Source organism: Leopardus geoffroyi, chromosome B2, assembly GCF_018350155.1.
Source record: "Leopardus geoffroyi isolate Oge1 chromosome B2, O.geoffroyi_Oge1_pat1.0, whole genome shotgun sequence".
Taxonomy (NCBI): Eukaryota; Metazoa; Chordata; class Mammalia; order Carnivora; family Felidae; genus Leopardus; species Leopardus geoffroyi.
Window position 1 is genome coordinate 100,681,567 of NC_059332.1, and position 288,358 is coordinate 100,969,924.

Genomic DNA, 288,358 nt, shown 5'->3' on the forward strand with positions numbered 1-288,358 from the left:
GGAACACTAAAGAAAAGAGTAGTTAAATGACATATTTATGTACATTACCTTATTACCAAATATACACGGAGTAGGTATTATCTCTATTACAGATGAGAAACTGAGGCTCAGAGAGGGTAAGCATTCCACCTGCCCCCCAAAGAGAGAGTAGACTTAACTCCTTACAAAGTCTCTTTTAATATGAGCAGTTTTTCTCAATTACTTTGTTTTTTATTGAGGATTAATTTACCGTTCGTAATGTGCATTAGTATTAAGTATATAGCTCAGTGTACTTTGACATATGTATACACTCACGTAACCACCAACCTGATCAAGACTCAGAACATTTCCTTCACTCCAGAAGGTTCCTCTGTGCGCTCTCCCAGTTAATATCCCGCAACTCCAAGAAAACCTCAAGGCCAACTTCCATTATCACTGATCAGTTGTTTTTGAACCTCTTACACAGGGAATCATCCGGGATGTACTCTTTTGTGTCTGGTTTCTTTCACTCGATATTATCATTTTGAGATCCCATCCATGTTATGGCTTATGTCAACAGTTTCTTTTTTATTGCTCTGTAGTATGTTCCACTGAATGAATTTATCCACAACTCACTGATCTCTTCTTGTGTTAATGAATGTTTGGGTTGTTTCCAGTTTGGGGCTATGATGAATGAAGTTGCTATGAATATTCATGTACAAGACTTTTTGTAAGTGTGTGTACTAATTTCTCTTGGATATATACCTAGGAGTGAAATTGCTTGGAGATAGGGTAGTAGGCATATGCTTAACTTTACTGCCAGTTTTCCAAAGTGGTGGGACAAATTTATACTCCTATTGGCAATGTATGACTTTTTAGTTGCTTCTCACCCAACATCGGTATTGTTAGTTGTTCTGTTGTTGGCCCTTCAGTGCTATCCCACTGTCATTTATTCTGCGTTTCCTTGATGATTAATGTTGTTGAGTACTTTTCTTATGCTCATTGGCCATCTAGATATCCTCATTCATGAGGGGCCCGTTAAAATCTTATGCCCACTTTTAAAATGAATTGTTGGGGTGTGTGGGTGGCTCAGTCAGTTAAGTGTCGGACTCTTTTTCTAAAATTTTTAAAAAATTGTATTTATTTTTGATAGAGAGAGGCAGAGCACAAGTGGGGGAGGGGCAGAGAGAGAGGGAGACACAGAATCCAAAGCAGGCTCCAAGTTGTCGGTACAGAGCCCAACACGGGGCTCGAACTCACAAACCACGAGATCACGACCTGAGCCAAAGTCAGATGCTTAACGGACTGAGCCACCCAGGGGCCCCGTGTCTGACTCTTGAACTTGGCTCATGTCATGATCTCATGGTTCGTGAGATGGAGACCTGTGTCAGGCCCCACACTGACAACATGGAGCTTGCTTGGGATTCTCTCTCTCCCTTTCTCTCTGCCCCTCCCCACCCTCTCAAAAATAAATAAACATTTAAAAAAATAAGATGAATTGGCTTTTTCATATAGATTTGTAGTTCTTTATACATTCTGGGTATGAGTATTTCGTAAAAAGTAGATGTTGTAAATATCTGTTCCAAGTCTGTGACTTGCATATTCCCTTACTTAATGTTGTTTGTGATGAACATAAGTTCTTATTTTTTTTTTTTTAATTTTTTTTTTCAACGTTTATTTATTTTTGTACAGAGAGAGACAGAGCATGAACGGGGGAGGGGCAGAGAAAGAGGGAGACACAGAATCAGAAACAGGCTCCAGGCTCTGAGCCATCAGCCCAGAGCCCGACGCGGGGCTCGAACTCACGGACCGCGAGATCGTGACCTGGCTGAAGTCGGACGCTCAACCGACTGCGCCACCCAGGCGCCCCCATAAGTTCTTATTTTTAATAAGATCCACAGTCATCACATTTTAATAGTTGAATCTTTTGAAGAAGTCCCTGCCTCCTCCAAGGTCATAAAGATATTCTACTATATTTTCCTTTACAGAACTATTATTTTACCTTTCATGTTTAAGAATATGATCCACCCTCAAATTAATTTTTATGTATGGTATACATGTGGAAGTTCATTTTTTTTTTTACCACATGGATATGCAAATGATTCGGCACCATTATGTTGAAAAGATCATCCTTTTCCTATTAGATTGCAATGGTTCCTTTGTTGCAAATCAAATGGCTATATACATGTATGAGTCTGTTTCTGGAGTCTTTATTCTATTCCACTGGTCTATTTATTGATCCTTGCCCCAATACCAATACCAGTACTCTGTCTTATAGTTTTATAGTAAGTCTTCAAATCTGGTAGTAGAAGTCCTCCAACTTTGTAATTCTTGTCAAGATGGTTTTAGCTGTTCTAAGTCCTCTGCAGTTTCTTATAAAGTTTAGAATTTTGCCAATATCCATACAATTGCTTTGCTGGGATTTTGCTTGGGATGGCCTTGATAGATCAATATAGAGAAAAGTGATACCTTCATGGATTAATTTTTTAAGTCCATGAAGATGGGATATCTCTTCTCAATTATTTAGTCCAAGTGAGAATAATTTGAGTAAAACTTAGCATTTTCAAATGTATAAGGATAAAGTTACCATATAACTTAGTAATTCGCTCCTGGATACATACCCAAGAGAATTAAAAGCATGTCTACAAAAAAAGTTGTGCATGAATGTTCATAGCAGCATTATTTGTAATAGGTAAAAAGTAGAAACAACTCAAATGTCTATCCACTGATGAATGGATAAATAAAATGTGGTATATTCATACAATGGGATATTATATGGCAATAAACAAAAGTACCAATAGGGGTGCCTGGTTGGCTCAGTCAGAAGAGCATATGACTCTTGATCTTGGAGTTGTGAGTTCGAGCCCTACGTTGGGTGTAGAGATTACTTAAATAAATAAACTTAAAAAAGTACTGGGTGGCTCAGTTGATTGAGTGTCCGACTTTTGATTTTAGCTCAGGTCATGATCTCAAGGTTGGAGTTTGAGCCCCATGGGCTCTGCTCTGACAGCTCAGAGGCTGCTTGGGATTCTCTCTCTCTCTCTCTCTCTGTCTCTGTCACTCCCCTGCTTGTGTTCTCTCTCTCTCTCTCTCAAAATAAATAAATTAAAAAAATTACTAATAAATGCTACAACATAGCTAGATGCTATGCTACAACAACCTAGAAAACATTATGCTAAGTGAAAGAAGCCAGTCACAAATGACCAAATATTGTGTCATTCCGTTTAAATACAATGTCCAGGGGCACCTGGGTGGCTCAGTTGGTTGAGCATCTGACTCTTGATCTCAGCTCAGGTTTTGATCTCAGGGTTGTGAGTTCAAGTTGTGTGTGTGTCAGGCTCTGTGCTGGGCACGGAGCCTACGTAAAAAAAAATATATATATGTGTGTGTGTATATATATATATATATATATACACACACACACACACACACACACATACATATATATATACACATACATATATATATGCATGTATATATGTACATATATATGTATATATGCGTGTGTGTATGTGTGTGTGTGTATATATGTATTTTATATAAATAAAATACAATGTCCAAAATAGGCGAATCTATAGAGATAGAAAATAGATTAGTGGTTGCCGGGGACTAAGGGAATGGGAAGGGATTGGGGAAGTGCTGGCTAAAGGAGAGTGGAGTTTCTTGTGGGGTAAGGAAAATGTTCTGAAACTGATTGTGGTGATGGTTGTAAAACTGTGTAAATACATAAATAGCCATTAAATCGTACACTTTACGTGCGTGAATTGTATGATATATGAATTATATCTCAATAAAGCTGTTTATGATTTTTTACAAAGTTATTTTGTCCATAATCTATTGGTGCCGGTCTAGACACATTCTAAAACACCTTGTTTGCCACATGATAGTCATATTCTGAGGTCCTGGGGGTTAGGGCTTCAACATATGAATTTATGCCATCAAAAAGAAAAATTGTAGGTATAGACCCCTGGTTCTCACCCCAGGATCAGAAGAGTCCTGCAATCCGCATTTAACTAAAATTTCAGACCCTGTTCCCTCTGCTCCCTGAATCAGCAAGGAGCTCACAAGGAGGTAGCCAGCCAGGGTAAGAGCTTGACTAGCCTGGGCCTAAGACAAACTAAAGGATTTCCCCAGTGAGTGGGAGGTAGAGGGCAGCTTTGCCCAAAGGGGTTTCAGTTTTAAGAAACCCAAACGGGGATTGGAAACTCTAGCATCACACAGCTTCTGGAGAAAGTCCTTGTTAACAGCAGGAACCCCCTCTAACCCAGCTGTGCTTCTCCATCTCATCCTGCTTGCAGCCTCTGTGGCGGGTGGGGTGGCATATTTGAATCTCTGGAGGGTCAGGGGAGGCACTTGAGATAGTTACATTCATCAAAAGTGGGCATCAGGAGAATGAGGTAGGGCATCCCTTATATATGGCCAGTCCAGGCCGTTCTACATGGAGATATTCTCGTGCGAGGGACAAGGTAGGGAGTTTTCAGTGTGCTTTGTGGAAAAGTAGATTTTGCTTCAGGTGTTGGGAATCTCCCTCCATTGGCTCAGGGGCAAGGGCTGGGCTCACCCCAGAACCCAGAACCAAAACCCAGGCCCCAGGTACAGAGGGAGGCCTGGGGTGGGCAGGTCAGGCGGGGAGAAGCCTGGAGCTGAGAGGGTGGCCGAGAGCAAGCCCGGGGCTGAGGCAGGCTGAGGGCCCAGGAGGAGCTGCGGGGCCCACAGCTGTAGGAAAGATTGCCATGGGGAAATTCTCACTCGTTTGCAAAATGCAGCTATTATTTTGAGCTGCCTGCAGGAGCAGCTGCTTTCTATTCTCAACATGGGTCCACACGATCTTGAACCTTGGCGGACATGTGTCCCCCTGCGATGCAGACACACCCTCTGCCAAAGCTGGGTGTGCCTGGGACTCCAGCTAAGGGCAGGATCTGACGCTTCCCAGTCAGCAGGGGAAGCTTCCTCTCCGTCAGGCTTCCAGATTTACTAGCCAGTTGCAACGGTTGGCGTGGGCGCTCGAGTTTTAGACACAAGCAATCCCAACACTTACAGTAAAGAGGCGACAGACTTTCTGCCAAGCTAAAAGTTTCAGAAAGTTTTATATTACGGCACCCAATCCAGTGTTATGGTTCCAATCAATTCAGGAAATAAAATGTCTACAATTTATTTGGGTCTCTAAGACTCAGAACTCCTGGCCAAGAATGTGCCCTTTGATCTTCATCCCTTTAATCTGAAGCATTCCCTAAGTGCATTTCCATTTTAAGGAACAATGTCTTACACTGGCATGGTACTCTTGATTGAAAAAACTCAGATTTGTTTTAGGATTCCAACCCTTGGATTAAATTCAGTGTCCCCTCCTAGTGCTTAACATGTGCCAAGTTTCTACCCTCCTTGAGCACAGAGGCAAGGAGGGAAACTCGGGGAGAAGTGTGCTTGAATGCCATAGAGACACTAGAAGTCAAGTGCAGGGAGTTCCTAGGACGGAGCTGTTGTGTGTGACGGGGGCACCAGAGAAGGCTTCAGGAGGGGGGTGTTTGTGTTGGGCCTCAAAGGATGGAGAGGCTGCTAAGATGAGGGGAGAAGGCAAAAGAACATTCCAGCCCAGGGGAAAAGACTGGAGAAGTGCAGGGCATGCTTGGGAATCATAGGCCATTTAGGGTAGCCAGGAGTTAAAGGTAGGGGTTGTACAGGGGCAAAGGGAGAGATGGGGCTGGCAAAACAGTGGAGCTGGACTGCAGGGGCCCAGACTCCCTTGAATGAGCTCAAGAGACAAGATGGCGCACGGCACAAGTTTGAGGGACCTCACAGAGATGGCGCTCAGGAAGGGAGCCTCCAGGTACGGGAGCAAGGAAAGAAGCTACTCCTAGTCATTCTCTCTCTAGTGGCCCAGGAGCTTCAGCCACTGCTTCCCTCTGCAGACTGTGGCCTCTGCTCCCCGAGAGGGCCAACCTAACCTGTAGGTCAACTGTCCATCACCACAGCCAGCTCGAAGGCAACTGTTCCATTGGCAAGTGGCCAGTCAGTGGATGGGTTTCTTCTGGTCAGGCATCTGCCTCTGGCATCATCAAGTCATTCTTGCTGGAGGAGGGGAGGGTCACATGGTAAACAGGTGACCTTCAATATAGGGGGTAGTGTGGGGTTATTTAAAGAAGGGTGTGGGCTGGGCAGGGCTTGCAAATGTGTCTTCTTCCACTAGTGAGGGTCAGTAGGAACCATCACATTTTTTGAGAGCACAACACAATAAAAGCTGTGATCTTATATTACTCTCCACCGTGTGAAAGATAGACTGCAGATGAAAGGGAAGTTGTCTCCACACGGATCTGTCATCTACCATGTACCAAGCCCTCCGTTCGGAGCCGTATGCACGTTACCGTATTTCTAGTTTTCACAAGAGCCCACTTTTACTCATGAGGAAAACGTGGCAGAAAGTCTTGGAGATGTGAAGTAACTTGCCCAGAGTCACGCAGCTAGTAAGTGGTAGAATTATGATTTGAATGGAAAATCGGAGCAGACTTGAAATCCACACTTCGCCATCATACCAGGGCAGGCAGTCGGCCGGGACAGCCTCTGGTGGACGCCTGCAGGTGCCTTACGTCCCACGAGTCTACCCTGGATCCATTGTCTCCTGCATATTTTCCATCTTTCCTCCTGGGTCTGCTATGTCTGTGAATGCTATCGCCATCTCCCGAGTCACCCAAAGCCAAATCTCCCTAAAATCTGTTCCTTCTCTGTAAAAGAGAGATAATGGCACTATGCCCCCATAGGTGTGAGCACCCCATAAGAATCGTCTCACTTACATTTCACAACCCAGCACAGAGTGTGGTGCTTGGCGTATCCACAACTGATGGACAGAGTGATCGGCTGAGCACAGGAGTATGGCCCGGAGTTTTATGTCGAATGTAGCAGCTGGCGAACTTTTTCTGGAAAAGGCCAGGCATAAATATCTTCAGCTCTGGGGGTTGTACCATCTCTGTCACAACTGCTCAACCTTGCCCTTGCAGGGAAAACACAACCACAGACAAGGCATAAGTGAATGGGCAAGGCTGTGTTCCAAGACAATATTTAGACAAAAACAAAAAGGGGGCCGACTTGGCCCTAGGGTTGTAATTTACTGTCTCCTGGTCTTTATTTTGGTTCCTTCCATGAATGTGGGGCCATGTCTGTTTAGTTCATATATTTTTGCCCCAGGGTCTAGCCCAGTGCCTGGCACATAGTAGATATTCCATAGATGATTGCCGAAGGAATGGTTCAGCGGGAGAAAGCAAGCAAGCAAGAACCAAAGACTGGCTGAGAAGGGACGGGAATTTGGAGATCCCCTGGCCGTGAGTTGGAGAAACAGGTTCAGTGTAAGAAACACAAATCATACTAAGGTTTCTAAGTAAAAAGGGATTTAGCGTGGAGAATTACAAACTTGTTAGAAGGGCTGGGGGGAAGGCTCTATGTGGGACCTCCAGGGATGGCCCCCAGAATGTGTCAGAACTGATCTGCCAGGAGAGTGGCCACTGTGCTACAATCAGGAATGGCAGGACTTGAAAAGCTGCCACTGGAGCTATGACCTTAAGGACATGATAGCTGCAGCATAATGGTCAGAAAGTGGTGGGCAGGAAGTGCCACAACCGTCACCACCCCCTCTGCCTGCGTGTTGGGATGTGGTGCCCAGCCATGGACACCTCTTCAGTTGACTCTTGATACTCTTGGAGCTGGGGATCGGACATCAGTGGCTCCAAGACCTTGCTTTCCAGCAGGAAACAGCCCAAAGCTGCAGGAGATTGGCTTCTGCCTCATTCCTGCCTTCCACACTTCGTGCAAATATGTCTGACTGGTATAGCTTAGTTAACACTCGTGATGCTAATGGTAAGGGGGTCTGGAAAAGGTAGTTTTTGGTTTCCTCGACCGTGCAGCACCCAGAGGTATCCTAGGGAGATGTGGGGATGGATCCATGCGATGTTTGGCACGACCTGTATTTTCCAGTGATCCACTGTTGCAAAACAGACCATCCCAAACCTTGGCAGCTGAAAACCACAGTTGTTTGTTTTGCTCAGAAATTTGAAATTGAGCAGGGCTTGGTGGGGGCAGCTTGTCTCTGCTCGATGCAGAGTGAGCTGGGGTTGTTCAACTGGTGGCTTAAAACAGGGGCTCCACCATGTGAGCAAGCCCACAAAAGCACCTGGGAGCCCAAGTGAAGAGGAAACAACCTTTACCAAGAGCCCCAGCTGAGCCCCTGGGCAGCAGCCACATCAACTTACCAGCCACGTATGGCCACTTTTCAGTGAAAGCAAGTCCTCCAGCCCCGTCTGCCACTGGGGGGTCGGGGGGTGGTGATGGTTGACCTAAATATAAGCCAAGTCCACCTGTCCCCAGCGTCCTGAACATTCAGACTTAGCAGCTTTCTAGAGCTGAGGTTTCCTAAAAACCTGCCCAGTGTGCTTTGGGCTTTATCTACCCATCAGTACTGCTGCCTGGGGGCTCTTTTTCTCTTTGAGAAACTGCCCCTTGAGCAATCTGAGATTGTGACGGAAACACTTAGATTTTGAAGTTGCAACCTGTCATAAAAAGGCAAGACTGACCTACTGGGGCTCTGATTTTTAGACAGGCTTCCAGGAGAGCTCAGGTGATTTCAACTCCAGGGTTGTCACATACAGTTAAGCCAGTTGTGTACTGCACAACTTTGGGAGGGGGCACCGTTTGCATGATCTCTTGGCATATTTACTACAGTAGTTTTCTGGCAGAGGGCAGCAAAATGTCTTGAGGTAGGGTGGCTTTTTCTAATTTGCACAAAGGTAACTTATAGCTAGTGGCAGGAGGCATAGGAGCAAACCAGTGTCTAATAAATCTTGGGCCAGTGGCAGGTGTTGGTGGGAGAGAAGGGAGGAGTGGGGAGTAGTATTGGGGAAGAAGGTCCCTTTGGCTAACCACAATGGGCACCCAAGAACTAAGAAGTGCTGATATTTGTGGGGTTCAAGGTTCAGCCCTGTGGGGCCATCAGGGTTATCAAGGAGGCAAGGTAGGCCAAGAAAGCAAAGCAGACAGAATAAGCCACAGACTTGCCTGGAAAGGTGGAAATCTCAGGGCTGACTCTAATAAAGAAATGATGGCCCTTTGCAGAGAGATGGGGATAAAGAGCATGTGTAAATGTCTAAATAAAAATTCTATGGTTCTGGGCGCCTGAGTGGATCAGTCGGTTAGGCATCCAGCTCTTGATTTCGGCTCAGGTCATGAGATCTCATGGTTCATGAGTTTGAGCCCTACATTGGGCTCTGTGCTGACAGTGTGGAGCCTGCTTGGGCTTCTCTCTCTCTCTCTCTCTCTCTCTCTCTCTGCGTCTCCCACACGCTCTCTCTGTCTCTTAACATAAATAAATAAACTTAAAAAAATTCTGTGGTTCTTGTGGGGGTGGGGAGCGGGGATGGGAGGATGGGAGGCAGAGGGGAGGAGGGAAGAGGCACAGTGATGGCCACTAGAGTGCATCTGCTGGAGCCCAGGGCCTGCACCCCAACTGTCACCACTCTGGTTCTGAAAACCTCCATCAGTCGCTGACTAGCTATCATCATTCATAGCAACAGCACAGCTTCTGAATGGCTAGGGGGAATTACACGATGACTTTCTATTTCAAATACTGTAGATTGCAAAATCTTTATAGTTGGAACAATGTTCTCCATTTTGCGTCTGACTCCAAAGCAGAATCCCAGCCAAGCACAGCTTTTTGTTTTATCTGTTTATCTTCCAGGGTCTCCTTTGGCTGCGTGCATGTTGCTTTTGTTCTTGGCTTGCTGTTTTAAGTATAGCTTTGCTACATTTCCATTTTCTCTGCTATTAAAGACCAAGCACTTATTTGAATTAGAGCAGAAAAACACTGACGAGAGCGAAGGACCGCTTTCCCCTCTGAAACATGGTGAGGCCGCGGTTTAGTGATAGCTATGACAACGAAGGACGCCCCGCGCTTTCGCTTCGAGACCTTCAGGAACGTACAAACAAATATTTTCTGGAATTTGCAGGTGACAGGAGGGAGGTGAAGTGGCTCACACAGGATCACGCTGATTACAGTCTGACTCCTCTCCCTTCCCAATTACCTCCGAAATTACGCACTGGTGAACAGGGCTGGAGCTGTTCGTGTTTTAAATCAAACTAAAGTCCACTGAAGTAGGAAAATTATGCATTTTACATAAATGATGTGGGCAAATTATTTTTCAATTTTTTTTTAACAGGGTTTCTCCATCACTTTACTGTGCACACTGTAATATGGTTAATTTACCAGAAAGCATTGTTATTCATTCCCTAATTCTCGAGGCAACTGCTGCCATTTGCTTACCATTTCCTCACTGTTCCCTGGGAATTGACAGACCTTCCGGCTCCATTACGGGTGGTTTGGGTTCCTGAGCGATCTCGGGAGGCTCCGCTTCCCCTGCGCCTTCCAGGGCTCATTCCTCGGGAGGAGTCTGAAAAATGAAAGGATTCACATACCTGGGTTTAGTTTATGAGCGGCTTTAAGTGAATCCTTTTGTAAATGCACACCAAAAAGAAAAAAAAAAAAAGAGAAAGAAAAAGAAAAAAAAAAAGATGAAATCTCTTGCTATTTGGTAATATTTCCCCACAGTATTACATGCACGGTTTTCATTAAAAAACACTATCTAATACCCATTTCACTCTCTCCTGCTTCTAATTAGCTACTCATTGATTATTACATTGCAAGCCCCTGATAATTAGCCAAAGGAAAAAACAATTCTGAAACAACACAACCAGAAGACATCTCGCAACTGCTCATATAGGTCTTCTTCCATGAGTTTACATACTGCATGATGATTCAAGCAAAATAGCCTAATAAATGGAAGGAGAGGAAAGAATGACAATGGGTTCATAAATGGGCGAAAAACCCCTACTCATTGCTATTAAGAGAGGTGGGAAGGAGTTATTACAAGCCTGTCCTGCAATTCTTTTATTCTCATAATACTCTGTAAATATATTTCAAACTATTGTACCACGCCAGCTGGGACACTGGAGCCAGCAATCTGCCTAAAGTCTTTCTCTTTGTCCTTTTATGGTATTATCTTCAGTTAGCAGCTTAGTAATCAGAATAACTGATGTACCTATATAGTTTTTAGTGTGTGTGTGTGTGTGTGTGAGAGAGAGAGAGAGAGAGAGAGAGAGAGAGATTTAGATTTTCTCTGGTTTGGTTCTTCTTCATTTAAATGCATTTGCTGAGCACCTACTATATCTAAAGCACAAGCTAGCCCCTAATGGGGTCTGGGAATCAAAAGGAAACACATCTAAAGGCAAAAAACATGGGGTCTACCATTAAACAATACATAATCTATTTCTCCTTGTCCTTTAAGATTGAGTTCAGATATCACCTCTTCCAGGAAGCCTTCCCTGCACCATTCCGGGCTGGACAGCACTCTTCTGCCACCACCTAGCAGAGACCTTATTATTTTTTTACTCTTTTATTATTTTAATAAAATTTATTATTCATATTTTTTAAAAAATAAGCTCTACTCCCAACGTAGGGCTCAAACTCACAACCCTGAGATCAAGAGTCACACGCTCTACCACCTGAGCCACAGAGTCACCCTGTAGAGAGCTTATTGTATGTATCTTTTATGGCTCTCCGTCCTCACTGGACTGGGAATAGTAATTGTCTCTTTCTAGTGCTAAGCACAGGGTCTAGCCCATAAGAAGCATTCAACAAATGTTTGGAGAAGGAATGAATGTTAAGTCCTTGTATATATCCATAGTCATATCTACCATTATCCCACTACCTTGAACAGCCTTGGCAAAGGACTCTTCTCATCCCAGTCTGGTTTCTTCCCCCTTGTCCAATGTCTCCATCCTGTTTACTCCCATTTGCTGCCATCTTGGACCAGCAGGCTGACTTGACCAGACTTTTACTTCACGGTGGCTCTGGATGGTTTTCCTCTTACCACTATCAAACCCTCTTGTCTTCTGTCCCGTTCTCAATTAGGGGGCTGTTATTTACTGGGAGAGAAAAGGGAATCAGATAAGAGAATATATGTTAGTGGGGGTTAATGTTACCTCTCCCAAATACATTGTTTTTATGTTAATAGTAACATTTTATGGACAATATCTTTCTGCTGCAGGTCTCAAGCAGGGCCCAGGTGCTCCCTGGGTCATGCACAGGTATACCAGGAATCCTATAAGCCCGAGTCTGGTTAACAATGCACAACCTGAAGGTCTGGGAAAATAATTTCATGTGAAGATAAAAAAATGGATATCTTAGGGAGAGTGTCAAATTTTCATAAAAGTACAAAGTTAAAATGAGCCCCTGAAGGCCCCAGTCCCAGGGCATACAACTTTATTCCCATTAGTGTTGGGGTGAGTTCTGGGGAGAAGTTTGGGAAGCACTAATGGGGTTCACTTTAGGCTATACGCTGGATCTTTAAGTCCTATATTGAAGACTGGTGACCACACATTTGCAAGGGGGCAGGGCTAGCACCTTCGGCGGCTCACGGCAAATCCTGGTGTGCTCAGCACGGTCCTAGATCAGTGTGTCATTTGTAGGTCAGCCATTTGCCCCACTAGACGTCATCACCCACTTAGCCACCGTCCATCTACCCAACATCTACCTACCATCAGCTCATCAATGCTCTCTGTGCAGGGAGAATGATGGTGGACCAGCTAGGCATTACTGTTCCCAAGGAGTTCACAGTCTGGCAGGGAAGATGCATGAAAAGGAGAGTCATATTATGAAGCACATCATTAGAAGAGTAGTAAGGATTCTGGAAAGGAGCACAGAGTTCTGTCTGCTGGGGGAGCAGTTGTTTCTCCCTGATCACATTCCCCTTAGAATAGTCCCAGCCAAGCTGGGAAAACACTTTTTTATTCTCAGTCCTCAGAATCTTAAAAATAAAGGCATATCTCCCCCCTGCCCCCCATGGGATTCTGAATATTTTGCATGTTCAAAAAGAATGAGGCATGATTTAGGAGTTTATTATGAAACATTTCTGAAAATATAGGTATATATAAATTATGAAGGTCTATTTGATATTTCAAAGATAGTAAAGATAGATACACATTTTTCACTATTTTCTTCTCTTGCAGTTGTAATCTATTTTTGAGAATGAAATAAACATATATTATTGGCACTTTCTTGTTAAATCTGTATCCCACAATATCATTTTTAGAATAAAACATTTTTGAGCTTCCTTTCCCCTACCCCCAGGTTATTTTTTTCTCTGCTTCCTTCTTCCCCCCTCTCCCTCCCTTTCTTCCTTCCAGCATATATTCTGGACAGCATAACCGAATCCCGACAGTATAGGATATAGCGGTAAGAAAGACAACAAAAGCCATTTAAACCTATTAAAATACATTTTGGGAACAAATCGACCAAACACCGTTTTATCCAAATGTAACTTGTTAGGAAATGCCCATTCCGTCAAGTGAGGCTCTCTTGCCCTGTGTGCTGACGCAAGAACAGATGACATCCTAAATGCAGGAGGTCTCTGTAGCTCTTCTCTGTATCCTGCTGAAAACCTTACCTTCTTTCAAGACTCCTGGAAGAACCATTCCAATTAGTGCAGTATACATTCTTAAGGTCCCATAGGAAATTTCAGATAAAATTTTGCAGCTCCAATGCTACTAGAAAAATCCTCTGGTGCCAAGATTTAGCCACAGGAGGATTCCTGTCTTTCTCAAGGCAGGTAAACACCCTCTGGCACTTGTCAGAAAATCTTCAGTAGTGTGGCTGTATTTGAGGGTTTATGAATACCCTTCACTTTTCTTGGGGAACTGCCTGGCTCTCCATACACCTTTCTTTGCCACGACCAAGTCAGAGCCAAATGCATCATTAGCTTGGGTCTACACCCTGACACCCTAACACGCAGGAGGCCCCGCATCCACTCCTTGCACCGTGAACAAAGCATCGCAGAGAGCATGAGCTGCGGTGAGCGTGGCTGAACGGAACTCATTTTGTCACATTTACGGTGTCTGAGCTTTGTCAAGTTGCCTTCTCCAGTGGCTCTATTATTTGATTTTTAAGGCAGTAAAAAGAAATAGTTCGTTAGGAAGTCCCCCTCTGCAGTCCAGCAATGCCAGAAGCCAGCTCTCCCAAGGGAGCAGAGCGGGTGCTTCTTCACTACCAGGTTACTAAAGACAAAAACTTCACTGGCACTTGCTGCTAAGGTACCTTTTGAGACCCAGGCCTACCTCGTTTCATTGCACTTCGCTGAAACCATGTTTTTTTTTTTTTCAGACTGGAGGTCTGCAGCCACCCTGCATCGACCCAGTCTGTTGGTGCCATTCTTCCAACAGCATTTGCTTCAGACACACGTCACGTGTCTCTTGTCATTTTGGTAATTCTCGCTGGATTTCAAACTTTTTCATTATCATTCTATTCGTTATGATGATCTGTGATCAGTTATCACAGCTCACTGAAAGCTCAGATGATGATTCGCATTTTTTTAGTAATAAAGTATTTTTAAATGAATTGTTTTACAATGTCATCGCCCATTTCATAGACTTGTATGGTGTAAACACAACTTATATATGCGCTGGGAAGCCAAAACATTCGGCTTGCTTTAGTGAGAGGGTCTGGGGCCAGAACCTGCACCCTCTCTCTCTGAGGTAGGTCTGTATTTTTCGTTCTGAAAAAGAGAGCTTTCTGGTCAGTGGATTTAGTTTCCTCGCTCCAAACGTCTACAACTTGTGAGGGACAGAGGCTTCTTGGCATGTGTTGGGAATCGAGGTAGTTTCATTTGCCTGGACTGGTCTACCTCAGGAACATCTCTGGGTAGCACATTACTGTTAGGAAGAAGGAACCTGAAAACATCTCTGATTTCCCTGTATTCATAGCTACATTTTTACTTCTCCACTGCAACCCTACACAAGATGTTTCAGAGCAGTTCCAGCGTGCCACTCTATGTCAGAGTGCCCTGGGGTCAACCCAATTCTCGAGCTTTGCTTCATAGGCGAGAATCCACGACAAACTCAACTGATGAATTAAAGGCTATACTTTGGTTTGAAGAAACTAAGTTTGTTTTCTAGAAGAATCTCTTTTCAAAGCAGGGTATATAACTTTCTCGTTTTTGTTTTTTTTTTTTGTTTTGAATGACTGAATCAAAAACACACAACAATCCTCCAGAGAATATTTGCCAATTATCCAACCTAGTGGGACGTGAGGATTAAAAACAAAGTTGTCTTTAAAAATATCTCAAACGTGTTAATAAATTGCCCAGTAATGTGATGGTAATTGTAGAGATCTTTGAAATTTTATCAATTTAGCAACTGCATCAATACCAAAAACAATACCATAAAGACTTGATTAGCCAGAAAAGCCCTTTGTTTTATCCTTTTTTTTTTTAAACGTTGGAAGCCCTTTCTAAATATAAAGATTATTTCAGCAAAAAAACTCTCCTTGTATAATCCCACGATAGCAGTGATCTTCGAATCACAGGGTCTTAGATCTGTAGGAACCAGCCGCAAATCTCATCCGACCCCTTCATTTCTGCATTCAGGACCCTCAACAGAGGTGCCAGATGGCTGTTCGAGGTCCCACAGTTGAATGAGCGCAGAGCTAGGCCTGGATAGTAGGTGCAGTCTACCCACTGCCCCTCCTACCACACCAGGTTGCTTCCCTGCTTAGCGACATGCTTGCGGAGGGAGAGGGCCACTGGGAAAGACATATACTGACTCTAGGGGAACAGTGCTTCTTCTTGAAATTGTCTTTCTCCTACAAGCGGGATACAGAAAATTCCAGTTAGCGAAAGTGTCTGGTAGATGAAAATATTAAAGAATGCTTAATCTTGCTCTAATGATCCTCTGAACTAGCTAGACAACAGCCTAACCCTTCTGGGGGGCAGGGCAGGGCAGGGGGAGAAGTCCCCACTCTCGGTGTTCTGAATGTTTCTGTCATTTGGAAATCATTGCACAATGGTTAAATTCACCAGGTAGCTCCTTGCCACCTGGCAGTGGGGCAGTGTCACTGTTCTAGTACCTTCCATGATTTAAACAAATGAACAAAAAAAAAAAAATTCAAATGTAAAATGCTCTCTCTTTAATTACTAAATTAAGAAAGTTAAACAATGTAAAAATGTAAACTCACAAATAAATCATAACAAAAAAAGGAATTAAGATTTCAGAGTTGCTACCCAGTATTAAAAACTTAATAGAAATAGGTTTTTTGATTTGTTGTTAAACATGTAATTCAAGGTTGGTACAAACAGCAACTAAAAATGTAGTACTTTTTTTTTTTTTTCCCTTTTTTTCCTTTCTCTTTCTTTTTTTTTTTTCTTTTTTTTGGTGCATCCCCATGAAATGTAAAGTAGTGCATAGTTATTCCACTGGAGACTTCTCGGACATATAGAAAGTCATTTCATTAGCAGTACAGGATGTTTAAAACACTCATTTTACAATGGGAAATGTACAACCCCCCCGCCCCCCAAGTTTTAGTTGCATGAGAAAGTTTAGCAGGTTGCCAAGACTATAACGCTATGGGTTTTAGACCATTTAAATGTGGTTACAAGGTTTATTAAATAAAAAAAAAAAGTTTGAAACATTTCAGCATTCATATTTTTGTACAAGAAGTATGTGTGGTTCTCCACCTTCCAGTTCCCCTGGTGGTATTGGCCGCTGGCTTGCTTAAACACGCTTTTAGGTTTCAAGACCAAATTGCAGTTAAGTCAAAGCAAATACTGGAAACAGAACTTGTGAATCCAGCTCTGGAGCTGCTTTTGAAAAGAATCAAAGTAACAGCCATCTACAGGTACAATCATGAACCAAAAAAGTGCAATCTAAATTAAAAAAAAAAAAAAAGGATCATGCTTTGCAAAAGCCAAAAAGGATGCCACTGGTGTGCAGAGTAATACCAGGGCTTTTATGCAGACTTGGCAGTAAAATCCTCACTCTGGGTCCCGAGGCTTTATGGCCTGGGTTGGCCATGGTCTCCACATTAGCACCCACGTGGTGTATGTACAGGGACAGATATATTATATATATATTCATATTTATAAAAAAGAAAAAAAAAAAACAAACACCTGTCCTGATTGGTTTTTGTTAAAACATGAAAAAAAATTTTATTGTTTTAGACAAAGAGGCCACTTTTGGAAAATAATACTTTTTTTTTTTTAGTTGAATCAGGTGAAGACAGTTAAAATCACATAGGATTTGCATTTTAAAAAAAGGAAAGCACTAGGATTGTTGGCACTGGAGTAACTATTTACACTGAACAGAGGTTTGGCCTTTTACATAACATCAATACAATGCATTTTCCAAAGTCTGAGAAATAACAAGGTTCTGTCTCGTATGCTTCACAGAGGAGGTTCGGATTTGGGGACAAGTGTCATTAATGAGGGCCATGGAAGTTCGTCAGCTTCAGAGTCACATGCAATCTGATCCAGGACGGCTCTCGCTGCTCGAGCAGCAGCCGGCTACGGAACTGAAAGCTAATGGGGAGGGGGCGGGGAAGCCTCTTGGATAAGGCCTCTCTCTGCAGACCCAGGTCTCACAGGTTTTCACCAGGCTGGTACTGGGGCTCTGTGGCGGTGAAGTAGTCTTCCAGGAAGCCCTGCAAGTACTCGAAAGTGGGCCGCTCCTCCGGGTCCTTTTTCCAGCAGTGGATCATGAGCTCGTGGAGAGAGATGGGGCAGTCCTGCGGACAGGGCATCCTGTAGCCGCGCTCCACCTGCTCCAGCACCTCCCGGTTGTTCATGCCTGCAAGACAAGGCAGTGAGTGTGGGCCCTGCCGCTCCCCTTCCTTCTACCTTGAGCCTGCACGTGGTTCAAGGGGCACTGCTCCATTCAGAAATAAACAGGAAATGGGCAACTGCTACCGATGAATCTCAAAAGCATTGTGAGTGAAAGGAGCCAGACACAAAAGGCAACATGCCGTATGATTCCGTTTCTGTGAAGTTCTAGTAAAAGCAAAGCTACAGTGACAGAAAGCAGATCAGTGGTCGCCAGGGGTAAGGGGAGGGGAACGTCTGTACAGGGGCTGCAGGGCACACTGAGGGGTGATGGGAACCTTCAGTTTCAGGGCTCAGCAATCAACAGCTGTAAAGGCCAGATAGCAAATGTTTGAGGCTTAGTGGGCTGCATACGATCTCTGCCGCAGATTATTTTTCTTAATAGCCCTTTAAAGACACACGAAAGAAAAAACAGGTGGGAGTTGGATTTGGCCCACAGACCATAACCTGCCAACTCCTGTTCTAGATCTCATACGCAGCGGTGTGACTAGTTCATGTTTGTCAAAACTCATTGTGCTCCCAAAATGGTTGAATTCTATTGTTTGTAAATCACAATTCTGTGAAACTGATAAAAAAATATGAATGAAGCAGGCAAAGAAACAGAAATCCATGGAATGAAACATACACTGTCCATGTTGACAGCATCTAGAAGCTCCACTTACGAACTTCATAAATTCGTTTTGCTTGTGCCCGGGCAAGCTTCTGGTGCCCCCCCTGCCCCCCCAGCCCGCACCCCCAGCTGAGATCTGCCATCATGTCGGCAAGGCTGGGTACCATCTGGCCCAGCGACCCCGAGGTGCCCTGGGGTTTGGTGACTTTCAGGGGGAGACAGGGCGCCTCCGGGGGCTGTGTTTACTGATGACCTTGGACAGGCCATCTATCATTTGAGACCTCTGTGACCCTCTGGGGGAACTGCCTAATGTTGCGAGCTCAGGCTGCACAAACAGGAGACAGTCGGGGAGACTGCTAACCCTTCTGGAGGATGCAGCCTCCCTGCACGTTGGCCTTCCTGACAAGAGCAGGAAATACCATACGTGGGGTGAGGGGAGCGCCCTGACCCTACTCCAATCACTGCCAGACACTATCCTCTAGTTCTCCTTCCTTTTCCTGCCATATCGCATTCTGCCATCGCCTGCCAAGCACTTGTATGTTTTGGCTGCTCCCTTGGCCCCAGGTCTAATTTGGAATCCTTTCCAACCTCTGACCTGGTTTGTTTGTTTGTTTGTTTTAAACAAAATATGGTTTCAAGCCATGCAGAAACTGAGATTTTTTTCCCCCTATCTCAGGGATACAACGAGAAGACCACAGCATATACACGAAGCAGTTTCCTTTAATTCTGGAGGAGCTGGGCCCAGGGCGTAACCTTGTCCTGACTTCTGGGGTCTGTTGCCATTCTTCTTGTTTTGTTGTTACTTTTGGACCTGGGTTTATCCTGTGGCCGCCAGCCATGGCCCCGTCAGTCACATGCCTGTACAAGCCCTTTTAGGATGCTTTCTTATTCTCTGCCACTGTAACTTCTTGTGATAAAATCCATATATTATTCCTGCTGTGTTGAAATAGGCCTTCAATTTAATTCTTCTCGCATAACCTTGCTCATGTTTTGGGAGTGATGCCCCGTTTAGTGCGAGAGGTTTAATGAACCAATGTGGGCCCCCTGCCTCCATGCCATGCCTGATTTCACAGATGCCCTCTTCAGTTGGGTGTTTGGTCAGCTCTGTGGCTAATTAGCTTAAATCCTCCTCCAACTGCTGAAAACTCATTTTGAAAACTCGGGATGGGGTGAGGAGCTGGAAGCAAGGGGAAAAACATGATGCTGCCAGGAGAACGTCCTGCAGACCTCTGGACAAATGGAGTGAGGGGCAGGGGACAGCATTTCCTTATCCACTGTCCCTAAATCCCACAGGATCTGCAAACCAGAAGTGCTGGTAATTCACTTGGCAGCAAAACTGATCTGAACTGACCTCATTCTGGCCATAAAACCTGAGGCTATTTACTATTTTTGTTGATTCATACACACTGCTATAGAAATAAGAATGTATTTGAGTACGGACTTCTGCTTCAGACTCTCCTGGGATGTTATATAATGAATGATCCATGCACTGTATGCATGTTCTTTAAAAAAAAAAAAAAAAAGTCTGACTCTGAAGCACATATGGGCCCGAGAGCTGTGGCTGGGAGCCTCTGGCCCGAGCGGTGGCAGCAAGAACAAGTACATCCCAGGCCAGAAAGGCGAGGGAGAGAGGGTAATCTCTTGTGAGGACTGGCATTCTCTAAAGCCTCTGCTCTGTGTTTTACTACGGTCCTTGGTTTCATAATCTCTCAGAAGCCATATGACCCAAACCTGCAGAAATGCCCCCTTGTCTCTGCCCCTGCCAGGAGCCTGTAGGAACTGGGAGGAAAGACAGGCAGAAGGTCTGAACGTCAGAAGGCCTGACAGGCCCCTTCGGGAGATGGTTCCCCCCCCCCCCCCCCCGCCCCCAAACGCCTTCTAATGCTTTATTCTGGCATCGAGACTGTCCAAAATGGCACCACAGAGTTTAATTAATCATTCTCCAATTGCTCTGTGGGGTTTAGGTCAGTAAATGTTTCATTTCATTAAAAAACAAACTACTCAAATGGAAAGATTTCATGTATTTCTTTAAACTCTTAATCCAATCTCTGCCAATGGAAAGTTTAATTGGCCACTTGGGTCAGGCCTATTTTTCCAGCGCTCTGCCCAAGTCCCAGACACAGCAGATAGAATAACTTGACCTGGGGCGCCTGGGTGGCTCAGTCGGTTAAGCATCTGACATCAGCTCAGGTCACGATCTCGCGGTCCGTGAGTTCGAGCCCCGCGTCGGGCTCTGGGCTGATGGCTCAGAGCCTGGAGCCTGCTTCCGGTTCTGTGTCTCCCTCTCTCTCTGCCCCTCCCCCGTTCATGCTCTGTCTCTCTCTGTCTCAAAAATAAATAAACGTTAAAAAAAAAAAATTAAAAAAAAAAAAAAAAAAAGAATAACTTGACCCTATACCTGTAGCATCCCCCGAGGCAGCCTGCTTCCTGGGCGGCTGTAGCCAGGGGACCCACGTAGGCCACCAGCAGGCCCATGCCGGCAGTCACGTGCCTGCTCCTTGTCTCGCTCCTCCTCTTTCTTCTCTTCTCATGCCTCCTCTCCCTGGGCCTCTCAGAGCGCAGGGACCATATGTAACCAATTCCACACACTGGGCCAAAGCGAAACATACCAATGACAGCTTTGCCAGAAAAGCGGGAAACAAGACAATACACCGGCTGGTGACGACAGCGTGAGCGGGATCGGCTCTTTTCCAACCGTCCGTAAGCCAGAGCCCACACGGCTGACCTGCGGACAGCACCTTCACAACCCTGCACAATCGAGAGCTTGCCCGCCAAGCAAGGCTTAGGCTAGTTTTTACTCTACAAACAACTGCCGGATTAAGGGGGTTCATATTGAAAAGAATAGTTTCCTCAGCAATAAGAATAATTTTGAAAAATCATTTCAAGAATTTGTTTTTCTTTTTTCTCCCCTTTCAGTGGGGAGAATGCTAGCAGAGAAAGAGAAAAGACAGAAGCTTTAAAACATGGCATACGGGCATGTTTTAGGGAAATGCGGTCATCAACAGTTTGGGCCTCCGCGTTTCCTGGTAGGGGCTGCAATACAGACCCTTTTCAGTGGGAGGGTGGTCTCCACCACCAGTCGTGGCTGACTGTGGGAGGTGTCATATTTACAAAGCAAAGCTGGGTGTGTGCCCTGCTTCCCAACCTCCACATCGGAGGAGGACCTAGGGGCTGGGGCCTCAACCCCGTCCTCTTCTGACCTCGCCGTGCGGCCCCTGTCCTCTCACGGCGAGGGAAAATGGGCCACTGTCATGGCCACCCTCACAGAGTACTGCTTAATGGTCCTCAGTCCACGGAAACCTGTGGGGCCTGCTGGCTGTCCCAGGGTTTGCTTTCAGACTCCTCTTCCCCAGATCCTCCGCCGGGCTTCCTGTCACCACGGATTTCGGGCTTGCCCGGACTTGGTCAGGGAGAGAGCATTGTTTCCAGTCGGTCTGCCCAAAGCACTACAGCTGAGACTCTCCAGCCAAGTGGACTGTACTCACTTCCTGTTGTTAGGACTAGATTGTCCTTTCTAAATCATTTTGCTGGCTTCCTCCTGATTTCCGAATTAGGGTCAAGCTTCCAACTCTCACTATCGATTTTCCTGTGTGTGTGTGTGTGTGTGTGTGTGTGTTTTCTTTTCCTTTGCTCTTTGTTGTCTTTCTCCCTCCTCTTCTTTTAAACTTTCCTATTCTTCTCCTCTAAGCTACATATTAACTCAGTAGAGCCTCCCTTCCTTCTTTTCTTTTAGGTTCTTTAGAGAAGGAAAAAAAAACCAACCCTCATTTTCACTGGCAGAGCCGCTGCACTACTTCTGACTCTGTATCCTCTCACGGGGTCTCTCAGCAGATGACCTGACCTCCCCCGGGCTCAGTTTCTTCATTTGTCAACAAAATTGTCAACATTTGTCAACTGTGCTCTTAGCTGTTTGAAAAAGAGACAAAAAATGGTCTTCTATGACAGAAGAGGGTTTTGCTTTACGGCTTCCCGTTTGTGCAGCCTCCTAATATGGATCTCGGAGGGGCCGGCTCTGCACCATCACGGATTTTCGCTGTTACCGGATCAAGGCTGCATCTGGATTTGACCATGGGTTGCAGGAACCTGGATTTTTGTGCCATGGAAAAATTAAGCACTTTAACAATGGGCATGATGTTAGGTTATCAGACATCAAGATTACTTTTGCAAACTGAGCTTTTCATTCAAAGGACATTATGCTCTATTGTGCATAAGGCTTTCGTCAGAGGCTCCCCCTTGCTTCTCTGCATAAACCCTGTAAAAATCTCCTTCTGTTTACTCGTCTGTGTCTGTTGAGCAGTGCTAATGCCAGGGGAAGGAGAGCTATGCTAAATGGTGCTTGCTCAGCACGAGCCTGTGCTACCAGACCGTCACGTGCTCTAGTTGTCTTACTGGGCGACAATCAGGATGTGTCACGTCAGGTCTGGTGAAGGATCAAAGTACAAATTTAGGGCAGACAGATGTTGATCAAAGAGCAAAATGAAAATAAAGGAGTGACATTGAGAAGGCACAATAATGAGTGGTTTTGTTTCTCTTGCCCCATTTTTACCAGATACCCTCAGGGCAGCTGCTTTTATTATTTATTTATTTATTTAATTTTTAAAAAATGTTTATTTTTGAGGCAGAGAGAGAGAGAGAGAGAGAGAGACAGCAAGCACAAGCGGGGGAGAGGCAGAGAGAGACAGGGGGAAAGAGGATCTGAAGTGAGCTCCACGCTGACAGCAGAGAGCCCAACGTGGGACTTACATTCAATGAACCTGAGATCATGACCTGAGCTGAAGTCGGGCGCTTAACGGACTAAGTTCCCCAGGCGCCCAGGGCAGCTGTTTTTATTAAGTCTGCTATATTAGTAAATACAGAAGTGACAGCTACTCAGGTGCCATGATACACAATTTTAAAGTTGATCATGCAGTGCTGAGGAGAACTCTTTTGTTCCAGAAAAGAAGTGAGGAAGGGGGTGAGGGTGTCCATTGGGAAGGCCATGGAAACACAGCTGAAATGAAGGGCAGCAGAATGCAGGGCTCAGGAATGGAAAGTTCCTCTCTGGCTGCCCTCTCCACCTGCATTTTCCTCCCCTCCTTTCTTCCCTTGCCAGCCACACTGGCTGAGAGAGATCTTGTAAGGATAGGTGGCAACATGACTCCTGGGCATCCAGGCAGGATTCCCTTTCTGGGGGAACGTCATGAGCTGAAAGGAGAAGCCCTGGGGGCTGTGGATGGGCGTGGAGAGGGCAGAGGGCAAAGCACCCCTGGCTGACAGTTTTCATTCTGCTTCCCATTTTCCTGCTGGAAAGTCTAATCACTTCCTACCCCAAGAAAAATCTGCTCTGTCGGCATGCTGAGCACAGCAGGAATAGTAAGAGTGCAGGTGATGAAAATGGGCTGCTGAACCCAGAGGAATGTATGTCTACGATTCAGGGCATCTGAGTGGGGCAGAGGGAGGAGAAGGGCAGGATTTCTAATTCTCTAAGGAAGGTGACTTCTAGTTTCACTAATTTCCTTTGCCTCTTCAAGCCATTGTCAGGTGACTGGATATATTCATGAAAGCCAGGCAGCTGTCACTTATTTAAAAGATTTGAAAGTGCTTCAAATGCATGGACAAATGTGATGTGCTTAAGAAAATGATCCTGCTTTGCTAGATCCTGCCTAAGTCACAAAGCAGGTGTTCAGTTGAGAGCCAGGGCACAGGATGGCCAGAACATTCTGCCTAGAACAGGGTGGAACATGGTGTTTCAACTGACCACAGTGTCCATTTCCCAGAACAACTCTGAGGACAGAGATTATCTCATGGCTGGGACAATACATGCTATATTTACGTGTGGAGATGATGGAATAGAGTTGAAGGCTTTAAAGGTTCTCAGCCAAACTAAAAAATCTTGTTTCAAAAACCTCATAGGCATAATCTGTTTTTTGGGTTTTTTTTTGCTATCCCAACTATCCGTCCATCAATCCATCCATTGATACATCCAGCCATCTATCCATCGATCAATCAATCCATTCATCCATCGCTCCACATGCTTACACTTATTGAGAGTCTACTATGGGGAGACACTGCTGAACACTGGCAACATATAAAGGAGCTCCTGTCCCTTGGCCGCTCAGAGCTGCTGTGAAATACAGACACACGGTCAGGAACTTTGACAGAGATGTACCAGGTATCACGGAAGTGAGCACAAGGGGCGAGCCACTTGGTATGGACACGAAGAAAGCTACACGGAGGAGGTGATGGCTGGGCTGGGCTTTGAAGGATTCTGAGGCAGGCAGTGAAGCCGAGAGAGCGACTCACAGGTCAGAGGGAAGGGCTGGGGGTGGCGAGAGAGAACTCACGTCAGATCACGTCACTCCTGCTCAAGCCCTTCAGTGACTCCCCATCTCACTAACGGTGAAAGTTAAAGTCCTACTAAGCACCTAGGAAGGCCCCATCTGATCTACCTGGGGGCCTCCTCAGACCTCCTGTTCCTTCAGCTCCAGCCGCACTGGCCTCCTGTTTTCAGGGCCTCGCTGTCTCTGGGATCCTCTGAAGAAAGACTCCCTGCCACACAGCTACCTGGCTAGCCTTGCTTCTTTCCAGGCCTTTCCTCAGATGCCACCCTCCACCCCCTTCCCCGCTTTCTTTTTCTCCATACTTATTACCACCCAGCCAATACCAAACATAGTCAGCTTATTATCTTGGTTCATTGTCTGTCTCTTCCAAGAAGAATAAACACTCGTGAGGGCACCAGTTTCTGTCTGTAGGCTGAGTGCTGTACTCCTGGTGTGTGAACAGTTCCTGGCATACAGTAGGTGCTCAATAAATATTAAGCATGTGGAGCATGTGGAATGACTCCGGGAGATTTTTTTTTCCCCCTCAAGGAAAGGGTTATTAAGGACTATGCAAAGCTAAGTCTTCTGGAGTTTCTCTGGAAGGTGAAGGGAAGCCACAGACATTTTTAACTGGGAGAGTAAGATAACCGGGTCTCTGTTTTCTAGGATAACAACCTGGTGGCGACAGTGACAGAATGGGTGGAGGGGAGGAGAAACTGAAGCGGAAGTCCCACGAAGAGGTCACTGCAGAGTGGATGACAGCCTGACACAGGGCAGTGGAGGCAAAGAGGAAAAGGAGGAGGTGAGGGAGGTTTTGAAGGTGACATGACGGCTTAAAATGCGGAACTCTGATTTTATGCATCAACCCCAGAAAACTCCTTTTACGTGCGTGTTTTCATTTCTCACATAAACAACCCCATCAGTACAAAATCCATTCTAATCTTGACGCAAAGAATGGTTCTGCACCTTGGCTCACAGAAAAGCAAGTTATACTGCTGGGCCTAGAATGCGTTCAGGTCAGGCTGCTCCCAGGGAACCTGTAAAACTGAGTGGTTCTTTGCAACCGTGTGCATCTCTGTGGCAAATCTCGGAAGCAACCTTTGTCGGGGAGGGTGGTGTGTGCGACTCCTGTCCGCTACCTCCCTGTTAATCTCAGCGTCACACTTCCGTATTTTTTTCTTTGGCTCCAAGGCTGTCATTCAGTTTGAGATTGTCCTTTTAATCCATTCCTTTTTCAGAACCAGCTAACCGACCAGGTGGCCCATGTTTCATTGTCTCCTCAACCCTTCTGCTCTTCATGGGGTCACACCTCACATACTCCATTCTAAGCTTCTTCTCTGATTCTCCCTTCTGGAACTTCTCTCGTGCTGGGCAAATATGCCTGGCAAGCTTTATGAGCCCACAGAGAAGTCATCTCCCCTCCCTTGACCTCATCCTCGCCGTGCAGCCAAAGTACCTTTTCTCTGTGTGAAGGTGACAGAAGGTCATTCTCAGGTGTGAAAGAATTCAGGAAAATACCGCCACCTACCGTTCTTGCAAAAGGAATTGCTTAAAAATACACCGTAGCCAACTGCAAAATTTCTACATTGCGATGTCGGCACGAGGGACAGGCACCGGGACTCTATCCTCGGGTACCACCGACAGACACGAGGTTTCGGTGCGGCAGAGAAGCCATGCCTTGGCACACATTGACTCGGCCACGCCAACACCGAGGATGTGGACAGGAAGGTCCTTCCTTGCACAGTGACATCTGGATGAAGCTTAATGATGCTGTGCCTTAGGAACTGTTATCCTTCATTAAGGTAATAATCCTGTAATTGGAATTCCTCTGTAAAAGCCTCTCCCTCAAGAAGAGTTTACTGTAAGATACAGAAGTCCACTTAAATAGGATTATAACTACGTTAAAAAACAACAACAAGAAAAACACCCAAGAAGCACCCATGGCTAGGAATGGGCCTGGGAACACTCTTCTGTGGCTGTTTGTGGGCGAGGGGCAGCTCAGGCCACTCGCCTGCTGACAAAACTCCCCTGGCCACTGCTGCCGACCAGCCAGGCCCCAGAGCCTCCCCGTGGTAGCACGTGAGGCCCTCGCCACGGGCCTTTCCAGCCGCACTTCCAGGCTTCACGTCATGGCCCTCAAATTCCTTATTCCTGCAGCTCCTTGAACAAGCACCGTTGTCCCAGGCTTTGCTGCCTTCCCGCATGCTGGTCCTTGTCTGGAACCTTCTTCCCTCTTCCTTGACTTGAGAAGGAGACCCTACTTGCTTCCTTCTCCATGAAGCTTCCCAGACAGAACCTGTCCTCTTACCCTCACAGACTCTCCAAGCCTTCCGCACGTCAGCAGCTGCTCAGAGTACAGAACTATGCATAATAAGGTACACAGTTCTCGTTTCAAACTCCTTTGCCACCCTCACAGGATTCTGAGGGAAAGGTCCCTCTGTAGATACCTGAATCAGGTGCCCCTGACCCCACTATCAGAATTAAGATTCGAGGCCCACAGGGAGTAAATCCAAGTAATCCACTCCTTGAGGATCATTTCCTCTAATAATAGATAAGTAGCAGGAAAGACTGATGTCTTCCTGGATTTGATGCATCTTGTATCTATCTGACTGTAAATTCCATGAGTGCTGGGACTACATTTGTTTATTTGCTCATTGTTCTATCCCAGGCAACCAGAACAGTGCCTCACTCCAGGAAGGCTTTAATCAGTTTCCTGAAGAGTGTGAAATGTCTTATTTGTACTCATTTCCTAGGTAGAGTAAGATGCCCGGTGCAGTTCACACTCACCGACGCTCTGCTGAATGAATGAACCCTAGTCTGAGTTCTAAAATAAGGCCGTTTTCTTTATGCTAGAACCAAACTTGGTAAAAGACTCTCCCTAGAAGCACACACCTGCCTGCCTTCCCTGAGGCCCCAGCCCCTGCGCCTTTGTCTGGGTTTCTGTGTGCAACCCTGAGAAACAAAAAGCGGCTTTGTATCACTGAAAGGAAAGCCTTTACGAAATGCAAAACAACATTAACCTTTTCCCCTTCACTGCATTCAACACACTGGCCAACCGTAAACCTGGGGGATTCAGGGAGAAATTGGTTCAAAATTCAGGCCAAAAAAAAAAAAAAAAAGAAAAAAAAAGATGCCTTTTATCTTCAAAATCCCAAGACCTGCACATTTTCCCCCTTGAGAAGCAACTCAAAAACGCCCCTGCTGTGCTCCAGGCCCCTCTCGGGCAGCCCTTTCTTGCATACTGCTTGGCTCTCTTGGAGAGCCTGCCCACTGGTGCATGCTGGGAGGAGCCGCCCCCGCAGCAGGAGAACGGACTTCCACCTGCATCTCGAAAGGCCCAGGGCTGGCGCTTCAGAGACACGGAAATTTGTCCATTTTGTCTCTGTGCCAGCCTGGCCCTCCTAGGAGTCTCAAGGCCACGCCAACCTGAAAAGAGATCCTCTTTGCTTCTCTGCATTCTCTGAAAATTACCAGAAATAATCATAAAAACGAACAAAGGGATTACAAATTAATCTGCCCTCGCTGTCTCCTCTGACTGCAAAGATAGAATTACAAACCCAGGATTTGCAAAAGACCTCAATTCCTCATTAATCTCCACTATCGTTTCTATCTTGGCTATTTTTTTTTTTTTAAGCTCCTTTCTTAGGCAGGGAATGAGGGGGAGCTATGTTCTTTCTTCACTCAACAGTAACTGAAAAATATGTCCTTAACATTTCAGAAAGCAGACTGTCCATGTGCTGTAATATAACCACTAAAGCGTGGAGGTGAAATGGCATGAGTGTCCTTTATGTCACCATCTGTCGAAATTAATGAATTTAAGTGTGGAAAACCTAAATCTGTGGTTTCTTTGAAAAGCATGAATCTGACAATCCTGAAAAATTCCAGGGCCTAAGAATCTCTAATTTCTTTATGTTGCACTTGTTTTTCTAGGGCATATTTTGACTGCTCAGCACAGGGCAGTGAGTGGCCTCTAAACTGTGTTTCGCATGTGCCTCTGCTCTCTATGGCCATCTGGAGCTGGGGCCTGCAGAGAGAACAGGTCCCGGCATTTTCCCGCCAGGTTCACTCCATGGGTCAATGCTACGGTGTAATCAAAAAGCACATCTCTTTCCTGGAAGTGTCTGCAAACTCGATTTGGGTTGAGTTTCTGCCAGCCACATTTCTGCTCCTGGAGCCACGATGCACACTCCTACTGAGAGAGGAGAGATTCCATGCACTGGGGTGGACTGAAACCTCATACTAGCTGCTGTTCACATGACTCCTGGCATACAATGCATGGTAGCTGCTTGCCTGCATGATGTCCATGGTGGCTCCCAGTTCTGCTTTCCCATGGCTAAATACCTGTTCGTGTTCTTTAAACTTGTGCACAGCAGAAAGCTGAGGATGGGGCTTAGAAGGCAAACTGAGAAGTGTCCCCAGATGGTGCTGAGACAGCATCCAATCGGAGGCCCATTGCTGCCAGGTCCCGCCCTTACCTGGGTATGGCACTCTTCCTTTGGTGACCAGCTCTGTGAGTAAGATTCCGAAAGACCATACGTCAGACTTGATCGTGAACCTCCCGTACAGGGCTGCTTCAGGGGCCGTCCACTTAATGGGGAACTTTGCACCTGCAGAAAGAACATGTGATTGATTACTTGGCAGGCAGAGAGCATATGGCACCGGGTATGGGGCTGGGGAGGAAGAGTGCTAGGAACCACTTTCACAGGAGCAAGTTCATAGAGGAGAAGAAAGTGGTCAATAAGGAAATGGAGTACAACTGACTACAATTGAGCAGCTGTGGGGTCTAGTGCTGGCCCTGTGACCTTAAGCAAGCTAGTTTAATGTTAATTTGCCCACCAAAGGGTTGGGAGTTCAAAGCTCCTTAAAGCTCTGGTTTCTAGAAACGGAATCTATGATCACACTGAATGTCACAGGTTTGGTCTGGATAAGGGGCTGACCTGCGATTTAGGGAACTCATTTCATACATCTTTTCTTTTGCTTTGAAATTATGTCATATTTTAATAAATATATATAGTATTAAATCATAATGCTACTCTCATGAATTCTTCGATATAGAAAGGCCAGAGTGTGTTCTTACGAGGTACATAAAAACCAAATCAAACCACCGTGATTGTCTCAAGGTGAAGACAATTTACTATAGCCCATGTATTTTGTTGAAATGGGCTCTATTTCCCAAGGCCTCCTATATCCACAGCAGAGAAATGATTTTGCGTTTGGCTACTTCCCTCCACCTTTTCTCCCTGAGAGTGGCCATCTTTGCTTCTGGGATAGTTTTTTCTTTTGTACTATATGATCTCTTGTTTACCGCCCAACCTTTCTCCTACCAGCCTGAGAGGGTACTATTTAATAATGTTTGCTTTCAAAGAGCAGTCTTGCCTCAGTGACTATCTTAGGAGTCTGATTTCTCAAGACCAAGCAGCAAATTCATGCCAGTCAGGAGAATCTTTCCTTTGAAATTTCTCTGATCATTAAAAGAATCTTCTCTCCAATCTAAAAGGAAGGCTGTTCTTTATAAGGCCAGTTGTGTGTATGGGGAATTAAAATTGATTCGGCAGCCTGTGCGCTCACATATTAGGCTCAGCAATTATAAAGCAGTTCTAGATATCTCATTGAACTGAAAGAAAAACACAAGGAATTTTTGTTACTGATATAAACACAATTATATGTTAAAAGCATGTTAATTTTACATAGGAGCTCCTAAAAAAACCATACAAAGGCTGACAGAATCAGAAATTTTTGTGGTATCTTCTATGAAAAGTCACAATGTGCAAAAGTGGCAAATAATTAAAATCTTTAAATTAGTATGGTTTTAATAACCAGAGGTATGATAAATTACAGCAATTAGATTTTTGTTTTAAACACAGTACATGATAACATCTTTAGCAAATCTACCCTGGCATTTTCTGGCAATATAATTTTCCTCTCCATCTCTTTTATGCCAGTGTGAAATGAAATTAAAAAAAAAATCCTACTATTTCATTATGTGGCATCTCACATTTACACTGGAGCAGAGAAGTTATTCTATGGTTTTCTTTTCCTTTTATGCATGGAGTTATTTTTAATTAGCTGTGTTTCTCAAGCATAATTATTTCTATCTTTCCTTAAGTGCTGCATGATTCCGCACAAGGCCTGGTATTCTCTGAACAGTCATTTTGTTTTTAAAGTTTCTTTCAAAGCGTTCTTCTGTGTGAGAACCTACCCTCGAGCATTCTGTTCACGCAGCTTTGGACTCTGAGCCGCTGGGATTAATGTGATAGATTTTCTTCAGTGTCGAGAACAGACTTTGCCCTGGACCAAACCTCAGCTGGAGTTCTCTTATTTCAGAGAATTAAAGGTATATTAAATTCATTCCTATTTAAACTATCTCTTGAGCCAAATGGCTTGGAAATCTATGTCCATCTCTAAAAGCAAAAAACTTTTTTTTCTCCCTTGTGCAGATACGACTCCTGTAAATAAAATGACAAAAAAAAAGGAGCCTTTCTTCCCTTCTTGGAATCATTCAACATTCGTGAAGGTGTGTATGATGCTAACAGTAAACAGTTCAAAATTTGGATAAAGTCACTTTGGATTTTCTGAGAGAAGATTTCATAATGTGAGCTGGAAAAAAAAACCAAACCCAAATGTCAATATATCAGCCATTTGTGCTAGTCGGCTTTGTTGTTTTCTCATTACATCATCTACAGCAAGAATTGTAATATGTAAACCTTCAACAAGTAGGTTCAGACAAAGGCTGTAATCGATCTCTGATAGGAAACCATTTGTGGATATGTGCTTTGAGACTTAGTAGCAGGGGCTTACGTAAATAAACTTATTTTGCATTAGTTTTCTTTCTGAGATAAGCAATATGTTTACTTACACCTAATACATTTTGGAAGAAAAAGAATATCTTTGTCCAATTTCTCCTACTTCTTTTCAATCTTAAAATAGCAGCCACTGTTGACAAAAGGAGCTTCTCTAAAGACAACTCGTATTTTCCTTTTCAAGGCAGACAAAAGGTTAATAAATTAAAGCAGCGATGATCTGTTAGTCATTAACTATGGTTTCAACAAAAGAACTGATTGATGTTCGCTCTTTTACTCAACTCATTACCTCTATTTCCGCTCACCTTGGTTTCCCACCTCCTGAGGGTACAGATGTAGTCCCCAATTGGGGAGAGTTCAACACCCAGTTTGTGGCGGTGGTGGGTGGGGGAGGGTATCTCTAAGGAGATGCAGCCCCAAATGGCAGAGAATTCAACCCGGGGTTTGTGGTGGGTGGGGGCGTGGGGGTGTCTCTATCCAGGCAGGCTGCATGTTGCAGACCCCGGCCTATGAGAACAGCATTGCTGGGGCTGTCTGGAATACCACCTACACAATCCCACAGGCGGCCTTGCTGGGGGCTGCGGTAGGCTCTCTCCTCAGGTGAAGTCAAGAAAGCTCAGAAACCTGGAAGGAATTCCCGATCTCCTGGGTATAAACACTGCCTTTCCCTTGAAAATAAAGTTCTGACAGGCAGAAAGTTAGGATCAAAGATGTCTTCTAACCAGTACAGATTTGTAGAATAAATATAGTCCAGAGGCCTATACAATGATGAACTTGGCTCTGTTATGTAACCAGCTGATTCGCTCTTCTTGAAATTCTCCTGTTTGGGAGCAGGATTCAGATGCCAATGCAATTTTCTTTCCTTTGCGTTTTATTCGAATAGCAAACTATGGCAGGTAGGATAATCTGTGTCACTGGTATCATGTAACACTCTGTGAACTTGTTCAATGTTTAGATGCACTAAAAAATATAGGAATTATCATTCATCATTGCTCTAGTTTTTACTTCTTACTGAATTTACTCTAACAGTTTAGGATTCTTTTAAGCCAACACACAAAATGGTGCATGTAATATGTATGAGTGTAATGCATGGACTTGAAACGCCTTTTCCACTGTTTCCTAGGTAGTGTCTGCAGATTTTGTACCTCTTAGGATAAAGCCCTTGCTGAAAGTCTGACCTGGTGCTGCCACTGGGGCCCATGTCCTGGAACCACCTTCTGGGTAGGGTGTCTTTGCACTTGCGCCATTTACCTTCCTGCAATCGTGGTGAGGACCGGTGAGCCTCATGCTGAGCCATCAGGCACCTACATCTCAATCCTGTTTCTCTAAATTCTGTTGAGATGTGAACCGACTGGTCATAAGCTCGGTGTGACAACAGGGGATTGGACTCCCTCTCTTGGCTTCCACCTCTCTCGTGACCCCAATGTCACCTGCATTTGTATCACCTGCTGGGCCCTCCCTCTTGAATTCCTGACCTGTATATCGGATTCTCTCCCCAGCCTCTCCACTGGGAGGCTTCAAAGGGCCTTTCAATGCAACATCCCAAATTTACCTTTCCCCACGGTTTGCCTTGTCAACCGCCTAGCTGATGAGACCAGAATGCCGCAAGGCCCCCTCATTCAGATGCTGCGTATATCTGCCCATCGCCATACATCTTCCCTGAGTCCCCTTCCACCTCTGCTGCTTCACCACTTTCCATGTTGAGTCCATTTCACTCCGGAGAGTGTGTCTGTGTGTCTTCACTACCCCCACTCTGGTCTGTGCCTGCTCGCTCACGGTCACCTGTCTGGACTCCTGCAATGGCCTTCCCATTGGGCCCACATTTACAGTCTGGTCCCTCCTCCCTATCTGTCCAGCCTCTTCTTGTTATCCTGGGCCCCCCGCTCCTCCCTATCTCCAACCTCTCCATTGCCCCTCTCTGATGGTTCCTGCCTGCTGCAGGGCCACGGGGCAGGCTGTTCCCTTTGCTGACGTCCCTCCCCCATGGTAAACTCTTGCTCCTTTGCTCTTAGCCTAAGTGTTATTTGCACAGGGAACCTCCACCTGAACACTAAGACTGGGGTAGGTTCCCTGGTACTGTGCTGCCAGAGCGTCTTGTTCTTTGTGGCTGCTACTTTTCAAGGGCAAATGAATACGTTTGAAGTACGCCTCTCCCAATAGATAGAGACTGTCCTTGAGGGCAGGAGCAGGTCTTTCTGGATGGCCACCTTATCTCTAGTACTGAGCCCAGTGCCCGGTGCCCGGAAGAAACTAAAGAGGTGGTGAATGACTGAGTAATTGGACAGATGCTTAGCCCTCCCAGCCTTCCTTTCCAGCCTGAACTGCCACAGCTCCTTACTTATTATTAGCTCCCTGCTCTCTGGAGGGTCCTCTCCTTGTTCTCAGTGACCAGTGTCACTGTCTGTCTCCATCTGGATGCCCTTATAAGGGTCTAACAACGGCCGACTACTGTAGAAAAGCATCTGTCACATACTAATGACACTTAGAAACACCCGGAAAAACCTGTGTTTTTAGTGCCAAATGAAGCGTGGAGTGAATCTGACTCAGACGGAGGGAACCCCAGACTTTGCTCTGTGAGGAGCAGGGGGTCTAGATCCCTGGAGTTGCAACTCGGGGTGGGGGTTATATCAGCAAAAAGACAAGGTGGCCAGAGGCCTTGGGAGCGTTCACAGCAAAACGCAGTGGAACATCTTTTTCCGAAAATACTGAACAGGAAAGCGGGTAACCGGACGCCAATCGCTCACACTCACAGGCCCTGGTCTTCCTTATGTAAAATCAGGTTAATAGTCTTCCGGGCTTTAGGTATGAGGAAGGAGAGGGTTGTGGATTTATTCGGTTATCAAAGTTGGACCACAAAATAACATCGAAACCCCACTAGTGCTGGCTGGTTTTGTCTTCTCTTGTTTCCTACCATGAGCACTTCTGAGTTCCTCCCCGGTGGCCGGCACCGTACCTCGTTCCAGGGAGCCACAAGTGAGCTCAACCCCTGGCTCTCATGGAGCATGCGGCTTAGTCCGGGAAGGAGACAAAATAAATGAGTGGCCATGATATATGTCAGACGGTGACAAATGCTATAAAGAATGATAGAATGGGCTACAAGGACAGATTTTACGGGGCTCTGCAAGGCCCACTAAGGACGCTGGGTCCCATCCTAAGTGTGATGAGAAGCCATTGGGGCTTGTGAGCAGAACATGATGACATCCCACCTCACTGTTTCTCCTTGTCTTTCAAATGTAGCAGACAATAGAGCATTACCTCGAGATCGATTTACGACGAGAAAGAATGTGAAGAGCATTTTGACTTTTCAAAACTCTCCAGAAGCATCATGACATTTCGAGGCCCATGGGCATCTATCAGCAATCAGTATCGGATAAGTTATATTTCTGTTGTCACCTCTGACATCATATTTAACTAGTGGCTCTGGTCACATTTGTGCTATTTTTAGCACACTTTTCAGGTTTGAATAATACGAATAATCTCAGCAACAAAGGAGTAAAATAGCATACTCCAAAACTGCAAAGCTCAAACATTTTTATGGGAAATGAATTACTTATCTTTTCTGAGTTTATTCTTCCCCGATGTCCTTCCTTCCTTCCCAAGCCTTTCTTGTGTCTTTGCTTTAGGCTCTTCTTCATACTTCACTTTCTTTTTTTATTTTTTAAGTTTATTTATTTTGAGAGAGAGTACAAGTTGGGGAGGGGCAGAGAGAGAGGGAGACACAGAATTCGAAGCAGGCTCTGCACTGTCAGCGAGGAGCCCCATGCAGGGTTCAGACTCATGAACCGTGAGATCAAGAGTCAGACACATAACCGACTGAGCCACCCAGGCGCCCCCATCCTCGTTTTCTAATGGCCTCAGTGTTGTGGACTCCTCCCTCCCTGCTTACTCCCTTGGGGAACAAACACAGGTTCTCAAGACTTCCGCTGCCCATCATCTCTGTATGAACAGGGCTGGAAATACTACACAGACTGTTTCTCCTCGGAAGCCCCAGTTTTTGATTCGCAAATGTCTAAGGGACAAAGCCTCTAGGCTGTCTCACCTTTATCTCAAATGTGGCAACTAACTATGAATCTAAATTCATCATTTTACCAACTCATCTTACTATGAATAAGATATTTTATTATAAAGGATATACTTGTATTAGGTAAAAAATTTTACTAAAGACTGACCTGACTTAAAAAGTTTATTCTCACTATAATATTTTAGGATGCAAATGGAGTATCTTTTTTTTCCCTTCTACTATCCCTTTTCTGGAGGTCACATCATCATTCTGCCAGGCTGCAAAGCAGAAAAAACCTGAAAGCCAGCTGGGACTTCTCCCTTTCCTTAAACCTCTGAGCTAATCCATCACCAAGGTTTCTTTTTTTCTTTCTTTCTTTCTTTTTTTTTTTTTTTTTTAGTAATCTCTATGCATAACATGGGGCTCGAGCTCATGAGTCACATGCTCTACCAACTGAGCCCGCCAGGCACCCCATATCACCAAGGCTTCCTGTTTTCTTCTTTGACATGTCTCTCAAATTTTCTCTTTCTTATTTAAGCTCTTTGCTGAAACCTGTCTTGGGTCCTCATCCCTCTGATCAGTCCTCCTGTCATGGTGCCCTGCCTTTGGATCACTGTCCTTTCAATGATTCACTTAAACCAATGAGTTCATAACCCTCTCCTCCCCAACCTCATTGTGCCCCCCCCCCCCATTTCATGAAGGCAAACTCCTCCACCTGTTTTTCATACCCACGTATCTGTTCCACTTTGGCTCTTGCTACCCCAAACCCATCTTCTAGTCTGGTTTGCTTTCTTGGAACCTATACCCTGCACTTGGCATAACCATACCTGTTTCTTGTTAGCTTTTTCTAAACATCTCCTCTCCTTCCACCTGCATAGCTGAAGCCTATTCATCTCAAGTCCCACCTTCTTCATAAAGTCATCTGTGATTACGCCAGCCTTCAGTGATCTCTCCCATGCACTTGGAGCCGATGCTATGAGTAACGGTTTAATGCTTGACAGTAATATCCACCATAATGGCTAAACATACTGAGGGCTTGCTAAGTGTCAGGCATCACGCTAAGTGCTTTACAGGCAGGAGGTGCATACCAGTAACAGTCCTGTTCTCCAGATGAGAAAACTAAACAGAAAGGTAAAATGAGATGCCAAAGGACAGGTGGAAATGGTGAATTGCGATTTGAACCAGGGAGCCTGGCTCCAGAGCCCGAGTGCTTAAACACTATACACTGTGCGGCTGTGTCCACGTCTCCAGCATGTCTTTCTGCTAGTTCTGCATGGGTTATTTTTTTATCTCCTTAAATAGAATGTAAACCCTGGGAGGTCAGAGACCATGTTTTATACTTAGATTCCTCGACAGGACCTTGCCTAAGGCTAGTTAAAGAGCAACTGCTCAACAAATCTTTATCTGGCTAAAGGGTCAACCTAGCAATATATCTAACACTGTGACGGCCAAAGAAATTCTCTTCCTTTACACAGATTCAAATCAAACCCAAACAAGAGAAGAGAAGAGTGTAGCAAACTAATAGTTGTTTCCACCCTTAGTGTTATAGGAATAAAATCATCCTTACCATACTCTAGGACAGTCTGACCGGATGCTCTTGGTGTGTAAGTGAAAACAGGAAGGCCAGCTAAACTCATTATGTCAGGATGGCGCATCCTAACCCCGGGCTCCATTCCAGTTAATGACGGTCCTATATCCCTAGTGCTCAGGGAGTCTATTTTCTTTGTCTCAAACAGAAATGGTTCTTACTTGATTTGGTTACTTACTATACTGTATGCATCTTCATGCATTAAGATGACGGCAGTGGCATTAGAAATGTTCAGATGAAGGTGGCAGAGACTTCTGCTCCCAAGTCTACCTCCTGCACTAAGTGTATGTAAGCTGGCCAGGGATCAGGGAGAAAATGCTCTTCAGTGACAATGCAAAGGGGCCCACCTGTGGGCTGCGCTGGGATTGAGGGGTCATTTGTGGAAGGCCCAGGGTGGCCATTTACGAAAGTAGTTTCTGAGTCAGCGTATCCGGGCTTGCACATTCAATTTCCTGGGTGACCACTTAAAACCTCCGCCAGTCTCAGTCTCCATGGCTGTAAATCGGGACAATGATAAGCTCATGAGGTTGTGGTGAGAATGATAAACAATGTAAGGGGTCCAGCACAGCATCTGGTGCCTGAATAAATGCCAACTATTATTTTATTTGGACAGTAATGCAAAGGCACTGAGTTGCATCAGGTTAGCCAAAGCTCTCCAAAGTTTAAGAGAGGAAAAGAGGATGAAGAAAACCCAGTGTGCTCATCAATCAATTACTGAGAACTTACTGAGCCTCCAGTTAGTCCCTAGTGCAGTGGGAGGGGCTCCTGAGACAACCAAGCATGGGTCACCTCCTGCCGTAGGCCTTTCTAGGCAGCCAGGGAGACAGAGCTCATAGGCAAATCCAACAGAGAGCTAAATAGACTGTGGTGCTGGCTTTGGGAGAAAGAGGGCTCAGGAGAGAAGGAAAGAATGCACAGAGAATGGGGTCTCTGGGTAGAGGTGGCCATGTTGAAATGCTGCAGTGTGCCCCATGTTGCTCCCTGGGAGAGGCTCAGCTCAGAGGCCAGGACAGGCCTGGGTGGGGCCCAGCTCACATTATTGGCTCTTGGTGGAGAGTTGGACTGTTAAGCCATGCCCCCCCCGCCCCGCCCCCCCCCCTCCCCCCCAGCTGATTCCATAGCCCGGTTTCAGAAAATTTCCCCTCTGGCTAAAAAACTGGGCCAAGGTAGAAAAGGCAAAGCCAGTGTGGAATAAAAGCAGCCAAATCCTTCATGCAGAGAATACACTGGTGCCCTGATAGTGTTTTTAAGGGGAAAAGGCATTAGCTTCAACCACAGACATGGTTTTTCTGAACCAAAGATCCATCCAGGGTCTTCTTTAATTATGAAGTCACAAGCTCTGCAAATTATGGCATTCAACGTTAAATAATATTCGGTACTTCAACTTTAAAGTTACCCTGAGGGATAACGGAAAAGAAATCACAAATCATGCCAGTAACAGGAAGCTGATTACATTGGTGGGGAAGGGTTACAAGGCAGGACTAGGACAGGATATCCTGTAGGAGAGGTGAAATCAAAGCTGACCCGACCTGGAACTCAGTGGTTATTCAAACAAAACAAGGATTTCAAACCCAATAAAACTGGGCAAAGCCAAAACTCAAGATTTTTCATACTAGGCCAAAGGAATGACTTTCAAATTTCCCAAACGTGTCTGGAGTAATACAACTGTGTGTTTTCCAGTTATTCCTGCTGACACATGCTGTTGAAATTTCTACTATAGATTCATAAGGTCTTATCACCATGTTTTAAAAGTAAAAGTAAAGGAGAAGTAAAGGGTACAATGAATTCATATGATGTGCCCTCCGCAATGCATACAGTAAGCAGGGAATTTCAGAAGGAAGGAGGTAAGGAGGAGGGAGGGGGGAGTGCTGTCCCATCAGGGGTGTGGGTGGAGGAAGAAGGAGTTCGGCCCAGGAAGACAAGCATCAAGGGCCAGCGGCAGCGCCTGAACATACCACAGAGACAAGGCTTGGCTGGCTGGGCACAGATCCAAAGTCTGGTGTGGCTGCCTCCACGGAAGGGATATTCAGGCTGAGAGGGGTGAGGAGAGTCCCAAGGGAAGCCCCAAATGGAGGACCAGACAGAGAAGGGGTACAATCAGAACAACTAGACAGGGGGGAGTAAATCCAGCCTCCAGAGATCGGGTTTGAGGTTGCTGCCAGGGCAGGAGTCCTGGCATCTCGGAGTTGAGGAAGGAAGGGCAGGCGGCTAGATGGACTGGGAAGGACGGCAGAGCCTCGTGCGGAGGAGAACAGAACGCAGGCTGTGACAGTTCTTTTACCATCTGTGGGGGCGGGGGGGGGGGGAGCCAGCAGGGGAGGGGAGGGCGCTCTGGCTGCTTGTCTCCCCACCACCCTCCTCCCAGTGGGGACCAGTGGCAACCCAGGATAATGCTCACTGGGGGCACAAGAGAAATTCACTGGCCTCTCCTGAAATCACGGGCATTTGGTCCTCTTACTCTCAGGAAGGAAATCTAAGACCCATCCAGAAGACTCTGCTTAAAGTACAGACCGGGCTGGGCCGGCTTGTGGAAGTGGTTATCTTGGGTGGAACTGAGGAAAGAAGGAACCTTGTTAGCTATTCTAGAACACCAAAGCTCTGAGTAATTCCAATGATCCTTCCAGCTTTCTGAGAGCCAAATGAGAAGAAGCATCAGAATAAAAATTCTGACTCACAATTCCGATAGGACGGACACTACCTTTGTGGACTTTGACTCGGAATGAAAGACAAGAAAGCTGTGTGTAGGGCTCTGGAGCCACCTGTATGCTGCTGTTCAGGGTGGTGAGAACTCAGACCTAAGTAAGAAACACGTGTCTGGGATGCAGCTCAACCCAGAAATCATTCCAGGAATCCAGCTACCTCCAGAAGGGGCAGTGGGCCTGGTTCAGTCTGACATCATTGCTGCAAAGGCTGTGTGCCTTCCTTCAGCGGGAAGAAACGGAGGCTTCACAATGTGGGGCAGTTTTCATCTGCACTGCCCGTCCCTGATTATCCAGATGATGCAAATGAAGGAGTTCCTTCTGCCAGCAAAGCAAGATGAGGAAGCCAAGTGACATTTTTGATGTTTGATGGCAGTCTGCAGTTCCTATTTACACACTTTAAAATCACAGAGGGTGACCATCTGCTTCCTTCTTGCTGATTACTAAGAAACGTGGGATGCAGAGACCAAGGACATGCTCTTGACCATTCAGAAACAACCGCCAAATTGCTCTGCCCAAGACAGCACAAAGGGGAAAGACACCCACACGGAATACAACACGTGACTGCCCAGTGCGGAGAAGGAGGACAGATATTGAGGGGAGCGGGCTCAGTGATCAGGGACTATCGCGGTCCCATGTGTTCCTCACCCCCCCCCCCCCCCAGGGACTGTCAGGGAGTAGAAGGAGTGAGAGCACCCCCTTCCTGCAGTTTTAATCTTGAAGGAGAGTCCGGGGTAGGCAAGGGTGCGTTAAAGTGCCTTTCTTTTCACTGTAATCTTTGGCTTTCCGCCAAGTCCTTTCTACGAAGAAAATGGACGGTCAGATCCGTCTCCCTTTCCCGGGCAGAATGACCCACGGTGGCTCCACAGATAAACAAAGCACCCCTCTCGGAAATGCCGCGGAAGCCCTGGGCTGTAAGCGGCAGAATACAAATGAAGGCGCTTTTCTGCCTAGTGACAGAAATGTACCAAACTAGGCAGAACCCGCTCGGTGCAGGCGGGGCGGGGGGGGGGGGGGGGGGGGGGGGGCTCGGCGGGGAGGGCTGGCTCTGACCCGGCTGAGGGCCGGACGTTCTGCCCGGAGGTGCCCCAGGCTCTCCCCAGACAGCCCCTCGGGACAGCCCGTAAACTCCGGGGGCGGGGGCGGGAGGGTCAGTCCAAACAAACAAGTTTCCTGCTCAGTCCTTAAAACAATGGCTGCTTTGGAAAGGGTTTGCTTTTCGTCAAAGGATGGTTTGCTCCTCTCGTCTGGGAAGAATTAGATTAAATTCAGTGATTAAAAGGGTTCCCCGCCCACCTCCCCTTCCCTGACATTTGCCGTTCAGGTCACGGCACACTGTGTGGGAATTGCAGTGCTGTTGTTGACGGAGAACAAGAAACGCATGTGCCGACGGGGGCAGAGGGAGGGCATCTCATGGCGAGATCAGCCTTCATGTGCCACTGGATTACAGAGGCCTCAGATGAGGCTGATTAATAATTCTGCAGGAGCCCTTGAGCTGGAAAGCTGGTGTTCTGAGTCTGATAATCCCCAGTCATTGTGATACAAAGGAAGGACAGAAATTGAATTCACAGTTCTGAATTGTGAAATTCAAAATTTGAAAGAAACAGGGATCTGCTTCTTCCTGACTGTGTTTGTCAACCTAGCTGCCTCCTTGTTTGTGTTAAATGGCTACTGTGCTTTTTGAATCCAAAATCTGATTATATTTAATTAGTACAGGCATCTGGGATTTCTAATACACAAAGAGTTATTAAAGTAACAAATCTTTCTAAAATATGTTCACCATGAAAGAATGTGTTAATTTATGCAGTAACAATTTTTTAACATGAAATAATTAACATGAAAACTGCAACAATTATGAATTCTTCGCAGTCTAATTTATATGTGAATTTTCCTCCAGATAATAATCTATTCAACTTAAACCCGCAATACTGGGAGCATTTGAACAGACGCATTTTTCTTCCTCTATTTAATACACAAACCTAAACTCACAGCACGTCTTACACAAAGTCACGAAAGCCCCGGTTTCTACATACATCCCAAAGATCCAAAGATTAAATTGCCTTGACATTAGCTTCCTCAACAATGATCCTGTCATTAACTTACACCTTAAAAAAAAACAACACAAAAAACCAAGACACGGAGCAATTCTATATTCCTGTCTTTGTGATGATTCAAATCAGGAGAGGAGAGGGCTAAATAGGCAGGCGACCTGGCTGGGAGCAGTTAGGGAAAGATCAAGTGGGTGTGTGTGCTGCATGTGATATGTGTGCCTGAGTGAGGGGTGGGTATGAGGAGGACGGAGGGAGGGAGGGGCAGACACACACACACACACACACACACACACACACAAACAGCTACTTATCAACCCACTGGATCAATAGTAGTGATATTACTATCACTACTAGTAACTACAACTATACAACTATCAGCTTAGCATTTTGCTTTGTGCTAAGTGCTTTTTATGTATTAAACCATACAATTCTGTGATGTAGACAACTATTATTATCCCTGTTTTCAGAGGAGGGAATGAAGGCTCAGAGAGGTTAGGTAACTTGTCAAGGTTTACAGTTAATTAGCAGCAATGCTAGGATTCACACCAAGATCAATTTGATTTCATCGGCTATGTGTTTTGTTTTTTTTTTTAATTTTAGACAGTGCAAGCTGGGGAGGAGCAGACAGAGAGGGAGGTTGGGAGGGAGTGAGGGAGAGAATGAGAGAGAGAGAGAGAGAGAGAGAGAGAGAGAGAGAGAGAGAGAGAGAGAATCTTAAGCAGGCTCCACACTCAGTGCAGAATCCCACACGGGGCTCCATCCCAGGACCCTGGGATCATGATCTGAGCCCAAATTGAGAGTTGGATGTTCAACTGACTGAGCCACCCAGGTGCCCCAACATTCGTTGTGCTCTTAACAATCCAGTTCCTCCTATCTATGGGAGGGGGTGTGTGTGTGTGTAGAAGGCAATCAGTCTGGCTATCCAGAAAGACATAAAGCTAAGTGCTTCCAGGAGCAGCAGGAAGGAGTGAATAATAACAACAGCTTCTTCTCTATTCTTCTCTAATTCTCATGACCTCCTGAAAGGTGACCGATACCAACCTGACTTCAGGATGTGAAAGCTGAGGCTCACTGATTTTTGCTTATGCAAAAATCCATGAGCAGGAAATGGCAGAGCCCGGATCTGAACACAGACCATCTAGCTCAAAGTTCTGGTGCTTCCCATTACCCCAAAGACAATCTGTGCAGGGAGTGCTAGTGTAGCAAACCATCCTCTCCGGAGCATCCTGCTGTCACCACAGGATCTGATTTCCAGAGAGCCGTGCCCGGTTCTCAGAGAGCAGGAGAGCATGTGAAGAGTATGGAGTGGTGACAGTGATTTGGGCTATTTTCACTCTTGTACACGAGTATCTATTAAATACCTACTACTGCTCTGCGCTGTTCTTTGGGCCAAATCACCTCTACAAGGAAGCAGCAACACTGGGTCCATAGGTACTTGAGAGAATTGCCACAACAGTGCTTGTCCACGTATGTGTGTGCACGTGCACATGCAAACACAACCATCGGTGACACTACGGAGAACGCCCATCAGATACTCAGGTTTGACAAGATTAAAAACAACAGAGGCAGCATGGAGGCAGGGACAGTTCTCAGCAGAGAAGGCAAATAGGAGAAAAAGGAAAGTTGGTGGGGGCCCTTGGGGCATGTAGGTGATGCTAAGTGCTGACTGCCTAGATAGAGCTGGCTATAAAATAAGGAACTAATTTTTTTTTCTCTTAGAAGACTGATTCTTCTTTATTGATTACTAGCAGTCTTTTTCCTAAAAAAGTTTTTAGGCAAGAAAAAAAAAAAGATACTTTTCAAGGAAAATATACATCAAACATGAAAAGTTTGGGTCATAAGAATGGCTTTTATATTCCACAACCCGCAAAGAGCTTTTATAGACAGCCCATTTAATCCTCACACTAATTATGTGAGGTAATTATTTTCATTATCACCATTTCACAGATGCTAAAACTGAGGCTCAGAAAGGTTAAATGATTTGTCTGGGAACACCAAACTTGTAAGTGACAGAGCTCATTCAGATCCAGGCTTCATAACTTCCTCATAACTTTTTTTTTATTTAATTTTTTTAATGTTTATTTATTTTTTAGAGAGAGAGAGAGAGAGACAGACAGACAGACAGATAGAATCCGAGGCAGGCTCCAGGCTCTGAGCTGGCAGCACAGAGCCCAACACAGGGCTCGAACTCTTGAATGGTGAGATCATGACCTGAGCCGAAGTCGGACACTTAACCGACTGAGCCACCCAGGCACCCCGAGGCCTACTAACTTCTAACCCAGGTTCCTCAGTCTTACCAGGCTCCCTCAGTAGCCCAGAGGGAAGTATACCACCAGCAAATAACACAGTAACCATGCGTTGTGCCTTTAAAGATACGCCCACAAAATACGTTGGGCGGTATTTATAAATGCTAACCACAGGCTTGCCTTAAGGGTAACAGTTCTAGTCCTGGGATATATCCAAGAGACAGGAGGACATATGCCCACTAACCACAGCAGAATTCATAATGGTACCAAATGAGAAATACCAGTAGAACAGATAAACTGATATATTTGTTTAACAGAATGATGGGAAAGAAGCCAGACACAAAAGGGTAATACTATATGATTCGCTTATATGAAGTTCAATTATAAGCAGAACGAATGGATGGTGACAGAAGTACAAACAGTGGCTACCTCTGCAGGTGACTACTGGCTGGATGGGGGATGAGGTGGTCTTTAGGTGCTGGCAGCATTCTGTACCTTCATCTGTGGGTGGTTTCAGGGGCATATACATATGTAAAAATTTACTAAGTTGTGCCCTTCAGTTCTCTTCATTTTAGTGTTATGTATATTACGGCTCAGTAACAAATAAGTGTCCCCCCAAACAAGTCATGCTTACACACAAGCCAAGTCTATCTGAACTTGCTAGGTTTAAGTCAACACTAGTCAGCACTGAGCTTCCTGAAAGCTTATGAAGAAAGCAATCTATCAAGAATTCTCCCACCGCTTCCTGTTTGTGTGAGCTTTGAAGGAACTGACGGTTGCAGGGGCTGTGGGTCTTGGAAAGCAAGGCTTGGTGACAGCCGTCCATGCTGGTGGTTCTTGGAGGCGAGGTGTGGATGTGTGAGGACAACATCCAGACAGTGGACCCTTAGGGTGGCACCTGTGCCACCCTAAGTGGACCCTGTGCCGTGGCACAGGCAGGGCTGGGGCTGGCTCTGCAGCAGTGCTGGGGTAGGGAGGTGGCTGAGATAGGACCTCAGGTGAGGGTGCAGGTGGGGGTGAGCTGACAGGAGGGAACGGGGGCACGTGCCTGGAGGCGAGGACCCACGGCAGTGGTACTGCGTGAGGGCTTGCACACCGAGCTTGGATGCGCCAACCACAACCTCCTCAAGCTCAACAAATCCAAAACCAAATTCACCCTCTTTCCTCTGGAAATGAGTTCTTCTTCTGACTCGCTCATTTCTGTTGCTGGCAATTCCGTTCTTGTGATACTTGCATCTGACTACATGGGAATTCTCTTTGCCTCCCCTCTCCCTTATCAGAACAGTATCTGAGCCTTTCTGTTATGTCTGCAGTCCATTCTTGCGTGTATTTTTATTCCCCAAGGACTTAGTCTTGTACAGGACACAATAACAGCAGTATTTATATATCACTTGCCATGTGCAGGGCACTGTGCTAAACACGTCACATGTCTTGTTGTTAGGTATTTTGGCAAAAATTAAAGCACAAAGCAGGTAAAATGTATTTCCACTTTAAGCAAACTGAGGTGTGGGAAAGTTAAATAACTTGGCCAAGGCCCCGAGGCTGGCAGGCCATGGTTCTATGTGGCTTCAGCGCCACTCGTGTGTGTCCCTTTGCACGCTTGCAGACCGCCCCGGTGCAGTCTCAGGCTTCCTTAGGTCAGAAGCTCCTAGCAAAGTCCCTTTCCCAGACAAGGCATTCAAATAATTAATGCTGGCATTACTTGGAGACCCTGATTGGATACAATTTAGCAATGAGTTTATGACTAAAGAAGACGTGCTGGGATTGAGGGAGGCGTACAGGCAAGAGAATGAGCGATAGCAAATAATTTCTAGCTGCCTCTAGAATGCTGTTGATAGGGGACCACCCTCACAGGCTCTGACCCTGGTCTTGACCTTCTCCCCGACAGGGGCTTCTGCTTACAGTCCAGTGGGGTAGGGGGTGGTAGGAGGAAAGGAACACAGGGAGGGCTGTTTAACACATGTCCGAATTTCAACTCTACTTGTGCCCTGGGAAATGTCACCGCATCTACCCAGGGCAGGGGGGGGATGGTATCAGACATTTGTGTGCCCGTAGATGGGAAACCCACAATGGTGTTGAAAAACAACTGTCACTCACAGTCCGAAAATACCTGTGTTGGGCACTTGCTTCTGAACGCGGCCCACGCTTCCATAATCAAGCTTTAGCCTGACCGTGGCCTCTGGGTATCATAAAACCCGACTTGTAAATATTATCAGGCACATGGCCCAGCTGTCTGGAGGAGCTGATTAATCCCCAGCAGAAACTTTAGCACGCAGCACGCATGCCATCTGTAGAGCACACTAGCAGATACATACCAGGCCTTTCTGTCTCGTTAAGAGGCCGGGGCAGGGCAGACCCGCGGGAGGAATTTTATAAACAGCTGGGCTGTCCCAGAACTGGAAAATGAAGCTCTTTCAAACTCCCTCACACATGCACATTAGAAAGTGCCCCTTAAAAACTTTCCCATAAAGAGAAAAAGGGGCGTATGACTAACCTCAATTTTTATTTTTTGTTTTTAAATCACTGTCTTGGTAAGAGGCCATTGGTGTAGCTTAAGAGGGATGCAATGGTGCCGGCCACACCTGGATTCAAATCCTGCCTCTGCCCTTGTACTAGCTGTGTGACTTTGTACAAGTTACTTAACCCCTCAGAGTCTATCATTTCCTTCCCCGCTCCTCACATTTACCCTCTCAGGCCTGGCTCTCGGTAGGTAAGCGCCCCAGCTCCTTCCTTTCCTTCTGCTGCAGGACAGCATTCTTGTATCCTCCTTGTAAATCCTGGAGCTCCCAACCTTTGTGTCTTTCTCCAAGTTCAGTTCTCCACTTCACTTACTTCTCCTTACTCATCTCTTTCCAGTGTTTGTCATGGATAGGTAAATATTTGTGAAAGGGAAGAGAGAAACAAAAAGAATTTTAAGAGGGAAGGGTGGGACTACTTGGAAGTTAAGCGGAGGAAACACGGTACAAAGGGTATGAAGCTGATCTGAAAGGCGTCAGGACAGCAGCTGGGAAACTGATGGTGGGGGGTGAGAAAGCCACCAGAAGTGGACAGACAGCTGAGTGGGGAGGAGGGTGGCCACCCGTGGCCCTGCTCCACGGTGGAAGCATGCGGCCAGGGAAACCAGTGAGGGGCTCTCACACGCCTTCCCCTATGGCGCCAGTCACCCGGGGCCACAGCCAGAGGACCGGACCCCACTCCATGAACTAAACATTCAGCCTTGTCAACAGCACCTCCATGAACATCTTCAGTTTCTGCCCTGCAGCCTTCTCGTTTGTGGATGGTTCAAGGCGTGGATTTGTAACCACAAATTCCGTGGAGTCCAGAGTCCGGGAGAAGGGGAGAATCAAATCCTGGACTACCCCAGCCGGCACCAGGACTCTACTCACGCAGGCAAGGACGCTTACATGATGGATTGCCAAGACCAGCTCCAATCTCACCCCTTCCTAAATCAAATATTCATGTCCCCAAACCTTCACCTGCTCCCCCTCCTTCTGGGTCTGTGAATTGGGATCTGAAGGGTTTGCCTCAGGGTGAAATCTCTCATTTAGGGCCAGGCACCCCAGTGGCACTGCAGACCCTCTCAGCTCACGCGGACTCAAAATCATGTCCACATTTCTCTCTGGACTGCCAGTGCCAATCACAGCTGCCCATGTGCCTCTGATTAGGGACGTGGCCCGCCGTCTGGCCCCACAGGAGTGTGTGCGTGCACGTCCGTGTGCGTAATGTGTGGGCATGCTCCCTGTGTGGGCATTTGGCTCCAGGACAGGAACTGCCATGTGTTGGGGAAATTCAAATAGCCGAGCTGTCTGACCAACATGGAATTGAGCACTTGGACAGTATCTGCACCAGCCAGGGTCTCAGTTTAACTGTTTTCCTCGTCACTTGAGAATGATAAAAGGAGGGAAGAACTGGCATGAAATGACAGAATTTAGAAAGAAAGGACAGGAACTCCAAGGTGGTTATTACAAAATCCAGTAGAAAGCACTGCCCTGTAATATATTCCAGTCACCGCTCAGCCCTGCTCAGAATGCCTAGGCTTGGTTAAAAACAACAGTCATGAAGGCTACCCATTTCCTTCAGATGTGAACATTATATTCTACATGAGGAGCCCATATTCGGCTGCAAACGGCACACTCAGTTTCATACATTTACCTGTTGACTCCTGTGTGCAGATCCAGGAAGATAAAAAATAACCCTGGGAATTCCCTCCCTGGCATCTGGTGCTCTAAAAAGCATCCAAAAAGCTCCCCACTGGAGTGGTTGCTCGTTTGGGATGTATTTAATCTAGAGTCTAATTTCTACAAATCTGTGGAGGAGGGAGAATGGAGGGAGATGATTTAGAGGAGGTGGGGCTGCTTAGGAGACGCCGCTATTTTCTGTCCTCTTTCTAGATGATCCCCCTTCTGCTCTTCTCCCTGCTCTGGACCCAGCTGGACCCATCAGTGGGCTCCCCTGACCTCTGGCTTCTTGCTGGGTTTGGCAGGATCTCTGGAGGAGGAGCTAAGGTATGAAGCCCCTGATCCGTGCCTGGCCTCTGTCTGCCAAAGGTGGCCTCTGGTTCTTAGCTCTGGTGCCTGCCTATTCCCTTCCCCACTGCCCTTCTGGCCTCGGGTCAGGTCCGTGGCTGTTGCTACCTCTGGGATATCACCTCCTGCCTTGTTGGCTTTCCTAACTCTGCCCATGCCTTTATAAAGAACTCCTTTATTCAAGTCTCCAATGAGCGTGCTTTCTTCATTCTGCTGAAACTCTGATGGAATGATGAGCTATTATTTGACTTCTCTTTTGGCCTTCCACAGCCCTCTTTCTCCAAAGGCAAAGCGTCCCAGGCCTGGACACTGTGATGAGGGTAGCATGAGTCAGGAAGACCACATTAGAGGACATTCATTCACCAAAAAGCAACATTTGTCCATCTACTGGACCCACCACAGTCTCCCATCTGCAAAGCTGTCAGATTCCCGCCAGGTTAAGAAGAAAGCACTTGGCCAAAGAAGGCCATTTCAAGTATTTTCTGGAGGAAAGGAAGGGAAGGGGAGAGGAAAGGTCCTGAAGAAGCTCCTGTTCTCGAGGCTGAGGTCACAAGCCCTCCTATTTAAGTGCCCACCTTGTCGTGCTGTGTACTCATTGTCTTCGATCAATCTGGCTAGTCCAAAGTCAGCAATCTTGCATATGAGTCCGTTCCCCACTAGGATGTTTGCTGACCGCAGATCCCTGTGGATATAATTCATGCGCTCGATGTAAGCCATTCCTGCAGCAACCTGTGGAAACCGATGAACAGGACACGTTACCCCACGACTCGTACTGACGTGGCAGTAAACCTGAGGCAGGAACCAAGGGACCATGCGGCCTACCTGTGCGGCCATATCCACAAGATTTGGTAATTTCAGAGCTCTTCCTTCCCCATCTTTTAAGAAATCAAGTAAACTTCCTATGAACAAAAGAGAAAACCATTTCAATTTACTTTGAAAGATAAAAATGCCTGACAAAGGGTTGGGTTTGGTTTTCTTATTAGAAATAATGAGGTGATTGAATGAATGCCATCAATGAAGAAAAGATTTATTAAAAAAAAAAAGAGGCTAGAAAAAATTCTGTTCTTTGAAAGGTAGCAGTTTTATCTTTCAGAAACAAACAATAGTGACTCCATTTCTAAGGACAACAAAAATCTGACAAACCTACAAGAAATGGGATGCAATTCTCTTTATGTCATAAAGAAGGACATATGAGGAGCTGACCAGTTTAGCCTCATCTCCCATCAGCCCTGAATGAAGGAGTGACATAGGGAAAATGCCACCCAGGCCAAGTGGCTCCCAAAGTGTGGTCCTGGGACTGGCAGGAAGAGCTTCCCTTAGGGAATTTGTTAGAAATGCAAGCTCTCAGGCCCCACCCTAGAACCAGAATCAGAGACTCTGGAGGCGGGCCCAGAAAGCTGTATTTTAAGAATACCCCTTGGGAATGCAAGCTGGTGCAGCCACTCTGGAAAACAGTAGGGAGGTTCCTCAAAAAACTAAAAATAGAACTACCCTACGACCCAGCAATTGCACTACTAGGCATCTATCCAAGGGATGCAGGTGTGCTGTTTCGAGGGGACACATGCACCCCCATGTTTACAGCAGCGCTATCAACAATAGCCAAAGTATGCAAAGAGCCCAAATGTCCATCAACTGATGAATGGTAAAGAAGATGTGGTTTACATAAACAATGGAATACTACTTGGCAATAAGAAAGAATGAAATCCTGCCATTTGCAACTACGGGGCTGGAACTGGAGGGTATTATGCTAAGTGAAATTAGTCAGAGAAAGACAAAAATCATATGATTTCACTCATATGAGAACTTTAAGAGACAAAACAGATGAACATAAGGGAAGGGAAACAAAAATAATATAAAAACAGGGAGGGGACAAAACAGAAGAGACTCAAATATGGAGAACAAATTGAGGGTTACTGGAGGGGTTGTGGGAGGGGGGATGGGCTAAATGGGTAAGGGGCACTAAGGAATCTACTCCTGAAATCATTGTTTCACTGTATGCTACTTTGGATGTAAATTAAAAAAAATAAAAAATAAAACAAGTTGAAATTAAAAAACAAAGACTAAAGCCTATAAAAAAAAAAAAAAAAAAAAAAGAATACCCCTAAATGATTCTGATACACAGTAAGGTTTGAGAATCATTGGCCTCGCTTATTTACAGATTTTAAATCAAGAAAAGAATATCTGAGGGATACAGGGTGGGGCAGTTAGCTCCCCTTTTTAAATCATGGCCAGACAGGCCTTGAAGATATCGGAAACAAAACAGCTGAAGCTTCAGAGCCACTGTGCTAACAGCCTAGGGAGCTCAGGACCAACACCAGGGCGGAAACAATCATGTGCCGAGGCTGGATGGAGGCTCATGATGGTCATCGGTGACTGTTTCCATGCTTTAGTCACAAAGTTATTTACCAAATAACCCTGGATACAAGGGACAAACAATCTGCCCGGGAAAAAAATTTCCAAGTGTATTTAAAAAGAAAGTATATGGACAGGAAAAATTATGCTGGTGCCCCCTGATGTACAACGCATTGCCTTTTAAGGCCGTTTCTTGTTTGGTTTGTCTGTTTTTCCAAAACAAAGTGATTCTGGGCCTTATCCTTGGCAATAGTGCTTTGATTAGAAAGAGGCAGAGAAAGAATGAAAATAAAACGGGCTCTTTAAAAGCATGTCTTTCTTCGTCTGATGTTTAAGAAGAGAACTGGGAAAGAAAAGGTGCTGAGAAGATGGAGACTAAGCTGAGCCCAGAGACCAGTGTCCGATACTAACTGTTCAGCCCTGAAAAAGGAAATTTAGCACAAGCCATGGCATTCAAAGTAGCAGCAAATGATCATAGCCCTCCAGATCACCCTGGGTATTAAATATGAATGCTTTAATTATGGAGAGGAGCTGGGACTCCTGACATGTGCAGCGTGCAAAAGGTGTTGCATTTCATAAGGATCTTGGGGGCAAACTCAAGGTCATGGTCTGTTCTAACAATGCTTTCATTAACGAGCACATGATTTGTGCTTCCTGACAGGAATGCCGGACTCATGCAGAAAGCAGAACAAAAGCAGGCAGGCACCTCCATCTCCCTCCCCGAAATAACCCCTGTGGGTCAACCGTGAGGTGGGGCCTGACCTTTATTCATGTACTCGGTGACAATGTAGATGGGCTCCTCGGACACCACTGCGTAGAGCTGGACCAACTTGTCATGTTTCAACTTCTTCATGATCTGTGCCTCCTCAAGGAATGACTCGGGGGACATTGTGCCTGGTTTAAGAGTCTTTATGGCTACTTTTGTGTTTCCATTCCAGGTACCTGCACACATCCCACAACGTTAAGTCAAACCGAGGATCCTCTTTTGATGGGAAAATAAAAAAGCTATTAAATCAACAGCTACTTGCATAAGGTTAGATTTTAACTTAGAAAAACTTAATATCCTTTTTTGTTGAATGAAGACAAACGAATGTAATAAGGACTCTGTCCAATATCTTCAACAGGAAACATGAGTTTACTTATAGCTGTGTTACGGTTTGTAATTCTTTTAACTTTTTTCTGATTTTGATATATGCCACTTTCCTTTTCTAGCTCGCGCATGTGATTACAAATTGGTACCCAAAGTTTTGGATGCTTCTTTAACAAGGCTGAAAGTTCAAAGGTTAGAACAGGCCTGGCTATCCCACCGCTATCCCTTAGACAGTAGAGCAAGCATGGAAGAAACTAGGATAGTTCTGTTGTATGAAGGGTGCCATTTAAAAAAAGACGGCAACACACCGAGGAAGTCTGGAAGTTACCTTTTGACTTTCCACCGTGTGCGGTGGGTGAGCTACTTGACAGAGACCTTGAACAGCTGATATATAAGTGAGATTACAAGTATGCCAATGGGCACTGGCAAGAAGCTCACGGTCTACTTGCCCCAAACTTCAACCAGGGAAGGACAACTCCTCAGGTCAGCCACAAGAGCAACAGCCTCTATCGGACTGAAAAAATCAAACAGCAGCTAAGAGGGAACAGAAATATTTAGGCTTCACAGGTGGAGAAAGTCAAGTAGATACAGAGACAGGCCTGGTTTATGATCATTTGTTGCCTCATCTGTAGAATATAGGAGTAGAACTGGATTATCTTTTGAATCTCTTTCAGCTGCGAAATTAAAAAAACAAAAATCCAGGTTCTATGTGTATTCCGTTATTAGCCCTACAACTTCGGATTAAAACTCTAAGGGAAACAGAAAAATCTAAGTTAGAGCGTGCTTTTTCTGTTTGGAAAAGAGAGCTGGTTTAAATGAAGATTCATTTTTATATTTAATGTAATTGACTTCAGAATTAAATATTTCTGTAAACTTTTGTTACCCTGTTCAAAACATGGTCCATACGATTACAACATGAAGCTTACAAACATCTAAGTTATGAAAGAACAGTGGCTTAAAAAAGAGTTCATTCAAACCTTATAAAATATCTGACCACTAAATATAAATGGAAAATCTGATAATCTGGAAGTGGTCTTTGCTATTTGAGTGCTATCAGCATCCCAAAATTTTAAATAGAGATTTTCCTCTCTAATAACAACCCAGTTACTCTCACTGGCATTCCATCCTGATCCCGAACTACCACGACATAATGTTTTATGCTCAGTGGGCAACAAATTCTTAATAATGTGGTATAATGATTTAAAGTTGATAATCATAAAATTTGAAAATAAAATTTTGTAGAATGTCCAATTCTTCCTGATTGTATAAATGATTGAATTGAAATCCTTGGCACCCACAACTTCACTTCTAAATTGGGCAGATGAGGGAGAGGAAGGCTACATGAAGATATTTTATGACACTTGAGTTAAAGTATGGAGAGAGACACAATAATGTGGACTCGAAAAATGAGAGCACTTATTATATAGTAGCTTATACATACACAGCACATATAGGTGTATGTTTGAATGTCTATCTCTAACCTTATCGCTACACCCATATCTATGTAATATTTATTCTTTGCCAGGCTCTGTTCCAAGTGCTTTCACTGTACTAAATCTTTTAATGCTGACCACCCCTGCACACCTACAGCTACAACGTAAAAACAGGTACCTATCCATATTGTTTTTAATTGAACCTAAGAAAGAAGGTAGATTCCATAAGCACCAACACTGTCTCACTGACAGATGTCTTTGGGTGGCACCAAACCCATGGATTTTCTCCAAGCAAAGCTGTAAATGATCCAAAGGGTGTTATAAAAGCAGTGGGACGGGCCCAGTGCAGTCAGCCTCATCAATGAATGACATGACAACCGAATTAAGAGAAGTATGTGTGCCTACTGAGCACGAACTGCGTGCAAGGACTCTAAATATATTGTCCTATGTGATCCTCAATCCTATGAAGTAGGTATCATTCCAATTCTACAGACGAGGAAACTGAGGCTCAAGGAGGTTAAATGAGCCCCTTGGATATGGTTAATCAGCTAGTAATGATTCAAACCCTGGCCCACTGAGCATAAAAGCCCATGGTCTTTCCCTATAGTAACCCATCTATAGTGTCTTACCTTCCTATGTCTCAGGAAGAGGAAACAACAGACACTTATTGTATTGGTGTTTCTTCTATGTGCATCTGCTTCACCAACCATATGAAGGAGTATAGAAGAGCACAGCAAGGTATCGCCGTATTCTCAAAATCTAGATGGCCTGCGTCTGTCTAGCTTCAGGTTAAGTGTCTTGGTCCCAATGACTGTGTGTGTGTGTTTGTTCAGACCGTCCTTTTAATTGGCCTTGAGAACTAGCCAAAATGAAATGTGCCCTCTGCCTTACCAAGCCACACTTCAGCGAAACACCCCTGACCCAGCTTCTTCTCCAGAGACAATGAACCACGTGCAACTTCCCAAGCATCTTTAGCCAATCCAGAAGTTTGTGGGGTACAACTTGATGCAATCACAGTTAAGTTAAAACACAAACCATCAGCTTTCTCTACAGGAAAGGGAATTAATAAAGAAAACACAATCCTTATAATCTGTTATCATGCATGCACTAGGGAAGATGGAAGGTGACTTACCCTTTAGGGCAACACTGAGTTCACTGGGCAAACGTTTGCAGTTGTAAAGGAAGGGCAAGGCATTTGTGCAAGCTGGAACATTCCTTGCACTGTTTTCTGGCTTATGAATTGAGATTCATATAACGGCATAATTTGAGCCATCTGCCAATCTTGACCACTATCTCTCTTCTAGAAATTCTGGAATTTTGAAATCAAAATCAAATGTATAATTCTCTACTATGAGTAACTTAAGCCTTCTTCCTGGTCATAAAGTCTTTATTTTCACCTTCCATCTTCGCTGTTTGGGACTTCCCAAACGAGAAAGCTAGTAATAGAATAATTGAGTCTCAGCATACCCATCCATACTTCCCCAAACTGCCCATTTCCCAGTCTCTTGATCAACTGCAGGGATTCTCGAGGGATTTCCCAGACATCTTTGGTTTTGACAGACAGATCGGTAAGCCTTGGCATCCCTTTATGACAGGGAACTACGAGGCGGCAGCAGAGGCCTGCGGCTCTCTCTGATGGAGCGAGGACAGCGGCAGGAGAGGGAGAGAAAAGCACAACACGTGAAACAACACTTACAGTTGCACAAACCCAGCGAGTGCACAGTGTTGCTGAGAACAGTGCTACGTCGGCGGAGAGCTGCACACATCTTGGAAGATTAGACACCACACATTGAAACGTGGTATTGGAGGTAGAACAGAGGACATTTTCAATGCGGACTGCTCCATGCCTCCAGGTATAGTATAGTTTACACATATATACAGGTACGGGTATGACTGCTTTGGTTTCTAATACTCGCTAAGGAAGAAAAACATTTTCAGCAACTTGTGCTAATGACATGTCTCTGGAACCCTGAAATACCTCCGCTGATTTCAAAAGGTACATCTGGACGACTGAATGTCAGCACGACTGTCCTTAACCCTCTCTAATGTCAAGGGTTTAGGGGCTTTCTTTGGTCTGAATACATTGAAAATTGTAGCTTCAGTACAGGATTTTTCTCTTGAATCTTAGACTGTTATAAACTAGTAGGGCTGAAGATTCTACCTGGCAGGGGAAAAAAAGAGGTCACATTTCTCTAGTGATTTCTTTGGCATTTTAACTGACTCTATTCTACCAGTCAGATGCTCTCACTTCTTTGATATTTCCCATTAAAAATAAATCTTTTTAACAGTCTCCAATGTATAATTTAGAAATCTGGTTTCAAAGCAGAAAGACAGGAAACCGAAATCTGTACAAATTCAAGGATGTAAAAGAACTGTTTCTTATGAAAAAGACAAAGGAAAAACGTTATCACTTATAGGTTATTTGGATTTTTTTCTTTTGTTCTTTCTTTTCCTTCCTTCCTTCCTTCCTTCCTTCCTTCCTTCCTTCCTTCCTTCCTTCCTTCCTTCCTTCATTTAAAAGGATATACCTTTTACACTTTAGCAGTGGTAAGGGGGAAATCGCCTAAATGCCAAGTGAAATCTCTGTCAGGTAAGAAAAGGTAACAAAGAACAAGGAATCAGGGCAGTGACAAAAGCTGTAGAAAGCCTGGCTTGTGAGGCAGAGCCTCTGCCCCACCACACCCCCTGAAGGCCCCTCGGATCCAGGAAAATCACATGTAGTGCTCTCTTTTCTCTAGGAACCAGCTCTTAGTTTCTTTTTATTCCTTTCTTTTTGGTAGACTCAGGTTCTGAGATGTTTAGGCAGGAAATTATTTATGTGTCAATATTGCAAAGGCATTTTATTGTGTGAGAGAGAGGAAGGGGGGAAGAGGAAAAGCCAATATAAAAACAAATCTAACTCGAGATGGATTTTTTTTGAGATTAAAAAACGTCTATTGCTCTTCATATCCCTTCTCTCCTTCCAGCTTTACGATGTTATTAAGGTGCCCTTTCCAACACAGTATTTTCAAATGATCCAAACCCTGGGGATCCTGCTGATGTTTGCCTGTAATGAAATATATTTTGGCATTTGAAAAATTCTGACACATGCAGGCATTTTGAGCGTATCACTTAAGCTCAGGGAGAGATTCTGCTCCATTTCTCCCAAATATTTCATTAGAATCACGTAAACTAGAGCTATCCAATGCCCTAATCAACGAGTACACCAAGTATTGTTAATTTTCTCACTTTTTCATTAGTGCCTGGGATAAATCAATAGGCATTTCTTATTTCCATTTTCAAAAGACTGCTTTTTTGGGGGGGGGGCGCTAAAAAATTATACACACATTTTTTTTAAATGAATGTGCATAGAGCAAGTCATGCACTATTTTGGGGTTTTGTCATTGTCCTGAAGAACATACATATATAGGTCACAGAAAAAACTACTGGGTTTAATGGGATACAGATATATACCTGTATATGTGTATCTATATAAAAATCCACCTGTGTGTGTATGTCATATAGCAGGGTATTCTTGCTAATCTTGGACAGAAAGAAATCATTTTAACACTTGTGTATAAGACCACAATCTTTACTAGAATGTACCAATTGCACACCTAAACACCTCTTAAGTGCATATTTCTAGGAACACACTGACAGTGACAAATGGGTGTTAGGACAGAGGCTGTTCCACTTACTGTTCACAAGTTTAATTTAACACAATGGCCCTAACAGATCTAGGAGGAGCTGTGGGTCACAGAGTCTACATCTAGTTAGGAAACAGCAGTATTGGTGGATCAGTAGAACATGACAGATGGGTTGCAAAATTCTTCTGGTCATGACAATGAAAAGCATGTGTGGCTATTCCTGTGAGTACTGAGTGAGAACTGGGGGGTCCCCTACACGATCCCCCAACACTCCGTGTGTTCCCACCCAGACACTGTTCTTTCTCCTGTCATGGTTTCTGATGACAGACTCCAGGGGAACAGGAAAAGATGACAACTTTTACAATTTAACCTACTCCTTTGTATCTGGGGAACAAGAATGTTACAGAATTTTTTGACAAACGTATGGAACTAATAATAACTATGATAGAAAAACATCAACAGATCCTATGCAGCAAAGTCCCACGTTGAGTGGCGAGCAAAGAAAACTGTCACTGCTGCCTTTGTGTATGCTTATATCTCTCCCCCCACCCCCTACTCAGTGCCTACCCACTCCCTCCAGTGTCCCAGTGGTTAGTAGTGAGTTGGCATTAGGGTTACCTGAGTAATGTTGTACAAGCTGCTGAAGTGTTTCAAACTGGGCCCGGGTGGTAATATAGTATCCACCATTGTCAAGTTTGCGAATTTTATAATGTTTGACATGGTCTCCTTTCATATCATCCCAATCTCGGATCGACAGTGAATAGGCACCTGGTAAATATGCAAGGCATTAGCAGCTCCAATCATTCTGAGAGCTCATTCGTTTTTTCGGTCTCATTCACTTGAGTATTCTGATTAATAATCATCAAGAGGACACACACACACACACACACACACACACACACACACATATGTGCGTGCGTGCACACAAACATGCTCTCTTCCACTCAGGAACAGAAGAAGAAAACACCTCTTTCCCGCAAAAGTCAGAAGATGTTAGCAATAAAGTGATTTTACTCGTGAGAAGGAAAGCTTTCTGGATTTTTTCCTACAATATTCTCTTCAGTACCGTCACCCGCACGTTGCCTAACACGGGATAGACCCAACTCTCCCGAGAGGGGATGAAGAACAATAGCCCCGCAGGCTGGGGGCGCTCTCCTCGTCTTCCTCACCCCTGGAGTGTCGCAGAGGCAGGGCAGCGTGTGCTACAGAAGTGGAAGGAGTGCTTCCCTACAAGGGAGCCTCCTGTTTCTGATTTGCCACACTTTCTCGGGAGCAGATAACCATGTCTGGTAGATCAAGGTAGAAAGTCCCTTCCCTTGGCCCGGCTCCTCTTGTGGGCTCTAATGAGTGTTTCAATGATGAAAGGGCCAGCAGTTGGAGGAAGAGCAGTGCTCAGTTTTGAAAAAATAAAAGGAATGCAAAAACAACCTGTAGGACTGGCGCCTGGGGAACTAAGAGATTCAGAAAATTGTAATTCTAAAGAACAGCTGAAAATTCTATGATCTTGTGCGCCTGCAGGAGCGAAGCTGCCCAGCTCCCTGTTTCAGGAAGAAGGGCTTTGCTTTTGAGCCTCTGTAGTCCTTCCGGAACCGTGTGCAGTTCTAGAGCCTGGAGGGAAAAACTGAAACTCGGACTTGCTCATGAGGCAGGGAGGGTATGTGCCATTTAAAAATCCTTGCACATTAGAGATAAGCCTTTCATCCCCTCTGACTAATCCACGGATTTGAATGACAACCAACATCTTCAACTCCTTATCTTACCTTTGGTGGTTTCACTCTCACGGATAAGAAAGGTACCTCTCGGGTTTCCAAAGGACAAAAGCTGTCGCTCAGCATCTTTTCGGCCAAGTTTTCCAAAGTACCACCTTTAAATGAAATCAAGGGAGGGGAACATTTTGTAATGATCATTTACAAAAATGGAATAGCAACCCCCCCCTTCCCTCTCATTTCATCCTTAGCCTTCCCCTATATATTTTTTCCTAGCTTCATCTAGCTCCCTTTCAGTCTGTTCCTGATTCTACCCCTAATCCACCTCTACCATTCTTCAAAGAAAAAAAGTCAGATTTGAACGGTGGGTGACTTTCCTTCCCTTCAGAGGTGACAAGAACTGGTCTGTGTTAAAACCGCCACCTACATTTATGAGAAGAGAAATCTAAGACCTCGTTCTGAAATGGCAACTGCAGGAGACCCTTCCCACACACATCTATGAGACCCCGGATTTCTGAGCATAATTACACCCCCTGGGAAATAACAAAGCACAGCCTTAGTCTATACACAGATCATTAATCAAGCATTAAAAAAAAAAAAAAAAAAGCCAGTCACAATGGATACAGAACAAAGACATGGTATTTTCAGTCACTTTGTACCTACAGCAACTTTGAAAACAATTGTCAAAACCACCCCCAATTTGAGATGGCTGTGGACTGTGGATGTCAGTTTTTAGTCTCTTCCTGTCCATCAGGGTGAGGACTTAGGTGAGCGAAAGGATCTGCCTCGCGGGTGGGTGGGGATCTGCACACGTGTGTTTTGGTGCCGCTGCAGGAACAGGTCGCTGTGCACAGTCAACGAGCACGTCCTGAGCAATGACTGGGTGTACCATGTCCTACTCTCCCCGTAGTGACACTCCAGTGCCATGAGGAAGGCATCGTGAAGTCATATCACAACCTCTGCTATTCACCTGTTATCTTCCCCTGCACTCTCCAGCCCTAACCATGGCTTGGCAGGGAGTTAAATGGGTCAGCACGAGGTGCTGCAAGAATTCGCAAGCATTCATTTGGAATCTGTGCGTAGAAACAATTTTAGAATATTCAACTGTGAAATAATCCAGTTTCTAAAATGAAATTTTAATTCCTTATACTTGAACATAGCTATTATGCGTTCACTGCCAAATTCTTTTGTGAATGAAAGAGCTTCACCGGTCGTAAGAAAAGACACACTGCCAGTTAGCTCCTCAGTGACTTTTAAAGGCACCAGACTGTGCAACAGTCCTAACCTAGCACTAGATGGTATGAAGAGAATTACAGCAATTATTTATGAGAAATGACTTTCTGGGTTGGCATCAATCACCCAATTAAAATGCAGTATAAACACGAGCAGTGGTGAAGAGAGAACAGTTAGAACAATGGATTGAACCAAAACAATGGCATTTTAAGATAATGGCAATTAATTGACTATGTAAAACCATATGCGTTATCTTTTTAAAACGCTAATTTATTCTTTAAAAACAAAGTAGTTTAAAAATTGATCATTATAAATAGAACTTAAATATATAGTGGGTATGTTCCCAGTTAAACCAAAGTAATGCTACCTTTTAGTGGTACCTTTTATCCTGGAAGAACACAAAGATGTTTGCAAATCTGCCCTAAAATAAAAATTCAACACAGATTTCTTTACTCTTTGATGGTAAAACACACTCACTAGGAGAAAAAAAGGAGTGCAGAACCACTGAGTATTTGAGAGTGGGGAACAAAACAGATCTTCTTAGAGAAAATACAAAGGAATTAAAGGCAAGACAGTGATCCAACTGGGGATTTGGCTGGGGTGTGGCGTCTAATCCTCCTTGCAGTGCTTAAACAAATCCAGGGCAAAATGCAGTATCAGAGCCAAAGGCTGGGCTTCATGGCTGACTCTTCTCGACTCCCTTATTGGTAAGGCAAGACCACCAGGAGAGGCAGGTCCCCAGGGTGTCAGGGAGGAGGGCAGGTCCCCAAGTTTTGGAGTCACGGGCCAGTTTTTTTCCCCTCAGTTCAGAAATGGGAGTAACCACACACAAGCCACTCTAATAGTTCCCCCCTTTTGAAAGTGCCCATGAATCCCCACAGGTCAGGAGGAGGAACAATGGTTGTCCCTTCTAGAATCCCCTCGGCCTACTGAGCAACTTCCAAAACTGGAGCCGGTGAAATCCTTGGTTCAACTAACTGCTAGTCACGATTTCCTATCAAGGAAACCAACCAAGACCCCAACTCAAAGGAAAGCAGCATTTGAAATGCATCACGAGAGCTTCCTGAGTTGTGGAACATGCTGTATGTGAGACACTTCTACCTGGCACATGGAAGGTAAGTCTTTTCGGTGCTCCTTTAATATTTCTGATTACACTGAGAAAGAAAATCTCCATCTCATCTTTAATAGTTATTTGGCCCCCTTGCCCCTTGCTCCCCGCCCCCCTTTTTCTTTCCCTCCCCACTCCCATTCTTTCTCTCTCCCTCGCTCTTTTTTATTTTCCAGCAGACTATAGGCTTAAAACCTTGGGTTCACATTACTAAGATGTGCCCTAGCCAGAACTTCATCACGTTTTTCTGGTTACTTTCTGTCTACGGCAACTAATATTGGGCTTTCATTTAGGGTTCTGATACAAAGTTCCCTTTCAAAATCAGTATGTTTTTAAGATACAGTCATAAAGAAAAATATTAAGTTAATAACAGCACAAGTATTACACAGATATGGCAAAACGCAGAGCACAGTGCCTGGGGCATGCGGCATCACTATCTTCTCTCAACCCTGAATCGCTCTAGTGAGTTTCTTCTCCCTCCTGCACAAGGTTAGTAGCATGTTACTGTGACAACAAACTTTTAAAAGCAAGTAGTTGAACGAAAACAACAAAACCTACTCTTCTGCCTGGATAGAGTCAACTGGAGCCACATAATTGCTGGGAATGTAACCAGTCTCTCCGGTGGTCAAGGAGCGGGCTTCCCACCAATCTCCTTCCCTGCAGAGAACAAAGAGAAAAGGAAGTGAATGTGTTGACCATTTCAATGTTCTGCAGTTACAGACTCAATATCTCCTACTCATTCCACTGCCTGATTTCTTCAAACTCCAACCCAGCTCTTTGTAAGGGTCACATGGTTACTCTCTGAGTCAAGTGTGAGTTGAATCCAGCGCGGTCTCTCATTTCTTATCTTACTTGCCAATTAACAATGTAGGACCCTGGCCATGAGAGAACTCTCTTGGGGCGAGGGGGCATTTTGCTTGCTAAGCGTCCCCAGTTTGGACAGAGGGGAAGGGAACCCAGCCTCAGGCTACTTTAGAAAAACCCTGTGACAACAAAAAGAAAATGGTAATTATGTGAAGAGAAGAATGCATTATCGTGGTAAACATTCACAACATATTCGTGCGTCCACCCATCACACTGTAGACCTTAAACTTAACAGTGTTACGTGTCGGTTACATCTCAGCAAAGCTAGAAGGAAAATGAAGCATGTGCTAATACTGCTAATTTAACCGTCTATGTCGTCTCACATCCTGAGGTAACAACATCCTTTGGTACTGCTGGAGAGAAGCAGACCGTTTGTTGGCTTTAGTGTCATTCTGTTAGCCGTTACAAGATGCACCAAAAAAGAAAAGAAAAACATTAGAGCTGCAGCGCATCTGAGAACGGAAACCTGTCAGGAGGCCCAGTAAGGGATGAAAGCCTCCTCTGAATACCTGTCTTGCTTGTTCTCAAGCAAGTGGGTAGAAGAATAAAGACAATAGGTTAAATCTTGTTCAGAAATTTTCAACCTCAGGTTCTTTCATCAACTTGACCCGAGTCTGGTGGGCAGGAGAGGAGGGCTGGGTGTGGCTGTGTGTGTAACAGTGTGGGGAGAGAACAAAAACTGGCCAGGGAATGGGATTCTGAGTCTCACCACATGGTATATAGCCTGGTGTTCCATGCGATCGCCTGTCTCAGTCTGGGGTGGGGGTGGGGACTCCCAGAACTGTGGGCAGAAGGACATGGCGGGGGGGGGGGGCTTATATAAGCACCCCTCTCAGCTGAAAACACATGGGTCTATCACATGGTTAGAGTTCATGTGCTTGAACCCATGGCGCCGCATCTGTGACAGAGAGCAGGGGTGGAGCGTGTGCTTCTCTGCACACATACACGTGGGGCTGGGGCCCCAACACGCACGGTGCCCATAGAACCCTGCGCCGGCCCGTGGCCAGGAACGCGAGGGCTGGGGAGGATGCTACTGTCCTTGAGCATACGGAGACCTCTCACACTGCTCTTCGGCAGGGGTCCAGTGCCTTCTCTCCTTCCTGTTTTGGTCCTTGGAGGCAGCAAGAGGAACCCCAGGACTTTTTTTTTTCTTTTTTTAAAATCACTGTGGCTGGACTCTGTCAAAGTCCTCAGTCAGGGAAGAAAGAAACCACCCCAGACAGCAAGTAATAAAGCAGCCAATGGTGACAAGCCCACATATGCTCTGGGTGGGACTGTGGGGGAGTGTTCGGTGGCACAAGTGACACAAAATAGCCCATGAGAAAATGGGGTGCTGTCAGAGGCTTTTCACCCTATTAAGCAAATGTGAACAGATAAATCAACCAAAAGAGGAGATAACTGTTCTCATACCTAGGAAGTTGTATCTATCTATCTATCTATCTATCTATCTATCTATCTATCTATCTAATGTTTATTTATTTTTGAGAGAGAGAGAGAGAAAGAACGTGCAGAGGAGAGGCAGAGAGAGGAGAGAGAGAGAATCTCAAGCAGACTCTACATTATCAGTGCAGAGCCCAATGTGGGGCTCGAACTCACAAACTGGGAGATCACGACCTGACCTGAAAACAAGAGTCAAATGCTCAACTGACTAAGCCACCCAGGTGTCCTTAGGAAGTCCTTTATTAATAAATCTTAAATTTAGTTTGTGTCCAGATTTTTCTTAGGAAATAACTGACACATACCAAAGAATATATGTGTACATGAACACCTGTGCATCAACCACCCGACTTAAGAGCTGGATCTTTACGGATTGTGTGGAATTTACTCTTGTGCTGCTCCCCTATTTTCATTCCTCTGCCTTTTGGACTCAAATCATGAAATTAAAATGTTAATGTTTGAACAGTTTGCATTGGCTTCATTTCTGTGTCCTCTAAAAGAAATACATGCACTTGTTAAGTATATCATCTAGGAACATATGTAGAATTTTTTTTTTTTTTCTCTGAACACATGCAAAAGAAATGGCTTTGGAGACTAAGATGGTGACAAAGTTCACTGCTCTGAAACTCCACTAGATGGAGACATTTCATCATAAAAAAACAATACCCACTATCTCCCCACCTTCTCCTTTCTTTCTTTCTCTGTCTCTACCCCCCACACCCGACACCTGGGAAATCCTCCAAAATGGTAAAAAAATTAAGAGTTTTCAGCAGAAGCTTATCTTTTACTGCAAGATAACCTTCATCAAGTTAGTTCTAATAGAATTAAAAATATTTTTTTTTCATTTTACTTATTTGAGAGGGAGACAGGGAGGGAGGGGGAGAGAGAGAGACAGAGAGAGAAAGCATGTGTGCTCTTGAGCAGGGAAGAGGAGCAGAGGGAGAGAGAAAGAGAATCTTAAGCAGGTTCCACAGTCCGTGCAGAGCCTGATTTGGGGCTCAATCCCATGACCCTGGGATCATGACCTGAGCCAAACAGATGCTCAACTGACTCAGCCACCCAGGCACCCCCAAATGATTTAAATTAAGATGAAGAAAGTCTAGTATCAATGGTGGGGTACAGGGAAATGTCACCTGGGCAGGAAGCCAATACATTTTGCTGCAGGCTGGGACAAGCCCAGTCCTATCCAGATGATCTGGGATGAATCAAGTATGGTTGACCCTTGAACAACATGGGTTTGAACTGCACAGGTCCACTTATGTGCAGATTTTTTTTTTCAATAAAAACAGTACAGTAAATGTACTGTCTTCCTTATGATTTTCTTAATATTTTCTTTTCTCTAGCTCACTATATTCTAAGAACACAGTATATAATATATAAAACATAAAATGTATGTTAATCGAGTGTTTATGTTATCAGTAAGGCTTCCAGTCAACAGTAGGCTATTAGAAATTAAGTTTTTGGGGAGTCAAGGTTATATGCAATTTAAAAAAAAATTATTTATTTTGAGAGAGAGACAGAGTGAGAGAGAGAGAGAGAGAGAGAGGGAGAAAGTGACCGCGTGAGCAGAGGAGGGGCAGAGAGGCAGAGAGAATCCCAAGCAGGCTCTGCACTGTCAGCACAGACAGCAATGTGGGGCTTGAACTCGTGAACTGTGACATAACCTGAGCCAAAATCAAGAGTGGTATGCTTAACCAACTAAGCCACCCAGGTGCCCCTCTATGCAGATTTTTGACCCCATGAAGTGGGGGGAGCTGGTGCTCCTAATCCTCTCCTTGTTCAAGGGTCAACTACAATTTCCATTTCAAAGCCAGCATTAAGTATCTCATTTTGGTGCTGGCACCTAAATAGTTTAGAACAGATTAGAATCCAGCTATGGGCTCATTCTAAAGTCATGTATCAGGAATTCATGATTTTCTCTGAAGTGACTCCATTAATCTCACAGGGATTTTCAGTTATTCATGAGAAAGATAAAATCCTTTTCTCTTTTTCTAGGCCATCTAGGGTCACTTTTTCCATCAGAGGAGATATGAGGTGACGAGGAAACAATGTATTGTGTAGTAAGCCTCACAGGTTTGCCCAGAGAGGCTGGTACACACTCAAAGCATCTATCAAAAAAAATCTTTTGAGCAAATGAGTAATCATCTCTCTCTCTCTCTTTTTTTTTTTTTTTGGTTAATGTTTGTTTATTTATTAAGAGAGACAGAATGTGAGTCGGGGAGGGGCAGAGGGAGGAAGACAGAATCTGAAGCAGTCTCTAGGCTCTGAGCTGTCAGCACAGAGCCCGATAGGGGCTTAAACTCACGAACCGTGAGATAATGACCTGAGTCGAAGTCAGACACTCAACTGACTGAGCCACCCAGGTGCCCCTAAGTCATCTTTTTAATACACTAGAAGCTCAATTCACCCATAGATAAATAATACTCTTATTTTTTTTTAAAGTTTATTTCGAGAGAGAAAGAGAGCGAGCGTGAGCATAAGTGGGGAAGGGCAGAGAGAGAGGGAGAGACAGAATCCCAAGCAGGCTCCTCACTGTCAGTGCAAAGCCTGACTCGGGGCTTGAACTCATGAACCGTGAGATCGTGACCAGAGCTGAGATGAGAGTTGGACGCTTAACTGACTGAACACCCAGGAGTCCCGATAAATAATACTCTTTACGAATCATTCACCTTGATTTAGGAAAACAGAATTTTTACTATGGTACTTTTTATTTATTGAATTATTGTGGGTAATTAACATTATTAAAGCTGCACTTAAAAAAAAACCAGTTCTTACAGTTCAGATATTTCATTACTTTAGAGTTGGTGAGATTTTCTTTAATGTTATCAGGCTCTGGTCTAGAATAACTTGTGAGTTTTTATAACAGCTGCCCCTATTCCTCCCGTTTAAAGACTTATTAATAGAGCCTGTTGTCAATCCCCAAAATTGCTTATAAGGTTTGTTGGTCCCAAGAGCCTAGAGCCCTGATGCAGCCAGGAAGTGGCATTGGCAAACAGAAGGCTAGATCTGTTGAGCTCTGGAGCATTTTTTTAATTTTATTTTAACGTTTATTTATTTTTGACACAGAGAGAGACAGAGCATGAACGGGGGAGGGGCAGAGAGAGAGGGAGACACAGAATCGGAAAAAGGCTCCAGGCTCTGAGCCATCAGCCCAGAGCCCAATGCGGGGCTCGAACTCAGGACCGCAAGACCACCCGAGCTGAAGTCGGACGCTTAACTGACTGAGCCACCCAGGCGCCCCGGGAGCATTTCTATTATAAATGCTGTATTCTTTCTAAATTTGGTTACTGCCATCTTACTGTCAGAGAGCATATCCATAACAATTTTATCACATGCTTTGCTAGGGCTCTAAACCAGGATTTCTCCTTACCAAGATGAAAAGAAAGTAGTCACTACCGTAGGCACTATTCCAGTCTGTGTAACATGTTTATTATATTTTAAAGAGTCACTGTTTCTAGCTGGTAAATCACTAGTCGTGAAATGTGAAAATGGGGTATAAAATAGAAGCATTTAAACATTTTGGAAAATGGGTTCAAGTTTAACCATGTCCAAATACACTACACTGAGCACCTATAACAGGTCAGTGAAGAACCCTTGCTCCCACATCGGGCAGCAGCGCGGCCGGCTCTGTGCACACGCACACGCGCGTTCATGCACTCGAGGCCCCCACGCCGGGCAGCAGCGTCGCCGGCTCTGTGCACACGCACACGCGCGTTCATGCACTCGAGGCCCCGACGCTGGGCAGCAGCTCCGCCGGCTATATGCACACGCGCGTTCATGCACTCGAGGCCCCCACGCTGGGCAGCAGCGCCGCCGGCTCTGTGCACACGCGCGTTCATGCACTCGAGGCCCCCACGCCGGGCAGCAGCGCCGCCGGCTCTGTGCACATGCACACGCCCGTTCATGCACTTGAAAACCCAAAGACCACCCCTGCCGTCTCCCGTTTCTGCCCCGTGACAGGGGAAGGAGTGGGAGGGCACACATGCTAGGTGTGGCAGCTGCCCCAGGGAGAACGGGGTGCCATCCCCATCCTCTCTCAGCGGACGACAGCCAAAGGCTGGGAGAGGCTGGCGGAGGGGGAAGGAGACGCAAGCCATCTGGTTCTGTATTATTGCTTTGTTTGTCCTTCATGATTTCCCCTTCCCGGTTATTACCCTTGACTTCAAGATATTGCATTTGTTATAAGAACCTTATCTTTTCCCCCATAACCTTGAAAAAGGGCATTTAAATGGCATGTAGGTTGAGGAATTCCACCGGCAAGAAGGAAGAACATTAAAGGGAAAAAAAAAAAAAAAATCTTTGTAATACTTTCTTCTAAGAGAACAGGGCCAGAGGCTCGAACCCGTAAACACTAAAGGCCATGCATGCAAATCGTAAAATACTGATTGAGATAGATTGGATTTTCTTGGAACGTTTCTCCAAAATTTTAACTGAATGCCACTGTAGGTCCTATCCAGTTTAACAAAGGAAGAAACCATGAATGTGACTTTGGCAAGGACCGGCTGTGCAAGTGGCCTATGTATCCGATGCACAGATCCCCTTGCAGTGTGGAGAAAACCTGCAGAGGAAGAGCTGTGTGTGGTCCTGCCTACTCCTCCTTAGTTCTCACCTTTTACAGGTTGGTTAACAGTTCTGGCCAACTTCGGGACTGAGGGAACATTACACAGAATGGGGACGGGAAGTGGTGGGTATTTCAGAATTCACACTAAGTAGACTCTGACAAGAAGGCTTCATCTGAGAATCCAGCTAGCAAGGAGGAATCCTCCTAGAAATCGGAAGAGATCAAAGCCAAATTCCCTTCTCCCCACCTCGCAGCCAGCCTTCCCAACCTTCACGTATCTTGAAAGGTTCGGTCCCCTCTGAGCGGCGTCTCTGGGCCTTTCCACGACCAAACCTGACTGTACTCAGGATGCCATCGCCACATGTCACCCCTGGCTCAGCCGCCTGCTCGCTCCGCTGTGCACCTGGGCAACTCCCGGACTTGAGCCCCCTGGCTCCTCGTGTGTCAAACGAGGACCGTGAGACACAGCTCAGACAACTGCTCGTGGCTGGCACACAGGAGCCTTCAACAGATGGCAACTGTGCGCTATTTAAAAAAAATTCCTGTGGCTACGAGGGGGGCGGGGCTTGCAGGGGGCAGGTAATGTTCTTCTTGAATTGGGCGGTGGCTGCACAGGCACATACAGTTTGCGAAAATACAGCAAACTATACGCTTTTAAAACACTGGTAAAACATGCATAGCAAAATTTACCATTTCCGCCATTTTTAAGTGTGAAGTTGAGCAGCACCAAGGACATTCACATTGTTGTGTGACCACTACCACACACACTTCCACTATGTGGAATTTTCTGCATGTATTGGAATAGTTTAAAAAAAACAAAAACCTACCCACACCCATTAATGATGACAATACACATGATAATTAAAAGAAACCCCAACAACCCGTGGCTACTATATAGACCCTGTCTTCTCATGTCCGGAAGAGTTACCGGGCCCCCAGTGGGAAGGATCCAGCTCCTGCCCTTCTTGAAGGGTGGCGAATTCTGAGAGTTGGGGGCGGTTTTGACGCCTGAGGGAATTTCCTGTTACAAGGACCGCCTCTCTCTTCTGGGACATGGATGCACTGGCCCACCTCCCGCTCCTTTCGCTCGAACTCTCAGGAAAGACAAAGAGCCAGGCATGCCGATCCTTCTGCCGTCACAGTTTGCTCAGGGGACAGAGTCCAGAGCACGTGGCCCTGGCGACACAGGAGAACGTGCTGGTGGGCCCTCATCCCTGGAGTGGCGATCTCCCCCCAGTCACTTGGGAGCACTCACAAGGAAAACTTGAGGTACAGTGACTTGCTGACGTCACGCTACCTTTTTCTCCTTCTCCTATCTATCTATCTATCTATCTATTTATTTATTTTAAAGTAAACTCTATGTCCAATGTGGGGCTCAAACTCACCACCCCAAGATTGAGTCGCACGCTCTACTGACTGTGCCAGCCAGGCACCCCCACCACCACACCATCATTTTCTTCGAAGCCTGAAGTTTTCTGGCAGGCACACTGCGTTAACCTAATAGAGGCAATATTGAAAAACTACAGGGAAAGGGAGCCTGGGTGGCTCAGTCGGTTAAGCGTCTGACTTCGGCTCAGGTCATGATCTCACAGTTTGTGGGTTTGAGCCCTGTGTCGGGCTCTGTGCTGACAGCTCAGAGCCTGGAGCCTGCTCCAGATTCTGTCTCCCTCTCTCTCTGTCCTTCCCCCCACTCAAAATAAACATTAAACATAAAAGTACAGGGAAATATGTTTCCCTATATATGATGCCACATAGACCTATAGTTACTCTTCTTAGTGGAAGTATTAAACGTAGAATTTGAAAAGTGAGTGACTCTTACCCTTGACATTTCCCCACTGTCTGTTTAACTATTGCTCTTACTGGTCACATTTAAAATGCACACATTGCAGCCGTTCACAAGTGGGCGAAATAGCTTCTCCTTCCCATCTCACAAAGATTTCAGTCACTCGCAAATTTTCACTATGGGGAGACGCCTCCACAGGCTTCTCCAATCGGAGCATTTAGCAGTTTTGAAAACAGAAGGGACTTGTTGCCAGCCGCGAGTGAGGGCTCGGCTAGCGCAACTTGTAAGATGCAAAAAAAAAAAAAAAAAAACCCAAAACCCAAAACCCAAAAAACCCTCAAGCAGAGAGAGGTTAATGCGAACGGCCAGCCAAGCTTTGTGCCAATCGTGTGAGGATGCAGCTCTGTAGAGGGCGATACTGGATCTTGGCCAACCTTTAAACCCCAAACACCAACTCTGCTACTACGGTATCCTCCAAAAAGCTCCTTGGACCCCAGAGCCATAAAATACTGTCCTGGTTCGTCTACCCTTCATTTCTTAAGTTACATTGCCACAAATCAATGAATTTAGCAAGTGCTCTTTTAGCATTTCGGGTACTGAAAAGGCACAGACTGGTAACACAAGTATTCCTTCCCAATCTGAAAGACACGCATATTTCCCCTTCCCTCTCCAAACTTACGAGCTGTTCAATATTTGGAATTTTTCTCCTTTGTGAAAACTCAGGTCATCTTCCGTCCGTGCTTCATAGTCATAAAGGGCTACAAACAGGGTCACTCCTGACAACACGAAATCAAAAGGGGAGAGATTATTACACAAGGGGAAAGTAATTCCAAGAAATTAAATCTTCACTGAAGTCTCATTCTCAAAACCTACATCTAATCGGCACTGATAACAGGATGCGGTGATGTAATTCACGTGTGAAACTAGAGTCGCGGGGCTGAATGTATGCCTTGGTCTTTGTAGGGGAAGCATTACTCGATCTGACTAAAACCTAGAGTTAAAGGTGCACTTTTCTCTATGCGCCTCTGAATGAGTCCTCGGGAAAAGACACATATTAATGTCATGTCCACAGCGAAGGGGCAGCAGTGGTGGTATGGTTCACATTTGCAGAGGTCTGCAGCAGTTACAGACACCTTTTATCTGACACAAATTCTCCTCCTCTCAGGAGCCCAGGAACAGATCACTCTTTTCCCATGGTGTAACAGTAATATAGAATGAGATAGGAAACTCCTTCCTCAGCCTGGGATTGAGAAGCCCCTGTCCAGAAATGTTCACCCCAGTTAGAGGAGGTCTTCTTGCTTTTGGTATCTGCTATTGCTCTGGGGACTCCCTCTCTCCTACCACAAAGTTGCCTATCCTTGCATTGACCTATAGTACTTACCCTTCCTCATGCCCGCCCTAGGTCTTCTCATCTGGTGGACTCCCCACAGAGGCCTTTTCTGCTTTGCAGAAGTCTGCTATCAATAGTAAGAAATGGCCAGCATCCCATTTAGCCTAGGACCTCCTTCACATAGTAAGCAGAATTCTAAGATAGCATCCTCAGTGATTCCCGCCTCCTGGTATTCATGGCCTTGTGTCATCCCCCTGCCTTGAGTGCGGAAGAACCTAGTGACTTGCTTCTAACCGAGAGAACATGGCAAAGGTGATGGGACATCCCACAGGTGATTAGGCTTCCAAAGATTGTGACTTCTGTCTTCTAGCCACTCTCTGAACTGCCATTTTGGCTTGAACACTTTGATGAAGCAAGCTGCCATGTCGGAGAGGCACACACGACAAAGAACTGAGGGTGGCCTCTGGCCAACAGCCAACGAGGAACTGAGTGCTGCCAACACCACATGAGCTTGGCAGCAGATCCTTCTTAGTTGGACTGTGAGATGACTAAAGCCCAGCCAACACACCTTGATCGCAGCTGGTGAGAGATTCTGAAATAGAGGACCCAGTTAAGTCATTCCTGGATTTCTGACCCACAGGAATTGTGAGACCGTAAGTATGTATTGTTTTAAAGCTGCTAAGTTGGTGGTAATATGCGGCAGTCGTTAACTAATACATCCCATTTCTCTGCTCTTTGGTCTCTTACTTTGCTGTCCGCACACGTCAAAGTACCTGATATGGTCTAAAGAACGCACAACATGGGTTCCATTCTTCACCATGCTGCCATTTTGCTGTGTCCGTAGTTCCAAGGGAACAGATGTGCCTGTGGGACCACTCCAAAACCAGAGAAGGAGGTGGGGGCTTGTCTTTCCACCTCATCCCAAGTGGGGTTTCCCAGTAGGAGAACTGGTATTCAGAAGGTCTGACCATGGACAGCAGCAGGGCTCATTTGGCAACTTTAGATTTCTTTGAAAGGTTGGAAGAGAGACTGGCTTAAAACAAAGAAGTGGAAGCCTGTAGGTCATGCCTGTTCTCACTGAACACTGCGTGAACAGATTCCTTTTGTGACATAAGTTGAAAACAAACCCAAGCTCCATTGTGTGGAAGACAAGGCACATGAGGATGGATACTTCCATTCTCCCTCTCTCTCCCTGCATCAGCCTGCAAATTCTCACTGGGACTTTTATCTTCTAAGGGTGGAGGGGAGAGTCAAAGGAGGTCACGGGGGCACACAGACATTAAAGCACTAAAAGCAGTGGTGGAGAGACAGACCTGCACATGTAAGAAAGCCAAATAATACAAGGTGGTGGGGTGGGGTGGTGGGAAGCTGGGTGGCTCAGTTAGGTTGAGCGTCCGACTCTTGATTTTGGCTCAGGTCATGATCTCATGGTTCATGAGTTCGAGCCCCAGAGCCCCACGTTGGGCTCCTGGCTGATAGTGCGGAGCCTGCTTGGGATTCTGTCCCTCCCTCCTTCTGCTCCTCCCCTCTCTCAAAATAAATAAATAAACTTAAAAAAAAAATAATGCAAGGCAGAAAAATCTACCGACATTTGGGAGTGCCATGTTTGAACTTTGAAATTTTATAAGGTGGTCTCTTATATATATTGTCCCTGACGATAGTATAGACTCCCACGTTTAATGCCAAGTATCCCCTCCAGTGACTTTATGAATGATACCTGCAGGCACACGGATTCGTACCCAGCATTCATGAATGAACAAGGTCAATGTCTGCGTCAGTAGAATTCAGTCTGGTTGGCAAAGAACTCAGCAGGCACAGGAAGTGTGTGTCGGTGCATTTTTGGCCCTCCCCCCCCCTTTTTTTTGCTCCTGCATCCTCAGAGACAGACTTCCATAGAATGCCTCTTTCCTTCCTCCCTTCTTTCCAGGTACCTTCCGGGAAGGTAGGAAGGATGGGTGAGTGTGCTAACATTGATTCACTCATGCAAAGCCTACCTTAAAAGAAAGCTGGATCCCTTACAACACAATGATATAATGCCCAAGGCTCTGGGTCAGGTCCCCTGGATATAACTACACTGCCTTGTTGCATGCAGAGGAAAAAAAAAAAAATCCCTGCTAATGCCTCAGTAGTGCCAACTCCCCAGGTAAAAAGGCACAGTGGGTCCTTATGTAAGACATGGCTTCCCAAATAAGCCAAAAGCATAATGGTTGATGTATATCTCCTTAAACTTTTGCAATAAACAGAACAATCTTAGAATAATGTCTAATATCTAGTTACCATGATTCACATGCTGGGAGAAGATTTGGAAGGCTACGGATGCATGAGATAACTTACAAATATTTTGTAAAACATATGTCTGAGAACGTATGCCAGACATTTTACAAAGTATTAGCTAAGTCAGCAAATGTACATGGCAGTAAAACAGAGTCTTGTGGTGGGAAAGAGAAGGAAACTTAAAAAAAAAAATGAAAAGGATCTCTTAAGGATACATAAGATTTTATTAAAAAAATTTTTTTTTTTAGTTTGAGAGAGAGAGAGAGAGAGAGAGAGAGAGCACGCAAGCAGGGGAGGGGGCAGAGACAGAGAGACAGAGAGACAGAGAATTTCAAGCACAGAGTCTGATGCAGGGCTCGATCCCACGACCCTGGGATCATGAGCTGAGCCAAAATCAAGAGTTGGACGCTCAACTGACTGAGCCACCCAGGAGCCCCAAGATTTGGCGCCCCAAGATACATGATACAATTGAGGGTTGGTAAACTCAGTCATACGGAAGGTGGTGGGAAGGTCAGAAAGAATTAACGAAGATCAATGGCCAAAAACTAATGCTGCCAAATGTTCCCACTAGCTGGGAGGTGACAGGCAGGCTGACGATCAGGAAGACGAGGGAGAAGGTTCTACCCATGCAAAGTGGCTCCTAACTGGGCTTTGGGAGGAAGGAGTGCATTGATATCTGGAGAACTCAAAATACACACTCAGATCTAGTCCTGGAGCTTCTGATTCAAAAGATCTTGGCTGGGACTCAGTATTTTGAAAAGCTGCTCGTCATTCTGAGTCAGCCAGCCAAGCTTGAGACCACTGGTTGGCAGACAGTACCTCAGTGGAAGCTGTACCTCCTAACCCATGCAGGATCTGCACAGAGCAGCACCTTGGGGGTCACCTCATACCACTGTGGCCAGCATTTTCATTTGCCCATCAAGCCTTATGTTCTTTGTGTGTTTTTTGTTTTTGTTTTTGTTTTTTCTGTTTTCCAGCCCCTCATCTGGCAGCAGGTGGGTGGAGACTGATGAAAAACTTAACGCTAAGTCCTTAGTCAAAGGGAGCTGACGGGAACACAGATGTTCAATTGTCAAAAGAATTAAGAACAGCTCGATTCTTACCCGTTCCTCCCCTGGTACGCAAGGTCCCAGTGTGAGATGAAGAGTTCACACCCCCAAAGACAGTGAGTCCTTGGCCCCCGGCTGCATGGAAGTTGTTGTAGTTCGGGATGGAGGTCACGCCGAAGCTGGGGTAGTGCTGAGGAGTGGGGTCTGTGCCATAGCGGTACCCGGAGCTCTGGTTCAGGCTGCCATCCCTCTCCTCCGTCAGTTTTGTTGCTTCTTTATCCTTACATTGCACACAGCCCATTATCTAAATTCCTGCCGGAAACAAAAAGGAGGCATGTGAACTTGGATGCTCCTTAGTTGCTGGGTGGTTGGATTAAAGAGGAATCATTTATAAGGCTCATCCCTGGATGCTTCAGGCCTGTAAGGGACAAGAAGAAAAGCAGCGGCTAGACTTTATGGTTAGAAGCAATCTCGGTGCCCCTGACAACCACATTTGTTCCCCATGTGCTCTGGGTGATGGGATCCACCCAGAGTATGGTCACGAGGCAGCAACTCCCTCAAATGAGGTCTACACCCCTTAAAATTCTGTAACACTACATACCTGCCTAAAGATAATCTAATACTACTTCTTATGCTTTTCTTTAGTCACCTAAAAGAATAATGTACACTCTATAAAGTGAGATTCTGCAATATTAGAATGAAAACCTATATCATGGCCCCAAAAAAAAAATCTAAGGAAGAGCGGGGAGGAGTGCTGGGAAAGCCAGAACACAGCTCCTACAACAGCTCATCATACCTCTTCCCTCACGGGTACCCATTCTTGAGACACACACTTGGTAAATTTTAAGCAGGAAGAGTGATATGTATCAAAATTAAGAAATAGGTGCCGGATGAAAAAGAAAATTGGCAGTAACTAAGAGGTCCGAGTATATTTGCAGGATGTCATCATAGCCTACAGTAACAAAATCATTTACAGCTGCTAATTAACTTTTCCAATTTCCATTAGCTTTTGACATCTTTCAAATATTAAAAAAAATCAATCCCATGTTTGAGAGTTAGTGGTAGATTAAAAACTCAAGTTGCCGTTATCCCACACTCCTCCAAATCTACTTCTCCTGCGCTCATCTCAGACACACACCACCAGTGACTGACTTGCTCAAGTCAGAATCCTGAGAAGTGACTTGATTTGCTTCCTTATTACTTCTTACTCTCCCTGTCTCATGCCCTACTATCTAAACATGCCAAACTTCTCAGTTCCTTAAAGGTTCCATTTCTTCTGCTCTCTTTCAGGCCTTGGAACACGGCCTTGAACATTCTTTCCTGATGTGCAACAGAGCCTTCATGTTCCAGGTGAGACCGCTTCCTCTGCAAAGCCTTCTCTGACCCCCGTACCCACCCTCCACATCTGGGGCGATGCTCTTCCTAAGTGCTTCCACGGCATCCTGATTTCCCCCATCATGGCACCTCTTGCGCCATATTGGAACATCGTCTGTCCACCTGTCTCATTGCCCAGTGGACTGTGGGTTCCACCAAAGCAGGGCTCTGTCCATTTTTGTCATAGCTATAATGCAGTGCCTGACACGTGGTAGGTCTTCAATAAACAGCAATGAGTGAAGATTCTCCAGTCCAGTATGTTTCTCTTTCACCCTTTCTCTCTGCATCAAGACCAACCCTTCTCTCAGTGGCCTACACTAGCACTTGACCCTGCAGTTCTGAATCTATTGGCATGTGTGACAAGTAAGGAGGATTCAGAAATACAAGGTTAAGTTGGTTGAATGGTCCTACTTTGGACTATAATACCCTGTCAAGTTGATGGGGGTAAGTACAACATGCAATGGATGGCCCTGCCACAACTCTGAAAAGTGGCCCATGTGAAACCAAAGGCTCAAATAAGAAACACATTGGCATCATGTGTAATTACACGTGTTCACTGGGGAGGGCAAAGCTGGTACAGGAATGGAAGGGACTTGAAGTAGTGGAGGAGAATGAAAGAGCCAGTTTTTCTTAGTATCTTGCAATCCAAAGTGGGGAGTGCCACATCAGATATAGACTCTAGGGAGGGGCGTGGGGGGTGGAGGGGGGCACTGTTCTGAACACTGCTTTTCTGGGGAACAGGGTCATGAAAGCAGCATCAGACTGCTCTAATGTCCTCTCACATTACACATTTCAATAAATACCTATTGAATTCAATGAATTCAGTTGAATTCAATGTCAGTTCCTGAGAATGGAAACGTCTGGAAATGAGCCGCCTACTGCTTGAGCTGAGATCACCAAATCTGGAACACATTTACACGTAAATCATTCGAGATGAACTTACAGTGTACTGTGTCCAACACGCTAGCTTATGGTAGATGAATGCAATTTTAACAAATTTCCAATAGGAAATGCAAACGCTGTCCGAGGCATGATTTATGGAAGGAATTTCATCGTTTGTTGTTGCTATTGCTTCATAAGATTGATAAATATGTTGCTCGCTTTATATTAACTCTTTCATGGCAGAAAGTTCAAAGGTCAGACAGAAGACAGTTCTTGTTCCAGGCGCCTTTTTCAGGGATTTCAATGATCTACTATAATTAGAAGATGTAAGACCTGAATCACAGAAGCACATCATTTACACCAGTGGTTCTCAGCCGGGGGTGACTTCACTCCCCTCACCCCACCCCCTTTACTCTCCAAGGGACATATTAGGCAATGTCCACAGACATTTTCGGTTGTTACAACTCAGGGATAAGAGGTACTACTGGTACCCAGTCGGTAGAGGCCAAGAATGCTGCTGATAAACATTCTACAATGAACAGGACAGCCTCCAATAACAAAGAATTAACTGGCCCCAGATGTTAACAGCATCAAGGTCAAGAAATCCTGCCTTATGAAGGAGAAAGAACTTATATCTATATCTTTGAAACAGCATAACAGCTGTTTCCTTTACATGTGTGCGATCGGCATGCAATCCAGAATGATAGGCACTCTAAGTAGAAGGAAGCCATTTAAAAAACTGACACGAAATGCTGATTCTTCTCTAGAAGCTTACTCCTTGGGATAGAGAAAAGAAGCTAGAACCAATGAGAACTCCCATTACAAACTACTCTTCCAACTCCAACAAAACAAAATGCTACATCAGAACCCCACTGAAAACAGGACTAAGGAAAAAACCAATCTTTCAAAATCCGCTAAGAAAAGGTATTAACACTGTAATAAACAACTAATACCGTCCATATAACTCTATGAAATAATGAAAGGAAACAAACAGTAAGCTCCTTGCAGGCAGGGATACTCTTCGGTTTGGTTTTGTTATTACATCCCCAGGGTCCAGAACAGTGCCTGGCACGCTGCAGGAGCTCAATAAATATTTGTTAAATGGTTAGAATGCTAAAAAGCAACACTCAGCCAAAAATCATTTGGAGGAAAACGATTCTTTTTTTGTAGAAGGGGCAGCTCTGTTACCACTTCATGTATGTGCAATTTTGAGTAGGAAATGTTTCTGCACGGATCTTGCTTACTCTCTTCCTTTCACTGACAGACATGAAGAAACCAAAGTAAATCAGTAAATGCAGGCTCAAGACATTAAAAGTTAATTGCAATGAAAATATTTTTGTAAGAACTTGTGGTTTTCTTCCTCCCACTTGGGGCAGTCAGACCAACCATCTCCTGATGGAAGAGTCAGAAGGTGCTCCATGAGCCGTACTCAACATGACTTCAGGCTCCTTGCCACGAGGCAAACCTCTGAGCATTCGAGTTAAAATAAAAACATCCTCTCCACATCCACAGTTCTGTGGTGTGGCATTTATGGCCAACGGCCAAGGCTGTAGGTCCATTATGAACATATAGTGTACTAACAGACTTGCCCTAGATCTGTGGGACACTGGGAAACGCTGAATACTGCCATCCCAAAAGTGGGGCCCTGGAGTTACTCTGATGAGTAAATCATATACTATGAACTCATGACCATCATTCTCTGCGTGTTGCTTTACCTAGAGAAACTGACTGACAAGAACTCTGACCAATAAGATCCTATGACTGTGGTCGAGGTGTCTGGATTGTAGCCGTGAAGCTGCCCACTCCCTGCGCCCCCCTAACTCCTGCCATTCTTCAATCCTTCGGCAAAACTAAAGGGCTCTGTTTCTATTATGCAAGTAAAACCCGATTTACATAAAATTTCCTGAGTCCTGTGGATCTTGTATGTGCCAACGGCATTACGCAACTCAGGAAAGAGTTGTCGAAGAGAGAATCCACGGATCGTCACACCCTGTTCGTGTGAGTCTGGCAGACATTGTCAACTGATCACAGCCCTTTCTGGTGCTATGCCACGTGTGGCCTCAGAATCCTTCTCCATATAGCCCTTGGGTGATGGACTGAAGCTGCCATAAAAGTTGGAATCTATCCGCTACTCTGGGCATAGGCTGCTTTGATCCAGAATGAGTCCGGTTGAACATCTATTCCCTTCACTGATGCCACAGACCATAGTCTGGTTTGCTAAATGCACATTAAACACAGATAAGCTCACATTTCCTTGTATGCCAGCCAATAAAGCAACACCTGTATACTCAGGACTTCTGAGAAGATTTCTGGTGTGTACGAGAGCTACGTACCAAAAAGGGGAATAGGCTACTGGCAGTTGTCTGCAAAAGCAAATTACCTTCCCTTTTTTAAAAAAAATTTTTAAATGTTTATTTATTTTTGAGAGAGAGAGACAGACAGACAGACAGACAGACAGGCAGAGAGAGGCAGGCAGAGAGACAGAGAATCCAAAGCAGGCACCAGGTTCTCAGCTGTCAGCACACAGCCTGATGCAGGGCTTGAACTCATGGACCATGAGATCATGATCTGAGCTGAAGTAAGATGCTTAACCAACTGAGCCACCCAGGCGCCCCACAAATTACCTTCTCTTGAGACACATAAACTTGAAGGCAGAGGAGAGATGGCAGGAGGTGAGATGGCAGAGAAGAGAGGTGAAAATAACAACCATTTTAATTTCAGCAATTTGAGCACTTTTGCACCAGAAACCAACCCAGGTGGATGTGGAGAAGTGACAGCCCTGAGGCAGAAGTCCATCCTTGCTGTTGATTGCCCTGACTCTGAAGAGTGACAGGTGGAGCCACACTGGCCTGTACTTTCATGTGGCATATCTCCTGGTGGTATCCCTCACCATCCCTATAGCTGGTCTCCACTTTGCCTGGGTGAAAATCATAACACAAGCGAAGGAACAAGGGCACCTAGAAACCAAACAAGCAATGGAGATGGGGACAGCTGAAAAAGAACTCAAGGCTGCATTGTAGATCAACTGCACAGTCTCATACACTTCTCCGGGAACACAGCAACAACTATAGTTTAATGAGCAACCATCCTTTTCTGGTCAACAATAATAACATGAGGCAAAAGGAGAAGATGTGGCAGAAAACACTGGAAATGACTTCTGGATAGAAGATTCATGACAGGGGGTTCTTGATCCTTTTCAAATTGGAAACACCCACAAGAATCAACCTGAGGTATCTTGCTACATTCTCCATAGAGAAAACAAATCCCTTGAAAGTCTAAAGATTGGTCTATTTTATTTGACACGGTTGACTTTAACAAAGAGTAATTATCCCACGTGGATTTGACCTCATCAAGTGAGCCCTTGAAAAGGACTGGGCTCTCTCTGGAGAAGTAGATACAAAGTGTAAGAGGCATTCCAGGGAAGGGATGTTCTCCAATGCTGGCTTTGCAGATAGAGGGGGCTATGTGGCCAGAAACACGAGTGGCCTTTAGGAGCTGAGAACAGTCCCCACTTGGCAGAAAGCAAAGAAATGAGAACCTCAGTCTTAAAACTACAAGGACCTGAAGATAGATTCTTCCCTAGTCAAGACTCCAGAATATTGTTGGCCAACACAGCTTTGGGAGCAGAGAGGTCAGCCACACCATACCCACACTCTCAGAACTGTGAGTTAATAAATGGCGGCTGTTTAAGCTGCTACATTTGTGGTAATAGTTACACAGTAAGAGAAAGCTAGTATATATTTTGGTGGCATGGGCACCACTGAGATGAAGGCTCCAATGTTGGTAGTGATGACCAATATCAAAGGAGGGCTCCCTGCCAGCCAGGTACTATGCTATGTACTAGAACATGCCATCTCACTAAATTCTCATGACAATCCTAAGACAGAGGTATTATTTCCCCTCACTTTACAACGGAGGAACGGAGGGTTATGAGACTTTGCCCGCAGCTCGGTTAGGGGTGGAGATGGGATCTGAAGCTAGACAGACTGATCCCATGGCTGGCACATGGAGCCTGTAGACCAGAGCTGCTTTCTGCCCCATGGACTCCTGGCCGGTCCATGCCAGGGTTTGGGTGTGAGGTAAATGGAGGGGAGGAGGGAGAGGCCCGTGGGGATGGCCCCCTGGTTCTACAGAACCTAGCTTCATGTGTATGACTAACGGGGGCCCTGACATCAGAGACTGGGCCACATTCCCCACATTCACATGCTGCCTCAAGACTGTGGACTCTGTGAGGGTGCCGGGACCATGCCAGGCCTGGTGAGTCACCAGCTTCCTTCAGGTGGTGTGTGTGTGTGTGTGTGTGTGTGTGTGTTGGGGGGGGGTGATTCTTAATGAACGTTTGAGCCAATGCACTGAAGCTCCCCTTAGTTTCCTGATTACTTCCTAGATGTGGCGAGTGTTTATATACACCATGGAGGAGTGAGCGAACACCGGTTTCCTTGCTGTAAGTGAGCTTTCCTACTGCATTCAAAACATGATTTGCTTTACAGGCAGAACTTTCTGGAGCATATTTACTGCATAACCAGAGCACATGCAACGCCTCCTCCAAGCACAACATAACAGATTTCTGCTCTTGGTGGCGCCGTGAGGGAGAGCCTCCCCCACCAAACACGAGCAATAATATGTCACATCTTTGAGGTGAGAAAACTGAGGTGAACTCAGGAACATACACAGGGTGGATGGGGCAACATGCAATGGTGGGAGGAAGGAAGGAGCCCATCTAAAAATCAGATCGAAGCTTTGCTTTGGAAATGAGAAGAGGCGGTGTTGGATGATCATTTGTGCATTCTCACAAGTATCACATTACTTTAGGAAAAACACCGCCTTCCTGGCACCTAGAATATTTTCTGGCTGCCCCCTCCCCCACCGCCCCTACGGCCTGTCTGGTCCGAATGACCCCCCGAGACGAGAAGCAGCGGCTCACACCCCTTCAGCATGTTCTCTTTTCTTTTCTGTAAAACCTTCCATCCCCCCGTGCCCAGAGATTCAAAAACACTTAAATACGAAAGAAATGGAAGCATTAGACCCCAATGGTGAGATTTAACACTGCAGTCAACGAAAAGCTGGAGCCATTCCCAAACCCAAATGGCCAAATGAGGTTTTAACACCAAACTGTGGAAAGGCTCCAGAAGGAGGAAAGAACATTTTCTTCTTACAGTCACTTCACTTTGGATCTCAGGGCTAAGACAAGGGTGCAATGGTGATAAAAAAAATAAGGATATGTTGTAACTGTCTACGCCAGAGGGTTCAGAAAGAATTAGAACACAGATTGTCAAGTTTTTCAGACCTTCTCCCACCCTTTTTGGGAGGGAAAAAAAAAGTTCCTTTGTGGTTACTATTAACATTTTATCTTATTTTTATTGATATATCATTCACATACCATAAAATTCACCCTCTTAAAGCGTACAACTCAGTGGTTTTTAATATATTTATCAGGGCGCCTGGGTGGCTCAGTCGGTTGAGCGTCCGACTTCGGCTCAGGTCATGATCTCACAGTTTGTGGGTTCGAGCCCTGCATCGGGCTCTGGGCTGACAGCTCGCAGCTCGGAGCCTGGAGCCTGCTTCGGATTCTGTGTCTCCCTCTCTCTCTCTGCCCCACCCCCACTCATGCTCTGTCTCTCTCTGCCTCTCAAAAAAAATAAAGAAATTAATAAAAAAAATTTTTTTAAATATATTTACAAAGGAAACCATTGCCACTGTCTACTCCTAGAATATTCTCATTACCCCTCCACAGAAACCTGTACTCATTAAACAGTTATTCCTCATTTCCTTCTCAGCCTCACCCTTGGCAACCAATGATTTTAGTTCTCTATGGATTTGCCTATTTGGATCTGCCATAGGAATGCAATCATATAATATGTGGCCTTTTGTGACTGGCTTCTTTTGCCTGGCGTAACGTTTTCAGGGTCCATTCACTTTGTAGCATGAATCGGTTACTTCACTCCTTTTTATGGCTTGAAACTATTCTGCTGTGCGGATATTCCACTGGTTGTTTACCAATCGTGGGCTGATGGACATTTGGACTGTTTCCACTTCTTGGCTATATGAATAATGCTGTTACGAACATTCGTGCACAAGCTTCTGTGTGGACACATGCTTTCAATTCTCTTGGGTTAATATTTTAATATGTAAGGAATTTATATAGATAAGAAAGACCCTAAGATTAGGTAAATGGGAAAGCATGTTAATTGGCAATTCAAAGAAAGGAAGAAGAGCTTGTGAAACTTACAGAAAATGTTCCCTTCAGGAGTAATCAAAGCAGCACAGGGTAGATTAACGAGATACTTTCACCTCTCAATTAACAAAAATTTCAAAAGGAAGTCTGCCCAGTAGTGATGAAGGTCCCCTGGAATGCCTGTTCTCATATACTGCGGGTTGAAGACCAGAAGCTAGTGTTTAACCTTTTCATAAACCAATCCAACAATACTGTTACAGAAACCTTAAAAATGGGCTTGCTCTTTGTGAGTCTGTGCTAGAGAGATGCTTTTTGACAAATGACACGAGAAGAGGTCCTATGACGTATTTATAATTTGAAAAGTTAGAAAACTTGAACCAGAAGGTAATGGCTAAGTAAATTGTACGGCATGCCATAATGTAAAGTAAAACAGAAATGAGAACTTACGTTTACAGAAAATTATTAGTAATACGGAAAAATGCTTGTATTATATTAAGAAAGATCACATGATTGTGACTATATGACAAATGCCTAAGAAATTGGAAGGAAAGACGAAGATGCTTGCTTGTGGTGTGCAGGGGACTGTTCTCTCTTCTGTTTTTCTTTTCTTTTTTTTGTTCTCAGATTTTTCTGTACTGAGAAAGCACCATTCTACGAGAATACATCACTTTTTTCAAATAGGAAAGATCCCTTTAACCTTATCAATCACTGATTCAGTTTGTATGTAAGTTGACAACAACCACACATTGAGGAGGTACGCTTTGTGAACTGAAGAATTAAGAGAGGGAGAGAGAGCGGCTCATTCTAAAATCTGTTACGAAGTAACCTCTCCTCCTGGGAGGTTTAAAAGATGGAAGTCACCCAAAAGACAGAGATTTCTGAGTGGGTTTTCATAACGTCGGGGCTGGGAAGTGGGCAGTGAAGGCACACTGATGGGCAGCCACAGAAATCTCATTAAGGGCACAGATTAAGCAAAGCCATAATCTACAATCAACTCAGAGGACCACGGAGGTGGCAAGTGGCAGAACCTGGGATAAAAGAACCAGAAGTGGGGTGGCTGGATCAGTGGCTTCTTGAGAACCTTCAGGCTCCAAGCTGGTAGGTACCCGGGGAAATCCAGTAAAGTCGGAATGACAGTGCTCTGAACAAGTCAACCTTGGAACACAACCCACCAGCTCTGGTTATTAAGGCCCCTGCAAGACCTCTCTGTGGCCAAGGGCCTGAAGACCACACACTGGCACGGCGCAAAGGGGGGGGAGGAGAATGAGGCAGAACACTTTTGTTCTTTGGATGCTTGCTGTTGGTGGAGACAAGGGGACTTACTCAAGGTTACCAGGCAGAAAAAGTCTGTGCTTCCCTCTCACTTTTCTTCTCATTGCCCTTACCCTTTTCTGTTGGAACACTCAGCCTGGCCATTTTGATGATCTGACTTCTGACTCTGACTAGAATTCCCTGTCCCTAGAATTTGGCACAATCCAAGCAGGGCATAGAATAGTAACCAACACTGGTTTATGCGACCTAAAATCTTTCAGGAACATAGAAGACACAACAAAGATGCTTCTTTCTGATGTCGGTATTTGGTCAAGCACCTTTCCACTCTCCTTGGCCCTGTTACATTAAAACAACTAGAGGAAGACAAAAATAAAAATGTGGGCTTCCTCTCGTGAACTGGCAAAAGGAAACGGGAGAGTCAGTGTCACATCTGGGCCACAGTGGCAGAGAGTGGCTTTCTGGGCTGAACTGGCCCAGGGCCCGAGTGTCAGGGTGTCACCTGGCAGAGCCACAAGAAAGCACATTAGCACAAAGCAGCTGTGTGAACAGGCGTCATCCATGCCCCCTGCCCACCGATGTGGAGAATGAAAGCTGAGGAGGTTTGCTCTCCAAGTCCAAACAAAAACCCTCTCTGCCAATCTTTCTTGTCTCTGTGGAGGTTCCCTGCCAGATGATTCTGCAAATGTGGCCTCATCCCTTCAGAAAACAGTGAATTCTCTTTCCCTTGAATTCACCAGTTCCAGTCGAGAAGATCTATCCATTCCTTTAAAGAAACAGAATAGACTTTGACTAAGGAAATTTTGCCTTTCTTCTTTTTGCCCTCAAGCTCCTGTTTGTGTTCCTGTCCCCACGAGACCTCCTTTCCACTGAGAACTTCTCTGGTTATGAAGTCAGAGCCCATCAAAATCTACTGCCCTGAGAATTTGGTTGTAAAGCCATTTGCACTGTGTTTTTGGCACTGAGGCAGATGTCTTTTCTTTGAAGACTGACACGAAACCCCGTCCGCCCCTCCCCTGGATCTTTATGTTGGCACTTTCTCAAGTTGCGAGGAGGAATCGGTAACACTGGCAGCCATAACTTTTGCATCCCTTGCAGTGGTTTAGAATTTCAAAGCTTCTCAGCAGCTGTTTTGGTGTGAATGCTGATAAGAGGAGGCCTTCAGAAAACATGCCCCTAACTCCGTGGCCTTTACTGGGACAAGGAACAACAGTGACAGTGATAATGGGAACAAAGGGAACACAGAGGCCGGCTGCCTCTAGCCAGCCTCCCCCTACCACTTCCTCGACGAAAGGGAGCGATGAGTGTCTCCGCCTTCCCTTCAGCTCACTTTCCTCAGCCCTGGTGAGCCCAGGTCGGCTGCCTACGCGGTGGCTGCGTCAGAGAGGCCCGCACAAGAGCTCTGCACTTGTGAATGCAAGCTGAGGGCCAGCAGAGACGCAAGGACATTAAGGAGGGAGATATCGTAAGCAAGAGGAAGAGAGCGTGGAACTCACTGAAGGCCGTCAGTGATGCCTTCCCCAGCAGCATGTAAAAATGGCATCTGGAATGACAAACTGTGGCCACTCTGTGTGGGAGGAACACGTGTTGACGACCTACTTGGCACCAGACAGAAATCCTGTCAACAAATCTGAAACGCAAAGATGTGGTTTATATACCAGTACACATTTTGTAAACACTCGTGAGTTTTCACTTGACATGTGAATGAGGCAGAGTATGATTTTTTAGCGTGTTGTCTTGCACAGTAATTGGACTTGAGGTTTTCTCCTTAGAGAAGACAGCACAGCAGCTGACTGTCCCCTGGCAGATTCTGGTATCAGATAGGGCTGTCCTTGGCCTAAAGGGCAAGGGACGCAGCCTTGCAACCTCGAGGCCCAAACCCACATCACTGAGAGTGAGTAGTGGGAGGATGAGGCACGTGAAGGGTGTGGCGGACTGCTAACTGTGCCACCGGCTCCACCCCCTTCCTCCCGGGCAGGGCCTATGGCTATGCACCTGAAGACGCCACTTTCAGACTCCCTTGCAGCTAGGTTTGGCCATTTTTCATTCTGGCCAACTGGTTGAGAATGGATGTGATATATTCAACCCCCGTGCCTTTAAAAGAGAGTGGGCTGCTCTCCATTCTCCTTCCTACCTCCTGTGGGTTGGAAAGTGGACGGCGTGCTGCTGAATGGGCTTCAACCACACGGAGGATGGTAACCCAACAGGGAGGGGCAGAACTGTAGGACAGAGGACCCTGGGCCCTAGATGGTCTTGTGGGGCACAGCTGCTCACTCTTCCTAGAGTGTTGATCTCTGACCCAACACGGGAGAGGCATGAATGTGTACCTTGTGTGAGCCACTGGTTTTTCGGAGGGAGGAGTGAGTGGGGTCTTTTTGTTACAACAGGTAGCCTGTTCTCTAACACAAGGAGAAAGTAAATTTAACACAGAGGTGAAGGACGGCTCTGCTGGTCACTTGTTTGGTTTTTCCCCCATGGCCTCTAGAACCAATAAGAGCTTCTGACCTCCTTGGATACTGACAGTTAAACTTGTATTAAGATAGCTTAGTAGTATAACAACAGTAACAAATTGTAACAATAGCTACCATTTATTGAGAACTTATTTTATGCTTGGCACTTCAAAGATGGTATTTCGTTTAATCCTCAGAACAACCTTGAAAGGGTATTTCACAGTTCAGGAATCTTAGGCATGCAGAATTTAAGTTAACTTGCCCGGGGTTACCCAGTCAGTGGGACCTGGATCCGTTTCTAAGGCAATCACATCCTCTTCCTACTACCCCATGCTTCCTCTTGAGAAGCATGCCTGCTCCTAGCCATTTTCTTTATTCTGTTTGAAAAGAACAAAGATTGAGAGATTTAACAGTGTGATAGGAGCTGGGCATTGCCGTGTCCTACTGTTATATTATTGTTCACACTAGGGCTGCAAGTGCTCTTTATGTGTTTTTGTTTGTTTTTTTTTTTAAGTTTATTTTCTGTGAAAGAGAAAGAGAGCAAGCAGGGGAGGGACAGAGAGAGACGGAGAGAGACGATCCCAAGCAGGCTCTGTAGAGTGAGCACGGAGCCCGATGTGGGGTCTGAACCCACAAACCATAAGATCGTGGCCTGAGCCAATACCAAGAGTCAGATGGCTAACCGACTGAGGGACCCAGGTGCCCCTAAGTGTCCTTTTCTTTACAGTGATCCAGCTTAGGACTGGCTCCTAAGTCTCCAGGCCATTTCCGTCCTGGAGTAGCGGGGCTCCTGGGTTAGAGAAGGTCTGGGGGCAGTGGCGTGGCCTGGGAGAAGGCTGCGAGTAGCCATGTGGTGCACAACCTATCACCTGACGCCGCGGAGCTCAGCTTCCTTCTCGCTTGAACGAAAGGCCTCAACAAGGAGCTCTCAGGATTCATACCCAGCCTAACACTCCTAAAGGAGCCCAGGGCCCTCCTGTACACATTCGAGCAGAACTGAGTCTACGCACATGCACAGCCCGGCTCTCCACTCTCCACAGCCCTAGATGAATGTTATCAATCACGAGGACTCACTGAGTGATCTGACCAAGTGGTCAGGTTTGGCTATGAACGCTCAGATATCCCCCTTGCTACTACCAGAGCCTGCACCATGCATATTATGAAAGCTTTAACGATGGGATGGGACCTAGGCATTACTACACCCTACAGCTTTGATTTCATTGTTTGCACTATGGCTTGAAGTGTTCTTTCATACTATGGTTCTCAGAAGACCCAACTCGGCCCTCCACTTCCCTTTGCTGCTATGGTGAAGAACAACTTATGGTATGGCACAACCAGCTCGGGTATTTGAGACCTGCTTTTGACCCACTTCCCCCTCCTCACAGGGAGGCTCCAATTCTGAGGCTCCAATTCTGAGTCTTCCCTTGGATTGCTAGGTATAGCTGTTCTCCTGAGTTGCCTGAGATGAGGAAGTTACAAAACAACAACAACAAACCAATAATAAGAACAAAGAAGAGTCTCCCACCCCTCTCAAGTAAAAGCTAATCAGAAATCACCATAGTAACAAATCCCCAGTTTTCAATGATTTCATTTTCCTCTCATTCTTGTCTTTCTTTTTATTTACAGTCAGCCCTACCGCCGGCCTTTATTCAGTAAACATATTTTGCTTATTTCCTCTCTGTGTGACAGGCACTGTGCAAAGGGTTGTGAATATGGAGTCAAGTAAACAAGCCCTGCCCGTGAGGAGCTTCTATATACTTAGGAGGGAGACAGTCAAATCTGCATTTGGGGTGGGGAGGGAGCACAGAGGACCCTGAATTCATCCAGGCCAGCAACCGTGAGATAACTGGTCCAGGTGAGGATGGGATGGGACAGCACATGAGAGCACAGAGGTGTGATACAGCATGGTTCCACGTGGTTTACTGGATTTGTTCCCATGCTTAGAGAGCACTGAAACATGTGCATGTCGCAAAGCTCTAAGAGTGAAGGGGCCAGGTTCCTGCTCAAAAGGAGCTTGTAGTTCAATGGAATGGATATAAGCACTGGGAAGGTGGCTGGAAAGGAAGCCAGATCATAAATAACTGTGTGTCCACTCTCCTGAGCACTCACCATAGTGCCTGAACTGTGCTATGCACAATAAGCAAATGATCTTTGATCCATCAACAACAGCCTTATGAACTGGGTATTATTATATTTTACAGATGGGGGAAATGAGTATAGGGAGGTCGAGTTACTTGACTAAAGCCCCACAGCTAGGTTGAGCTGGATTTTAACCCATGCCTGGCTGAGACATAATCTTAACTATGCGCTAATAGGCTAAAGTACTTGCACGTTATCTAGCTGGTACTCGGTATTAAGTAGGAGTGGAACTAGGTCTTGATAGACACATAATGAAATGGGGAAGGGAGAAGAGAAGTGTGGGGTGCCAGATAGTGAAGCCAAGAGTGGGAAGAGACTGCACGCAGGTGGATGGAGGCATCTGAGTAAGATGTGACTTCTTCAGCTGGACAAACAACTCCATCCATTCTAGCTACCTGTCTATGCCTAATTCATACCTCATAAATCATCCCCAACTGTGACAACACTGTAGCTTTTGTTGCACGTAAGGATAAAGATCTAGAACCGAATTGCTGCAGAGATGATTTACTGTGGGACTACGTAAGTTACATTTTCAGAGAGCCCTGTCATGAAAAGAAGCCCAAGATCTTTTGAGGCTGGTAGGAATGGGGGATGTGTAGCTGGGTAGATGGCTGCCTAAACACGATAAAGATAGACAACAACAGAGACAGACATCTGCAAGGCACCACACCCGGAAAAAGACAACTGTCCACTGAACAGGGCGCGTAATAGCTAATACGCAACAATGGACTGATGACCGCTGATGTCTACAAGAGGAGCCTGAAGAAGGGACTGGGGTGGAGGTGCAGGTGGGTAGAAGACGAGCAGGGGCCTGCTAATGGCAGTGTACTCCATCAAGCCAAACAGGAATGACTTTTGGCAGAAGCAGCACTTACACTGTGGCTTTGCACGGAATACGTAATATTAACCGATTCTTTACGCTAGTGCCAGAAGACGGCTTGTATTTTAGCCCTGACGGCTCTGCTCACACTACAGGTTTATTATAGTCAGAGGGTGGAAGCTCTGCCCATCTACCAGCACGTCGTCAGTCAGCAGCCCTGAGCAGCAGCCATTTATTTGTGCCAGCACTAGGCAGAACTGGCCTGTCCCAAGGGCTCATGCAGAGCTCCTGTGCAGCTGCCTTACAGACTCCGGGTGACAATGACCCAAGCGTGGCTTCATGCTCTGCCCCAGTTCTGGTTCAATACAACCCCAACTCACTGGGTGAGTAACAATGATACATACTTGGAATGAGCCTGGGCAACAGCTCTGTCATAATTCTTTTTGACAAAGGCTGACCTGACATGTTGATCATCAGCCCAAGCAGGAAAAAAAAAAAAAAAATGTCCTGTGATTAACCAGCCTACACGCCCTTGGTTTCTGCCAGGTTTCATCTTTAATCTGGACACACATTTCCCGAATGCACTCTCCACTAAGCCTCCCTCTTCGTTTCCCATGCATCTTGCTTTTCTCTTAGGATTTCCATTTTCTACACAGGTTCCATTCCTAAAATTAAAATGTTGCTAAAAATTAGTGGATCTCTGTATCTCTTATAGAAAATTGGTTATTTATAAATAATATATATATATTTCCTGCCTTTCCAAACCCACTAAGCTGTTTACTAAGTTTGTTTTTCTTAACCATATCTCAGTTATTTCAAATCTGTATCTGTCTTCACATGCTGGCTGCTTAGTCTTCCCTTTCATTTTTTTCATTATTTCTTTTGTGCCTCAAACATTTGTCTCTTCTTTAGCTTACAATAATGGCTCGACTAAATTTCTCTTTTTCATTTTTGGGTCTGTTTGCCCGTGGCAAAACAAACAAACAAAATGTATCACTTTTTTTGGGTACCAGGGCATTTTTGCTTTCTCAGTTAGGCCAAGTAACAAAATATCATTTATTTTCAAACCAAATCAAAACAAATCTACCCCAAACTCTCCCCCTTCATTTCTCTGCTGTAATTCCAGCATAAAGAAGTGATGCTATTTATTGGCAGACTTTTCAGTCTGCCAGTACCAAGGACTGGTAAAAACGTGGAACAACAGAACTCCCAAATACTGTTGGTAGGATGTAAATTGTTACAGTTACTTTAGAAAAACAGTTTTAGGATTGTTTGTTCTAGCTTCGAGAAGAATGCTGGTGCAATTTTGATTGGGACTGCATTGAATGCGCAGATTGCTTTGGGTAGTATTGACATTTTAACAATATTTGTTCTTCCAACCCATGAGCACGGAATGTTTTTCCATTTCTCTGTGTCTTCTTCGATTTCCTTCAAAAGCTTTCTATAGTTTTCAGCATACAGATCTTTTACAACTTTGGTTAGGTTTATTCCTAGGTATTTTATGGGTCTTGGTGTAATTGCAAATGGGATCGATTTCTTGATTTCTCTTTCTGTTGCTTCATTATTGGTATATAGAAATGCACCAATTTCTGTACATGGATTTTGTACTCTGCGACTTTGCTGAATTCATGTATCAGTTCTAGCAGACTTTTGGTGGAGTCTTTCGGGTTTTCCATGTAGAGTAAGTATGTCATCTGCAAAAAGTGTAAAGTTTGACTTCTTTGCCAATTTGGATGCCTTTTATTTCATTTTGTTGTCTGACTGCTGAGGCTAGCACTTCCAACACTATGTTAAACAACAGCGGTGAGAGTGGACATCCCTGATGATGTGTTCCTGACCTCAGGGGAGAGCGCTCAGGTTTTCCCCATTGAGGATGATATTAGCTGTGGGCTTTTCATATATGGCTTTTACGATGTTAAGGTATGTTCCTTCTATCCCGACTTTCTGAGGGTTTTTATTAAGAAAGGATGCTGTATTTTGTCAAATGCACATGTACCCCAATGTTAACAGCAGCACTTTCAACAATAGCCAAATTATGGAAAGAGCCCAAATGTCCATCAACTGATGAATGGATAAAGAAGGTGTGGTTTGTATCTACAATGGAATACTACTTGGCAATGAGAAAGAATGAAATCCTGCCATCTGCAACAACGTGGATGGAACTGGAGGGTATTATGCTAAGTGAAATAAGTCAGAGAAAGACAGAGATCATATGTTTTCACTTACATGTGAACTTGAGAAACTTAACAGAAGACTATGGTGGGAGGGAAGGGGGAAAAATTGTTTCAAACAGAGGGGGAGACAAACCCATAAGAGACTCTTAAATGCAGAGAACAAACTGAGGGTTGATGGGGGGGTGGGCAGGAGGGAAAAATGGGAGATGGGTATTGAGGAGGGCACTTGCTGGGATGAGCACTGGGTATTGTATGGAAGCGATGGATCATGGGAATCTACCCCCAAAACCAAGAGCAGACTGTATACACTGTATGTTAGCCAACTTGACAATAAATTGTATTAAAAAAAAAAAAAGAAAGAAAAACAATTTTGTATTATTTAGTGTGAAAATGAAGATGCATCTATCCTAGGAGCTCCACTTCCACTCCTAGGCACATATCCTAAGGAAACATGCATAGACTCACGTAGGTGAGCCAGAGGATATGTGTGCCTGCAGGTCTGGGGGAGGCCCTGGAATCTGTATTTCTTATAGTTCCACAGGCGATGTGGGGGCCTGACTCCACAGCAAGGGTCTGGGATTAAAGGCTTACAGTATCAACTCAGATCTGTGTTTGGAGCTGGGTCCCCTCCAAGGCCTGTGGTCACAGCCACAGGAAAGTTCACTGAAGAGGAGTGATTAGAAAAGGCGCAAGCCCGCTAGCTGAGTAACTATGCTCTGGGTGCTGATCTCTGGTCAAAGAGAACCAGTCTGAGGACCTGGGAAAATTCATGGTCATTTCCTCTTCTTCCTTCTCTGTCAGCCCTGGCTGCCCAGGCAAGGTTCGGCTTGTGCATTCCTCATGCAAACTCAACCTCATCTCAAGAGGTGCTTGGGGTCGGCATGATCACCATCCTGGTCTTTAACACAAAGCCCTGAAAGTGCCCACCCAGACAAGTCATCGTTCTGAATGCGGTGTTCCCCTGCCAGGAATGAGGAAACATCTAGGTGAAGCTTCAGGAGAGAAGGCTGAAGGCTGAGCCCTAGTAAAGAACCATGGTTCTTCTTTTTCTTCTTCTTCTTTTTAATAAGAAACATATTTTCTTTAATGTTTTAATGTTTACTTATTTTGAGAGAAAGAGAGAGAGAGAACACGTATGAGAGAGGGGGAGGGGCAGAGACAGAGGGAGACAGAATCCCAAGCAGGCTCCATGCTCTTAGCACAGAGCCTGACGTGGGGTTCCATCTCACTCACCAGGAAATCATGATCTGAGCTAAAATCAAGAGTCCAACGCTTAGCCCACTGAGCCACCCAGGCGCCCCTAACCACAGTTATTCTTTAACACACAGGTGGTGTCTCTTCTCTGTGTGAGCCTTTATGTGGACACCCACGTTTGTGATTCGTGGTATCCTGAGTCCAACATAAGTACAATGTCGGATGCAACTTGGCTTTTAATAAATACCTTCAAATGACAATGAGCAGAAAGTGAGATAAGAAACCTTGTCTAAAGAAGTGAAAGCAGCTTTGTGCCCTCCTTAAAGGTGCCCTCCACCTTCCTACTGCTGTCTGCCCTCATTCAGGGAGGCTGTATAATGGTGGCTCCCTGTCACCCTCACTTATGTTCATTTCTCCTCCTGATGCCAAGAGTGGCTTCCACCATCCCCCCCCCCCATCTCTAGGTGAACAAATAGGGAAAGAGCATGAATTGGTCAGATGACCTCCCTCCGTTGGTCCATTCCCATAATCCTATTTTGAAACTGAAACATCCCTGGGGCAAAGTACCAATTACCATGTGGCCACTGTTCTTTTAGGTTTAAAAATATCTTCAAGGTGTCAAAAGCTCTACAGATTCCACTGGGCATCTGAAACCTGCCCTGTTACTCAGCGCCAGTAATATACTGAGGGTGGAGGCAATGTGTCTAGTTTAAATATTAACTCATACTAATATGCAGTTCTGGCAAGATGCATATGTGTGGGAGATGATGATGTTATGTTGGGAGGAAATGAAGATGATGATATGACGTAAATATAAATGGACTTGGGGCTGGATTTCAGGGAGGCCACACAGAGCCCATCTCTACATGACTTGGCCTTATTCCCACAGTCCTGCCAAGGTTCTGTCTCTCACTTAAGGCCGTGGTGGTCCCCACTGGAGCAGCCTGCTACCCACCCGGCCAGGCAGTTCATTACCTGGGTATGTAGGAGAGAGACAGGAGTGATTTTCCTTTTAATGGTTTCAATTCCACTCCTTCAGTTCTAAAACGGGTTGCCTTCTCACTCTCTCCTCTTTGCCTCCTTTCTCATTGCCTTTGGGTGTCAGAAGGGTAGAAAGCCATGACTGGGGGGAAGAATTTATATTTTGAGTAGGTGGCTAAAAGTACTCTGGTTTCTTCCATGTGAAATGTGGATTATGCCAATGTTGAAAAAAATAGACATTCTACCATTATGTACTACTAGGATGTTACTGATACCTGACCATCTTCGATGTGAAAAAAGGAAACATCAACTTCATATGGCTCAAACAAATTAGTAGATAACATCTAGACCACTGACTGGCCACATAGTAGGTGCTCAATAAACCACAGGTTTAATGGGCACATAGGGGAGGCATGCTCGAGCCTGGGGGCTCTCCTACGGAGCTGGCCTTTCTATGTCAGGCACAAACGACATCCAGTGATGTCCCGTCTGCCTAGGAGATGGCCGATCTGCCATTAAGTGTCCACAGTGTCCAGCTATACTATCAAACTTATCATTATGGATTACTGATAACATCTGATGAGTTTAACTGAAGAGACAAAATGAGTTATTTTGATAACAATTAAGGGGAAATAAAAAAGAAAATAAAGAAGGGGGAAAGCTGCATTTCTGTCTAATCTTTATTTGGTTTCAACTCAAGAAAGAATCCACTGCTTAGAGTTTTCAAAAGGAACCACGACATTTGTATGAGAATCATGTTTTTAATGTATTAGCTGGAAGATGGGGTTGGAGGGTTGTTTACTTTTAGAGAGAAAAAAGGAGCTTTTAGTGTAACTCTTGGGTTAAAAATCTCCGTATGAATCACACCATTGAAGAGCCAATTTCAGGGGTCACTAAAACTATTTCACTCCTGTCAGACAGCATTTCTGCACCTACTAAGCTTAATTTTCACCTAAACAGTAACGTTTGAAGCATAGACTACTCAGAAGCTTTACTCTGATGTCTGATAACCTGGAGGGAAGCACGTGGGTCTCAGGCAGAAGGGGTTATATTTAGCTCCATGACTTCCTCACGGCCATGAAGAGACAGTTGAAAAGCCCTGGCTTTTTGGCACAGTCCTCTTGGCCTGGTATGATCAGAAAGCCCAAAGGGAGTAAGGAACAGATGGGTTTGGGGCAGCCACATTCTGATTCCTCACAGATCACTTCTGTGGCCCCATGAAGTGTCATCAACCTCTCCTATTATACTGTCTATGCCCACAGGGCCTGAGTCACCTGAATGCAGGACCTCTCCTTCACGCTCTGGGACTTCCACGAACCAGTGGGGCTGCTGGGTCCAATCAGGCGCCAGATGCCGGGAATGGCCACTGTCTCAAAGTCACCTGAGCAAGGTCACCTGGGCCTTCTCCTTTACCTGTACTGGCGGGAGAGCCGGGGACTCTGCCAGCCAGATTAGACACGGAGCCTTTGATCAGAACTGGATGGTCTAGAGGGATGTGGCTTTGTAACATTTTGGGTTAAGAGTTTTTGGACTTGTGGCTTTTTGTGATGATAATCATTCTTGCTAGCCATCTACCCACTGACTTACATGCCCAACACTTATTTGTTTGCTAAAAACAGGCTCACCGGATTCAGTAAAGAAAAAGAATAAATGACAGAGGAGAAAGATAGTTTGCTTGGTAATGCCTGGAGAATCTCCAGGGTGCCAACAGTGGCCCTGGCTTTGTGGTGTGATGGGCCATCTGGAATTGTGTGTGGCTGACACCAGCCATGGGACAGAAGTCTGAGCATCCAAAGGAAACAGTGCCATGAACACCTAAGTCAGGTGGTTGAGGAGTGGGAGGGCAGCTGCTTCTATAGATACAAAGATTCCTTCTCTGTCTTCAATTATTTGCCGAAAGGAGTCTAAAAGTCCTCAACTTCTATGTGGAGACCACGTGCTGGGGCGATGCAGAGAAGGAACCCAACTGAAAACTTATTTGGTTACTCGGGTTTTCTAGATTCTGTCTACTTTAATAATCTTGAAAGATGTTCATGTTAAAGTCAAGGGAAACATGCAGGTTACAAAACACTAGGTGGAAATATGAGTCTACTTCCTCTGTTTCCATTCTTGCCCTTTATGATCCATCTTCTACATAGCAATCATAGTGATTTTTTTTTTTTTAAAGTTACTGCTAGTCTTATTATGGTTTCCTATCACTATTTAGAATAAATTTAAACCACACAGCCATCCCTGCTCTGGCCCCTGCCTATCTCTCTGACCTCCTCTTCCATGGCTCTCCCTTCCATGCCTCTTCTCTACCCAGACAGGCTGCCTTTAGGGCCTCGACACAAGCTTTTCCCTTTCCCTTTGCTCTCCCCCGCAAACCCCATATAGCTGGCTTCTTCCTAGGATTCGGATTCCACCTCAGATGTCACCTTTTCAAAAACATTGTTCCTGGCACCAAATCTCAAATGGCCACTGCCCTGTCACTCTATCATATCACTCTGTTTTATTTCCTTCATGCACCTAATACTCTCAGAAATGATCTTATTTATTTAATTAGTTATTTGTTTGCTGCCTCCCTCCCTCCATGAGAATGAAAGTTCCATAGGGGCAAAGGCTTTTTTTGACCATTCACTATACACCCATGAATGCTGAAGGACTATGGGGAGCTGTTTATATACATACACATAGGTTAAGGTACACATTTGCATTCACATTAAAAAAAAAAGAAAAAAAAAAAAAAGGACTGGGAGAGCACAGGACAAAAGATTATCCCTGGATGGGGATACTGAGTTTCTAGATGATTCTAAGTTTCTTCATTTTGCTTATTTTCATCTTTTACAACAAGAATGTACTACTTTTGGAATAATGAAGACAAAGTTTTCCCTCTGTTTTATAGTATAGTCACTAGGAAAAGGTTGCCTGGGTACAGCTAGACTGAGACTGGAACCACAAGATGCCAGAGCTGGAAAAGAGCATAGGGAACATTTGGTGCAATCCCACCTTTCACATCAGAGATGAGGAGGTCGAGGCTGAGCAGGAAATGACTACTGGCTCATAGAGCAGAACATGTAACAACTACTCTGGGGTTCTTCTCACCATGCCAGTGGTTCTCAAACTTAACACACATGAGAATCATCTGGAAAGGCTTGCGAACACAGACTGCTGGGCCTTACCTGCGGTTTCCAAGAGTGGGTCTGGGGAAGGGCCTGAGAACCTGCATTTCTGACAAGTTCCTGGATGATTCCAAAGCTGCTGGTCTGGGTCCACACTGCGAGAACCACTAGGGGTTAGGCTATACCACGTTGCCTCTCATGACTCGCTCAGAAATGTCTTACTCTTTTTGTAGGAATGGTAGTGATTAAAACAATACCTTCAACCAAAGAATTCATAGAAAACCCAATCTTTTAGGCTCACTCTCCAAAGTTCCTAGCAAAAAGAAGGAAAGGAGAAAGAGAGAAACAATTTTGAGAGCCTACTCTATCCCAGGCATTGTTCTAGATGCATCTACATTTTGTTTGTTTAATCTATTTTACTGCTGGAAACCTAAACTACTCAGAGAGATAAAGAAACTCGTCTAGGGGTGCCTGGGTGGCTTGGTCGGTTAAGCATCCGACTTCGGCTCAGGTCATGATCTCACAGTCCGTGAGTTCGAGCCCTGCATCGGGCTCTGTGCTGACAGCTCAGAGCCTGGAGCCTGTTTCAGATTCTGTGTCTCCCTCTCTCTCTGCTCCTCCCCTGTTCATGGTCTGTCTCTCTCTGTCTCAAAAATAAATAAACGTTAAAAAAAAAAAAAAACAACTCGTCTAAGAGCAAATGGCTAGGGAGTGATGGAGACATATTTCAAATCCATGTTTGAGTATATAAAGTCCACGCTCCTTCTCCAATCTTCAGAAAAGAACAAAAAACTGTCACTGTGGCATTTGGAGTGGCAAACCAATGTCTCCCAATGTGAAACACACACCCCTAAGAAATATTAATATGATGTCATGCTCCCAAAGACACTGAAGGTGTGTATACCAGTATTAACATCCAACGTTTTCTCTGGGCTTGAAGCCAAGGTTTATTCATTTACATGATATTCAGCAACTTCTAATCCCAAACCGTCAGAGTAGAGATGATTTGAATCAATGCCTAGCTCACTGCAAGTCACATCTGTGAAATAACTGGGAAGGGAGAATTCATCAATCTCAGTTTCTGACAAAAGGAAGAATTCACACATGCTTTGTGGGAATAGAACCAAACTTTGCAGCTGAACAGAACTGTCCCACTATTTGAAGAACTAAATTTGAATTCAAAGGCCAAAAGCCAAATATGAGAATGTATCATTTATCATTTTAGGTAAAAGGTAACCTAGACATTAGTTAATACTCCTTTTTAAATTTATTGATGGGGAAATTGATGAGAGACAGGAAAATCTAGGTGACAAGGTCACCCACACCTATAGATGCCCACACAATCAACGAGTCACAATTTGTCCTACTACTGTGGCCACACTCAATCCAAGTTGGAGAAACCTCTGTAAATACTGTAATGGCAAAGGGCCTTGATGACATTCTTATCATTATAGTTTTCACCGGAATCCCAGGTTAAGTGCAAGGTTAAATATTATATTAGTGGGTTATTTCAGGAGCAACAGCAAAAAAAAAAAAAAAAAAAAAAAATCTGGTTTTCTTTCTTGGTCTCTTTGTATTTCTTATTTCACGTCACGAGTTTTCCCCCCATATGTTTTATTCCAGATCCCTGAAGCAGCTGTATAAATAGGTTTTACATGCAAATAAAAGGAAATACTTGCTGTGTAATTCTGGCTATAGAATCAGAGGAATGAGGGCTTCGACCAAGACAGCTCACATGATGAGTTCCTTCCTGTGCCCTCCCCAAGTGTCCTTGGAGCCTCTTCTTTTAGAAGCTCATTTTCTAATGAAATGGTCAACGAAATGTCTGTACATTTTGGCTAGCAAAGCTGGCCAGTAGAGACCTTGAAAGAAAGATAAGAGGGAAAGAGGAAACAGGGCAGAGTGTACATGAAAAAAGGACAAGAGGGTGGGACTGGGTGGCTCATTGGCTTAAGCGCTGACTTTGCCTCAGGTCATGATCTCATGGTTTGTGAGTTTGAGTTCGGTGTGGGGCTCTATGCTGACAGCTCAGAGCCTGGAGCCTGCTTCAGATTCTGTGTCTCCCTCTCTCTCTATCCCATTCATGTTTATGCTCTGTGTGTGTCTCTTTCTCAAAAAATGAATAAACATTAAAAAAAAATTAAAAAAAAAAAAAAAGGACAAGAGGATCCCAGAGATGGGTACTCAAGGGTGGCTAAAATTTGATATCAAAGGCAACTTTGCTCTAAACACAATTATGCATATGTCTGGAGTGACTGTGGTCTTCTCTGTGCACAAATCAGTCAGGCGGGCCAAATTCATGGCCCCTCATTTGTTAATATCTGTAAAGGTCTGGCTCTTTCACTCCTAATAAAATGCATGGAGTTTTATTTATTGTAGGAAAACGAAGGTCTGAAAGATCTTGTAGAACGAACTCTGTGTCTCAAAGCCAACGAGCTGTCTCTGCAGTGAGCTTCTGAGCTAGGCCTCTAATGCAAGACATGAGATTGGACTGTGCAGCATGAAGTGTGCACAAGCTGTTTTTTCATTCCCGACTCTCTCCCTTTATGAACAGTCTGGAAAATGGCCATCTTGGCTTTCCCAGAGGGCATGCTGCTGCTGCGGCTGCACACGCAGTGTCAGCCTACGGTTATATGTTTGCTTTACATATTATACTGGCCCTGCAGGAAGAGCTGTCTCCTGTCTCCCTTTCCCCTCCACCACCCTCCCCCGCCTGCCTCTCTCTCTCTCTCTCATACACACACACACACACACACACACACACACACACACACACAGTCACACACAACATGGAACCAAGCTCCATACCTACATTCCCCAATTTCTATCCAAATGGACATTTATTCCATAAGCTGCAGATATATTTTGGCAGTGTGTGGCTGCTGTTGATTCTCCTAGATTCCTCAGTGGCCTTCAGCCTGGGGTAGTTCATGCAGAAGACAAAAGAATAGCTACTTGGCAGATAATACTCTTCAGGCCTTAGGGAGGGCACTCAGCTGGAAAGAGCTGTTTTCGTTGGAGATCGGAAGTGCTTTTCCAGCAATTATTTGATCTTTCCTGGGAACTTGTACTTTTGAAAATCTCCCAGCCTGGTGGAGCACATGGGCTTCTATTCTGGTCTCAGCATTATCACCAACCAGACGTGTGACTTTGGGCAAATCATCTGGCCTTTAGTTCACCTCAGTTTTCTTACTTGCCTGCTGGACTAATTATTCGTACTCTGCTCAATTCGTGAGATTTTTTGTGAGGATGAAATGAAGTGGTGTATGTGAAGGCATCGGGAAGATATAAAAAGCGAATGCATTGTTAGGTGGTATTTGTATTAGGTTTTTCATTTTTTTTTCCCCCCTGGCTTGGCTTATATTATATGGGTATGTTCTGGTTTTCTTTCTCAGAACGAGGTAGGAATTCCCTCAGGCCGAGGAGAGGTAATAAGTGCAACTGAGGGAGGGAACATCATCGCTTCTTGTTATCGCTCGGAAAAAGCAAGTAAAAAGTGCAGGACCAGAACACTGTAACACTATCCTAGAAAGTCTGCTTTTGCTAGGGGCACACAGCATTCTGGTCCTTATTTGCGCCCTCTTCAGAAGTCCATACTAAGAAGGCTACCGCTGCAGCGTTGAAGGAATGAACTAATGAATCCATCCACCCATCCAATCCATCCACCCACCCACACACCTTTTACAGACCAACACTATGTATCTAGCAGTGCGCACAGAATACAAACATGCAAAATACTATCCCCATTGCTGAAGAGAGATCAGCCAACGAGAGTGTGGACACGGGAAGGATCTGTCCTGGTCCAACGTGGTCAAGTGTACCCTCGAGAGAAACACACATGTGCTCTGGGAGCTCAAGCATATGGGTCATTCCTACCCCCAGGAGGCTCGGACAGGTTCTCAGAATGTGGGCATCTGAGCTGGGCCTGCAGGAAGGACTAGTGAGGAGCAGGGTAGGCCAAGTGCTCCCTCGCTCTTACAAAGGTACAGATTCTAGAGGGAACATTCCAGAGAGCAGTCTTGTTTGGTGTGATGAAAGCCAAGAGTAGAGATGGGCATCTACAAAGTTGGGCAGGGGCCTAAAAAAAAAAAAAAAAAAAAAAAAGCAAGAGCAGGCCATCAAAGCTTTTGAGCAAGAATTACACAATAGATTGGTATTTCAGAAAGATTACTTAGCAGCAGGGAGGACAGACTGAAAGAGAGGGTAAGGGGTAGGAAACAGGTTTAAAATAATCTAATGTAAACATCTGCATTTCACAACACTGAACTCTTTACAGCAAGTACTGGTGGAAGAGCATTCCTCCGAATTCTAAATTAATAACAGCCAATCACCAGTTAGGGAGGTGAACAGTTAATGCCTTGCAGGAACTACGCTTCAAGTAAGAAAGTTCCCTTGCACAATTTGGGAAACACAGATTTCCCGTTTTATCTGGAGCAGTCTTTGTGAAAAGGGAGTCGATCCCTGCTTCTGAAATGTGGCGGACCATTTGTGTACTGTGGTACCAGGAAGAGTCCAAAAGAAGCAGGAAACTGCTGCCCTACTGGTATAAAAGGGGCACGATGAACAGCTACCTGGGAGCGAGCTTTGGAAAAAGTATCTCAGAAATGAAAAGAGAATTTCTAATAATGTGGGGAGGTTCAGCAAGTATTATGGACTTTTCAGTTCCCTCACTCTTTCTTTGTAGTTTCTTTCCTTTTCAAGTTTAGGGATAATTCACATACAGTAGAAGGTATAGATCCTAAGTACGCAGTTCAGTGAGTTTTGACAAGTGTATGTATCCGTGTAGCCTCACCCCCTCTCAGGATAGAGAATATTTTCATCACCCTAGAAAGGTCCATCGGTGTTCCTTGCCATCAGTCCCATGCAAGACAATCACAGTTGTGATTTCTACCACCAGAGATTAGTTTTATCTCGTTCGGGACTTCATATACATATAGTCTTAGAGTAAATACTTTTTTCTGTTTACTTATTTTTGACATTTATCCACAATAAAGTGCATTTCGTTAGTTTATTATTGCTGAATAGTACAGTCATTTTTACTGTTTTATTCATTACACTACTTTTACTGCTGAGCAGCGCTGCATGGCCTGAATATACCACTACGAGGTATATTTTTAACAACTCTCTCTTTTGCTGGAGTGTGCAAGTGCCTAGCGGAGGCAAAGCAAAAAAGAAAGGCATGGTGTGCAAGGGCAGGTGAAGTGGCCAACTGTTTTCTGTGTGGTGAGGGACTGACCTCCTGAGTCAGCTTCGTCTTGAGGACCTCTAACGGCAACAGGGGCTAAGACTTCAGGTAAATCAAGAAAACTAAGAGAGAGACCACCCTTTGCATTTTCTTAGTGCTATATGTTTGGATCACAGAAGCAGATTGAAAAGTGGCCCCCAAAAGGGAGACGTCAACTCACTGCTAATTTGGGTAGTCAGGATGGTTAGCCAAATAATTTTGGCAACCAAAGCATTCTCTAAAAACTCAAAGTATGTCCATGGAGCCCTGCACAGAGCCTAGGATTCTATGTTGTTCCTACCACAGGTGGTACTTCAGTAAGTGAACTGAGGGAGTTCAGCAGAGAAAGGGAGTGATTCAGAAACACCGCCAGGATTCCCCGTTTCCAATGACAGAACTGCTCCCATGAGCGCCGAGCATCTATGTGGCGAGACTGTGGATGTGTTCAACCAGGAGACGATACCTGGAGGCCTCGAGGAGAGCTGAGGAGCTGCAACTAAGAAGGTTATTGGGCAGCACAGGCAAAAGTCCTTATTCTGGGGAACTGGGTGAAGGAGCATCACAAAAGACTCCTAATGGCATCCAAAATGCTTATTCTGCCTTCTCCTGTACATCTGTCGCAACTCACTGTGAAAGTCAGATATGAATACCGTTCTGATGACTTGAAACGCACCATTTGGGTCAGCTCCTCCCTCCCGTCGCTATACAATGCCTGTCCTTTGAAATGGACTCGTCGTTTTGGCTCCAACATTCCCATCGACACTGGAAGCGATGCTGGTTTGCAGTCGTGCTGAAAACACACTGGAAGCAGAAAGCTCTCAGCTCTGGGTGGAGCCTGGTTTGATTCCAAGAATCATGTGGATAATGTCCTACAAAAAGCTGGCAGGCTCCCTTTCCATTTTTCAGACTAGACACACCTTCTTGCTTTCTATTTTGCCCAACCATTTTTCCGAAGCAATTGCGAAGTAAATAATCCCAGCTATCATTTTTGTGGAACACTAACTACGTGTCAGATATGGGGCTTCACGCTTCATTCTCGCAAGCCTTTGAGGTAGGAGCTATTATTATTCCTACTTCAATGGGGAGGAAAATAAGACATAGCCTCAGCTTCTACAGTCATTCATTACCATTCCGTGTGTTGCCTTTGCCTGTCTGGTTGGCGGTGGGGGTTGGAAGATGTGAAAGATGATGCTGAACAAACAGAAAGCAAAATGATCCTCTTCTTTGATCTCCCTCCTTACATATTTTAACATTAAGTTTCATAATTAGGTCAAAGTGAGAGATATCACTGTGGAGAGCTACAGCTCAAGTTAAACAATCATTTCTTAGAAGATCGTTAATTAGACTGACTTGGGGTACAGGCTTTGGAATACATATTCATTCTGATAGCAGTTACAGCACAAGACATCTCATAAATAAAAGCCGTTTAGAACATTATCCACAGGAAACAGCTGCAGCTGGTAAGGGAACTTCTGACATTAAGGAAATGCAGAACTTCACGGAATCAGAGGAAGGCAGGAATCGTATATCACACAGTAACACTATCTTAGCAAGAGCTGGACCATGTTTTCAATAGACACACTCATTTTACAGCAGTTTGTGCTTGCTTACCTCTCTGGGTTTTCAGGAGACAAGCATGGCATATCAAGAGCAAAAACTCCAAGGGAATGTGAACTAGGCTCAGAGACACTTACAACTTCAAGGGCTAGGGGCCTGCGGCTTGGTGCAAAGCTTGGGCCTCGCAACAGGTATACACCTGTGTATACACCTGTACACAGCTATATACACCTGTGCTTTCCAATGTGGTATGTGATCTCTAACCACATGTGGTCGGTCCAAACTGAGATGTGAATGTAAGGGTAAAGTACATAGCCAGATCTCAAAGACTCAGTATGAATAAAAGGATGTAAAATATGTCATTAATAAATTTTGAAATATTGACTGCCTGTTGAAATGACAACGGTTTCGGATACCTCATCTTAAGTAAAAGACAGTGGGATAGTTACTTTCATGTGTTTCCTTCTGCTTTTTCATCATGGCTACTAGAAAATTTAAAATTACCTGTGTTGCCTGCTTTTGTCATTTGCATCTATCGACAGCGCTGGTAACATACTTGGTAATTGAAAAGATTAACCCAAGTGGAAAACGTGGTGCATCTGATCAAAAGTTGTAAACCATCTGCAACGAATATATTTCCCAACAGGTGAACAGAATAATTGAAAAGGCAAACATGTGCCCTGTTGTTCTGCTCCACCCACTGGTGACCTCATGTAAGCCGTTCACTCTTGCTGGTGCTAGCCTCTGCAATGGTTCATCCGGATCATCCTGAGCATTTCTTTTAGTGCTCACAGTTGGAGTGTGTGGCAAATTCCTAAGGTTTTGGTAACTCATGGGTGAAGGTGAATAATAGTGACAATAAACCCCAAATATTTGCAGCGCCAATGTCGTCTGCTGCTCTTTCACAAGAGACACAACTTTGTCTTTCTGGAGCCACAGCTAAAATTTAATGGCAATAATAATCAAGTTGACAATAGACAGACTGGGCCACCCTACAGGAGGGACGATGCCATTTGCCTGTGCACCCCAATAAGTGGGTTTTATATGGCAAGACTAGAGTCCTAACATGGAAAAACTTAAGAGCTCCTTAATAACCCCACAAACACTAAAAGGCGAACCCAACATCTTATAACATATCCCAGGAGAGGGCAAAGAGAACTAGTTATTCTTTTAGTTCAGATTCTGCCCTATTTCTTTTTATTTTCAAAGCATCTAAGAATCTGCTGGAAGCCATTCTGCATTTCTCAGGCAAATTATACACTTTTTTAGATGATTCCAGTTTTTCCTTAAAAGGCAAAAAATTTCAATTTAGATAACTCAATTATAACTAATAGGGTAAAGTCTCAGTACAATGAAAGATAAATAGCATTCATGACCCTGTGAATATTTTAAGCAAACATATGCTCAAAATATATGTGTGGAAACAAATTTGGAATTAAGAAATTGTAGGAATAAATGCCCACATTGTAGGGATGGAAATCTTACTTATCGTGAAGACCTCCAGAAGTAACGCATGATCTCCCCTAGAAAGAACTCTAGAATTTACATCTCCATTTTGTATGATTGCCCTGGTATAACTAACTTAAACCTGATGCCTTTAACTTCTGAACATACAGTGACAGGGTGTTCAGTTGCCACTAAGATACTTGCCCATTTGGAAGCAGACCCGGCCTGTATTTACATGGCTCCAGATTCCTTCAATCGTGACTTTTCCGCAACATGACCCTGACAGCACTAACACTGATGAATCTTGTCTGTTCTACAGGTAACCCAAGAAATACTTGGTGACAAAAGGAATGTTAGACATGCAGGCTCTTCCCCCTCCTCCTCTCTTCTTTCTTCCTTTATTTCCTTCCTTCCTTTTTTTCGTCTATCCATATCATGCCACTGGAATTTGTATCTTTTTTTTTTTTTTTAACTAACATTGAAGGCAAATTGGAAATTTTGACTGAATTGCTGAAAATAAATGACATGTGCTTCAGCCATTCCAGATTTTGGAGGAACTTATTTTAAAAAGCAAGAAAAAGGCTCCAAAATCACAGAACAACAAAAGGATAGATTGGCCACCTTCACTTTTGAAATTGGTGGGGTGGAAGTTGGCCAACCCATGAAAGAGAGCAAGTCTCCGTGGGCCTATTGTGCAAGATAACAATTTGACTTGGAAACGGAAAAAATGACCCTGCATTTCTTTCCCTTTGCCACTATCTACAGAACCACATTTGAAAAGAGCAAGAGAAGCAGATTAAAAGGAATAGCTTCTGGCTGGCTTTTCTTCAGCATTTTATACTTTCATTCCTTTGTTCTTTTCTCGTTCAACCTCATTCCCAATTATTGCACTGTTTTGGGGGCACTGGGGACAGGACGTCTGGGAAACAACACATTAGTCCATCTGTTTTCTCTGTGAGTTCTTTTCAGCATCTTAGCGTGGCAACAGGAAGGATGTGGGCTCCCTTTCAGATTCAAATGAAGCTAATCAGCCCTAGCTCAGGTTGACAACATCGGGCTTTTGTTACACTGTAGCCTGAGAAAGCCAGAACCACGGCTCTAGTGGGGTAACCATTTCATCCCTGGGCTTAATCTCTTACTTTTAACATCACATTCCTAGCCCACTCTTCACTCAAAATAAAGGCAAAACGCAAACACAAAACTGCTGACACAGCAAGACTTAAGTGCATGCTTCCGTTAAGAGAATTCTGATTTTTAGAGTTGGAACGATCAATATTTCCAATGTATTTGCAGATGTTTTAAGTTGTGTGGCATAAATGTCCCAAAGTGGCAATGTCTCCTTTCAAATTATTTATGAAATTTGAAGACTGCAGTAGGAAAAGCCCACCATGCCTCTTGCCCAAACATGTATTTCTAAACGTGCAAAAACAAGAGGTGTTACAATCAGATGTGGAACTTTTGGTCTAATTCTTAAAATTGGATGTTTTATTACTAATACTTCCACAAAAAGATGAAAGCAAAACCATGGACTGGGATGTGGAACAGTGTTGGACAAACACCTTACCACTGAATTTGGGGACTGACTCTATTGTCAATTCTGTTACTCAAAACTTGGTGATCTTGACAAGTTATTTATCTCTTTTGAATCTCAACACCATCCATCCATCCATCCATCCATCCAACAAATATGTCCCATCTACTAGGTGCCTGGCCCTTGGTGAGCTAAAAAGGCGAATAAGCTATTATCCCAGCAACTGGGGTGGCTTTTGATAAAGCAAGTATACAAACAATTCTACACAGCTATCACATAGAAGTTACAGAGTGCTAACAGGAGCTCAGTAGAGGAAGAAATCACGTTCAACGGAAGGATCAGTCAAGACTCTATTAAGAAGCAGCATTTAGTTTATTGCTTGAGAGAGGAGCAAGATTTCTAAATTTAGAAATGGATTGGAACATTCTTGGCCTCAGGAACATTGGTGGCAAAGATGGCACCAGGGAGAGCAGACTGCCAGACAAGGGAGGAGGACTAGACCTAGCCTGGACAGCAAAGAGAGCACCCAGAAGAGGGCACACAGCTAGGAGGCAGTTTTGGTGGACCAAGCCAGTATTAATCTTGATTTAGGGAGGAGGGGGGGAGGGTGGGTCGAGGGACAGACAGGGATGTTGACTGGTGCGATTTCACTGGGGGCTTAGTTTATCTCTAACGTGCTAGCTGACATATTCTAGTACTTAATAATCCAGCACAAGTGAGGAAAATTGTTAAACTGGATGCCCACAAACAGGGGTAAAAATAGCTTGGGATAAAATTCAGTCCCATTTCCATATTTGAAATCTCAACATTAATTGGTCTTATGAAAATAGATTGGTCTTATGGAAAAAGTATCAAGAAGTGATGGATGAAAAAAGCCCAATTTGGGTAATCCTATTAAAGTGTTTCAGCATTTGGTCTGATCCCTCATATAGGATAGGGATGATTAGCTCACTTCTGTTTTGAAAGGGGTCAGAGGAATGTGGTTCTTTATGGACTTCAGCAATGCATCATCCAAAAAAGCCTCTCATATCTCTATGGGAGTGAGACAGGAAAATGTGGCTTGGATATCAGGGCAATGAAATGAATGATAATATTTAGATGGGCCTGATCAGTGAGTTCATGTCCATTTAGAAGGTGGACTCCGGGGCGCCTGGGTGGCTCAGTCAGTTAAGCGTCCGACTTCGGCTCAGGTCACCATCTCACGGTTCATGGGTTCGAGCTCCACGTCGGGCTCTGTGCTGACAGCTCAGAGCCTGGAGCCTGCTTCAGATTCTGTGTCCCCCTCTCTCTCTGCCCCTTCCCTGATCATGCTCTGTCTCTGTCTCAAAAATAAATAAAAACATTAAAAAAAAAATTAGAAGGTGGACTCTAAGGGGCATAAAACAGGGCTCTGAGTTCTTCAACAACTTTGCCAATATCTTCGATGAAGATGTGGAAAATTTGTTTAATATTCAAATGAGACAAACTTTTGGAGGGATAGGAAACGTTGCAGGTGGCAATGTCAAGACACAAAAATATCTTGATAGGCTAGAGTAATAGGCCAGAACTGAGATGAGGTTAGTGAAGGAAAATGTGAGGGCCTGAACAAAAAAATGTTGCATAAGTACAGGAAGGTGGGCGTATGGTTTGAGCAGCAGCACATGTGAAAAAGATTTGGAGGGTGTTAGTTGAGTAATTTCAGTTTGAGTCAATTATTTGACATGGCTGCCGGAAAGCCAGTGTGATCTAATGCAGTGGTTATTGAAACATAGCATAAGTGACCTCATTAAGACAAGGTTGTAGAAACACTTAGAAACACGGGGGCTTTTGATATAAATGTGTTGGGTAAACTTCCTAACAAACCTAGCTTGGCTTCACCAACCATGTTGGTTACCATGAAGGTGTTCCTCTTAGTTAGGCTGAGCTAAGGAGGTTAACAGATAGCAATGATGGAGCTATCACACTGGAGGTTGCATTTAGCCATTCTTAGCAAATCTGAACTTTGGGTCTTTAAATTGCAATCACGAAATTTTAGGCACCGAGACACAGAGACCATTTAAAAGGGCAGTGTCGTCCCCTTATTCCTCATTAACCACAATGCCGAAAAATACGAAGATACTACTTGCGTTGTCTGTTTGAAGGTGGAACTCTTTAACTGAATAGTTCTGGGCCCAAGTTGGAGTTTGCTTTCTTGATGGGTGGAGAGGATCATGAGTGAAAGGGAGAGGAGTGCCCACAACTTACCGTCAACTCCCTGCAAGCACAATAGGGTACTATTCCCACGGGGGAAGAGATCTTGTAATAACTCTTACTATTCCCTCAGTGTATAAATTGTGAACTCTGAGCTTCCAAACATAACACTTACTTTTATGTCAGCAAATAAAAGGCAAGTTTCTCCCTACTGGCTATTAGATACATAGAAAGCAAGCCGGCATAATTTTTAATTTATTTTAATGTTTATTTAGTTTTGGGAAAGAAAGAGAGAGAGCCAGACACAGAATCAGAAACAGGTCCAGGCTCTGAGCTGTCAGCACAGAGCCCGAAGCGGGGCTTGAACCCACAAACCGCAAGATCACGACCTGAGCTGAAGTTGGACGCTTAACTGACTGAGCCACCCAGGCGCCTCAAACTAACATAATTTCTTCTTCTTCTTCTTTTTTAAAGTATTTATCTAATTTTGAGAAAGAAAGAGAGAGAGCAAGTGGGGAAGGGGCAGAGAGAGAGGGAGACACAGAATCCAAAGCAGGCTCCAGGCTCTGAGCTGTCAGCACAGAGCCCGAAGCGGGGCTTGAACCCACAAACCGCAAGATCATGACCTGAGCTGAAGTCAGATGCTTAACTGACTGAGCCACCCAGGCACCCCAAGCTGACATAATTTCTTGTTTTTTCTTTTTTTAGTATTTATTTATTTTTGAAAGAGTGAAAGAGACAGAGCACAGCGGGGTAGGGGCAGAGAGAGAGGGAGACACAGAATCCAAAACAGCCTCCAGGCTCTCAGCTGTCAGCACAGAGCCCGATGCGGGGCTCGAACCCACAAACTGCAAGATCATGACCTGAGCCAAAGTTGGACGCTTAACTGACTGAGCCACCCAGAAGCCCCAAAGCTAATATAATTTCTAAACAAAGCTGGATTTTTTAAAAAATAGGATATTTGTTGCTATATGTTGTTTTCCTTCCTCCTGTAGTTGGTGTTGATCTTCAGGACAAGGATTGCATGGATCTTGGTGTATACCTTAAGAATAACAGATGAGAGCCATTGTTTCTCATCTCAACTGTTTCTCTTGAGAGAAAGAAATTCTTAGATGATGGGGTCAGTGGGTTTTTGCCTTTTTTCTGAGGGGTTTTCCTTAGTAATTATCTAATAGAATACTCTTAAAACATATACATAGATAAATACATATCTCATGTGGATATGTGTGTGTGTTTACAATTTAAGTCTCTCAATCCATGACTGTACAGAATCTAGAACTTGTTCAGAAAATAACAGATATTGAAAAGACCTGGAATTATGTTGGGAAAAGCTAATACAAAAAGTGAAAACTGTTTTGCTTAGGGAAGACATTTAAGCAGTCTTCAAAAAAACTTACATGGTTCTTACATGGAAGAAGATTTTCTTATGACTCGTTTTAATAATGAGAACTTCCCAAAGATGGTAGAAACCATCTGACAATACAGATGTTCTTGTAGAATGTAGATAAACAGGTACTGGTTGGACTAGATTAAGTCTCCTTCAAGCACCAGCTCTCCCCCTCCCCCAAATAGCCCACACTGTTAAAGCTAACAACGTAATCTAAAGATGAATGCCTTGAGGCCAGGGCTTCTGAGAAACTAGATTCATAGTTACTTAGAAGCTGAAGAAGGGAATCCATGTTCTGAGAGAAAGAGGACAATGCCAGAGAAAGGCACGTTGACACTCTACCATGACTAAAGCAAACTGTCAGAACTGTAAGGACAGAATAACAAACATAGTGAGAGATTTTAATGACACGTCTCTAATAACTGATGAATTAATAAGTATATAAAAGATGTGAATAACATAATTAAGAGGTTTAATCTAATGGGTTAACCTAATCTATTTTTAAATGTTTTTATTTTTGAGAGAGAGAGAGAGAGATAGAGAGAGACAGGGAAAGACAGCAGGGGAGGGGCAGACACAGAATCCAAAACAGGCTCCATCCAGGCTCCGAACTGTCAGCACAGAGCCTGACTTGGGGCTTGAACCCATACCTGTGAGATCATGACCTGAGCCCAAGTCGGATGCCCAAACGACTGAGCCACCCAGGCGCCCCAAACCTAATCTCTTTTTAAAGCTCTATCTCCCCAGCACCCATCAGAGAATATGCATTTAAAAAAGAACATTCATGGAATGTTTTTAAGACACTGATCACACACTATGCCAAGAACCAAGTCGCAATAAATTTTGTGGAACTGGTATCAATCATACAAACAACATTCCCTAATTACAATAGATGTTTTAAAATTAGACTACTAAACAAAATGATTACTAAAAAACTCTCACTTGGGCGCCTGGGTGACTCAGTTAAGTGTCCGACTCTTGGTTTCAGCTCAGGTTATGATCTCGGGTTTTTGAGTTCGGGCCCTGCATTGGACTCTGCGTTGACAGTGTGGAGGCTGCTTGGGATTCTCTCTCTCTCTGCCCCTTCCTCTCAAAATAGATAAACAAAAATAAAACAACTCTCACTTGTTTGGGAATTTAAAATGACACTGCTAGTAACTCATGAAGCAACGAAGAAACAATTATGGTAATGACAATATTCTTAAAACTGAGTGATGATGAAATATTCTGTAATGAAACTGGTAAGATTCCACTAAAGCTGTACTTAGAAGAAAATACTTAAATCTTATCCTAGAAAGGAAAAAGTATGGAAAATTAATGAGTAGCCAACTCAAGAAGAAAGTGTCTAAAGAAAGTGGAAGAAGGGAATAATAAAGGGCAGAAACTAATAAAATCAGTAAACAAAGATACATTAGAGAAGATTAACAAAGTAAAGGCTGTTTATTTGAAAAGGTTGATAGGCAAGTCACCAAAACTGATCAAGGAAAACATAGGGAACACTCAAAATAATATTAGGAATAAAAGAATGTAACTACAGATTCAGCAGAGATGAAAAAATAAGAGTGTCCTATGAGCAACTCTATGTCATTAGGTTTGAAAATTTCAATGAGGGGCGCCTGGGTGGCGCAGTCGGTTAAGCGTCCGACTTCAGCCAGGTCACGATCTCGCAGTCCGTGAGTTCGAGCCCCGCGTCGGGCTCTGGGCTGATGGCTCAGAGCCTGGAGCCTGTTTCCGATTCTGTGTCTCCCTCTCTCTCTGCCCCTCCCCCGTTCATGCTCTGTCTCTCTCTGTCCCAAAAATAAATAAACGTTGAAAAAAAAAAAAATTAAAAAAAAAAAATTTTTCAATGAAACGAGGAATTTCAGAAAAACAAAGTCCTATAACCATTAAAGAATGTGGTGTATCAGTTAAAAATCTACTCATCCTTCCATCAAAGAGAACAAAACCAATAAACACGAGGTTCAGATGGTTTTAGAGAAAAAAAAGATGCAAGTTTCAGAGAGAGAAAATGGGAAAGCACCAGTATAATCTCAGTATCAAAACCAGACAAGGACAGTAGGGAAAAGGGAAAATTATAGGCCAATTTCAGATATAAATACAAACAAAAGTCCTAAAAATATATTAGCAAATGAGCCCACTGGTACATAAAATATATCATGGCTAACTTGGATTTTTAGCAATGATACAAGGATGATTTAACTCAAGAAAGTTGCTGACAGCAATTTCCCCATTATCAGATTAAAAGAGAAAAACCCTCGATCTTGTCAATGGACACAGAAAAAGGACACTGAGTACAATTCAACACTTGTTTGTGATTTTAAAAAATAGGAACTCTTAGCAAACTAGGATCAGAAGGGAAATTTCTTAACCTGAAGAGTATTAGTATTAACCAAATCCCAACAGTAGGCATCTCATTCAATGGTGAAATGTTAGCAGCCTTCCCCTTAAAAGGAAGACAAAGCCAGGGAGGTGTGCTTCTCCTACTTCACTCAACACTGTACTGTGGGTCCCAGGCAGAGGGGTAAGATAAGACAGATCAATCAATCAATCAATCAGTGTTGGAAAGGAAGAACTAAAACTTGTAATTATTCATGGATATCATTGGTTACACAGACCTGAGAGAAATTACAGATAAATGGTCAGAATTGACACAAGGCCTTAGCAAACTGCTATTAGTTCAATATGAATAATCCTGTTCCTATGTACCAGCAACAGTTAGACAAAGTAGTTTTTTTCAAAAAATAGAACGCTTATTTTTCTCGACCTTCATTTCCTGCTCTTTGACACACACCTCATTCAGGTAAGCATAGGATGATAAAAAAATAATTAAGAAAAACAAGTAACCTAATTATACTGTAAAACTGTGAGAGGAAACAATTTCAGGGAAGACTTACAGGACTCCTTTCTATTCTATGGTTCCCACAGAAAAATTCCACTTGAAAAAAATGAGGCTCTGTCGATGGGGTTACCTTGAACTGTGGTGAATCACATGTCTTACTGGAAAAGAAATACAAACAGGAAGTTCCAGGCCTTTGCAAATCAAACTCTGTCTCAAAGGAAAAATAAGGTTGCCACCTTCTCTTCCACACAGCTCATAATAAAGTCAGCAGGAACCAGCCCTTCAAATGGCATCCCACATCGGGAAGGAGTCAGGTGTCGTGAAGGGAGAGGCGCTAGACAAGAGGTAGGTAGGGACAGAGGGTTAAGAAAGTTCTTCATGTATGTGAAGATAATATTGAGGGTTGTTTACAATTTTTTTTGTTGTTGAAATTTCACTATACATGGGGCGTCTGGGTGGTTCAGTTGGTTGAGCATCTGACTTCGGCTGAGGTCATGATCTCGTGGTTTTTGCGAGCCCTGTATCGTGCTCCGGGCTGACAGCTCAGAGTCTGGAGCCTGCTTCAGATTCTGTGCCTCCCTCTCTCTCTGACTCTCCCCTGCTTGAGCTCTGTCTCTCTCTCTCAAAAATAAATAAACATTGAAATTTCACTATATCAAGCACAGGATGATACTGACATTCTAAGAACTACCTGGTTCAATGGAGACCCCTAAATGTATTCTGTATTTGGGTCTATCCATCAGCATGGGCTTGGTGTGCTTATGTTTCAACACTCTTAGAGGAGCATACTATGGCACATACAATTCTTTTCCACTTGGCAGCTGATTATCATTTCGATGAAGTGACAACAAAAATGAGATAAAATATCATGAAGAACTTTTTATATTCCTTTGGATCTGACTGGGCAATTTGCTCAATGAAAACAAGGTTATCTGAAAATACTACATTATGATGTTGTTTTTAACAATGTTTAAAACCTAATTTGCTGAAAACAACCAAAATAAGCAGAAATAGAGGCTGGGTTTCCTGTTTGATTAAATAACCAATGCATGGTACATTTCTATAGTGGGATAGGAGATAGCACTAAAATCATATTGTAAAATAAATTTACTGCCATAAAAATATTCATGCTATATTGCCGAGTTATAAAAATAAGATACAAAACATTAAGTGCAATTTGAAATCACTTTAAAACTTCCAAATTTGGACACTGAACAAAAATACTAACAATATGTGTGATTGTTTCTGAGTGACGGAGTAACAGTAATAGTGACTTTTGTCCTTGTGCTTTTCTGTATTTTCTAAGTACTCTACACTGAGGACATGCATTAACGTGGATATTATTTTTAAAAACTCACCATAATGACATTTGTTACAACGCGGACGGACATTATGCTAAGTGAAACATGCCAGACACAGAATATGATTTCACCTGTATTTGGAATCTAAAAACAAAACAAAAAAATGAACAAAGAAAAAGAAATGGGCTCATAAACACAAAGAACAAACTGACGGTTGCCAGAAGGAAGGGGTAGGGGGGTGGACAAAGCAGGTGAGGGGGAGTGGGAGATACAGGCTTCCAGTTATGGAATGAGTAAGCCACAGGAATAAAAAGTACAGCATGGGGAATATAGTCAGTGGTACTGTGATAGCGTTGTATGGTGACAGATACTTGTGGTGGATAAAGAAGTTGAATCACTAGGCTGTACGCCTGAAACTATGTATCATTGTTTGTCAACTACACTGTGATAATTAATCAATGAACAAACAAAATCCACCAGAACGAAAATACCTAGAGCTCCTATAGCACAAACTTCTGGAGCTCTTCAAGAACATTTGGCACAAACTTTTTTTTTATTCTTAAATTTTTAAGAATGTTTTTCAATCTATTTTTGAAAGAGTGAAAGAGACAGAGCACAAGCTGGGTAGGGGCAGAGAGAGAGAGAGAGAGAGAGAGAGAGAGAGAGAGAGAGAGAGAGAGAGGGAGGGAGACACAGAATCCAAATCAGGTTCCAGGCTCTGAGCTGCCACAGCACAGAGCCCAATGTGGGGCTCAAACTCATGAACCGTGAGATCGTGACCTGAGCTGAAGTCAGACGCTCAACCGCCTGAGCCACCCAGGCACCCCCATTTTGTCCCAAACCTAGTACAGCTTTGTGGCAGCCAAAAACCAACAGTAACAGTGTCCTACTGACAGTTGCACTAGAGGATCTTTTCTTACTCCTGTTCTACCCGAGTGGCAGTGTTTGGGCTGGAGTAGACCAGTGCCCTCAGGAGACACTGAAAAGGCTCAGCGTCCACCCCAAGGAGGAGCCTGCTTCCCTGAGCTTACTCTCGCACCATCCGCAAGGGAGAGTGCAGAGCCCCTAGCCCAGCGTCTGGGACAAAATTCCACTTACCACACTTCCTAATGTTGCCTTCCTGCTCAGCACCTTTCCTCAGGTCTCCAGCTTGGCTTCCAAGCCTTCCACGTTAGGGCCCCCACACCTGTCCCACCAATCTCCCACTGCCTCGACATGATCTCCACCCAGGATGGGACATATCTCCACATGACTGTCCGTGCAGTTCCCACATCTCATCCATGTGCCTGGCCCCATGCTGGTCTTACCCTCCAGAAGCCTTCATTTTAGCTCCTCAGGCTCACATTGGTCTCCCGGTCTCTTAGTTCCTTGGCTTATCCCCCACAATCACACTGAGTCACGGTTTGCTGTGCATGGCAGGGTCTCTAAAGGGTTGGGGCCAAGTCTTGTATTGCTTTGAACCCCCACCCCCACCCCACTGCCTTCTCCCAGCTCCTAGCACAGGCCCGTGGCATGGCAGTCTCTTCCTTCCAGTCTGCCTGTTAGCCTGCTTCCTTCCCTCTTTCTGCTTGTCCTGTCCTGGAGAGCAGAGAATGGCATTTTCCCTGCTCATTCTTCTTAGTTTCTATCTATATGGCTTCCTCTGATGTCTTCAGCTCTCATTTAGCTGCACTAATGGATGACAAATCACAATCCACGAGGGTGCCTAGTCGGCTTGTCTTCTCACTCCCAGGCACCCACAGGTGCTGCACCTTGTGTGCCTGCTCCCACTGAGGACTATGCGTCCTTCAGTTCCTTCCTAGCTCTCCTCCTTGCTTTTCAGGGCTTTGGTAGGTTACATTATCCATTCATTTCTTCACCACCTACTCATGGGAGTGCCTTCTGTGTGTTGGGTACTGTTGCTTAAACTCACATTTAAAGGTCTGTTTCCCCAACTAGATTGGAAGCTCCCTGATGGCAGATGTTATCTGTTACAATTATTTAAAGGTCCAGACAATCTGGCAGTATGCTGATAAAGTTTGGAACACATTAAACTGAAGCTAGAGAGAGGAAAGGAATGAAGCAGAGGCTACAGTTTCATTCTGTAACTCTCCCCTTTGTGGTTTGACTACAGAGATGGTGTAAAGACAAGGAGAAACTCCCACTCGAGCAGAGAGAGTGGAGCCTTCGTGTTTTTTCAGACAAAAAGTGGGACAGTGATGTATGTGAAAGCACTCTTTAGATGGGAGAATATGTCACAAATATGAAGCACCATCATCAGCGTGATACGCATTATCTATGCCTTATGTGGAAAGCTTGATTCCAAACAATAAGCAACCGAGTCATCCCATTTTGCAAGTTCCTGCAATGGGCAGCAAAATACAGCCTGAAAAGAAAGCCGATAGCCTCCCAAAACCCAAACGAAAGATAAAATGAGCAAGAACAGCCACATACCCAGAGAGAGCAAACCCACACCGCTTGGAGCAAGAAATCCTCTAATTGCCTCCACACCCCTGCTCACTTCCGTCTGCTTGCATTTAAGGAAGCCCAACCACAAGGCTCCCTGCAGCTGCAGAGAAGAAGGGAAAGGCATTCGGAGCGTGTGGATGGCTGCAGCAGGCAGGAGCCAACAGTAAGGATGGAAGGTCCCCAAGCAAGACTAAACAGCGCAGCGGACAACAGACTCGACGTTTGTCACGCAAAAGTGAGCAAACAACGTCTTCTGGTAGTGAGACCGTGTGAAATAATAATGGCACTCATTCCTGGGAGGAAGGCAGCAGTAACACGCGTGGGCAGGAATGCTGCAGTGGAGGACAGGACTCATCTGGACCAGGGGGTCACAAGGGGCCTAAGCTGCAAGAGGTTTCCTGTGGGGAAGTAATCCCTGCTTAGTGTGCTGTAACTCAACCTTGACAAAACTCCCAGGTGGCAATCTCAGTTTTTAGCAATGCCAACCTTCTGACTTTGGTGTCATTTTGATCATTCCTCCCCTGCTGTCCCTACCTCAATCTCACCCATCCCAGTCCTCACTTTTTTTGGGCTATCCCATGCTCAGGACTTTCCCCTCTGCCCCCACAATCTGAGGGAGCCGCCCGAGGAGCAGTTAGATAGTATAGTTGTTTTGTTTTTGTTTTTAAATCACAGCAACTTGGAGGACAGGTGGTCCATTTTTAGATGCTGAGACTGAGGTTTACAGAGCCAGAGACAAGATGTGGTCGTCCCACCAGCTGGTGGCAGGGATATGAGTCCTCCTTACAACATACCACACATGAGAGAAAAAGGAAACCAGTGCTTAGTGACCCGGGGGCCTGACACCATGTGAGGTGGCTTCACATATGTGATCCGAGTTCAAGCCTTACATGGGTTGGGCTCAAAGAAATTAAACACTTTTCCTCAAGTCTCACAGCCAGTAATGGCAGAAGCTGGGGTCCACATCCAGTCTGATTACAAAGCCGCCTCTTCCTTCTAGCCTGGATTGCCTGAAACCGTTCAGGATGAAGGAAGCTGATGGCGTAGTTAACTCAAGAGACAGGTACCTCTTGAAGGCTTTCAACTCTGCCCAGGGTATAGTGGAAGGAGAACGGTGTAATGGTGTAAGCATCAGTGAGTCACACGGCTTGGACCAAGGCTCCATCAGAATTTTGGAAAGCGGTGGGAAAAGTTGCCAGAAACGTTTTGGTTTCCTGGCGTGACCATAGTGTTGCAGTCTGTGGCGACTAGAGGCTTCTAGAGAGGTGGCTTTCCTTTCTCGAAACAGCTTCGTCATCTAGAGCAGGGTAGAGCTAGGAGGGCAGAGCTTTCCCTGGACCAGGAGCACGGCCTCAAGAACTAAGGGCAGGCTGGGTAATAATGCCAATGGCAGCCAAGTTTGGGCCGCCAGGATACACGGAGCCCTCCGTGGAAGTGGGAGAGGGCCTGTTGGGCTGTACTGTCAGCAACAAAATGCCCTCGGGGATCCCTTGGACAGAGTGTCTTTGCCTCCAACCATCATTCCCAACAGAATATAGCAGAGCAGACCAGGCCAGGTCGCCATCAGAGCAGGGCCTGTGTTACACAGTGGAGCGGTGTGGGTGGCTTGGTTTTTGATGTCTGAAAAAAAATTCGATCATGGCCTTCAACGAGGAGGAACAGCTTCAACATGCAGGTTGTATGCATGCAATATGTTCCTGTGGGTACATGATGGAATCCCACCTACATGACCAGAACTGGAAAAGAGAACTGTCCATCATCACGGCCAGCTCTCGCCTTCCACGAGCAGCAACAGCGAGGAGGCGTCCCGAGCTGTTGGCTCAAGGCACCACCGCTGTTTCTGCATCAGTTTTCTGAGGTCTCTCAGACCTCAGCAGTTGATGTTGATTAGGTACACCTCCAAGTAATTTCTATCCCTGGCTGGGTATGCCTAAGATTACAATTCCACCAACTCTCAAATCTGTCTCTTTGGAGCAGACATCAGTAGGATAGGTATGTGAAAATAACTTGTGTTCTGTCCACTGCTTGATGAGTTAGACAAAGTTTGCTTCTGTTGGAATTCCACTCTGCCAACATTTTATTGTGAAAAACTTCAAATACATAGCTCTAATAGTTTTATGTTGAATATCTATCTAGTTCTAACAATAACATTATATCATATTTGCTTTATCATATAGCTATCCACCTACCGTACTGTAAAACCTTTTACCTACACATTTAATAATTTTACATCGAACGTCTACCTAGCTTCTAACATTAACATTATACTATAGGGGCACTGAGTGGCTTGGTCGGTCAAGCGTCTGTCTTTGGCTCAGGTCATGATGTTGCAGTTTGTGAGTTCAAGCCCTGTGTCGGGCTGGCTCTGTGCTGACAGCTCAGAGCTTGGAGCCTGCTTCAGATTCTGTGTCTCCCTCTTTCTCTCTGCCCCTCCCCCACTCTCTCTCGCTCTCAAAAGTACATAAACAGTAAAAAATTTTTTAAAAATTAGATTTGTTTTATAATATAGTGATCCATCTACCCAAACCGTAAAACTTGTCTAGGCATTTTTTTGTGGTCTTGATTCTTCTAAGCTGCTGCTTGGGGGAAAGCATGATTTTCAGACACCTCTGAGAGTGAGAATCCCTGCTTAAGCACTTACTAGTCGGGAGACTTTGCACAGGTGTTGGATTTCCTAGTGCTTCAGCTTCCATAGTTATAAAATGTGAGGAACAATGCCCAGGGGCCGTGAGGATTAAATGCAATATGGTCAGGGAAGCACCTGTGAGGACATGTAACCAATTTTTAATTCACGGACAGTGCAGGCACTGGCTGGCTCTCTCACTCTCTTCTCTATGAAACGAAACTGCAGTCGTCAAAAAATAGTAACAACAATCCAATCCAGGTACGGATGAAACAAGAATGGCAGAATGTGGATAACTGTGGCAAGCTGGGTGAAGGATACCCGGGGGTCCATTATGCTCTACTGTTTACTTTCTACAGATTTGAAAATTTCCACAAAAGAATATTAAAAAAATGAATTCACCACTGGATTTTGTCAAGAAAAATGAAAGGAATCCTGTATTTGAAAAACTTCATAAGAAACCTCGGAGGAAGTAACAAGATAAGAAATGATGACACGGGAGGCCCTGGGCCATCTCACTCTCACAGATGGGGAGGAAGCACGGGGTTTAGGTACTTTGTACATGCTCCCCAGTGACTTGGTTCACTACTGGGTGAGAACCTTTCTACTTGGCAGAAAAGTGTGAAACCACACTTTCCAGCATATTAACTGTGAGAATAAATACTTTGCATAATGCAAAGCTTGTGCCTCCAGCTAATTTGCAGGCAGGGGACAGCGTGCGGAGCCTCTGATTTAGCAGAATAAAAACTATTTGTAATGGAACAGCCTCCCTCTGTAAGTCAGGGCTGGGTCAGCAAAGGACTCCATTAGACTGGATTCTCCCACATCACTCATCAGTGGTCTGGACTAGTAGAGATAAAGGGTTCCTTAGCCACTTTCAGAACTGGAGAAACCTGGAGTAAAAAAACCAAAACTGCGGACAACGTTGAACTGAGAAGTGAAAAGAGAGGCTTCATTTCTTTCCTTTAAAACAAAAATGTCACCTTCCTGTTCCAGTCACCTGATTCCTTCCCTTCCCTGCTGCGGTTCGTTCTCTCTCGTTCACCTCTGCTGGCAGTCAGGGGCAAGGAGGGGCCGTGATGGAGCGGCTCCGCTCAGCGAGATGGTGTGTGTCTCTTAGGGCCCTCACAGGGGCAGTAGAAGCAAGGTGTTTGAGGGGTGGGGCAGCTGTACTTCCACAGGGAAGTGACAAAGCCATGCTTTCTGCATGAGGGCCGCAAAGAAGAAAGCTAGTGACGGGGGGATCTGCACACAGGGGTGTGTGCACACGTGTGAGCACAGACACGCACACACACTCCTTCAGAGGATCTGGCAGTATGTGTATACCCGTGTGTTACTGCCTCGTGTCTCCCCCAAATTCATATGCTGAAGCCCTAAACCCCAGTGTGACTATATTTGTTGATAGGTCTTTTAAGGTCATTAAGGTTCAATGAGGCCACAGGATAGGGCGCTAGTCCCACAGGTCTGCTGTTCTTGTAAGAGGAAGTGATACTAGGGATGTGTCTGTGCAGAGAGAAGGCCACAGGAGAACACGGTGAGAAGGCGGCTATTTGCAAACCTCTTTGCAGAAAGGAGAGGCTTAACCAGGAGAAGAGGCCTCTTTGGGCACCTGTGCCGAGAGAGACCCAGTGTTGGACAAAGAGGTGAATTTTCCAGCCTGAGAGACTGGGAAGAAGTGGTATTTAAGACAGGCCTTGCCGCAGACCCTAAGAGATGGGAGGAAGGCATTCTAGCGCAGGAGAGTGAGTCCCTGAGGCCCAGCTGAGGGCACAGAGGTGATCTGGTTTTGCTGTGGGATGAATATGAAGTGTAGGTCAGACAGACGGATCGTGAAAGGCCTTGAGTACGTTCACCACGTTTAGGCCTTTCTCAGAGACTAATGGGAGCCTGCAAAGTTGTAAACAGAGGATGACATGACTGATACATATGCTAACAAGGGCAAAGTCAGGAGACCTCACATGGAATAAGCATTTGGTAGTGCCAGGCATCATGTTAGCACCACATCTCATCTCCCGTAATTCTCAACTACCACTTGGGAAAGTAGGATGGTGAGTTCAAGAGGTGGAGTCACTTGTCCAAGACCCCACAGCTGGTTTCCAGCAGGGAGCCCCAATTTCAGTCATAGGCCCAGCACCAAAGCGAATGCCCTGCCCATCCTGCCACTTAAAAGCTTAAATCCAGTTCTCACAACTTCGCCTACTTTCCTTGCAACCAGGATGGCTATTTAATGGAACAGAGACTGGAATGCACATTTTGTTTAGGCTTAGGAAGCGGGCAGAACAGCAGCAAAAACTTCCAATGCACAGGGCACGTCTAGAAATATTATTCAGCCTTCCAAAAGAAGCAATATGTGGGCCGGTTCTCGTCCTTCCTGTCACAACACAAAGTTACAAGTTTTCCTGTTACAGTTCAGGACTGTATCAAAGTAACCAATAATGGTAATTTGCATGTAAGCTGCAAAAATGCGTAGGGAGAGCAGTTGCCCTGGGCGAGCTGACACCCAGCGCTGACTATATTCTTTTGGGGGCAGTGTCGACAGCTACTCTCAAATATTCTTTGCCCCCCAACTCCTGAAAGAGCATCCAATATCCAGGGGAACACAGTGCTGTGTTCTGGGTCCACTGGAAGGACAGACTTAGTGAGGGATGCCATGATCATTTCTTTTGGCTCCATTGCTTATCCACAACCTCAGATATATTTAAGAATGAAAAAAAGAGTAAAAAACTGGGTTAGAAACAAGAGTTAATGTTCCCGAAATACAAAAATCAAATCATACCGTGACATGTACCAGCAGGAAGCACTTAAATATTCTTAAATGCACTCTCCTCCAAGGGCAAACATTTTTAGTATTTAGGAAGCAGTACTTACAGAGGTAACTTGGGTGCTATTTTGAAAATTACACACTACTATTATTATCCTAAGATATAGTTGTGCATGTATAACAGTTTGTCAGGGGAAAGGCAAACTACTGAGAGCATCAATTCAATTCAGCACACCTACTGTGCTGGATGTCTACTGCGTCAGGCAGTGTAACTAGATAGATCAGGATAAATGAACTGAATAGTATCAGAGGTTGGTCAAATCACTCTAAAAACAACTGATGTCATAATGACCTTTTTTTTTTTTTAAACTTTAGAACCAAATTTTGAGAGCCATTCCTTTGAAAAACAGGCATAATATTTTCCACTTCCTTGCCTAATCATGCCCCAGGACTCATGTTCAGTGGCTTCTCTGTGAAATTTTCCTAACACTGCCTACCCCATTCCATCTTCAAGAAGACAGTGGGGTAGAACTGGGAATGTGTGTGTGTATCCGCATGTATGTGTGCGTGTGCACATGTGTGTGTTTGCTGGAGGGTCTTCCTTTCCTTTTTTGCTCCACAGATACACAATACTCATATTACACTTTCCACATTGCATCCCAGTTGTCGGATCCCGGTCTCACCCATAAAACAAAACCCTCAGGGTCATGTACTGTGTCTCAATGTACCTCTGTTTTCCCAAGGTAGGAACAATGCCCAGCACTGCTCCTTAAATATTTTCTGAATGGATGAATGAATGTTTTGACTATGAGCTTTATCTCAGACTCCAGAGTGTTTGATAGTCAAAATATTCTCCATGGTGGGTGTCAAAAATTTCAATGCATGCATATAAATACATTTCAGAATAAGTTTGTTAAAGTATAACTTACATCTAGTAAAGCTGACCTTGAGTTTTGACAAATGGACACAATTGAGCAAGGGTAGGTGGTTCTTATGTACTTGCTTGGATCCTGTCCTCAGGACTGTGAGGCTTGGGTGCCAGGGTTTTTAACAAACTCCTCTGGTGATTCAGAGAAGAATCCTTGGAGTCGATGATGTTGTGCCACTGAATTCTAGATTTCCTTGCCCTTCCTCAGTCCCATCCATCACTCTCAGTCAACTATTAATATTGAAGATGAAACCAAAACGTTTCTACTCAGCATAACACTGGAAGCAAAACCTAGGTAACTCAGCCACTTGGCTGGAGTCAACTGTAATTTCTGGTTGCTTAGCAGAAATACAGCTACTAAATGATATTTTTAAATGAACATGAGATATCCACCTAAAAAAAAATGCCTTTGAATCAGAGTGAATAAAAGGACTATAATTTAATAAATGAGGGACTAATCCAGAATTACTGTAGGGAAGGGATTGGGGTGAGAGAAGAAATCTGCCCTGACAACACATTGTTTTGATTCCAAATGCAACCTTCCACCTAAGTTCAAGGGGCTCTGTGAATGAGAGAGACTGACACAAGGTCAAAACTTAAGGAAGGCAGTGCTGAAGGAAAATAGAGGAAATTCATTTCATCCTTCCAATACTGGAGGAGGCCACAGGACAAGGGGAGGGGGGTAAGGTATTATTTTCTCTAGCCTTTATTTAACTGAGAATGTTGGAAGATGTGGAACCTGGTCTCTAATTAAGAATATGGGAGACACGTGGGTGGCTCAGTCGGTTAAGCATCTGACTTCAGCTCAGGTCGTGATCTCGAGATTTGTGGGTTTGAGCCCTGCATCAAATTCTGTGCTGTCAGCCTGTAAGTGCAGAGCCTGCTTCGGATCCTCTGTCCCCCTCTCTCTGCCCCTCCCCCACTTGCACTCTGCCAAAAATAAATTTTTTTTTTTTTTTTTTTTTTTTTTTTTTTTTTTTAAAAGAGTATGGGAGAATCTTTTCCCGATTCAAATTTCCATTTTTGTAAATTAGGGTTTCTATTTGGGTGAAGTCCATCATAACAAACACCAGGAGCCCGTCACCATTCTTCTGTCATCCCCCCCCCTCCCCACTCATGATTATATTACAATTGAATACTTCAAGTAATAGGTCAATGGCCAGAGACTTGACATTTAGTGGAAATGGAATCTGACCTTTACTAATGTTTCATTGTGAACAGTGTTCTTGGTTTCACTGTGAATAATGCTTAAGATGGGAGTGATGTATTGACTAGTATTTGACTAGTTAAAAAAAAAAAAAAAGAAACCATCATGAATCAAAACAGAGACATACTTGGTATCAAAACAGCTAAAAATTGTATACTATGCATAGTTGTTCTGCTGAGGTCCTGGGACACTACTAGCCTGCAAGTGTTTTAAGAGTCCATTGATTAGAATGGATTTTTCTGAAAGGGTGAATTAAAAAAAAAAAATCACCCTGGTTTTGCAAAATGCCACTGAGTTACCCCTAGGAGAAAGGAAATCATGGAAACTGTGGTGGAGACATTTGGAAGTATGCTTCACACTATCATTTACAAGGCAGGGTATGTCGGTCTCACCAGCTGCCAGAACTGGTGGAAAAGTGCTGAGCTAGGGGTTAGGACCAAACCAAGCGTCTCCCTGTAATTAGAGTTAGTTGGGGAAAAAGTGGCACACAGAAGACAGAAACATGTGGCCTCAGACTGGGGCGGAGGTGGGGGAGGACAAGAAAGCTGATTAAGTTTCTCTCTCAAGAGATTTCAATTAAAGAATCTAGTTGGGTGTGGCCCTGGACCGCTCTGCTGCCCATACTTGTAGCTGTGAGCCACATGGAACACTTGAAATATGGCTTCTCTAACTTGAGATGAGCTGTTGAGTATAAAATACACACTGAGATTTCAAAGATTTAGTACCGAAAGGTTCCAACAATTTTTAATATTGATTGCATGATGATGATATAACAGTTTAGATACATAGTAGGTTACAGTATATTGTTAAAACTAATTTCACCTATTTCTTTGTACTTCCATTTAACATGGCTACTAGAAAATTTTACATTATGCATGCTCCTTGCCTTCTATTTCTATTGGACGGCACTGATTTGGACCCTCATTTCTTCACTTGTTAAATGTTACTGGGAGTGGAAACCCGGATCGTGGAGGGTTAGCATGGGAAGAAAAACATTGTGGACAATGAGTGACAATGTCAGGGCGGAACATTATGGTTATTACTTGCTGACTGAAAATGTTAACTTCAGGAAACGTGAGGAGGAATCACAAGAGACCCAAGCGAATTAGGTCTGACCTGGGTCCCGTTCAACCTGCCTGTGCCTCAAGTTGCTAACCTGTAAAGCGGGAGGGAAGGACTAAATTCCTACTGGCTGAAGTAAGACCAGAGGGCCTCTACCTGCAATTGTCTCCTGTTGCTTCAAGTTCAAGGATAATTTCTGCTAAAAAGAATGAGAAGTAACCTAATTGGTCTGTATCCTTGGCCAACACTGTGACGCCAACACTGTGGCCCATTCTGAGAAGCACTGCTATTTATCTGTGACCGTTCTTCTCCTGGGAACAAACTCACAGTTTCTTCTGTGACTCATTAAAACAGTTAAATATACACAAAGAACAAGGAGTGCAAGGTGGGGAAAACAGACTTCATCTCCCTGATAAGGGCTCAGACAACCATTTGAAAAAGAGAAGTCCCAGAGATGATGTCCAGAGGGAAATGTATTTGTTTTCTTTTTTTTTGTATTTTTTTTTAAGTTTATTTGTCCATTTATTGACAGAGAGAGAGAGAGAGGTAAAGAGAACCTCCCAAGCAGGCTCCACGCTGTCAGCACGGAGCCTGATGTGAATGTGGGACTTAAACGCATGAACCATGAAATCGTGACCTGAGCTGAAATCAAGAGTCAGACACTTAACTGACTGAGCCACCCAGGCGTCCCATATTTGCTTTCTTCCCAAGCTACAGATGAAATATCTACTATTGTGCTCTTAACCTACTAATTAAGAAATACAAGGTTTTATAATATATCAGTTAACGATTTTTCTCCATAAAACCCAACCTTCCCCCCTCTTCAAAAATCAATCACCCCTCAAATCAGATTTCAAGAACATTAATTTCTGTTTAAAAGAGATGTTAAAAACAAGCAAGCAAAGCATTCCATTTCTAAACCAAGCCTTGGCTGATGTGCGGGGGCCTCGGCTGGCTGCGGCCCAGGTGCTGGAAGCTGGTGATTCTGCGGACGAGCGTCAGAGTATATAAATCAGTTACCCACATGGAAAAGTTGGGATGGTTAAAATACAGACCGAGATTTCTGATAGTACTGGGCCCACATCTGTCTGAGCCCCAGTAGCACCTGCAGCTTTTAGATGCATGTGGCTTGTGTTTCTCCAGCTGCACAGCCCCGTCCTGGCTGACTTTTCCTTGTTCACAGACTTACCCAGTCAGGTAGGCACTAGTCTAAGGCAAGCACTGTATGTGGGAGACAGTGCCAGGGGTCAGGGATCAGAGGGAACATGGCAAAGTGGAAAACCTTGGCTTGAAGCCTGACGGATCTGGCTTGGTATCAGCTCCACCACAGGAGCTGGGTGACCCTAAGCAAGTCCCTCTGCTTGCCAGTCTGAACTGTTGTGTGTGGGGGAAAGTGAAATAAATTCTACAGTTAAGGAACCTATGCGGTACCCTGGCAGGCAGTAGTAAACGGCTCTGTAAAGTTACTCCTTCTTATCCTAAAGACAAAGAAATGTGTTCAGCATAATCTATTATCACAGCAAAATCTGGCTGACTGCCAGGGCACTGGCTAAAAAAAAAAATCATCACTGTAAAAATATGAAGGTCATTCACTATAAAGAACTGAGGAAGAGAAAGCAAAGGGTAAAAAATATCACTGTCCCAATGTAATAACGGGTACAGGTGAGGATTATCCATTGATACTCAAGGCACTGGGCAAAAGGTAGGTGGGTGACAGGATGTTCACAAAGGATCCGCGCACCAGCCCACAGATGCCTTACTGACCCAAGGTGTATGTGAACATAGGGGAGGTCTGGTTACCACCGTATTCAAGAGATCAAGCAGATCACTCTGGATGGTGGGACAAGCTGACACCATGGACCTCCTGCTGTGGTAGAATATCAAGCATCTATCACTACGTGTGAGGTATTTTTGCCAAAAAATGTTTCACCTGCACCTAATCCCAAGCCTCTAGATCTAACTATTTTCAGGAAGAGAGAAAGGACAAGTTGAACAACACCATGAAGAAACAAGCAAGGCCAAAATACAGGACATTCTACACTACATGTAGCCTGGACAACTGGGGAGGTCTTAATATGGAGTGGATATTAGCTAATATCATGGACTTATTGTGAATCTCTTAGCTATAACAGTATTGTGATTATGTGGAAGAATTCGTATTCTTAGGAGATACGTGATGAAATATTTAGAGGTAAAGTGTTAAGATGTTTGCAATTTTCTTTTTTATAATTTTTTTTTAACGTTTATTTATTTTTGAGACAGAGCATGGACGGGGGAGGGTCAGAGAGAGGGAGACACAGAATCCGAAACAGGCTCCAGGCTCTGAGCTGTCAGCACAGAGCCCGACGCGGGGCTCGAACTCACGGACCGCGAGATCATGACCTGAGCCGAAGTCGGCGGCTTAACCGACTGCGCCACCCAGGCGCCCAGATGTTTGCAATTTTCAAATGGTGCAGAAAAAATTTATGTAATGTACGCTATATATGTTATATATAATACATATAAATATAAATATGTTTAAATTGGAAGAAGGAACAAAGAAAGCAAATGTGGTGAATTCAGAACAATTGGTGAACCCAGGTAAAGGACACATAGGTGTCGGTTTTACCATTCTCCCAAACTGGCAGCTCTTAAGTTTTTCAGAATAAAAAATTGGGAAAGAAACTGGAAGAGAGAGAGAAGCAAAATATAATAGAAAAGAAAAAAAATCACATGTCACTACCTCCTCTTTTCTTAATCCCCTCGACATTGATATTCAGGTCAGCTTCACTCTGTCTCTTCATTCAACATGGTTATAGTTTTACCACTTTAATAAATTTCACATGTGCTCATTCAGACTGATGGAGCTACTGTTTTGGCTGTTTTTTTTGGCTGACCTCAAAACCAAACTTTAAACAAGGCTCCAATACCAGGCTCTGGAAGTGCACCAAGCAGGTATGAAGCCTAAGATATCATATCAAAAACTCCTGAAATTGACACCTAATTCCCTATCCAGACGGCTTTTAGGCCAGGAAGACTGGATCAAAGGTGGAACATCCTCTTAGGCTTTGATCTTTCTTCAAAGATGGCACTCTCTCAAGGCACCTGGGGGGCTCAATTGGTTAAGTGTCTGAGTCTTGATTTCGGCTCAGGTCATGAACTCATGGTTTGTGAGTTCGAGCCCCACATCAGGCTCTGTGCTGACAGTGTGAGCCTGCTTGGGATTCTCTCCCTCTCTTTCTACCTCTCCCCCGCTTGTGCTCTCTCTCAAAATAAATTTCTTAAAAAAAAATAATATGGCACTCTCTCCACCTGCATTGGGCATTGACAGAGGAATGACAGGTACAAGGTAAGTGGTCAACCCAGCCACAGAGGTCTCAGACACCACATACAGCACGCTGTGCCTATGTTCAGGCGCATACAGCAGCAAGGGCACAACCCAAAGAACCGTCTCTCAGAATTCAAACTTTAATGCAGTGAGAGCTCCCAGTGATGCGGGAATTAATTCTGTGATGGCTTTAAGATGGAGAGGGCCATAACGGGTCTGGATTCAAACAGCGTAGATACAAGCTCAGTTCTACTGCACAAATTAGCCGCACAACTTCAGAGCAGTTCTTTGTGGGGGTGCAACAAACACTGTGCCGGGGACAGCTCTTCACTGGGCAGAACTGTCTTAGGCACCGTAGGACATTTGCCAACCACCCGACCCCCACATCACCACATGCCAACACTGCCTCCAGTCTTTGAGAGGGGGACAACAAAGAGTCCCAAATGCCTCCTGCCTCAGTCACTGGCTAAATTTTCTGAGTCGCAGATTTTATCTGGGGATAATACCTGTTCTACCACCTAAGGAGGGATTTGGGAGGGCCAAATATGCCACAGCTCCTTATAAACCTAAATTATCTATACAAACGATACCACAATACCCACTGGCACGGACAGCCTTACCAGTCAGAGGCAGGTCTACAGAGTGGGTCCTAATACCTGTATCCCACATGGGATCTATTGCACAGGGTGAGCTGTCCAGTCACGTACTAGAATATGCAACAGCTACTTATTCTGAGAATGTTTCCCCTCCTTGAGTGGGAGATTCTGGTTTTAAGCATTGCTGCAGACCAACCCCACACTGCAGTGTAAATTGTAGAGGGAGGGCTGTTGGCGGATTTATGCGCCACTGGAGCAGACAAGAAGGATGGCGGTCTCACAGTAGCTTCAAAGAATCTGGCTTAGGATGGCACCCAAACTAATCTGGAACGAGGACACTTCTCTTAGTGAGCAAGAAATAGCTTCCAGGGTCAAGAGAACAAGGTAACAGAATATGGTGCTCTACCCTCCCATGCACAGCAGAGCAAGGAGCAGCATGCACTGGTCTGACCTTCAAAATGCCTGATCTGTTCTTTGCATCTTTCAGCCATGCTTATGGGAGGGAATCTTAGAGGCTGGGCAGGGCTTTATATCAGTGTGCACAAGAGTCACCTGGAGAGTGATATGAAGAAAGCACCTGCCACAGGGGTTCAGATTCTGTCCATCTAGAGTGGGCCCAGGCACCTGTACTCGTAAATAGTCTCTCTGGGTGATTCAGATGCAGGCCACAGACTGCCTCTGGGAAAACCTCTCCAGAGATTTCTACAGTTAGGAGGCTTTGCCTTCAACTCTCCCCCATGGAGCATTCTGGCTCTCATTTTATTGCCTTCATGACTTAGAATTTAGGTAAAAGTGCTTTTCTGCCCTCAGATGTGGTTATTTTGGGGGGTTAAAAAACTGTTCTTCCTCTACCTCTGTTCCTCCTCCCCACCCACCTACCATACACATTGTGTAAAGGAAAAGCTGATTTTATTTTGTTGATCTAATCTCTCCTTTCTCATTCACTTTCAAATGAGGACTAGGAAACATTGACTGGGCAGAAAGTTCCGACCCTTCCTTTAAGGAAGGCCAAAGTCCTCAGGTATTAATAGGGAAGTGAAGGAGGTCACCAAAGGCAGAGCTGGGAAAAGGCACAAGTCCTTTTTTTTAATATACTTTTTTTTTTTTTTTTTAGAAAGAGAGAGAGTGAGAGAAGAGTGGGGGAGAGGGGCAGAGGGAGAAAGAGAGAGAACTCAAGCAAGCTCCACGGTCAGCACAGAGCCTGACATGGGGTGGTCCTGGGATCCTGACTTAAGCCCAAATCAAGAGTCAGGTGCTCAACTGACTGGGCCACCCAGGTGCCCCAAGGCACAAGTCTTGAAGAGCAAATGCAAGTGGATACCGACTCCAGCTCATTAGCTGTAGTAAAGGGCACTGAAACGGCCTCCAAAAATTACCCGGAGGTTGGAGAGGCAGTGTTGGCAAATAAGAAGCTATACATGTGTAGCTTTTCAATAGTTTCTTACATTAAAATATTTAGCACTGACATGGTTTTAGTCTCACCTGACACTGCTTACTATTCAGCTTTGGTACATTCCTCCAAATTCTATTCATCTTAAAAAACAGCAGACTGATGAAAATGCAAAATCTCTGGGCTTGGCCATCTGAAAAGAGATCTTTTACCCTTGTCTTCTCCAACGTTCCAGAATGCATTTTTTGCCAAGGGAAAGATTATCAGAAAAGGAAAAATGCAGAGTAGTAAAGTCCAAAGAATATTATACTAAAGGTTTTGGTAAGAAAATATTTATGTCCACCAGCACAAGCCACACCCTTTCTGGGAAGATATTACTAGCCTTGAAGCTGGGTTAGTAGATCCCAAAATATACCTCACAAAGAGCACAGTTACCCTCCCAAAATAAGCCCTATAATTAAAGTCTTTTCAAGTGGATTGTCCTATATCACAACTTGACATACGTTGCTTTAATCTCCCTGCTTTAGCAAGTGTAGCCATCTTGGGCTACAAAAGCTCTCAATAACTTACACTTAAACCAGACTGTGGTGTCACTAGGAAATTGATGCAAATAAACAGCCCTGTGTACCAAAATACTCAATCTCAATCATCTGTAATGAGATCTCTCTCCTCCCTAAGCACATTTTCATCACACCAGAATCGCTGCCCTTGATTTAAAAGGAAGGACTAGCCCAGATTGAAATACCATTACATCTCAAAGGCTATCTAGAGACAGGCACTTGTGAAGAAGCTGGGGCCGAAATTAAAATATGAGACAACCTCTTTTGTGTGAATGTGAGGATCATGTTGTGTGAGTCTCATTTTCAGTTTACAGTCATCAGTATAAGCCTTCAGATGCCCATCTGTCTTGCTGAAGTCACGTCTTGCTTGGAGTCAGGGGCAATGTAAGAGAGAGTCTCTTACGAGACCTTTCAGCCCTATGATTCCCTGACCAAACCTCGTTACGTTTTCTGGTTCTATATTGACCTCTAACTAAATGCCAAAATATTAAAGATTTTATACCTTCAAAATAATAAGTACTTTGGGTATTAAATTTTAAAAATTCCTTCTATATCAGGTTTCTCAGTCTCAGCAGTTTTGACACCTTGGGCCCGATCATTCCGCATGAGGGGGTTGCTGTCCTGTGCACTACAGAATAGTTAGTAGTTAGCAGAATCCATGGCCTCCACCCACGCGATGCCCATAGCACACAACTCCCCACCCCCTGCTGCGACAACCAAAAATGTCTTCAGACATTGACTAGTGTCCTTTGGGAGAACAAAATTAATCCGGGTTGAGAACCACTGCTCTCTGTTTATATATTTACATATCTCCCCCTGGTATGGCTGGGGGGGCGGGGCGGGGGGGAGGAGGGTGGGGAGTCTAGATTTTTCAAGGCACTCACAAGCTTTAATTTTAAGAATTTCAAACTTCCTATGACTCATAATGAAGAGTCAGGACATGTGATATAGTGCTACCTTGAAAGATTTATAAAGGACACTACTGCTGTCTTAAACAAAGGGTGGTGAGGCTTGCCCTCATTTCAGTCAAGACGTGTAAGAAGACGGATTTGCCGTCACCCTATCTCTTGGATGGCTCTTCTCCCTACTTTTAAGAGTTCCATTCTTCGAAGACTACTGTTAACAAATCCTTCATGTTCCATTACCAGGCACTCAGTACTGACTGCAAAAGAAGAACACTGGGGTTGGCGTCTCCTCACATCGTCTATAGGTGCAATGGCCCATGGTACCAATGGCCCAGGGTACCGCTGGTGGACCAACCACCTCAGGGGCAGGGTTCCCAGCGCTGGGCCACGTATCCAGGAGGGGTGTGGTAAAGCAGATGCTTCCTCAAGGAGAGGCAGGGTGGGAGGGAGAGGGAAATAATATCAGGAGACAAACAGTACAAGAATGGAACATGGTAAGTTCAGCCCAGAGAGGGGAAGATGAATGATGGAGAGTGTCTCCAAATACCGGAAGGGCTGGTGTGTGACAGAGTGGAAAGACAGGTCTCTACTTAGAAAGTGACTAAGAGCATAGGCGGCTCAATAATATTTATCACAGGCCTTCCATTGTGCCAGGCACTGTCTGGGCACTGAGACCAGAGGAAGGAAAAAGACCAAGGTCCTGCTTCATGGAGCATATGTCATAATTCAGTGTAAAGACTAGAATGCTTTCCTTCCCTCCCTGCTTCCCTTCTTTCTTTTTAACAATTTGAGCTAAACACCCAGGTATTTGCTCATTTTTTTTTCCCATTGTAAAACTACGGTTTAATTAACATAGAGCAAAATTCACCCTTTTATTGTAGAGTTCGATGAATTTGCAGGAAATATACAGTTGTATCAATATCACCACAGATGGGGGCACCTGGGTGGCTCAGTCGGCTGAGCATCTGAGGTCCGCTCAGGTCACGATCTTGCGGTTTGTGAGTTCAAGCCCCATATTGGGATCGCTGCTGTCAGCACAGAGCCTGCTTCAGATCCTCTGTCCTTCTCTCTCTGCCCCTCCCCTGCTTGCCCTCTCTCTCAAAAAATTAAACAAACAAACAAAAAATATTGCCACAGATCAAGATCCAGGACAATTTCATTACCCTCTAAAATTTTCCTGTTTCCCTTAACTTTTTTTCTTAATTGGCGCAAGCTACTCTTCACGTAGCAAGTTCCCTACCCCTGAGAGAATTTGGACTGCCCTTTGTCACGGGTTCTGTAGATTTGATTTTGGCTCGAGGGAGAATGGGCTGGACAACCCCTGAAGCTGTGTCCATCTCTCCAATTCTATGAAACAAAGGGGTCCACTTAGGGACACTTAATCTTAAACACCAGCCCATCTGCAGTGACATAGTTGATTCCCTCCAACCACAGGAAAAGTCCCATCCCAATGCCGAATTCTTGTAGTTAAAGCTCAAAAATTTAGTCTGATAACTGGATCTCCAGGAGGAGTACATAATAAGCACAGACAAAAAAGTAAATAAATAAAAATAAAGCTTTGGAAATGAATGCCTAAATACGGTACCCGAGACCCAAACCACGGGGACCATCTACTCCCGACCCGTCTTTTCCTTCTCATTATTTTGGTTCATAGTAACGTTAACTCCAAAACTGAATGGAACTCAAACGAACTCCAAACTCTAACTGCACTTGGCTGCAAAGGTAACAGGAAGGTAAGTTAAATTAGTCAAGCACATCTAAGAATGGGTAGGCAGAGGTGGAGAAGACAGCAAATGTCTTGGGGTTCCCACAAGGTGTTACAGAGTGGACTCTGGAGGACGGACCGTGGTGACCAGCCATGACATCTCTTGTGACAGCAAATGTGGTGTGACCAACCCATCCCCAGTGGCCCTCCTGCTAGGAAATATGTACACCTTTTGGTGGTCTGAGTTCAGTGGCAAATGTCTAGTTTCCAAACGAGGCTGTCCTGTTATCAAGAATAACTGCTTTATTGAACACCTACTATGCCCCAGCACTACCTAGCTCATTTTATTCTCATGACAACCGTATGACGGAGGTAACATTACAAGCCTCATTTTACAGATGAGGAAACTGAGGCTCAGGGAGGGTATGTAATAACCAGTTAGTGTAGAACTTAAACTTCAACCCGGGTCTCCTGATCTCAAAGACTGTTCTTTTTACTACTGCTAGCAAGGTCTTCTGGGTGGTTGCTGAATTTAATGTTCTTGGCCTCTCCGGCCACTGTCATGCTGGGACTGGCTCCCAGACGTGCTGAGTTCTTGCTTCCCTTCAACTTTCCATTTCCCAAGCAGCTAACTGACTATTTCTTGTTTCAACAGATAGGCCATAAGGATCTCTCTGCAGCGGAGAATCTTTGTTGCTGTTGTTATTCTATTGGTCTGCAGTTTATTACTCTTATAGTCCATGCTAGACTATACTCATATAGTCCAGGTTACCTAGACTACAAGCTCAACTGTCAAGGGTATTCTTTATCCTGTATTCAGAAACTTTCCTAAATCTAGATTTCTTATTAAATCTTAGAAAACTCCATATTTCTAATATTACTTAATAACATATCAGTAACAACAAGAAAAAAGTCATACTGTTAGAAAGTACCAACTGAATGTTACATCTAATGATAAAATCCCATTTTGTCTAAATTTAGTGCAGATGTAAAAGATGCACAAAACAAGGCATTGGCTTCCCTTTTGGGCACCATTTTACAACAAAAGATATTAGAAGTAAATTCAGCAACACTTACCAAAATTTCCCCCGACTATCACAAACTTCATACACACCACATGTCTTCTAATACAGCTGCTGGACCAGTCCTGAAAGACAAACCACAACAAAAGGAAAAATGCATCGCTAAACAGAAGTAATTTACCCTTCTGGAAACCACAACATCTTCCTTGTTTGGGGCACTCATCAATGTACCAAACTCTTACTGCCAGATTCCTTTTTGTTTTTCACAGGAAGATGAAACCAATTTACAAATTAACTCAGCACCCACTAATAACAAATAAATTAAAATCGGGACAGTGAAATAAACCAGAAACTGTGCTCATACTTTGTTTGAATTTTTAGCCCTTACTTAAAATAATTGAAGACAGGGGCGCCTGGGTGGCTCAGTCGGTTAGGCGTCTGACTTCGGCTCAGGTCATGATCCTCATGGTTTGTGGGTTTGAGCCCCGCGTCAGGCTCTGTGCTGACAGCTCAGAGCCTGGAGCCTGCTTTGGATTCTGCGTCTCCTTCCTTCCCTGCTCCTCCCCCGCTCGTGCTCTCTCAAAATAAATAAATAAAAATTAAAAAAATTTAAAAAATAAAATAAAATAATTGAAGACTAAAGAACTATGCAAAAAGACCTAAAATTGAAGTCATAAAAAATTTCTCCCTCAAACCAATTCCTCTTCCCTGTTTCTTTTAATAATATACTCTCTTCTCTCCTGCTGGCTGAGAGACCCTCACCTTTCTTTTCTAGACTTCATTTTCTTATCTGTAAAATAGGGATTATTGTATTGACCCCCCAGGGTGGTTATGGAGATTAAATGATATAAATTTAGTGACATAAATGTCACAGAAAGGTTTAAAACAGCAGCTGGCATGCAGTAAACACTCAGAGCATTCGAGGAGCTATGATCTTTCTCCTAATCACCCAGGCCTGAAAGCAAACACGGCCTTCCTCACCTCCACTGGACACCGTGGTCCTGGCCTGCCCTTCTCATCCTTCGGGCGTGCGGGACTCACCGCCTTCCCTCTCTCTTATCATCACACTGGCTGGCATCACACCTTGCAGAAACTCAATTCCTGGCCCCAGTTTCTTCCCTTCAAATCCCATTCTCAAGGCTCTGCAAGGCATCCTTCCTAAACCGAACTTAAAGCCTTGTGGAAACACCTTCCACCGCTTCCCATGACCTTCAAATTTCTCTGTGAAATTACATTAGCCTGGGACTCCAACTTCCTTCCGCTTTGTCTCCACATCTTCCATTGGAAGATGCAGTCACCAGTCCTGCCTGAGCCTGTGGGTCTGCTGGTGTCTCTGCCCCACAAATGCTGGTAAGGGGCCTAGCCGTTTTCTGAGGCAGGGGATCTTTATTCCTTTTGTGCCACTGCAGCCTAGAGACATGTTTCTCAGAATGTTTTTATTTATTTTTATTTTTAAAGTTTATTTTTGAGAGAGAGTGCACATGTGAGTGGGAAAAGGGGAGAGAAGGGGAGGGGGAGAGAGGGAGAGGGGGGGGAGAGAGAGAGAGAGAGAGAGAGAGAGAGAGAGAGAGAGAGAGGAGAGGGAGAGAGAATCCCAAGCAGGCTCCATGCTGTTAGTGTGGAGCCAGACATGGGGCTTGAACCCACAAACCATCAGATCATGAGCTGAGCTAAAAGCAAGAGTCTGACGCTTAACTGACTGAGCCACCCAGTGCTCCTCAGAATAATGTTTTTAAATGCTTGAAATTAATACATGCAATGAACAGGATTCAAAAGAGGTATACTGATATGCAGTTATCAAAATACATAACAAAACAGATTTTTTTAATATTTAAATAAGGTCCAGCAAAAGTCTAATAATTACTGTAATCTGAAGTACTATTGGGCATAAATGGTATTTTAGAATATCTGTAACTATAAAGTAATATGAAAACACCCATAATTTCTATTGGTGACAAATAGCTAGTGCTACTTTCATAATAGAAGGAAATGTTAGATTTCTTTCTTTTTTTTTAATGTTTATTTATTTTTGAGAGGGAGAGAGAGACAGAGTGTGAGCAGGGGAGGGGAAGAGAGAGAGGGAGACACAGAATCCGAAGCAGGCTCCAGGTTCTGAGCCATCAGCACAGAGCCCAACGCGGGGCTCGAATCCACGAACTATGAGACCATGACCTGAGCCAAAGTTGGACGCTTAACTAGCCACCCAGCTGCCCTGGAAATGTTAGATTTTGATTAATGGTTAGTAAAAATAAATTTTTTTCCACCATCCAATTTCACAGACCCCTGAACTCCATCCATGGACCCCCAGGTCATGAGCCCCTGCTCTTAGGCCTGGCCTACCTACTTCTCCTCTTCGTGAGCTCTTTCTAACTTGATTTTCCCAATGTGCTCTTATCTTACCCCTGTTTTTCCGTTTTCAAAAATTATGTTTTATTTGATATAGATACTTGAAATATACTTCTGTATCCTACTTTTTAAGCTGTAAAGGAAGGCCCTCTTTTTTTTATTCCTTGCATGGCAAATAATGCCCTGCCTCATAGCACACACAGGAGGGAAGGCACACAGCCAGCACTGTTTGAATGAGTGAGCTCAAGGGCTTGCTTCCTGCCCCACATGGACTCAGCTGATAGGACTATTATGTCACCTCTCTCTGGCAGCTTGTGAGCTCCTAAATATGTAGACAGGACACCTAAACACTCCATATTCAAAGTATAAACTACTGAAATGAGGCAACAAAATGTTCTCTTCTCTTACTTCCCTTTAGAGAGGATGCTCAGATCTCCCAAGAACAGGCTGGACATCACACCATCCTGTCACACAGGAGGCTCCTGTGTGACACAAGCACAATCCCTTCCTTCGTGGAGCACCAAGTCTAGAGCTTTCCCCAGCTAGTGTAGAGTAGATGGGATTCTCTCAATCTTTCAGGGCTTTTGCAAAGACAAGAAATATCCAGTGGTTTCCTAAGTATGGATACCTTGGTGACCTATAAAGACAAGGCCAGTTAAGGTTGCTCTGGCTTCTCACTGGTCTCACAGATATGAGCCTGTGGTCCCAATAGATGGAGGGGTGAAATGTCACCTTCCCTAAGTGACATTGTCCTTGTATATGAGGCCGAAGATAGCAACTCAACAAAGAGACCGCTTCAGGAAGGTCTACTCCATACCTGGCTGTGTACTTCACTCTGAGCCCCCAGGTCTGTGATGAATCTGCCTCAGGAGAGACCAGTCCTTTGGTCTTACCAGCTTTGTCCCTAAACAGCTGCAGCTCACTACAGTCAGAAAAGCATGTGACTCTTGACCTTGGGGTTGTGTGTTTGAGCCCCACATTGGGTGTAGTCTTGAACTTAATAAACTTAAGTAAATAAACTTAACAAGAGAATAGCTCTTCCTTTTCAAATGACAAAAGTATAATGATTTCCTCCACTCATAAGGGCACTGTGACCATTTGCTTTGGAATAAATTCACCACTGGCAGCATCTTCCATGCTCGCCATTATATCAAGTGACGCTTAGGACAGTGAGGGTATACTCTCTCCCCCCAGAGAACTACAAAAGATGAGATACCTATTCAAAACAAAGGCTGGCCTTGGCATACTCTTTTTAAACTTACGGACGCTTATATCCATCTCACTTGAATTTGTTCTTCTTGAGACACACTAGGTATATGGTATTAAATAAAAACAGCTTAATGATAATGAACAGGAGCATGACTGTTTAATCTTTTGTTTCAAGAATTATGACATATACATCCTCATAAATAAATAGTAAGATATTTACAGGCATTCCCACACAACACACTGCACTGCATGTACTTTTTGTTTCTAATACATATCATAGACTATGTGCGGCTCCCGATTAAAGGTAAGATCTCATTACCACTGGGAACAAGTATCTCTAACATGGTTCTCATCTGCATGGGTCATCCCTTCTCCCTTCTTCCTAGCAGATCCCCCATACTCCTTCAGCCACAGTGCCTCAGGGGCAGGCGACAACACTCCCAGCTGGAGGGTGGGGACTTGATGGGTCTAAGGCTTTGCAGTGTGCCAACCAGCAACATCAGCATCACCTGGGAACTTCTGAGAAATGTCAACTCTGAGGTCCCATCCCAAACCTACTGAGTCAGAATCTATGTTACAAGATCCCCAGGTGATCTGTGTGTCCACAAGGTTTCAGATGCACTGATCTAAGGGGAACGCATTCCTCTTGCCAATGACTGGTTCAAGACTAGGCATGCGACCCAATGCAGGCCAACAAGATGTGAAGAACGGTTTCCTGGGAGCTTCTTCTCATTCTGAGATAAATTCCTCCTTTGTGAATGTTCCATGGGATGTGATGCCTAGGGCTTCTGTAGCTACCTTGCTCAGTCTAATGATAAAGCTGGCCCAGAGAGGAAGGTAAAGATAAAAAACCCCAGAGAAGCAAAGTTGGGGTGACTGCATTAGGTCAACCCTGAAGTCTGTGGAACCAATGGAATCCAGTACATTTCATATTGTTCAGGCCTCCATGAGTTGGGTTTTCAATGACCAGTAGCTGGAAAGTATCTTGACCACTCAGTGCCCAATAAAGCATTATACAAGGAACAGAACACAGAGGCACTGGGCTCAGCCACATGCTGAAGAGTCCAGACAAGTTGGTGCATCGAGAGGCCACAGCAACAGTTTAGAGACTTGTTTTGTTTGGGGAAGTGACCCAGGAGTATTTCTGGTTCTGACAACCTTTGTTCACTTTGCACATTTCCAAGAGCTTTCTAAATCAGCCAGTTTAAATGATCAACCAGAGGAAGTGCTGAACACTTTCCAAATTATTTTAGCCAGAGTGGTCAACAGTTGCTTTCCCCAGAAGCCACATGGATGTCATTTCCTGTAAAGACAATGGGAGACTAATTGCTCAGCCTCAGACTCCAGTAGGGAAGACAACCTGTGACATGTAATTACTGGCAGGGTAAATAAGGAAAAGCTGGAGGATCTCAGAATCTGCTTTTGGATCCACTCCAATAACTTGGGGGAAAGTAAAAAAGAGCCAGCTGGTCTAGAGAAAGATTTGAGGGGCCAGGAGCTTAGGCAGTTGCTCTTAGCATTTTTACATACCACTGGTACTTATTTAAGACCTTTCTGAGGAAACCAAGTAGATCTGCTCTTATATAAAGCCATATACGGCTTTGGTGTAACTTTGCTTCATGTACAGGAGTGATGTGGTCAAGGAGAAGTGGGTGTCTAAATGGACATGATCTCTTCTGTGTTATAGCTTCTTAGCCCCAACAGGATATTTTGAGGGATGGGTTTGTCATGTTGGCTTGATGAAAGATGTGCTTTCTTTCCCTTTTTTTTTTTTTAAGTTTATTTATTGTGCGAGAAAGAAAGAGAGAGCATGAGCAGAGGAGGGGCAGACAGAGAGAATCCCAAGTAGGCTCCAGAACTGTCAGCGCGGAGCCGGACGCGGGGCTCAAACTCACGACTGTGAGATCATGACCTGAGCCGAAATCAAGAGTTGGATGCTTAACTGACTGAGCCACCCAGGCAACCCCAAGAACGTGCTTTCTATCGTGGAGTGAATATTAGTTGGGTTTCCACAGAATTTTCTGTATGTTCTATCACCTCAGATCTCTTTTTCTCCCCCAAAGCTTTTTGCCTTCTCTTCCCTGGTATTTCATATACTTCCATAGTCCCAACCATTACCCCTTGTCACGTGTTTTAAACTATATCCCTAGATCTATCACCCATGCTACCTCCTAAATATAATGTACCTTAAAGGTGGGGACCTCGTTTTGGTCACTGCTAGTGTATCAATGCTTAGCACAGTGGCTGGCGTTGAGTGTTGTATGTTTGTTGAATGAGTGAGTGAAAGTCTTCACTCAGAGTCTTAGGATGACTCACAGAAGTTCTTGCTATGACCTCCTAACTGGCCTGACTTTGGTGTCTCCTTTTCCCACTCTACGGACACACATGAAAGCTCTGAAATACAGCTCTGATCATGTCAGTTTCAGAATGCCCCAGCTGGGAATGACTTATTAGCTGTATTTTCCAGGTGAGAAACTGGTCCCAGTGAGACCAGGAGACTTGCCTTAGGTCTTACGAATAGTAGGTGGCAGAGGCAGGATTATAACTCAGGATGCTAACCAGTGGTTCTTGCCACCATGCTACTGACTGGTTTGAAATCTTCAGTGATCTTTCAGTAGAACCTAGTACAGGGCTAGGTATGTAGAAGTTACATAATAAATATTTGTTAACTGACTGGATAAATGAGTGTCTCCCTTTTGCGTATACCAATGGGTTTCAGTTTTTCTTAAAGTGGAATACTCTTTAAAGAAAGACGATTCTCAGGGTGCCAGGGTGGCTCAGTCGGTTAAGGCTCCGACTTCGGCACAGGTCATGATCTCACAGCTCGTGGGTTTGAGCCCCGCATCGGGCTCTGTGCTGACAGCTCAGAGCCTGGAGCCTGCTTCGGATTCTGTGTCTCTCTCTCTCTCTCTTCCCCTCCCCTGCTCACACTGTCTCTCTCTCCCTCTCAAAAATAAATAAACATTTAAAAAAAAAAAAAAGAAAGAAAAGAAAGACGATTCTCCAGTATACAACATGGAGAAGAGGGGAGTTCCTCTGGACCTTTGCCCCTGCAGTGCCTCTGAGCCACCTCCTAAGAACCTCAGGGCTTGGTGGCACTGCAAAAAAACAAAACAAAACAAAACACGGATGACTTACACAAACTCTTCAACTTTGTACCTAAAGCCACCATTACTCCAAACCCACCTCAACCTTATCTTCCATTTCTTCTTCCTCCTTCATGCCCAGTCTTACCAAAGCACTTGCTGTTCCCAGCATCTGCCCCTTCCCCGGGCCTTCCTGTGCCGTTTCTTCCCTCTTATGTGTTCTTACTTCCACTTGCAAGAATGGAGAACCAACCTGCCCTCAGGCCCAACTCTAATATAAATCCCTCCCTGAAGTTCCTGCCCAATTTCCTCCACTAGAATCAATCTCACTCTATTTGTACCTCTCCTATAGAACTTACCATATCATCTACTGCAAGGGAAAGAGACAGCTCCTTGAGGGCAGGAACCTACTCTAAATTTATCTTCGAACAACTGGCACCTTGCTTGGCCCAATGCCTTGCACAGAAGAGGCACTTCTAGTCATTTTGTTGCATTCAAAGGACTTTATCCTTTTTAGTTCACTTCTGTGACCAATTATATAAATTCTCCAATGGGGATTCCAAGTCTTCCTCTAGACAATAGAGGCTGATGATAAGCCAGCACACACTTGTGGAGCCCCCTTACTAAGAAACAACTGTATGAGTCTTTGCTGAGTCTTATTGTCAAAAGCAAAGAATGTGGGGGCAGGGAGAGTGACTTCCCCTCCCCTCCATAGCTCTCCTGTGGCTGTGGCTGCCCTGCACAGCGTGAGGTACAAGCTGGGCAGCCTGTGCACAAAGATAACAATAGATTTCAAATACAGTCCTGACTCCTTCCATGCTCCAATATTCTCTGCGAGTCTAAAGTCAATTGTCTGAAAAATTAAAGCGTTCCAAATGGCGGGATAATGCATTAAACAAGCCAGTGCACAAAGCCCAATCACAAGGGAGGAGGACGGGAACCAGAAAACACAGGGTTCCCTAGGAAACCAAACCCACTTTATGACTACTGTGGCCTTCGCTCCCCTTGGGGGAGGAGGAGGGGTGCTCTGAGAAGGCACCACTGACCCATCTGCTTCCCTTGCCTGCGGGGCTCTATTTCTTCTGGCTTTACTCCAATGAGCTGGGGAGACTCAACTGAGGCTCGGTTGTTGCTTGTTTGATTATTTGCTGGAGGGGGAGTAAAGAGCAGAAGAAAAGAGGAGGAAGGCAGACAGAAAAAGAGATGAGCAGAGAAGGCACTTGGCCAGCAGAAAGACATTACTGACCACAGAATAAGAGGGCAGGAAGGCAGAACTACGAAAGGCTGGCTCAGGGAATCAGAGGCTCCCTGTGAGCAGGGCACCACCAAACCAGCAAATGAGTTTACCCTCAGCTGCCCAAGAGGCCAGCTCTGAAGTCAGACTAGAAAGGCATATATTCTGGGCTTAACGGCACAAATGGTTGGACTGAGTCAAGCAAAGGGATGGCTGGAGGGCTCGGGTGGGGCTTTTAGGGCTCCCCTTTGCCCCCTGTAATCTCCATCAACCCCAAGCAAGCATAGTAATAATATGATTCATAATAATAATAATGAATTATTAAGTTTAAACTTTTAGCTGAAGATGGGGAAGAAATAAATGCCACTGGAATAACTAATTAGTTGACTTTCAGAAGGAAAAAGATTCTGCTATTCTCTAAGACTCATGGAATGAAGTTTATATTTATAATAATCATGTCTTTTCTTTAACGAGTTAAAGAATGAGCAATGAGTTTCTTTCAGGTGATCACATTACTTAGATGTCAGGTAGAAAGAGAAACTGTTTTGTAGTATACTTGAATTATTTCTGCCTTGCCCTTATAAATGAAGCTGTTTCTAGGGATCTGCTGTCCAGAGTCTGAACAACTTATGATGCAGGTACGGCTGCTGGACAGGTCCCTGAGCTCTGCCTGATTACTACTCCTGAGACCTTCCAAACAGATACTGTGCAGTGGCTCCTGGGAAGGTCCGTGAAATGCACACAGTATCACAATACTGCCAAGATCAAGATTAATAATGATGTGTGTAGAGCCCTTGGAGTGTAGGCTGCCTACAATATTATAAGCCCAGAATCTTAAGGATGAATGAAATGTTGAAGAATATCTAGTCCAGTAGTTTTAGTGCTACGTTTTTAGTACAAGAACCTTCTGAATTCATACACGTGCACACACTTTCAAGGTTGATACCGAATGCCAATATATTAGATGAAAGTAGAACAGAACAGTCTTGGTTCAAGGGTAAAAGGACTCAAAATGCTACCACCTGGGCCATCCTTCTGGCCCACTTGGCACTTCCATGGAACCCTAATGTTCTAAGAACACTGAAAATCACAAATCTAGTCCCCAACTCCCATCCAGCCTCTTGTCTCCGTCTCTTCTAGCCCGAGCACAGGTTTGCCATGCGGCAACATGGGTAAGGAAACACCTCTACCTTTTCTCTACCAAGGACCTATTTTACCCACCCAGGACCCCACATTATGAGGATTTCACCTCTCATAAGAAACTGCATTTTTGAAGCAGTAGCTAATCTATTTGCCTAGGTCATATTTGGAGTCAGTGACACCTCAACCTAAACCTTAGCCCTGCTATGCTTGGTAAATTCGGGAAAATTCCTGGATAGTGTGAAGTGAAAGTAGAAACCCAGCAGATGCTTGTCTTCTCTTCCTCTACTTCTTATTTATTCAAAACAAATCTCCATCCAAAAAAAAAAAAAAATCAAATAACTAGGAATAAATCCAACACAAAACACTGAGAGAACTTAAAGACCTAAATAATAGAGGGTTATGCATGTAAATGAACTGGAAGTCTCACTCTTTTTAAGATGTCAGTACCCCCCCCCGACTGAATCTTCAATGCAAAAAAAAAAAAAAAAAAAAGATAGTTTTTTTTCCCCAGGTGGAAATTGACAAGTTGATTCAAAAACATATATGGAAGTGCAAAGAGCCACAAGCCAAGATAATGTTGAAGAAGAACAACAAGGCTGGAAAACTTTATCAGTTTCAAAATTCATTATAAAATAATAGTAATTAAGACAGTGTGGCATTTGTTTAAGGATAAATAGGCCAACAGAAGAAAAAAGAAGGTCCCAAAATAGACCTATACAAAGAGTCATCTAAATTATGACAAAGATGATGCTGAAGTTCAATAAGTGGTGTTGGGTTCACTGGGTATTGTGGGTTGTGCCTCAGAAAGATACAATGAAGTCCTAACCCCCTCAGTACTTCAGAAGGTGACCTTACTTGGAAATAGGATCTCTGTAGATATAATTCATTGAAATGAGGTCAGAGTGGATTAGGGTGGGTCCTAAATCCAATATGACCGGTGTCCTTATAAGAAGGAAATTTAGACACAGGGTGACATGAGGGGAACAGGGCCATGTGGGAATGGAGGCAGAGATCAGATCAATGCAGCTGCAAGCCAAGGAGTGCCAAGGAGCTAAGATGGATTCTTCGCTAGAGCCTTCAGAGGGAGCACGGCCCTACCCACCCCTTGATTTTTAACTTCTAGCCTCCGGAACTTCTGAAACAATAATTTTTGTTGTTTGCTCCAGCACCGAGTGTGGAGCCTGATGTGGGGTGCGATCCTGTGACTCTGGGATCATGACCTGCACTGAAATCACGAGTCGGATGCTCACCTGTGCCATCTAGATGTTCTGAAAAAAATTCTGTTTTTTAAAAAGTTTGATTTACTTTGAGATAGAGAGGGTGGCAGAAGGCAGAGAGAGATGGGTAGAATCTCAAGCTGCTGACAGTGCAGTGCCTGCTGTGGGGCTCAAACTCATGAAACTGTGAGATCAAGACCTGTGCCGAAATTAAGAGCCAGGCACTTAACTGACTGAGCCACCCAGGTGCCCCTGAAAAGAATTATTCTTAACCTCTACTTTATACCATGCAAAAATGAACTCCACATGGATGGTAGAACCAAATGTGAAAGGTAAAATAATACTTTAAGAAGAAAACAGAATAGCTTCACACTTTGTGAGAAGTAAAGATTTTTAAAGAACAGAACACAAGAAAATGCTAACCGTAAAGGAAAAATATGATAATTTGGACTATATTAAGTATGACTTTGTCAAATGACATCAGAATCAAAAGGCATGCACACAGTGGAAGTTAACTGCGATGTTAAATCCAGCAAAGAACTCCTGTAAATCCATAAGGAAAAGGTAGACAACCTAATAAAGAAACAGGCAAATACTTGAGAGGAAATTTCACCAAAAAGGACATCCCAATGGCCATTAAACAGATTAAAAGCTGCTCTGGTCATCAAAGAAGAGTAAAATCACAATGCATTGTCTAAAACAACAAAAACATTTGTGAGGATATGGAATAAATGGAACTGTCATACATACTGATGAGAGTGTAAAGACACTGGAAAACTCGCAGTATCTGAAAGCTGAACACACCCATATCCTAGAACTCAAGGTCTCTCCATCAAGGAATCTATCCTACACAAATGTTACACATGCTCACCCATTGACATGTAGAAGAATGCTCTTAGCAGTATTCTTTGTAATAGCCCTGCACTGGAAACAACATAAAAGCCCATGTATAATAGAAGAAGGGTTAAATAAATTTTGGTATAGTTATACAATATTATACAGCAATGAGAATGAACAGACTCATAACAACATGGAGAAATCTTCCAAATACAATGTTAAGGGGGACACAAGATTACGTAGCACAATTTTATTTACACCAAGTAAAATAACAAAATAAACAAAATCAAGCAAAATTTGTTTGAAATGTTGTTAGAAATAATGTTGTTGAAATGTTGTTAGAAATAATGCTATCAGTTACGTTTGGAGTGGGTGTGGTTAGGGACTGGGAAGGGGTGTAAGGGGCTTTAGGTATTTGGGGGACATTCTTTCTCCATCTGGCTGCTGTTTGCACAGGAATGTTCGCTTCATGAAAAATCAGTTATCGGTGCACTTAATTTCTGTACTTTTCTGTGTGAATGTTATACATCAATTAAAAAAAAAATCTTGGTGGTTAATGCAGTGAAACCAGAAACAAAACAGGGCTCTTATAAGTACTGAAAGACGACAGCACAGCAATTTAATTTAAGCAAGATAATTTAAAAATTTGCTCTGCTAAAAGCTTCAAAAATGCCATTTCATTAAATTGTGTTTTTTATTCACTTAAGATGACTCTCATGCCAAAGCTCTTGCATTGTCGTATGTCGGGATTGAATGAAGCAAACAGTTTCCAAAATAAAATAATACAAATCATTTTAATTTTATCTGATTTCTTAAAGCAAAAATTTAGATATTAAGACCATTTTTTTCATGTCAATTAAAAAAACAATTTTCTGGGTCCTGGTTCTGGTTTACCATCTGAAGAATCCCTAAACGAGAAAGTCTTGGGGATAAAGGTGTTTTCTTTCTGTGGCACTCAGTATTTCCCTTCCAGAGTCACCACGTGAGATTAGCTCATTCCTGCCAATGGAAGCCACAGCAGTTGAGTCTGCCTTCGCAACCTGGTTGTGGATAAATGTATAATTTCCCCCTGACCGTCTAAAATACTGAAAATAACTCCCCGGACACCACTCCAGCCTTTGCCAATTTCTATGGCTCTTCAGATTCCCACTGTGCAATGTCCATGGTCATCAGGTAGAGTCTTGACCTACCTCAGAGCAGCAGCATCATACGGTTGGAGAGAGGATTCTGTCGCCTAGTCCTGGGGGCAGCTCACCCCCCATCTTCTGCTAGGCCCTCTCCCCCTTCTGGTCAGTGCCTGGTGAGAGGAGAGCTCATCGTCATTCGACACACGCTCTGTACAACTGCTCTAGCTACCACTGAAATAAATCCCTTGGAGCAAAAAAACCATATGGTCAGACTTTTGGCTTTCTCAGACAGCTTTGTTCTCTCAGATCCTCCGGGAGGGAGATTTATTTGGGCACTTACATGGCATCCCGAGGCTGTAGGCAGTCCCCACAGGAAGTAAAAGATGGCCACACCCACCATGGCCTACATGTTGAGTGGGGAAAGAAACCGCATGAGAAGACTCTGGAGGATGTGGGGCTCCTATGAAGGAAGGAAACCTCACTCACTCTCACACTGAGAGGAAAGCATGGGGACCAGGGCCCTGGAGCTGTTATCCTCCAACCATCTTGAAGAAACCTGGGCTTTTCTCTGGCCACTACATTTCCCTCAATAGCAACTTCACAAAGGAGACTCCTTTTTAGATTCAAGCTCTGTTGTTTTTGTGCAGACTTTCTGTGCTTATTCTATTCCTAATTTTGCTGCCTGACAATGACTTTGTGGGCACTTTAAGAATGTTTCCACATCCCCCAGATAGAGATCCCTCTGGTTAAAAAAAACCAGACAAACAAACAAACAAAACCCTTGCTTTTTAGATATATATCTTTTATCATGAGTAACCACAGAGATTTTTCAGCACTTACATGGACTGAAGAAAACCATCCAGGCCAAATTCCTTGAGAGCCTCTTTAGCTAAATGACTTGGCTTTATCAGCCAGGGAAGGGATAGGCAAACTATATCCTGTGGGCCACATCTGGCCCGCTGCCCACATTTACACAACCCATGAACTAAGAATGGTTTTTACATTTTTAAGTTCTTAGGGAAAAAATGAAAAGAATATTTCATGACATGTGAAAATTATAAGAAATTCAAATTTCAGTGCTTATAAATGGAGTTGTATTGGAACACAGCCATACCCACTAGTGTACCTATTGTGTCTGGCTGCTGTCATGATACCACAGAGTTGTCTGACAAAGACTATATGGCCCACAAGGCCCAAACTACTTACCATTTGGCTATTTACAGAGATTTGCCAAGCCCTAAGCTCAGGTAACTGTTATGTATTTGTGGAAGGCTGTGCCCTCTGATCTCACTCTCTGTTCTGAGCTTCTGAAGCTGTCTTCTCTGCAATCAGTCAAATGCAAGTCCTAATGCTGGTGCCAATTTCACACTAACCTACTAAACCCACACAACCCACTAGAGCAGGGCCTTTTTCAACCTGCGGTCTGGTAATCAGTATAATGGGCTGCAAAAACCTACTCAGTTTGGTTGTGCCTAGCATTTCTTTGATAAAATAAAAGAAAAATATCGAGGGCACTGTTAGGGACTGAATTATTTCCCCCTTGCCATTTCATGTGTTGAAGTTCTAACCCGCAACACCTCAGAATGTAACTGTGTTTAGAGACAGGGCCTTTAAAGAGGCAATTAAGGTAAAATGAGGTCTCAGGGTGGGCTCTAATCCAATATGACCAGTGTCCTTAGAAGAGGAGATTAAGACATTCACAGAAGAGTGGCCATGTGAGGGACAAAGGGCAAAGATGGCCACCTGCAAGCCAAGGAGAGAGGGAATCAAGCTTGCCAACACCTTGATCTTGGACTTCCAGGCTGTGAGAAACTACATTTTTGTTGTTTGAGCCACTCAGTCTGTGTGGCGGCCTAGGCCACCCAATATAGGGGTCATACATAGTATTATTTGGTGAGAAAAAGTTTTTTTCAATCACATATGCATGTGATACGGCTGTGATGTAAAAATGTAGTATATTCTGTGTGTTAGGTCAAAAATAAATTGACAAGCACTACACTGGAGAGACACATACACGCTTGGTACAAAATCACAGAGGGATGCTCTAACTGAGCCAAGACAAAAAAGGGGGAAGAGCCCTTACTGGGCACATGACAGGCACTCTGTGTACATTATTTCATTTCATTCTCACAGTGGCCCTCTGCATGGCTTAAGCTGTATGTCTCCAGCTGACCAACTTAAGTGCAGGGAAGTTAAGTGACTTACACAGCCAGGCCTGACTCCAAAGTTTATGATGTATTAACTTCTCATCATGAATCAGTTTGTACTTCCATGTCCCTGAGAACAGGTTGCAGTGTGACGACATTAAGGGATCAAAAGGAAGGGGAAAACATTTGTAAATAATCATAGCTGGCACTTACCAAACACTTCCTATGTGCCAGGTACTGTGCCATGCTTTACATAAATGACCCCACTTCATCCTTATTAACCACCCACAGAGTAGGTTCTGTTAATCCGCGCTTTTCAGCTAAGGAAGTGTGGAAAAAATGAATTAACTTGCCCAAGGTTACAAAGCTGGTAAATTGCAGACCCAGGATTTGAACTCCCATTGATCTGACATTTAAGCTAGAACTCTTGCCCACCCCAACCTCTCCTTTGGCCCGACCATACTTATTGTCAACCTAATATATGTTTGCCGATAATCTCTGCTTGAAGAAAAAAGATGCATACTTTCTGTTCATATGTCCAACAAATGCCAACTGAACACATATCACCTGCCAGGCCCTGTTCTGAGGGGTAGGGATACAATAATGAACAAAACAGAATTCTTGCCATCATGGTGAACATTTGGATAAAACTTTAAAAATACAACCACAGCACAGTGACTGAAATCACCCCATGTGCAGGGTCACGAGGAGTTGAGATTTAGGTGTGTTAAAGGTGTAGGCCAATGAAACTGAAGAAATGGTAGAAAACAAAGGAAGGTGGGTATGGTTTACTACATAGAAATTTCTGGTAATTGTATTCAATATCTCTTGTGTCCACCAGGTTTACTTATCATGTGGGCATGCTGAGTCTCCAAGCCGACTGGAAATGTTTCAATGGCAGGGGCTAGGTCATATTTTAAAATGTCCCCTTTAGTGCTTGACATAGTACACAGCAGTTTGAATTTATTTACTTGTTTTTAAGTTGTTTTCTTTTTTTAAAATTTTTTTAATGTTTATTTATTCTTGAGAGAGACAGAGACAGAATGTGAGGGGGTTAGAAGCAGAGAGAGGGAGACACAGAATCGGAAGCAGGCTCCAGGCTCCGAGCTGTCAGCACAGAGCCCGATGCGGGGCTCGAACTCACGAGCCGTGAGATCATGACCTGAGCCAAATTCAGATGCTCAACCAACTGAGCCACCCAGGCACCCCTTTAAGTTGTTTTCAAGAGAGATGTACACAGGTTACTCAGGGACTTTCAAGGCGGATGTAATGACAACGTTCAGACAGTCCGTGGGTAGTCCCAGGGCAGGATAGATACTGTCACGTGGTATTAAGCATGTGAGCAAAGAAATAAATATCGAACTGGAAGAACGTAAGCTAAACCAAATGAGATACCAGTACAATGGTTAAGAAATTAGACTGAAAGCCTGGTCACGAGAATGTGAGAGAAAATTACGCTGAGTGAAAGGAAACCAGAGCACGGAGTGCAAAGAATGTAAATATATTAGCGGCAAATATTTTTCTTATGGTTTGTCTTTAATTTTATTTAGGATTTTACATGCACAACAACTTTATGTTTTTAAGCCTGTTGATTTTTTTCATTATGAAATAATCAAGGAGGTAAGCAAATATTCAGATGCTGGAACATTCAATACATGTTATTTGTAATATCAAATGTGAGGAAATTTAATTCCATAGAAATAGGATGGTGAATGTTTAAGTAAATTATGTCTATATGTACAATGTAAAACTCTATAGTTGTTATTTAATGAGAAAATGATCACAATTTAATATTAAGTAAAATCAGGATCAAAACCATGTAAATGTATGTATGATGCACATCCTCGAAACAAAAGAGGGAAAAAAAATACCGGCTTAACATTGTTTTCTCAATACAGTGTGATTAAGAGATGTTTTAACTTTCTTCTTTACAGCTCACCCGATTTTCTACCGTGAGTTCAATTTTAAAGTCAGGAAAAAAGAACCATTAGAAATAAGCTTAAGTCAAAGAGAAAGTTTGCATATAGTATCTTCATTTGCACATCTCTGACTTGCTGATGGTCTTGGCCACCGGAGGCCTTTGGCCACAGTGGCACAGATGGCAAATTCTGGTAATGTTATTAAAAAAGAAAAAAAAAAGAAAAAAAAGAAAGAAAGAAAGAAAGAAAGAAAGAAAGAAAGAAAGAAAGAAAGAAAAAAATATTTTTTACTCACCTGCAAAGAGGTTTCAAAACAGATTTGGCAGTGGCCAGGGTAGTCACAAGGATGTGATGATGAATTATAATGAATTACTTGGCTTTGACAATACTTTCATTCAACAAGCATTTATTGAGTGCCTGTCATGCTCTAAGCACCCTGTTAGGTACTGGAAGGTCAAGTTGAGTCTCTGGGAACAAGTGACCCATCGGGCTGACACTGAGCCTACACACCCCGACTCGAGCAAGATCCAGCAGCAGGCAGGGCTGGGCAGTAATTGTGCAGGCCTGCCCTCAATCCTCCCACCTCTTCTGGGCCGGGATCTGTGGCCTTGAGAAAGGCTGGCCTGGCCTCCCCAGCTCCAGCCGCCTCATTTGTAAAACAAGGATAATCCTGACCCAGTTCCCAGTGCTGTGGTGAAGAATAAATAAAAAGCATTCTGGGCTTGTTTCTCTCTATTCAGTGCCAGATGGGTTCTACCTGTTAATAGCCAGCATTGCTTCCTTCCTTTGGAAACTGTGTATTTATTCTTTTTTTTTTTTTTTTTTTAAGGGGGGTTAGAATTGAGGTTCTGTGATTAAAGGGATATTCTGTATTTTTCTTCCTCCGAATATCTTAGATTAACAATTACAGAAATGAAAACTTGTTTCTCCACCTCAGACCAAAGCAGAGGAAACTCAAAAAGTTCTTACAAGGTTTGATGACATTCCAAGGACAGAACTAGGTGAGACACTGCTGGTCTTTAGGGAAATAATACAATTATTGCCAGCACTTCAAAACCTAATAAAGTTAACTTTTAAAAGAGCAACATTTAGGCTAACCAAGTGTTCATCTACGTGTTATAAAATTTAACACAAATTTCTAAGAAAGACTAAAGGGTACTGAACGGGTGCCCAAATCAGACATAAATAGGAAAATACTTCTCCTCTCCCATCCAAACTGAACTCGTTTTCCAAACACTGAGAATGTCCATCTAATTAATGCCCTATTACAGGCAGAAGAAGAGGCAGGGAAGGAGCAGAGAAGACAGAGGGTGAAACACACAGACCTAAACATGGGGCACGTTGGAAGGCTCTCCTTTTTGGCTTTTAAGACGAACAAATAAGCACTGTGCAAATACATTCAGCGAGAGAGAAAGCACAGTTCTAACACCTGGTGTGAATTTCACGTGAAAGGTTAAGGCTATTTTCAGTTGTTTCCACAACGTCTTCCGATTCTTTGTGTTTCTTCTACCATAGTAAGGACTGGTAAACGGAGGGTTTCAACAGCTTTAGAAATATCTGGACCAAATCCTACCACTTCTCAACTGTTCATTTCAGTGATGTTAGCTGTCGATAACCACACAGGTAGGGCAGGGCACAAATGGCTCAGATGAAGCAAGCAACCTCTATTACTTCTCTCTCCCCTTCCCGCTGCTCTGGCGCCTTGTCCAGGGTTGTTATGCTGAGTCCCAAAGGCTCCAGCGGTTCCCCCGATGAAGGGGAGCACGCAGGAGCGGCAGCCAGAGGTTATATCTTCAACGCAGATACTGCCTACGTCAGACAACGCTTGCAACGTCTAGCCTGGGTGGGGCAAGGCTGTACAACTGGCAACTGTCATTTATTCCAAAGGACTTGAGCGTGCTATGATGACATGTTCAGTAATTGCTCTATTTCTTAAAAAGAAGTTGTAACAATCATATTTAAAATGCTTGTTGATGCCCTGTGGGTATGAGTCACTTTGTAAAGCAGGATCAAAATGGATCCTCTGTTACGGGCTCCTGCTGGTTCTTTGATTCTAAACAGTTTTATAAATGTTAATGGGAGTAACGCACACATCAATGAGAGAATAAATTCCTTGGGTTTGGTGGGGCTTCAATTAGCGATTTATAATAAGCAATGTAAAATGCTTTCTAATTTTCTTCCAAGTAATGACACACTACCCCAGAAGAGCTGAAAATAAGGCCCAGGTTTCACCACAGGGTGGAGAAGACCGGCAGTGGGTGGCAGGTGGCAGAGAGAAGGCTCTCCGGCTGGTTGGAGGCATGCTGGAGGCTCTGCAGAAGTCCAGGGCACAGCATGTGGGAGCGGAGCAGTAGGGACAGACACGACTCACCCAAGGGATGATGGGCATGATGGAGGAAGAGAAAACTCACAAGAAGCGAGCCTGACACAGAAGGAATTTACTATAATCTAAAATGGGAACGACTGCAACCGTGCTTCTTAAATCTGTCACGGGATCATTCTTTTTTTTTTTTTTTTTTTTCCAGAGCATAAGTTAATACTATTCATTGACTTCCAAAAATACCCACCAAGATGGAAATGGGAATTTAAGTTCCAGGGATGATGCAGCAGGATTCCTAATGAATAGGTTGGTTTGCAGTGACACAGAGCTCTGCCTTGAATTTCTGGAAACCTAGCTTCGGATTTAACCCTCTCTTGCCCAGGCCTGCAGGCCTCTTCTCACACCTTCTCGTGGGAAACCAAATGCCGATGACTGGTACCCTGTGAGGATGGGGTGGGATGCCATGAGGGCTAAGGCAGAGTCAAGTATAAATTGCAAATGCCTAAATTCCATCTTTTAGGAAGAGAACATATTAAAATTTTAATCCAAGAATGTCTTCAGTGTTTTCAGAGTTTGCTGTTCCATACTTAAGTCACCTTACACCTCCTTACATTTTATCCTAATGCTTCACTGATACTGAGGACATCGCTGCCAACAAATAAGACACCACAGCATCAAAGACCAGACACACAGTGACAGATGCAAGGGGCATCTGCTCTTAGCCCCAGCAAGTCTGATGTTAACATCCAGGCTCTGGCAGCAACAGGGCAGCACCTTGCTCGTTTAGCTCAGCGGTCACCTTGGTAGTTTTGGGAGCACTTTGGATTTAAAGGGCTTTGCATCTAAGCATTCCATTGTAAACCACTTCCGCCATAACCGAGGCAGGGGTCCACACATTGTGTGCATTATATGCAGGGTTACACAGCCTTTCAAGGGAGCTCCCCATTTTTCCTGTTAACAGCTGCCTGTATGGAATACAGGAAAACAATTTAGAAATGCTTATCATGTGTCGTTTAACTGAATATTTATACGGAGAGAAATTTGATGGCTAGGGAAATGAATACCAAAATCCAACAGCACTTTCATACCAGCCACTCAGACGTATCTGGGAATGGCCTCATTCACGCTACAAATTATCAGAACACTGAGGGGGTCTCTTCCAGTGGTCCAGATCATACTAGAAGAACATGAACCCGTTACAAAAATTGCAAGTGAAGAGAACAAAGTATCAGATACCAAGTTAGCCTTCCAGACATTACGCGCGTGCCAAGTTAACTTACCAATGCAATGCTTAACCAGTGACTATCTGCCAAAATCAATGCAGAGTGGGTTTTGAAGAAACTGGGTAAAACTCCTAGATTTCTCAACCACACATGTTTTTCTTGGCTAAGAAACTATAAAATTTTGCAGAAGATGACCAGAATCCAGCTGAAGTTCCTCTAAGTAAGGAAAATGACAACTAAGGAGCCTAGCTGTTTACCCACTTTTCTCCAGAAAAAAGCCCCATCCGCTTTGAGAACTGTTTTCCGGATCCACCATCTGCCTCAAAAAGGCAAGTTCCCACTGACCTTCGGAGGCCACTGGGAGTTCCAAGGACACACTCCCGTTTCGTCCTCTGAGCACTGTTCTGGGTTAATTCACAGTTTTTCAGATTTTCTAAATCAGGTAACTTTCAGGGGTACACATTAATTTGGCTGTTTCAAAAGTATTCATTCAATCACTTTAAATATTTGGGCTTCATTAAAAAAATTCCTTTTCCAAATGATGCTGCGTTTGTGCCTTGACTCTGGACATGAGGTTTCTTTCACCCTGTGGATCATTTTTTGAAGTCAACAAGTAACATTAATAAATGTCCAAGAGCCTTTCTTATCCTCAAGCCACCCTGAACTGAGGACCACAGTTTACAAAGCTGACCAGCTCCTGGCCAGTCTCATCAGTCTTCAGCTTTTTAGTTTCCCATTCTCCCATCGACAAATGGTCAAGCACGATTCTTGTTGACATCAGGGAGGAAAGTAACCCACTTCACAATGTTTTCGGCCGGCGTGGGTACGGGAGGTGGAGGCCACAGAGGTAAATGGCTATGGAAGAACCTGAATAACAGGTGTGTCCGCCTAAGGCTCTAGCTGGTTCACCTTGAACATTATCACTCCTGAGATAACAAAACAACAATGTGCTGTGGATAATTTCACTTCTGCAGCAAACAGTGCAATCTGTGGAATTATTTGAAAAAATAATCTGTGAAGGAGCATGTGGAATTTCAGCTTCCCAAAGAAGCCATGCAACATTAATGTGGGACACTTTGCTTTCCAAGAAAACGTTGCAAATATCCGCCATGGCAGGAATGGAGCAAACCACATGAATAGAGAAGAGGGAAAGCATCTTCTTTCCCATAAAATGACCTTCTCCCCTCTAAATAGTTTCCCATGTGCTAATTTGCTGAGAGGATAAGACAGTGTGGACACAGCTACTGGTTCACTGAAGTATTCTTATCCTCATATCCTCAGTTTACATCAAAAGCTGCTAAAGTAAACCAAATAAACTTAAAAAGTACATTTCATTCCCACGTGTTTAGATTTATTTTTGAGACAGAGAGAGAGAGAGAGAGAGAGCAAGCACAAACAGGGGAAGGGCAGAGAGAGAGAGAGAGAGAGAGAGAGAGAGAGGGAGAGAGAATCCCAAGCAGGCTCTGCACCATCAGCACAGAGCCTGTGCAGGGCTCGAACTCATGGACCATGAGATCATGACCTGAGCCAAAATCATGAGTCAGCCACTTAACCAACTGAGCCACCCAGGGGCCCCTTGTTCCATGTGTTGAAAAGCCAGGAAAAGGCACTGTGGTCCTGAAAATACGGGAAGGCCAAGCTTAAGGATTCAGAAACGAAAGCAAAAACAAAAACAAAAACAGGGTAAAGTCAGGCTTTGGGGAACATCTACATCTCCTGTTACCATAAAGCTCTCAGTCCCTGGAGGATGTGGGGGTGATGCTTTTCCCTAAGTCAAAAGAGACCCTGCCCACTCCACTCTACCCTGAGCATATCTTTCTCCCCAGCTGGGCACTGTGGAGGGCTCGGGGAGCTCATAAGCAGACCTCTGCTGATGATTCCCCTATCATATTTCAGTCCAAACAGGAATAAATGTGATTCATCGCAAAACCACTAATAGGTATTTTTAAGCCTGAAGGAAGCACAACTTCAGGTTCTTCTTTCATTCTACTGAGTAGCCAGATTTTGGAAACATACATACCTGCCCCAAATAGCATCTAATGCAGTGAATGGCACAACCTGGATGTTTTGGTCCCTGGTTTTGGTCCCTGTTAACTGGGATATAAAACATAACCCAGCCTCTTGGTAATAAGGGGCTACCGAGGCAGTTCTTATACCAGCAGAAAAGAAAATGAGGGCAGTGACTCATAAGCAGAACGTAGTCCTTCCCACCAGGTTGGCCCAAGTGGGTACAGCATATAAAGTCGTGCTTGTGTGGAAACTTGGAGGGCTGGAGAAGAAGAATCTGCTGTGTCAGCATCATGTAGTGGAAAGATCTCAGGACTTAGGAAACCTGATTCTGCTACCAGCTTCACTGATTTTTTTTTTTTTCTTTTCTGTGACCTGAGTGGTCACTTCACCTTGTTAGTTCTCAGCTGCCTTATAAAATAAAAAGGATAGACAGACTCTGATGTTCCTTCCAGGCCTCTACCCAACCCTACCGGGGGTTCATCTCCTGGGGTCTCGGTCCTCCCAGCTCTCCACACCTTTTGGAAGAGCATCTCAGACAGCAGAGCCCTCTGCCAGCCTCACCTCCCTCCAGGGCCCTTTCTGCCACCCCAAGATAAACACCAGAGGGCCCAGAGTGTGTTTGTGAGCCCACTGTCTGGGACTACAGTGCATTCATTCTCCACGGATGGTCCTGGGGTTACGAACACCAGCTTCCGGAGGCTTGTCCATCAGCTAAGAGGCTGTAAAACACAATCCCTCCTAGCCCCGGCTTTCCCATCACTAAGGTGAAGCCAACAGCATCTTTCTCACGGAACTGCTGAATGTCAGGCGCTCGGCCCTTTGAGTACCGCCAGATAAAATTCAGGACATCCAGCTAGATCTGAATTTTGCATAATTTGGGACAGACTTATACTTAAAACATTATTTATTGCTTATACGAAATTCAAATTTACTTAGGTATCCTGTATTTTTTTTTTTTTTTTTTTTATTTGCCAAATCTGGCAATCCCACACATGACAGATGCTGCTGTTGGTGGTATTGGGTCCAGGCTGCCCCACCAAATCAGCCTTACACAAAACCACTGCTGGCCCGACTTCTGGGTCTTAGGAAAAAGACTCCCTGTGGGTAAGGGGTTTTTTTCTCCCTAACTCTCTCACTGCTCCTAAACTACTGCCTTCTAGTCCTGCCATCAGCTTCACATCACCACATATCCTACCTGGGTCTCCCAGAGGTACCCAAACTGTCTACTGACCACTTTCCAATCACAATCGCCATGCCCCAGGCTCGGAAATGGGATCAAATTAATTCGTGCACATATGCCACTGATCATTTCATGAGTCATCAACCTCCCCTGAAGCAATTTTTCCTTCTTAAAGGTCACTTATAACCTCAAATTAAAATGATCGAATTGTAGGCCATCCAAAGATTGAAGTGAAAAAAAGTAGCCTGTGTGGGAAAAAAAAAAAAAAAAAAAAGGCACGATGGGGCTGGTCCCACCTCTTGCTGGTTCTTACAGCAGTTCCTCTAAAGTGTTTCTGCTTTTTCTAGCCTTTTCCGTTTGCCTTTTTCTGAACCCACAGCAGCTCTCATGGCAGCTGAAGACCCTGTGGATGAGGGGAAAATGGAAGGACAGAGTGGAATGGAGTGGAATAGGAAATGGGGGTGTTCTGTCTACTAGGAAATGGTCCCCACACTCTGCCCCTGCCTGCAGCTACCCTCTCAGTCACCAGGGCAGGCCTGGGGGCTTCCTAGTGCCAGCATTAAGACTAGAAAACACAAAGCCTGCCCAGTCTATCTCCTTTTTGAGCACCTTGTGTTCAGAGATGAAACCCAACTGCACGCACTTGTAACTCCTGGCTCCTGAATGCTGGCCAAAGTAACTCTGGGGGGCATTAAGAATGACCTAACTAGGCCTAACTAGGAGAATGGACCCCTTGGTCCAAGCAGGATTTGAACTTGTGTCTTCTGGACACTCCCCATTGTCCACGATACCATTTTATTCAGGGTCTTGAGCCCTGATCTCACTTTTCTTTTGGGACTGTGAATGCTGATACTTTTTTCAGAATATGGTCACTGACAAGGACTGACTAAGCATTTCATGGGCTTATAAATAACAAGTGTTCTACTGAAAGGATTTACTTTAATACAGGACTTTTAATTTTTTTTTTTTTTTGTAAGAAGTGTCCAGTATTTAGGGAATTATATTTCATTATCTTGAGTCACACTTTGGTAGTCAATAAGCTTCTTTTCTTAACAGATGATGGTGAGGAACTCCATGGTCCATAGCAAAACAGATACTAGGCTTTCCTCCTGGATAAAAGGCAATGGTCTTTTCAAAATCCTGCACCGGAGCCAGGAGGAATCTGGCCATTCCAGCTAATGCATCAGTTCACTGTGGTTAACAAGGAGTTGACAGAACAGTTATTCCCCTCTCTCAGATTTAGTTTTTTTTTCTCTCATTAAACTGTATTTTTCAGGAGAATTTATATTTACAACCATTAAGTGTTTCTCTGTCTCACCTTCAGGTAACAGTAAAACATGGCACAAAAGGCAGGGGTCCATTGCCCTTGAACCAGTTATCTGTTCAGAAGGCCACTTGGGTTTGGGGTCACATATTTATCATATTCTGTGTCTAGTGTGCAAAACGTCAAAAGTGACAAGGGCCTTGGAGCCATCTTCAGCATTCCTAAGCCAGGAGGTAGAGGGCTGGGGCCCAGGAACCTGCATTTTCACAACCTCCCCAGTTGATCTTGAAGCGCCTTCAAGTTTGGGGAACATTCTGGTACACAACACATTGCTATTAAAGCTGAGGTCAGAGGTCAGTCCATTTGGAACCAGTCAGCTTGGGGCTGTATTGCAAAGAAATCTGCATATGCCCACTTTATCAGTCAAGGTTCCAGCAGGAAGCAGGCAACACTCTCGAATTATGGTAATTTGAGGGAAATTTAATAAAGGGGTGATTTACACAGAAGTGGGTGGGGTGCAGGAAAGCCACAAGGTACAGTACAGTCCCCTGTGCTAATAACACAGGGGAATTGGGTAGGGCAGGCTCTGTCACACCCCAAGGCCTGAAGGGGCCAGAGGAGAGGGTGAGTGCCTAAACCTGGAACAGAAATGCAGGTGGATGGCACTGCATGACAGGAGCTGCGTCCATCCTTTAAGAGCCACTGCCTAGCTGAGAAATCCAACAGAAAATAAGGATCCCGACCTCACTCCTGCCCTCTGGGCTCAGGCGCTCCCCCTGCTGGACCCAACTAGGAACCAGAGGCAATGGAGCCCACCAAAGCACCGCACAGGTCAGTTTTCGGGGGGCACAGAGGGAGGACAGTGCCTGGTCCTCCCTACAGACACAGTGCCAGGGAGTGTCAAACCTTCACCACCATCACAGACGACAGCGTCCCGTGAGCAAACACTGAGCCTCTGATGCCTCCACCAGGCCCACTCATGACAGCACCTGATGGTATAGGTAGCTGCAGGACACGGGAACAACTCTGTCCAGGAAAGGATTTCAAAAATCAATTCACAAATGTACTTCTCAAATATCTACTGAGCACCGACTCCAGAAAAGACATGATGTTTCACATTTTAGTCTTGGAGTAAAGGCCTTGGTGTCTTTCATGTTGAACTCAATAGGGCTACTGCTGGGAGATGTGTTCATAGGGTTTAGGGAAGCGCCTATTGCTACTTTTTCTAAAAAAAAAAAAAAAAAAAAAAAAAGGCATTGAAATAAATATATTATAGAAAAGGAAAATATCTCAGAGTTTTTAAAGTGGAAACATTGAACTTTTGCATGTAGTCATAGCCTGTAACAAAAGTGACTCTTTTTTTCCCCCCTTTTAATATATATGATTTTCCAACTAGGTTTTACCTGCAAGTAAGCAGACAACTGAACACAGAATGTGAGGTTGGGGGGCCTGAAACAAATAGGCTGAGAGACGATTTATCCCATCCTTCAACTTCTCCCCAACTCATGTTGGTTCCACTCTCAGGAGGCATCATGTCCGATCACCATTCTCTACGCTCACCTTCACTGGGTGCGCAATAAACAACTTGTAAGTCTCACTGTGCCTGCATTTGCCCGGCTCACTGGCAGCAGTGAAGGAACAGTCTCAGGGGTTCTCTGGGTTAGCGGCCCGGTGCAGAGGCGTCTGCCACCACGGGACGCCCCAGGTGACTTCAGAGGCACATCACAGACTTACAGACTGAAAACCTTATTCCTTTTTCAATGCTTTACAAGTCTTCTCCAACATCCAAGTCTCAGCTGGATGCTGCACGTCTACACGGCTCTCTCTGTCACACCTGCCAAGGCCCCTCTTTCCCACTAAGGTATGGCCTTAGGCCCTAGTCTTCTACGGGAAAGGGCATGTATGAGATTGTGGCAGCACTCTTATTTTCATTTATTTATCTTAATGGTGACCATTTATTCATATGAAATGATAGTGCTTTTCTACTGGAGGTCACAAAGTTTCCTTTTTTTTTTTTTTTTTTAATGTTTATTTATTTTTGAGACAGAGAGAGACAGAGCATGAACGGGGGAGGGTCAGAGAGAGGGAGACACAGAATCTGAAACAGGCTCCAGGCTCTGAGCTGTCAGCACAGAGCCCGACGCGGGGCTCGAACTCACGGACTGCGAGATCCTGACCTGAGCCGAAGTTGGCCGCTTAACCGACTGAGCCACCCAGGCGCCCCACAAAGTTTCCTTTAAAATAAGGCTGGTTTAGTATAAAAAAATAATTTAAGGGATGTTATATAAATAATGCAGGTGCTACACAGAAATAGAGGAGGTAATACAGGTGGTATACAAACGACTAGACACTGGGAAACACTGATCTAGTGCTAAGTATGCCTCATGACTCAGAGAGACCTAGGTTTTAGTTCTAACAGCCATCAAATAGCAATAACGATTAATTTTATTGCCTTGTAAACAAACAATTCTTTCACTGAAGGCAGTCGTTCTGGTCAGAGGGTTGCAGCTCAAAGAGAGCCATAAAAATTTCGTAAAATTGCTTTGTAATCTGAATCCTATCTTGTTCTTAACAGAGATGCCTGTGCTAAACGTTAAACGTTTACACAGTATACTACTGGAGAATGAAAATATGGCATAATAAATTACCAAGGGAGAGGACGAGAGCTGAACGCTGCTCTCATCAGGTCTGACAGGAGGGCCTGGGGCACGCCCCTTGCAATGCGAGGAGAAAAACCTTCTCATTCACCTAAGACTCCCTGACAGGACTCCAGGGCCGTCCAGGCAGAGTAAATTACAAAAGCAATTTGTCATGGTACGTGAGTCTTTTTGATGTTTGGTGAAAATACTGCACACTCTGTGTGGTGCTGCTCAGGGAAGACATGGCCATCGTCCCTTCCTACGTGAGCTGTGAAGCTCTTAAGGCATTTTACCTCCGCCCTGTTTTGTTTCAAGTCAGCCCGAAGCCCAGATTCTGACCTCTTGAAAAATTTACACTTATGTTCATATTCCTTTCAAGTCAAGATCTCGGGAAACATTACATCAACCACTGTATGGTGAGTTTTTTCTTCTCACTGGCACGAGCATGAGGAAGCCGGGGGGTAAGGTGCATGCACCCTTACTTGTGTGGACTGCGTGTGCCCACCAAGCCCCTATGTGCACTTGCACTTTGCTAAATACCACATATCAGCAGACACTCTGGAGCTGGGGCCCTTTCCCTAGGCACTGTCTGCTGTTTACTTGTTTCAAAAATATTTCTACAAAGCATCTATTGTTCTCCATTCACTATATAATTGTATGATACGTTGGCAAACAACTGTTCCTCAGTGAATAAAAGTGTGTTTACCAAAGAATAATTGGCATTATTTGGCACAGTGAGCAGACCTTGCCCAGCACCAGCTGATGTATGTTGCAGACATGGAGTCCTCGTCCTTCTGCCCTCGCTGGATGTGCAAGTAAGTAGTCGGTACTTGTTAATTCTGGGATCTTAGTTTTAGCCACGTAAGACAAAGGGATGCTGTTTCATGCTGTATGATTTCATTTGTAAAATGTTTTTAATTACTCTGTTGCTAGAATTACAGGAAATAAATAGACTTCAATTTTACTTAAATCCTAAAATTTAGATTCAGACAAAATGGTTTAAAACATGCCACAATACTTAGTACCTTATTACTACTTATTACTACCCATACTGGACAGTATTATGGGTAAAGATGCTACCGTGCTCCTTATTCTAAAAGAATCCAGTTGCACAGAGACTTGAGGACAAAGGGCAAATACAGTTTTCGGTATGAGGGCTCTCAAATCGTATCTGTACCATACATGTTTTTGGGTGTCTGCCCCATTCTTGTCCTGTTTTCTGGGAATCCGTCCTGCCAATAGCTCGGCAGTGAACCATGTGACCATAGCTAAGCCAGCAACATGATTGGACACAAGTGTACAAGTGAAATTCCTGAATATCACAGAACAAAAGGAGCTCCTTGGGGCACCTGGGTGGCTCAGTTGGTTAAGCGTCCGGCTTCGGCTCAGGTCATGATCTGGTGGTCCATGGGTTCGAGCCCCGCATCAGGCTCTGTGCTGACAGCTCGGAGTCTCGAGCCTGCTTCGGATTCTGTGTCTCCCTCTCTCTCTGCCCCTCCCCCACTCGTGCTCTCTTTCTGTCAAAAATAAATAGACATTAAAAAGATTTTTTTTAAAGAAAAGAATAAAAGGATCTCCCATCGCAAATACTAAAGGGATGTGAGTAAGACTCATCAACTGAGAATCTGATGCCCTCAAAGGAAGAAACGTTTCTGATGACATTTACATAAGCTGGTCTTAAGGAAGACTCATAAATGCCTCAGTAAATCCCAAGTGATTACTGGACTGGTGTTCCCTAATAGTACACACCAGTGGCTACACATGAAGTTTTCAGACAAGAAGATAAAGTCCATAAACCAAATGCCAGACATAAATGTGGTACAGCATGTGAGTTCTACTTAAAGTCAGTCACAACTGCTGCTTTGCTATAACTCCCCCATATAGTAATTTTCAAACATTGTGGCAAGACACCAATGATCGTCTCAATCAGACAACACAAACACACTTCTTTCCACAAATTTCTACCAAGAAAAAAAAAAATAAAGTCTGATACTGATGCTTTATGCACACTCAAGGCCAGCTTATAAATACTCCACTCAGTGATGACATAATTTTGCAACAGTAAAAAGGAACTGGCAAAATCCACCTCTTGCCATTCAACTGAAGGAAGCCCACCCACATGTACCAGCTAGGAACCTACAGGGTGTATGGCTTGGCTTAAAAAGATAAGTCAAGCCAATCCGATTGCTCTGCCAGGAGGAACTAGCAAATGGAGAAACTGTTACTAGTTCGCTGTGGGTTGCTAAGCTAACAGATCATTCTGGTCAAAAGGCTTTTTTTTTCCCCTTTTTCTTTTTCTTTCTTTCTTCATCACAGCTCTTTAAATACAATTCATAATTATTCACCTAGGGAGAACATTCGAGAAGGAAGAAAAGCATGTACATAATTCCTCGGTGAGAGGTGCAGAAAGCAGGGGCTACTGTTTGGTTCATCTGATGCGTGAAGTCTTGCAGGCCAACAGCTGCTGGCTCTCCGGGCATCACAGGTGATGAGGAAAGCTGCAGCTTTGAAATTAGAATACAAAGAAGAAACATATCTGCCAGCTCTCAGGGAATATGTCTGAGGACCCTCTGCACCCCAAGCCCCCGCCTGGCGAGTGCAAAGTGCTCAAGGATGTCCGTGGAACTGCGTGGCACTGAACTTGGCCCAAGAGCAGGCTTGAGTGGAAGTCGGACAGGCCTCGAGTGACACACAGGTTTGAGTGAAGAGCAGCACGGCTGCTCTCAGCGCCACGTCTAACCTGACAAAGCGCGTCGTGAAGAACCAGCCTGTGACTGGCTGGGCAGGAGGGGCGGGTGCCAGGGCCTCTGAGAGGGGGCAGGGCAGATGGTGATGCTTGGGGGGGAGCGAGCGAACAGAAGTGCCCAGAGCAAAACCCCGAGACTCCTCCATCTAAACGGATGTGTTAATGGCTCCCATGGAGCGGGTGTAAGAGGCCTTAGCACATATGCCTCCGTCTACTGTACTGGCTGTAAATAAACCATGTGCTTGTCTGCACCATCTGCTTAGTGTGCACTTTGTGGAACTGTGTGAAGAGAAAAAAGTGTTTGGGGCCAAATGTCTAGAAATTCTTTAGTGGTATACTTAGAAACCAAATGCGCTTACACAGCTAAATTATTACAGTTCCTTTAAAGTGGGTAATTAAATTAAAAATGCTCCCCCTCTTTAATGGGTGGGGGGCAGTGCTGGACAGTAGGGGGCCACACAGCCCTGAAAGGTCAAATAGTAGGTTGCAGGCGCAGAATGAGGCTGGAGACAAGGATCCTACAACTGGAGTTAATCAGTTGTTAGTCACACTTAACCAGTCTTAACTGCAAATTCTTCATCTATAAAAGAGTGTGTCAACCATCTTCCTCAGAGTGTATTCTGAGAATTAACTGGATCTTTAGATAAAAGATATTATGCACATACAACATGTTTTTATGGAGACGGGTCATGCCCTCTATAAAATACCAAGTATATACATCATACATGATCACTCCTCAGATACACACAGAGATTGCTTATCGCTCATTATTTTTACTTCTTCAAAATTATATAAATAATGCAACTAATTCACTCAGGAAACAATTATTTACTGACCATTCACCATATTCTAAACCATGGAATAATTTTAATCAGATGTAAGACATCTACAATCATGTTCTAAAATCACAGACTTAGTGTGTTGCAAATAATTTCCAAAACGGTTGGATTTGTGTTTTCAAAACTAAACAGTTTACAGAATTTAACAGTGGTGTATTTTCCCACCTCTGTATTTGTGATGATCTAAAGTTTAGTGGTTTCAAAGAGTTCAAAGAACACCCTCACTTAACCTGGATGGCCTATTCCCCAGGCCTAATACAGCAGCAATTTTAGGCAGATACTACATACGCTCCCAGAGAACCCAACAACTTTGTGGAAAATTCTCTAATACAGCATGAACAAACACCCTGGTTCATGAAATGCAACCCTGTGAGAATAATCATACTGTGTTAAACTCATTTACAAACTGTATCTCATCTTGACAGAACCCCCAGAGATAATGTAGGTCAAATCCTGATAAAACAAATTCCCAGGATTGCTCAAAACTTTTTATGGAGCTGAACTTTGACTCTATCAGAATTTGCTTGGAGGAAGGAAGAGGTAATGAGTATAGAGGTTAGAGCTAGTGCTCTGCACTCAGGCAAAGTCCCAGACCACAGTGTAGCAGCCGTGGTCTTAGACCAGCTACTTTACCTCTCTAGGCCTTGGTTTTGTCATCTATAAAATGGACATAATAATAGCACCTATCTGAGAGGATTTCTAAGAATTGTCAAGTCAAACAGGTTAGCATACTGTAAGGACTCCATGAATATTAGCTAACACACAGATCTTCGTTGTGTAGAAACAGAATTGGCATGGAAACCAGAGGGTCATCAAAGAGGTGTTACTGAAACTGGAAAGCGGGTTGAGGATGGGGAGACCCTGCTAACTTCTATGTTCCCAACAGCAGCTGTGTCGCCCTTGCTGGGCAGACAGCACAGAGGGGCCAAGGAAATCAAGGGAGATGGATCTTCCTTCTAGTTCTGTCCCAGCAAGACTTGAGCTGGAGGAGAGAGTACAGGATGTTCTGGAAGCAGCACAAGTGAACCTTAATTTCTCATCATGTCCCAACATGGGAGTTGGGACATTCTGATGTAAAGTAATTCTGTAAAGAGAAAGCACAATGTTTGTTCTGGATGAGTTTTAAAACTAAAGGGGGAAATCCCATGCTAACGATGTATTTCAACACTGGTCTTATTAAAAAACTTTACAAACAGGTCAAAATGGCGGGGAGAAAACAAATCCTAACCAGTGGGTTAGTTTCATTTTTTACTTTTTTTATTTTTTCAATATATGAAGTTTATTGTCAAATTGGTTTCCATACAACACCCAGTGCTCATCCCAAAAGGTGCCCTCCTCAATACTCATCACCCACCCTCCCCTCCCCTCCCTCCCACCCATCAACCCTCAGTTCCACTGGGTTAGTTTTAGAAGTGGCTTTGGATTTATAAACTAAGGTGTTTTTTTTTTAATTTTTTTTAATGTTTTATTTATTTTCGAGACAGAGAGAGACAGAGCATGAGCAGGGGAGGAGCAGAGAGAGAGAGAGACACACACAGAATCCAAAGCAGGCTCCAGGCTCTGAGCTGTCAGCACAAAGCCCGATGCAGGGCTCAAACTCACAAACTGTGAGATCATGACCTGAGCCAAAGTCAGACGCTCAACCGACTGAGCCACCCAGGTGCCCCTATAAGCTAAGTTTTGATTCTCAAGACAAAAATGCGGAGGAGAATGAAAAAGCTGCATTACACTGACAAGGTCCCAGATTCTCACCAAAACCAGAACAAAGTAAAGCCTGAAGCATGAAAAGATCTTTTCTGCAAGCTTTTGGAATTTCCTGGAAGGATAAAGATATTACTAGAGCTGTGAATTTAACACAGGTAAATTTTGATCTTCTCTTCTGCCGAAAGGTTGGAAATAATTAGGAACTGGAGATAGAAAAAGGTTTATGCAAAATTTGTATACACACAGTACATAAAATGTATACTATGTGTAGAATTAAGAAAACATATACCTAAGTTATGAATTTCACACAGTGGAAAGAATATTTCAAGGAGTAATCCTAAATAAAATATTTTTAAAACATCTATTTGGTTTAAGCCTTTGAAACAATCCCATACTTGTACTAGCATTTTTACCTAATTTACTAGCAGTAAAATTAAGATGATTTTTCACCTAAAATGAATTCACATGGAAATCCTACGGGGCAGAAATTGAAGCCAGGACTTGACTGCAAACCACGGAAGCATGAGTACAGAGTATTTGAGTTCCCTACATACAGAAAATTTATGAAATGTAATTCCTGGATAATCTCAACATGCAAGGCAGATAAACTGGTGAGTTCACAGTTTTGCATCTATGTGTGTGTGTGTGTGTGTGTGTGTGTGTGTGTGTGTGTGTTTTAAAAAAGATTCACAACGAGGCTTCTTTGAAGAACTGGCTTCAAAGGAATGTGAAGACCTTAAAAATATGTGGTAACAAAAATTTAATTTTGACACTGTAGTAAAACAACTATCTCGTGAAATCCAGCTCAGTCACATGGGATGAGACACAGAGAGCTGAGAAAGATTCAGTCCACATTAGGTCAGTGCAAGATTGCTTCACTGTTCTCATGGGAGCGGAAGCAGTGTAGACAGGCTACAGCTTTGGCCTCCTACAGTCTGTAAACTGTTTAAACATCTTCAGAAATAACAGAGAAAACTGCCACATTATTTTTGATTGTAAAACAAGAAACAAGTCTGAATGATGAATTAGGAGGAATTGCAATGTTTATAGTTTTAATTGTCCAAAATGTCTTTCAATTACACTTAATCTTCACTCTAATAAAAAATCTATTACAAATAAATAGCAACACACAAAAATTCCCAATTAAAGCACAAGAAAGAAAAAAAAATCAATCTTGCTAACCACCCCCTCCCATTGTTGAAAAAATTAAGTACACACATTTGCTGAAATTCAAAATCCTGTACAATTTTAATACGGTCCCACTTTTGTAAAACAGGTATCTAGAGAAAAAAAATACTGGAATTAAATACACCCCCAAACCAGAAACACTGGTCATCTCTGACTGGTGGAATTTCAGTATAGGAATTAGATCCTTTTCTGAGTGTTTCTAACTTTTGCAAACATTTCCTACAATAATAAATGTAATATTCATTGAGCACTTTTAGAGGCCAGGCAGTATCCAAGATGCTTTCTGTTATCTCACAGAGTCCTCACATCTTCACGAGGTATTACTATTATCTCTGCAGATGTGAAAGTGGAAACCCAGGCAACCAACACTGGAGGGGTGTGGACTGGAATTCAGACATGCCTGTCTCATCATTCTGTTACAACTGAATTTCATTTGTGGCCAGAAAACAAACAAACAAACAAACAAACAAACTTAAAAGTAAATTTAAGTGTTACATAGCCAAGTGAAGGGTGAAACGGAGACAATACACTTCCAGGCATTTATGTTTAAGATTTTTATTAGGTACTCCTTAAATTTAGCCTCTGTGATTTTTGTTGTTGTTGTTGTTGCTATTTAAAAGTATGGCATCTATTTGAAAATACAAGGAAATTAATGAAATCTTATATGATCTAAAACCAATGAACTGGATTTTGATCAGTTATATTATCCAATATCCTTTCAGTGAGGATTCTATTATCTAAAATAGACAACCTCTTCACTGATTCTAACCTGACCCTGAAGAAAGAAAGTAAAAAAAAGAAGGGACTTCCCTTTTTAGGAGTCATAAAGTTAGGACTCAGAACATAGAACTCCATAGACCATCTTATGGAGCCCATGATTTCTTGGTGGCTAAAACTCCAATCCCAAGCATACTAGAAATCAAAGAAATAGAAGGTAAAACAGTGCAGCATCATTTTTCACCTCTAATATTGACAAAGATAATAACCAATGAGAAGTATTATCATTAAGAGTATTGAAAAACTCACACCATTGTAAACCTTTAGTAGAGAATGTTTAGGCAATAAATACGGATCAAACTTCAAAATGTGGGAACCCACTGCCAGCCAATGCTCCTTGTAGGGACTTACTCTAAGGAGAAAAGTTAAGTAAGCAAAGGTGTATGTTGCAGTAATGGCTGTTCAATGCAGTACTGCTTATAACAGAAAAACCAGTAATAATCTAAATACTCTTTGACAGGGGAGTTTGCTGCTTATCCCCAGAATTTAGCAGTGTCTGCTGCATGGAGGCGTAAAAATAAATTATCTGTGAATGAATAAATTAGTAGGATACAACTATACAAGCGAATTTTATTCTGTCATTAACATCCCTGATGCCAAGCTACATTCAACATAGAAAGGAGTCCACAGCATTTTGTTAAGTGACCAAAACAGATTACAGACTAGCCTATACAGTAATATCCCATTTAGATAAAAGCATATGTATGCCCGCCTGTGTATGTATGTCCGTAATGACACTATCGGTAGGATTTGTGAATGTTTCATTTTTTTCTTTATACCTTTCCGTATCATTTGGATTTCTTTTAAATAAATCTTTTAATAATATTAATAAATATGTACATATTTCCTATGTGGTTGAGGACAGCTCTATTCTTTGAATTTTTATCCCAACCACTCAAGCTATGGAGGAGGATAACGCTACTAACAGATAACGTTCAGAGGATATAATTTAAGACAATTACTTTTCCCTTGATTTCTCGAATATTGGTGTGTTACAAGTTCTCTTTTCTGCAACTTACTGCTGAAACATGCCTGAAGCAGAATGAACACAAGGCGCATCTGTTTTAAAACAGTTGCAGTGGATGTCCTGGTAACCATTACACTGAAGAGAAAATCTCAATGCACGATATTTCACTATTTTGACTTACTCTGTCCACAACCCTTCTGAACCTACCCTTGTTAACTTTCTGGCTGTCCTCATAGCCCAAGGGTGCTCTCTGCGGCTCTGTGTGCATCCAAATGTATTCACCATCAATGGACTCCATCTGTCAGCTCTACATACAAAGACCTCCAAGTTATTTGGCAAAGAAACACTGCTTTTCTTGAATGCTGGATTGAGTTTAAAAGTGGACAGTTTGTATTAATAACTAATGGCTTCTGGTAATTTTTTTTTTCAGTCCAAGAGAAAATACAAGCATTCCTGATAAACAAATGACAAAGTGTCTCTCTTTGGATTCAAACAAGAGCAACGTGATTCCTCCACTGGGGCACTGTCTGGTTACAACAGTGCCCGGCTGCAATTCTGGCCAGCCTCTGAAAGCAGGAGTCAGGGCCAACAAACACTGCATCTACGCACATGTGCCCTGAAGAACCAGCCAACTGTGAGAATGGCAGACAGAGCACATGAGCTGATGACTGATAAGCTGCCTCCTCTGGATGCCATTTATCTGAAAGTACAGAAATCTGCTGATGAAACATGCCATGCCAATGCACGGGTTCATCAAGTCTAGAATAAGCTACATATTTTGGTCTTGTAGTATCTTCTCCCAAATAATCATGCCCAGAGTAAGAGCAAGATGGAGGGTGGAGAGAACAGAGACAGAACGCTGGAAGGTCACATACATACATCTACTGCTTCCTCCTTGCAGTTCCTGGGTACACTCTCAATCCAGGTGGCTGCTGGGGACAGCAACAGCAGACACTCAACATGAAAAGCATTCGAAACCTCACGCATGAGGGTGACTGGCATGATCTGATCAAGTGGACCATGGATTTAATTATTGCAAATCCGCTTTTTTAAAAAGGCACCACTGTATATGAAGACAAAGCCTAATGGCATGAGCTCTGAGTACACGTTCAGCGGCGGTGATAGTTTGTAATCATGCCTGTTGGATGCCAGAACCACTCATTTGCAAGGTGCATGGACAGCCTGGGGAGCCTGTGCTGTTCAATGCCTGGAGCCTCCTGAGAAAGGAGCCCAGACCATGGCCTACCTTGGGAACCAGGCTCCATCATGGTGACAGGTACTTGATCTTTCACCTGGCTGTTGCCGCTGACTAGTTTTCTCTGATGCTGCTGTCATGGGCCTCGTCTACCCAGAGCTGTCAGCATCTGAACCACAGCTATTTCCTGAGGGATATAAAACTCAACAAACTGCAAATAAACAATACAAAACATGATTTCATGCTGTCATGCTGCTGTTTCTCTAGATTGTAGCATTGTGGCAGCTCCCTGATTTACAAGTATCATTTGACACTCCCTTTTCCCTTCCAATTACTTCTTTCTCCTGCTTTTACCCTTAGTCCATCAGCTCCCTCTGTGCCTATATTCTTCCCCAGCCCCACTCCCAGGATTCTGGCTCTCAAGGTCACCAGGCTATAAAAATCTTTCTTGTAAAGTTCAGCAGCAAGTTAACCTTCCCTGTTCTCAAGAGTTTAACACTGTCAGTGGCTCTCCCCGCCAGTGTTGGCTATGCTTGATCATCTTCTCTCCCAAACAAGCTCTATTTGCTCGCTTTGGTCAGAGGCAGACATCCTCTCAGTGTTGTCTTGTTTCCCTGATCTCATCCCCTACATTCAGGCAGCCTGCCACCACCAACCCTAGAGATTCAACCTTCTAAAAGGCTTGCAATTCATCAAGATTTAATACAGATTTAATAAAATAACAATCCTAAAAGGAGTCTACAAGCCATAGTATGATTTACAAGTACAAGATATCAGTATGGGCATAATCATTTTATTTCATTTCTGTTCCCTGTTGAACAGAAACTCTTGTTCAAACTCTTATTCCAGTATTTAAATCCTTCTATAATCTGGACTCACTTTAAATCTCCAACTGGATCGTGATTGCTGTTTTATGACAGTCCCTGGAAATCGAATATATCCTTTTGTCTAAAAATCTTTCTTTAAAAATGCAGCACTTGAACCACCTTCCCCAAGACCTTGACCCAGATTAAACGGAGTTTTAGCCATTCCAGTAACCCCTTGGGCAGAATTTTAATTAGTTTAACAGACACGTGCATTGCAGAGATCTTTGTCGTTTCCATTTTCCTGCTTCTTTATTTTCTAATTTGTGTTTGCTTACTTCCCAAATTAGCACAAGTAGGGTTCATGTCTTAATATGGATGTTAGTGACCAACAGCTCACTACTGATGACAGATTAGTCCCACCTCCCTCACTTTTTAAAATATACAAATATCAGAGTAGTATTCCTATACACTCACCCTTGGTGTCTCCTCCAGCGGGTCCAGTGACGAGAGAGTTACTAAGAGTATTTAAAAGCCTCATTTCAACTCAGGAGCAAGAAATTCATCTACCACTGACAAAAACAGCTTCAGAATAAATTCCAAACACCCAAGTGTTATTTTATTCACCCCACAAACCCACGAACATTATGTGACCATGACACAAGCTTGGATGACATCCCATGGTGATCAGATGATAGATGTTTTCATTGGTTTCTCCTTAAATCAGGGCTATTAACAGCAGCATGATAGTGAATGAACACCATCAGCAAAAGAGCTCAAATTGTATCTGACAAGGCTCACTTCATAAACCTCAACTATTTTCCTACTGAAGAGATGTTGTGTTAAGTCAATTCTGTTTATACAACCATTATGTATTTATGTTCTCTTTAAAGATAAATGATTCTTTTATGAAGAATGAATTGCGCACAAAATACTATCTGCCTTGTAAAGACGCCAACACACACACTTAAAATACACAAACCAAACACAACCAGTTATCAATACTTCTTCCAAATATAACAAGTGGTGTACAGAATTCTCTTTTGCATAGTAGGGTGATTTTAGTAAGGAAAGCAAAATTAATAATACTACTGTTGGGAAATGACCTGAGAAATAGATTAACTATACCTTATAATACACTAATATTTTTATCACAGAGCTTAAGATATTTTAATTTGAACTTACACTATACTAGTATATATAATATATTAGAATGATCTAACTGAATGGGCAAAAAATACCAACGTTAATTCACTCACTGAATATTTATTGGCAGGTGCTTTGATAGACAAGGGAATATGAAAAGACACTGTCTCTCCAATCTCAAAGTCTTAGGGAAAACAGATACACAATCATAAAGACAACCACATGTTAACTACTATAATTATTCAGTAGGCTTTGCTTGGAAACACCCATAATTAAAATTTGGCAAATCATAAAAAGGGTATGATAGAGATCTATTTATACTGACTGGGGTCATCTCCAAATCAAAAAGCAGTATGTATAAGATGATCCTATTTATGTTGAACGACAACAAACCAACCAGATTACGAGGAAAGGGTAAGGAAAAAAGACCCATCCAGAGGTTAATCATGGTTATCTCTGGGATGAGTAGAAAAGAACATGGTAAAAAAGAAAACAAACAAACAAAAAAAGACTATTTACGTACTTTTTACTTTACACATGAATTTTCAAAGCAATCTATACATTCCTGTAATACTTGACAGCTAAGGAAATAAATGATTAAAGCAGGTAGCACAGGAGCAGCCAGCAAAGCAAGCTGAGATGAGCTACCCATAGAAGGAAATCCAGAAAAGGGTAGAGTCATAGAAGCCACTGGAGGACAGTGTTGAGAGAGAGGGCTGGTCGACCAAATCATGAGACTGCCTAACAGAAGTGAAGGAGGACAAGGACGCCAGAAAGGACAAGCTACAAAGGAGGAGGAGTCTCTAACTTGGAATATGGCTGTTTTGATGGCACAGTAGTGGAAATAAGACTGCAGCGGGGTAAAGATGGGGTGTGAAGATGGGGGTGAACAGCAGCTGTAAACCAAATGCCACAGGACAGGAAACACGCAGGAATAAAGCGGACTGGGAGCAAGCTGCCCCGTCTCTTCCGTGTTGCCAAACTGGTACCAAAAAATACTTGTGGGCCACCTCCAGCATTTGACCCTTTCAAGATTGGCATTGAAGAGAAAACGTCAAGTAAAAATTCTGTTCTTAGTCTCTTTTTTTTTTTAAAAGAATGAGAGCATTTCACATGTTGCCAGGCTCAGAGCAAAGACCTGATACATAAAAACCATCCTCTCATTTTTTAAACATTCAATATTTGAACAAAAAAGTGTTCACCTTGCTTTCCTTTAAGAGTCTATACACTCACATACTCTACTGGTAAACGTTTAATCCAAACTCTTGTATCATACTAACATAACAGCCCTCAGCTAACTATTACCAGTGGTAAAATATGTGTTTGGGTGGGAAGCACAAATTAACTGGTAATTTCTGAAAGGAAAACATTAGGAAGGACCCAAAATTCTCCCAGAAAACATATAAACACTCAAGTTGACTTTCAGTTTATCAAATTTCCTCAGGAAAGAACTTCCCATTTGCAGCTGACTTATATTACAACAACACACCCAATAATTTCATTAGAATGTTATTTTTAATCAGTTCATCATATCGCTTCGCCTCAGGAAGTGGAAGCAAGGAGTACATAAAGTCACCAACTATGGATACAGAACATTCTGAAGTCAAAAAGCATTTTTCACTGGGAAAATAGTTAGAAAGGCACAGCATCTCCACAAAAGAAAGGTATCAACAGTTGATACTCTTACATGAGTAGACGGTCTTTGAAAAAAATCTTCATTGCAAACTTTTGAAAATTGAAAAGCATCTATTGCAAGATGTGAAGAATCTATTTGGTAATGACTCATCTGTGATAACATCATTGGCTGGGTCATTGCCATAGAATCTATTTTAAGCTCATCTCACTTTGCTCTGGTTCTCATAGTTTATTAAGAGGCAATTTGGAAGATGATAAATATTAGCGCTCTACTTTCAAATGATTTTCTCCTGACCCGACAAATACAGCCGCAGGCATGTGGAAAGAGAACTCATGTGAAAGCCCTCTGTATACTAGGCTTAACTTTTGATTGAAACTTAGGGGAAAGCCTCACCACCACCACCACCACCCCTCCATTTAGCATCCTATTAACACTGGGTGACATTCTTGCCCGTGTCTCCATGTCTTTGTCTTTCCATCTACAGTACATTTCTCTGTCTAGTGTCCTTTGTCTTCAGCTTATACACAGTTTTGCTCTAGCGTGCCTTTCCCAGTTCACTCCGTCTCCTCTATTTTGCCTTACCTGCTCTCATTATTTTGTATTTGCATTTGTTTACGTTTAGCTATTTTGTTTCTCTGGTCTCCTGCCTCTTCTTCCATTTAGGACCCTTTCCCCTGCCTGCCCAAATAAGGCGGCCACAAAATGCATTCTTGTGTACCCTGACCCCTAAGGTTCTTATTTGTATCAAGTTCACAAATTCACAGGCTAAACCAGCGTGTTTGTCGGAAAACATCTTTATTTTATACTTGTGACAAAGGAACTGCTTACAATTTCCTGGATTTTTGAAAGCTCCTTCCAGCTCCCCATCTCTGTGCACTGCAGGCATTTCCTTAGACTGCCAGACCCAACATTAGCACTCTGTAGGTTGTAAGACCTGCTAAAAGGCTGAGTCAGGAAACTATGGCCTTTGATGCGTAGGACGAGGGGTCCAGGCAACTTACTGGGATCGCTCTGGGCCGTGAGCAAAGAGGCCCAGACCATTCTATGTCCAAGCAAGACAAAGATTCCACTCCACAAGGCTTTGGGGGAACATCCACTTCTCCATTTAGCTACTACGCTTTCAAGATCTTTGCTGAAAACAGATTTAACTGCCTCAAACAAACACCGAAGACTTAGTTTTATAATCGTGCTTCGCACCCAAACAAATCTGCAACTGAAATAACATGAAGCCTTTGGGATTTAGATTAGAGGCAGCACCATATAGACAAAGAGCACAGTTTTTATAATCAGACAGAACTGGGCTCAAATCCTAGCATTCTCTACATAGCATACCGGGCAAGTTATTCGACTTCTCAGGTTTCAGCTTTTCATCAGCAAAATGAAGATATCAATACCTGCCACGTACGATTTCTGTGAGGATTAAATTATATGAGGTAGGGGTGCCTGGGTGGCTCAGTCGGTTAAGGTTAAGTGTCTGGCTCTTGGTTTCGGCTCAGGTCATGATCTCAAGGTACGTGAGTTTGAGCCCCGCATCAGGCTCCACCCTGACAGCTTGGAGCCTGCTTGGGATTCTCTCTCTCTCCCCCTCTCTCTGCTCCCCGCCCCACCCCCACACGCTTGCACTCTCTCTCTAAATAAATAAACTTAAAAAAAAATTGTATGAGGCAATATAGGAGAATGACTAGCACAGCAGTAAACAGTGGTGCGAGGAGAACAGAAAGCCTGCATGCTTCCAGGCTCTCTTCTGCCAGCCGCTAATGTGAATCCTGGCTTTGCCTTCCTGGTTCCTCCCCTTGACTACCCTTCTGGGAAAGTCTTGATCCTGGCCTCTTTTGGGGTATTTTATGATGCAGAATGAGGAAGGAAGGGGGAAAAGGAAGTGGGTCATGGTTAGGAAAAGTCAGTAAGTTGGTCAGCGCCGTAGGGCGTGAGGAAATCTGGTGGGAGAACAAGGGATTTGAAGCATTGCTGTAGACGCTATATCCCCGCCATTGCACTGACAAACACAAGTAAAGAATTTGCGGTTTGAAATTGTCACCGCTGAACTGTATTTGTTGCACTCTAACATCATCCTGAGGCGGGATCATGTAGCTCTGGATGCATAAGGGTTAGAGTAAGTACTATATTAGTTTTATTATTATTTAATTATCCAGACTTGGAAGTGGAAGTGGTTCATAAGCAACAGGGAAGGGGAAGTAAAAACAACCATCGCCTGCCTCATTGTAAAAGGAATGTAGGGAGGCACTGGGAGGCTGGTGACTGATGGTCAGAGGGCTGGAGCCAGGTCCCATTACCCATCCCCGATTCATTCTGATTCTGGTGAGTCATTAGCATTTCTGTGTTTCAGTTCTTCCCTTGTAAAATGGCAGGGTGGGAGGGCTATATTATTATGGCCCAGCAGTTGACCTTTAAAAGTTTGCTGGGAGATATGCCAACAGCTGGGTCCTCCCAACTCGGACTTGTTGTACTCCTTGAACAAAAGTACGTGTGTGTGTGTGTGTGTATGTGTGTGTGTGTGTGTGTGTAAACACATTATCTATATGTGTGTGCATATGCGCACACACACACACACACACACAAATTCTGCAACTGTCCCTGCACAAACAACTAATCACTGAAAAAGAAAGCCTTCAAAAGGATCATCTGGTTAATCCTGCTACATCCAAACAAGAATATCACTGAATCTAAAAAAATAAGGAGTTTTCTTTTCCTAAAATCTCCAAGGGAGAGGTTTACAGCTTCCGATTAATGATGTACTTGACTTTCTAACAACTCTCATAATGGAAAAGTTCCTCTTTGCTACATTTTTAAAATTGCACTCCTGCCTGCATTCTCCATCCCTCTTAACCAGACTATTTTGTTCTTGGACAGAGCATAGCACCTTCCAACAACTATATAATTTACTACGCATTAACGTTTACTGCTTATTGTCTCATTTCCTTGCCCCCAACTGGAATAAGCTGCCCTGTTCAGCGATTTATCTCAAGTACCTACAACAGTGCCTAGCTCATAAAAGGCACTTGATAAACGTTTATAATTTGAAGCTGAATTCTTTTGTTTAATCTTTGATGAAATCACAAATCTACAGAGCTGGAAGGCGCCTTAGAAGAGGGCCGGCAGCAATGAGAAACGAAGGATGAGAAAACTAAGGCCCGGTGAGGGGAAGTGGATTGCCCCAGGTCATACATTTTCATCAGTGCTCCTTCAACTCGGCCTCAGCACCTCCACATGGAACTGTGATCCTGGGGAAGCAGCTTGGCTGGAAGCTGGCCAATGAGCAAGGCCAAATCTGAACTTGTTTAAAGCAAAAGAGTCAGAGAGAATAAGCTACAGTATTTATTTATGGAACATAAAGTCTCATATAATGATAATAATTGTGCATCAGTAGCTGCTTTCATCTAAGGATCTCAGAGAGCTTATGAAATTCTCAACCGACAGGGTCAGGTATCATTATCTGCTCTCGGACAATGGTGCTAAGAGGTTGGCTACCCTATGGCCTTATTGCAGGATGGTTCAAGGTCTTTGGAACTACATATCCACTGTGTGGTTTTATATTATTCTCTCCATGTCCCCATCCTTATCAATATCACAAACAGCTTGACAAAGCTACAACAGCTACGGTAATCTCCCAGCTTGTTCTCTTTCTGGTGCCCCTGAAACCATTCAGGTACATGCCAAATTTTAAACCAGCGTATAGAGAAACAACACTGGGCATTTCGGGTGTTTGATCCTGTAGTATCTCCTTCAGGTCACCCAGGGCTAGGGCTTCCTGAGCTTGTGCTGGAGAAAGGCCAACCACAAGGACATCTGAGGTACACAGCAGCTTTGGGGGTTGGGAATTTTCTTCTTTCTTCACTTTACTGCCTTTGCCCCACATACCCCTTTCCATCTGTGGAAAGCAGATGAACTCTGTTGGAATTTTTACCTACCCACACAATTATAGAACTTATAGCTACCCTGCAATTATTTAGGAATCACATTAAGGACCAATTAGATTGAGTCAACACAACAAGTTCTGTGGGGGAGTCCATTTATAAATGGCCTTGACCAGGTGGCATTCCTTTGAGGAATGAGGGCAACGCGGGATTCTGCATTCCCACACTGCTCGCCGTAAAGCTCTCCCCAGGTCCCTTTCTGCATGTAAGCAGGGGGCTGGCTCTTCTTTACTCCCTTGTTGAGCAAAGGTACCTGCCTAGCCAGTGCTGCCTAAATGACACCAGCGCTACAGCAGCCTGTTCACCTGCGCCAAGCTTACAGCACCAGGTCCAGGCAGAGGAACACCTGCTACAGTCTGTGGTCTGTCCTATGAGCTTCCTCTGCTTCGGCAGCCCTCTTAACCAGACTGGGACCACACAGCTGACCTCGTCCGTGGGCTGGGAACTTTGTGGCTGAAATGCCCAGCCAGCATCCTGATGTTTGCTGGCACCTTGGGCTTGTGGAAACAGGCCTAGACTCAGGACTTCTCAGGGTCTTCCGAGAGGCCTGTGTTCTGTGTGATGATCTAAAGGTAAAAGCGGAAAAAGAATTCTGCGATCAAATGAATCTGTGAAACCTGGGCAGAAAAATATGTTAAACAATGGTGGTTGCACAAGGAAACTAAAAACAGAATTACCACACGATCCAGCAGTTCCAAGTCTGGGTATATATCCTAAAGAACTAAAAGTAAATTCCTGAAGACATATTTGCACACCCGTGTTTATAGCAGCGTTATTCCCAGCAGCCAGAGGATGGAAGCAACTCAAGTGCCAACTTGGGCTGGATGGAGAAACAAATGCGGGATGTACATAAAATGGAATGTTACTCAGCCTTAAAAAGGAAGGAAATTCTCACACATGCTACATCATGGATGAGTCTTGACAACATGATGCTAAGTGAAATAAGCCAGTCATAAGAAGACAATACTATACGATTCCATTTATAGGAGATATCCAGAGTAGTCAAATTCATAGAGATAGAAAATGGAATAGTGTTTGCCAGGGATTCGGGGAGGGAAGAACAGAGTGTTATTTAAGGGGTGTAGGGTTTCACCTCTGCTAAGATGAAAAGAGTTCTGGAGACTAGTTGAGCAACAAAGTAAATATACTTAAATTACTAAACTGTACGATGAAAATGGTCAAGATGGTAAATTTCATGTCATGTGCATTTTACTGAATTAAAAAAAAATACATTCAACAGCCATCTTTGCAGTAGGACTGATCAGAACCTTAAATGCTATTATGCATGGGGAATCCCCAAGAAGGGCATATAGCAGACAGCTTTGCCCAGCTTATCTGGCCTCACAACCCAGTTTTTGCTGAGCATCTCATGGGACCAGTGTGCTTCAGAACAGACTTTAGGAAATGAGCTACTAAACTGGAAACTGTTAAAAAATAGGAAATCCTACTTTTTTTTTTGATATTTACATCAAGGAAGGCAGGATTCCAGAGCCTGAAGCCAGATTTTCAACACAGCTTTAAGTTGCTATCATCCTCTGATTGAGGAGCACCAGACTCTATGTTCAACCCTGTCACTTATTAGCCACATGGCCTTGGTCTCAAACAAGTCACTACTTTTATCTCCTCTGATGTATGAGAATAATACTGGCTCAACCTATCTTACTGCTTTGTGGTGAAATCTAGTGAAAGAACTTGAAAAGTACCAAAGTGCTATTCAAAATGTAAGACAATTATTTATTATTTAAAAAAATGTATTTTAATGTTTATTATTTATCTTTGAGAGAGAGAGAGAGAGAGAGAGCACACAACAGCAGGGGACACAAAATCTGAAGCAAGCTCCAGGCTCTGAGCTGTCAGCACATAGCCTGACGCAGGGCTTGAACCCACCAACTGTGAGATCATGACCTGAGCTGTAGTCAGATGCTTAACCGACTGAGCCACCCAGGTGCCCCCTGAGATAACTACTAAGTATTTATGCTTATTAAAGTGTAACAGACAACTTATGGCAGCGTGAAGAGCTAAGAATAACATCTACAGGCACCAAACAGGCACTATGAGCATAGAGATGAAAGAGAAGGGAAAAAGGAAGAATGGTGGATTGAGCACTTGTAGTAGAGCAAATAAAGAGTCTGGGAGTCAGAAAACATAGGTTCAAAAGCTGATTTTATTGCTGTCTGACCTTGGACAGGTCACTTAACCTCCCTGACTCTCAGCTTGCCCAGCTGTCAAATGAGGTGGTGGGAGATCATCTCAGAGGGCACTTCCAGCTATGATTCTATGAAATACTGACAGAGACGTCACCACGGCACCTGCACGCCTCCTCCACCAGACACTTGAGCCTGCCCTCGCCTCGCTCCATGCTAGGATACAAAGATGAGCAGGCCACTATCTGTGCTCCCTGGTGAGCCAGATGGGGCTGCTGGCCTGCAGACCAGTACGAGAAGATGAGACGGCACACGTGGGGGATGCCATAGATTGATTTATTTCATATTATTCTCCTAGTGCCTTGCTCCAATGTTTTTTTTAAAAAAGGTGTTTCCAAAGTATCTTTAGTGCAGTACTGACTCAACTGAGCTAAGCAGATGGTGGGGAAAAGTTGCTAACTGAACAGAAGTAAAGACTTTCACAGAAGTAAGGCTGGGCAGACCTGGGGACCCACCTTCCTGCCGGGTTCAGTGACTATTCCCAGAAAATGTGAGATGCCCAACCACTGCAGGTCAGCAGATGATAACCTGTCCCAGGCACCCTCTTGGAAGGGCAGAACGTTGGCGGTGCGGGAAGGTGGGAGAAAAGTGGCTGGACACGGACAGGCAAGGGGCCCAGGGAAAGCATCAGTCTCTGCGGGGGGGGGGGGGGGGGGGGGATGTGGGAGTAGGAGAGCAGGCCCCCATAGTGAAGGAGCTGGTGGGTTTTGATTTCCTGTGTGTCATGACAGAGAACCCCCAAAGGGGTTCCAAGGGGGCAAGTAAAAGTGTGCCTGTGTGAGGGAAGATGGAGTCCCAAATGAGTGGCAGGATGGAGGGAGTGCAGGGGAGAGGAGGCCGGGGCAGTTTAAAGGACAGGTGTTTGAGGCTTGCCCAAGGGCAGTGTTGATACATGCCAGAAGGAATGAAAGTGGTGGCTCGGCGGGAAGAACATGTGTGACCAAAGTTTATCAATATATTAGCCGTGCAGAGTAACACAGCATGCTTCTTCCAGCTCTTGGGGAGACAGGGCAGAGGAAGAAGCCGATGACCAGCTGTAATAACTGAAGGAATTACCAGGTGAGTTGGAAAAGGGCTCTGTTTCTGTCACGTTTAGACTGAACTGGTAATGAAGATGTTGAGTAAAAATATCCTTTGAAGAAAAGGTAACAGTGAAAATGATTTGCAGACATGGGCAGGGGAGAGACTAGACATGGGGGATGTGCAAAACAGAAGGGGCTATTTATTCAATCTGCTTTAGATCAAGGATTCATCTCTTTGGGTCCATGAAGAGGTGCCCAGGAAGTCCACAGACCTCCCAAAGTATCACACTGTATCTCTGTTTGTGTGTATGTGTGCACACAGTTTTCTTGATGGAGGATTTCCCTAGCTTTAATCTGCTCTAAAAGGCCCCCAATCAGTAGGTTAAATGGTCTTAAGATCCTCAATATCATACGGAAAATTTCTCTCCTACCTGCTTGACAAATCTGCCATGTCAGAGCACATTAAGAATAAGGTGTTAAAACTGTATGTATTACAAAACTTAAGAACCAAGGAATACGGGGCACCTGAGTGGCTCATTTGGTTAAGCGTTTGACTTTGGCTCAGGTCATGATCTCAGGGTTCATGGGTTTGATCCCCGCGTCAGGTTCTGTGCTGACGGCTCAGAGCCTGGAGCCTGCTTTGGATTCTGTTGTCTCCCTCTCTCTCTGCCCCTCCTCTGCTCACGCTCTGTCTCTCTCTCTCAAAAAACTAAAAAATAAACAAAATAATAATAATAATAAAAGAACCAAGGAATAGTCACTCTCCTATCATCTTATCAAAATTAAGGTACAACACTCTAAAGACCATTAACACTGGCAAATATATTTAATTTAAGTATTTTAAATTGGCAATGTTAAAAGTACATTTAGAATTTTGCAAGTGCGTTCCTTGCAAAAGGCTTACTGTGTCTATAGTATTTTAATACAAAAGTACCTGGATCTTTAATATTCACAGCTAGATACAAAGACCTGCCAAAAAACAGTTATTAGAACTACTTTTGTCATGACCCCTATTCCCCCCAAAAGGATGTTATCAAGTACACTGTGCAATAACGCATGCCTGTTACTATAAATAAATATTGCACATTCTCCCAACCCATTTAATTACCATTCACCTAAAGCAGTGCAATTAAAAAACTGTTGAATTCTGAAAATGGGAAAAGCCCTCTTGTCTCTCTTAGGTAGTTTTACAATCCTAACAATAGACTTAATGAAGCCTTTTAAAACAAGGACGATTACATTAAAATGACCGGGGCATGTAAAAATTCATTACATAGATCCTCCTGCTGTCTGATGGATTAAATGCCTCATCACACCCTAGAGAGAAGTAAGAACAAAGAAAAAAGAAAAATCACAACTTTCTGAGTGAACATCTTATGCCTGAGATTTAATCTGGCCCCGTTAATCACTCAGGACCACTCTACACCCAAAGTGCAAAGGAGATATATGCTTGCTATCAGATAAATTATGAAATGGCCCTAAGAGTGCTATACGGCTTACTGAATACAAACTGACATTACAATCCACATCTTGATGATGCCAGACAACAATTATCCAAGTTGATACAGCTTTTTCCCTTGAGAAATGATAAGAGCTACAAAAACAAAATCCACTCCCTGGGGAACCTTCAGGGACTGTTAGCACCCATTACCCTTAAGTACCCTCAGAGATAGCACCAACTGACAGTTTTGTTAAATTTATCTCTAAGTTGTTTTAGGTTTTTCTGTTACTATTATACATAGAATTGTTTCTTTGGCTTCATTTTCCACCTATTAGCTGCTAATATATAGAACTACAATTGATTGGGGTGCCTGGGTGGCTTGGTTGGTTGATGAACGTCAGACTCTTGATTTCAGCTCAGGTAATGATCTCAGGGCTGTGGGATCGAGCCCTGCATTGGCCTCCACACTATGCATGGAGCCTGCTTAAGATATTCTTTCTCTCTCTCTCTGCCCCTCTCGTGCTTTCTCTGAAAATAATATTAATAATAGTAATAATAATAATTGATTTGTGTGTATTGACCTTGTATCCTATAACTTTACTAAGTTCACTTATTCTTTCTAGAAGTGGTTTTATATATTCCTTAGGATTTGTCTATGTAAACAGTCATGTCGCCTATAAATAAAGAGAAATTTACTTCTTCCCATCCAGTCTGTGTGCCTTTCATTTCTTGTTCTTTCTCTATTCTCCTTCTTAAAGGACTACAATGGCTTGTTTCACAGGCAAGGAAACTCCTGCCACTGTATTCCAGTTTGCTTCATGCCATTTTTGACCTTTGTAGAGCCATGAAGACTGCACCATGGGAAGCTGTGGCCTTACCAGAAAGATCTTGATCCCACCAAGCCATCCACAGAAAACAGGGGGCTTAGATTCAGAGCCTCAAACTTGAAGGAACAAGAATTTATAGTTGATTTCCTATAGTTCAATTACTTGTACTGCTCAAGATGTTGACACGTTAAAAAAAAAAAAAAAAAAAAAAAAAAAAGACGAAGAAGAAAGAAAAACACCCAAAGGAATTAATGACTTTTTGGACTTTTGAGCCAGAAGGGTCCTTACAGATTAAACCTCTCCTCTTATAACAAAAGTCAGGCTCAGCATGTCCAGCGACTAGTACAAAGCCAGCTGGAGGCAGACATAGAGTCTGCTATTCCAAACAGGACATGAATTGGGAGGGCACAGTCTTGGATTCTAGCCTTGAGTAGGTCAGGAATGTATTCCTGTCTATAGACTGTAAGTCGAAGAGTCTAGAGGAGATCTCAGATAATCTGAGTACTGGTCCAAGTAGATGGCATGACTTGGGCCCACGTGAATATGAGCATCTTTTTTGGACCTTTGCTAAGAGTGTATCCTAAACCAGGGCAAGATGACATTTTCCAGTACCTGGCCAATCTGTAGCTAGTTATTACTATTAAGACATGAGTTGAAAAAAAAAAAAAAAAAAAAAGAAAAGAAAAGAAAAAGAAATGAGTTTTCAGGGCAACTGCCTCAGTTGGTAGAGCATGTGACTCTTGATCTTGGGGTTTTAAGTTCGCGCCTCACTTTGGGTGTAAGGATTACTTAAAAATAAAATAAAATAAAGAAAGAAAGAAAAGAAATGAGCTTTCCTCTTCCTATCTGAATAAACTTACCCTGAAATAAGTTAAAAACTAGGATCTTATACAGCATCTCTGACCCTGTTTAAACCAACTGCTGAACATGATCATCTCATATCATCATAACATCTTAGGGCTCACAGATAGCCCCTGGGGATCCTGCTAAATCTTCTCTTATATAGTTTTTGTATTTTTCTCTTAGAAGAACTTGGCAGAGTCAGGAAAATCACCAGCCTGTGAGCAAGCCTATAATGTGTTCCCTCTTTGCTAACCGAGGGATGTTAATAAGGATGCCCTCGGAGCACCTGGGTGGCTCAGGTCATGAGCCCGTAGCGGACAAGTTTGAGCCCCACATCGGGCTCTGTGCTGACAGCTCAGAGCCTGGAGCCTCCTTCAGATTCCGTGTCTCCCTCTCTCTCTGCCCCTGCCCTGCTCATGCTCTGTCTCTGTCTCAAAAACAAATAAACATTAAAAGAAAAAAATAAGGATGTCCTCAAATTAGCAAACATTATTTCTGTCAATCAAATATATATATTTGAACAGCTGAAATTCTAGAACTTTTAGGAAGTCCAGTTCTTCAAATTTCCCCTCCTGTCATGTAAGGCCAAGCATTCTTACTCACCAATCACTTCTCTAAAATAACCATCAGTTGTCACTGCTAAAACAGAAGTTCCAAGAGGTCAAAAGTGTTTACTGACATCAGAATGAGGCCCCAACTGGACAAAATAGAAATGAGATAATAAAAGAGCATCACTCATGGCTCTTGGGTGTGTACTGGGCAAAGCTTATTTCACCAGAGAAGGGGAAGCTGAGAGGGTAGGAACCACCACACTAGCTACTTGCACTGGGGACAGGGCTGGGGCCTGCTTGGGAATATTACCTCATTTGACTAGCTAAAACTGTAGGGGGTGGGGGTAGATATAACCTCTTTAGCTCCTGAGGAAGCTAGTTAAGTAGATTGCCCAAAGTCAAACAACCAGTTAATGGCAGAGTGGCAATTTGAATCCAGATTGATCTCTCTCTTTTTTAAAATTATTTTAAGTACATTTATTTATTTTGAGAGAAGAGAGAGTGAAAGCATGCAGGGGAGGGGGAGAGAGAAAGAAAGATTCCCAAGCAGGCTCCATGCTATCAGCACAGAGGCTGATGTAGAGCTTCACGAACTGTGAGATCATGACCTGAGCTGAAACCAAGAGTTGGATACTTAACTGACTGAGCCACCCAGGTGCCCTCCGATTGATCTCTCTTAAGTCCATCCTTTTAATTAATTTTATTATAAAAGTAATATAAACATATTAACAAACACTGAGACAAAAATCCCCATGATCCCATAACCCAAATACAATGTTAGCATTTTGGTATAATTTTTGAAGGCACTTCCCACACATGCATTGTGCTTTGCAGAACTATGATCATCATATTCCACAATTTGGTATCCTGCATTTTTCTACTTAACAAGGTAGCCATCTAACTTATTTGACAAATTTTCTAATCATTTTCATTAATATATTATATTCCATAGGTAGACATGTCATAGTTTACATAATGAAACCTCAAACTGAGGAACATGGAGGTTCTTTCCAGTTTGGGGGGCAAAGCATGGTGTTATTTTGAGTATACCATGCTGCCTTCCTAAATATGTATGGTCACCACTGAACGTTTCGGATAGACAATGCCAATCAACAGATGATAAAAACTGTGATTAAAGGGGCGTCTGGGTGGCTCAGTTGGTTAAGCATCCGACTTCGGCTCAGGTCATGCTCTTGTGGTTCGTGAGCTCAGGTCCCGTGTTGGGATCTTGTGCCGACAGCTCAGAGCCTGGAGCCTGCTTTGGATTCTGTGCCTCCCTCTCTTTCTGCCCCTCCCCGACTCACGCTCTGTTTCTCTCTTGTCTCTCAAAAATGAATAAATGTTAAAAAAAATTTTTTTTAAAAACCTGTGATTAAAATATTTTGAAAATGCCACCATCACTGAGCTCTTAGCCCTAGAGTCAAATAAATCTGATGAATGCTATTAATGAAGGGTGACCCAAAAATAACAAGTTAAAAAGAGCCACACTTCTGAAGCTCCAGAGAACATGTGCTGTGAATGGTTTATGCTCCACTTTCAGTTTCCTAGGAATGCCAACAAAAGAAGTTATCCTCACTAAAATCTAGATTTGGAAGAATGAATTCTTTGAAAACAAATCCGATCACCTGTATGTGTCAGAGTGGTCAGAACTTACAAATGAGACCAACATGCTCACCCAGGGCTGTGTCATATTTCATAGTTAATTTGCTACTCAAAATGCCATACACCCATTTTTCTCAGGTCAAGTGAGTAACAGCAGAGCAGCTCTGAGTTTTCATCAAATAACCCTCTGAAGTAAAAGAAACAGCAATGTCAAACCCTGTGTAAATTTACTGAATTTATAAAGTATAAAGTATGGCTGTCATAAAAATCGCCTATGTTTGGGGGAGAGTAATCTCCAAAATATTTGTGTGCCTCTGTGTGGACGTCTGCTTTGAAAACTTTATTAGGATCCGTGCCACCCAGTTTGACGTAGAAACAGCACACTTAAATGCCTGGAAGCATCTATCTGCTCCCCAGATATAGCACTAAAGATTACTGCTGATCAGGGAAAACTGAGTGCAAATGGAGAGAACTGGGTAATTCATTCCTACTGAGATGGGATATGCCACTTAATGACAACTTGACTACAGTCCATGCAAGATTATCTTCCAGCCTTTCACTGTACCCACAGTGGTTATTTAAAACCTAAACCTTCTTCTTCTTCTTCTTCTTCATATCCCTAGCTCTCTCTACCCCACACTTAGACGGGAAGTTGTACTTCATCAGCCCCTAATGATATCCCTTTCCTCTGCAATGTTTAGCTAATCCTGCATTTCATCTTTCCTTTAGACTTCCCCTTCTCTTAGAAGTTAATCTGTTAACTCATGGGAATGTCAAATGGAATGTACAAATATCACCACTTTGGAAAACAATTTGGTATTTTTCAGTAAAGTTGAAGGTGCGCATACTCTAAGACTCCAAAATTCTTCTCTTATGCACTTATCCTAGAGAAACTGTTTGCAGCAGGATGCACATACAAGAATGTTCAAAGTAGCACTGTTTAAAATAGTGTAAAATTGGAAATGACACAAATGTCCATTGAGCAGTGACTGAATACTGTCATAAAATGTGGCATGTTCATACAATGCAAGACCAGATAGCAGTGGAGATAAGTGAATTTCATGTATGTCACTTCATGCACCAACAGAGATGAATCTTTAAAAAGATAATCGATTGGGGTGCCTGGGTGGGTTAGTCAGTTAAGCATCCAACTCTTGATATCAGCTCAGGTTGTGATCTCACGGCTGTGGGATTAAGTCCCCTGGTGGGCTCTATGCTGAGCGTGGGGCCTGCTTGGGATTTTCTCTCTCTCTCCCCGCCTCTTCCTCTCGTGCTTACGCTCTCTTTCTCTCTCTCAAAATAAATATACATTAAAAAAAAACCAAAAACAATTGAAAAAAAAAAGCAATTGGTATAAGAATTCCACACACACACACATATACATACACACACAGCCCAAGACAAATAAAACTTAGTAATAGATTACATAGGGAAACATACTTACACAGAAAAGGCAGGAAATGACAAACACAAAATTCAGAACAGTGGTACCACAGAGAGGAGTATGGCCAGGGAGGAACACATAGGGATTTGCAAAATACTGGTGATATTCCAGGTCTTATGCTGCGGGATGGGTACCAGGTGTATTTCTCGTACTCTCTCTCTTTCCCTCCACTCCACTCTCTGTGTATGCATATAATGGATGGACACACACACACACACACACACTTCTTTGTATGCATATATATATATATTCCTTTGTAGACATCATCATCATCATCATCATCATCATCATCATCATCATCATCATCATCCATGTTACTCTGAGCCCTGGACCCACCTTCCTTAGCGCCTCCTTCCTGGCATTCTGACCCTGTGTGGAGCCCTCAGCTCAGACCTTTGTCTTGGACTTGAGTGCTTTCTCTGTCCAACTCCAATTAAACATGACAACCACTGAAGACCCAACATGGTGTCCTTTATTCTCTATACAGACTCACATGGAGCATTCATCCAGGCCCACCATTGATGGTCAGGTAAACTCTGTGGTAATGCCTTGCTCAGAAGGTGGTGTCAATTGCACTGCAGGGGGACCTGAAACATCACTCAGAGTGCAATGGCTCTTTGCTCTGTTATAGCAAGGAGTTCAAGGCAGTTCTAGCAGCGCTCGCCTGGATCTCCTACACCTGACCCAACCACAGGGTGTCTGTGTTCCTGGGAAGCTTATCAAGTTTCCCCCACTGCGTTGCTGCTAAGCAGCCCGACTTCCCCAAGCCACCCTTTCTTCCTTCCTCCAAAATAATTTCAATTCCACCCATCTCTCAGACACCCAGGCTCCCAACCTTAACAATAGTTCTGCATCTTCTTACCTCTTTTAAGGGTGGGCTCTGAGATTACTTTTCTGCTCTAACTGCAGTTAGAAGACCTCCTCAGGAGCCCCTGATCTTGGTACCATGGCCTTAATTTAGACAAAATAAGAATTCTTACTGAATTTATTCTACTTAAGTAATGTTTAAGCTACAAGTTTTACCTATTTCCTACTCAAAAATCAAAACTGATAAATTATTTCAAAAGCAATTGAATTTGGCAAACAGTTGTTTTTGTTTATAACACTGGTTTTTCTCCCTTATTTAAGTAGACTACTTGTGGAAAAAATACCTAAATTTTAACCACTGTCCAAGAGATCTGAGTTTAGGAGACTTGATTTTCTTCAGAAATGTTTCATACCATCTGTACTGTAACATAAAAAAAAAAAGTCTCCATTTTCACTTTAATGGGACAATTTTCATTTGATCACAGAAAACATGCTAGGTGAGGAATGAATATGAAAAAAAATCACAAGAAAAGTCAGGAAAGGTTGGTTTATGCAAAGAGGTGCTGGGATACCATGAAGCAAACCCTACCCTCAGCCCATGAGGGTCACGACACTATGATACAGTCAGGAGGCCGAGCTCCATGGATGTCTCAACAGCAGATGCTGAATTCAGCAATAAACATTGGAACTGAAACACAGGTCTGAACTTCCAAGCCAGCAAAGGGGATTCCAAAGTGAAAGGTAACAACCTGACTCAGATCTGATTGTGGGAAAAGAGAAACAAAAAAAAAAAAAGAGGCCCTTTGGAGAAAAGCATCAGAGTTGGCACAAGTCCATCAATTTGGGCAAAGAGAGCTTTCAATAATCATGGAGCCAGGAGATACAGTGATATAAGAGAAAACACAAAACTCTGTCATTCGCCACTCGAATTTGAATACAGATACAGCAATGGATACTTATGGGTTAAAGCATCAGATAAAATACCGGCTGCCTAAATTTACACACAAACAAGCCAATGGCATGCAGTGATTTGGGCTTTTGCCCCCAAAAGAAAATATAAAACAACTTCTACATTCCAACAAAGAGCAAGTGATTTAAAAAAATTTTTAATGTTTATATATTTTTGAGAGAGACAGACAGAGCATGAGCAGGGGAGGGGCAGAGAGAGAGGGTTTTTTAAAAAAATTTTTTAATGTTCAAAGAGCAAGTGATTTTATTTTATTTTATTTTAATTTTTTAATTTTTATATATTTTTAAATATATGAAATTTATTGTCAAATTGGTTTCCATACAACACCCAGTGCTCATCCCAAAAGATGCCCTCTTCAATACCCATCACCTACCCTCCCCTCGCTCCCAAAAGAGCAAGTGATTTTAATCATGCTCTGTGGTATTTACCCAAAGGAGCTGAAAACTTACGTCTATGCAAAAACCTCTACACAGATGTTTATAGAGTGTCTTTATTCATAATTGCCAAAATTTAGAAGCAGCCAAAATGTTCTACAGGAGATGAATGGATAAATAAACTGTGGTATATCCAGACAATAGAATATTATTCAGTGTTAAAAAGACATGAGCTACCAAGCCATGAAAAGACATGGAGAGAATTTAAATGCATATAACTAAGTGAAAGAAGTCAATCTGAAAAGGCTACATAGTGTAGGATTCCAAATACATGACATTCTGTAAAAGCCCAACCACAGACACAGTAAATAAAGATCACTGGTTGCCAGAAGTTAGGGGCAAGGGAAGGATGGACAAGCAGAGCACAGAGGATTGTTAAGGAAGTGAAAATACTCAGTCTAATGGTGACTACACATGATTGTACATTTATCCAAGCCCATAGAGCATATAACACCAAGAGTGAACCCTAATGTAAACTATGGACTTGGGGGTGATAATGATGTGTCTATGTAGGTTTATCAACTATAACAACTGTACCACTCTGGTGGGGATGTTGACAGTAGGGGACACTGTGCATGTGTGGGGGCAGGCGTATACGGGAAATCTCTGGGCTTTCCCTTCAATTTTACTGTGAACTGCTCAAAAAAGTAAAGCCTATTAAAAAAAAAAAACCTGAAAAAACAAAAAACAAAAAACAAAACAACAACAACAACAACAAAAAAAAAAAACAAGTGCTTTTTCCTGTCTTGATACCTCTTACCCTGTTGGCTCTGAAATTGTTTCTGAAGCTTTTTCCTTCGAAAAACATTACACAACGTCTTGTTGTTTCATTTACTACCTAGAAAACATGGAAGCCTAGCTATATTTTCCTCTAAGCCACTGTAAAAATAGAAGAAAGAAGTTACGGGGCACCTGGGTGGCTCAGTCAGTTAAGCGGCCAACTTTGGCGCAGGTCATGATCTCACGGTTCATGAGTTCGAGCCCCACGTCAGGCTCTGTGCTGACAGTTGGGGGCCTGGAACCTGCTTCGGATTCTGTGTCTCCTTCTCTCTCTCTGCCCCTCCCCTGCTTGTGCTCTGTCTCTCTCTCTCTCAAAAATAAATAAACATTTAAAAAAAATTTTTTTAAGTTACATGATTGGCTAGTAGCCAATATTTATTAATACCAAATATGAGAAAATACAGTAAATATTATGGTAACTGTCAAAAGTCTTTTTGTTCTTCCAATTCATGGGTCATACATGAAAAACAGCACTCCTGACATTTTGTCAGTGAGGCCTCTCCCATCCCTAAAACTTCACTGTGGATCACCGTGAGGACTTCCAAACTTTGTGAGTAGGTTTCACAAGTTATTTCGTGTTCAATACCTGAGGGCTGTTCAAACTTTTCCCAATGATCAAATTTACTTTTTTGCAATAAGCATCACCCTGATGCACCTCTCTGGTAAAGGAAACAATGTTTTTCTCCCTTATTTAATAACTGTATAATAGGCAAAGTTTTTTAAACTACTGCTTCCCATACCACCCGTTTAGGACTACTTTTCAGAACATTCCTCCAAAGATCAACAAAATCATCTCCCCAACACGCACGCATACACACACACACACACACACACACACACAGGTCCCATCTGTTTTAAATTACTGTGGCACTAAGTCTTGATGAAGAGCAGTAGAAAAAATAATGTCTTGGAAAGAAATGGGGCTTCCCTGGACCATTCTTCTAGCCCAAGTCTCTGCCCCATGTCACACCTGGAAGTGACCCGATCCTTGGCCGGTACTGCCCGAAAGAAAGAGGGGACGACAAAAAGACGTTGCTCACTCCCATCTGGGAACCTCCTGTGTCACCCTCCCTGCGCCCCGCGGCCCCCCTCAGACACTCACCAACTGTTGCACCTCTTCCCTCGACCATCTGCCTCCTGCGCAGCCAGCATCACACGGCTCTTCGGTGGCACAGCAGGACTTACTCAGGCCCCTGAGGCCCACACACTCTTTCCACTACATCATGCTGCCTCGTGACTGACCCTGAAACCACCTCACTTGGTCTTGGCAGTCTTATGTGGAAGGACTATGCAAATAGATGAATTGTTGTCTCACCCCCTTCTTCTGTTAACACAAACGATCCACAGAGCATCCCACTTCCCTTCCCTCACTTTACACGCGGACTACACTCAGTCGTGGTATGTTTCACAACTTAATGAACACCCCTACATCTTCCAAGAAGCAGCCTTATGCACCCGACAGCGGGGCCTGCTCTTCGCAGACCACATGATCGGCAAAGGAGGCCTCTTTAGTAGAGGCTAACCCTAGAAACAAACATTAGGGCTCCACATCTGAATTCGGGCTTCTGGTCTCACCTCAAGAATCACCCACGGGCTAACACCCACAAGCGTGTTACGGAAAGCGGGGCTCAGGACTGACACCCGCTGACATCAGTGAGAACAAGCGGGGACCTCCGCCCTCAAAGCTGTGAATAACCAAGCACCCTACCAACTCTCCCTTCCTGAGGCACTGCCCTATCTCAGGGCATTTTCACAGGACTGTCAGAGTAGATCATAGACACAGAGTACCTGGATGTCAGCAAAGCATCTGACAGTCAGTCATTCAAAGCATAGCTGAGTGAGAAGGGAAACTCTGGGCCAAGTGACAGTTCAGTTTGAGGGCCTCAGAGGTAACTGAGCAACCACACCCAGGGGTGCTAACATCACAGAAGAGCAACACTGGCTTGGAGGGAGGTCCTTGCACAGTGGGGCTTTGTAGGTTTATCCCTGGTAACGTTTTCATCAAGATGTGCTTAAGGGGATCACAAATAATTCATGGCTGAGGGGACAATTAATGAGAGGAATGAACAGAGATTTGAAAACATTTCAACAGGCTGGAATACTGCCAAAACTGACCAAAACAACCACCAAAAAAGAACGCAAAGAATTAACAGAGATAAAGCCCTACTTTTAATGGTAAAAAATCATTTGTGCATATATAGGAGGGTGTCATCGCCTGCCCTACACCCTCTAATCTGCTTAGCTGGGACGACTCAGCCCTATTCCCAAGTTCTGCCATGGGCCCCTGACCCCAGGCTCTGAGTGGGTGAAGCTCCAGGCCTCAGATACACATCAGTCCTGTGACTCTTGACTTCAGACCGGGGGCTTCCTTTTACTCTCTGGTCTCAAGTTCCTGTCTTGGGCCCTCCCCTGTTTTGGCAGTGGACTCTAACTCGTCTTTCTGGACTCAACTCTTTTCATCAGCTTCCTGGCTGAAGTCTCATCCCTGTACACCAGTGCTCCTATCTACCCCTTGGCCTGCTCAGCTGGCCAGTTCCTCTGCCAGACATCTGTCCATCTAGACTGCCACCGATGGAAGACTTTCTCCAGTTTTATGCCTCACCTAACTGTCTACGTCCTAAGTGCCACCTGTTTGCTGCTGGTCACATCTCCATGAGCATGCCCCAGCCTGTGGATGTATCTGTTCTGTGAATCCCTATCTGGAATCTACTCGGGGTCCCAAGCTGATCCCATACCGCTACTGATAGAAACTTGGCTCTTCTATCTGGTAGGGGCAAAAGGTAGAGGTTGGAAGCAATTCGTATTTTAAAGTCTTAAGGATTTTTGTTGAACCCACGTTCAGTGCAAGCTGGAAGTGCAACAGAGTGGAGATGTGACCTTGATTCGCCTAAGGGTAACACATAATGATGCAGAAAACACGTGCATCTCACAAGATCCAACAGTCAGGGGTACAGTCCTTACCCTATGCTGGGCAAGTTACCTCGGAAGTACTGTTCGTGTCTGAGAGCTGTGTTCTCAGAGAGACAATGATACAAAGGGGATACCTCCAGGGGGGTGTAACCAGAACGACGGGATTTCTGACATTAAGTAATGTGAGTACTTGTAAGAACCAGGGCTGCTGGCCGAGAAAAGGGGGATTTGCAGGGATGGAGTTCTCAGGTGCTTCGAGCTGCCACATGAAGGATGGCTGAGGGGCTTATATGGCGAGACAGCTTGGGGTCAGCAGCGGAAGAGGTGGACTGAAGCAGTAAGTGCTGGTCCCATCTCCGCTCCTGACTTGAGTGACCCTGTATCTTGGGCCTCAGTCTCCCCCTAAGACTGGAAGGCTATGATTTTGAAGGCTCCTCCCTGCTCTCAGAGCCCATGATTCTTCATCCTTACATCAACCCCAATCTGAGAAAGATGATAGGCATGGCTTTGCCTGTTCTGAGGCCTGGGAGACCAGATGGGCTCTTAGGTCTCCTGAGGGGCCCCTTCTAGGAAAATCAACCCCACTGAAATAATGTGTGGAACCAGTGGTAATAAGCTTTATGTTTCAGGAAATGAAAAATGTAGAAATTGTCAAAGAGAAGACAGAGGCAGAAAAATGTCCACTTCTCCTCCCCAAGACATTCACTTCCCAATCCCTGCAATCTGTGACTGTCCCCTCACACAGCATGATAGAGTATGATAAAGTTAAGGATCCTGGGAGGAGCAGTTTATCCTGGATTATCCAGTGAATTCTAAAAGCCATCACAGGCATCCTTACAAGTGGGATGCATGGGAAGTGTGACACAGACACACACAGAAGAAGACAATTTGAAGGCAGAGGCAGAGACTGGAGTGATGTGGCCCCAAGTCAAGGGAATGCCTGTAGACACCAGGAGCTGAAAGAGGCAAGCAGTGGGGTTCCTCCAAAGCGTCTGGAGAGGATGCACCCCTGATACCCCAATAGTGGACTCTGACTCCTAAAATCATGACAGAATAAGTCTGTGGTTTTAAGCCATCAAGTTTGGGGTCACCTGCTACGGCAGCCACAGCAAACTAATACTAAGGTTTTCTGCTTGAACTTTTGTTGTAGCCCAGTGTGGGCAGTAATAACCTTCTTTAGGGGCAAAGCTTGAATTTTTATGTATTTTTGATGGCCTATTCCATACTATCTCAAAACAGGTGCAGCTCTGCTTTTAAAAGTGTTTAGGGGCAGTGACAAAGGTATCTTCTAAGCCATTCTTTACACATATTTTACTAATAATGTCTCCTTCACAGGAGACTGCAGCAGACAGTATGTCTATGCAAAAGGCAGACAACCAAATGATTCCAGCCTCTACCCGGCAGGCCTGGCTGCAGGGCAAGAGATTATGCAGCCCCTCGAGGCTACAGAAGAAAGCCTACAGAGTTGGGGGGGGGGGGGCGGTCTTGCTTCTCCATTGTAATGCGGGCTGCTTTTCTCCCAGCAGTGTCCGGCTCCCCCCTTGCAGATGATGAACGCTACTAAGATGAGGACAAGAAAATGAACCCCAGCCTAGGGACAGGCCACAGAGTGAGTGTCCTGCAGGCCTTCCTCGGACTGCCATCCCGTAAGTCACTCTCAGGCTGTCACCCCACAGGCATCACCTGGTGGGACCAGCTCAGGTTTAAAGAGGCGGTTCCCCTTTAAGTTTCTAATTTCTTTTTGATCAAAACATCGTTACTATTTTTAAAACCACACATAAGGGTGAAAGTCCTTTAAATTTAGAGAAGAGAAAATGAAAGATGCGTATGAAATTACCAGTTAAATTACACGAGGCTGGTGATGATTCATTTGTCTTCTGCTCTTTTGGGCTTCAGTACAAGAGAACATCCACTGTGGAGTGGAAACAGAAGGGTGCTCCAGGTCTGAGTGCCACTTGTGGATCCTGTCACTTCTCGATGTGAGTCTTTGGGCAAATCACATCACTTCTGTTGAGCTGCATTTCCCTCACATGTAAAACAGGGCAACTGAGGAAGAGAACATGTGGCCTAGGACACTGGTGAGCCCCCGGGCGTTTATTCATGTTCAAGGGACAAATGAATTATGTGTTCTGCATCCAAGGCTAGACAATTCAACCCTAATGTTTGAACTCTTTCCTTGAATCACAACATAAATTTTTTTATCTGTAGCTCTCCCAATGGTCATCACTGCCTGCCTGAGTTCATAATGTCTAGCAAGAAGGATCTTTTGTGATCTTGGAAATTCAAATTGGCAGAGGGCGTGTTGTTTCTCCTACAGCGGCAGTTTTACAAGCCAGAGATTTATATAAAAGAAAGTTGGTCAGTTATCATGGGTGATGCATAACAACTGCTTTTGGCACACGACTAAAACTGTTTGCTCTTCAACCTAAAAGAGAACTCTGTGCAAGTTCCTCCCTCCCAAACAACCCCCTCCCTCGCACCCAAGCCATTCCCTTTTCCTGATCCCTGGTCACCCCCAGCCTTTCCTTGGGCATAGAGAGGCTGGTCTTTCTCCATGCCCAATCTCCTCCAAGAGAATGGGTAAATCTGTATGGAGGCTGGGGCAAGGCGTGGCTATGGGAGCCAACTGGGCATCCCATAGGCCCTGGGGCTGGCAACCCTAAGAGTGTGGATCAGAGAAGGCCAAAGAGGGGGAGGGTCCCATCTGTACACCTGGGCTGCCCTCTCCAGTCCCCACACCCACTTAAGGAGCCCTCCCACTCCATTCAGGAAGCAATGGCTTCTACAGAGGGCAGGAAGTTCTCTTGATGGCTGTTCTTCCCTCTTCCCCTTTACTCTTTCTGCCTCCTTATCGAAAATGTGCACAGTGAGACGCTACACCCTGACGCCTCCCCCATACGCATACGTTCTCCCTGAAGACAAATCCTCATGCCTTCCCAGCGACCAGCATTCTCAAGCCTTGGGACTCCCCATGCAAGCACAGCTGACCTGTTGGCTCCTGGAAGTCCTATTCCTCTTACTAAAGAAAAATCTTGTATTAATTAATCTTTCCACTTTTCTCAACCAGCTATGTAGGAATTGCATACACATGGCTTTAAAGCTTGGTTCCAGATGCAGTCTCAAATTTTGAACCCTCAATTGTTTAGAATCACTTTGGGTTTTTTTTTTTTTTTTTTTACAAAAACTATTAGCTCCACAATAAGAACCTAGGATATTGTTATGACTTCTCTTGGGACTTATTAAAACAAAAGAAATATTGAAAAATGGAGCAACTTCTATGTACATTCTACATTTACAGATAAACACATTTCAAGGAATTCACTGGGGAGAAGGAAATGTTCTAAAGCATTCTACTTTCTTTTCTTTTGCATGACAATTTTTACTTGGGGAGGCCACTCTATCAAACAGACAGCAGTATTTGTCGCCATATTTGTGGCCCGAAGGCAGTTATCTAAACCCTGCAAACAGCGGAATAGCAATACAGGAATTCTTGGTCTCACTGAAACTACAGAAAGGACGGGTCTCTCTCAAGGCAAGTACCAAATACCTTCAACTGTGCAGAACAAAGGCCATGCAGGAAATGTGGAAATCAAACCTCTCTCCTTAGCCCTTTGAAAGTCATTAGGAGCAAAGTGGATGTTATTTTAATCAAAGCCATTTAAATCATGATTTAAATTACCAAAAAAGATAAGCCAATTTAATCAGTTTTTCTTTTTAAAAAGTACATTTTTGTCCTTCTGACATAACCTGATTACACATTCTTTAAAATTCAGTTGAGTATGGGTTTTACTTTTAGAAGATAAACTGTATATATTTAAATCAGTGATTTATGTAAACCAAACTTGGAAGTGCATCCCTTAATAATTCAAGAAGATTCTCTGCAAAAACAAAAACAAAAACAGTATTACTGGTTCCCTTGTGCTCTTAATGCTCCTCCCTCTTTTATCTTTTGACTGTCTTTGCTTGCACGGAGACTTCATTCTTAAGAACTATCTATTCAATTGTCTGCTTGAGACTTTGTATTTTTGAAGAGAAAGCCAAGGAAGTCTTATCTCCATATAATGCTATTAACAAGCATGGTTTCCAAGATAAAACCTAGAGATGGAGAAGAGAAACATGATTTCTGGAATGCACAGATTTTTTTCCTCTGCCACTTACCAAAGTGGCTTTCAAGGACTCTTACTACCCCCTAATTTGGTTACGTGTCATTCATTCATGCCTGTAGTCAACCTTTTAAGAGGGCATTCTAGAAACCAGGCATTAGGTTTGGCACATGGAAGGATTCAGACCTGACAGAACTTACAGTTCAATAGGAACACAGATACCAGACAGTTGTTGCACAAATAACTATACAACAATAGCTATGAAGAAGTACACGGTAGCAGGGCAACCCCATCTAGAATGGGAGGGATTGTCATGGAAGACTCCTCTAGAAGGTAACAATGCTTTTTTGTTACTCACAAGACTTCTTAAAAACGGGTCACACAAATATACTGTCTCAAATAGTATCACTTCCAAGGTAAGGTAGGGTATGAGAAAAAGAAGCTCTGGAAACAGATATGATTAGGACCCTTACTATTACCATGGTGCCTCAAGCAACTCATGGTAAGGGATATGGCTGCCTCACAAGAGTGCTGTAATGGTCAAGTGTGATGCATAGAAAGCACTCGGTATGTAGTAAATGCTCAATAAACCATAGATCATAATAATTACAGACTTCATGTTGATTTAGCTTTGAGCTTTGACACATCAAGATAAAGTATATTTTCCATTCATGGTTCTATCTTCACAAAAATGTTCAACTGAAAGAGAAAACTCAAAAATACATTTAGAAAAAAAACACACCATGACTTCTGTAATTTTTCTTTCTTGGGTTGGCCAGCAGATATCACTTAATTATACAATGGAGGTACACTCTATTCTAGATTCTTCTTGGCAGATACATAAACACAAGCAAAAAGAACAGTTTATACATCTGTGCTCAGCAGCCTTCTATCAGCATTAGAAAAAATTCTGGAATTGGAACTTTTGAATTAGAACTTTTAAAACAGTGAACTCCCCTAGGGTGGTTACGTGTTTTCCAGGTCATTAGCTACATGACCGAGAGGGTACAACAGGCAGAGTCCTCTGCATGCAGCTCAAATTCACGCAGTCCAAGAAGCATTTCCCACCTCACTTTTAGCTTCTCTCATTCTGAATTCCAGCAGTACTTACAAACACCCAACTCACACGGCAGGGTCCATCACACTGCTCACTCCTTCATCAGATGCTCACTGCTGCCAGTGTTGTGCTTGAGGGTACATTCAACAGACAAGGCTGTGCCTTCAAGGAGCTCCCAACCCCCGGTGGGCCTTATTAAGCATCCTTCAGACTCGTGGCTAACAGCCCTTTATCCTTTTTGGTACAAAGCCCAAGTCAGAAAACAAGTATGTGTGGTTTGTGTTTTTAAGTTAAAAAATGAAGAATTTTACTTGATCCTGGAAAAGGGACCATGTTACTAATGAGAAAAATGAGGCTCACATAGGAGAGAAGATTTGCCTAAGGTCTTAGACCAAGTGAACAGCAGAGCCAAAGGGAGAACCTAATTCATACCACTCGGGACTTCCCACCCCATTTACTGAGCCCTCTTGTCTGCCTGGCATTGGGATGTACTGAGAACAGAATTAACAGACCCACCTCCTCCATTCGCTGGCCCTCCGGGATTCACCTCCGCTTGAGTGGCACAAGGCAGGGCAAGCCCTAAAACCTGGAACAGCTCCAGGCATCTCTTAAACTGTCCCCCAGGGTTCTGGCTATTATAGCTGGTCTGCACCACACCACCCTGAGGTGGCTCCTGGTACCCAAAGGCTCTGTGGCCCAGGAGGGCCACAGTGCTGACCCCCCACCCCACTTATGGAGTGTCTTTGCCAGCCCCTGGCTTCCACAGCCAAAACGCAAGCACACCAGGATTTCAAGAAGGCTCCCCTCCAATCTAGCCCTGAGTAGAGCCTTTCAATTTCCCTGAGTCACGTTGGTTTGTATGAGCTGAAAAGGCCACCACTGATCACAGGCCATTCTGTAGAAAGTAGGGGGCTATGCGGGTCAGAGGTCAGGGGTTGCTCATAATTGTTCTAGAATAAGGTTTCAGTCAGTATACTTCCTCAACTTAAAGGTACACTGACTGAATACAGAATGGCTCTAGTTCAGGGAGAAGAACCTGTCTTACACACAAATTTAAAACGAGAACCCCAAGTCATTCTTAGATGATGAAGTAGAGCCGCTGAATGGCCAGGGGATGGAAGAATGTAACGCAGACCTGCTGAAAAATTACACCCAAGGCAATGTGATTGGGTAGGGGAGATTAGGGCAGCAAAGGATCCCACGGGTAGCTAGTGAGGCCTGTTTAGGTCCAGCCTTTCTTGGAAACCCAAGGCCTCTGGGAGACGAGAGAAGTACAAGCAGAGAAGACTCAACCAGCGTTTACAGAAACAGAGTGCGCGGCTCCTTCACACATGCCCTTCATCAGGGAGCTTTTCTGGATGGCCTGGCCTCACTCTGCACTCCCAGAGCCAGAGCCCCTTCCACACAGTTGTATCACACTGTACAATAATTGCCTGTGTACTTGTCTGTCGAATTCATTTTTGTCTCAACAGATTCCAGCATGGTGTCTAACACCCAGTGGGCATCAAAAAAATGGTAAGTGAATGAAAGAATGACCTGTGACACAGTGACTGTAATTCGAAGGTACAACTAGGGCAGAGGAAAGTAGCAGTCATCTCAGAGGGGAGAAAAACCAAAACCGGATGGACTGAAGGGGACCTTTCTAAACCAGGCTGAAGACAGAGTGCCACCCACCCCTCAGCAGCCCCTGAAGGCTCATCAGCCACAGGACACCTGTTCCATCCTATTTCTAGGGTAAGGAGGTACATCTTCTAGCTAAAACACATGTTCCCGTAATTATCAAAATTGAGTGTTACAACCAAGAGAAGGGAGAAAATAGTAGATTCACCTAAGTGAGGCAAGACTTTCTATTTCACATACCAGCTCGCTCCATCTCCAGCTCAACCTCTCTTAGAAACCTACAGACTCAAGAGTCACAATCGCCAGTTCAGAGTCACCGAGTCTAGGGTCCCAATGGGACACGCTTTCTAACGCACAAGGCATGTGCTCTCAGTGCAAGACTTGTCAACTTACTTTTTCCACGTCTAGATCAGCATCCTGCTTCTTCAAAAAACTGTAGAAGAAAAAAAAATAGACATCAAAAGAGAACGGAGCGCTCTTTTCCTATAAACCTCCCACAAAGTACCACCATAGAATTTCCATTTGCTGCAGACAATCAATTTGCCCACAACTTTTCTCTCGTTCACACAATTGTTGCTATGTCACAGTTGCCACAAACACCTGCCTGCAACTGCAAAGACCTGGCCCTGTACCATCAAAGGAAGCCAACATGAGATTTTCGCTTTCTGAAGCCAGGAAAGATACAGATGGAGGTCTTACACACACACACACACACACACACACACACACGCACGCACGCACGCACGCACGCACCTTCTTTCCAGTGCCTATAGGTCATCCATAGTTGGGAAACATTAAAAAAAAGAGTCTTCCAAGATCTTGTTCAGCTCACCTCTTGGCTTAAATCTTCCCTTAGCCCCCAACCCACATGTGCCCCACTTCCTGTCTGACTGTGGGTGGGCCTCACTGTCAAAACAGCCTTCTTAGGATGGCCCCTCTTTCCCATCAGCTGGAGTTCCCCTCTCTGGGAGATGTGCCAACCCAGCAGCCTGCACCGACTTGTCCACGGAACTTAGGCCCCAGGAATACCTTAGAACCTTGTGCCAACCCCTGGCAAAGTAGAGTGCTGATTCTGTGGCACCCCTGCCCACTTCACATTAATCTTGAAAGTGCCAGGAGCGGGATGGCACCTTTCCAGTTTGCTCATGCACTCTGCCTGTAACCTGCCAATATTACGGTTCCTCGCTTATTATTTGCAATTTTAGCTGTTGGAAAAAAGCTTCAGTTTTCATATGATGATAAAGAAGCAAAATGGTTGGATGGAATTACGTTGACAACAATATGTTAGGGCAGAAAGTAAAAGGTTTGAGGAATGTGAATAAAAAGGCAGCAACAATTTTTCCTCTCTTAGTAGAGACTCACACTTTTTGTCATTATGATTCTTAGCATCCTGGTCCATGGTTTAAAAGACTGCCATCATAAATTACTATCCCCATCAAAACCACCCCTCCCCCCAACACACACAAAAGAATTTTTGCAAAGAATGCATAATTAACAGTAACATCTTTGTTTTGTTTAATCAAAGATGACTCAGAATGAAGGAAAGAAAAAATGACCATGGGGAAGAGCATGAGAAACTCATATATTGTCTTCCGCAGATGGGTATTCAAATCATGAACTGACTGCAGACATGCAGGAGAACCAGCACGAGGTTGTGGGGAGAGAATGTGCTAATGAGCATGCCACTACAGCCCGGACCTTAGCAACCCACATCACCCCATCTCTTCCTTGCTTCTGACACGCTGTCCTGTCCTAAGCAAGGAGATGTCATGAGTCAATATGTGCCTTTCTCCTGGCTAACCCACTAGGGATGCAGACACTGCTGAGCTGTAAAAAATGGGAATCCCCATTGTCTAAAAATGTTAACTAGCCTCCTTATCACCAGCAAAGAGTAATTCAGAATCAGGAGTACTTTTCACCAAAGGGAACAGATATACAGTGGAAGTCTGACTTCCATTCTTGAACACTTCCCCAAAGAAGTTTGGGAAGGCTGTCATTCTGATTTACAGAACGGAATTTTTCTGTTTGCAAGGTGGAAGGTTCCTTCATCCACCACAGAAAAAGAAACACCTGCAGAATCACTACCCTTTCCCAAAGTAGTAAGGAAACTTAACCTCTCTCATGCACACAGCATGAGTGCAACCACATGAGATACCCCGTTCAACGGCAAGCTCTTCCAGAATGAGCCTTAGTGGGGCACCTGGGTAGCTCAGTTAAACGTCCGACTCTCGGCTCAGGTCATGATCTCATGATTCGAGTTCGAGCCCCACGTTGGGCTCTGCACAGACAGCACAGAGCCTGTTTGGAATTCTCTCTCCCTCTCTCCTGCCCCTACCCCACTCATACTTTCTGTCTCTAAATAAACAAATAAACATAAAAAAATTAAAAAAAAAAAAAATGAGCCTGAGCGCCATGACTCTTTAGCAACTGGTAGGTAGCAAAAGGAAAACTGAAAACCTGTTTGGAGCTGCTAGCTAACTACTGCAAAAGGAATGTTATCCATCCATACATATATGCAGCTTCATCCAATTTCTTTTTCAGGCTTACAAAACAGATGGAGTTAATTAACAAAGACAATACATATATGCATCATCCTGCAGCCATAAACCAGAAGGATGTCACAGCTTTAACTTCAAAGCCTCCCAGCAAGCACAGCCTGAGATATTTTTAGGCATCAGCTCCATTGTTTCAAAGAGGATATGGTTTGGTGAAATAAAATTGCCAAAAAGTAAAATTCACAGGACAACCTTGCTAGGTTGAAGACTGGCATTTGTTTTTAAAACCAGTTATGTCTGTCTTAAAGGGTGTGCTTCTGCAAAGCTGAGAATAAATTTTGTCATCAAATGTTTAAGTGAAACAGAAGTACCTTTTATTTAAATGTCTTACATAAAAAAGTCATTCTTTAAAAATTGACCGATTATTCTATTTTATCTTTATTCTAAATATAAATTTTTGGAATATTCAAGTTTTAAATTTTCAAAGCTTAAGGCAAAAGAGACCTTCCTCCTCCCCTGTGTGTGTGTGTGTGTGTGTCTGCGTATAGACCGATATACGTATATAGTTATACAGACATTATCAATAGTTGACTTTGTATTCAATCGTGGGTTTGTGGCCATTAGGGCATTTTCCATGCTTTTATTCTTCCTGCTGAAGCAGTGCTAATGTTTTGTTTGAGAAACATGACTGAAGTGACCCAGATTCCCAAGCGGAAAAGGCTGATCCATGAATGTTGCAAATGTGTGACCGCCTGCAGGAATGAAAGCCAAAGCATGAGACCTTGGCCAAAAATGAACTACTCCCAACTATTTAGATCAGATCAAATCCTCTATCTTTGGGAGAATACACAGAGACCTTCGTTTTTAGACGAAAGTCTAAAACTAAAACTGAGAAGGCTTTGACTTTGAGTTCTCTTGATGCAGCCATCCCTGTAGCCCCCCAACTCCCTGCTCTCCCATTTCCAAATGCCCAGGGGACGTCCCCCCTGGTACCCACCACAGGGACCTTACAACCAGACAGTGCAGGCACAAGAATAAACAGAACCAAAGGGGGTGTCAGCCACATGTTCAGAGAATGGCAAGAGGCTTAGTAGTCCTACAGGGCAGAGAGGGACTTACGAGTGTGGAGGTAGGCTGGTGGGAGAAAGGTGGGAAACTGAGGCAGAGGCCAGCTAAGAAGTCAGCCTGTGAGAGGCATACTCCTGCACTTACCAGTGTATTTTCTACACGCCTCTATCCCAGGAAGGGGGAGGAAAACAGATACAGCCCCCAGCATCTTCCTGGCACAGGACTAAGCACCGTCATTCTGATCTCACCAACTCTGCTGGGTAAGTATAGTTTTCTCCTAATTAGCTGTCAGGGCCCAGGACAAAATCACCTTTTCACTCCTGTTTTCCTCTGGTCCCGCTTCCGTGCAGAACTAGATTTCCTTTCCTCTGTGTTCTTACAGCACCTTACACAGTTCCTGCGTCCTGGTCTTCCCTGCTCCAGAGCAGTGCTCAGCCCAACAGGGGTTTCAGCTCTGCTGATGGAGGGGTGAAGGGTGAAGAGAGCCGGTGACAGAGTGACTGATGAAGAACTGACCAATAGAGCTGACTCAAGCTGTACGTAGGGTAGGGGTGTGTGTTGGGGGGAGGGCTGGAGGACAGAAATGCAGGGTGTGCCCACATACCGCACATGCCACATAGATAACCAGAAGCTGACCTTTCTTTCAATTTCATCCTGTGTCTTTAGCTATAAATAAGTGACAAAGATCCAATCTGGAGATTCTGCTATTATTTTTAATATTAGCCAGTGTTTCCTTTCCACTTAAAAAGTGTGACTGAGAAACTGACGCTCAATATGTTAGAGTCAAAACCACAACTCCTGTGTGAAGAAGGAGACTTGAGGGATATGACAAATCCAAGACTTAAATCATGGTTCTGGGTTTTGTCTGATTATTTCAAGAAAAGGAAGATTGAGAGAGAAATGAAATCTACTTTTCTCTTGCCACAGAATCTTCTCTATTTCCAATTCAACCCTTCTTACTACTTGCAAAAGATTTAAAATATTCATCGACCTGCCAAAAAACATCTGCATGCTACTCGACACATCTATTCACATCTGAATGCCTTCTTTCTGCTCCAACGATCATTGCTGTATTCAGTCAAACTAAAGTGAGAACCTCAGAACTGTACGTGGTGTGATGTCAGTGGCACCGAGGATAAAATGGCCATTTGACAGCAACTTCCATATCAAGTGTGTCGACAGGGGCACTGCTCCTTTGGTTATTAACTTAGGATCCAAGGCACAAAAAAGACCAGGCAGGGCCAGACTCTGCCACAATTCCAAAGAAAGCTAAGACGCACACAGAGCGTACACAGAAGCTCCTCAATGTTCCCCGGTGAAGGGGCGGCCCCTGGCTCCCTGCCTGCAGCCTGGGAACAGGCCCACTCTCTCAGTGGGCTTCCTGAGGCCTTCACAGCTGCACACAGACACGCAGTGCAGTGTTTGGGACCATCTACGCTCAAGGTCACCACAATCTTCTGTGTGCCCAACAGCTGGGGCAGGCCCCGGAGACAGGAGCCAGCTCAGACAAGGCCCTTTGTTGTGGGGTATTCCTCATTGCCTGGTTTCCCCAGGAAAAATGTATTTTCCTTTAGCCATTCACTCTGGCCCTACCTCATTCTCCTGAGTCCTTCTCCACACATGAACCTTTTAACAAGGTTAAAAGCTAACCTCCCATCTTACCTCCCTCCTACCCTGGTAAAGGCACAATGACACAATGGTGTCCATGTGCACAATGGTTAAGAGCAGATGGCCTTGACAATGTTGGTGACAGGTCAAGACTCCTGAAGAGTTTAAAGGAAAGGGTCTAGCCTGGGAGAGGACAGTAAAGGTGGCTGGGGATCGCCTTTGGGTATCCTATGCTAGGAAGATGTACTTTGTCGTATAATCTCATTCTTATTTCTTTTATACAAACATTGATTTACTTCACTGAAAAGGTAATATACGCTCAATGAAAAATCTGGAAAATCTGGAACCCCTGTTATGATGTTGGAACTTTCCCCTTCTGGCCAGTATTTCTATGCTTATGTAAATGTTAACCGCTACTACAGCACCTCCAACTTGCATGTCACAACTGACGGCACATACAACTTATTTTGCATACAGGCAAACAGTGGGGGGCAGGGTACCCTCAATATGAACAATGTACCTAGTAAAATTAATTGCAGGATCTATTTCAAGTAGTAAGGCACAAAAGGGAGGCTACATCACCTAAGGATGCTTCTCACCACGGACCTATGAATTACTCTCTAAAACACAGAATTTTGGTCCATAGCCAGGGAGGAAGTGGTTGGATTCAGTTTTGTTTTGTCTTTTTTTTTTTTTTTTAGTCTTTCAATGTTTATTTTTGAGAGAGAGAGAGACGGAACATGAGCAGGGAAGGAGCAGAGAGAAATAGAGACACAGAATCCAAAGCAGGCTCCAGCTCTGAGCTGTCAGCACAGAGCCCGATGTGGGGCGTGAACCCACAAGCTGCAAGATCATGACCTGAGCCAAAGTCGGACGCTCAACCAACTGAGCTACTCAGGCGTCTGGGTTGGATCCAGTTCTATCTCTAGCTCTGTTATTTATTTGTTCTGTGACTGGGTGGGGGCAGGGGTGCAGGAAGGGTGACATTAAATAACCCATGGGGCCAGGCAGGTAAAACAAATGAATGAAGCAGGTGAGGTGGGGCTTGGGTGAGCTGAAGAGCCCTGAGGCCGCTGTCATGAGAGAACACAGGCTTGGTTTTGTCAGACCTTCCAATTTTTTTCAAAAGAAACAGGGAATCTCAGTTTTTATACAAAAATGCCCCATTTAAAAATGTTCATTTAATTTTTAAAATGCCTCATGTGGCCTAATGAAACATAATAAACAAGGGTATAATCCGGCCCATAGACTGGTTTGCTATCTGTTTAAGTCATAAGATCCAGCCCTTGGTTTCTCTTAATATTAAATAGGAAATTGGCCGCTATCCACCCCTTGGGGTTATTTAAGAGCATGGGGGAGGGGGATTATTATCACGTAACAAAATAATCCAAGCCCATTCAGATGCACAAAGCAGAGTAACATGATCCCTTGGTTTTATGTAATGTTAATAGATGTGGCTTCATTTTTTTGTAGAATTATTTGAAATGTATAATTATACATGTTAGCTTCCAAACAAACAAAACAGGTAATTGTAATAGCCTTGGAGGACGAGGGTGTGACCAACTCGATCAAGCAGTGGGGTGGAAGTCTGAGGGGAATGGCTTTGATTTTTTTTAAACAAACACTGTGTAGAGACAGGTGGTGTAGACAACCCTCTCAAGAAACACTGCACTAAAGGGCAGCACAGCAACGAGGTGGTCTCTACGTGAGAATGCAAGGTGAAAATAACTTAATCTTAAAAATGGATGAAATCACAAATGTGGTGACAGAATGAGCATCATGTTAGAATAAACAAACAAACAAACAAAAAAACCCCAAATACCAACTAAGGCAATTATGTCAGCAAAATACTAGACAGTATTGGGTGCAGTAAAAATTTTATTATTAAGAGTGAAGAAGTTAAGATCTAGTTACGCTGGTTTTCTTAAACAAGAAGTCAGGGAGGGGGGAAGATCTTTACTACAACACACATTGCCCCACATTTTACACTGTGCCATTTCTGTATTTGTCCTTTTTAGCCTACTTCTAGCAGTCTCTCTTTGCTAAAATACATTAGTTGCCATGGAAACAATGTCATAGTGTGTAAAACCACTCACTGTCCTTGGAAAGGCATTCATGATAAAAACTGAACAGTAGCATGTTTTAAAAAGCGATCCCATAGACAGCAGTTGTGTAAGAACACCACAAGATCTCAAAATTGTGACTTCGAGGTATTCCTCCACCACCATCATATGGTCCGGTTTCCTCCAAGTCAACCAGTGAAGCACCTTTCCTCCTCTTGTACACCAAGAGTAATTACAACAAAATCTCCCATCTAATGTTGGTGAAAACAATAGATTCCCTATGAGGCACGCTCACTTCTCTCGATGGGGTGGGGCTGGGAAACTGTAGAATCAGAAGGTTTGTAGGCATGATAACACCTCTGCTAATGGATTTAGTCCTGTGATACCTGCTGCTGTCCAATTTTGTTTTAAGAGAGGGAAATAATACTTAGGACATAGAGATTTACACTTGCTTTTCCCTATTGTCACAGATTAGCAAGACACTCTTTCTTTTTTCCTTTCATCAACACAAAGTAGACCATATTTATTTCTCTGAGATAATACACTGAGCAGCTTTCATGTGCCATGTTGGCAAAGGAAACAGGCAAGATATGGGTCCCCTGGAAGCTGAAAATCTGGTGGAGCCAACTGGGCAAGGGTGGGAGCATAAAAGGCCTCCTGGGCATTGGTGAAGAGCCGGATTTTATTCTAACTGCAAATAGGAAGATAATTGAGTGGTGTTCCCCAGCAACATGATCTCACATAGATTTTTAAAAGCTCACTCAGCTATGTGGGAAGTGGGATTGGAAGTCAACAGTAGAGGAGCGCAGGGCAGTAACGTTATCAGAATCGTCCCAACGAAAGAGGGCAATACAAAGCAGATGGAGAAATGTGATCTCTAATTAGGGTGACTTTACACCTTGGCTCCTCTGTGAAAATGCTAGATGACATCTACTGTCCTGGGCACTCGTCAGATTAAACATTTGTGTAAATGATTCATTTTTAAGCCAAGTATTATTATTATTAGTTGCATCAAAATGTACCAAGATTGGATTTGCATTTCCATCTTCTGCCATAGATAGACTTGCCTGCCAGTGGGTGAGATAATCTCAAGGTGAAGAGAATTTTCTGAAAGGTGACCAATGACAATCCATCTCTTTTCCTGTCCTTTTCCTATCTTGGCCTAAGTAAACACCTCCCTCCCAAGGAAAATAGACAGGATGCTCACCAATAAAATAAAGAACACTTGGACATGAGCAGCTCAGGGCAGCTAACTCCTCCCAGTCTCAGAGGGCAGTGCCCCTGGCAGACGCTGGATGCAGTACTGTGAGCCATGCTGCAGCTAGAGTTGCACAAGACACCCATCACAAGGGTCAGTGAGAAACAGAAGATTACAGGTTAGGTGTACATGAAATATATTCAGGACATGGCCCTTCTCAAGAATGGTGTAAATGCTTTCATTACAGTGTTCTTGTCATTTATCGATGGCTATTCTAATTCACTTCGTAATGTGCCTTTTGGCGATAATGAAAACAAAAAGGAAAAAATGGCAAATTTAGTGAAAAATTAAGTACTGTATTTCTATTTTTCGAGAAAGCTGATGATGGAATGTTAACGCATACAAACTGCTGGTTAATATTCATTATCCACCATGGGAGCCATAGTGATATCATTCACTCCATAAACCACAGCCACAAATCTTCAGAAGCACAGATCAGCAACTACTTCAAATGTTAATCACTTTTGTAATAAGGTTGTGTCCGAGGATGACAATCTAACACATGCTGCTATAGAAGGTTCACTAACATAGCACTCTAGGAAGTATGACTTTTCTTTTAGATCAAATGCTTGCTATTCTAAGTTGATTCTGCTTATTTCTGAGTAAATAAGTACATATATGAAAAGCAAAGTGATAGCTTTTAATGTGTTGGCTTCATTAGCAAAAGAAAAGAAATTTAACAGTTAAATGATTCCAGTTTTAGGTAGTATTAACCAGAGGTTTAAGTAGAAAAAATCAATTCCAATAGTGGTTTGATTTTTTTTTTTTCCATCTATTTCCTGAGATCAAATAAAACTTGTGGAAGTTCATTCTGTCACAGGTGAACATCTCCTGTGACTGTGAATGCCACTGTAAATTGTAAAAAGTTTAACATGAGAGGGGAGCCTGGGTGACTCAGTCGGTTAAGCATCTGACTCTTGATTTCAGCTCAGGTCATGATTTCATTTCATGATTTCAGGTCATGGTCTCACGGTTCATGGATTCAAGCCCTGCATTGGGCTTTCTGCTGGCAGCAGAGACTGCTTGGGATTCTCTCTCTCTGCCCCTCCCATGCTCTTTCTCTCAAAAATGAATAAATAAAACTTAAAAAAAAAAAAAAGCTTAACATGAGAGAGGAAATTATTTGTTTTTGCAGTGAAATACACATACAAATTTTATAATGCTAAAGAAAAACTGCCCTTACTAAATCAAGAAACCTATGGAACAGAAAGTCACTTGGAATTGCGTATGCATATGCATAACTCATAAATGCATTCAAATAAGTGGCTATATCCTACCAAATGCAAAAAAAAAAAAAAAAAAAAACCAAAACTGTAGATGTAGAAATTGACAAATAATAGGAAAACATAACTACCAAATTTTTGTGACAAAGTGTTTTGTGAATATTATTAACATTTCAGCACAATAATATGTGCCTTTTACTTTGCCACCTGTCATCAGCAACCAAGTTTTGGAAAAAATGTTTGAGGGGCTCCTGGGTAGCTAAGTCAGTTAAGCGTCTGACTCTTGATTTTAGCTCAGGTCATGATCTCACATTTCGTAAGTTCGAGCCCCCTGAGCCTTGTGAGTTGGAGCTTGGGATTCTCTCTCTCCCTTTTCTCTCTGCTCCTCCCCTGCTCATGCTCGCTCGCTCTCTCTCTCTCTCAAAATAAATAAACTTTAACCAAAAAAAAGAAAAAAATGTTTGAGAAATGATTCTCTAAATCAACCTAGTTGTTGCATAATGGTATGATAGATGAATCCTGTAAAGTTTGGGTGCGTTCTGTTCCAAAACAGTTGGAAATCTTTCATTAAAGCAGTGAATGAAGCGCCAAAACACTTCAGTTCTTTAAAGCTTTTAGCCAATTGCAATTATTGAAAACAAGGCTTGCAAAAAGGAAGATGTTGAAATTTATCCCGACAAAGCAAAGGAGGGACTAAACACAGTGTCCAAGATTTAATTCTGAAATTGTATTATGATGTGTTGAAGGATCTCGACTTGAGGTGATGTTTTGATGGTGCTCCTAGTTTTAATTGGATACATTTATATTAGGAACCAGAATGGAGCGAAATTATGAAGATCTACAATTTGTGTCATCTAAATGTGACAAGACATTCAAAAGGACCACAGAGGAATTTATTTTCATGAGTTTTGTAAAAATATTTATTAACGATAAAAATCCTGAGGGTAAAAGACCTGTGAAAATATTTGGGCTAAAATATTAACACATTTCAACACGTAAAAAGTTAGCCCGAGGAAAGCCTCCATTTAGCAGAATTTGCTCTGAGCTCATGTGCATCGGTAGAAAGAACTATTTTCTCTGCGAAAAAAATATTTTGATATATACCATGAATGCCAACTGATGACAGTAACAATTTCACATAGTGACTATAAGACACAACTTTGAAGACGACTAGAGGCAAGTCTATGAGAACATTTAAAACAGTTCATTCTTCATAAAAAATATGTGACATGGGTATTAGAGACATATAGCTAGAAACTGATTAGAGTGAATGTACACCCCAAATAATTATGGTCATATGTTCTTTTTAATGCTTACTCAGTATAAAAATGTTTTTTTCTTCTAATGTACATGGACATGTTTTTAAGTTTTAGAAATTTTATTTTTCCGATTTTGAATAGAACCATTTCAAAGGTCCAAACATGGAATCAGTTAATAAATCAACCTTTAAAAATTCTATAGTATTGATTATTTTAGTGACTCCTTTCCACAGTGTTATGATCCCACATCTCGAGTTCTCTTGGCTCCCACTGACAGATGAGGAAAAATATGAGATGCGTGTATATTTTGAGAAGATGTGCTCAAAGTGCCACCATAATTTTCTAGTAGAAAAGTATATAAGCAGCATCCTCAACACACCACCAAATACACACTTTTTAAAGCAAGACTAAAGATTTCCCTTCTCAAATTACTAGGAATTTCAAGAAACAGCAGGTTTTAAAACATCTTCTTAAATGTAGCATCATCCTTGTACGAATGTCAAGTTGGGATGAGACGTAATTAAAAAGAGCTAACTGGTTTCTGCGCCCGCCCCCCTCCCCCCCCCCCATTTAGTGTTCTGGTAACTACTTATGAGTTATACTCGAAAATGAATCCCTCCGTATACTCATGCTTTATTTAGTACATGAGGACTGAATAAAAGTGAAGAGTTTCTCCCATGATAATCAGAGATTGAATACAATCTCTAGTATTCACCCTGATTCCTTTAAATTACGGAACTGAAGGATCACACCCAGTAAATCTTCTCTTCTAGTCTCCAGTATCACAGTAAATTGATTAAAGAAAGTCCTGAAATTCTAATAATTTCCACTGAAATGAGTCTCCCTGGCAACTGAAGTCCTCCCTTCCAGGGCACTCAGAAGAACTGCCACAAGCTAAAAACAGGAAGCCCAAATCCCCACTACATTTGGGAAAATCTGGTAGACAAGCCTGCTCCTTGAGAGGGCAGATCTTCCCACTTCTTGCCCAAAGTGAACCTAATACACGTATGCGAAGACATGATTTACTCAAAAGAAAAAGCATACTCTAAGAATACAAGCCAGTGAATATGCTGCCATCATTGTTACCATCATCATCATCATCAAGATAAAATACAGCTCAGATGCAATGTGGCAGGAGTGAAATTTACACCTATTACTCAGCTGTACACACACAAAAAATGTTACTTAAGGACACCTGGCTGGCTCAGTCACTGGAGCATGCAACTCTTGATCTCAGGGTCATGAGTTCCCACCCCATGTTGGGCCTAGATCTTCCTAAATAAATACTTTTTTTTTTATTTAAAAATTTTTTAACGTTTATTTATTATCGAGAGACAGAGCATGAGCATGGGAGGGGCAGACACAGAATCCGAAACAGGATCCAGGCTCTCAGCTGTCAGCACAGAGCCTGACACGGGGCTTGAACCCACCAACCGGGAGATCATGACCTGAGTCGAAGTCAGAAGCTCAACTGAGCCACCCAGGCACCCAATGAATAAATGCTTTTTAAAAATGTTACTTCATTTCTCCAGTGTTTAATTCAAATTGATCATGACCACTGCATTTCTGATGATAGTAACAAAAACAATCTTGCCACTTCAAGATAACTTAATCTCTTCAGATTTAAAATTCTTAGTTGCTTCAGGGCAATTAGTCAAATTAAACTTCTCTAAACTGCCTCTCAGGGCTGTGTTCTTTTCCCTTGCCCTTCTGCCCCCACCCCAGGTTAGCAGGATGGGGAGAGGACCTAGTCTAGGCACTGCCCTCCATGCCCTCACTGGCGTCCCTGGGATGTTTCATCCCTTTGTCTTTGGGTGTTGGCCTGATTCTGCTGATGTAACTGGTAAATTGAACCCAACCAGTCTCCAGGAGTGAGACTGCACAGTTCACTCTGTGCCGTCTTCATTCTGCCTCCCAGCTCCCTCTGCACCTCCACATGTGCCTGAGGGGGGCCTACAGGCCCGTGGGATCGCTCCTATGCCACATGCAGGCTTTGGGGAATTGAGAGGGCTTGCTTCTGCCTAAACACGCCCCCCTGTAGAGTACACTACAGGTAGTTTCCTTCCAGGGTTCCAGACCAAATGCAAGGTATGGGTGTTCTCTGCAAGCAGATTCTCCTCCACTCTCCTGAAGTGGGGGATCTCAGCCACCCATTCATTTAGCTCTAGTCTCCTCCTAATCTCTACAAGCTCCATGCTCCATCCCAGGAAGGTATTTCCTCCTTCCTGCATGGCTTACTACACAATATATACCAGGCCTTCTGAGATCTGCCTCCTTGGAATCCACAATCATTTTTCTTCTAACAAAGCCTGCCTCTTTTGAGTGAAGGCCTGGGCTAATTCTGGTCTCTGAAACATGCTTCGAGGGCTTGTTTTGAAAGTCAAAAGCTGAACAACGTCTTCTTTGTCCTAGACCATATTCTGTCCTCCCCCTGAAGTAATGGAATCCTTCGCCTCAATGGGGGAGATTCCCAGGGAAACAAGAATTAGAAGGAAAGTAAAGTAAATTGAATACTAGTTTAAGATTATCCCCCACTAAACAAGGTCATAATGTAAGGTTTCAGAGATCCCAGAACATTCACCCAGGATTTTTAAATTTTAATTAAAAAAAAAAATTTTGAAGTAAAGTCTACACCCAACATGCGGCTTAAACTGATGACCCTGAGGTCAAGAGTAGCATGCTCTGCTGCCTGAGCCAACCAGGCACTCCATTATCCAGGATTTTTTTTTTTTTTTTCAACGTTTATTTATTTTTGGGACAGAGAGGGAGAGAGAATGAATGGGGGAGGGGCAGAGAGAGAGGGAGACACAGAATCGGAAACAGGCTCCAGGCTCTGAGCCATCAGCCCAGAGCCTGACGCGGGGCTCGAACTCCCGGACCGCGAGACCGCGAAATCGTGACCTGGCTGAAGTCGGACGCTTAACCGACTGCGCCACCCAGGCGCCCCCAGGATTTTTTTTAAAAGTGCAACATACTGACATGCCATTCTTCTAGAAGACATCATTTACAGCCAACCCTTGAACAACATAGGTTTGAACTGCACAGGTCTACTTACACCTGGATTTTTCTGGATAAATACTGTACAGTACTGTAAATGTATTTTTTCTTGTGGTTGGTTTTAATATTTTCTCACTTTACTGTAAGAGTATGGTATATAATACATATAACATACAAAATATGTTAATCAGCTTTTGATGATCAATAAGGCTTCCAGTCAACAGATGGCAATTAACATTCAAGTTTTTGGTAATTCAAAAGTTATACATGGATTTTCGACAGCCCAAGGAGTCAGCACCCCTAACTTCTGTGTTGTTCAAGGGTCAACTGTACACATATTTGAACCAAGAGCAAAAGAGGCCTATGGATTTCAGTTTCTTGAAGTATTTATACCTAATGTCCTTAATCATTAATCTACAGTTGAGCAGCTATCCATTCAACAAGGAGCCACCCTTATTCGGCATCATTTTAGAACTCTACACTCCCCTAGGTTTCCTCTTCCGAGGGCTTCCTGCCTTTGTTTCCCCTCTTCCATACCTGCTGTGTTCACGCATCATATCTGTAAGACTACAGATCCTTCCTTACTGCGTCTACCATCCCAATTCCAGCTTGCTCCCCTAGCCAGCCTAAATCCTACTTGCAGCTGATTCCACCGATATTTTCCTTAGTCTCTAAGAATATCCTCCTCACTTGATGGTTCAAATCAATTCTCAACTCTAGGTCACCAAACAGTCAGATTTTCCATTCCAAAGTAACAAAGTACTACAAGGCCAAATCACAAAACTGGGCTAAAGCGAGCCATTAAAAAATACCTACAAATTCCAATGGGGCCTCACTATTTCTCTGTAATACATTTTTGGTTTTTTTTAAAAGATTTTATTTTTAAGTAATCTCTACACCCAATGTGGGGCTCAAACCCACAACCCTGAGGGGCGCCTGGGTGGCTCAGTCAGTTAAGCGGCCGACTTCGGCTCAGGTCATGATCTCACGGTCAGTGAGTTCAAGCCCCTCATCAGGCTCTGTGCTGACAGCTCAGAGCCTGGAGCCTGTTTCAGATTCTGTGTCTCTCTCTTTCTCTGACCCTCCCCTGTTCATGCTCTGTCTCTCTCTGTCTCAAAAACAAATAAACGTTAAAAAAAAAAATTAAAAACAAAAAAACAAAAACAAAAAAACAAAACAAAACAAAACCCACAACGCTGAGAACAGGAGTCACATGCTCCACTGACTGAGCCAGCCAGTCACCCCTCTCTGTAATAATTTCTATCCATCTATTAAAATATTACTCTATATTTTTGTGGCTGTTTGGACTTCTTCTAGATTCTCCAAGCTGTCCTCCTATCTTTGAACCTTCCAACCTTGGATAATGGCTCAGCCTCCAATTTTACTGAAAAGCTTCAGGACATCCACACCTTTGAACTTCTTTCTTTTCACATAAAAATGTCAGGGGCGCCTGGGTGACTCAGTTGCTTTAGCGTCCAACTTGGGCTCAGGTCATGATCTCACGGTTTGTGAGTTTGAGCCCTGCATTGGGCTCTGTGCTGACAGCTCAGAGCCTGGAGCCTGTTTCGGATTCTGTGTCTCCCTCCCTCTCTCTCTCTGTCTCTCTCTCCTGCCCCTCCCACACTTGCACACGTGCTTTCTCTTAAAAATAAATAAACATTAAAAAACAATTTTTTTAAATGTCAGTATCTTCATCTGCCTCAGTGATGGTTAGAAATCACACGTGTAAAATACTGTGCCTGCCCCTTCGTGGGAATTCAGACTTGCAAATACCCTTCTCATGTGTTCTTTCTCACTTCAAGTTACTGCTAATTTTTATCCCATTGAGAGCTATAGTGAGTTGAATGGCAGCCCCCTTCCCATTATAAAATATGCCCATCCGAAATCCCCTCATGGGGAAAAGGGTCTCTGCAGATATAATTAATAAATTAAGGATCTTGATGGGGTGCCTCAGATCTTGATGGGGGGATCTTGATGGGGTGGCTCAGTTGGTTAAGCGACCGACTCTTGATTTTGGCACAGGTCATGATATCATGGTTGGTGAGATTGAACCCCATGTTGGGCTTTGTGCTGACAGCGTGTATCCTGCTTGGGATTCTGCTTCCCTCTCTGCCCTTCCCCTGCTCACGTTTTCTCTCTAAACAAGCAAACATTAAAAAAAAAATAAAAAAGAGGAAGTTAAGGATCTTGAGATGAGATCATCTTGAATTAGGGTAGGCCCTAAATCCAGTGACAAGCGTCCTTATGAGAGAGGAGAAAGCCATGTAAAGATGCTCAAAGGAAAATCTCATGTGAATTGGTGGCAGAAACTATAGTGATGGGTCTAAAAGCCAAGGAACGCCCAGGCCTGCCAGCAGCCACCAAAAGTTAGGAAAGAAGCATGGAACAGAGTCTCCAGAACAAAGTGTCACTGGGATGTGACACCTTAATTTCAAGACTTTTGGACTCCAGAACGGTGAGAGAAATTTTTCTGTTGTTTTAGGCCACCTAGTTTGGGGTATTTTTGTTGCAGCCACAAAAGACTAATACAAGGGCTCCTCCTATACCCATCATGATCTTGCCCCTGCCAACTCTTTGTTGATCCTCTTCCATCCGTTATCCCCCTCTCCCTCCAATCTCACCCACATCACCCTCACTAGTGGATCATTTCTGCATGTTCTAGCTCATCTAGAAGGTTCTTAAAGCCCAGCTGAGTGTCCTGGTGGGCAGTATAGAGCAGGGTTCTTCCCACACTGGCAGTTCTGGATCTCAAGTGCATGAGAGCATTGTTGTGGGGATGGAGGCCAGGGTACTTCAACCCCTACACACAGAACCTCTGTCACAGCTCGGGACAGGAGATCCGGGAAGCGGAGTTTGCCTTGGAAACTCTAGATCAGGGACTCTTAAACCTTCACACACTGCACCCTTCCTCATTTGGCATACTTGGGCCAAGGTACAAAGAACGTCTGCAGTTTTCCAAGTGCCAGTCCTCCTTATATCACATTCAGGCATAAACTAACCAGAACTTCCCTGGAGCTACTGGCACTCACAGAGGCATCTGGCTCAGCTCATTATTCTGGAGTCCTCATAGGTCCTTGCCAGCCACACCTCACGGGCCTTCACTGAGCAAATCTCAGTCTCTTTGGAGAACTACCTGCAACTCTTAACAGTCTGAAATCAACAATCTGTTGAATAATGACTACAAGATGGTGGGAATTATATGGACAACCACACCTATATGAAAAGAAGGATGTGATATGGCACATTATCTACCTATGCCTTGCCCCTAATTTGAAAACAGCATTAGAAGTTGGCATCACTGGCATTTTCACCCAAGGAAGTTGAACATAAGGGGGAACCTAAAACACTGTGCAACCAAAATCTGGGTTCTGAACCATGATTTTGAGGACCTACCAATGCAAAGGACCTAATGTACTACCTACAAGACGAAAATATATTCAAGATGCATCTCATTCCAGAAGTACTGAAAACACTTGTAAGACCTCCCAGCTTGGAAGCTCAGAATCATAATCAACAAACATTTAATAAATGCACAGCTCAGTGTAGTGTCACATAGCACAACGCAAATGAAATGAGGTGTGCTTTCAGCCTTCTAGAAGCATGCTACTGAAAACGGACAATTCTGACAGGGAGATATACCAAAATGACTGAACATGAACAAACTGGATAAATGCATGAGGTGGTGACATTACATGCCAGCCAAGGAGAGAGTGTATTAGGACACTGGCATGTGATCTCCTGCATTTAAGGAGGTGGCTGTGGAAATGGGAGGGGGGTTGGGGGAGAGGAGGTGCTCAAATCATGGACCATGTATGGTCAAGGAAGGGAAAAAAGTTCACTACTGCTTTCCAAAGACCATAATGGCATTTCAAACAACAGTGAAGCACCAGGTACCTCCCCTCTTTCTGGCTGCAGCAGTTGGACTACATCCATACAAAATGTTCTTATTTATTCTCCCTCCCTTAGATACATGAAAGCTGGCATCCAGGTGAGGGCTAAGCAGGGCGACGCATTCATGAGGAATCACAGAGAACTTTCCACAGGTAGCTGAGAAGACTCTTGATGAGTGGCTGACAAACACTGACTGTTATGCTGTTGTCATCTTGTTACAGAAATGACTCGAGTAATGACCCCTAACCATGGAAAACATTTCATAAGGTTTATTTTCAGTCATTCTTTTGATGGAGATACAGAGGCTCTGGTTGGGGTACAGTGTTAGTCATGACTTTGTAGGACCTTAAGTCTAGAAAAGAACCTTCCTCCCCTGCCAGGGAGATTCTTCAGATGCTGATACTACCAAGTGAACCAAATTAACATAGGGAGAGGATGGCACTTCCACAGTCACGGTTGGGTGTCACATGGCTGAGGGACTCAGGTAAATGCTACTTGGAGAGGTGCAGATATGGATGGGCACCGGCTTCCCCAGTCCTCTCAGACTTCCAGGCACAACCCTGGTGGCCACTCTGCACTCTTCCACCATCCACTACTGTTTTCTTCCAAATTCCTCCCAGTGTTGAAAGATTCTGCATTTCTCCTGGTCTTGGATGTCACTGCACCACTGGTAACTTCCTATGGTTTTTAGTGAAAATCTTATTGGTGAAAACCTGATGGCAGAGGACAAAGAAGTAACTATTTCCCTGACCACTCTAAATGTTTAACCAAAAGCTCAAGATTACGAGGGAAAGATCTTTAAACACACACCATCCTCAAAATACAACAGTGGTTCCTGAACCAGTCTGGGACAATCATTGACCCTAAACCATGCGGGCTGGTAGAGAGTCAATCTGGTGCCATCAGAAACTACAAAAACTACACAGGCTCAACATCCAAGCCCCACAGATGGCCAGGAGACCAGCTACATACTCCGGGGCCCTGCTCCAGGGCCTCTCCAAATAAACATCCACTGAATATCTACACTACGAATGACATCGTGCTACCTGCTATAGGGGGGCCAGCAAACAACATTTTTGCACACAAAGGGCCAACGGTTTCTTGAGAATACAGGACCCACACACATTCCTTGGAGACCTAGATTATAGTCTAAACTAAATTAGTAACTGGATATATGACCTTGGGCAAGTCACAAAATCTCTCTGAACCTTAGATCTCTCCTATGAGAATTTAACTAACAACATAAGGCATCATTTATTAGGAGACAACTGGTCATAAGTATTCAATGTAAGAGGATGAGGAGATTAGGGGAAACTTCCTAAAGCTGGGATTGAAAAATGGGTAGAATTCTGAGGGAAAAAAAGGGCTAGGGGATTTCAAGAAGGGAAAACAAAGGCCAGAACCCATTTTTCATATTAATGAGATACTAGACTAACATCTGGCTAATCAAGTGTTAGTGTAGTGGTAAATGAGGTGAGCCAAGTATGACTAAGAATGTGAACATGGAAGGCGTTGAATGCCAGCCTAAGGAATTTGGTCTTTTCTCCTATTCACTGGGTTGTTCGTAAAGGGACAAGGCAAGAGAACCAGTATCTACATCAGCTGGTACATCCATTTCACATGGATCAACATCCCCTCACTCAATTTAGAAGGTATAGGAGTGAAGCAACTGCAATCATTATTTGCAAACCACAGGAGAGCCTGAAGGACATAACATATCAAGAGAATATAGACTGGGCAACAGTATATATAAAGGACAGCCACAGAATTGGCATTTTCAAGTAAAAGGAGTTGATAAAAGATAGAGAATGACAGAATGTTAGCATTTGTTGATAACTCAGCTCCTACAACTGAAACAATGAGGTGCTCTATATTTGTAGGTTAGACAGTAAACTCTACAGGGAAAGGTGAAAGCCTCCAAACTTTGAGAGCAAATAAGAGAAACCATGAACAGAAATCAGCACTTTTCAGGTATCCTTGTGTGCATGTGCCTAGTTATAGGCCACAGATCACACAATTCTGGAATAAAATGAAAACTGAAATGAAAATCAAATTTTATAAGTGACAATATTTGAAACCGTTATTGCTTTTAAATAGATATGACAACGTATGGAAATGAAGAAACTTGTTAGTGTTTATTTGGCTTTTGGGTAGAATTTAATTTGGAGGGTGGGGGTGATCCCACAGAAATACAGATTCAGTAACTTTTGCTGGGGATTAAAAGAAGAAAGGATTGGGAAAAGTGCCCTGGGCTTTGTTGTGGGAAAGGCGATCTGGCTCATTTTTAATTTTCCATTAAAGCCCTACTTTTCAGTATAAAGCAGATGGAATCCTTATACAACTCCATGAAAAGCCTACTATTTTTGGGAACCTCAAAGACGGAAGCTCTGAGAAAAATGAAAGTGTTTAAATTCATCAGATAAAATCCCACCAGCACATTCAAAAGAAGCAGGTACTTAGAAACCTTAAAAATACAAAGTAAGTGGTCTTTCTGTGATTGATTTCTGATCCCCAGCCTCCCCTGGGCGGCTGCTGACTCGGGCTGACTGATGATTTTCTACCACTTCACGGCCTGCTCCCATCAATGTGGATGAGACTCACTATGCTTGCTTCATTCCTTGTCTTTCAGAAGCTGCCTCCCTGATGGTTCCATCCCTGCTGCCATTCTCATATCCAGAAGGGAGTTCGGTGCTCAACCCGGACAGCTCCAAACCTACTGACTCAGAAGATGGCCCGGAGATATGCACTCTGTAAGATCCTCAGAGAATATTCATGTAACCATGACCCTAAAACTCTCTCCTTATTATTATGAGCTAAGACCGAGTTCAATATATTGTTTGTTGTTCTGCCAGGGTGGATGGAAGAACAAGAGAGCTGCTGTTTACAGAGCATGGACTGTGAGGTACTGGGCTAGGAGATGATATCCACTGTCTCCATACTCATGGCTTACAATCTCATTTGAAAGATGGAACAAAATTAGTGTTAGGAGCATAGATTTCTGGAACCAGACTGTCCAGGTTCAGATTCCAGCTCTAATGCTTACTAGCTGTGTGAGCCTGACTAAATCACTTAACCTCTACACCTCAGTTTTCCCATCTGTTAAGTAGGAATAATGATAGTATACCATGGAATAGTGCTGGGTGTTGTGCTGGCCAATTGACCATGAATATGATATTGTCCCTGACTTCCAAAGAGCTCATAAGTCAATGAAAAAGACCAGTATTCACCCATTCTTCCATCCAGCTGATTCCATCTTGCTTTACAAGTCCAACTATGATGATGGTGATGATGAGGTAGAAATCAAGTGCCATGGGGGCCCATAGAAAGGACCAAAGAGGGGGCTTCCCAGAAGGTGAGTCTTGAGAGGAGTAATGAAGTAGTGAGGTTTCCACTGGGGGGAAAAGGTGTCTTTATATCCTCTAACACTTAACACAGAAACAACTGCAAAGCAAAGGCAAGGTCATTTGAAAGTAGGCAGGGAAAGAGGAACCACAGCTTTGGAGCAAAAGCAGGCATGAGCCTAGGAGCCAGACAGACGTGGCTTCTTTAGTAATTAGCTGTGTGACAATGGGCAAGTTACTTTATCTTTCTGAGCCTCAGTCTTCCCATTTGATCAATGGGGATAATAACACCCGCCTCATGGAGTTGTTATAATTAAGTAAATTACTGTATGTAAAGCACTTAACAAGTCCTCTGGGGTGCAATAAAAGCGGTAGGTATTATTACTTTTATGGTGTATTTAAGGAGGGGTGAGTAGCTATGGTGTGCTACATGGTTTTTTACATTATCACAAGGCCAGAAGTAAGCAGTCCTCAGAAAAAGCCTTATGAATTGAAATAAACAATGAGCTAAAACTTTCTCGTGCTGTATTTTTTTTCTCCCCCAAATTTATAGTTAATAGACGTTCAATACACATTTGCCCGAACCAACAGGGTGCTGTTGAGGTCATGGGGTCTACAAGGGCTGAATATATGATGACCTCTGCTTCCTAAAAATGTCCAGGAAGGACCCAAGTCGGCTTCCGATCCAGAGTGAGGCCTCACGTGGGTCACCCTGGAAGCATGGAGATGAATGGGGAAATGCTCTCATCCAAACATTACGACAACTCAGAGCCTTACAAACGTTGTTAAAGTTTCATGAGTCAGTAAGCATTATCTTTCCTTCCCACGTTTTTATTAGACGATAAATCCAGTTCAATTTATATCCTTCTAGGATTACTGTGTCCTAATCAAGTCCAGAGTGCCACTTATTCCTAGGCTGTCTGTACTGCATGTCACCCAAGTCCCTCCAGGTAATACGGTTTAGGCTACTCATGTGTTTTAGTGGCTAAAAATTAGATTTGCTCAACTAGAAACACTGAGCACTCTCTCTCTAACCCAAATCACCATTTATTCATAGGAACCAAGTGCATGAAAGTCATAACTCAGGTCTTCTCCCCCTACTCTCTAGTTTGTTCTGTCTTCAGGAGGTATGGTGACATTCTGAAGTCAAACTCAAGGGATTTACATTGTTAATAGGTTAAAATTCTGGTTATCTGACTAAAACCAAGAAAGTCTTTGATAGGGCTAACTTCAAAGTGCTTTTGTTTTTTTTTTTTGTTTTTTTTTTTACTCTCAAGAATAAAAAAGGCTCTGCATTTCTAACAAAGACTTGCTAAGTATGCTGTTTTCAATCATACTATATAAACTTTCCAAGCTTTCCAGTAATTCTTGATCCAGACCTGACAATCCATCACCCAAATCTCTGCCTAAAATATTCAAAATTTCCTTCTATGCAGACAGTACATCTTCACCTTTCCTTCCCTAAGGGATATATGTATTGTATGTATATCTGTTACATGTATGTGTGTACACACACACACACACGCATACATTTTAACAACAGCAGCAAACTCATCACTTTTCCCATATGTGGGGTTTTACGTTTATTAACTCACTGACTCCTCACAGAAAGCTTTGAGGGCAGAACTATTATCTCCGGGTTAAAGGTGAAAAAAGGGAGGCACGGAGTTTAGGTAGCTTGGCCCCGTTCACACAGCTGGAAGGGGCTGAACCCAGCCCACACCTGAGTCCATGCTCTTGACCACATCCTTCGCCTGGACTGAATGGCTTGACAGTGGACCTTAAGTGGTGACTCTGCCACCTTGGACAAGTCACCTAGCCTCTCTGGGCCTCATTTTTCTCCTAAGTAAAACAGACGTGTTGGACTACGTGGTCTCTAGTTCCTTAAGGTCCTATGTTCCGCAGTTTTGATACATGTTTCTATCTTGGTCTAGGGAGCAGCAGAGTCTTAGACCTCCACCCCTTATCTTCCTGATGCTGCTCTGGCTGGATTCGGAGATCTTTGGTGCTAAATCAAACTGCACTTTTCATTCTTAATTTTGCTTAATGTCCGGGGCATAACCCTCTCCTCCTGGTGATCAAGGAAACCTCTCTCCCCTGGGCCTGCTCAACACTCTGGCTCTTCCATTCAGGGCTCCTCTAACCTCCCCCATTCCTGGGCTCTCCCCCAGCCCTGTCTACAAAGTCCCTGAGTATACTGCCCATGCCCATTATTTCAAGTAGTTTCTAATTTGCTGCTAATAGACATATATTTAAGTCTTACTCTTCACTCCTATGACATACCTCAACCTGAAAGTCCGAAGTGTCCATGATAAAGTCATCATTTGACATACCTGTCCTCTCTTACTGTATTACCTGTCTGCATGTTTCTCTCCACCTAATTTCCCAGGACCCCTCTTCTTCCCTGCCCCTCAATATACTGTCTTACCCTCTCTTACTCTGTTTTTTTTTTTGTTGTTGTTGTTGTTGTTGTTGTTGTTATTGTTGTTCCATCTCCACTTCCATTTCTTCCATTCAGACTTTTATATATTGCTCATCTGAGTTTCCATAACTACCTTCCCCGCATTGGTCTTGACTGCCTCTGCAACAGCCTACACTGTGGCCAGATAATCTTTTATAAAATACAAATTAGATCAAAGCATCATCTCCACTTAAAACTGTTAAATGGCATTCTGACATTCTGGCCCTTGAACAATGCAGGAGTTAGGGGTGCCAATCCCCATGCAGTCGAAAATTTGTGTATAATTTTTTACTCTCCCAAAACTTAACTATTAAAAGCCTACTGTTGAGACTGCTGCTAACATAAACAGTTGATTAACACATATTTTATATGCTATACGTATTATATACTATATTCCTGACAATAAAGTAAGCTGGAGGAAAAAATGTTAAGATAATCACCAGGAAAATACATTTCCAATACTATACCGTATTTATCAAAAAAAAAAAAAAAAAAATCTGCATATAAGTGGACTGTGGGCAAACCTAAGTTGTTCAAGGGTCAACTGTACTTACAAGAACACTCAGATTTTTCTCTAGCCTATCTTCTTCCTCTGTCTGTCTCTCTACAATACCCCCCCCCCCACTCCAAAAACTACTTCCAATTTCCTAAAAGTGCATTTGCCTTCCGGGGCAATGGCCTTTCTACAACACTCTACTAGCTGACTCCTACTCTTCATCTCAAAGACACCTCCTCTAACCTTTGCTGCCTGGCTGCCTCACTTTTCCACCTCTTTGTGTAGTTCATGCTCCATTCTACATGCTCTCTTCCTCGTGTGAGGGCCCCTAGAATCACAGCAGGCAGAGACTTCCTTTGTCCAGGTAAGTTCCTTAGAGCAGGATCACACCTCTGCCCCTGAAGCATGTAGCTCAGTGTCTGGCAAATGGTAGATACAATGAATGAATGCTGCTGAATAAGGAAATATGTATGACCGTTCACATTTACCCACCTATCTGTGGCCCACAGAAGGACACAGCTTAAAATAGAAATCACACAGAGTAAAAGTATTTCCAGTATCAACATGCTTTGCTTTCCCATTTTTAACTTTTTAAATTTAAATATAAGGTTGTTTCACAACAACTAGAAGTATCAGTTTCCAAAGTATTTAGCTATCTTCCTCTTACGGCATGTGACGTATTTTAATTAATATTATTATATCCATATATAGTATTTTGCATATTGCCTAGTGGCTGAGAGCAAGGGATTTGAAACCAAACTAATTGGGCCTGAACTGTGACTGTACCACCTAATAACTATATGATCTTCAGTTAGTTCCTTAACCTCCCCTGCTTCAATTTCCCACCTGTAAAAGGGAGAGAAGTGAAACCACTTCAGATCATTATTGCTAAGACCAGAACTTCAACAGCGCTTGACAGATAATAAATGCTCGATAAAAATTAGCTATTATTTATTTACTTTTATCTCCCCTGGCAGACTGTGAGCCCCTGAAGAAAAGGACAGCAGATGCATTCATTTTCATGACCCTATCTCCCAGTGCCTTGCACACAGGAACACACTTGGCTAATGTTTCCAGAACAGATGAATATAATGAACCATTTGTAGCAAAAATATATGCATTATTAACTATGATGAATAGTATGGACAGCATTGCTCCAAGAGTTTGGAGGCCTGTGGAGAACAGAGACTATCCAGAACACGAGCAGTTTGCCCTGCTCCTGGAGGTCTGGAAACTCACTTAGTCCCCGTGGAATACGCAGATATCACAATCACCAAGTCAGGACAGCTGTGTGGTGAAGGGGACCCAGGCAAGACTGAGCGCTGGGCTGGCTAGGGCTCCCTTCTCATTAGCATGGCCCCAGGCAAGAAGTTTCTCCTCTGCACTCTGCTTAATTTCCTCTTTCAGTTAAGAAGGTAGGACTGTGATTTCTAAGGACCCTCCCAGCCACTTTGGGAGTCTATAAAATCAACAAATAAAAAAAATCTAGGCCAAGAAAGGTTCTACTAGAGTAAAAGAACCATACCAAAGTCAACACAGGAGGCATGAGATCACTGTATTACAAGTAATCACTGAGTGGGAACTACTTGAACCAACAAAAAGCAAAGTTTTATGAAACATGTTTAAAATAAAAAGATCTGAACTTATGAAATCAAAAGAATAAAAGAAATGATGGGTTTATGCTCCAGGTTTCCATACAATTTAGTTTTCATCAGCCTACAAACTCCTTGAGGGCAATGACTGTGCCTTGTTGAATGGCAACATATGGCAAGGCTGCTGGTCCAAAATACATTTCTTCTTTTTTCTTAGTCACATGGCTAACCTACATTTCCCAGGCTCCCCTGCAGTTAAATGTGGCCACCTAACCAGCCCTTGTGTACAGAATGTCAGTGGAAGTGATAGGTGTCATTTCCAGGCCAAGGCATTTAAAAAGTGGACTACTGGGGCGCCTGGGTGGCGCAGTCGGTTAAGCGTCCGACTTCAGCCAGGTCACGATCTCGTGGTCCGTGAGTTCGAGCCCCGCGTCGGGCTCTGGGCTGATGGCTCGGAGCCTGGAGCCTGTTTCCGATTCTGTGTCTCCCTCTCTCTCTGCCCCTCCCCCGTTCATGCTCTGTCTCTCTCTGTCCCAAAAATAAATAAACGTTGAAAAAAAAATTTTTTTTAAAAAGTGGACTACTGCATGAGGAATAATAAATGTCTATTGCCTTTGAGCCATTACGTTTCTGCAGGCCTATTTGTTACAGCTGCTAACGTTAGTTTAATAAATCCAAGTGCCTGGCACATACCAAAGACCTAACTCACATTTACTGAAACAGGATAAGACCAGGTTCCTTCTCTCAATGTGCTGACCAATTAATGATGGAAACAGAGACAGGCCAAATGTTACGCCTGCTGCTGAGGTCTGAAAACAAAATTGGAGGCGTGGTGATTTGTTTGGTGGGGAGGATAAAGAAAACATCAAAGACTTTTGAGCTGAGCCCTAAAGGTTAAACAGAATGCAAGCAGATCTGATGGGATTGGAGAGTCCAGACCCAGGACAAAGCATAAAGTACAGAAAGCAGAGTGTGCATTTGTTCACATTCAACCTTATCATTAAGTCTCTTTAGCTCGGTCAACACAGTGTGAGCTTATTGTGCACGGACTTTCCTTCCTGGGTCTGGCATCAAACAAACAACCCTTTGTTTTTACAGCATACCCATTAACCCTATTGCTTTTTTTAAACATAAAAAGTTCCATGATGAATGTCCTTAGAAAGTACAGAAGTAAATGTTTAATGAATCATGACTCTTTGCTAATAAAATTCTTGAAAAATGACTCTTTTCTAATAAAATTCTTGAAAAACAAACTTAAGACAAGAGTCAAGGAGCCATGCTCTTAGGAATCAATGGGTTCAACCTACGTTTTCATATTATCAATTAAGCATGTAATAGCCACTGGCTTACAAAATGGAACATTAAGCCTCCAGATTTACATTAACATTTCCTCCTTGAGAGGAACACCACACAGATGGTTCAAAGTTCAATCAAAAGATTCTCTACATCCTCGGCTCATAGCTAAGTGCCCCCCTACCCCCAAACGTTAGATAGTTAACAAACCACTTCCTCCAAAAGTCTGTGAGTCCCTTCATCTGAAAGCATAGCACCCATGGGGCCAGGACTCAGGAGAAAGAGCACAAAGGGTGGAAAGTATTGCAGTCGCTTGGGGTGGTGAGAGGAAGGATGTGGGTGTCTGAAGACTCCCCTGAAGCAGGGAAGAGACACAGTCTCCCACGGCCTTCCAAATACCAATTTGAATGCTGTGTTTTTGATGCCCCCGGAAACTTGTTCAAATATAAGGGTAAAACACACCAATGGGCAGACAAAATTTCAAGACTTCAGCACTTCTTAGACTTGAGGGAAGAAGCAAATCTAGCTGCCTCACTCGTATCAAATACTAATTTAATTATCTGACTCAGAAGCCAAATTCTTCTGCTCCCACACCGATTTATCCTACCCCAGCTTTTTAGTACCTATCCTCAGAGGAGAGGAGGTTCAAACAAGGTGGAGGAAGGCTATCTTGATAAGAAAGCAACTCTTGGGACTGCTGGAATCATTTCCCCCTTAAATCTAAGAAGTACTGCAGCTGCCAGTCAACGCTACTGGGCCCATGAATACAGCAAAATGACAGCACCTGCCACCCTGCAGCATCTGGGGCCTTTTATGTTTTGGTAAATGTGGCAGGAAAGACTCTCAGAGAGAAAATCAACTGCTTTATCTGAGAGAAAGGGAAGCCCCAGTGAAGAGAAAGAAGAATCATCGTGCCCATCCTTGGGTACTTTGTGCGTCTCCTCTCTGTACACTGAAAGGGCTCTTTGTGTCACACACACACACACACACACACACACACCCGGCGAGTCTGTGTGATTTATTAAGGGGAGGAGGGGCAAGAAGGGTGATTTTATTATCCCGCTTCTCACTGAGTCCCAGCAAATCTCCGCCTGGGCCCAACCTCGGTGGCCTCTTTCTGGCCCAGTCCCCTCTGCCTGTGGCCGCAGAGATAAGAGAGGGGAGGCGACCAAACAAAAAACAGTCATCGATCTGGGGAAGTAGAGAGGAAATTCAGCGGGCAGGGAAGAGAAAGGAGGTTGAGGGAGCAGAAGGGGTGGGGAGGCAGAGGAAGAAGAGCGAAGGCTCCAGCAAGGGGGACAGGGGAAGGTTGGGCGGGTGGTGGCACAGGAAGAGTGAAGGGGAGGATGGGGGAAGTGCTAGGGAGGTGCCAGAAATAGGCAGGAGGATGAGCTGAGGAAAGCGACGACCGCAGAAGGAGGCCGAGAGGTGGAGGAGTGGGGCAGGGGTGGGGTGGGGTGGGGAGGGAAGCAGCACGGGGCATCAATTATTAAGTGATTACATCATCCCTGACATTAAAACAACACACACAGACCGAGTCCCCGCGGGGGGCCCCCGAAAGGAGGGCGAGGGTGGAGTCTGGGCCAGCCTCGCCCCCCTGACAATTCCTATTCTCACCCTGCGCCCGCTCGCAGGCGAGGAAACGGGCCCCCCATCCCTGCGCTACCTCAGGGCCGCACCCCGCAGAGGTGTCCTCCCGCGCGGCCGCGGGAAGACTCCGAGCGGGGCCAACTCCCCGGCAGCCCCGCGGGGCGCCCCGGAGGCAGCAGCGGCGACGACCGGGAGACTGCAGCGCGGGGCCCCGCGGCGGGGGCGGCGCAGCGCGGGGGCGTCGGTGGCCCGCGTCTCCGCAGCATCCCCACCGCCTCCCAGGGCGCATCCCCGGCCGCTTACCTGCGCGGCGCTCAGGCTCCGGAGCCCATTCACATGGTCTTCTGCCCGCCCTCCTCCCGCGCGGCCGAGGCGGTTCCGGGGGTTCCTCGGCGGGCCCGGGAGCCGGTGGGCCTTCCGAGAGCGCCGAGGGGGCGGCGCCGGGTGTCCCCGGCCCGGCGGCCGGATCCCTCCCTGGCGCGGACGGCGGCCGCCGGGCGGTGCGGCGCGGGCGGCGGCTTTGTGTGTGCCCAGAGAGCTCTCGGTGCGCTGGCTGAAGCGCCGCGCGCCCGGACGTTGGAGGACGCGCGGCTCCGAGGGCAGCCTGCTTCTGCTTTCGCGGCCGGCCGGCGGGCGGGTCTCGGCGGCCTTTGGTCACGACGACCCCTCCTCCTCTCCCGCGGCAGCCCCCTCCCCGCCGGCTCCGCTCCTGACAGATGGCGCAACTGCAACAACGCGCCGCCGCCACCGCGGCTGCTCGCAGCTACTCACGCTGATGCTCCGGCCCCTCCAGCCCCAGCCCGGGGTGAGGAGGGGGCGGGACGCACGCTGAGAGTGGCAGGCCCCGCTGCCCTATCAACGCACCCTTCGGGAGCTGCGGGCGGCGACCATTGGTTTCTGGGCGGGGGCGGGGCCGAAAGGGGTGGGGCCACCGGGTGGGTTGAGCGTTACTGTGGCAGCAGGCATCCTGGCGTGCGTGCGGTGTGGGGTGTAAGATGGGATGCGAGGTTGGAGGAGTTTGTGTGTGTGCTTTTAAGGATTGTGTGGACTTGCGAGGTAGTGGGTTTGGGCGGGGGAAGTAGGGGAGAGTGTGAGCTGCAGTTTCTGCTTTGCGGAAGGTTGCGGCTGCCACTGCAGAAAGGCATCTGCCATTCCCCCCAAACCATGGGAACCTGCCTCCAAAAAGGGCTATCTTGCCTTTTCTTGTGTCTTCTCATTTGAAGGTGGGAGGATAAATTGGGAAAGTGTTAGGTGGTGAAAACGTTTTCTCTAATCGAACTTCAGAGTGCCGAGCAGCCCGGAAAAACCATCACAGAAGCCTGGAAAAACCAAGAGAACCCTGGAAACGCACAATTAAAAAAGTATTATTAATAATAAAGAGAAAGAGAAGGGGGGAGAAGGAGGAAATTGAGATTACTCTATTAGTCTCCTATTTTCGTGGACACACATTTTCAAGCAAAGTCTGGAGGAAGTATTACTAAAATAGGGGGAGGGGTGGAGAGGGCAAGTGTGGACTAAGGAATCTGAAATCAGAGTAGAGATTTGTTTGTATAGTTTTTCCCCAACTCATGTTTAATTGTAGCCATTGGTTGTCTTTGGTTTCTCATGACATGTAAGCTTCTCGTGTTTTTTTTTTTTTTTTTTTTCCTTCACTGAATCTGAGCTTTTGCTCAGATTTTCCTTAATGAAATAATAACCGGTTTAGTATACAGTTGGGAGCGCATCAGTCTTTATTTCCTACCCAGCTTTTCTATGGCAGGATGTAACTTCATAAAAAGAAACACTTTGGCTTCCTGATTTTCTTTATAGGTAATTCCTGTTTACTGAAAGTTCTCCTTTAAGGCATGCTCAGATTCATTCTCCTCAGTAATTTTGGCAAGAACCCTCCCCCCCCCTCAGCAAATCTAATGTTCTGAGATATAGAAGTGAATTAGTTTCTGCTTCTATGCTCAAAATCTATATTACCTTCCTGCCCACTAGTTTTTTTTTAACCATAGTTTAAAAATATCAGCCACTTTTGCTGACTTTTTTTTTTTTTTTTTTTTTTGTACACAGTACTTTGAAAAAAGTTTCCTGGGGCACCTGGGTGACTCAGTGGGAAGAGCACACAACTCTTGATCCCAGTGTTGTAAGTTCGAGCCCAACGTTGGGTGTAGAGATTACTAAAATAAATGTGTTTAAAAAAAATTGCCAACATTTATTAAAGGATTCTCATTTTATGGATGAGGAAACCGAGGACAAGAGAACTTAATAACTAAACTCAAGGTAATAGTATAGGGTGGTTAGTGTCGGGTGTTTTTTCCTCCTTTAAACAAAATGATAAATGAAACCATGTTTTAAATTATATGTCTGGCAATTCATTCCAAAGTCCCAAGAAATGGAACTCCAACAAGGACCAGAAGATTTCCACACACAAGAATACCAACTTCATCTAGCCAAGAATTGTTGATCTTAAGAGAAGGGGCTTCTCTTCCTCAGTACTAGCCTGCCATGGCTGTCCTAGATTTGAAGTGGGTTGGAGAGGCAATCGTCTAGAGCAATGGTTCTCAAACCATAGCATATATCAGAATTATTGGAAGGGACTTGTTAAAATGTGAATTGGTGTTCCCCACTGCCAGAGGGCTGATTCAGTAGGTTTGGAACAGGGGTCGAGAATCTGTACTTCTAACAGTTTCCTGGTGATGCTGCTGCTGCTGATCTGTGTACCACATCTTGAGAACCACTGGTCTAGAACCAGGCTGTCCAACATGGCAGCCGCTAGCCACACATAGCTGTTAAGTACTTGAAATGTACTTGAGTACTTGAAATGTGGCTAGTGCAAATTAAGGTATGCATGCTGTAAATGCAAAAGACATATTGGATTTCAAATATTTAGCATGAAAAAAAGAAATGTAAAAGATAAAATGTTATTAAATTTTATTTCACCTATTTATTTAGTAATTTTTGTTAAAGTTTGCCATTTATTTTAAGAGAGTGAGAGAGGGGGAGGGGCAGAGAGAGGGAAAGAGAGCTGATCCCAGGCAGGCTCACAGTGCTAGTGCAGAGCCCAATGTGGGCTCTAACCATGAGATTATGTTGTGAGCCAAAATCAGGAGTCAGATGCTCAACTGACTAAGTCACCCAGGTGCCCCTATTTATTTTCATTTTTACATGTAGCTACTAGAGAATTTTAAATAGCATATATGGCTCATATATTCCTATTGGATAGCAGTGGCCTAGAGTTGTTTTTGATTCCAGCTCCATAGCACACACTGTTAGCACCTTTTTTTTTAATCTTTTATGTTTTGTTTTTATTTTTATTTTTGAGAGAGAGAGACAGAGACAGAGCATGAGCAGGGGAGGAGCAGAGAGAGAGGGAGACACAGAATCTGAAGCAGGCTCCAGGCTCCAAGCTGTCAGCACAGAACCCAACGTGGGGCTTCAACCCACAAACTATGAGATCACGATCTGAGCCAAAGTCAGTCACTTAACCAACTGAGCCACCCAGGTGCCCCTACACAGTTAGCAACTTAATGAGGCAAATCACTTAGCTTTTGTGGACCTTTGCGTTCTCATACATAAAATGGGGAAATAGTAAAACTGATCTCATACTGCTTTGTGAAGACTAAACGGACATGCAAAAAGTTTATGCATACCTTCCTCCTATTTAAAGATAAACTATCCTGTACTCTCAGAAAAAAATACTCTTAAGACATGGACCTCCTTTGGTATCCCATGTTGGATTCAATTTATCTTACGTGAAACCTGGAGTTGGTGGGGTAAGACATCTTCTTGTTTAAGCTTTCTTCAAAAAGAGTCACTTTTTAGCGTCTGTAACTCTAATAGCTTCTTGATCTAATTAGTGAACAAAAAGAAGGGACAATGCAATTAAAATGACAGATTAACCTGCTTCCATCACGACTCCATCCTGTTTTTGTAATTCTTTCCTTGCCTACCTTTTTATCTGTTGCCCTTCTTAAAAGTCGCTTTAAATGGATTTGGCTTCCTCTGGAGGATTTGCTAATGGCCTGAACAAGTGTAAGAGTACTGTGAAGGATTTGGATACCATTCCCCATTTTGATCTGTGCAGGTCTCTGCAAACACCTTGATTAAAGAAAGGTCCATGACACTGTCCTTGGCCTACTTGGGATAAGTCATTATTGTTCTCTGCACCCCTGATTTATTTTTATTTTCTTCTGGACAATTTATGTTATTATATTATATAAAAATGATATATATTATATATTGTTACAAATATAATATATTATGATGTATTATTATATTATTATATAATATTATATATTATAATTATATATAATATAATATATATTATATGTTAAGTATATTATGTTATATAAATTATGTATGTAAATTATGGCAATTTATGTTATATATATATATAATGTTTTATTTTTCCATTTTTATTTTTCTATTTCTTTACCTTACAGTTTCCTGTTTCTTTCAACGTTTATTTTTACTTTTGGGACAGAGAGAGACAGAGCATGAATGGGGGAGGGGCAGAGAGAGAGGGAGACACAGAATCGGAAACAGGCTCCAGGCTCTGAGCCATCAGCCCAGAGCCCGACGCGGGGCTCGAACTCACGGACCGCGAGATCGTGACCTGGCTGAAGTCGGACGCTTAACCGACTGCGCCACCCAGGCGCCCCCTCAGTTTCCTGTTTCTATCTGGGGGTTATTTTGTCTCAACAGAATTGCTTATTATCTCGTTTTTAAAGTAACATTTCCTTATTTTTTATTTTATTGGTCAAAATATTTTCTTGCCTCATTACATTTTACTTTTCATCTTCTTTTAAATGTTAACTCAGTAGCAACATGTGTGACAAGGGTAAGAATGCTTAATATAGAGTTCTCACAAATCAACAAGAAAATAAAATGAACACTCCGGTTGAAAAACATGGGCAAAGGAAATGCATCTCAAAATGGCCAGTAAACATGCAAAGAAATTCAACTTCACTTGAAACCAAAGCAGTGCAAAGATGGTTTTTTCAACTACCCAGTTGGCCAAAGACATAAAAGGATTTAAGGAAATGGATACCCACATCTTTATTTTATTTTATTATTTATTTTTTATTGTATTTTATTTTTTAAATATAATTTATTGTCAAATTGGTTTCCATATAACACCCAGTGCTCATCCCAACAAGTGCCCTCCTCAATGCCCATCACCCACTTTCCCCTCTCCCCCACCCCCCACCCACATCCTTTTTAAAAAAATTTTTAATGTTTTAATTTACTTCCCCGTTAGTTAGCCTATAGTGCAATAATGATTTCAGGAGTAGATTCCAGTGATTCATCCCCTACATATAACAGTGTTTATCCCAGCAAGTGTCTTCCTCAATGCCCCTTGCCCATTTAGCCCATCCCCCCACCCACCTCTCCTCCAGCAACCCTCAGTTTGTTCTCTGTATTTAAGAGTCTCTTATGTTTTGTTCCTCTCCTGTTTTTATTTTTGCTTCGCTTCCCTTATGTTCATCTGTTTTGTATCTTAGATTCCACAAGAGAGTAAAGTCATATATGGTATTTGTCTTTCTCTAATTAATTTCGCTTAGTGTAATACCCTCCAGTTCCATCCACATTCTTGCAAATGGCAAGATTTCATTCTTTTGGATTGCCAAGTAATAATCCATTGTATATATATATACCACATCTTCTTTATCCATTCATCTGTCGACGGACATTTGGGCTCTTTCCATACTTTAGCTATTGTTGATAGCGCTGCTATAAACTTTGGGGTGCGTGTGCCCCTTCGAAATGGCACACCTGTAGATACCCACATCCTAATGTTAACTGGCATAGCACTCTGGATGACAATTTAAGAAAAGTTTAATAAATAAATAAATTAATTAATTTAATCAATTTATGAAAAGTATTTTGAAAAGTATGTACCTTTCAGTCAGCAAGGCTACTTCTGGGAAAGAATGGAAGAAGTTTACAAGGATATACCTATGATGTGAGTAATTACAACATTATAATAGTGAACAATTGAGAAAAATCCACTGGTAAGAGATTCGGTGTGTTAACCAAGCTATGTCTATAATAGAACACTACACAGCCATGAAAATGATGATAAAGCCACTTATTTATTTATGTGAAAGGATTTTCACAATAAATTAATGTCTCTATATTTTTATGCATACATATTCCATTGTTTTAAAATTTATCTACATATAAATTTTCATAGAGAAGTATGCAAATTCATACACAGAAATTTTAACAGTGATTTTCTCCAAGTTATCAAATTATAGATCATCTTTGTTTTTTATCTTTTTTTAAAAATTTTCTGAAGTTTTTTGTATTGGGCATCTATTCACTATTTAACAGAAGAAACAATAAAACTTAAACCTTTTCCTGTCTTTGCTACTTTAATTTTCCCTTTTATCTTCTTCTTATTTTCCCTGTTGATTTTCTTCCCTTTTGAAGGAGCCTTGCCACTGGTTTCTGGTGGACCTCCTTGGGACTTGTAAGAATGATTCTCAAAAAGCTTTACTTATTCTAAAAGCAGGACACTACCAGGAACTGGTCCCAAGGCTAACCTTTCTGTACCTGGCACACCTGGTTTACTGTGAAATTCTTGCTTCTGATATCTCATATCATCAAGTTCTTAAAGAAAGAGCTACATACTTGAAAATCCATGTTGTTCAGAATATAGCCAAAAGCAGGAGATGGTCCCGGGAAAATCTCATATGGAAGGGAAGGACCCTCCATGCTACACCCCAGCCTAAGCTCAGGAAAGGGTAAGAGTAGATGGTGTTAGACCTCTTTTTGGAAGAGGTCCAGCAAAGTTGCCGTAGCTGGGATTCTGCTAGCACTTCATTCCAGCTCTCTCATGTTAAATGTTATCCAAACTGGATAGTTGCTCCCTTTGGTGGGTCACAGCAGAGCCTTCTTGGCATGTGGCTTTAGCTCCCTTTCCTCTTAAAAAGATAGGAATTATTACAAATGTGGTTTTAGAGCCCAAGTCCACTGACCTCTGCAACATGCTCTCATTGTGTCAGGGTCATTACTGGACAACCCAGGCCTGTTAGAAAGAAAAAAATTGGGTCTATAAAGGAGGAGAGCCTATATCCCAGCCAAACCACAGGGAGGGTGGGAAAGATGGTGATGATCGAAAACGGTGTTTCTTGATTCATTGCTTGACTCCCCAAGGGAAGCCTGGATCATTGTCTGATGTGGTTCTAGTGTGTGAGGATGGGACTAAGTCAATCTTGAAGGTCTCAATGAGAACACTTCTGATTTCATATATAGTATCTATTTTCCAACAGATCTCCTACTGGAGACCTTGCAGGAGTCTAACAAGGGAGGCTCTCTTATTGTAAGATGGCCTGTCCCTTTCTCTTACAGCCTGATTAGCTGTCCCTCCCACTCTGACCAGTCTTGACTAATCACTTTTATCTATTTCCTGGTGCCACTCTATGCAGTGATGGTGCTTGAGGCTCATCCTGTGTGGCTAAGCCACTGGTACAGATAACTGGATCAGAAGCTTTCATATTTCCCAGTTTGCAGGCATAGGATGATTAGGCCTGACCTTGGGGGAGCTGAAACTGATTGAGACATTCAAGACCTATGCAGTGAGGCCCAACATGTGCTGTGTGCTGTGTGTGTGTGTGTGTGTGTGTGTGTGAGAGAGAGAGAGAGAGAGAGAGAGAGAGTTTGATCTGGTAGAGCTCCAAGAGTGTATCCTTGATGATTCAGATATTTTTTTCTGGTCATAGCCTGATGTAGTCCTAAAGAAAAGATAATGTCTCGGCTTTCTAATTACTTTAGTGATCTACATCTGTATGAGATGTAGATTTTATAACATTCATCTTGCCACTTTCAAGTATTCAAATATTCTATGTGTCAGGCTGTCAAAGGAAAAAAAATGAACAGAAAGAAGAAAATCATTGTTATCAGTCAAGGTTCTTGGTTGCGAGCAGTATGAACTATGTCTAGTTTCAGCAGAAAAGTAGTTTATTAGAAGGATGTTGTGTAGCTCAGAGAATCAGTGAGAGAACTCGAAAAGTAGACTCAGCGAATAGGCAGGAATCAGGAACCACCACCCAGGGGCACATCTGAGGCCTGGTTAGGATGTTCTGTTGGGGCCGTCACACCGCCAAGGACCTTCTACCACTATTGGAAGTAGATTCTACACTCTCTCTTCATTCTCATTTCACTTACTGAAGCCTCAAATTCTTGGGTGGTAGCATCTTACAGGCAGGCCATACTGTAGCTTTCAGGGTGGTTGGAGAGCGGGAGGCAGAGGGGAAGGGGTATCTGGCTTTCTCCAGCTTCTGTGGAAAATGGTAAGACCTTGCCCCCAACAAACTCAGATAATAGGACTCTCCCCAAAATAGGAAGGGAAGCGAGACATTGGGCCAGAATTTAAAAAATGACAAATGCCACCCTGCAACTGTTCACCCATATCTCTGTGAACCTCGGATTTCCATGTTTGAGTGTCATTGCTCATTTAACAAAAATTTCTTCCTCTTCAGTCATGATTCTGTTTTCTGGTGAGAGGGTGACAGGCTAGGTCCCACACTTAAATTTCTTTGGCAAGGTACACAATATCTTCTTGAACATAATGTCTCACATGAATGATCTTTAACTTTCATTTATTCTACATTCAAATGGGAGAGTTCATTGTCTCTGGGAATGAAGGATTTATGACAGGTCTTATAGGGATGTGAAACTTCTGAGGAATGGGGACATTGGTAGAATTTTTACCCTGGCAGCATAAGAGGCTCAGTCAGCTCTAGTCTCTTCCCATTTATTATCATCCTTCATGTAAAAGACATTCTTATAGTGGCTTCCCAGCTCACAGTGAATCCCACTTTTGGGGAATAGCTACCAAAACCCAGAGGTGGGCTTCTAGAGACCATGTCTCTATGAACTGACCCTCAATAGCACAGGCTAGCCATTGCCATCAGGAGTAGGCATTTGTCCCATTGTCCCATAAAGAGCCAACTATTATTTACTGAGTATTTGAAAATTGGATCAGAGATATGCAGATGTGAGTGTATTAGTAGGAAAAGCCAACTGCCCTTAACAAACATCCCCAAATCTCCATGGCTTTACATAACAAAGATTTGCTTCTCTCTAAGGTCATGGTCTAATTGGGTTTCTGTTGAGCAACTTTTCACAAAGTGATTCAGGGACAGAGGCACCCTTCAACCAGGATGTCACTGGGAAACAAGGGAAAAGAGAATTGCATGGCCAATTTTAGGATTCAACATAAAAGTGATTTATAGCATTTCTGCTCACATTCTATTGGCTAGAAATAGTCACAAGGCTACACCTATAGGCAAAGGAGCCGGGAAATGTAATCTAGTGATGGCAGCAGGAAAAAGAGGAAATGACTTTGGTGAGTATCTTGCCACACTGGGAGATGGTAATACTGAGCAGTGCTCCGGGGGGATGATCTACGAAGTCCTGCTGCTGATCACCCTTCAGCATTTTGGTTTCTCTTCCTTTAACTTGATTGGTCAACTACTTAGATCCACTAAGAAGAGGCTTCTTAGATCAGTGTCCGTCCAATCCATATCTCCTTATGTTCAATGTAGCCAGACGTATTTACATATGTACACAATGGTGCATGTATAAGGACAATAAGTTCTGCATTTTTATATCGCAATAGATTGGAAACATGTCTTAAGTGTCAATAGGTGACTAGTCACATAAATTATGGTACTTGCAACTCTTTGTGCCTTAAAACAGACTAAATTTTTTTAAGAACTTGTAGAAAGTGTTTATTTCCCTTTCACCTCCCACTTTAGCATAGCTGACCCAGAACCTGCCATCACTGATCTGGGGAAAATAGGAGTTGGGAAAAGGATAAAGTGAACTGTGGAGTTATCAAAATATATCCATGAAGAATAGAACTTGAAAAGTTTTGAGGAATAAAAAATTGCATCTAGGATTCCTCAAGGAAGAAGTTTGGCCCTTCATACACCATCAACAGATATGGATGCTAACTTAAAATTGGTGCCATCTCACATATGCCCTGGCAAAACCATCTCTTGCCCTCCTGCTGTCCGGCTTGATAAAGAGGGCCAGGCTCAAAACAAACAAAACAAAATGCTGACCAAGTTAGTGAAGCAACCCCAAAAGGAAACTTAGAAGACCATAGCTGATACGACTTCCAAATTTTAAAATTATCTTAAATTTTTGTAATTTGTGTTTATGTGAAAACACCTGAGTCTGTCAGAACCAATAATAAGGGCAGAAATAGTTCCATGGAGTGTGTATTTGGCAAGTGTGGGTATGGAATCCCAGGATCCCTGTTTCATTTTGGAGGCTTAATTGTTCTAGCTTACTATAAATTGAGGTCAACTGCCTTGAACTTTGGAGGCCCCAGACCAATCTGAGGAATCAAGCCCTCTTCATATGATCCATGGAAGCAAAAGTCACTGAAAAATAAAGCAGCCAGAGAAGATCTCAAACAGACTTAACTGATAGACGAGCTTATAGAAATTATACTCTTTTTTAATTAAGAGAATCAAGTTTATTAGAAATGGTCTATTGAAAAATTAGAAAATATTCATGTTGGTATAAACTGAAAGGTATTCATTCCACCCTGGATTCAACGTATCATTTATTTTAATTCAGTTTTATTTGTCACTTATTTTATTTAATTGCCTTTGGATAAGCTGTATGCATTCACCAAACACTTTCTCGCACATACTGTCTCAATACGAAGAGAAACATTCTATTTCTATTCAAATCTGAAATTAGACAAGGACATTCCTTTCACCACTAATACTTAACATTGTTCTGAAAATTCCAGTAAATGCAATAAAACAAGATGAAGAAACCAAAGGTATAAATAATGAAAAGGAGACAAAATTCTTCTTATTTCCTGTTGATGTGATTGTCTACCTGGAAAGGCTAAGAGAATCAATTGAAATGCTATTAAAACTAAGAAATGAATTCAGTTAAGGAAGCCAGTTCACAAAGATCATGAGGCTCTAAAAACAGTGAGCTAAAAATTAGGCATAGCCAAAATCACCCTTTAAATTCTCCAAATTGCCCCTGAAATACTATATACATGGAGGTTGTATATGCAACTCTACACACTATATCTGTATAGATATATAATATCTACAGTAATTTGCAGCACATTTGAGTATATATGTAAAGAAATTTAACAGTACTCATTTTTTCATGGTAAAATTAATGTTTGAATATATAAGTATACGTACATATATTTCTGCCATAGACAAAACAATCAATACCTTTCTTATATTGCTAGTTAAAAAGTATACTTTTTGAAAGTCCCATTTACAGTAGCAACCAACAATAATTAGGGGTTACGTCTTGGTTTGGGTTTCCCTAGAAGCTGACCCCGAGACAAGGATGAAAGTTAGAGTTGTTTATTGAAGAGTCATCCTGGGAACCCAGTCTGGGAATGAGAAAGAGAGGGAGGAGGGAAGAAAGTCAATAGAAGATGCATCATTAAGCCATTTTCTGGGGGTAAATAGAACATTACTACACTGGGTCCCTTTGGAAGACAATGTGAGCATATGTCTAGGGACATAAACTCCAGATTTCCAGCTGGCCCTGCCAATGGGCCTAGTGTATTCTTACTCCCAGAAAAGACCCCTTATAGAAAAGATCCCTCATTCCAGGGATGCCCAGGAAGCAGCCCTCGCTTGGCACATAGACAGGAATGCCAAAGTTATTTGGTAGGCAGGGCATTGGCAGTGTCTACCACATGTAACCTGAAAAGGAATAGGACCTATATATAAAACCACACACTTTTACTAAGAATCATAAATTGTAAAATTTAAATGGAGAGACGGACCATATTCTTGGGAGGAAAGACTTAACAATGTTAGGATTTCAGTGTCCTCCAAATTAAACTATAAGTTGAGTATAATTCCAACGAAAATTCTAGTGGGTCTTTTTTTTTTTTTTTTTAATTTATCTGGAAAGAAAAACTGAGTAAGAATGGTTTAAAATGTTTGAAAACTTTCATGTGGTCAATATCACCCTTGAAAATCTTTTAAGTAATGGTAGCGTATTGACCTTACCAGATAATGAAAGAGTGGTACGGGTGCAGGGATAGATAGACAGACAAAGGGAATATTCTAAAGATTGTAGGAACACACTCAAATGTTTATTAGCATGTAATTAGCATTAGCATGTGGGATTTCAAATCACTCATAAATGAAAGAAATAGTGAATGAATATTATTGGTATAAGTTAAACCCTACATCATACTATACAGCAGAATGAACTCCACGTGGATTTAAGGTTAGAATGTAAAGAAGTCAAAACAATAAAGTACCGGATAGAACAAATGAGGGTAAAGAGAATGAGCGAGTCCAGCCTATGCTTGACACCTGAGATAGCATTTCAGAGGCCAGAAGTGATGGAATTGAGTACATAAACGCGAAAAACATCTATTGACCTAAAACACCACAAACAACAGAGCAAAAGATAAAAGAGAAAGCATTACTGTACTTAATACATAAAAAAACACTTGCAGTTCTTGAAACTTAACACGAAAATATTAAAACACTAATAAAAATTCAACTGGGCAAAGTACCCACTCGTCCATTGTTCAACAAGTGTTTCTTGAGAGCCTGTTCTATGGGAGACACTGTGCTATGAAGAGAACAGGGAAGGCAGAGTGGAAGTACTTAGAAAGTGCCCAGGTGAGGCCTCTACAAGGAGTCACCTACAAACCAAGACCTTTAGGATGAGCCGGAGACTTCTGGGTGAAGAGGAGAGGAAGTGGAAAGAGCATTTCAGTATGCGGGAACAGCATGTGCCAAAGGCCCTGGGGGAATGGAAAGGAGGCCAATGTGGTAAGGGAAAGGGCAGGGAGAATGGTGAGGAATGAAATGGAAGAGGGAGACAAACATCATGCAGAGTCTTTTGGAGTGTGATAACTAGTGTGGAATGTATTTGAAAATTTATGGGACCCCAATGAAGGGCTTCAAGCAGGAATAACATGATCAAATTGTTCACTTAAAAAAAATGTCCATTTATGAACAGCAGATCAGGGGGATGCAAGAGAATATACAGTGTGACAAGTTGGGAAGTCATTGTAATGGTGGAGATGAGGCTAGATGATGGTGGCTGGGACTGGGGTTTATGGAGGAGGGAGAGGAGAAGAAGGGTCAGGATCTATTTTGAAACGAGAAACAATAGGACTTGCTTAAAATAGGGGAGGGAAGGCCCAGGGGAGGGAAGGCCCAGTGGAGCATGAGAAGGCAACCAAGAATGACCCTGGTTTCTAACCTGAGTAGCTCTGAAAACGGTAGTGACATTTTTAAGTTAGGGAAGACTGAGGGAAGAGAAGAGGGAATCAACGTTTCTTTTTTTTTTTTTTTTTTAATTTTTTTTCAACGTTTATTTATTTTTGGGACAGAGAGAGACAGAGCATGAACGGGGGGGGGGGGGGGGGGCAGAGAGAGAGGGAGACACAGAATCGGAAACAGGCTCCAGGCTCTGAGCCATCAGCCCAGAGCCTGACGCGGGGCTCGAACTCACGGACCGCGAGATCGTGACCTGGCTGAAGTCGGACGCTTTAACCGACTGCGCCACCCAGGCGCCCCAGAATCAACGTTTCTTTTGAACATGTTAACTTTGAGATTCCTGGGACACCATCAGTTGAATGTCTAAGTCTGAAACTCAGGAGGGAAGTTTGGGTTGGAGATATGATGAGTACACGTGGTAATTAAATGGAAAGTGATGAGATCAGATAGAGCCCAGGACTAGGCCATGAGGGGTCAGACAGAGGAGAATGAGGAAGAACAGCTAGAGAGACAGACCGATGTGGTATCTCAGAAGTCAAGAGAGGAGAGTCTTTTGAGAACATGGTTCATGGGGTCAAATACTACCAAAAGGTTTAAAGAAATGAGATCAGAAAAAATGATCCCCAAATTAGGTGAAATGGAGGTCATTAGCGATGGGTGGGGAGTGGGCTGAGAGGTCAGTGAACAGAGGGGAGGTGGAACCTGGTGTATACAGACCTCTGTAAGAAATTTGGCCCCGCAGAAGGGCTGAACAGGCAAGTCCTAAGGACAAAACACAGGTGTCCACGAACAATGAAAAAGCAGTTCACTTCAGTAGTAACCCACGAAAAGAAATTAAGCAGGAAAATCATATAATTGTTAAACTGCCAAATTGGCAAAATACTGGATGTTCTCTAAGTTGGGGTGGGGGTGGGGGACACGTACTACTCGAGGAATTATAAATCCATGTAACATCTCTGGACACTTAGCTTTGTGTTAGCATTTTGACTCAGCAATTTCATTCCTAAGAATACATCTGAAGGAAATCATCAGGGATGTGTGCAAAAATTTGGCTGTAGACATTTTTGTCACCGCATGAGTCGCGTAAAATAGTGGCATATTGGAAACAACTGAAATGTTCACCAATAAGAGAGTGGTTAAGTTAAGATATATTGTTATAATTCAATTCCTTGCAGTCACTAAAAATTATTTTGTAGAAGACTATGACATAACATGAAAGAGATGATAGAATATGTTATAAAACCTACGATGGCTCTCCTTTATTTAGTGCTTAGTATGTACAAGTGTTATCTATTATTAATGCTTTACATAAGGTAATTCATTTAATGGTCACTAAAAAACCTAAGGAATAGGTATTATTATTATCCCACTTAAAAACATTTTTTTAAGTTTTATTTATTTTGAGAGAGAGAGAGAGCATAAGCGGGGGTGGGGGGTGGGGGTGGGAAGAAAGAGAGAGAGAGAGAGAGAGAGAGAGAGAGAGAATTCCAAGCAGGCTCCTGTCAAAGCAGAGCCCGATGTGGGGCTCGAACCCACAGACTGCAAGATCATGACTTGAGCCAAAATCAGGAGTTAGTCGCTTAACTGAGCCACCCAGGCGGCCCTATTATCCCACTTTATAGGAAAAGAAACCAAAGCCAAGATGGTTAAAGAAACCTGCCCCCGGCTGTGCAGCTGGCATGTGTTGGAAGCAGTACTCTGGGGAAAATGTGACATCTTGCAGTGGAACTTATGGGTTTTTTGTTGTTGTTGTCGTTGCATTCATTTTGTTTTCTTATGTGTAATTTTTCAGATTTGCGACAAAAAAATATGTATTGCTTTAGTAATAAAGTAACTTTGGAGAATACGTGAGGGTTTTTCCATGTGTAGAGGATGAGGCATTAATATCATGAATTATGACATACTTTAATAGACAATGGGACCTGTGGACTAATTTCTGCCAGAAAAAGAAAAAAGTGGGCATAATTGATCATAATTTCAAAACCAAAGTCGTCTTTTTGATCAGGGTCTCCTCGCTTGTCACTGATACAGTTACTACCCGTGTAGCCAATGGTCCATTCATTCCGTTATGTAGAATGGATTATGCAGTTTATTTCGGCTGCGTACCAGGAAAGACCAATAATGACAGACATTCAATGTTTGGGTGCTTTCCTGAGAGGTCTCTGCATGATGCACATAGGCTTTGATTATTCCTGCATTCAAAGTTCTTCCAAACCCAAATTGTTACTTACACCCTTTATGGCACACAGCTCAGTGCCTCAATTAATTGTTTGTGTATGTATCAGAATAAATTCAAAATTATTTCCTTGGGAGAATCTTGATCCTCCCGTGGATAGTCTCAGCCCATCTCCATATGAAGATAGTGGGTTGGGGTAACTATTACATGGCTTTGTTTATACCGTAGGTCAAGTCTTATCTCTTGAAATGTAAAACAACAAACATCACCTAAGTGCCCATAAAGCTTTAGGCCTCACTCATAGCAGGTGTATTTGCTCTAGGTGGTGAGTACATTCAGATGCAGAAAAGAGACCTTATGTGCATCTTGGTTGTGCCACTTAGTAGCTTAAGTGACCCTGGACATGTCACTTAGCCTCTCCCAACTGCAGTTTTCTCATATTTGAAGAAGGGTTAAGAGCACTCATTGTAAAGGATTGTTGGAAGGCTAAATGAGCTAATGTAGACTAAACCCTTAGCATGGGGCCAGGAAAGCCTTCAAAATATATTAGGCAAGAGCTCAAAATATGTGTTTTTAATTATTTCAAAAATGTAGACTTATTTATCTTGAAAAGATCACAGTGATTATTTTGGTTCTTATTCCACATTTTATAAATAAGGAAACAGGATTTGAGAGGTGCTTCACTGTATTTTATTTATTTATTATTTTTTTTTATTTTTTTTTTTTAACGTTTATTTATTTTTGAGACAGAGAGAGACAGAGCATGAACGGGGGAGGGGCAGAGAGAGGGGGAGACACAGAATCGGAAACAGGCTCCAGGCTCTGAGCCATCAGCCCAGAGCCTGACGCGGGGCTCGAACTCACAGACTGCGAGATCGTGACCTGGCTGAAGTCGGACGCTTAACCGACTGCACCACCCAGGCGCCCCTGTATTTTATTTTTTTAACAAGGTCTTTTTTGTTGTTCAATGTCATGCTATGGTTTGGTTTTAGAACCGATGCTATAATTTCCTTAGTAACTAGGAATGCTTTCAGCGGCAAATAATATAAAAATTGAGGAACAGTGGCTAAACAAATGGATTTATTGTTCACATATCAAGAAGTCTAGAGATCACCAGCTGGTGGCATTGGCTCATCATCTCAGTGGGGTCATTAAAACCCCAGGCTCTTTCTATTCTTCTGTTTTACCATCCATAGCATGTTCGCTTTTCATCTGAGGACTCCTCCTCCTCTCTTGGTTGCAATATGGCTGCCACAGCCAAAGCTTTACAACATTCAAAGACCAGAGATGGTAGAGGCTGGGTGCATGGGGTTGGCCTGGGAACAGCCAGGCAGAAAGACCTTCTCCTTGTATACCTCTTGCTTTGTACCCAGAGCAGAACCCCCAGCAGACTTCCCCGTATACATCACTGGAAAGAATGGGATCACATGTTCATCTCTCCCCAGAACAGAGGCCAGAACTATGTTCTTTATTTTTATTTATTTATTTTTTTAACATTTATTTTTGAGAGACAGAGTGAGACAGAGCACAAGTAGGGGAGGGGCAGAGAGAGAGAGGGGACACTGAATCTGAAGCAGGCTCCAGGCTCTGAACTGTCAGCACAGAGCTTGACTCAGGACTCGAACTCACAGACTGCAAGATCTTAACCTGAACCGAAGTAGGCCGCCCAACCGACTGAACCACCCAGGCGCCCCCAGAACTATGTTTCTTGATATCAAAGCTTCTCTTCCTTATATCTGAACAAAGTGGGGGACTTGTTGGGTAAACAACTATAGTCTGCCAGAGTCCCCATCTCATGACACGTGAACCATTGTACCTTCCCCCTGTCCCCGATGCCTCTCTGCTCCAATCCCAGGGTGTTCCCCAGTGCAGCTGTCTATGCTCTGTCATCCTGCTTATTTTCCATAGCATTTCTGACAGGGACCCTACAGATAGGATGGTGGAGTCTCCATTTTAGACAAATCTATTCAGTAATAAGTTAAAACAAAAATTATTGTTTTGTCTGCTGTATTGCTCCCAAAGTTCCAAACATCAAAAAGCCAGTAAAACCTGAATACTTGATGAGCGCTTTTGGTTTGCAGCCAAGCTCTTAAACTTTTAATATAACTTGAAGTTTATTGAAACTTGTATATTGGTTATATACATTCGTAAAATGCTCTTATCTTTGCAACCTTTAAAGAAAAAGCCAATAAATCCAGATTACATATTAAAAGCCCTTATATGTTGTCAGAGTCCACACTGGAATGAAGAAAATATACACTTCTGAATGCAACTTATTTCTCTTGAGGCATCTTTAGGTAGATTCTTATTATAGTTCAATTTCTAGAGCTTACTTTGCTAAGAATGTATTTCTTGTGAGTTCATAAGACAGAGGATAATTACTAAGGACACAGCTGTGGTCCAGTCAAGTTGTAGATTTCAGTATTCCTGGGAAAACATAGTCAGAACTTGATAGGGGCACCTGGCTGACTCAATTGGTAGAGCATATGACTCTTGATCTCGTGGTTGTGAGTTCAAGCTCCATGTTGGGGGGTAGAATTTACTTTAAAAAATTAAAATAAAAAAAAAAAAAAAGAACTTGACAGACCAGGTGATATATCGATAGGAAATCATTGATTTAAAACAAATCACTTTTACTCTGCACAGAATTTGGCTACCTGAAAGGCCCAGAGGACACAAGGTTATTTTAGAAATAAGATGATACAGATTGCTTTAGCAAATACTACATCATATTTAGTCCAGCTAAGAGGGTAATGAGGTTGGATCTTACAGTTCTTGATTGGACCTTGTTAACAAGAAGCCGTACATGAATTTACTTATTAAATTATTTGGAATTTCTCTTCTCCTTATCTTCTATCTTACAATACCCAATATTGTAATTTTTTCCAGCAACATGGTCTTGGAGTTCTGCCTACACTTCTGGTAAATCTTTTAAGACTCAGGATTGCTCCAGGATTTATTCTTTTGAAATCTATTAAGAGGGTTTCCTCTCCGCTAACTCCATGGTGTGTGTTCTTTCTTTCTTTGTGTTCCCATAGCTATTTCCACTGTGTCTTTCAAATAGCACAATGCAATGATGAAGAGAAGGAAACTGGCTGAGAATTTTGAAGATTGGAAAATTGGGTCGATGCCAAAAAGTATGAGCCAGGCTGTTTCCCCCCTTTGCTCATCTGCTTGCTCAGTTCACTGAAGACTGGAAAGTCCGAGGCCAAAAAAGATATGGATCTTATCTTGTGTCAATAGAAGCAAGCCAACCACACAGGTTTGCACCTTCTAAGCAGTATTATAACCATTCAGTATGAAGGAAGGGAGCTCTCAGGCAGATCCATGAAAAATGATATGTGTGGAAATAGCAACTCATTCTGAGAATTAAAAAAAAATATTATTATTATTATTATAATTCGGAGTCTTCCTCATTTACTTCCTAGTTCATGGTATTTTCATTCTCAGGTCTCTCATCTTCAGAGAAGAGCATTTTGGCTTTCTCTTTAATTGGATACTTATTAAAGCCAAGGCAGCCGCAGGATGCTTCCCCCATCCGAGGAGAAGGGGCTCCAGCTGGGAAAAAGACTGAGCTTCCAGAGAGAAGCCCCCCGGAGGGAGGCAGAGATGGACCTCAGCAGGAGCTTAACTTTTCAAAGCTGCTCTTCCCTTTTGGAGGAGAAAGAGGAGGATCAGAGGGTTGAGGCTCCCTCACAGCACTTCTAAAACCTACTGAGGGCTCATCACTACCCAACCAAGACTGCCATGTACAATTGGTGTGCCAGCTTCGGTTAATGCCGTCGGAAAGAACAAACAGGCCTGCCTACTTGCAGATTTGGAAACGAAAGCTCAGAAAAGTGACAGGGTAGGGCCCAGCTGATTATTACCACTATCATCTCCTTTTCAAATGAAATGTAATCATATTTTTGCTCACCCATCGTTAGGGAATTCCTGGCACAATACCCAATAACTACTGCTAATGATCGTGGCCATGGGACAATAACAGGCTGGAGGGGCTTTCATTGTGTGCTTAATATCATCTGTTCTGTTGGAGCTTCTTAGAGTCTTTCTATTTAAAAAAAACTAGTAATTCAACTTGTCAGCTATTGAGCAGATACATTTGAAATGAGCTGCTTTAGTACATACCATGAAGATAAAGAGAGGTAGAAAGAAGGAATTAAAGACATCCTTTGTTTTCTAGAGTACCCCTCTCCCAACCCCAAGACTAAAATACCAGGCCTGTCCATTCAGATGGAGAGATGGAAAATAAAAACTTTATTTTAAGTTTAAGACATATGGTGGTGGCCACCTAGTGCCAGGGAAGTTGAACTTTAACGTAGCGTGGCAAACATAGCTACATTGGACTGGATTTCTTCTTTGTTTTTCTGTTCAGAGATTTCTTCATTTGCTTTTGATTGGTGGTTCAGTCTTCCTACAACCAAGAGGAGGAACTTTGGGCCCTGCTCTCCACAATCCCATTGTCCCGCCAGGTTCCTGAAGCATTCTTCCCACAGGACTGCAGGCGTGGTTTTGATGGGATTTCTTTTTTTTCCGTTTCAGTTTCAGCATGTAAATTGAAAACTTAAAAGCCCATGGGTTGGAATGAATGAAGGCCGGGAATAGATGCATCTTCTTCCATTTGGAGCTCTGGAATACAAATCACTGCTTCGGCATGGGGAAAGAGAGGCAACCAGGGCGGGAGGGAAGAATAGATGAAATTAACGGGCCTAATCTCACTTTATAATTAAAAATAGGAAACTTAGAAACACGGGTATTTATCATAGATAATACAGCGATACCACAAGTATTTATTGATTACTACAACCAAAGTACTTCTTATAAGAGATGTGAACCTATTCCTTTTGCAAATCACCCAACAATTTATGGGTCCATGAGGACCTTCCCATTTAGAAGACTCTAATTAGGAATATTTTCATAAAACTCATTTTATTCATTCTCTTTTCTCTTTTATAAAGCCCTCAGCCTTTTTTTATTTTAAGTTTTTATTTATTTTGAGAGAGAGTGAGAGCAGGGGAGGGGCAGAGAAAGAGGGAGAGAGAGAATTCCCACGCAGGCTCCACACCATCAGTGCAGAGCCCGACGTAGGGCTCGAACTCATGACCACTTGTGAGATCGTGACCTGAGCCAAAACCAAGAGTTGGACGCTTAACCAACTGAGCCACCCAGGCACCCCAGCCTTTTTTATTATACTACTTTTTCCTTCTCATCAAATAGACTTAATTATGGCACTTTCATCTTAAAACAAGAAGGAAACTTCCTCACTAAAATGCCCCCCCCCGACCCCCAGTGACTACTCTTTCTCCTCCCCTGCGCAGCTAAGATTCTTCAGAAGGATGATCCCTCCTTCGCTGAAACAGCCCTGCTTCCCTTAAGTCACCAATTCCTTGATGTGAAATCTAATACACATGCTTTGGATCCATTTTATCAGACCCTCCAGTATGCTTTGCCCCCGTTGGAATGGTCTCCTTAAAACATTTTCCTCCCCGGATATCCATGACTTCATTCTCTCCCAAGTGTCCTCTTATTTTTCCTCTTGCTTCTTCTCATTCTCTTTTGTAGGCTCTTCTACTGACCCTCAACTTCAAGTGGTAGCAATCTCATGCTTGCACTTCAGTGTTCCCACTCCCTTTGGAATTACATTGATTCATTCAAATATTTCTTGAGCTCCTACTGTAAAGAAGGCAGAGTTCCTGCTCCCTGAGCTTGCGGTCTAGTGACAGTGACTTTTGCATAGGTGCTAACGACCACGCCACCAGAAGTCCAGGGCAGATCTTTCGAGTCCTAGACTCATCGACATTTCTGCTTTGCACACAGCAACGTGAGCAAAGAGGTTGCTGACACATTGGAAAGTGGCCAAGAAAACAACAATGTGGGTTAAAGGGCATATGTTTAAGAAACAACGAAAATAAGTTGGCATGCACACCCTAGAAGAATGGCAGGAAAAGAAGGATATGGTGATTTATAAATAACTAAGAGCCACTAAAAAGAAAGGGAGGAATGATATATTAGAAGTGGTCAAAGCCATCAAGGCAAGAGAAGAATGAAAAAAATACAACGTGTGAAAACTATGTTGGGAAGTAAGCTTGGCCAGAAAAATAAGAAATTAAGCTATACATATGGAAATCTTACTAAATTTCAGGCTGAATTTTCAAAGTGTTACACATATTAACCCATTAAATTCTTGTAACAACCCAGTGAGGAAGGTATTTTATGATCTCAGAGGAGGAAACTGAGTCCTGCAAACATCACACACAGACTTTGCACCCAACGGTCCTTTTACTATTTACAGTAAAATAATAGCATGAATAAAATGTTTATACTCTTCGAAAGAATGTCCAACCATGATTTTATCCATCTTCACAACAGTCCTGTTATTGGTCCTACTTAGAGATAAGGGACGACTTAGAGAGGTTAGGACATTTCCGTGGTTGCTTCATCAGTAAATGGTACAAGTGGTTTTTAGGCCAGGTTGGCTTATTTTGCTACAGGAGGCAAACTTCTAAGACAATGAATCATAACTATAAATCGATGGCATTCAAAAAGACAGGCCTGACCCCCTTCCATTTCATCTCTTTCTTCTTCTTCTCCTCTTTTTTTTTTTTTTTGCACAGACATGTACTTGTGAATGGCTTTATTGAGATATAACTCACATGCTATAACATTTTCCTATTTGAAGTTTTACTTCAATGGTTTTTAGTATATTCAGAGTTGCATACCCATCACTGCAATATAGTTGGGGACAATTTTAACAAAAAAGAAACCCCAAACCCATTAGCTGTCATTTCATAGACCCCACCCCCCCACCTCCAATCCTTAGCAAACACTAATCTACTTTCTGTCTCTATGGATCATATATATATAGAATACGTGGCCTCGCATGTCTGGCATCTTTCCACTTATCATGTTTTCAGGGTTCATTCGTGTCATTGCAGTATTTCATTCCTTTTTATGACTAAACAATATTCTGTTGTATGGCTACACCACATTTTATTTATCCATTAATCAGTTGACAGACAGTTGGGTTATATCCACTTTTGGACTCTTACAAATAAGACACTATGAATGTTCATGTATGAGTTTTTGTGTGAAAGACACGTGTTTTTAAACAGCTGCTTTCAAAAAGGCCCTAAGATCCATAGAGGACTGGCCTCATGAAAGGCTCTGCAAAACAGACAAAACAGATTCTATGGTCAGATAGGTGTGGTTAGTGCTTCTCTCTGCTCTTTTAAAGTCACGTTACTCAGTAAAGGCACCAAGGAAACCTGATCTCAGAAAAACCGTTTAACTCTTTTGCCTAGTACTCTTCCAACGTCTGTAGTGCTGGAAACTTCTTTCACAGAACACATTAACATTCTGAAAAACGAGTGTGCTATGGAACACATTATGAAAAATGCTGCCCCAAATGTTTAGCAAAGAGAGCGTTTCAGGGAGCAGAACGCTTGGAATTCATTCTGGGATTCTCCCTTTCCTTAATCCAATCCAGCATCTTTGCATATGACATGCAGAGTATAATAATAGACCTAACGTTATGGCCCCATTTCTATTTCGGGTTGGGGAAAACAGGTTAAAATTTCCTCTTAAAATATGGCTTTTCCGGTAAAAATAGTAGGTCGCTCTAACAGCACTGTCTCAGGAAAGCTCAATGCCAGCCAGTGATCAGCTGTGTCAGGAGTACAGATTTTGTGACCACATGGCTTATGCCTTCATCATCTGTGTGATTTCCCTGGTACCCAGCAGAGGGTTCAGCACTCAGTAGGCACCCAAACTATTAGTGAAGGACTGGGTGCTGATTACAGAATGTATTGGGACCCACCATTTTACAGGTGAAGACAAAGGACATAGAGGCTTGCCAAAGGGGACACAGCCACCAGCTGCAGCACCAGGACAGGACTCTGATCCTTTGGCTTATAATTCTGTATTTTTTTTCTGACATGTACCACGGAGGGTGAGAAACTTATTTTTTAAGATCCAAATTTCAAATGAAACAATGTTTTAGTGAATGGGGCTTGAACTAGGCTAAAGGGAATCGGGCCAACAACTGAAAGTCTGAAGCGTTCCTTCCTTCCTTGGAAGGGTGGAATCTGGGAAAGAAAGCACCGTAAGCCCTGGTGCCAGTGGGAGGCAGAAACTGCCTCGGCGTGAGCAATGAACAGTTAAGGGAAATACTAAGACCACGAAATGAGAGCCACACTGCAAACATCATGTGGAGTCTGGGTGTGCTGCCATGCATTTTCAGCACTAATCTACACACCCAGTTCTCAGAGTGGCAAAACTATTGTAAGAATATGTGTCTAAATACAATCTGTACTAAACAAGCCTTGCGAAGATGAGCCGCCTACTTCCCCTTTGTGGTTTTACTGGGTCATTCCGCCTTCGCCATCGCACATGAATCTGGTGTGCAGCAATGGAGAAAAGTGTCATTTATGTCTTAGAGCAACCCAAAAAGTAAGAGTTCTGCTTCAGTGATTTGCTGATATTCATTAAGACTATTCTAAAAAATTATTTAGTTTCACATTTTTTAGAAAGATGCCATCGCATTGGAAAGTAAACGTAAACTCAACAATCCCTTTTCTCTCAGATTTATCTTGATCCCCTTTGCCATTTTATTTATTTATTTAAAATTTTTTTAATGTTTATTTATTTTTGAGAGAGAGACAGAGAGAGAGAGAGAGAGAGAGAGACAGAGTGCGAGCAGGGGAAGGGCAGAGAGATGGGGAGACAAAGAATCTGAAGGAGGCTCCAGGTTCTGAGCTGTCAGGACAGAGCCCCACGCTGGGCTGAAATTCACAAACTGCGAAATCATGACCTGAGCTGAAGTTGAACGCTTAACTGACTGAGCTACCCAGGTGCCCCACCTTTGCCATTTTAGATATACTTTTTATATCTTTACATATGGAGAATTTCATGTCAGTTGACCTTGTTAAGGATTCTTTAACTCATTTTGCTCATTTTCACTAGAAGTTACGAAGGTGCCAAACAGCTCTTCTGGGTCCTTTCCTGGGCTCCCAAATTTGCCCTCTTGACTTATTTTCTTGAATTACAGTATAAGCCCCTGGTTTGTTTTCTCTTTCACAGCGTGTTTCCCTAATATTTAATTCAATACTAAGACACTGTACATTCATTATTTCACTTACATAATAACTACAATAGCAATTCCCCCTAACATTAGGATGATGCTAACCCCAGTGTTCAATACAAATACTTGTTGAATATAAAGGAATCCCCAAAATAGAAGTTTCTTTTCTAGGAATAGGAATCAAGTGTGAAAAGGGATCTTTCTACCAGTTGTTTGCAGGAAACTGCCAGCCTAGAGGCCGTGTAGATCACAAACCAGAGGTCAAGTGCTTTCCTGGAGTACAGAACCATTACTCTCCCATCTCTTACTCTAGCCCACCCACCCACAGGGAAAAGGGATTTGGTCCTCACCAGCAGAATTAGCTGGACATGACCCTGGCTGTCTGGCTCTGGCAACCGGGTTGCTTAAATCCTGTATCTGGCCTCCTGTACCGCTGTCCCTGCACATTTTCTCAGCAATGTGGGGCCAGTTCCCATCCTTTTTTTTTTTTTGCTTTCCGTTGCTAGGTAGCGGTCTTTATTATTCTGATACCTGATAAATAGATACAGGTAAAACCACTTCTGACACACGACACATTGGCGACAGCAACATCCTTAATGCTGGACTGAGGAATGAGGAGCTTTGCAGAGGTGGAGGCACAGCAGGTTCTGGAGTGAGGCAGTTTTGCCGACAGCCTGTTCATCAACTCCCTTGTGCAAGTCACTTCACTTCTGGGGGTCTCAATTTTTCCGTAAGGTCAAACAGGTTTAATTCCACCATGAGCCAACTCATGGGATTGTTGGGAAAATAGAAGAAACTTATAGACTTGAAGACCTTTAAGAACATGGACAAGAGTTACCCCATGTAGCAGATGTTATTGGTTACCATGTCAAAGTGTTTTGATCATGCCCTTACAATGTTAACAAGGAGATCTTCAGAAAATAGCAGTTCCTCTTCTGTATGAGCCGGAACTTTAGACACTCAATCAAGTACACTGACATTCAAGAGGATATGGGAAAATTAGGGACTTGGAAAAAACACAGACCTGAGTCTGAGTCCAATCTGAGTTACACTGGGCAGATTAGGAAATCAGTTAAAAAAGAAGTTAAAAATAGAAGTTAAAAAGTTAAAAATAGAAGTACCCTACCATCCAGCAATCGCATTACTGGGTATTTACCCAACACTAATTCAAAAGGATACATGTACCTCTATGTTTATTGTAGCATTATTTACAACAGCCAAATTATAGAAGAAGCCCAGTGTGCATAGACTAATGAATTGATAAAGAAGATGTGATACACACACACACATACACACACACACACACACACACGCACACACACACACACGCACACACGTTGGAATATTATTCAGCCATCAAAAAGAATGAAATCTTGCCATTTGAAATGATATGATATGAATGGGGCTAGAGAGTATAATGCTAAGTGAAATAAATCAGAGAAAGACAAATGTCATGCGATTTCACTCATATGTGGAATTGAATAAACAAAACAAAGTGGGGGGTGGGGAGAGAGAGAGAGAGAGAGACAAAACAAGAGACTCTTAATTATAGAGAACAAACTGGTAGTTACCAGAGGGGAGGGAGGGGAGAGGTTAAATAGGTGACAGAGATTAAGCAGTGCACTTGTTGTGATGAGCACTGAGTAAGGTAGAGAATTGTTGACTCACTGAAACTAATATAACTAATATAACACTGCATGTTAACTAGCTGGAATTAAAATAAAATAAAATAAAACTAGCTGGAATTAAAATAAAAACTTAAAGAAAAATTGGGCAGATTCCTTAAAATGTTTCCTCAAGTGTAAAATGGGGAAACCTATGTCTGCTTGACATCCCTCTTGTGAGGGTTAAGTGGAATAAGTTACATATGGCACCAGCCTAGTTAGCTGGGTCCTCGGGGGCCCTTTGGCTCTGGAGATAGAGGTGTATATACCACCTCGTGGAGTAGGACCAGAATCCAGTAAATGTTAATTTCTTTCCCATTTTGCAGATTGTTATGAAGAGTCAATACTCCTGACTAAAGCACTGGCTCTGCCTGCAGGAATCCTTACTACCCACTCTCAAGTTCATGTGGGTTGACCTTGCATTTTGACGGAGAGTATAATACAGTTTGTCCTTTTCATACCCAACATCAAAATTGTTTGGTTCTGACTTTGCCAACAAGAGAAATTTAACACTACAGACCCTTGTTGGAGATTTGACCATGAATTAACTCTTCCAGCACGTATTAAGGGCTCAACGGGGGTAGCTGGGTGGCTCAGTCGGGAAAGCGTTTGACTCTTGGTTTTAGCTCAGATCATGATCTTACAAGCCCCACACTGGGTTCTGCACTGACAGTGTGGAGCCTGTTTGGGCTCTCCCTCTCCCTTTCTCTGTGCTCCTCCCTTACTTGTGCTCTCTCTCTTTCAAAAAAAAAAAAAAAAAAAAAAGGCTCAACTGGTTAACTTAGTATTTCAAAAGGAGCACTTTAAGGATGGATTCACTATAAAATCTAATGAATATATAGTTCTATCCTTCCCTCCTAATTTAATCATAAATGAATGAATTCAAGTGAAAATGTATCTTTCCAATGTTCAGTGTTGTCTTTTTTTTGCAGATAAAAAAGCTGATAGAGAGCCTCGACCCAACTCCTGGTCAGTTTTATACCTGTTGAGTCTCTAAGTACCTGGGTCATCTACTTAGCCACTCTCTTTCCCTTCTGCCTTTCAGAAGTTTGCTATTCAGGGAAGGATAAATACTTGCAGTGAACCCTTTTCAAGTTTTTGTTTCATGAAAAAAGCAGGCATCTTCTGGAAAAGGGTGTGCATTTTTGAGAGTCTAAACTTAAGAAAAACTCAGCGCCCACTGGAGAACCCATAGCCTACATCAGGGCCTATAGAGACCAGCTGATCTCAATGAATGGAAGCATCTATTTCTTCTAGGACCTTTGGTGGTCTCTGTTTTGATTTCCTAATCATATGCTTTAGCTTAGTCTGATAAGCTAGCTCAAATCCTTTTGAAAGTAAACAGGTTGTAAGTTCTAAATAAATAAGACTATCACTGCCAAGCTTGGTTTCGGGCTCCTGTCAAGGACAGTGATCTGCAAACCATTCTCTAATATCCATCCTGTGGGCTCACAGTAACTACCTCCCTGGGACCCCCTGAAGCTCTGGCTTTATCCCATTGACAGCTGTGAATGCAATGGGGAGAAGCGGTGTTCCAACATTTTGCTCTCCCTAAAGATGGAACAGGTGGGGGACAGGCAGTGTGATAATTAGAAATACGTTGCATTATTAGCTTAATCAGACATCCCAACTTCTGTCCTCTATACAATGGAGGTTGGATAAAAAGTTACTTGCAGCAGTATGAATTGTCCCCTAAACATATTCCAAAGACTGAAGCTCCATCCAACACATTAGCCAAACTAGAAACTTGGTGGTAGTTGTCAACATTTTTTGTGCCCTCTGACAATCACTGGGCCAGTCCTGTGACTTCTATCATCTAAACTAGTGGTTTTCAAGCCTGGATGCACAATGGAATTACATAGCAGTCTTTACGAACATGGATGCATGGACCCTATCTCCAGACACTCTGATTCAGTGGCCTGGGTGCAGGATCTGGGTGTCAACATTAAAAAAAAAAAAAAAAAAAAAAAGCAAAAACAAAAACAAAAACCCAACAATTCCCCATGAGATTATAATGTGCATCCAGGATTGAGAACTACTTGTCTAAACCTAGCTATAATCAATCTCATCCTGTTTACAAACACCGTCACTTTTTTTGATTCATGGCCTTACCACGTCTCTCCTAGACTATTGCAAAAAGACTTATAACTGACTTCCTTGACTCCTGTCTTCTCTGGGTCATCCATAGCTGACATAATACCAATTTGACCTTTTTTTTTAGCCTCATGTCCCAAAGTTATTCTTTCCATCATTTGAAAATCCTTCCTTACCTGCATAATGGCAGTCACTAACATTTAAAGAGTCACTGACTTCAGGCACTGTGCCAAACATAAATATTTCATTTGATCCTTATAGCAACCCAATGAGGTCAGTAGTAGAATTATCCTCATTTTACACAGAGGAGACCGAGGTTTCAAAAAGTTAAGTACATTAGAGACACTATGTGATGAAGGCAGAATTTAAACGCAGGTCTATCTATGCTCTTAACCATTAAGATGTTTTCCCCTTGTTCAGGTTAAAGATAAACATGCAAGTTTATAGTCTCCTTCCAGAAACCCTGCTAAAATCTTTGAAAGAATAAAAGAGGCTTAAACTCACAGGCACAACAAAAGTAGGAGAAAGGACATTAGTTGACGAGATATTTCAATCATACTTTAATAGGCAGAAAAGGGATAGAGGAGAGGCGTCTGATACAGCTGGACCGAGGATTCCATGTTTTAAAGGACAAGAACAAGGGCAACAACAAGGAGGGAGCAGATTAGTTCGGTAGAACCCTGGAGTAGCTCAGGCTTTGAGGAATCCAGTACAGCTGAGAGTGTGCGGGAAGAAGTTGAAACTCCATGAAGAAGTCTATCGCCTTGTTTACAGCCCAAGCATAGAACACTAGCTAGTGTCTGTATACTCGCTACTGAGGCAGGAGGTGGGTTTATTCTCTGAAGAAAGGGAATGAGAAAAAACTCTTAGGATTTGGCGACAATTTGTACAGCATGGGCAGGAGTTAGGCATAGGAGTATAAATGGGGGAATTAACTGAAAATCTTCATACGGAATGGTCAGACTCCTCAAAGCCTTTCCCTCGTAGACTGTTCCTCAAAATGCAGGTAGTTTTTCAGACGACTGAAGATTCTTTGTTGGAAAAACTGAGCAGTTCCTGAGAAAAGATGGCCACATACTAGCGTTTTGGGGTTCTCCAATGAAAGGATAATTTCCTACCAAAGTGAAGTCCATTTGGAATGGCCCGTGAGGGAAGCCCTGCATTAGATTTCTATGGCTGTTGTGTCAAATGACCACAAATTTAGAACTATCCTAAAATAAGAAGGTTATTAGAAAAAAAGATAAAATGAAGTTTATCCCTGGGGGCCGAGTAGGAATGAAGGTGTGCATGAGGGGCTTCTCATTATAATCCCATCTTGAAAATTACATTTTAAAACCCTGCATATGTGTTCATCTGATAAAAACATTAAAATGAAGGGGGGCGCCTGGGTGGCGCAGTCGGTTAAGCGTCCGACTTCAGCCAGGTCACGATCTCGTGGTCCGTGAGTTCGAGCCCCGCGTCGGGCTCTGGGCTGATGGCTCAGAGCCTGGAGCCTGTTTCCGATTCTGTGTCTCCCTCTCTCTCTGCCCCTCCCCCATTCATGCTCTGTCTCTCTCTGTCCCAAAAATAAATAAACGTTGAAAAAAAAAACATTAAAATGTCTAAAAATACATATTGCTTCTCCTCTTTGTGATATTTCCTCCACGGAAGGCCTTCTTCTCATCTCTGCCTGTGAAATCTTTAAGTCTTTAAGACCCAGGTCACATGCCAAAGTTTGTGCCAGCTCCCCCAAGCAAAATTAATCACTCTCCCACTTTGGGTTACCCTTGCATTTTGTACATGCCGCTACTGTGATGGTAGACATATCGCACATCATTATTATTTGTTTAGAATCTATCTCTCCTACCAGGATGTGAGCCCCTTCAGGGCGGAAATTGTCTTACTCATCTTTATGTCCTCAGTGATAATATGGTACCTGGCTCATAATAGATACTAAGGAAATATCTATTGAGTTAATGGCTGGGAAGAAATGAATCCACAAATAAAGTAATGGGAGGGGCAATCCTCTGGAGAGCCATCGGTTTACTGTCTGCCCAATGTCTAAAACAGAAGAGAGAATAGTACGTAATATTCCTGATAACTACAAACGTTATCAAGCCTTAGTCTGAATATGAGATCAGATCAAGACAATTGCTGTCTGGGCACACACAGAGGGAACATAAGCTGGTGCCTCAACAGTGAATTTGTCTGCAAAGAAAGGTGTGTGTGAGTTTAATATGGGCCAAATATAAAATATCCATAAAACACCTATAAGAAAAGAAGATAATGTACTCACTATAACTGTGAAGAAAATTTAGTCTTTTGTCCGTTAACAGAACGAATAAATTACCTGTGACAAAGGGGACTTATGACATAAAAATATGCTTAACATGGATATTTATAGCAGTTTTATTCATAATTGCCAAAACGTGGAAGCAACCAAGATGTCCTTTCGTAGGTAACTAGATTATAAATAAGATGTGGCCCATCCAGACAATGGAACATTAGTCAGCGCTAAAAAGAAATGAGCTAGGGGCGCCTGGGTGGCGCAGTCGGTTGAGCGTCCGACTTCAGCCAGGTCACGATCTCGCGGTCCGTGAGTTTGAGCCCCGCGTCGGGCTCTGGGCTGATGGCTCAGAGCCTGGAGCCTGTTTCCGATTCTGTGTCTCCCTCTCTCTCTGCCCCTCCCCCGTTCATGCTCTGTCTCTCTCTGTCCCAAAAATAAAATAAACGTTGAAAAAAAAAAAAACAAATTAAAAAAAAAAAAAAAAAGAAATGAGCTATCGAGCCATGAAAAGGTATGAAGGAAACTTAAATGCATATAACTAAGTGAAAGAAGACAATCTGACATACTGTATGATTCCAACTCTATGACATTCTGGAAATGGCCAAACTATGGAGACAGTAAAAAGTTCAGTGGTTGTCAGGCATTGGAGGGTGGGGAGGGATGAATAGGCAGAATACAGAGGATGTTTAGGGCAGTAAAAATACTCTGCATGGTACTATAATGATGAATACATGTTACCACACATTCATCCAAACCCGTAGAATGTACATCAGCAAGAATTATCCCTAATGTAAACTATGGACTCTGGGAGATTATCGAGTCAATGTAAGCTCATCGGTTGTAACAAATGCACCCCGCTGGTGGGGATGTTGATAGTGGGGAAGGCTGTACATATTTTGGCACAGGGGTATATTGGAAATCTCTATGCCTTCTTGTCAATTTTGTGATGAACCTGAAACATCTGTTTTAAAAAAAGTATTTTAAAAAATATATTTTTAAAAATTATGTAAACCTGTTTGAATTATATAATGAAATGCAATGAATCTAATATAGTATATGGCAGATCTAAACAGGAAATAGAGTTTTTGCACAGCATTTGAAATCTTGCTTTGCCCAATCATATATTTCTTTTTTTAAATGGTTATTTATTTATTTTTGATAGAGAGAGAGAGAGCACACATGAAGAGGGAGGGCAGAGAGAGAGAGAGAGAGGAATCCCAAGCAGGCTCCACGCTTAGCGTGAAGCCGGACACAGGGCTCGATCCCACAACCATGAAATCATGACCTGAGCTGATATTAAGAAATAGACACTTAACCAACCGAGTCACCCAGGTGCCCCCCACCCCAATCATGTATTTACTCTATAATGTCTGACTTCTCACTTCTTATGGAATAAAAATTTCCGTCTTCACTGCGGTCTCTAAAAGTATCCAAGATACGGCCCCTGCTTGGCTCCCTCTGACTTTATTTTCTCCTCCCTACCCTGCTCTTCTCTTCCTTGACCACCTCCCGCCCTTTCCTGTCTCGGTAGCCCAGGGCTTGCTCTCTCTCACTGACATGCTCTGCCCTGCTGTTTGTGTCGTCTATCATCCTTACGTCTTAGCTCAAATGTCTGCTCCCCAGGGACACCCTCTCTGACTATCTTATCTCAAGCAGCACCACCCCAAGTTACTCTTGCTTGCATCATCCTACTCCTTCATTGCATGTGTCACAGTTGGTAATTGTCACGCGTATTTATTTGCTTGTTTTTAAGATTTTAGCTTTTATTTGTTTGTTTGCGTTTTGCCCATCTCCCTGCTAGAAAAGAGATACCACCTCTGCCCTAGATAACCAGTGTGTCCCAGAGTTCAAGTGTAAAGGCGAAGGGCATCATGACCCTTTGCTAGGGCCTGGAAAGGGGTGCAGACAAAGGGGAGATACTTGACTCAATAGTCTCTCTTCAATCCACTGGGTAGTCCGGCCCTGAGGGAGGCGGTGCCTCAGGGATCAACAGTTTGGGATTCACTATTTTTCTTTTCTCTTTCCCCCATCTGTAATACACGCCCTAACATGTGACTTCCAGACATTCAAATTCAAATGGCTTTTCAGGAATACTTCACATCATGTGCAAAGCGAGGAGACCACTTGGGAGGGCTGTAATATACCTGCCACTATGCGCTTAGCATGTCTGGAAATGCTTGCTTCCTTTATTCATGTTTCGTTTTGGGTTCCCACTCTGCATCCCGAGTCCTGCCATCTCTGTGGGCAGCGAAGGCAACTTCCGAGCCTGCTACTTACTCCTAATAGGAAACATCCCTCTGACTTGGGCCCCAGCAGACAATGGATTCCCAGTTGAGCAGAAACATGTGCATCATTATGCCTTTTAATAAATATTCTTTTTAACCCTTTCACCGTCACTGGAGCTGCCCTAAGGGGAGGGGAAAACACCAGAAGGGAAAAAACCATGTATCGTAAAAAAATGATAGAAACAAATTTAGGATTCAGAAGAACGGTTGCAAACTTACAACACCAGTTTCTTGTTCTAGTTTGATTGCAAAAAGTATGAATGGACATGTGATTCAAGGGGATTAAAAACATAAGCAAATAAACACGGACAACGTTCAGCTAAAAAATATTTACAGATACTTAAGTTCAAGTGATCTATTGATATTGTTGCATCTCCAGTAAACTGGAAACTATCAAATGTGGTACAAGTTTCCGATCTGCCAGGGTTGCAGCCAAACAGCTTCACTCTAATTGAAAATTAGAGAACTTTCTGGAGAGACTATGGTTCATGTAGGAGCCATCAAATTGGTCATAGGCCTTGCCCTGATAATCCTGCGTGTGGAAATATATTCTAAAGAAATACTCGGAAGAAAGAAGTGTTTACCTGCACTAAGATGTTTTTTCAACGTTTATTTATTTTTGGGACAGAGAGAGACACAGCATGAACGGGGGAGGGGCAGAGAGAGAGGGAGACACAGAATCGGAAAGAGGCTCCAGGCTCTGAGCCATCAGCCCAGAGCCCGACGCGGGGCTCGAACTCACGGACCGCGAGATCGTGACCTGGCTGAAGTCGGACGCCCAACCGACTGCGCCACCCAGGCGCCCCTGCACTAAGATGTTTATAGCTAGTCTCTTTGTAGCGACGACAAAATAACACAATGCAAGCTGGAAATAATGGAAATGTCCTATAACTGGTATTATAGGTATAATTGGCATATTGGTTCTAGATCTTGGCATCAAAATGGTGGACATGTGGGCAATATGGACATGTGAGGAAGTTATTTTAAATAACATTAAGTGAAAAATATCATGTCGCATTGAATACACAGTGATTATAATTCTTCACATATATCTTAAAGAATATAATCACATAAAAACATAAAAAATCACATAAAAAAGTATCAGAAGAGGTCACAGAAGCTTGTAAAAACTAGATATTTATGGAAAAGGGATGCTTTAGTATATATATATCTGTATACAACATACAGATATATATATACACAATATTGTCTTGATGTTTGCTTATGTTTTACTGTAATATTGACTAAATATATTCTAATTTAAAATTCTAGCAACTCGAACTTGAAAATAAATTCCATATCCAGAAGTGCGGTGATTTTCCCACTCTGCATGCTCAGAGTGAGAGTTCTGGTGCGCTCCCCTCCGCAGGGAAACGGGCACGAGAGAGAAACTCCAGTCCATCTGTTGCCCCATTCCTGCCGGCAGTGAGGCACTGGCAGAGACACAGAGCTAAACCCTCGTATTTTTTTTTCCTCTTCTTCTTCCTTACTAACAGAACTCCAAATTCTTAGCTGAGCAGCGTCACACGCAGTAAAGAGTGTGTTTCCTAGCTCCCTTTGCTCTTAAAAAAAAAAAAAAAAAATTTAACATTTATTTATTTTTTGAGAGGGAGAGAGACAGAGAGAGAGAGGGAGACACAGAATCTGAAGCAAGCTCCAGGCTCTGAACTGTCAGCACAGAGCCTGACAGGGGGCTCGAACTCGTGACCTGTGAGATCATGACCTGAGCCGAATTAGGATGCTTAACCAACTGAGCCACCCAGGCTCCCCTCCCTTTGCTTTTATGGGCAATTGCAAGTGTCCTCAAAGACATAGGGTAAGTTTTCTTTTCTTTCTACTTCCAGCTCTCTGGAAGGCAGATGTGATGGCTGGAGCTGAAACAGCTAAGTTGTTGTTAGGTGGCTGCTCGCCACAGAGGTTAGTGGAGCAACAAGATAAAAACCTACTCCCCGAACTACTGAGAATATGACTTCAGCCCCAGCTGCTGCTGAACACTAGACATGTTACTTGAGTGAATAAAATCTTGTGGGCTGTTATTTGACCCATTGTTATTTGGGTCTCTTTTATTCCCAGCCAAACTGAATCTGAAGTAACAAAGAGGCTTCTGTCAGTTTACTTAATGTCTTTACACTCGCTTTTTTATTTTCAAAAAAGTGAGTTGGACTCAGTCTTTCCTTAGTGCTTTGACATTAAAAAAAAAAAAAAATCTAAAGTGGACATCTCCTGTTATGGGCCAAGGAATGATTACAGTCTTTTCCTCAAAATTCATCTAGAGGTTTTTAAAATTATTTTTTAAGCTGATTATTTTTTGATACAAAAGTAAACCAAGTATCTTACAAAACAATAAAGATAGAAAATACAGATAGATGAAAGGGAGAAAAATAATTTATAGTTCACTTTCTTCCATAACGGCTGCTAATATTTTGTATATACTGCCAGTCATTTTTCAATGTATGTATATTGCTTCTACTGTTTATAATCTGCTTGTCCCATTTGCTGCATTGGTACACATTTCCTGTTCATTTAATGTTCTTCTGAATGTCATTTCTAAAATGAGTTTTATTCCATTTCATGGATGATGTACCATTTTAACCAATCCCGTGGTTTTGGACGCTTAAGAAGTTTTCATGTTTTTGTTATTCTTTTTTTTGTTTGTTTGTTTTTACTTTTTTTTTACATTGATTTATTTTTGAGAAACAGAGTGAGACAAAGCGTGAGCAGGGGAGGGGCAGAGAGAGAAGGAGACAGAGAATCTGAAGCAGGCTCCAGGCTCTGAGCAAGCGGTTAGCACAGAGCCTGATGCGGGGCTCGAACTCACAAACTGTGAGGTCATGACCTGAGCCCAAGTCAGACGCTCAACCGACTGAGCCACCCAGGCGCCCTGTTTTTGTTATTCTAAGTAGCACTGTTAGGGATAATTATTAGCTCAATCTTTGCACATTATATATATCTAATAATAAACTTTCTAATTAAAGGGTAGGAAAAATTATATTGCTATATTGTCCCAAGAAATTTGTAATAATGTTCCCTCTCCTCTAATTCTCACTCACCAATGTACAAAAGTGCTACATTCTCTGTAACTTTACCAACACTGGATATTATAATTTTTATTTTTATTAAAACATTTTTTTTCAATGTTTATTTATTTTTGAGAGAGAGAGAGACACAGTGCAAGCAGGGGAGGGGCGGAGAGACATGGAGACACAGAATCCAAAGCAGGCTCCAGGTTCTGAGGTGTCAGCACAGAGCCCGACGCGGGGCTCAAACCCACGAACCATGAGATCATGACCTGAGCTGAAGTCAGATGCTTAACCAACTGAGCCACCCAGGCGCCCCTGGATATTATAATTTTTAAAAATTAGTGCAATTTGATAGATGTGTTAACTTGCATTACTTTGATTAGCGAAGTCGAAGCTTTTTCATGACTCTATTGGCCATTGCATTTTCCTTTTATGAATTACCTTTTCCCCCTTTGTTCATTTTCTGTGAGTTCGATTGTGTCTTTCATGTTGATTTATAAAAGTTTTAGTATGTTAAGCTTATTTGCCCTTTGCCAAACTTAGAACAAACATTTTCCCCAGTTTATAGTTTGCTTTATGTGTGTTTATTTTTTTAACAACAGAAGTTATAAACTTTTTGTAGTCCAGTTTATCAGTCTTTTATTTTGTAGTATATTTTTATTTCTAGTTAAACACATCCTTCATTAGTCTCCCTTGCTTTCTGAAGTTTATTTATTTATTTTGAGAGAGAGAGAGAGAGAGAGAGAGAGAGACAGCACAAGTAGGGGATGGGCAGAGGGAGAGGAAAAGAGAGAATCCCAAGCAGGCTCCACACTGACAGTGCAGAGCCTGACGTGGGGTCCCAAATCACAAACTGGGGAGATCATGACCTGAGCCGAAATCAAGAGTCAGATGCTTAACCGACTGAGCCACCCAGGCGCCCCATCCCTTTTAAAAATATTATTAGCAGGGCGCCTGGGTGGCTCAGTCGGTTAAGTGTCCGACTTTGGCTCAGGTCATGATCTCATCGGGCTCTGTGCTGACAGCTCAGAGCCTGGAGCCTGCTTCAGATTCTGTGTCTCACCCTCTCTCTGTCCCTCCCATGCTCATATTCTGTCTCTCTCTCAATAATAAATAAACGTTACTGAAAGTCTGTACCCATTAAACAATGACCCCCTCATTCCCTTCCATTCTCCCTTCCCCCAGGCCCTGGCAACCACCACTCCATTTTCTGCCTCCGGGTACCTCATATAAGTGGAAGCATAATGTACAGGGTTTGTCTTTCTGTGACTGGCTTGTTCTACTTTGCCTAACATCCTTAAGGCTAATCCATGTTGTAGCCTGTGTCAGAATTCCCTTCCTTTCTCCAGGCTGAGTAATAGTCCATTTTGTTTATCTATCCATCCCCCAATGGACACTTGTCTTGATTCCACATTTTGCCTGTTTCAAATAATGCTGTGAACACAGGGGTGTTTCTAGCCTCCTTTCTAGTGAGTCTTGCTCTTGGAGTCTCTGCTTTCAAGTCTTCTGGGCAAATACCCAGAAGTGGGATTGTTGGATCATATGGCAAGTCTATTTTTTATTTTATTTTATTAGTTTTTTTGAGGAATTGTCCTACCAAGTTTCATTAGCAATTGCCCCATTTTACATTCCCACCAACAGTGCGCAAGGGCTCCAAGTTTTCTACGTCTTTGCAAATTCTTGTTATTTTGGGGTTTGCTTGGTTTTGCTTTCATAGCACCAATCCTAATAAGCGGGAGGTGGTATTTCATTGTAATTTTGATTTGTATTTCCCTAATGATTAGTGACGGTAATTTTTTTTTCATGTACTTGCTGGCAACTTGTATATCTTCTTTAGAGAAATATCTGTTTGAGTCCTTTGCCCATTTTAAAATCAAGTTGTTTTATTTTTTTGTTGTGGAGTTATAAGAGTTCTTTATACATTGAGATATTGACATCTTACAAACCTATGATTTGTAACGATTTCCTCATTCCATGGGTGGCCTATTCACTCTTCATAGCGTTCTTTGAAAAACAAAAGTTTTAAAATTTTGATGAAGTCAAATTTATCTTTTTTTCTGTTGCTTTTGCTTTTGGCATCATATCCAAGAAATTGCCAACTTCAAAGTCATAAAACTTTCCCTCTATGCTTTATTTTAAGAGTTTTAAAGTTTTAGCTCTTCAGTTTAGTTGATCTATTTTTTTTTAAGATTTTATTTTTAAGTAATCTCTACACCCAACATGGGGCTCGAACTCATAAGCCAGAGGTCAAGAGTCACATGTTCTTCTGACTGAGCCAGCCAGGCCCCACTGTTGATCTATGTTGAGTTAATTTTTGTATATGGCATAAGGCAATGGTCCAACTTTACTTTTTTGCATGTGGATACATACACCTTGGTTAAATTCTAATCTTGTTATTTTATTCTTATAGTTCTTGCATATTTTGGAGTAAGCAAAGCCTTAGGCACTTTGTAATTTTTTTTTTTTTAAGATTTTGTTTTTAAGTAGTCTCTACACACAAAATGGGGCTAGAACTTACAACCCCAAGATCAAGAGTCACATGCTGTAGTGACCAAGCTATCCAGGCACCAGGTACTTTGTATTTTGGTTGCTATTGTGAATGAAACTTCTCTTCTTTGCCCTACGCCCACATACAGTTAAATTTTCTAACTGCTTCTTACTGGCTTATAGGAAATCTATTTTTTTTTTCCTATCAACAGTTGTATGATTGAATTCTCTTGCTAATTCTGAATTTTTCAGTTGCGTGTCCTAGAACTTCTAGGCACGCAGAAATATTCTTTGCAAATACCTCATGAAATTTGGAAAAGATGTCTCTTTGTCCGTGTCTTACTGACAAAATGAACCTTTCAACTTTCAATATAAAAGAACCATGGCCAATCTTAAAGTCCACGACATATCTCTTTAAGTTGTATAACGGTTATCTTGGCACATCACACAGCTCCTCTGTCTGTATATACTTCTAGAACCTGTTCTACTCAGAGTGTGGTCCTCAGACCAATAGCATCAGCATCACCTGGGAGCTTGTTAGGAAGTGAAATCCTTAACTATACTGTATTTAAAATGAAAAGCTTAATAAAATAAAGAAGGATATTAAAATCCATGGGCTCCACCCCAGACCTACTGAATCAGAATATGCACCTTAAGATCCCCAGGTAATTTGTATACATGCTAAAGTTTGAGAAGTACAGCTCTAGAGGTTCATGAAATAGCATCTCTTTCTTTCCTTTTAAGCTTTCCTCCATTTCCAACCACAACTCATTAGATACTATTAAATGCTAGCAAAAATCTTTCAAAAGGGCAATATGTCGTCTAATCTTGGGCAGGAATAATGGTGCTGAGCAAACTGGATACCCACATGCAAAAGAACGAAACTGGACCCCTGTCTTATATCATATACAAAAATTAACTTGAAATGGATTAAAGACTTAAATGTAAATTCTAAAACCATGAAACACCTGGAAGAAAGCATACAGGAGAATTTCTTTAACATTGGTCTTGGCAATGATTTTTGCCAATGGGGAAAAATATTTGCAAACCATCTATCTGATAAGGGGTTAATATCCAAAATATATAAGGAACTCCTACAACCCAACAGCAAGAATAACCTGACTGAAAAATGGCAAAAGACCTGAATAGGCATTTTTCCAAAGAAGGCACACAAATGGCCAACAGGTATATGAAAATGTACTCAGCAACACTAATTATCAGGGAAATGCAACTCAAAACCATAATGAGATATTGCCTCACACCTGGTATGATGGCTAGTCTCGAAAAAGACAAGGGATACTGGGCACCTGGGTGGATCAGTCAGTTAAGTGTCAGACTGTTGATTTCGGCTCAGGTCATAATCTCATGGTCGTGAGGTTGAGCCCTGAATCAGGCTCTGCACTGACTGTGGAACCTGCTTGGGATTCTCTCTCTGCCTCTCTCTCTCTGGCCCTCCACAGCTTTCTCTCTCTCTCAAAATAAATAAACATTTAAAAAAAAAAGACAAGAGATAACATGTGTTGGTGAGGAGGTGAAGAACAGGGAACCCTGGTACACTGTTGGTGGGAAGGTAAATTGATGCAGCCATTATGGAAACAGTATGGAGTTTCTTCAAATAATTAAAAATAGAACTACCATATGATCTAGCAATTCTACTTCTGGGTATATATCCAAAGGAAATTAAATAAGGATCTTGAAGAGACATCTCTACTCCCATATTCATTGCAGCATTATTTACAACAACCAAGACATGGAAACAACCTAAGTGCCATCAATGGATGAATGGATAAAGAAAATGTAATATGTATGTATGTATGTATCTATATCCATCTATCTATCTGTCTATCATCTGTCTATCTATCTATCTATCTAGGAATATTATTCAGCTATAAAAAAGAAAGAAATCCTGCCATCCAGAGTGTGAAAGACAAATACCTCATGATCTCACTATGTAGAATCTAAAAAAGTTGATCTCACAGAACCAGAGTGTAGAATGGTAATTGCCAGGGGCTTGGGGACAGGGGAAATGTTGATCAAAGGGTATAAGCTTTTGGTTATGTATGATGAATAAGTTCTGGGGGTCTAATGTGCAGCATGGTGATTGTAGTTAATAATGGTGTATTGTACACTTGAAATTTGCTAAGAGAGTCGATTATCATTGTTCTAACTATACACATTAAAAAAATGGTAACCATGTGACACGATGGTTAAGTTAATTAACTTGATTGTGGTAATCACTTCAAAATGCATATTAGAGCATCACATTATACCCCAACAATTATGCCGTACAACCTAAATATGTACAATTTTTATTTATCAATTAAGCGTCAGTAAAGCTGGGGGGAAAAAGAGCAAAAGTAGACTAAAAATAGGATGTTAGAAAGGAAAGCAGGCTTAGGAAGCATTCTGTTTGAGTTTCCAAAAGTCCATCTCAGCAGTTCCATGATTTTGGACTTAGTGATATAACTTTATACAATCATTTACTAGTAATCTTTATATGAGCTTATCTTCAACTAACATAATGAAAACCTATATACTTGCCAAAATAGAGCATTACTGTACAAATGAGTTAATAAAAACAAAAGAATTTTATTCAAAATAAAAGTAACAATTAATTACAAGTAATAGTGAATCTATTCATATAAATATATATTGGGGTGACTGGATGGCTCAGTTGGTTGAGTGTCTGACTCTTGATTTTGGCTCAGGTCATGATCCCAGGGTTGTGGGTTCGAGCCTTGTGTTGGGCCCACCTGATCGTGGAGCCTGCTTAAGATTTTCTCTCTCTCTCTCTCTCTCTGCCCCCTCCCCCATTCATGTATGCTCTCTCCCTAAAGTAGAAAGCATCTAAAAAAAAAATACATATATATATATATATATATATATATATATATATATATATACACACATATATATATGTATATTTAGGGGGCTCCTGGCTGGCTCAGTTGGTAGGGCATCTTGATCTCTGAGTCATGAATTCAGGCCCCACACTAGGCATGGAGCCTACTTAAAAAAAAAAAAAAATATATATATATATATATATATACACATATATATATATATAATATATTTTATTATTAAAATATATATGTTTTTAACAAACTGTTTAAATATATAAAAAAGTAATGAGGCCATTCATGATTTGCTGGTAACTTGATGTTGCTAAATGCAAGACTACCTGAGGTTCTACATCAATGAAAACATTTAAGAAGTTGTTTAAAAGCTAACAAGCATGTAGGGCTTACCATGTACCAGGCATAGATCTTGAACACATATCTATTCTTCACAAGGCCCTCCCAAGGCATTTAGTAGCATCCTTCATGTTTTACAGGTGAAGAAATTGAGGCTGTAAGAGATCAAGCAATTTGTGAGAGGCCACAGAGCTAGTCAGTGGCAGAGTGAGGCTCTGAATCCAGGCATGTCTGTCTCAAGGGTCTAGCACCTGCCGCTGCTTAACCAGCACGAAGAAACCCAAGTCAGGTGTGCATTTAGTTGGAAAGAGCAAAGATATATGATTTACCTTCTCGAATTATTTTTATGTCCATTGATCCAGACTTTTTACACCAAACAGTTGTCAATTTTTGAAGGTGTTAGCTTGACATATTGCTGACAAAGTGCAAGGATGTGGCTAGGAATTTAGGAGCTAAGAATGCAACTCGTTGATGCGCAGCACCTGCTTTAACTGTGCCTCTGAGCAATCATGCCCTCTTCTCATGGCCACAAATAAATTCTTGCATCTTTTACAACCAACACAGCTGGCTCGTCCTCATAATGAGTGTGACTTGCGGGTGGAGTGACTGCTATCTTCATCGGTAGCTTATATGGTAGAGATGAGTTACAATCTTCAAATTTAGGTGAGGAAGACATGTAGTTTTGTTAAGCAGGTGAAGTTCCCACTCTGAGTTTCCCTCCCACCAGGCCGGCAGGAAATCTAACTGCCGTCATTCTTAGACCCTCTCCTCCTCGACCCCGGATGTGCAAAGTTCAGGGGTCAGAAGCAGAAAAAACCCCGAGCCTCAGCACAGTCCACATGGTTATGGCCCTGCTGACCTTAGGATCCTTCTCTCTCGGGGGCTCTGCTGCTTCTGGGCTGGCCAGGGGCCTGGGACTCTGGTGGACTGGGGAGGCCACTGCCTGAGCTATGACTAACTCTCTGCCTCATGGGAGTCATTCCTTAGAGAGTTGCCCCTCTTTGGTATAGGCTGCATGTGTCTTGTTCTCTGTGCTTTGTAGACTTGGGCTTTGAGAAAGGCACAGTCTTGGACAACAGGCTGCTTCTGCTTTTCGTGAAGCTATGGTACTCAAAGGAAGAAGTCACAAAACCCAGCCTCCTGCTTAAAATGGGGGGAAAGGGAGAATAGAAGGAAGAGAGAGTTTATTAGGTTTCCCTGGCACAAAAGGAACAATTTTTTGTTTAAGTTTATGTATTTATTTGGGGTGGGAGAGGAAGGAGGGGCGGAGAGAAAATCCCAAGTAGGCTCTGCGCCGTCAGCACGGAACCCAACGTGGGGTTCGATCTCACGAACCGTGAGATTATGACCTGAGCTGAAATCAAGAGTCCAACGCTTCACTGCATGAACCACCCAGGCACCCCAGACATAGTTTTAACTGTAATGAAAGAACACCATGATCTTTAAAAACTCTAGGTGCTTCAGTTGGTCTTCAGTGATGTGTCATCAGTGAGCACATTCTATTAGTTGTTCTCACAAAGGACAACCTTGCCTTTGACACCTCTCTTCCCCAAATCAGCTGGTCACACAACCCTCTGTGAATAAGCACCGTATTTTTGAAGGGGTAAACTCTGCAGGTATACTGTCCGTGTTTTATGCACCGAGCTTGCTTAGCCATGACCAAAATCTAGTATCTGGCAATATTGTTTTAAACTGGGAGCCCTACCACCTTCCCACTCAGTGTGAAGCTGGAACAGACACTTGGGCCTCTTCTCTGAGGGCTGGTGAGGGCTGACCGGTGCCCTGGCCTGGCTGAGCTCTCTGCCCACTGAGGGCTGGCTTTGTGGAAGATGGTCTGAGTGCACAGAGGCTGGCCCAGCCCTTCCTCGGGTGGGAACCAAGGATGCAGGGCCTGTTTTCTGCCATCAGGAGAGTGCAAGTGCTGAGCAGAATCTGGCCTGGAACGTAGAGGAGGCTGTATCCTTTATTCCAGCCCCTTCCCATGCCCAGGCCACTGGGTCAGATTCTGTCCACTGACCAAGCAGCCAGGGTTCAGAGCCTCTCTTCTCTCTAGTGCCCCCACAGCAGGCAGGTGGCTGTCCTACATGTCCTTTCTCTGGACAGCTGAGCCACTCACTCTGCCCCTGACTTTCAGAGTAAAGCTACCTTCAGTCATTACAGGGAATCTCCTTTACCCCTGGCTCCCCAGAGGCGAAGCTGCTCTTAGTGGGCAAGAGATGATTTTCTGTCACTTTTCTCCCTGAAAAAGTGGGAAAACCACACAGATTTGATCTCTGTGGGCACCCTATTAAATGTTTAAAACATCAGCCACACAAGCAAACAGATCAGTGTTTTATGCACAGCCCGGAATGATTAGGCATGATAAAGAAGGGGAGGCCTGGCTTGTCAGTCAGGGATGCCGCTGTCTGCTCGCTCAGTGATCTTGGTTAGAAAGGTCGTTTAACCTCTCTGGGCCTCAGTCTGCTCATCCATTAATTGGCATGTGTGGGGGGTGAGGAGGACAAGTGGGAGGACAGCTAATACCTACCTCTCAGTCTCACAGTAGAATTAAATGGCAATTACGAAATCACAGGATTCCTTTGTGAATGGTATAGCTCTCTCCAGGTGGAAAGCATTTACTGGCGTTACATTTGGGCCTCCCCACTATAGCGTCTTCAACATTTAACACTGAATTGTGATTTATAAAACAAAATTGACCGAAAGATGGGTGAATGTGTGTACGTTTTTTGACAACTGAGTGTAGCCCCAGAATTCAACCCATATCATGGAAGAGAGGGAACGGGTGACCCCGAGAGAATCTGAAGGTGTATAAAATGGTGACCTCCCCATGGTTAAGCCATACATTCTAACTTATAATGAACATGCTTGGTGGTCTCAAAGACTGCAGGGGTAGCCCTCTCTCCCCCTTTTCAAGTTCTGGCTCTTTTCCCCTACCCCCATCCATCTGTCCACCTAGCCACAGTTACTCCTGCCCCGGAGTCCTGTGGCTCCATCTGTCCTCTCCTTGATGGCCCCAGGGGTGCCAGATGCCAGGAGAAGGCAGAGGAGTCCTGAACTATAATGTCTTCTCAGGGAGGTGAACCAGCAAAATAACCAGTCTTTCACCAGCTCAGATGAACAAGCCTGTAAATTTCTCCCTCAGGCTTTTATGTCAAAACAACTGCCTGACCCAGGCGGAAGGAAGGATAAAAGCCCATCTGGTGGCATAAACATTCAGTTCATGGCTGCTGGCAGTGAGAGGGCTTGATGTACTTGGAGGAAGGGAAGCTGGGTTGGGGGTGTTTGAGGATCAGCTTTGGAAAGGGTCACTTTGAAATTTAGTCGTTAAAGTCAGACTTGCACATGAGTTTAGAAAGATGCACCACCAACCACATAGGAAGACTTTAAAAATCCTTTCACTCCCTGGGTCAATGATCTCTGAGCCATACCTGATTGATCGATCATTCCTTCATTCATTCATTCTGCATTTACAAGTGCCTGAGAGCAACAGGATTGCATTTTTTGGATCCACTCCTAAATTATTTGTGACCTCCGCCAGATGTTGGGTTCCTGTGGCCACTGGTCACCAATTTAGGCCTGGAGAAAAGCATCACATTTCCAAAACTTTCCTGCTCTGAGGTAATTAACTGCCTATCACCTGATGAGATGCAAAACCTGCTTCATCTTGTGTTGACAAGAACTAGCTACTGGTAAGTGCTTGTTTTGTTGTACAAGTGCTTTTTAATTTTGCATTTAAATTCTAAGAGTCCCTTAGATGCTATCATTGGGAAACATGACTCTAAAAATACCAAATTATAAAGAAATTACAGCACAATAAGTATTTTAATCACTTTTTATGGCTTGCAATCAAGTTGACAAATACAAAAATTGCTTGAGTATTATTTTTTCAAACATCCTGTAATTAGCGCTCTTGTTTTCCATCTTCTTGGAACAGGATGAGCTTTGCTGTACATTGTTGCTTCACTACCAAGGAACATGGGAGAAGAGTGGTATCTTCTAGCCAAACAATCTTTAATGTCTTTATTTAAAAAAATCCTTGTGGGGCTCCTGGGTGGCTCAGTCGATTAAGCCTCCGGCTCTTGGTTTCAGCTCAGGTCATGATCTCATGATTTGTGAGTTTGAGCTCCCCATCCAGCTCTATGCCGACAGTGCGCAGCCTGCTTGGGATGTTCTCTCTTTCCCTCTTGCTCTCTGTCCCTTCCCTGCTCATGGTCTCTCTCTCTCCCTCTCTCTCAAAATAAATAAACTTAAAAAAATCCTCCTGATGGACTGGTATCTTCTGGAAATAACTTTCTGCAGTGTTTTCTTATGAAACATACTTTCTTAATCATAATATAATCACATAATCACAAAGACACCTAAAGGTGTCTCTACAGCCCTCCCCTGTTCATCTCTGATGGTCACAACAAGAAATGTATCATGGGAGGGCTTGGTCATCTTCCCAGTGGGGCTGACCCCAACCCACCCTCCTTTCCCTTAACTCCCCATCACATCTCTTTCTTCCATTAATTTTCTCTAGATCTTAATAAAAACATATTTAGATATTCAACAAGAATGATAAATATTCTGGGAGAGTGTCTAGTCACTGTAATTTCCAAGGTTGTAAAAAACACTTTATTTTTACTTTGTTAGGTAAACATTCACAGATCAGTGAAACTATCTGCCATCAATGACATCAGACTTTTGGGAGGTCTATGGTCACAGTCTAATTTGAAAGTTACAGTTAGAATCTGATGAAATCACAGTGGGTGTTGCAAGAGACACCCTGGCTGAAATTTGAAGATTATTTTGAAACTGCTTAGTTAGTATCTTCTTTTAAATATATATTCCTATGTACTGCTCATGAATTATAATTAGCATGGATACTCTGTCATACCATAAGTATTGTCAATGACTCTTGTAAATACACATTTGCTTCGTAATTACTCCATGTAACTGAATGCCAGCCACGTACAAGGTCACTTTTAATCACCTTATAGCTCTGCTGAAGACTTAATTACAAAGGAAAAGGTGGGATTCTTGTCAACCAGCTCTGTAACCCTCAAAAAGTACATTGCATTGTGGGATGCTAGCATTCCAAGAGGTTCATTTAAATTCCCGCTTGCTTCTATGTATATCAATTTTCTTCCTTCCTTCTTTTCTTTTCCTTTCATCTATCTATATCTATCTATCTGTCTATCTATCTATCATCTATCTATCTATATGTTGGACACTATTATAGATTCTAAGAACCTTATAGATATATATAGCTTATATCTTTAAAATCACCTTTTAGCGCTGCTGAAGACTTAATTACAAAGGAAAAGGTGGGATTCTTGTCAACCAGCTCTGTAACCCTCATAAAGTACATTGCATTGTGGGATGCTAGAATTCCAAGCGGTTCATTTCAATTCCCACTTGCTTCTATGTATATCAGTTTTCTTCCTTCCTTCCTTTCTTTTCCTTTCATCTATCTATATCTATCTATCTATCTATCTATCTATCAATCATCTATCTATCTATATGTTGGACAGTATTATAGACTCTAAGAACAGGCAGAAGGGTCAGAAAATAGCTTATCCAAAGTTTTCAGTCCAAATCCAAACCAACCAATCCAATTTGGAACAATTCAAGATGAGCTATATGTTATTGATGGGGAGCTAGCATCCAATCTTTCAAAAAGTTTATTGTTCTAAAACTTCTATTGTAGCACTATCAACCAGCAACTTCATGTAATTGTGGGTGATCACTATTGGCAATTTATTTAAAAAGTAAAACAATTTCTGGCTTCTGTCACCTGGGGGTATGATAATATGTTGTGAAATGCTGTGCAAACTCTGAGGTGCTCCAGAAGCGATAAAATTTTTGTTGTTATTTACCAGCATTGAAATGCTTTGATTTTTGCTATTCCTTCTGACTTTTGATTTTTTTTTTTTTTCAAAGACCAATGTAGGAGCCACCGTTTGGGAATGGAACATATGGATGAAAGTGAATCTGCACGAACAGAACCTGGGCATGGTGAAGCCTGACCTTTCCCCTTGCCTTCCTTCTTTGGACAATTATAGTCTCATCCGCATATGCTTTCCTCAAAGATGCTATTTAAAGAGAAACTACATCTACTTGGCTCAAATCATCCCTGTGAAATAGACACTTCTATAGTATTTGGTTTCAATAAGGCAAAAATAAACACAAATTATATCCATTTAACTTTTATTTTAAATCATCTGCTGAAATTCTAGTCTTTTAGAAACATAATTGTGTATCAGATAACAATTCAAGTTAGGAAGATTATAGGTATAATGTAGGGCAGGGCAATAAAATGAATGGGGAACACTTTCCATAATTATAAATTGAAATGAAATCTTTAAAAACAACTAAATGACTTCTGGCAAAGTTAAACCTTGGCTAAGCCAACTGAAGTTGATTGGGGATCTATCTGTGTAACCAGCTCTCCAGATCAAGTGTCTTGTTACATATTGGGCTCTGACTGTTGACATCTGGTAATCGCCAATGATCTGTTTAGCTACTCTGGTGATCTACCTATCCACCTTATTTTCTGGCATTCTAAGATATTTGTTGGTATGTTTGTATCCATTAGAATATAGTTTGGCTGCAAGCGACAGAGATCCAAAATAACAGTGGTATAAATAAAGAGAGTTTATTTTTCTTTTATATAGAAGTCCAAGATGGCTAATGACTCTCTTTCACTAAGTCATTAGTGGACCCTACTCCTTCTGTATAATCTAAGGTGACTTCTCTCCATTTCTGAATTCCAGCCAGCATGGGGGAGGAGGGTGCACGATCTGGAAGCTGCACGCGTCACTGGTCCTCATAGACCAGTACCTGTAACTAGATCACATAGGTCTACAAGTGACCACTCAGCTGTGAGGGACTTAGGAAATGTTGCATCTATTTTGGTCAGCTATGTGCTCAGCTAAATAACCAGGTCCTATCACTGGAGAAGAAGGGGAGAATAGATAGTAGGGAGCAACGAATGGATTTTGACTACATACCGTATCAAATGCCTATGTATCCTCAAGCCCAGTGCCACACACCAGTGGTTCTTCTTTTAAATTAAAAAAAATTTTTTTTAATGTTTATTTTTGAGAGACAGAGCATGAGTGGGGGTGGTGGGGGTTGCAGAGAGAGGGAGACACAGAGTCCAAAGCAGGCTCCAGGCTCTGAACTGTGAGCACAGAGCCTGACGTGGGGCTCAAACTCATGAACTGCGAGATCATGACCTGAGTCGAAGTCAGACGCTTAACCGACTGAGCCACCCAGGCGGTCCTACACACCAGTGATTCTTAAAGCGTGGTCTCCAGACCAGCATAACCTGGAAACTTTATAAAAATTCAAATTCTCACCCTCTGTCTCCCTTCCCAAATCAGCTCCCGAATCATAAACTTGGGGTGGAACCCAGTGATCTTGGTTTCAACAGGCCCTCCAGGTGGTTCTGATGCCTGCTAAGGTTTGGGAACCACTGGTCCGTGCTATGCTTTTCCAAAAAGCCAGATGGAAAGTTGGGCATTAGAGGAGATGAATCAGGAAGGAGAGGCCTGAAAGTGGTCAGTTTCTGATCCTTGACTGCTCTTGTCTTTATGAAGCCACCCCTTGTAAATCCCTTTTCCTGATCAGTGACCAACCTCTAGGGCCATGCCATATGGTGGGAAGATCATGGGATTATGGATGACCTTTCCCAGGAGGATACTTCACCTTGTCGTGACCTATTTTTTTCCTATATAGAATGGGTTGGAGCGCAGGGGTAGAGTGAATGATCTTGACAATTGTCTCTAGCCCTATCTCAGATCTGTGCATTGTTCTGATGGCTTGCTGGAGTCCTAGCTTTGTCCTTTTCCACCAACAGTGGAGATGGTGCAGTCTGGGCCTTAAACACAAGGATCCCAGAGTCAGGCAGGTTTGGGTTTGAACCCAAGGCACCTCTGCTTATTAGCTGTGTGATCTCGGGCAAGTTGCTTCACTTCTCTGGATCTTAATTGCATCACCTATAAAGTGATGATAATAAAGTTAACTCACTGGACGGCGTTAGGGATTAAATGAAATGTGTGCATGTGTGTAAAACATATAAACATAGTGCCTGGCATAAAGTAAACACTAAATATGTGGCAGCCATTACTGTGGTTTGGGACACACATCAAGCGAACAATCGTTTCTTCCCAGATCTCTCTCTTTATGTGGGGAATCTTTGCCAAGTGATTCTTTTCTCTTTTGTGACGTCTGATACACTTCAGAAAATAAGACCAAACTGGTACATACCCTTCTGGAAACCTAAAGCCTTCCTTACATAGAAAAGGACACAACACCATTAGTAAAGCAACCTTCCACATCTACAAATCTCTCATGGATATGGTCTCCCTTGAGCCTCCTATAAAAGGTAAAAGCAGCTTTAGTCCTGTTTTACAGATAAGAAAACAAAAGCTCAGGAAAATTAGGTGGCTGAAGCAAGGTCACCCGGCAAACCAGCGAGGAGTCTAGCTTCAAACAATTGTGTCTGACTTGGCTGCCGCCACAGAAACCAGGGTTTAGGTCTATTGGAAAAAATCCGTCCTTTTCTGCATCTCCCGATAGCCTATAAACTCTTTTTATTTCCTAGCTCCCCCATTATCTTTGGATCCCAGCGGCTAATCCGCACCTGGCACGGAGCAGGTGCCCAACAAATGTTTGTGGAATGACAAAACGAGTGAAAGAAGCCAAGCTGTTCGACTCCCACACCAGAGCTCCTTGCACTCCATGCAAGGCTTCCCTTTTCCAAGTGTTTGGAGTCATGGCACAAAGAAAGGCTTCCTCTGCTGCCCTCGGAAATATGGCTCGGTCTGCTCATCGCCATCATCCATCGCTTGCCAGCATGGAATGGAAACGTAGCTCTGGTCAAGCAGCAAATCCCCTGCTTGTGTTTCCTCCTCCTCCCTTCCTCTGGGACTCACCAGCCTCAGCCTGTCTCTCATGGGTGCCGTTATTTTTGTAGACACTCTGCAGAGCAGATGTTCCTGAGAGGGCATCTGACTTCTCTTGCTGTAGTGTCTTTCACCCGAACAGCCAATTAGGTTGCTCATGTCCCTCAACTCTAAAGATGGGGGAAGCGAAAAAGATGAGTCAATGTAATGGGAGAATTCTGCCTCAGACATCATATGCTCCCCCTCCCCCTCGCCCACCCTCAGATTCCCCCTCCCCACTGTCAACATTGGCGTCTGTCAGCTGGTGGCCAGACACTTGAACAGACTGTGCCAATTAGGGAAGTCACACCTCCGGGTTGGCAGGCACACTATTGTGCCTGGGCCCCCAGCAGGGAGCCATATGGCTTTCGGGGCAAAGGATTTGCCAGAGAGGAACAAGGGAGTAGCCCCAAGGGCAACTCTTATCATGTGGCAGGCCCCCTCTGAACGCTGCTCTCAGGTAAACATGCAAGATGATCTGTCTTCTTTTGCAGATTTTGTTGGAGCCATTGTTGCCTCTCTTGCAATCATCTTGCTTCATTCGTGGGGAGGTTACACTGGACTTCTCTTGGCCTGATTGAAACCTATCTGTTGTTCTGTTGTTCTTTATTACTCTCCACCACCCCGCCACCCCCTGCAGCCCCTTCTTCAGTGAGCTTGGAGTTTTGCCATTTATACTGGGTACATTTGAAAAAGACGGTCACGACCTCTTGGAGTTGTGAAGAGTTTTGCGAAGCCCTCTCACCTCCCCAGGGTGGTTCTGAATGAATTAGTTAGAGTAAGTAGTGGCCTTTCATTTTGGGGATGAAGACACTGAGCTCCGGGAGGATTAAGTAATTGGTCTGCCACATGTCAGAGAAGAAAGAAAGCTGGACTGAGAATCTGGACTTTGCTCCTGGTAGTCCACAGCCTGGTTACGACCGGCCGCATGTCCTCCATCATTCACTTAACTTTGGCATCAACTTTCTCATCTGCAATTCAAGGGAAAAATAATCCCTGAGGTCCTGTTGGGTTCCAAGAGGCTTTATTTCCAAGGTCACTTCGTTTATAAGTGATCTAAACGAGATTAAACCACCATACGGCCATGTCCTGTCACAGAAATTGATCTTTAAGTGAGTTGCTTCCCCCCGCCTTATTTTGTTTTATTTTTAATGGTTATTTATTTTTGACAGAGAGAAAGAGACAGAGCATGAGCGGGGGAGGGGCAGAGAGAGCGAGACACAGAATCCGAAGCAGGCTCCAGGCTCCGAGCTGTCAGCACAGAGCCCGACGCGGGGCTCGAACTCACAGACCGTGAGATCATTACCTGAGCCGAAGTCGGACATTCAACCGACTGAGCCACCCAGGCGCCCCTCCCCTTATTTTAACGATGGAAAATTTCAAACACACACAAAAATAGAGACAATAATAGAATGAAGCCTCACATGCCATAAACCAGCTTGAACCAGACCGACATTTGCCCATCTTGTTTCCTCTAGCCTCATTTTAAAAATGATCTGCAGTATTTTATTTCTTTTTATTTTATTATTTTTTAAAATTTGTTTATTTTGAGAGTGGGTGGGGGGAGGCAGAGAGTTAGGAAGAGAGAGAGTCCCAAGCAGGGTCTGTTCTGTCAGTGCAGAGCCTAACACCAGGCTTGGTCCCACAAAACGTGAGCCAAAATCAAGAGTTGCACGGTTAACTGACTGCTCCACCCAGGCTCCCCTGCAGTATTTTAAAACTAAAGCCTGTATATCATATTATTTCACCAGTACGAATTTTAGAGTCTCTAACTAATAGAGATGAAAAAGAAAGAAAGACATAAGCACCATGCCGTTACCACACCTAACAGAATTAATTGCATTACCCCTTCCATATTCAATTTACCGATTTCCGCACAGGTGTCTTTTTTATAGTTAATTCATCTGAATCAAGTTGAAAACAAGGTCTACACATTGTATTTGGTTTTTCCATTTCTTCTAAGTCTCTATCATCTACCTCCACCCTCTTTTTTTCTTCTCATGCTATGGCCTTGTGACAGCAAACAAGTCATTTGTCCTGAAGAATGTTCCATGTTTTGGATTTAGCTAATTGCTTCTCTGTGGTGTCATTCAGCTCCTGCCTCTGTCCTCTGTATTTCCTGTAAATGGGTAGGCAAAAACTAGAGGCTTCATGAGATTCACATTCAATTTTTTTTCCCTTCCAAGTGGCACACGTACTTTCTGTTGCATGACCTTTTGAGGCCCATAAAATCTGATTGGCCATTTTTTTTTGTGATTCTGAGACTGAGATTGATTACAGGGTTCAGATATTATCAAAGAGCTCTCTCCATTACGAACGAACTCATTTTTTATTTGCATTTGCCTTTAGCCTCCATATTAATAGATCCATCAAATTTAGAAAAATGTATCTGCCTTTATCCTATTCTCTTTCATCTTTTTCAGCCTTTTGCTATTTCCCATGGTAGACATTAATTTTCTTCCTCTCCTACCACTGAAATATTAAAGACAAATGAAAAGCAGTATACTGAAAAAAAAGGAAAACCTCAAAGGTGCGCCCAGACGTTTGATTTGGCGTAAGGACAGTCCGCTACTCATTACAACAGTTTTTTGTTACAAATGAACTTCTCGTTGCTGTTTTGTAAGCCCCTCGGTGGAAATTCTGGAAAGTAATTGAGAATTTATACTTAGGTAAATTATGTAAATGAAAGGCCCGGAGAAAATGATAAATACCACTCTCAGGAATGCACCTAAGGATTTTTTTGTAGTTGTTGTTCAGTTAGGATTTTTAAAACGTCTTTTTGCTCAGCAGGCATGCTTCTGCTTTTGTTTCTTTTCCACACAAGACAGGAGCACCCCTCAGGTGCAGCCTGGAGGCAGGCAGGGCAGAGGGTAGGGGGTCTTTCCCCCCAGGGAGCATTGCTGGTCTCCCCCCCCCCCCAGTGGAACGGCACATTTAACGACTGGCACAAAATGGCGTCTGAGTTGTACCTATCACTTGTGTGTGCATTGGCATCATATTAATTTAGATCAGGGACACTGATAAACGTCGCAGGGCACATGCTATTATAAAGAAATCAGTAGGAGCCTGTCAGAGTTATTTCTAGCTCTCTGTAATTACAGCGGGTCTTACATGCATTCCCACACGTTCACACCCCTATAGAAAGGCAACACGCTTTTGAAAGAAAGTCTATTACAATAATAGATAGTTGAAGTAGGCTTTTAAAATATAATACCGTCCTTTGTGCTGTCCTGCCAAACGGGTTCCCTACCTATCGGTCCTTTCTTCACTCCCTTCTTTCTTCCTTTTTTTCTTCTTTGCTTTTAAGCTGCCGCTCTGCCCCCTGTAACCAGTGATTTTGCATGAGGCACAAAAACTCTTGGAGCCTCGGTTACCTTCCTTGCCTTCTTGTCTTCCCTACAAAGTTGTTAACAATACCTACCTGGGGATGGATTGTGAGGATTAGGAGATGGGGTATCTTTGAAGGCCTGGTAAACCGGAGAGACATTGCAAGGATGCTGCTGTCATCTCTTACTCAGCCCAAACTTTGGAGTTTAAAACTTTTTGGTGGTTCCTCCTTGCTGTTGGTGTAGCACAGAGTCTTTCAAGGTGCTTCTAGGCTCTGCAGGATCGGGCCTCTCTGTCTTCTCCAATCTTCTATCTCCCCACCCTGGACCATTTCAGTCCAAGTCTCCCGACATCCTGAACTTTATTTTGGACACTTCATGTGCTGTGTTTTCTGCCTTCATGCCTTTGTATGTGCTGTTTCCATGGCTTAGAGCGTTGTTCCTCACCTCCTCCTCCTGGTTGGCTAACGCAACCTCGATGTTCGTGTTTCTGTTTAGATATTGCTTCATCTAGGAGGCTTTCCGTACTCTCCAAAAATTGTAGGGTACTATCAGAACACTTATCACTGATGATGTAATTTTTTGTTTACTTGACTCTCTCTCCCATTAAATTGTGAATTTTTCTGGGCGGGAATCATTGCTAAAACATTTGTTTTTGTAGCTCAAGTTCCTAGCCCAGAGTATCACACATAAATGGGATTCAATTTATTTGTTGCATGGATGAATAAAATACTAAATTTCACCTCTACTTTCTTTTTGGAAAGTTGATGTCTTCCACCTCCAACTTAGTTTTCATACTTTAGAATTATCATCTCACTGTGCACAGTCCTGTTTGCTGCAGGATATGCTGTAGCACCTTACTACGTGTCGACTTGTTCTCTAGTTTGTGTGTGTATCTTGCTATTATTCTGAGTCCCCCAGTAGGTAGAACAGGCACTCCACCGCAGTTGTATTAGTTATCTATTGCTATATAACAAATTGTCCCCAAAATGTAGCAGCTTAAAACAACAAACATTACCTCATACAGTTTCCATGGGGTAGGGATCCAGGAGTTGCTTAGCTAAGTGGTGCTGGTTCAGGATATCTCATTAGGATACAGTCAAGGCATTGCTTGGGATTGTAGTCTCTGAAAGCTTGACTGGGTCTGCCGGTTCTGTTCCCAAGATGGCCACTCACATGGCTGCGGGCCAGAGGCCTCAGTTCCTTACCACGTGTACCTCTCCTCGGGGCTCCTCACGTGTCCTCATAACATGGCAGCTGGCTTCCCCCAGAGAAAGTGAACCGGAGGGAGAGAACACGGGAAGCTATTGCGCCTTGTGTGATCTAGTCTGCGAAATCTCACACCATCACTTTTGCTTTTGTTTCTCCTGTTTGTAAGAAACGAGTCACTGGGTCTAGTCCATACTCAAGAGGAAGGGAATTATGATCTGAGAATACGGTCTGTATGGTTTCAGTTCTTGGAAAGTTCTTGAGACTTCTTGAATGGCCCATTATGTGATCGATTTTGTAACTCCTCCTGTGAGCTTGAATCGGGTTCAATGTTCTATGTTCAATTGGAATATTTAGTCCAGTATTGTAATTATTGATCATAGAACAATGTTCTATGTTCAATGTTCTATACATGAGTTTCCCAATTGTTTGTTCAAATCTTCTATATGCTTACTAATTTTTGTTAGTTTGCTTGATCTATTGATTACTGACTCTCTTACTTTGACTGTAAAATGTGTCTGTTTTTCTATGTAATTTTATCACTTTTTACTTCTATACTTTGAGACAATATTAGGTGCACAGATATTTAGAATTATTATATTTTTCAAGTGAATTTAACCTTTTTTCCCATATGTAAGAAAATATGCTTTTGCCTTAAAGTGTATTTTGGTGAGATTACTAGCATAGCAAATAGTTGCCTTACATATATTTTTCATTTCTTTACTTTCAACTTTTTTGTATTTTTATATTTTACAAGTAGCTCAGATTAGAAGTATGTAAGTAGAATTAAAAATATATGGTCTTTCCATTTCTTTGTATCTTCTTCAATTTCCTTCATAAGCTTTCTATAGTTTTCAGCATACAGATCTTTTACATCTTTGGTTAGGTTTATTCCTAGGTATTTTATGATTCTTGGTACAATTGTGAATGGGATCAGTTTCTTTTTTGTCCTTCTGTTGTTTCATTATTAGTGTATAAGAATGCAACTGATTTCTGTACATTAATTTTGTATCCTGCGACTTTGCTGAATTCATGTATCAGTTCTAGCAGACTTTTGGTGGAGTCTATTGGGTTTTCCATGTATCATATCATGTCATCTGCAAAAAGTGAAAGCTTGACTTCATGTTTGCCAATTTTGATGCCTTTGATTTCCTTTTGTTGTCTGATTGCTGATGCTAGAACTTCCAACACTATGTTAAACAACAGTGGTGAGAGTGGACATTCTTGTCGTGTTCCTGATCTCAGGGGGAAAGCTCTCAGTTCCCCCCCATTGAGGATGAATGGATAAAGAAATTGTGGTTTATATACACAATGGAATACTATGTGGCAATGAGAAAGAATGAAATATGGCCTTTTGTAGCAACGTGGGTGGAACTGGAGAGTATTATGCTAAGTGAAATAAGTCACACAGAGAAAGACAGATACCATATGTTTTCATTGTTATGTGGATCCTGAGAAACTTAACAGAAGACCATGGTGGAGGGGAAGGGGGAAAAAAAAAGTTAGAGAGGGAGGGAGCCAAACCATAAAAGACTCTTAAAAACTGAGAATAAACTGAGGGTTGATGAGGGGTGGGAGGGAGGGGAAAGTGGGAGATGGGCATTGAGGAGGGCACCTGTTGGGATGAGCACTGGTGTTGTATGGAAACCAATTTACCAATAAATTTCATATTAAAAAAAAAAGAATTATAAAAGCATAAAGACAATATGGTCTTGGGGCGCCTGGGTGGCTTAGTTGGGTAAGCATCCGACTTCGCTCTGGTTATGAACTCACAGATTGTGAGTTCAAACCCTGCGTCAGGCTCTGTGCTGACAGCTCAGAGCCCAGAGCCTGCTTTAGATTCTGTGTCTCTCCCTCTCCCTCTCTGCCCCTCACCCACTCACACTCTGTCTCTCTCTCTCAAAAATAAATAAACATTAAAAAATAGTTTTAAAAAATATGGTCTCAACACCTTTGCCTTTTTATTGGAATATTTAGTCCAGTATTGTAATTATTGATCTATTTGAAGTTATTATTAATCCTATTTTATACTTTATGGTGTCTCACTTTTTCCATGGTCCACCCCCCCTCGCCCCCACTTTGTCTTCTTTTGGATTATTTTTTGTCATTCCACTTTTTTTTTTAAGTTTATTTATTTATTTTTGAGAGAGAGAAAAAGCTGGAGTGGGGGAGGGGCAGAGAGAGAGGGAGAGAGAATCCCAAGCAGGCTCCGTGCTATCAGTGAGAGAAGCCTGATGTGGGGCTGGAACTCACAAACTGTGAGATCATGAGCTGAGCCAAAATCAAGAGTCAGATGCTCAACCAAGTGAGCCGCTCAGGTGCCCCTGTCATTCCACTTTTATTGTCTCTTATTAGTTCTGAAACTCTTCAGCTATCACCTCCTCAAATATTGCCTTTGTCCACCCCAGTATTTTCTTTTACTATCTCATATTCTCATTTTTATTAGATGTATGTTAGGCATTTGCCTGTATTTTCCATACTCAACCTCTTCTCTTTATTTTCTTTATCTGTGTGTTTGTTCTTTCTTTCTTTTTTTTTTTTTTAACAGTTTATTTATTTATTTTGAGAGACAGAGAGCAGGGGAGTGGTAGAGAGAGGGAGAGGATCCCAAGCAGGCTCTGCATTGGCAGCCTAGCCTGACGCAGGGCTCGAACTCACGCATCAGATGCTTAACTGACTGAACCACCCAGGAACTCCTCTGTGTGCTTTATTATAGCTAATTTTTTCAGCTTCCAGTTCTCTAATTTTCTCTTTCACTGTGTCTTATTTGCTATCAAACCTAATCATTAATACTTTTGGTTATTATGTTTTTCACTTCTAGAAATTCTATTTACTTTTCCGAAAACCTCCTCAGTTATTTTAAAAGCCTCTTGCTTCAGTTTCAGCCTAAGGATTTTTGGACTACCTTGGTAGTATGAATTGGGTGTAAAAATTCTAGGTTAAAATCATTGTGAAGGGTGAATTCTCAGGGGCTATTTCCCCCATTTTACTCAGTGCTGAGTTTCAGACAGGTAATTTTCCTCTCAGTGTCCTGTATCAGGGATGAGTATATTTCTGGCTTAGCTTGACTGACACCAAAGATATTATCTATTCTCCAAAGCCTTCCAAGCCATGAAAATTAAAGATCAGGTTGACTGGTGTAACAGAAAAAAAAAAAAAGTGAAAAAAGATTAACTTTAAAAACACTTAAAAAACAAGAACCATACACCAACTATTTGCCTAAGCTGATAACAAGGCATTTATTTAAATGAAATAAAGTGTTGCACCCACATATGCATATGCGCGCACATGCACGCACACACACACAAATGCAATGCAGCAGTTGTATATGGCCAAGAGTGATAATTGTCAAGATTAACAAAAATGTTTTTTAAAGGAAAACTGACAACAGTCATTGTAGCGACCAAGTTTCTCTTATGAGAAAAAGAATAACATAAGACTTGTTTTCGATAAAGTGCTCAACAAATGGGCA

At 43.3% G+C, this 288,358-nt stretch overlaps 1 protein-coding gene and 1 long non-coding RNA gene across 9 annotated transcripts; one reads left to right on the forward strand and one right to left on the reverse strand.

The window, feature by feature from the left end:
* Positions 1-16,406: 16,406 nt before the first annotated feature.
* FYN (FYN proto-oncogene, Src family tyrosine kinase) lies at positions 16,407-230,733 on the reverse strand. Of its 7 annotated transcripts, none has more exons than XM_045499307.1 (14): positions 230,219-230,720; positions 201,674-201,713; positions 134,884-134,953; positions 74,356-74,613; positions 70,328-70,424; positions 61,562-61,660; positions 58,717-58,820; positions 57,575-57,724; positions 54,798-54,962; positions 51,570-51,749; positions 49,278-49,354; positions 49,031-49,184; positions 29,021-29,152; positions 16,407-17,604 (listed from the first exon to the last, which is right to left on the reverse strand). In XM_045499307.1, exons 4-14 carry the CDS (start codon positions 74,600-74,602, stop codon positions 17,396-17,398), a joined length of 1,614 nt encoding a protein of 537 aa, XP_045355263.1. In that variant the 5' UTR covers positions 74,603-74,613; positions 134,884-134,953; positions 201,674-201,713; positions 230,219-230,720; the 3' UTR covers positions 16,407-17,395. The 7 variants fall into 7 exon arrangements, with proteins under 7 accessions (XP_045355263.1, XP_045355270.1, XP_045355264.1 ...); XM_045499314.1 differs by lacking the exon at positions 54,798-54,962 and adding an exon at positions 54,222-54,377 and having other exon boundaries at positions 230,219-230,682; XM_045499308.1 differs by lacking the exon at positions 201,674-201,713 and having other exon boundaries at positions 230,219-230,733.
* On the forward strand, positions 192,263-204,128 carry LOC123608872. Of its 2 annotated transcripts, none has more exons than XR_006717485.1 (4): positions 192,263-193,765; positions 196,024-196,146; positions 201,133-201,394; positions 203,822-204,128. It is a non-coding gene; the product is annotated as an uncharacterized LOC123608872 (long non-coding RNA). The 2 variants fall into 2 exon arrangements; XR_006717484.1 differs by having other exon boundaries at positions 196,027-196,146.
* Positions 230,734-288,358: the final 57,625 nt, after the last annotated feature.

What these genes read in the sequence shown, in the direction of transcription:
- FYN (XM_045499308.1), bottom strand. Translation starts at nt 74,602, where the DNA reads ATGGGCTGTGTGCAATGTAAGGATAAAGAAGCAACAAAACTGACGGAG. An exon ending in GCGTACCAGGGGAGGAACGG is followed by an intron (nt 70,425 to 74,355) that starts GTAAGAATCGAG and finishes TCGTGTTGTCAG; the next exon opens with GAGTGACCCTGTTTGTAGCC. An exon ending in TGAGTACACAGCACGACAAG is followed by an intron (nt 29,153 to 49,030) that starts GTGGGCACTTAA and finishes TTCTTTCTGCAG; the next exon opens with GTGCAAAGTTCCCCATTAAG.